The following is a 288,358-nucleotide window of genomic DNA, read 5'->3' as shown; positions in this document are numbered from 1 at the left end:
CTAAATTAAGACAATTAGAGACAAAGTACGTTATTAGGCTCGATACAAAAACACCTAACAACCATAATTCCAGCAAAGACTTTTATACATGTTTGTAAAAAGTGAGATTAAAACATATGTACTTCCATGATGGCATTCACGCATAAAATGTGTCCAATGTTCTCAATAAATATAAAAATAAAAAATAAAGAATAAAATGATCTGCTAACAATTATATGGGCAACTATGCCCTCACATATAATGTTATTTTGGATGTTTTACACACACGCACACAAAGCAAGCATAATGAACTTTTTATTTATGTGAGCAAAGTCAAGCGCACACAACCTAAGTTAGTTCAATGGTACGTTGTATCATGGGCGTCCGCAGAATTTTTTCCAGGGGGGGGCAAAACGTTAACGTCATTACGGAGCAGTCCAAGGGGTTCAAACGTCACCTCACCTCGCTGCAAAATCAGCTACTTATAGCCCGCGGCCGCAAGGACCTGGACATGCTGTCTTTATGACTTACTGTCTCTCTTCAACTTCAAGCTTGGTAGCAGGCAAGCCCGGACCTTCAATCTCTCTCTATTCTTGCCGGGCGGGCATGGCTGAGTTTGGAGGAGTGTGTGAACACAAGGAGAGAAACAGAGGAGCTGAAGGAGTAACAGCCAGGTGACAGTCTGAGTAGAGTTTTGTAGCAACAATAGCAGAGAGGGTGATGTATGTACGTGTGGGGGGCACTCATAGCTCGTTCAAATCAGAAAGGGGCCGTTAGAAAGCCAAACCTGCCCCATAGAGGGTTCGACAGTGGCCTAAATGAGTTTGATGAGAAAGAAAAAGGAACCCGCACTTCATAACATTTCACACCATTCAATTTAGGATGAAAGGATAAACAAAACTTAATATGTTTATCTTGGCGATTAGTTGCGCCGTTTTATTCATGAATAAAACGGCGCAACTAATCGCCAAGATAAACATATTAAGTTTTGTTTATCCTTTCATCCTAAATTGAATGGTGTGAAATGTTATGAAGTGCGGGTTCCTTTTTCTTTCTCATAAAGTATTTGGGCCCTAACCCCACTTCTGTCCACATGGGCCAAACTCCTTTTTGGAAGAGCTAAATGAGTTTGAGGCAGATCGATGTGGCGGCAGGCGACAACAGTTTAACTCGACAGCTGGGAAGGCCTTATGATGAGGCACAGACTTGAAAGCCTCTAAACACTGGCTTCAAACAGGGCCCATGCTTGGACCCGCTGGCAGGGGAGGGCGGATTATTCCCAAATAATAAGGAATCATTTCAGAGTGCCGCAGCCGCTCAGGAAGAAAGGCATTGGGATCCGAGGAGGCTGGGGCTTCCCCCGTGCACGCACGGTGAGAGATGTGTTTTGTGCAGAGCCCCGGAGATAGCATCGTGCGTGTGTCCGTGCCGTGCCCTGGTCCCAGCACAGACGCCACGCGCAAGCAATGAAGCATCATGCCACGCAGGCACCATAATCATCCCGGACCCAAACCCACCCTTAACCAACAAAGGCAGTGAGTGAACCAGTGGGACCTAAGCTGATGCCTGGAAAGGTCGTGAACCGCTAAACCGCCTTCAGATAATACACACAAACCATTCATTTTTGATGAGAGATTAAACACATTTCAGATGGATGCAGTCCGGCAGGGAGGCAAAAACCATGTCTTCCACCTGTTTACTTGTCTGCTGTAACACTACAGATCATGTAGGTAATCAGCCACGATTACGCATACGTGTAACAGCTTCAGCCTCAGTTACGTATACGTGTGACACTATATACACCATGTAAATCTTCATTTATGATTACCCATGCGTCCAACACTACAGCTTATGTAGGTCTTAAGCCGCGATTACACAAATATGTAACACCACAGACAATGTAGGTCTTAAGCCACGAATATCCATCCATACATGTAACACTACGTACCAACTATGTATGTCTAGAGCAGCGATTACGCATACGTGTAACACTACAGACCATATAGGTATTCAGGCACGATTGCGCATGTGTGGTATCCCAGACCTTTTCTGAATTCTGTTAAAGGTTCTGCTCTACTTCATCAAAATGTCTTTTTTTAGTTCAAGACTCACGCATAAACTATCTATCCAAAAGTGTACCATACCAGCTGAGACAGTAAAAACACATTCGATCTTTTATACCCAAACCAGAAAAAACAATATCTGTCCAATTTCTTGTTATTTCACATGTTCACTATGAAAACCCCTTGTAAATGTTTGACTGGCTCCCTCAGATCAGCGTTTCCCTCAGTAGCCCGCCTTTTATCCGGTGCTAAAAAGTTTAATCAAATGACGACCTTACCCGGTTCTAACCTCTCCGAATTGGGGCCTCTCGGATTTTATAAGCATTCAGAAGCACTGCTGCTCGCCACCCCGAAATATGTTGCACAAACAAATCAAAGTCTCTGGTGGTACTATAGATCTCAGAATCAAAAACTTACTGTGTCAGAAAGTCTTTACTTCCAGGAAATTCTCTGAGTCTTACTTGCAGACCTTCGCTAGTTGAAAAATGCTACTCGGAACGGTCAGCAGCCATTTTCCCGAATTCCTGCTTGGCGGGCTGACCTACTCCTAATATTGACGGTGTCACGGCCCTTGCCTGGAAACACCACTGTGTGGGTGGGGGCTGTGTGTGTGACCTTAAGCGCGGGCGCGGCCGGCGCGGTACTTTGCAGCGTAGGATAGGTGGCGCACCAGGTGCTGCACTCTCCGTCATGATGTCATAGGGATTTGGTGCTGCTGCCTGCTGGCCTAAAATGATACAATGAAGAGGCCTGCTTACAAAATTAAAACTTCCGACTTCCGAAGTTCCGATCATCTGTCCATTATTTCTAACAATCATGGAAATTAAAAAGGAAAATAAATGCCACACTGACTCACCACCACGGCACGGCACCAAACATTGCAGGCCGGGTGATCCAGGGGGGGGCAAGTGCCCCCCCTTGCCCCTACCTGCGGACGCCCATGCGTTGTATATCTTTCGATGAAAGGATAAGATCAAACTCCACTGGTTGGTTTTCGTGTAAAACAAATACTTTCACTGGACTAAATAAATAAGAAACGAAACAACAAAAGTGGAGTTTTATCTTATCCTTTCATCGAAAGATATACAACGTACCATTGAACTAACTTAGGTTGTGTGCGCTTGACTTTGCTCACATATATACAGAAGGTAGAGCTCTTCTCTCCCCTCTTTCTTCAGAGACTAGGGTTATCTCTGATCAAGAAGCACCAACCACTTTAAACCTCACACTTTCCTTACAACCACTACCTGTAGAGCGCCATCATATTTCTGAACACTCTCATAACCCTTCGCTGAACTTTGAACTTTTTATTTATGTTTACACTATATACACCTTGTTTCAGCCAGGCATGTAGCGAGTGACATTAAGTCATGATTAAGGCTATACACTAATTTGCTGTGCAGTGAATAATGGGTGGCCTTAGGTTTAATTAAATTCCTATAGACATTTCGCAGGCAGACGGTGATGTTAAATGAGAACGATAACATACTTCCCGACAATCTCGTCACAACAGTGTATTCAGCTTGTACAGTATCACAAATGAATTACATAGCTTTCATGATTTATACACACTCATATTCTCTCCAATGTTTCCAATGATAGCTAACATATGTAACAATGTAGCCTGTCATTCTTGATGACATCACAAACAGGAAATGGAATGTTGCTGCAGCAGATTTCAGCAACTATTCCACCGGTGGTGGGCCTGCCATACCAGTGCTGAAGATATTATTTTCCTCATATCCCTCACTACTGAGATAACCATCGGTTCTCCAGGTGTGGCTTTTCAGGTGGTGGAGAGGATAAGAGCGTTGAGACTGACGGGGACGAGTTTTCAGGAGAGTAAAGCTAATAGTCTGCAGCAGTGTATTGAAGTGGTAAGGTGAAGTTCGATAAGGGTGGGCCCTCCTATAGAGGCCCCAAGAGTAGCAGATTCAAGACACAAGGCCTAGAATACTGAATACAAGGAAGTATGCGGAGGAGGTGGGAGTAGTCATTTGTTGATGAGGAATCGAATATTAAACCTGATTTTCGTAGAGAATGATAAGTACATAGATTTCCAGAGTTCATGGGAACCATGTAGCCTGGCCATTGTTGTGCTTTCTGTCTCTTTTGTGTCTCCTGTTCAACAACCATCACTTATTTAGAGAAGAGCTTTGGATATTGCTGATAATTTTACTTACTATTTTTGTGGTACAAGTGAGTTTGTAAAATAAAATGTTTACCTTATAAAACTGTCGTGTTGGGGGGTCGGATCAACCTTAGAGTTTGAGGGAAAAGTTATTCATGCGAGTCTATGCTTCTTCAGTATATTTCTAAAATTACAAAAACACAGAGTGACAGGGACAACAGGCACAAACAGGCACAGTCCCACCTATCCCCAACTTCCGTCCGCCTCCCCAAACTGCGTTCAGCTATCAGTTCCCCCTGACTCAAGAGAACCATACTCCCTACATTAAACCTTCCTTATGCGCCAATATCTAACCACTCGTTAAATAAACATACACATCACATACACTACACTCTGACCGAGATGCCACAACTTCTTTATGAGTTCACAAGTGCAGACTGCGAGCAAGGGGACCGGTGTGACAGTGAGCAGTGGTGGCCAAAACAGGATACCTAGTAAAGTAACTCAGCCCTCCCCTGGATAGCTGGTGCTCAATAAAAAAAAGCAGATGTAAGAAATCCAAGTGAGACTGCTATGTGATGCAGTAGGTTATTATATAGGTTATGCACACACTACAATCTGTAAAAAAGGATTTATAGCATTAAAAATAACCTAACCTGTAAGCTTGTCTGAGGCATCTGGCATCCCCCCACTTGTTTAGAAGTTTGAGAGAGAGGGAGCTTGAATCAAGACAGGGTTAGTCTGTAATACATAACGATAATAGCAGGGACTTGCCCCGGCACAAATAGGAAATGGCAAAAAGACTTTATTGTAGTTTTGCCACCATTGCTCCTTTAATAATTGATGAATCAGATTCTGCAAAACTAAAAGCTTCTACCCATTTTTTTGTTCCAGATTTAAAGAACGGCCTTTTACCGGAAGCGCCCACGCATCAGCATTGCCGAAGCTATAGTAAACTCCTCCGTGGAATATCTCTGCAGATGGCGTTCACCAACTCTGAGCGTGAAGCTAAACTATTGAATACCGTGGAGACTCCCCAGGAACTTTCCCCCCGCCCCTCTGAAGTTGGCAAGTTTTCATCAGCAGTTCCAGGCAACTCTTCGGCGTCTCTGTCCGAATTAAACATGGGTGAAGGTGCCCGGCATCGGCAGCATGTAGATCCCGTGCCAATATGTGAGGAAAATATAAATGCATTCTCTCTCGTCTCTTCCATCTTAGACGATATTCTGGCGAATGTGTAAACCGTCTAATCAAATTTGAAAAAAAAAGTTGAGGAATCAAACAAGATATCGCCGTTTTAATTGCGTCACATCACTGATCAGGCAATGTATGTATGTGAAGTTAAGTTGTGAACCGAACCTGGCAAGAAAGTACAAAAAAAGGGTACTTTTTTAAGGACAGAGGGGCTGGCTGTGACTGGTGGAAAGGCTGGAGGTGGAAGAAAGAAGGGCATGGTGGGAATGATGTGGTCGAATTGGAGCTTATTAGACCTCAGGTTGGTAACTAGGTCCTAGAGTGGCTTGGGTGTTTTGTGGAACTGTAGTTTTGTTTGAAGGTCACAACCTTGAGTTTTGGCTCCTCAGACAACATCTTGTTTTTTTTAGCCCCAACAGAACAATCTTTGTAGCCTGTGGAACCAGCTCAATCATTACAAACTGGGGGCCAAAAAAGCCACATTTTTATTTCCAGATAATTCAATCATCATTAAAATTTAACATGTGTTTTTGGGTAGAAGGGCAGTATCAAGTAGAGGTTGAAAGACCAATAGACACCTCTGCAAGTTTCTTATTTTCAAGTTTATCTCATTAGCAGTAAAAGCCCTCAAAGAACAGGAAAGCAAGCAACTCCCAAAGCCTCATACACAACACTCCGTTCCCCCCGACCAGAACATTCTTATCTAAGAGAAAGTCAAAGCAACATAAACTAACCAATGTATACATATATACTACTATACTACATAAGGTACAGCGTGCCCCGCTTAAAAAAACACAAGAAGTATAAACAAAATCATAACACTTCACAGACATTTAGTATACAAAGCAAACCTATCTTTTGAACACATATCTAAAATCACTGCCAAAAACAATTAGTATAAAACAAAATCATCAATCTTGTTAGGCACTATAACCCTCCTTTGCTGATATAATTTTTTGACACATTACTAATATCACTGCCACTAGAAACCCAATTGCCAAAAAGCCATTCAACCTCTACCTGACCACTGGAATTTGAATTTCAGTTTCCAATCGCAGCCCCTGAAATGCTAGCTTCTGTGCATGAAGGGATTCCCATAGGGCTTTGAAAAATCAAATCCGCCATAGAACTTGCGGAACGCGTCGCAGCAACCTCGCCCCACATGTTCTCATCTGTTTGATTAACCCACAGAATCACTCTCTTCATGTTTATGTAAAGGGAAACAGTATTTACAACACTGTTGTTACCACACAGGTAGTAAACAACGCAGACGTTACAACAACTGCATTGTTACCACGCGTGGCTTTACATTGCAAGTAGTTTCCACGACTTACGCTAGGTGGTGTGCAACACCAGGGAATGTGTTGGATTTTAAATCCAACACATTCCCTGCTGTTGCGCTAACTGGAGTAGGAATAGTAATTTATACTATTCCTAAGTCCAGCGCGCCATCTAGCGCAAGTCGTAGAAACGACTTGCGATGTAAAGCCACCCGTGGTAACAACGCAGTCGTTGTAATGACTGCGTTGTAACCTACTGCGTGGTAATAGCACGCGTAGTAAAGTGCTATATTCTTATGTAAAATACCCTCTGTTCAGGTTTGCAAAGAACTACAGAACCTTTGTTACCACTCTTCACCTCAGAACATAAGAGCATCATCTGCAGTGTCCTTCTGTGGTGTCATGCGGCGTCTTCCCCAGGTTCATCCTTAGCCTGACCCTGTTTAAAACCTACATGACACACATCGTCAACATCATCAGAACCCATGGCCTCAACATTATATCCTACGTAGACAACACTTAGCTAATTTTCTCACTCACGGAAGACAACTCCACCACCAGAACCAAACTTCCACAATGCTATGACGAGTGTCGCTGACTGGATTGAGACCAATTGCCTGAAGCTCAACATGGACAAAACGGAAGAGCTGATTTTCAGGAACAATACCTCCTTGTGGGACAACACCTGGTGGCATGCCAAACACGGACCCACACCCTCACCAAAAGACCATGCTTGCAACTTCAGCATCATCCTGGAGAGAAAACTCACCATGAAACGCCAGATCAACGCTGTTTCATCCGCCTGCTTCTATGCCATCCGCATGCTCTGAAATATCTTCAGATGTATCCCCGTCAGCACCAGGAAAACTGTCACCCAAGCCCTTGTCACCAACCAGCTAGACCACAGAAATGCGCTCTATGCTGGAATCACCTCCCAACTCCTGAAGTAACTCTACACGTTCCCAAGCAGACCCACATCATCCTGTACCTCAGGAATCTCCACTGGCTTCCTGTCCAGAAAAGATGTCAATTTAAGATATTGCCTACAAAGCCCTCCACGACAAAGGGTAAAAATACATCAACTACTGCCTGAATTTCCACCAACTTTTAAGACACCTGCGCTCCACTTCCCTTACCCTTGCACACACACACCACATTCGCTAAAACCACAGTGGAGGCTGCTCCTTCTCCTACTTCTCCGTCAAAGCCTGGAACAACCTTCGTACATCACCATCCCTCACTGAGCTCAGAAAGAGGCTCAAGACCTGGCTTTTTGACTGAGCCTAGTGAGACTTAAGCACCAGGATAATCTCATGCATGAGTAGCCATGCTTTTATGAATACTGATTCAGTGACTGATTTGTTCTACAAAGCTTTATTTTTCAACAACAAAGCAGAATTGGATACTTACAACTTCTACTGGACTCATAAATTGAGACTCACTTTTTGACACACCAGCAGGTTTGCACACAAAACCGAATCATTTATTTTGATAGCTTTGGATTTGATCCTACACACGACATCATGGTAAGCTTTATTGCTTACATGTTTAACTTGCAAATTCCTCTTAACTCAATAAATATGACCTGGAACATCAACACACACAGTGGAAGCTTTCAATACTTTAGGAGTATGTGATTCTCAACCCCTCATCAAACAATATAGGGACATTTGAGTAGAAGAATGAAGAGCATTGTGATAACTGCAAATTGTTTCTTTGAGAAATTCAAAACATTCATATTGTTCCGCCAAAGCGGTTTGAATGCCCTCTTTCAAAAATGTGTTTGCCCTTTCAACTTGACCATTGGCAGATGGACAACCCTTTCTTGCTTGACGTTTTAGAAACTCCATCATTTTATCAGACACAAACTGTACTCTATTATCTGAAATGAGAACTTTAGGGAACCCTTCTAGATCAAAAATTCTATTAAAAAACAAATCACCTTCTCAGTAGTGGGATAGATGACAGAGGCATAATAAGTCCATTTTGAAAAGTTATCCAGCAAAACAATCAATAATATCTTCTTCATACCCAAAACATTATAAGGACCTGCAAAATCAATAGACACCTTGTACCAAGGAGCATCAGGTATTTCCAGGAGCCTCAAAGGTTCATTTGAAGTAACTCAATGTTCACCTGAATTTAGGCAAACAGAACAAGTATTAATGAAATTTTCAACCCTAGCATCCATACCTTGCCATCACTAAAGCTTAAAAGTAGATTTTTTTGGCCGACACACCAGGAGATCCTTGATGGGCAATTTTAATCAATCTGTTCCCAAGTTTAATGGGAGGCACACATTGGGCATGTCTCATCAACATTTCTCCTACAACACTCAACTCATTTGAAACCTATTCAAAGCTCTGTAATCCTGTTTCTAAATGTATTTTAGATGACCATCCTTTCACTAAATATTTCTTTACCAGTAAGAATTGATTGTCAGAGTTATTCGAATCCACCCATTTCCTTTCCGAAGTAGCACCCTCACTCGTAACAACAGAATCCAAGGCAGCAACTATATACTCTGTTTGATCCCAAAATTGCTCTTCATCACTTGAAACTTGTGGCATTCTAGACAAAATATTTGTCACCTGAAATGCGTATAATTTCAAAATTAAATTCCTGTAACCTAGAAATTAATCTCCCTAATCTGGAAAAAGCTCTGCCAGATCTGCAGCCAACAATCATATAAATTAATGGTTTATGAGCTGTTCTTTAAGCAAATTTCTTTCCCCCATAAAAATGTTTTGAGTTTTTCTACATCCCATACATAGGCTTAAGCTCCCATCTCTATAATGCTGTAGTGCAATTCCTCTCCTTGTAAACCCCTTGAAATAAATGAGACAGGATTCTCTTTACCTTTAAAAATTTAGCTAAATACAGCACCCAACCACATAGAACTTGCATTAACTGTGACAAAACACTCAATATGACTGCCGAAAGGTTTTAAAGCAGGTGCTTGAATAATAAGTGACTACATTTTTTCAAACGCCTCATTCTGTTCACCCTCCCATTTAAAATGTACTCCTTTACACAATAATCTACATATCTCCCCAAACTTGAAAAAGAACTGAGGGAATCCTTGTCACCAGACTTAGAAGCTGTGGAAATTGCATATAATAAATCTGATTTAGGTTCAATACCATGCAGCTTGATTTTATGTCTAAGATAATCATTCTTTGTTTGTATAAATGCTGACTGTCACAACACTTTCCTCTTAAATGCTAACCACTACATCCTAAATACAGGCTTTCTGAAAATATTGAAATATCATCTTGAAAGGTTTATACACCAGCAAGGGCTGAGAACAGTGTATCCATAAGTTTTTTTAAATACTCTGGTGCAAAGGCCAAACCAAAAGGTAATCACAAATACCCATAAGCTCCACAGAGAGTAACAAACATGGTGAGATCATGTGACTCTTCAGTCAAAACAACTTGGTGATAAATTGATTTGAGAACAATTACAGAGAAAAATATAGCACCAGAAATAGCTGCAAGCATTTAGTGTATTCCGGGCAACAGATGACAATCCAAAGCCATATTTAAGTTTAATGACCTCAAATTAGAAAAAGGCGAATACCACCCAATTTTTTTGAAGCTATCACCACCGCAGAAATCTACTCAGCACAATCAGTAGGTTCTATTATACTCACAAGGCATACTTTGTCCAAGTGTTCCTTCAGACCACTGCAAACAGTAAGAGGTACCGTACTCACTTTAAGTTGTACAGGAATGGCTCCTCCTTTGGTTTTATTTTATGTTGAAAACCTTTCACTTGGCCAACCTTAGAGCTAAATACAAGCCTGTGCAAGTCATTCACACTTTGCACATCACAATTCTACACTTCAACGCAGTCAACATGTATATCCCTCAGGAAAATGGGACAATCAGGACCCGGTGACAGCACCAAACTAAGCCTGCCAAGATCAAACCATCAAACAATATCACATTCTTTAATAGCTACATAGGGTTTAGTGTGAATTATCTGTCCTTGAAAATCTAAACTTTCCTTGAAAACAGACACTATTTTTATTTCAATGTTACCAAAGGCTTTTGGATTAACATCAGTCTTATCCAAAATGTTGTCACCCCATTTAACACCAAAACTGACTTCTACAACAAGCTTCCCCTACTACCATAGACTCTATGTCTTTTGTGGATAACAGCCACCCATTAAGTGAGGTAGGGATTGTTCCCTCAATTCACTCCATGAAGAATAAAAATCCATAAGGATTAAAGGGTATAGCTATCACACCAAAATTATTTCATTGAATATTGCAGGATTGCGAAAAAAATGATGCTCCCAGACTGGTGGGACCTGATAGCCTCCTACCATATTATTGTCCTTTAGGAAACATGGGAAGTACACGATAGTTGCATTTGTTGGGTTTTCTCTTTATCATAAACATGCAGTCCCTCGCCCGCAGTTTGAGTCAAGGGGTGGTTAGCCAAATGCATTGTCAATACCTTTCCCGCAAAGGTGATTACGTTTTTTAACGGCTCACCATTTTTCCATTTACTTCTATGGGATATCGTGAAAATTGGGACTTGTTAATCGTAAACTTTTATGATAACTGTTTTGATAGGAAGAGTCTCCAGGTGGTTGCTGATCTGGAAATTGCTATCCAGATAATACTTATGGATCATCCTAATTTGATTTGTCTTATTTGGGCAGAAGATTTTAATGCCCATTATTGTCCTATCTTTAGTAAAGCAGTTTGTGGATTAAGGGACTTAGAGGGTGAGCCATTGACTCACTTTAGGCACAACACAATGTTTCTGCTTTAAGTAACTCATTGGTTAAATTAGATCTCAGCATGGTTAATTAATTGGGGGAGCTGGCACCAACATTCCTGAGTAATGTTTGTTTCTAACATTTGATTGTATCCTAATTACTGAGGACCTAACCATTTGGGTAAAGGATTTTGACTGTACATTTACTGAGTATAGTGATCATGCAGCCTTGTCATTTAGTATGGAGCTTAGTCTATATGTTAAGGTTTCCAGGACCCTGGGTTCCCAGACACTATTGGTGAATATCAAAGGGTACACAAACAAAGGGGAGGAGGCTGACCATAATAGATTCCTTGCCAACACTTTGATTAATACTAGGGAAGAGGTGGCCATCTGTTTGGATCTGAAAGCTGAGCCACTTTTTATTAAAAGTGTCTTTTTAGATTTCGTGGATAATATAAAGCAGTCACTAAGGCGGGATACGCTTTCTCACAAGACTCATACCAGGGGTTGGTTTAATGTGAGCTGTACTAGTGCACTCAGGGAGCTTCATAAAGTTTTACATTAAAAACCCTGAGTAGCTTAACACATTAAGACTGCACATGTATTTCATAAGAAGGCTGTGGTGGTCAGAAAGTCTCCGATAAAGGAGGATGCATGGGAGACGCATCAGAAGGCGAGCAAATAAAAAGATAGTACACTATTTTGGAAAGTAATTAATGCATTGTATTTGAAAGAATCTTCTGATTCTAATATGGATGTCCACACACAAGAAGAAAAAAATGGGTGGAATACTTCACTACTATATATAACGAACAGAATGGGGTACAGGTTCCTCCTGACAATGTCTTAGTATGTGCAACAGGGAATACAAATTGTTTGAGTTTTCAACTCGGGGAAGTATAGAGGGCCTTGAAGGAAAGTAGTAGGGGCAAGGCACCAGGCCCCAATGGTGTCCCACTCAATATTTTCTGTGAACTGCAAGATCTTTGGACACCTTTAGTCCTAAATGTTGTTAACGCTATTGCTAAGGTTGGTTGACCGCCTACTTGGAACACTTTGATTATAATTCCCATTTTTAAAAGGTTGATAAATCTCTCAGAAAAATTATAGGCCTATATAACTCCTTGACTCAACAATGAAGGTGATGGGGCATATTTTATTACACAGACTGGAGGATTGGGCTAGTGAGAATAACATTTTAACCAACACACAGTATGTGTAGGGAGCTGCCTCTGTATATACTACATCAATAAGAGGTTTAGTGTGCACAGAGTCAAGTGAGTCTCCAAAGCAGTCAGGCTTATCAGAGGGTAATGTGGACACTGTTCTTGTTTGCCTTCTGAGGAGAACGCCTTCTTGCCGCCCAAACGCTATGGTTGGACCGCGGTCCCAGAGCAGGAGAAACCACTGCTGCTGGCCGCCAACCCTACCTGCTACAACACCCTGGGGAGGACTCCAAGTCACAGGGTGCAATGCTCCATCTTACCGCAGCCGCTAGTGAGGGGGAGGCATCACCAACCACGCATAAAGCGCTGCCTCATCCACCACGGGATGCTGTTCTTGTTTGCCTTCTGAGGGGGACGCCTTCTTGCCACCCAAACACTCTGGTGGGAGCGCTATCCCAGAGCAGGAGAAACCCCTGCTGCTGGCTGTTTTCCATCACCCGCCCACCCCCTACCCGCTACAATACCCTGGGGGAGACTCCAAGTCCCAGAGTGCAACGCTTCATCTTCCCAAGCCGCAGTGAGTGGGAGACGTTACCAACCGCGCATAAATCGCTGCCTCATCACCAGGGGGCGCGAGACACTGTTCTCGTTTGCCATCTGAGGGGGACGCCTTCTTGCCACCAAAATGCTCTGGTGGGACCACTGTCCCCGAGCAGGAGAAACCACTGCTGCTGGCCATTTTCCATCACCCACCCACCCTACCTGCTACAACACCCTGGGGGGGACTCCAAGTCCCAGGATGCAACGCTCCATCCTTCTGCAGCTGCTAGTGAGGGGGAGGCGTCACCAACTGCCTCATCCCTCGCAGCACGGGACGCGCACCGGCCACTCCTGGGTGAAGCCCAGGCCAAGGCTAGGCCCGTCCTGTGACCATCGGTGACAGGAGGCGGCGGGGCAGGTGCACCCCCCTAACAGTGGATCACCTGGAGAATCTCGTACGAATTGGCAGCTACACCTCGATACCGTGAAGCGAAATCTGAGGATTTAAAAGGTACTTTGTGTTGACTAGGTGCCTACACAAACTGACCCTCAAAGAAGGAAGGAGTGACAAGGACAGAGATACACATATATTTAATGTACAAAGTTTGGTTTAAGACTATTATTTATTATTTTTCCACCCTTCTTCTTAATTGGGCACCTAACTCATTATAGTTAAACAGTTGGCCAAACTCTCTTGTCAAACTCAAAGTTTAAGCTACCCCAAAAAAATAAAACTGTGAAATCGAACATGGGCAAAAGAAAGCACACAGCCACTTTAGGAAAGGGGCTCCCCCAGACAAATCACAAATGTCATTGTTAAAATACAATTCAGGAGCAATGGGGGCCATTGAAAAGCAGATCCTTACAGTTGAGGAATCTTTAGGTGAAGTGACAGTAATCCCAGTAATCCCTGGCGATACGGCAGAGGGGAATGCCCCTAGCAGGGTGGCCAAAGAGGAGGGAGCAAACAAGGGAAACGGTTGTATACAATTTATCTCTGATTCTCTTTACTGCACTAGGTCCAACTCGCCGCCACCTAAACGCGTTCAAAAACCACGATCCAAGGGCATAGCCTCCCATTCTGGTAGCAATACAACGAGGGACAAGAACAGAACTATTCACTCTCAGGGCCCGATCCAAATTGAAACTGCCTCTGTTGAAACCTTTCCACACCATAACCACAACACAATAATCAGTAAATAGCATTATCTGCTTGAGCCACTTAAATCCCTTGAACAACACGCAAATAAAACTTCAGGGTCAATACAATCCAGGTTAATGAAAGTAGAGACAACAAGCATGTGCAATGCAATAGGTCTCACAGTTGTTAGAGTTTGAGCCATTGGCATTGTAAATGACACTGCCTTTTATTTATGTGTTGGTTTTTAAAACGTAATAGGTTAAACTCTCGCAAATGCGAGACCTATTGCATTGCAAATGCTTGTTTATCTTGTAAGAGCAGTGCAGTACTCCTAATTACAGCAAAAGCACCACTGAACTAACTTGATGTATTAGAACGAATATATGTATGTGCCTGAGGAGCAGTGAACCCCCCACTTAAGCAGCTAAAGTGTGTCGAGGACTGGCCCTCGGCCCCGTGGCAGGATATTTGGGTACCACTAAAACATTAGCTAGTTGTTTATGGGCGTTTTCTGTCTACAGCTCTGTAGACAAAAAGCTCATAAATAACACTGTTAGAGGATGCCATGACAGAGAGGCGTGGGAGGTGGGCTGGTATGTACAGGGAAGGAAACATACATTACAATTTATTACAATTTATTACAATAGAACAATGGGAAAACACAGAGGAGGTGAACAAATACAAAAAAGTAAGTGAGGGAGATAGACAAAAAAAAGTAAGGATGAGGCAAAAGAAGGATAGGTAAGAGCAAAAATTAAAGAACTGGAGGGTGAAAGGAAGAAAAGAATGAGGAAATGAGGAAGAAAATGTAAAAGGTAGCATAGAAGGGTAAATGGAATGATGGATATATATATATATATATATGAAAGGATGGAAGGTCGGATTGGTGGATGGAAAGGTGATGGGGTGGCCAGATTAATGGATGACTAGATGGAAAGGTGAAAGGGCAGATGGCCAAATGGATTGACATGGTGAAACGGTGAAGGGAAGTCTCTCAAGGAGGCTTAGGTTTGGTAGCTTCACGTGCTCTATGTAATTAGAGGCATAGTTCAAGTGGGGTATATTTTAATTTTGTAGCTACTTCCCTTTGTACGTGCGATCTAATAAACACCAGGATAGCCACTAGGAAACAGTTGAGAACTGCATGAAAACGCACAGTTCTTTAAGGAGTTGGTAAACAAATGTCGGCAAATGATGACGATGGGCACCAAATGTTTAAATAAAAAAAAACACACAACTCAGACTCATGGAAAAATGGAGTCTAAAGCGCTTGTGCTTACAAGGAACTTGATTAAAATCTATCATTGGCTAGATTTGAAGTAGCAATAGAGACCGGGTTAACAGTTTAAACAGTAGCAGCTAGTATTACTGATAAACAAGACACAGCCTAATAATTCAACCCATTCCCCGAAGAATGTTCATGTGTCTCGTTTTCAGCAATAAAGGTGGCCGACAAGGCTGGACTGGAAAACAAAAGCAGACTGTAGGAGAGTAGGGTCTGCTATCCTATGGTCACCCCAAATTTTTGCTTTTTGCTTCACTGGTTTATGACTTAATGTGGCTGTGGGCCTGTTAATCAGACCCACAGCCGGCTGTTCTCTCTCTAAATTAATGCCAATGCATTCTAGGTGCATTACTAATTGGAATTGGTTCACCTTATAGGCCCCTGTAACAGTGTACCCAGGGTACCCAGTGCATAGGTGTTTCCAAGGCCTACCAGGGGCTGCAGCACGTATTGTGCCACCCCTGGCCTGGCCTCCATATTTGACACAACTGGCTGATCACTCAGCTGGGGTAAGTCGGTGTAATCACCCCTTACTTAGGTATAGTATGCCTATACCTAACCTAAAATGGACACATATGTTCCTATCAGCCACTCCTATGGAAGGCCTCATCAATCCTGGAGGCAGAGTGCTTGGAAATATGTGAGATAGTGCTCTAGCATGAGCTGAGCCTGTCTGCAACTTTCGGAACCACTTCCTGTAGCTGTTCCATGATATTGCCATACCATATACTCTTAAGTGCATTATAATCCTCGCGGTTATTTGCTAACTTTGGTTTGGCTTTATCAAAACATGTTGAGTAAGGTGTCATACGAATTGGAATACTACCCCCTCGCCAGTTCTGGCGACGGGAGTAGCATTCCACCCTTCTAGAGGGACATGACATGTACATAACCTGAACCCCGGTTAAAGTTAAACTAGAGCCTCAGCATCACAAAATGGATGCTGCCACCACAGACACAAGTCTGACCTCCTGCTGCTGGGAGTCCTTCCAGCGAGGGAGGCTTGGACAAAGGGTTTTCTGCCTTGGGAGGTGCTAGCACCACCCCAGACAGGATTTTGTGTATTGGGTAGGACAGGGCTGAATAGTATGAGACATGCCTGGGGCACACAAGGTGTCCCTGTGCATATGCCAGTTGAAACCGGTGCTGGTGCTCTCCAGCCCCAGTCTTGGCGCGAAGCTGGACAAAGGAAATGGGGTGTAACCACCCCCCTTCCTGGTCCCACCCATTGGAGGGACCTAGCAGGTAATCCGGCCCCTAGATTTGGAATAAGAGTAGGAGCTGTGTCCCAAGACTGCAGATCATCCTGAACTCGACTTGAAACTAAGAAGAAAACTGGACTTCGACATTCTGCTGCACAGAAGACTGAAGAGAATCTCCCTTGTGTCCAAGGAGTGACCACCCTGTGAATACAGGCACCAACCAGCAACTCGACGTCTGCTTTGCTGCCGCCTCCCGCCGGAGCCCGAGCCCAGAGCCCAACAAGACCTGGATTCCCAGACATCTCACAGCCCGATCCACAGTCCCTGAAAAGAAGAGACTCGTGGAGGTATCGAGAGACGTGGGACCGGCCATCTTGAAAGACCCCCGAGAAGCTGACTGTGCAGCACCCAAGGCACCCACGATGCTGTGCTTTGGGGTTTGAGAAGCCCCACCACCGAGCAGCATTTGCACCGAAGATCAGCCCCCCAGCATCTCCACGATCTGCGTGGGGCCCTTTTGCACTTTGCCACTCGACGCATCATCCCAGTCACTTGCCACGCGGCCAGTGGCCATCTTGGTGACGAAATCTACAATCTAAACTGCTGGTTTGGTTGCTCCAGACTGGCCCTCGTCCTGTAAAAAGAAGCAGCACCTCTGACCTTGCTGGTCCGAGAATTAAGCTTTCTTCACTTCCTGCGTGGCTTGCATTAGCCAAGGCCTGTTTGCTCCAATCAAGTTGCTGACACCGCCATCAGCTAGAGCCTTCGTAGAGCAGCTCGTGATCGACTCCTCGACATCCTAGACCTCTTCGTGTCCACGTGGCTGCAGAGACAAGCTGCACCTCATCGCCTGTTTGCACCCGACATTGCCTGGTTCCATCCTGGTTCCTCGCCAGTCACTGGCTAGTGACTTCTGAACATTGTCCCCTCTGCTTTCAGGTCTTCACATCTTCGATCCACCCTTGGATCACACCGGACACTTCTCGCCTGGACGCCTGCAGCATCTTCATCCTCAGGCACCATCAGACTGCGTGACGAAACCCGACACACTTTGGCACCTATGCACCCGCTTCCTGTGGGTGAGGTAACTTACTAACGCCGGTGTTCTTACACTGGTACACCCTTCTAGTGCCTAACTCTAAAGTTTGGTAGTCCTAGTCCAGTCGGAAGACTCCTTTTGCAGTAACTTTGTAACTTTTACGCACCATTGACTTTACATTGGTGCATGCGTGCACTTTCAGCACTGCACCCGAGTCCCGCGGGCCTTTCCCGACTTCTTCACTGTTAGTCCCGAACAGCTCCAGCGATTCCCCAGGCCCTAGACCTATTTCCTTTCCAATTGGTGGTTCTTATACCACTATTTTAGTATATGGTTTAAGTGGCCCCTAGGGCTCATCCATATTGTGCAACTTTTGTGTATTTAAACTGTGTTTTGTTTTAACGCATTTGCTTCTGTGCTCATAAAGAGTATAGGGGATATTTCTAATAAATAAATATATATATATATTTTCAATATATATCTGTGTGGTGTCCTTTCATTTGGTATTCAAGGGGATTGTGTATGGTAAAACAGCTTGCTTCACATGCCTTTACAGAGTTTAGCCTAAGACTGCTTTGTCCACGCTACTAGGATAGCTGGTCTATAAGGTTGACTTACAACCAATCATCATAAGGGTTGCTTGGCATGGTACAAGGTGATCACTAGAACTAGTGAGCATCATATACCAGGCCAACTTCTCACATTGGTGAGCAGCGGTTGGGATTTGAGCTTGCTGTTGTTTTACCATTACAATCTCTGAGAGTATCATTTGAAAGATCATACAGGTACCTGTTAGGTACATATAAAACATGACTAGTATACTTAAGTTCTACTTAACTTAGTTGTTGTAGAGGATAGGGAGTAGCACACCCTGACTACAACTACTAAATAGGTTTAGTAGGTAAACACCAGTGTAGGTAGATTGCAACATATCCACCCACACTAGAGCAATGTCTGGAGCAGAGGGGTCCACTGGACCTGTCCCTGTTGAGAGTGACCCTCCAAGGGCACCATCCAAATTTGCTATGCTTAATTTTAAAGAAATGAGGCAGCTGTGTACCTTAAGAGGTCTCAAGACGGGTCCAGCCCCTACCACAGCACACCTCAGAGAGCTTTTAGACCAGTCTGAAGCTCTAAAGACCTCTAAAACAGACCCCACAGGGAATGTTGAAGGAGGCTCTCCCACTGAAGATGATAATACTGACACCCCTGTCCCTGTTGTCCAAATAGATGAGGAAGACCAGAACACTGGAGATACTCAGCTTGAGGATGAGGAAGAGGAAGAGGAGGAGGAAGAAAGTGATTCTGATGATGAGAGACTTAGTCTGGTGCCAGCCAGTGGGCTTAGCCAGGCTAAATTAAGCCTATTTGGGACTGAGTCAGGGTCAAACCCACTCAGACCCCCAAGTGGACTTAACCAGGAGCAAAGGAGGAGGAGGAATCACTCAGGTGAATCCAATACTTCCCAAGCTTCTAGAGGTTCTCATGGTCACTCCAGAAGGGGATTGACTAGCCCTCAGAGAAGGGAACATGAGGCCAAAATGAGAGAGGCTGAGCTTAGGATCCAGAAGCAAGAACTAGAAGTTGCCCTGGCCAAAGAGAAACTTGCTAGAGCAAGATAGCCTTGAGAGGGTCGATTAGGATCCACTGGTGGCAGCACTATCCCTAAGGATAAAGACAGGTCCTATGACAATAGAAACCTGAGTAAGATTGTGCCCCCCTACAAAGCAGGGGATGATATCCACAAATGGATGACTGCACTTGAGAGGGCCTGCAGAGTACAGCAGATCCCTCAGGAGCAGTGGGCAGCAATCTCGTGGCTCTCCTTTGAAGGTAGAGGCCGAGACAGACTCCTCACAGTTAGTGATGGGGATTCTAGAAACTACCTGGTCCTGAAGAGTGCTCTGATTGATGGGTTATGCTTAACCACTGAACAGTACAGGTTAATGTTCAGAGACACCCAGAAGACACAGACTCAGGACGGGTCTGAATTTGTTGAATGTGCCACTAAGGCTCTGGAGGGATGGTTGCTGGGAAGTAAGGTTACAGACTATGAAGGATTGTACAATTTGCTTATGAGAGAACAAATTTTAAATAATTGTCAGAACCAGCAGTTGCATCAACATTTGGTTGACTCAGATCTGACCTCTCCCCAAGAATTGGGAAAGAGGGCAGACAAATGGGTTATAACCAGAGTTAAGCAAAAGAACCAGAACCAGGGTGGTGACCAAAAGAAAACAGACCAGAAGGGTGGGGAGCAGAAAGCTAAAGACCAGAAGTCTTCAACAGGGCCCCAAACTAATACTGAGGGTGGGTCCCAAACTTCCAAGAAGAAGAAGAAAGAAGGTCAAAGAAAACCCTGGTGTAGTACAGGCCCCTAAGGCACCTGCACCCAATAGTACAGTCAGCAGTGTTGGTCCACAAACTAAGGGGGTAGTAGGTATCACCTTGGGAACTGAGGGAGATTCTGGCCTAGTCAGAACCCCTACACAGGCTGTTCTGATCTGTGATGTGGACATAGATTTGTCCACTACTGTCAGCCCCAGTAATCTGGGCAAGTACAGGCAGACGCCTTTGATTAATGAAAAAGTGGCTCAAGCATACAGGGACACCTGTGCCAGTTTCACCATGGTGACACCTAGCTTTGTGGACCCTGGACAATACATACCAGGTGATAATTACCTGGTGACCAATGCCAGCAATGTCACTACTACACATAGTGTGGCACTTGTTAACTTTTCCTGGGGAGAGGTAACTGGCCTAAAAAGAGTTGTGGTTAGTGCTGATCTCCCAGTAGAATGTTTGTTGGGCAATGACCTGGAGAACTCTCTATGGTTAGACGTTGAGTACAGGACTCATGCAGAGATGTTAGGGATATCATCACATGTCCTTGCTGTGACCAGGTCACAGGCCAAAAAGTGCCTCTCTGAACCTCAGGTCTTGGATCCTGGAACAATGGACCAAGCACCTTCCAAGAAAAAGAACAGGAGGGTAAAGGCTGTGCCTTCCCAACTGCCTACAAGTGAGGATCAGCCTTCACATGAAGATGATCTTGAGACCCCTGAAGGAACTGTCCCTGAAGAGCTTGAACCTGATCAGGTTGAGTTTCTGGGGACAGGGGGACCTTCTAGGGCAGACTTGGGGCAGGCTCAGTTAACCTGTCCTTCTCTTGAACCCCTCAGACAGCAGGCTGCTGCTGAGGCTGCTGGGAATGCTCAAGGTGCCCATAAAGTATATTGGGATGATGGGCTCCTTTATTCAGAGGGTAGAGACCCCAAGCCTGGTACAACCAGGAGGTTGGTTATACCTCTGCAATTTAGGGGCTTCCTTCTAACCTTGGCCCATGATATTCCCTTAGCAGGACACCTAGGCCAGAACAAGACTTGGGACAGGCTTGTCCCTCACTTTCACTGGCCTCACATGTCTGAAGAGACAAAGGAGTTTTGTCGCTCCTGTGTAACCTGCCAAGCCAGTGGCAAAGCAGGTGGAACAACAAAGGCCCCCCTGATACCACTACCTGTGGTGGGGGTCCCCTTTGAAAGAGTGGGGATTGATATTGTAGGTCCAATGGATCCCCCTACAGCATCTAGGCACAGATTCATACTGGTGGTGGTAGACCATGCCACCAGGTACCCAGAGGCAATTCCCCTTAGGACCACAACAGCTCCTGTTGTGGCCAGGGTCTTACTTGGAGTTTTCTCCAGAGTGGGGTTTCCTAAGGAGGTAGTATCTGATAGAGGTGCCAACTTCATGTCAGGATACTTAACAGCTATGTGGAAGGAATGTGGTGTCATCTACAAGTTCACCACTCCCTATCATCCACAATGCAATGGGCTTGTTGAGAGGTTCAACAAGACCCTAAAGGGTATGATCAAAGGATTACCAGAAAAGCTCAGGCGCAGATGGGACATCCTTCTACCCTGCCTTCTGTTTGCTTACAGAGAGGTCCCACAAAAGGGGGTTGGTTTCAGCCCCTTTGAATTGTTGTTTGGGCACCCTGTAAGAGGACTCCTGTGTTTAGTGAGGGAAGGATGGGAGTTACCTCTCAGAAAACCCAAGCAAGACATAGTGGACTATGTACTTGGTCTCCGCTCCAGGATGGCTGAGTACATGGAGAAGGCATCCAAAAACCTTGAGGCCAGCCAAGAATTACAGAAAGCTTGGCATGACCAAAAGGCTGTCTTGACTGAGTACCAGCCTGGACAGAAAGTATGGGTGTTGGAGCCAGTGGCCCCAGCAGCACTCCAAGATAAATGGTCTGGACCCCATACTATCATTGAAAAGAAGGGAGAGGTTACCTACTTGGTGGACCTAGGAACTCCCAGGAGCCCCCACAGGGTGCTCCATGTTAACAGATTGAAGGCATATGTTGACAGGGCAGACATGGGCTTGCTCATGGCTACAGATGAGGGGCAGGAGGAAGAGAGTGACCCTCTCCCAGACCTGCTGACTCAGAACCCTGAAGATGGCTCAGTTGATGATGTGGCCTTAGATGGCAGCCTCACTGAACATCAGCAAAATGACTGTAGACATGTTTTGCAGTCATACAGACACATGTTCTCATTGACACCCAGTCAGACTAACTGGTGTACCCATGTGGTGGACACTGGTGACAGTCTTCCTGTGAAAAACAAGATGTACAGGCAACCTGACCATGTCAGGGACTGTATAAAGACTGAGGTGCAAAGGATGCTGGAATTAGGTGTTATTGACCCTTCAGAGAGCCCCTGGGCTAGCCCAGTGGTTCTGGTCCCCAAACCTCACACCAAAGATGGAAAGAGAGAGATGAGGTTCTGTGTGGATTACAGAGGACTCAATGCTGTCACCAGGACAGACGCACACCCTATTCCAAGGGCAGATGAGCTCATAGACAAATTGGCTTCTGCCAAGTTTTTGAGCACATTTGACTTGACAGCTGGCTATTGGCAAATCAGGTTAGCTGAGGAGTCTAAAGCCAAAACTGCATTTTCTACCCCAGGTGGACATTACCAATTTGTGGTGATGCCCTCTGGTTTGAAAAATGCACCTGCCACCTTCCAAAGGTTGGTGAATCAAGTCCTTACTGGGTTGGATGACTTTTGCGCAGCATATCTGGATGATATTGCTGTCTTCAGCTCCACCTGGGAGGATCACCTGGTCCACCTGAAGGAAGTGCTAGAGGCTCTGAAAAAGGCAGGCCTCACTATCAAGGCCACAAAGTGCCAGATAGGGCAGAGTAAAGTTGTATACTTGGGCCACCTTGTAGGTGGAGGCCAAGTTCAACCACTGGAGAGTAAGATCCAGACCATAAAGGACTGGTCCCCTCCAACCACCCAGACTCAGGTCAGAGCTTTCTTGGGCCTGACTGGGTACTACAGGAAGTTTGTTAAGAACTATGGGTCCATTGTGATTCCTCTTAATGATCTGACATCCAAGAAGATGCCCAAAAAGGTTCAGTGGACAGTAAACTGTCAAAAGGCATTTGATGACCTGAAGAAGGCCATGTGCTCTGCACCTATCCTGAAGAGTCCTGACTACTCAAGAGAGTTCATTGTCCAAACAGATGCTTCTGAGTTGGGAGTGGGAGCTGTGCTTTCACAACTTAATGTAGATGGTCAAGACCAGCCCATTGCTTTTATTAGCAGAAGGCTGACCCCCAGAGAGAAACGTTGGTCAGCCATTGAGAGGGAGGCCTTTGCTGTGGTGTGGGCCCTGAAGAAGTTGAGACCATACTTGTTTGGCAATCACTTCAAGATTCAGACCGACCATAAGCCCCTCTTATGGCTTAATCAGATGAAGGGTGAAAACCCCAAACTGCTCAGGTGGTCCATTTCCCTACAGGGGATGGACTTTACAGTGGAGCACCGCCCAGGGACTGACCATGGTAATGCAGATGGTCTCTCCAGGTACTTCCACTTAGAACATGAAGACACAACTGGTCAAGGTTAGTCTAATGTCCCTGCGTTTGGGGGGGGGGGTGTTGTGTAGGAGAGTAGGGTCTGCTATCCTATGGTCACCCCAAATGTTTGCTTTTTGCTTCACTGGTTTATGACTTAATGTGGCTGTGGGCCTGCTAATCAGACCCACAGCCTGCTGTTCTCTCTCTAAATTAATGCCAATGCACTCTAGGTGCATTACGAATTGGAATTGGTTCACCTTATAGGCCCCTGTAACAGTGTACCCAGGATACCCAGGGCATAGGTGTTTCCAAGGCCTACCAGGGGCTGCAGCACGTATTGTGCCACCCCTGGCCTGGCCTCCATATTTGACACAACTGGCTGATCACTCAGCTGGGGTAAGTCGGTGTAATCACCCCTTACTTAGGTATAGTATGCCTATACCTAACCTAAAATGGACACATATGTTCCTATCAGCCACTCCTATGGAAGGCCTCATCAATCCTGGAGGCAGAGTGCTTGGAAATATGTGAGATGGTGCTCTAGCATGAGCTGAGCCTGTCTGCAGCTTTTGGAACCACTTCCTGTAGCTGTTCCATGATACTGCCATACCATATACTCTTAAGTGCATTATAATCCTCGCGGTTATTTGCTAACTTTGGTTTGGCTTTATCAAAACATGTCGAGTAAGGTGTCATACGAATTGGAATACTACCCCCTCGCCAGTTCTGGCGACGGAAGTAGCATTCCACCCTTCTAGAGGGACACGACATGTACATAACCTGAACCCCCTGTTAAAGTTAAACTAGAGCCTCAGCATCACAAAATGGATGCTGCCACCACAGACACAAGTCTGACCTCCTGCTGCTGGGAGTCCTTCCAGCGAGGGAGGCTTGGACAAAGGGTTTCCTGCCTTGGGAGGTGCTAGCACCACCCCAGACAGGATTTTGTGTATTGGGTAGGACAGGGCTGAATAGAATGAGACATGCCTGGGGCACACAAGGTGTCCCTGTGCATATGCCAGTTCAAACCGGTGTGGGGCTCTCCAGCCCCAGTCTAGGCGCGAAGCTGGACAAAGGAAAGGGGGTGTAACCACCCCCCTTCCTGGTCCCACCCAGAGGAGGGACCTAGCAGGTAATCCGGCCCCTAGATTTGGAATAAGAGTAGGAGCTGTGTCCCAAGACTGCAGATCATCCTGAACTCGACTTGAAACTAAGAAGAAAACTGGACTTCGACATTCTGCTGCACAGAAGACTGAAGAGAATCTCCCTTGTGGCCAAGGAGTGACCACCCTGTGAATACAGGCACCAACCAGCAACTCGACGTATGCTTTGCCGCCGCCTCCCGCCGGAGCCCGAGCCCAGAGCCCAACAAGACCTGGATTCCCAGCCATCTCACAGCCCGATCCACAGTCCCTGAAAAGACGAGACCCGTGGAGGCATCGAGAGACGTGGGACCGGCCATCTTGAAAGACCCCCGAGAAGCTGACTGCGCAGCACCCGAGGCACCCTCGATGCTGTGCTTTGGGTTTGAGAAGCCCCACCACCGAGCAGCATTTGCACCGAAGATCAGCCCCCCAGCATCTCCACGATCTGCGTGGGGCCCTTTTGCACTTTGCCACTCGACGCGTCATCCCGGTCACTTGCCACGCGGCCAGTGGCCATCTTGGCGACGAAATCTACCATCTAAACCGCTGGTCTGGTTGCTCCAGACTGGCCCTCGTTCCTGTAAAAAGGAGCAGCACCTCTGACCTTGCTGGTCCGAGAATTAAGCTTTCTTCACTTCCTGCGTGGCTTGCATTAGCCAAGGCCTGTTTGCTCCAATCACGTTGCCGACACCGCCATCAGATAGAGCCTTTGTGGGCCAGCTTGTGATTGACTCCTCGACGTCCTAGACTTCTTCGTGTCCACGTGGCTGCGGAGACAAGCTGCACCTCATCGCCTGTTTGCACCCGACATTGCCTGGTTCCATCCTGGTTCCTCGCCAGTCACTGGCTAGTGACTTCTGAAGATTGTCCCCTCTGCTTTCAGGTCTTCACATCTTCGATCCACCCTTGGATCACACCGGACACTTCTCGCCTGGACGCCTGCAGCATCTTCATCCTCAGGCACCATCAGACTGCGTGACGAAATCCGACACACTTTGGCACCTATGCACCCGCTTCCTGTGGGTGAGGTAACTTACTAACGCCGGTGTTCTTACACTGGTACACCCTTCTAGTGCCTACCTCTAAAGTTTGGTAGTCCTAGTCCAGTCGGAAGACTCCTTTTGCAGTAACTTTGTAACTTTTACGCACCATTGACTTTACATTGGTGCATGCGTGCACTTTCAGCACTGCACCCGAGTCCCGCGGGCCTTTCCCGACTTCTTCACTGTTAGTCCCGAACAGCTCCAGCGATTCCCCAGGCCCTAGGCCTATTTCCTTTCCAATTGGTGGTTCTTATACCACTATTTTAGTATATGGTTTAAGTGGCCCCTAGGGCTCATCCATATTGTGCAACTTTTGTGTATTTAAACTGTGTTTTGTTTTAACGCATTTGCTTCTGTGCTCATAAAGAGTATAGGGGATATTTCTAATAAATAAATATATATATATATTTTCAATATATATCTGTGTGGTGTCCTTTCATTTGGTATTCAAGGGGATTGTGTATGGTAAAACATCTTGCTTCACATGCCTTTACAGAGTTTAGCCTAAGACTGCTTTGTCCACGCTACTAGGATAGCTGGTCTATAAGGTTGACCTACAACCAATCATCATAAGGGTTGCTTGGCATGGTACAAGGTGATCACTAGAACTAGTGAGCATCATATACCAGGCCAACTTCTCACACAGACCTTGCAAAAAAATTCAAACCAGCCTTGCTGTTCAGGAGGCTGAGGGTGAAATGGGCCCATGGGGCATCCATGTGTCATGGCGGCCCATCCACCCTAAAAGCAGCCCCCAAACGTGCAGCCTGCTGGGGACATTGGCCAGTCCAGCTCTGGCCAACAGAAGAATAACTGATGAACATTTCTGACATTTCTAGATTCCACCTACACACCCCATCCTATTGCCACACCCATTATTTCTATTTGCAACCACAGCCAATTCCAAAAACGGGAATCCTATTAAGTGAGATGTCAACATTACCCTCATAAGTGCGACGGCGTCTCTAATTTAGCTCTTATGGAATTTACGTAGCATTCAGGTGGAGTAAAGAGTCCAGAACTCGTGCCCATGTGATATTTGGCGTCTCAGTGAATGATAGTACTCCAGTCTCCATGCCCTTCCAAAGACTGAGTGTAAAAAAAAAGAACGTAAAGTCACGAGGAACATGGCGCGTGGGTGGATGCTTTGCAGCTACTCTGCCTGTCATTTGTCTGAAATCATCTGTTCTTAATTGCACAAGAGTCTCACACCCTGGTAGATCGCGAGGTGATGGGGCAAATCTAAGCATGCCTTTCAGATTACTGAGTCATGAGTGGCAGATCTGAGCAGTCACTGAGAATTAGTGGGGATGAGCACACATCTGGGCATGTGCGGAAGACTAGTGCTGAGTGACTGCTACAGTATGGGAAGTGACATGTGTGAAAAGTGTTCATCTAGTACCTAACACCACAATATGGTTAAACGTATAGTCACTGAGAAGTTAATGCCCAGTTGTGCAGTTCCTCGGCAATGCTGTTTTTTTACTCTTGAAAAAATGCATGTATGCTTAGAAAATGAATGGTTACCTGACCAGCTAGACAGATCTTCAACTGGTTCTGGAGACATTTAGGTTTTGTGCTGTTTTGAGTGTCCCCGGATACCCCATTAAAATAAGAGCAGCCGAACTCCCATGGAAAACATGCATGAAATGTTGCGAATACAGCAACTTCTGCACATTTTTCCCGAAGAGCATCTTTTTGTTCCCATGGTTACCAATGTTTACAGAACTGGGAATACATGGGAAAGTAAGTGAAACAACAGGTCGAAATGCACCCTCGTCTCACACTTTGAAGCAGAAGGCAGTGGAATGTTGATGCCCATTCAAACCTTGGCCGCTCCATGGAAAGAAGCACTACTTCCTCGGGGAGATGGGAGTCTTTAATTACCTTGCTTGTCAAGTCATTGCCTTCACCTTGGCAGTAATCCACCCTCATTTACTCCTGCCGACCGGTCTGTCTAGAGCGGTGGAGGTTTTCATAGCAACATGTAGACTTGATTGTGAACTCCCCATTATGATAATACGTAAAATGGTGTTTTGTTTGCCCCAGCTGACACCCAAGGGCAGAAGAAAGTTAAAGAGCAGGCACTCACTGTCTCTAGAGCAGAGGTCTTCAACATGTTTTGTCCCGAGCCCCCTAAACAAACTCTTTTAAAGTCCTGCCCTCTCCTAAAAGTTTATGGCAAGATTTCGGGGAGGGGCAGGGCCGATAGCAGGTGCTGGGATTACGGGGTCTTGTTATTCTGTAGGAGCACAAATGCGAATGCCTACAAAAAGATTTTTTTTTGTTGCATTTTGTTTGCTGTTTCGAGTTTGTTAAGTAAACCAAAAGAAAAAAACAATAAGATAGCCTGGGTGGGGCGACATAACATAGAGGGGAGTGGGAAGAAACACAAAGAAGGGTGGGGGACCAAACAACTGGAGAGCAAGGAACAAGAGGCCATTGTGGGTTATTTATTAACACGGAGGACCAGGTTGGAGAAGTGACACTGAAAATGCAGGAGGGAAGGAAGATGGAGGGCTCAGGTGGGCTGGGGAGCAAACGTATGAGTGTGCACAGCGTGGAACTGAGGGGACTACACATGAAAAAATACAATGAGGGAGTGGGGGGGATAAGCAAACAAGAGTGATGGAGATTTATTCAGGGAAGGCAATAGCAACACAAGAGCGGCTGAGGGGAAAGGGTACACGAGGGAGACTGGTAGAAAAGAGCCGATTGCAATGAAGCTGGACCAACTGACCTCACTTTTCTGACCAAACGTTCATGTGAAATCGCACACGAGGCACATTTACTTATCCGTATCATGGGCATTACAAAAGTAGACTACTACGTATTTCACAAATGTTCTGCAATGTAAGGCAGGAAATAGTTCGGGCCTCACCCACCGTACATTTCCTGCACCCCAAACACAACATGCCGGTCGGGCTTACAAGGCGAAGCAGTTAGTGGCCCTTCTCACCTTAAAGGCGGGCACGCCTGCGCCAAAGGCAAGCCCGTCTACGCACGTCCGCGGCCGTACGGGGGCCGGGGCCAGAATCCCTGGCCAAAATGAGGGAGTAATTCAATATGGTAGGGCAGAACTGGTGAATCTGTGCCCCCCCCCGTGAAGGATGCTTGTAGACATCGCATGTTGGCTACTCAAGTAAGCATGTGCCACCATTGCTCCTTTACTTGGAGTCGGGCCATTCTGGTCAGGTGGGAAGAAGACTTCTTTCGGGTGGCTTGCAGATCCCTCAGTAAACATAACACTGAAATCTCGGAACTTCTCGTAGATACAAAACTCGACCTCCTGTTCCTCACTGAGACCTGGCTGGGGGCTAATTCTGATCCTGATATCATAGAGGCACTTCCCCCTGGCTACACGATAACCAGAATTGATAGAGCTGTGGGTAGGGGTGGAGGGATTGCAGTGATCACGAGGGCTCCTTTTGAATGCACCATGGAACCTATCTCAGTGTGTGATAGTGAGGCTGGTCATTTTGCATTAAAGCTAGGCCCGAATTCTTCAGTGACTGGTATTCTGATCTATAGGCCCCCAGGATCCTCAGGCAATTTCCGAGTGAGTTTGCTTGAGAGCATTGCCCACCTTGCTGTAAGACACAACAAACTCCTGGTTTTAGGCGACCTAAATCTCCATTTTGAGGACCCCACGCACAAGAGGCTGCTGAGTTCTGATGGACCTGCAGTCAGTACATCTGGTTTTGAAATCCTGCTCCCCCACATACCAGCAAGGACACCTGCTTGATCCGGTGTTTGCGAGCTGGGAGAATGTGGAGGTTCTGACTCCGCTACCTGTTCCTTGGTCGGACCACTTTCTGGTGCCTTTCGTAATAGATACGCCCGTAAGTGAGAGTCAGAAGGGGGTAATGAGTAGTTTTCCATGTAGGAAGTGAAAAAACTTTACACAGGATAACTTTAATAGAGAGCTGAGTGCAGGTGGACCCCCAGGAGGTTCAGACAGTGAGACTGCTAGTGGGAATCTGGAGAGGCGTATCCTGAACGCCCTCAATAAGGTGGTGCTGTTACTCCTGAATAAAACTAGGGACAGAGAGCATAAATCTGCTCCTTGGTTTGTCCCCGCCCTACAGCAGGCCAAAGCAGGCTGTAAACGTTTGGAGAGGCAGTGGAGAAAGGGCTTACGGACCCAAGACAGACTGCTATATAGGGAGGGGCAGAGGAAATATCAAAGCCTACTTAGAGGGGCTAAAGCCACGCATTATAAAGCCAGAATTGGGAAAGCTGAGAATCCCACAAAAGAACTCTTCAAAATCTATAAGGAAATATCCACCCTTGCTAATACGACAGCATCTAGCAATGGGTCGGTGGAAGAGTGTAATCGGGTGGCAAAGTACTTCTCACAGAAGGTGAGGAACATTTACTCAGCTTTCTCTGGAAACTTAACGAGTGGGGCTGATTTTGAGGAACATGTGGGAGATAGTAAGACGGGGTTAAGACTGAACAACTTCACAGTACCCCCTTCTGAGAACTTAAGGAGTATCTGTCTCAGTGTAAAATCCGGCTCTCCCAGAGACCCTGCTCCACCTAAGGCGATGGGGGAAAGCTTGGAGATTCTTGAGCCTTATATCAGACGTCTTAGAGATCTCATTCACCTCACACACGCTGCCAGATAATTGGAAACTAGCTGATGTTTTGCTAATTATGAAGAAACCGAATGGCAGTCAGGATATCCTAGAAAATCTGTGACCGATCTCGCTTCTACCATTTATGGCTAAGGTAGCAGAGAAGGTGGCCAATCAACAACTGATGACTCATTTGGAAGACGCTAGTCTCCTACACCCCTCACAATCGGGATTTCGGGCAGCCTATTCTACGGAGACTGCCCTACTAAGGGCCACGGAAAACATCAGACAGGGAGCCGATGCGGGACACACCATGGCCCTGATAATGTTAGATGTCAGTGCTGCGTTCGACACTGTGGCGCATCACACCCATCTGCAGTGTCTGAACAGAGGCGGTGTCTCAGGTCCAGCCCTGAGGTGGCTAAAATCTTTTTTATTAGAGCGCAGTTTCCAGGTCAGACAAGGTGCTCACTACTCCGATGACATCAAACTGGAGCAAGGGGTTCCTCAGGGCTCGGCCCTGAGCCCCACCCTTTTCAATCTATATATGTCCCCATTGGCAGAGATAGTACAGGCTTTTGGAGTAGAAGTAGTTTCTTATGCTGACGATACCCAGCTGCTAATCTCCCTATCCCAGGCACCAAAGGCTGCGGCATCCAATTTTAGAGAATGCATGCAGGAGCTTGCCTCCTGGATGGATAAGAACTGCCTAATGCTGAATGGTTGCAAGACCGAGGTGCTGGTGGTGGGTGGTGATAAGTCAAGCTGGACCTCAGAATGGTGGCCTCCGAGTCTGGGTCCTACCCCTACACCCTGAACCGAGGCAAAAAATGTGGGGATCTGGGTGGACTCCACCCTCTCATACGATGGACACATCCGTCGCGTAGTGGGGAAATGTTTTGGAGTCTTAAAAACATTGCGGAAAACACTGGATCTCCTCCCATTAAGCGCTAGGAAGACAATGATACATGCTCTTATCACATCTCGTCTTGACTGCGGGAACTTACTCTACCTGGGAGCCACAGCTAAGGGCCTGGGGAGGCTACAAGTTTGTTCAGAATGCGGCCGCACGGCTGGCTCTTATGCTGCATAGGAGAGCGGCTTCAAAACAAGCCCTTAATTCTCGACACTGACTCCCAGTAAAGAAAAGAATTATGTTTAAGACGCTACTTACATGTCATCGTATTTCTCAGAATACGGGCCCGTCATATCTGAGAGACTTGGTCACCAGATATGTGCCTAGAAGGTCCCTTAAATCCAGCGGGACTGGTCAACTGGTAATCCCTAAGGTAAAGAAGGCGAAAATGGGTGGTCGTTCGTCCCGCGCCCTGGCGGCTCGGAACTGGAATACACTTCCACTATCACTTAGGCTAGAAAGTTCAGAAGCAAAATTTAGAAAAATGCTAAAAACATATCTGTTCACTGCCTAGTTTCGGTCTGCCGGTAGTCTGCTCTTTCTGCTCTCCCTCTCACTCAGCGCGGGGACACGCCGAGATGGCGTAACCATGCGCTTTATACATTTTCTTTATTACTATTATTATTAAAGTCGTTACCGCTCAGATCAATGCCTCTGATGAAGGGGAGCACCCCGGTGGAAGCCATCTCTGCGTCCCAGCACAAAGCGCTGAGCGCCGCTGCTGGAATGGCATGTACAGCTCTCCTCCAATGCTCCGCAGCTGGCCGCCCTCGCTCACCTGCCCGTGCACATTTAAGCCGTAACCCAAGTCCGACTTTAGGATGCGACCTACGCAAGGGCCCCCGCCACCCATTCCCCCCATGAGCACCAGCGGGTCCTTCCCGTTCCTCTGCGGACTCTCCACCTCCTCGTCCACCATCTTCACTTCATTGGCGGTGGCTTGCATCTTCACTTCGGCAGCAGCTTGTTTCAGGGGCAGACCGGAAACAAGGCCGCCAGACCTACAATCGCCTGAAACGCCGTAAAGAAATTCAAAGCGCGCCGAAGCGCCATGCCCGCACAGCAAACGTGTGCACATCTTGTGCTGAAAGGCTACAGGGAGGGAAAGTGAAAGCGAGCCATGGGCCTGATGGAGACAGAAAGGGAGCGAGCAAGAGGGAACGCAAAAGCAAGTAAAAGCATGGGGGAGCGCGAGAAGAGATGCGCGCGTTTACAGCCCATGTCTCCAAAAGCGTGCAGTCACAGCCGTTGTCTACAATGTATTTAGACGCTCATGTACCTCTCCTGTCTCACTTCGCTAAGCTACTAGGCAACAATAAGTCTCGCTTACGCGAGCAGCGCATGGCGCTGCATCGGTTGGCGAGACCTAAAAAACAGCCTGTACCTGGAACTCCTGACCATTTTTTCTGCGGGGTGAAAGACGGACCGGCATACGATACAGTCCCTAATGCCCCTCAGAATTCGTTTCAGAATCAGTAAGCAAGAGGTTTGTGGATGATACCGTATCATTAGGCCTCATCTTATGCCCCCATAGACATACGGCTAGTAAAAAGGGGTTGCGGACGAAAGATAATGGGGCATTTTCTGGAGATAAACACAGGGAAACGGGCGATACTGGCCCAGCACAAGATATTCAAGAATGTACAGTTGAGCTTAGAGAACAAACAGAGCATATATCAGATCGCCTGTACCTTCCACCAGCAGCGGCCCCCTATGTGGTAGTCCTGACAAATATCCCTCCCCTAATCGTAAATAGTAAGGAGAATTTGATCTCCTTAAGAAATACATCTTTAAACTGGTTGGGCATGAGATCGGGATTAACTGACCGCTTATTCTACAATTTTAAGATGGAAGGAGAGTGAAATGAGTAGGGAAGGGCAAAAAAGATTGTCCTTCGGTTCGCCGGTGATGGTTGAGGCGATTTTCCATCGAACGGAGCACATTAATACCGATGGTAATGGGATCTCTGTCCGACTTCTGGGCTATTTTCATCACCCAGTATATCCAAGGAATAACTCAAGAGCTCCTGTTAGCATAGATCAGACACTGAGGTTTCCAAACCATAGCATTCAAACATCGAATAGATTTCAATGTCGGTCTACATTGGACAGTTTAGATTGACTTAAAAGGGTGGCTTATCCAGCTGGAGAGAAATGTAGACAGGGAATTCCTGATATAACTACTGATGGAAATGTCTCCACAGTAACTCCCCATGACACATGGCCGCTACAGGGCACAGATTCCCATCGGGCTGAAGGCAGTCTCCCAGCCATCCATATAGATAATAACTCACTGGTAACATCACAGGAAACACAGTGGCCACAGTTTACAGCCCCTCATTTGATAGCAGGGACTTTACAACTTGACACCTCAGACATTCCAAAACTCAAGGCAAATTGTGCATCAACACAAGTTTTGGGCTGCTTATTTTGGAACGTAGCAGGACTGCGGAACAAAATACAGATTACAGAGTGGCTAGACTTCATAGCGGATTGCTTGATTGTACATGTACAAGGGACATGGCTCACAGAGGCTATACATATAAACAGGTATAGAACTTATTTCTCCTCAGTCATTCCATCAACCCATGGCAGGACAAAAGGGGGTCTGTGTACCTACGTCTCTAACACGTTGCAATTTATAAACATAACGGTTGTTGTAATAATCCTTTCCATCAAATAATGGTTTGTGATTCAAAAGGTGATGCGAGTTTAGCAATAATAAATTTTTATAACGCCACTATAACATAAATTTTAAATGTTATACAGGAATTAAATAATGATCTGGAGGGTATTGTCTGTGCCAAGAAAAAAGATCTGACGATATTGGGGGGAGGTGACTTTAACACACGCCAGTGCGCGGCACTCTCAAACAAACAGTGTGGTATGTCATATTTAGAGGATGATGAGCTGTCCCATTTTATGCATAGTATATATGGTAATAAGATTAACAAACTGCGGCTTAAATTTGATCTGACATTCGCTAATGAGATCTCAACCCCTTATGCCACCAGGAAAAAAAACTTGTAATGGGGGCTCCACTAATAGTATCATTGATCACATCCTATTGACAAAATGATTCGCTGGTCTTCTCTTTAATTTCTCTACCCTCTCAATTTCACTCAGTGATCACTTCCCCCTGAGCGTACAGTTATCGCCTGATCCATTTTTTTAAAAAAAGGGCATGACAGGACCTCTCTCCAGACAGTAAGAATAGATTTAGCACAATGTAATGGCTACACCTTACGTTGGACTCAGGTCATTCCAGAAGAACTCCTTAAACAACTAATAGGTGACAATAGAAAGGCCTTTGACTTATGTTTAAGGGGCACTACTCTCCCCAACAAAGTCATTACAGCTTTCCTGACTATATCTTAAGGCGTAAGGGAGAGCCTTTTTTTATTAATAATGGTAGAACAAAAAAAAGAGGGAAATGGGATGGTTTAATGCATCCTGCATAAAAGCTCATAAATGCTTGAGGGAGGCAGTGCTCAGAACACCCAGAAGTACCACTGAGGTACAGTACTGTAGAGCACTTTATAAACAAGCACTGAAAGAAAGGAAACCCCACTTAAGAGAGGCTGTGTGGGTAACATTACAGCAGGCAAGCGACAGTAATGATGAAAGAACCTTCTGGAAGACCATTAATTCATCCCAGTGGAGCACAGATGAGGCCCATAAAATTGAACTTGCAATACTAGAAGAAGGATGGATTAATCACTTTTTAAATATCTATACCCTACCCTCACTGACAAACTCACAGGCCCAAGGACATCTTAATAACAAACATCAAACTTCCATCAAACTGCATCTATTTCCTCGTCTTCATTGGACGAAGTCATCAATGTGATACAATCAAGCAAAAGCAGCAAAGCGCCAGGTCCCGATGCTACTCCTGTAGATTTGTACAAAAGTAACATCGCCCTATGGGGACCGTTATTGACTATAGTTTTGAGGGCTATATGCCCCTTTGGCTTCCTGTCAACATGGAAAGAATCAATCATTGTGCCCATTTATAAAAAGGGAGACCGCCTAAATCCTGCATTTTATAGGCCAATCTCCCTGATTAACTCTCTAGCCAAAATAGCAGGACGCATCATTTTAGAGAGGCTGCAGAATTGGGCAGAATCACTTCAGAATCACAGCAGATACGATCAGATCTTCAATATGGTTTCCGTAGTGGGATAGGCACAATAGAACAAAGTCTTAATCTAAACATATTTATTGGTAAGTATGTTAAGATGAGAAAGGGGATGTTTTACTTAGCATTTGTGGACCTCTCATCAGCTTTTGAGTACATGAAAAACTTGGGTCAAAATTGAAAGACATGGGGGTAGATAACCCAATATTTAGTTTTTTTAGAGACTTTTACACAGGGTGCAGAGCCAAGGTTAGGATTGGTGCCAAAGGAGAATGCACAGAAGCCTTCAGCGTGGAGAGAGGTGTCAGGCAGGGATGTGACCTAGCCCCCTTCCTGTTCTCACTATATATCAACAGTGTGGGGATGCGTTGGTGGCAGTCGCAAAAGATCTCCCACAGATAGGTACACGCCCTGTCCCGGTCCTCCTCTATGCCGACGACGCAGTCCTAATGGCCCGCACCCCACTGACCTTACAGTCATTGCTGACTGGCTTTGCAGATTATATGAAGGATTTGGGCCTCTAGTGAATCAATCAAAAACCTACATTATTAAGTGTGGGAAGAAAACTACGAAATGTAGGGATATATCAATAACTGGAAAAAAGATTGGGTTCACTGACTCCTTTTCGTATTTAGGGGTCTTATTCGACAAAGGTAGTTCATGGAACAATGCAATGCAATTGAAAACAGACAGAATCTATTCAGAAAGGCATGCTGGGCATGCTGGGCTCTCAGACGCTTTGAAACACGGCTGGGCTCAAACCCTCCTGAGATGATGTTGAAGATTTGTAAGGCAAAGTGCCTTAGCATAGTATCACATGGGGCAGGTATATGGGGATATAAGCTATGTGAAGGTGTGCAAGTCATAAAAAATTATTTCTGGAACTGTCTGCTAATCCTGCACTAGCTTTGCTACCGGTGGCGGTGCGCAAACTGGCAGATATCGGACTGCTGATTGCCAGACGTGTTGTTGCCTGTTGCTGGATGAGGGGCCCGCTACCAACTAAAGCTAGATGGGCCAAGGACATGCTATATTGCTGCACGCAATCAGAAACTTATAGTGAGTTGCTTCCCCTTACGAGTCGGCCAAAGAATTTTTGGGGTCTGTACCAAACATACTTGAACAATAGGGACAGCGAGGAGCTGGCATTGGTTGAGACGAATGATACTCAGGACTTTCTGGCGGAAGACACTGGGCAAGACCAGCAGAGTAGCTAGGTGGCACTAGGGTACCACGCTCATACAGTACACTACTGGGGTAGATGGGAGAGGGGACATAGGGAGGACTGACGCCGGGTGCCTGGACAACTTAGCCAGTAGGTAAGGTTTCTATGATTAGGAGACGTTGTGAGTGGTTTTTGGGTCAATGTTGGGAATCGGCGGACTATAGCGGAGTTCCAGGCTTATTCCTGTGATGAGTTGAAGGGATGTTGGGTTAGTGTAGTTTCTGGATGGTGGGACGGGAAGGCCCGTAGGTTGAGGGGCGGGGGTGGGGGGCGGCGGGGGTTTGAGTTGGCATTACTGAACGCAAGACTTCCACTTTTGGTTTGCATCATGGGTGGATTGTATTGGCAGTCTATGAGACAGGAGAGCGTATCTATACGAATGCTAGGTGAATTGAAGTGGGATGATGGACTATAGATAGGTCGGGGGTCTCTCTTAATTGTTGATCTATATTCCATATATTGTCCTATTTATCGCCGCCGGACCTCCGGGTTGTCGGCTCATTGGCCGTGTAAGATACCACTAAGAGAGGCAGCCCTTGCTGCCTGCAACTCGCTGCCGGCCCCCGGGTTGTAGGCTGCTGGCTGTGTGTGATGCTTTGTTTCTTAATAAAGCTTTTTTGAAAATTAAATTTTTTTTTTTATTTCTTTAGATATCTCCTAGCGATCCCCAAAAGTATGTCAGTATATGTATCCCATACTGAACTTGGCGCTCCCTTTGTCGAAGATATGATTAAGTTAGAACCAAAACTGTTGGGGCAAAAAATCTGGACTTCTGATTATACAGAACTCCACAAAGCAATAATTAGCGACTGTTTCATTTGTTGAATGATTTTTTTGTGACATGGCTCACCCCGAGTACTTTGAGAAACCCGAAACTCTGGGTACTATCAGTAACAAATCTGTAAAAAAGGAAGCTATGGCACACCTTGAAACACTTAAATTGGCTACCAAACTTTTTAAACCCAGTGTTTTAAAAAATCAAATGATATTAACAACTTTCTCTATTCAGCCATATCTTAAATCTGTTTTAAATGTTCGCCATAGGTTTGTTCTTATGCGTTTAAGATTAAATATATTTCACAGATTGATCACTTTCCCCACAATGAACGATTGGTCCTCAAATCTTACAAACTGCCAATGTAATGATAATATGCCCCAGAACACAATGCACGTGGTACTCTTTTGTTCATTTTTGTACTTTGTACTGTACATAAAAAGAGGGATGTTCCTCCACTTATTAAACACATGTATTTCACTCAATGCCGACCCACATACCTGTATATACAATCGCTGTCAACACTAGAGATGTGTTGTAGAATGGCGTATTTTCTGTAGGTAGTTTTGTACGCTAGGAAAAAATGACGAGCTGTTACCATTTAGGTCATTATAAATAGAGTATAATCAACTAAGTCATTTTTAACATGTGCAGTGATATGCAGAAAAACTATTTTTATTTCAATTTTGCACTTTAACTATTTTAACTGAAATTAAATTATTGTGACCATATCTAATTGCATTCTTTTCTTTGTATTGTGTAAAATATGCTGCAATTTTATCTTACGTAACCTCTTTTAACGTGCAAGATAATGACATGTTTTCTTCTTTAATTGGACTCTTTTATAATTTTATGACAAAAATCTAATAAAGCATGGTATTGATTGATAGTGTGAATGCATTTGTTGTACATACTCATACAAGGCACGAACACACACTCAATGATTTAACTCCAGGCCAATGGTTGTAAAAAGGTTGAGTGTTTTTTATTTTAGGAACCAAATTAACTCAGTTACAGACATGTAGACTTTCCAATAATGCAATATTTATAATATTCTTGGCAATATGTTTGTACAGCATCAGCCAATACTTTTAAGGTACATGAAACATGTTTTAGTCTAGTAGAAGATGCTTTGTATATACCCCACCACTGAGCGTAGTGTTGGTCGTGGGGTACTATGACCACTCAAAAGGTGCAGAATTCAGTATCAGCACCAAGGCGGTCGATATTGACAATGATATTTATCCTCGTGGTCAGCGGGGGGCAATGAGTGGGAAAGGTTCCAGCAGGCGGCCACCACAAGTACTGTCGCAGTCACTGGTGGTCGGTTTGCTGTAGATCGGATGGGTTTCTGCCATCGTCGGACAGTCCGAGGGGTCTCAGTCTGACAGGGGGTGCAGGAGGAGGCCAACAGGGCCACTTTCAGGAGGATACGGGCTCTCGGGCACGGGCTGTGATTGAGGTGCTTTCTTCTGGCAGGGCAAAGTCGCGTCAGCAAAAGTGCCAGTCCTCTACCGCTGCGGCCTTGGAGGTCTCGTGTAGCAGCGAGTCGCATCGACAGGAGTGTCAGTCCTCAACTGCGGCAGTTCTTGGAGCTCTCTTGTAGCAGGGAGTCACGTCAACACAAGTGTCGGTCCTCCCTGTGGTGGTTCTTGTAAGTCTTGTACCACTGGACGCCGAGGACTGGAGCCTCTAGTCCGGAGGCAGGTTCTTTGCATTTTGGCAAAGGTTGCGGGGTTTCTGGGGTTTCTTGGAGGCCAGGCAGGATTTCTGCAAGGACAGCAGGTCCAGTGGTCAAACTGGGTGCAGGTGGCGGGGTTCTTGCCAGGATCATTCTGCTTCAAAACATAAATAATTACACATTACTACCTATATTACACTGGTAGATCCAACCGCAACCTTATTTAGAATTCACAGTTAAACAGCATATTACATTTATCACCTTTTATGTTGTGTGGACACAATATGCAATAGGATTGACATTATATATTCAAAACACTGGTAGTGATTTCAGAAATACCACCAACGCGTTTCGGCAAATGCCTTCTTCAGGATTTTCTTTACCAGTGAATACTAAAAAGTAAAAAGAATATGCAAATAAATATTGTCATCTAGAGTTTTAGCGCACTGTTACCATTTATTTATTAATATATAAACATTATGTACAATCCTGATAATTCTTTACTACGGTCTGTGAGAAATGAAATTGAACAAAACTGGGATTTATCCAAGTGAGGTGAATAACCTGCAGCATAAAACACTTCAGGCCGATAGAGGACACAGACCTCAACCAGCGGAGTTTCTCTGCACACCTGAGGGCCACCATTTCAAGTGGCGGTCTGTGGGGACGGCCTGTGCCTGATTGGTGGTGGTGGTGGTGGAGAGAAGATACCAGCTCCCCAGCCTTGGTGATCGCTGCCACAGGCTGTTGCACAGTGCGGTTTGGGGAAGAAGTAGGGGAGCTGTGGCCCCCAGTGGAGTAAGTACCACCCTGGCTGACAATCCAGCACGTGCTGTGGCCAACTTCGAGGAGGCCAGTCTGTTCCGCTGCCTGTGCCCCAAAGAAACCTGCCTGCTGAGCTGTGGTGCTGTGGAGTGTGGTCTACCCTTCCCCTGTGGACATGGACCAGGTGGGGGCCACTGCTTTGGAAATATTGCCTTCTAGCTGCCCATGCACCAAGTGCCTTGTGCATGTGAAACACGCTTGCATTGCTGATAATCTAGCTGTGCCTCTGCTGTGAGTGAAGCTTGGCGCTACTAATCCCAATCCCACATTATTGACCGTCAGTTCCGTTATCTTCACATTTAGTAGGCTCATTATAAATGCAGAACTACGGCTACCAGCATCACAACAGAGAAACACCGAGTGGGTTGCTCATGTGGAAAGGGACACGTGTGCTCTTTACAGGAGAAGTTGGAAGCAGAGAGAAAGGGAAGGGTGTGTGGAAGGCGTTAGAGGGAGGGAGAAGGCGTTGCGAGTGCTCATAGTTAATGAGAGAATTACAGATGTGAAGGGGGTGGGGGACTAAACATTCACTAAAGAGGAATAAGCAACAAGAAAAAAAGAAGAAGTGGAACAGAGGCGCAGAAGGGGTCTTAATGAGAGATATATATTATACGACGCTTTCAGAGCAGGAGTGGAAACAGGAGGAGGGGTGGAAAGGACGGGGAGGTTTAAATGGAAAGAAATAAGACAGATGGCTGTAAGAAAGGACAGACGGAATAACTCATGCAAGCCCGGGTTCGGTTAGCTGTCTCCAGCCTGCCCACCCCCAGATCACAACAGAGAAACACCGAGTGGGTTGCTCATGTGGAAAGGGACACGTGTGCTCTTTACAGGAGAAGTTGGAAGCAGAGAGAAAAGGAAGGGTGTGTGGAAGGCACGAGAGGGAGGGAGAAGGCGTTGCGAGTGTTCAGAGTTAATGAGAGAATTACAGGTGTGAAGGGGTGGGGGACTAAATATTCACTAGAGAGAAATAAGCAACGAGAAAAAAAGAAGAAGCGGAACAGAGGCGCAGAAGGAGGCTTAATGAGAGACTTATATTGTACGAAGCTTTCAGAGCAGGAGTGGAAGCAGGAGGAGGGGTGGAAAGGACGGGGAGGTTTAAACGGAAATAAATAAGACAGATAGCTGTTAGGAAGGACAGAAGGACTAACTCATGCAAGCCCGGGTTCGGTGAGCTTTCTCCAGCCTGTCCACCGCCGACTGCCAAAGAGGCTCTCCGCCCAGACTCAGAGCTGGACTCCGGAGCCTCTCTTGCCCGCTCCCGTCGGAGTGAGCTGTGGTGATACTGCAGTGGTTCTGAGGGCCAGCTGGCGGTGAGAAGTCACAGAGCAGGCAGTGGGCTTGAGTCCGAAGACATGCAGGGGTGAGAGGGCCCTGCCTAGTTCCAGGTCGGAGAGTCTGCTGTAGGGAAACCTCGGTCACCGTGAGCCAAAGAGTCGCCATGGAGATGCCGTGCGTGTGCACAGCTCTTGTCCAGGCAGGCTGAGCTTCCACATGGTTTGTCTCCCTTCGCTCACCAAACCCACAACAATTGTCCCGCCAAGGCAAAGCAGCGCATGCGCTGCTTTCGCTAGGCGAGACCTAAAAAGGTATTGAATGCTGAGTACCTATCAGCTCTCCAAAAGATAAGAAGTTCTGAAACATACTTTCTTCACCTCTAAATCCTCCTCAAACCCACAGGAACAAGTTAAAGCCAAGACTGCCCTGAATAAAATTGCTACAGTCGATGCTTGTAATGTCCTTCTTAAAATTAAGTCCAAATACTATGGAGGCCAAAATAAAGCTGGTAAACTGTTGGCCAATTATATAAAAATCGAATCGGCACGGAAAACTATGGATCCTATTAGCTCTGACCAGAATAACAAGATGGTGTCCACCGACTCTGAAATTGTAAACACCTTCAAATCCTATTATGAACTACTGTATACAGAAGATATGACTCCCTCTGAAGGTGATATTAAAACTTTTTGTCAGGGACTCCCTAAATCTCCTTCTATTCCTGATACTCTCTTACCCCTTGAAAAAGATATTTCTCTTCAAGAAATTATTGATGCTCCTAAATCTTTTTTAAAAAGCGAAATCCTGGCCCGGGCGGTTTTTCTGTTGAACTTTTTTCAACCTTTCCCTCTATTTTTAATCTTAAATACTAGAACTTGTTAATTCTTTTTTTGTCTAGCTCTAAAGCTAGTGGTTCTTTTTTGGAAGCCCTTATCGCCATTATACCCAAACCAGATAAAGACCCTGCCCTTTGTAAAAACTACAGACTCATCTCGCTAATCAACTACGATTGTAAAAGTTTTGCTAAAATTTTAGCATCTCCTCTGGAGAAAATCATTCCTCTTTTTATTAAACCTGACCAGGCTGTTTTTTATTAAGGGCAGACTTGCATCTGACAATGCCAGAATGTTTTATAACATTCTTGCCCTTGGAAAAACAACATTCCTCTCCCCTAACAGCCCTGTCACTTGATGCTGAAAAAGCTTTTGATCCTATAAATAGTCAATTTATGTTTTCTACTCTTCGTTGGTTTGGTTTTGGTCATACATTTATTTCTTAAATCAAACTGCTATTTGTTGAACCGCTTGCTTGTGTGATTGTTAATGGTAATTTCTCTCCCTACTTTAAACCACATAGAGGCACTAAACAGGGTTGTCCTCTTTCTCCGTTACTTTTTCTCCTTTGTTTAGAACCTTTTCTTGAAAGTATCAGGTATAACCCTGACATAACTGGTTTTAAATTCACTTCCCAAGAAATTAAACTCTCCGCATATGCAGATGATATCCTAATTTATATGTCCCACCCTTCCAATTCCCTGGATCCTTTTTTATAAGACATTTGCATTGTATTCCAATGTTTTTGGGTACAAGTTAAATCTTTCTAAATCAGAGACTTTACTGCTAAATTCCTCTTATTATCGTTATATGTTTGATAAAACTCATTTTACTTGGTGTCCCCATAAGGGTCCCCATAAGGGGTTCTCCCCCACCATACCTGATATACCAGCTCATCATTTTACTGACTTAAAACTCAAACTTCAAAAGTTATCTTCCTGGTCTCTGTTATTTTTATCCTGGTGGGGTAGATTAGACACCATTAAAATTATGATTTGTCCCTCAGGGGCGGTGGGTGACATTTGAAAATGGTGGGGCGCAATGTGATTTGCATACCGCACCGTAGCGAGCGCGCGCAGCGTGCGAGCCCGAACCCCAAAAGGGGGGTTTGGGGGGGTCACCCCCCCTAAGAATTTTTTTTTTAAAAAGAAGACAAATCGTGCATTTTCAAGCAAATTTGAGAAAGCAGGAAGGTTAATAAAGCAATTGTGAAAGTGCAGTTATTACATTATTCTCTATGTTCTCGTAGTAAACTCTCCTAGTTGGACTACTTAGGCTCTCGCTCTCTCCCCTCTCTATCTACGTCCCTTTTCTATCCCGTCTCCTCCTTCACTCTTCCCTAAGGTCTATTTCCCTCTCTCTCAGCACGTTCTACTTCTCTCCTGCTTGCCCTTCTCTTCCCCTCTCTCTCAGCAAGTCCCTCTTCTCTCATACCTCTTCCTTCTCTCCCCACACTCTCACCCCTTCTCTCTCTCTCTCCACTTCTCATTCTCACCAGTCCCCTCTCACTTTTTTCTTACTCTTTTTGCCTCTCTCTCTCTTTCTCTCTTTGCACTTCCCTCTTCACTATGGCTCGTTCTTCTCACCCCCCTCTGTCTCTGCACGTCTCTTCTCTCCTGTGCCTTCCTTCTTTCTCCCACTCCTCTATCTGTTGCTGCACTTCTCATTCTTTCCGGCCTCCTCCTTCTCTCTCCCCTCTCGCTCTGCACTTCCCTCCTACCTCCTTCACCATCTCAACCCCGTTCTTTATCTCTCCCCTTCTCGCATCCTCTTCAGCTTTATCCTATTGACTCTTGTACTCTTGCCAGCTTAAACATCTCATTATTGTACCACCTTTTTTTTCATTTTATCAGTGTTTGCAGTTCCATTCTTCTCTGTCGACCTAAATGCATAAATGCATGCACGCATGCCTGTCTTCCTTCCTTTCTTTCCTTCCTTCCTTCCTTTTCCTTCCTCTCTTTCTTTTTTCCCTAGGTCTGGTTCTGTGCACACACTCTTTATCTAGCTAAATTGTTCCCTCTGCATTCCCATTATCAGTCTTTCCTTGTCCTTTCTTCGTAGCTACAATTACAGTCTAGGTATGTCCCACGGTGCCCTGTGCACTGTAACTTGCTCACGCCGGCAAAAATGTGCACAAGGATATGCAGCCTGATGCAAACTGGTATTGATGTGCATAGTCATATGCGCTAAACAAGCGAATTACCTACAAACGACGGGAGGTAGTCAAACCAGCATTTATCAGTTCAATGTCTTTGTTTTGTTACAAAATGCTTTTTACAAAATGGGTGCACATGAACGAAGGACCAGCCACCATAGACCCTCTGTCAGTCAAACATCTTGGTCAAAGAAATTATAAAATATTTCTCAGCACTCCAAATCAAGCGACCACTGCAATATTACTTCACGCATAATGTGAATCAATCTCCATGTTTTAATGAGACAACAAGTCAAGGAAAATAAAAATGGCAGGCCTCACCTCTTGTGCAAGGCCAGCCCAAGGACATCCAAAATGGTGTTGCTTGAATTGTGACGAACTTTTAGTTTCTGCTAATTGAATCTATAATTTAATTGTAATTGTTATTCTATTTGTTTATCGCTTCATACCCCTGACAAGTTGCCGAAGCACATTATCGGACGGTTGGCAACCTACATAGTGAGGGAGTGACTTGTAGAAAGGTGTTATATGGCAGGAAAGTCTAATGTGAGAAATATTTTGGATCCATACGTGACAGCCGAAAAAACACAATAGGGAAAAATGAGGCTAGTTTCACCCCCCAATCAACAAGTCAACCAAAACCAAGAACCATAACACTTCCTACTATTACACTTCTTAGTGGATCTATTTCCACCCAGTGTTGGGTGAAGTCAAAAATTAGAGGAAAGAAATCACTGTAAGAACCCACTGAAAAAAATCACTGTAAGAACCCATTATCAGTGCATCAAAACGGTCAAAAGATAATTCACAGGGGCCTTAAACTGCTGAACTTTATGGTTAAAAATGTAGAAACCCCTATGAAAGAACGAATATAGGGGCACGAAGAACCACTGTGGAATACCCCCGGCTTCTCATCCTTGGTATATGCACACTTCTTCTGGAAACCACAAACCACTCAGCTCATAATGGACGTGGTAGATGCCCGTCACGAGGCAGTCAGCCTGGCTGTCCGCGTTTGTATGTCTCATAAATAAAGACTCTGCTGGTTGTGAGAGTATTTTCAAAGCGAAATCCTTCCCTGACTGAAAACAACCGCCAGTAGAGTCGTGGTGTTCGTGAAAGGGAAGGTGTGACACAAATGGAATTATTTACCCTCTGCCCCTGACACCGGGTTCCGAGTACATTTATTTGGTTGAGAGCTAGCTCTGCAGTGGCACAGCTACTAATATGTTTCACCAATCAGTTTGTAAAATATCAAATATCATTTACAAGGTAAAAACATTCTGCTTGAGTTTCGGGGAAATTCTTGCACGAGATAAAGACAAAATTCAGTGATGCTTCCTATATTTTCTACAGTTAAGTGCAATGTGCATCATCCAAGACAATGTGAAAGAAACAAAATATGCCTAATTTCTCTCTAGTACATCAAACATTAAAATGCTGTTGAGTTTTTTCTTTACAAGCTCGTTTGCAATGTGCTCTTGGTTTTCAGAGACCCCCTAGAAGTGGTCAAAAACGCCTCAGGCCTTCTTGCCAGAGCTCGCCCCCCTAGTCATCAGTCTGTGCCAAATTTTCTAATGGCTTATTTCTTGAGTATCTCATCAGAACTGCCAAAAAATGTGTTGCTTTATTAACACTATCTTATGACCAATGTGCTGTAAAATCAATCAGTAGGCACTTAAAAAAAACTGTTTTGAGGAAACCCATGTCCTCTACACACTCACATAGAGTTCAGTTCAATAACTTTATTCAGTCATATAAAGGTGAACCACAAAAGTAAATACAATCATATGCAGCAAGACACCAATGATAATAAAACACCGCTATATCATACTTAGATCCTTGAGGAAAGAGATAGAGATTAAAGGATAAAAATTACGAGAAACAAATCACGAAAAACATCAACTACAATTACATCAATTATAAACCTACCTATAAATTACTACGACACTACAACAAACCGCAGGAAAAATAAACTGAAAACAACAAATTTCATATTCAAGCTAAAATTGCGGTTAATACAAAGAAAACATATTACATTTGAAGGTAAAATGACAAATGGTACGATACATTTCAGCAATAGTGTAAAAAATATCTGTCTATGAGAGGTAAAAACAACAACATACAGAAAGAGCTAGTGGTCATCATAAAAGCTACCCGATCAGATTCATTGCATTAATCATCAGCCTCAGAAAGGTATATACAGTAAACACAATTTCCTCTGAGGCCAGGAATTGCATAAAGTGCAGTGCTTCTATGCACTGACGCAAGGAATATTGAATCAATAAAGGTTATAAGACACAGGACCTGCTGCTGGAATAAAAGTGCACAAGAACGCTACATGTAAAGAGCTCTGTACTGAATTCTGATCACATGGGCAAGGTGTAAGATCGTGCGACCAATCATTACACTGGGGGAAGGTGACTAATCTATGAAATAAGCTAAGCAAAAATTTAAGAAAATAAAGTGCTGATAGTACTATGAAACGAGTAACAAGAATGGTTGAATGTCCCTGAGTGGCTCGAGCTGCATATGTAAGGTAGCGGAGGAGGACTCTGAAAACAGCATGGTCCTTAAAATATCTTCGCAGTAAAAGCCCCCGCTCCATGTGACAGACAAAAGTGGCAGTAGACGATGAGAGGGCCAATAAGCAGCGAATACATTTATTTTCTGTGACCTACAAAGATGATGCCTCCTGCTTACCCCAGGCCCCTGCCCCATAAATTCCTGCACTGACACATTTTGCAAGTAAATGGCCAGCATGTGAGAAAACCACATATTACCCAATTTGGCACCAAAGGAAAAGAGGGCATTAATACCCATTGCTAAATGATTATTCCTAACTTCTAACCGTGGGAGCCAGGAAACTCTGCAGTTAAAGGTTATCCCTAGGTAGCGAAAACTTTCTGTGTGTTTTACAGGGCTATCATGAAGCTTAAAGGTTGGTTTCAGGCCCTTTCTATAACCACAAGACATTACAAAGGACTTAGCAATTTTGATCTTCCTGTCAAGCTCCTCCATATGAGTTAAAGGCATTCAAGAGACGTGGCAGTGTGACACTAGTGCGGCCCAAGATGACAGCCTCGTCAGCATATAATAATGCTGGTATAGGACGCTTTCCAATCTGGGGCATGTCCCTGCACCAGAGAGGAAAACTCATAACATATATTTAAAACAAAAGCTGTGACGGTATTTAATAATAGGAATGGCAGGGACACGCTGCTGTGTTTTTGAGATTCGGACAGAAGTTCGTGTCATTCCCTCAGGCAACTTATTAAGAAACACAGCACTTAATCCCAGCACCGTTAACTTCAATGGGTGAGAGAAGGTGTCCCTGCCTCTGGGTGCCCCGGGCAGCATTCACCAAAGCGACGCCATCGTAACTGCGGTGCCACTCAGCTATTACTGTGCTTTTAACAATCTAATTAGAAGTGTTGTGAGGCTGTTTCCCATAATAAACGCAAAGACAGCGTAGACAACCCAAACTAGTTAGGCGGCTGCAGCTCAGAGATCTGCGCGCCCTCCAGCTGTGTCTAATAAACCTCCCAGAGGACACGTTAGGTCTTTCCACAAACGGGATCTTAGAAAGCCAAAGCTGTCCTAACAGGTGCACATAAATACAAAACTGCTCTCTAGTTTGCCACGGTGACTGTTTCTATGAACAAATCAGGGAGGGAGAAAATGGAGTAAGTAAAAAACAGACAGAAAACTGCACATTCGACGGCGGTATGTGGCATGACGTCGCCTTAAGCACATGGGTGGCTCTAATTAGGCCAGGCTGCATTGAGTTAAGTTTCTGACTGTTGGTATGTTTGGCGTTCGGAGTGTCCCTCAGGTCCCGTCCAACATGGCTAATCACTTCAAGTCCGCTAATTAAAATGAAACGCTGAAAAGAAAGTCGAGCGGGTAATGAAATGCGAACCCTCAAATGCAAGGGAGACAAACAAAAAAGCAGCACATCTTGGAAGAACCTGGCAAACGGTGCCAGGCGGGCAACTTTCACGTGGCGTTACCATATGATACTGGGTCTGTATTGATTCAACCAATCGGTTATTGTGACCCCATATAACGCGAACCTTACCTGATGGTGTCAGGTGCTGTGATAACTGGAAAGCGTGGTCACGACGTATGGGACCGGTCTATCCCCGCCGAGTCCCGACACCTCTCGTCCTCCCTGAGATTCACTCTCTTTCACCTCGAGGGCCGCGGCTTCCTGTTCTGAGAGAGTGAGAGTGCGCGGCATCCAATGATGGATGCCGCGAGGCTGACCAGCCAATCCTGGCCCTGCATGGAGCACCAGGATTGGCTAGGGGGTCACTTTTGCTGCTCGCCCTGTCGCCCTTTGGAAACCCGGGCTGTGGCAGGCGAGCAAGCACGCCTGGGTCCTGCTGGGAACTTACAGTGCGCATGCTTCTGAAAGTTCCAAACTTTCCCAAGCATGCGCACTGTAAGTTACCCAGCGGCGGTCTGCTGCAGCCTGAGTGTGTGGACTGTCACTCAGGCTGCAGCAGGCCACGCCCCCTTCGCAATTCACACGGCTGATTCCTGATTGCTGGTTTACTTCACACAATTATTGTTAGATCCGGCGGCCGCGATGCGGGTCCATTGTGGCTGGTGGGGCTACGCCCCAATGGACGCACCGCTGCTGCCCTCAGGTGCTTTTTATGCTTTCGATGTTACACTTTAAAAATCCTAATTATTATTTATCCTGGATCACTTTCATCTGTACTAAACTCCTCTGGAATTATAAACGTGTTTGTTATGCTTTATCTAAATTAATTCGAGCAAAGACTGAAGGCGGTGTACGATTTCCAGACTTTAAGTTATATCATACCGCCTCTTTAATTTGACAATTTTATGCAATGTCTAAAGAATATCATGCCTCTCCTACACCAACATGGGTTGTTTTTAACGTTCTTTATTATATGACTTTTCTTTTTATTATGTTGTTTTCATATCTAATTGTACATTCATATCTCAATACCCAATTTTAAAGTATTCCAATCATCTATTACACACACTATTAAGCCAAGGATTTTATTTTTGTCAATCGTTTCTTGCTTCCTCTATTTGGTATAATAAATGTATCAAATTCCGCCATAAATCATTTTACTTTAAACATTGGAAAGAAAAGGGTATTTTTTATGTGCATCATTTGGTATCTCATTACTCCATTATACCCTTTCCTCAGTTGCAGGAGAGATATGACCTCCCTGATTCTTGCCTTCACCAATATAACCTATTATTTCCTGTACTTCAAGATGTTTTACTAAAGAATAACTTTACATCTGGTGTTACTCCAGTAACCCCTACGATGTCTTTAAACAATATTAGTAATGATACCACCCCCAGAGCTTCCTTTATATAAAAAAAAGGTTTCTTCCCCTATTTCTACAAGGAATAAATCCACTATTGAAATTTTGTGGGAAAATGAGTTATCCCATTCACTATCTGTTCATCAATTGGTGCAATTGTGGCGGACATTTTTTAGTACCTCTAAAGCTGCCAACATTACACAATCTTTATTTTTTTTATATACAATAGAGTTGCTATTATTCCCTCCTTACACCATAACATTGACCCCTCTATGTATCTCTTATGCTGATCATCTTTCTTCAAAAACTATTTTATCAGATCTTTTTATTGTTCTTGCATTCAAAGTTATACTAACTTGTTGGAAAGATAATTTTAAACTATCTTTCTTAGTTTAGTGGAATCTTATTTGTGATGAACATAGAATATCTTCTGTCTCATCTTTTTCTTTATCTCAAAAAATTAAATCTGATTTACTTTCATTACCTTTTACCACTTGTTTATCCTCACATTCATTCTCCTGACCCTCATGATTCTCTTTACATGTCTTCTCTTTTCCCTCCTCTCTTCTCTTTCCCCTCTTTCAACTTTCTTTCCTTTTCTTTTCTTTTTACTTTTTGTAAAAACCTCACATAATATATATAATTATTATTGGTGTATTCCATTTTTCTTAGCACTAGATTGTATTGCATTTTTTAAAGTTATTAAGAGATTTCTTGTTTAAACGAGTTTATTAACTCTGTACTCTGTTTTAACTTGTTACATCTTCCTTAACCATTGTATTATTTATTATATTTTTATTTTCAATAAAATTAAAATTTTACTAAAAAAAAGAATCCAATGATACCTACTCAGAATAAATGTAACGTTGCTAAACCTTGGAACTTTCACAATCATTCTGGCTGCATTGTTTTCCATCGTTTGGGTTCTCCTACAGAGCATCAGAGTCACCCTTAAACAGGTAGCATTGCAATAGTCCAACCTCATTCCTATAAAGGGCACAACATACATGCACCTTCCCTCAAATCAAAGAAATCAATCAGTACTTGTAGATCGTGGTTAATCACCCTGAGAGGGTATACAGGCACTGGGTTACCGGGCTTAGTTAAAAAGCCAGGTCTTGAGTCTCTTCCTGAAGTCTGTCAGCGAGGTTGATGTTCAGGAGATGGAGAGCGAGGGTGTTCCAGGACTTGGAGGCGAGGTGGGAGAAGGAGCACCTCCGCTGTCTGTGCAAGGGCGAGGGATGCAGAGCGAAGATTTCTGGATGGTTGGTGGAAGTTCAGTTTGTGGTTCATGTATGCTGGTCTTTTGTTGTGGAGGGACTTTTAGTTGTATATCAGTAGTTTGAATTGCCATTTTGGCAACATGCATATTACTTTTTTTGTAAGGTAGCACAAACATGCTCATACCACAGGTGAACCCTACTAGCGAGTTAAAGTATAGCACTGCTTTAAAAACAAATATTTTGGATTATATTGGCAGGCATTAGACAAGACGCCATGGCTAATGGCCAAATGTCCAGGTTGCCACAGGTCTGCCTCTCCACTCACATCAAATTTGGTCATATTGGAGTTTAGTTTTAATCATTTCTTCCTCATCCACTCCTCGATCTCCAGTATACAGTTCTGAATTCAGGTTCAGAAGGGTCAACTCCAAGAGATGAAGGTAGTGTCATTAGCCTATGTTTTAAAGCTGTAGGCAATGGGAAAGGATAAGGGTGACTAGAGACTACACATACTACAGAAATAGTAATAAGCATTGGTAGATTCAATTAGGCTGGCTAGTTTATAAGTGACAGTATTTTATTAGTTGACAAGTTAATGTATGGTAGTGTGGGTGGGTGAATGAGTGTATTTGGAAATATGTCAATGGTTGGAAGACTGTGTAAGTGCATGAGTATATGCATGAAAGAGTCAGTGAGTGACCCCGTACATGGGTAATTGTTGGGTAAGTGAGTTCATGGATGGATAGATGAGTGGGTGAGCGCATGAATAGATAAGTACATGGGTGGTGGCATAACACTTATACAAATCCTACAGTAGTCACATTATAGAAATGAAAGGAAACACCAATATTTGGCAGTGCAAGCATAACACCAAGACCTGGCACTACTGTGCAAGGAATGCTTACAATGTATAAAGAATTAGCACAGTTTTCTAAGTGCAAACATTATGCAAAACTGGGCACCACCATCTAAAGAATGGCTGTAATATGTTAAGAATTACCACCATTGTGCATGTTTAGAAGCTGAAGGTAGAAGGAGGGTAAAGAACCACAGATTGAAGGAGGGAAGAGGGTAAAGTAGCACAGAGAATGATAGGAGGATGAAGGAGCACAGATAGTGGGCAGATGGTGTAGAAATACTAGGGAGCTGGTGGAAGAAGGTTAAGCAGCTAGGAAAGTGAATGAAGGCAGGCAGTGGTTATGTGGATGCTGAAGGCATGGACATCATTTGGAGGTCACCAGGAGTTGCACCTGCTACTCCTGGCTTGCCCTTTGCAACATCTGGCAATACCTTTGCGACACCTGGCTTCAGTGGTTGCAAAGGCAATGCCAAGAACAGAAGGTAAACAATTCCCTGATGAGCACAGTCTACTTTCTGCAGCTCCCAACATGGCCTGGGGTATTCAATGTGTGTTCAATTAAACAAATGCATTCAGCAGTGCAACACACTGCTGATTAAATAAACAATTTAAATACAATTTAAACAACATTTTTTCGATTTTGTATTGCTGTAGAAACATGTAACAGAAGTTGTTTGAATAAAACTTCACCTCTATGTTTGGCATGGGGATATTGCCTTACAAGTGATCATAATAAAAATATTACTGAAGGAATAAGTTAATAACATAGTTCACATTCAAAATATGGTTGCATGATTTAATACAAGTGGACAAAAGCTCTATTGTTTTTTTTTTTATTTGTCTTCCTGTAATTCACCAGTACATCATGTTCTTGGGGTTTTAGGAGTATGTACTAGAGGAACAAAGTAAATCTTGACAGTTTATGTTATAAATCATTTGGGTTCCCACTGTTAATTCTTCCAACAGACACATCATGTTTCATGTAGTTAAATAGAGACGTGCAATATTCTGAACATATTTAATATATAGGTAGTATATAGTATATAAAGTAGATATTTATCTGTGTTAGTGATTGTTGTATTGATACATTATTTTGCTCATAAAGGGTGCTTAATGTTAGCAATGCCACGTATTGTGATGTTTTCAGGATCAAGGTCATGTGACACCTCTCAGCGATAAGGTCATCTGGTGCTACTTCTTACGATGTTATTGAGTCACGGGTGGGGGTGTGATGTCACTTCCGCTACCACTGGTGAATTCATGTTCATGGTTGAAGGAGCCTCACTGAGCAGGGTTTGGATATTGGATGCCTGGAGGGTTCACATGGATAGTGGCAAGCCTACAGGAAGGGTGCACAGCCACTAAGGTTGTTCTTTTCCTTGTGGAACTGACAGCCACTGCCAGGCGCAGGCTCAGCTCTCCTCTGACGACCTCATGCCAGGGGGCCTAATGAGGCTGATGGCGACCACTGACCCTGGTGGCAGCGCCGCTTCCAGGACTTTCGGTCTCCACTTGTAGGTCCTGCAGATGCATAATACAGCTGTGGCTGCTGTCACTGCTGGGGACAGTGGCTGGGCGACGCCAATGACGGCGCAACCAGGGACCTTCTTCTAATACATAAGCCTAAAACAGCAAACACATACGGAAATCAGTTAAAAAGAGTATGAGACCTAAGTCCTTTCAGAATGGTTATTGGAGCAAACAGACGGATAGTTGCCATGTTAGAAAAGAATCCGAACAGTTTTACCCCAATTTGTTTTCACAAGCCAGTATGGCCAGGGACTACCTACCCCCCCCCCCCATCCCTTATCAAACTTTAAATGAGAGGAATTTCTTTGAAAGCGGGGGTCGTACAAACCCCGGCCATATTTATTAAACATAAAAATAAAACAAAATTAAAATAAACAAATATTTACATGAGTACGCAGAAAACATTTTTGCATGACATTGATTACAATTGATAAATACAGATGTCAGGTGGCTAACCTTAACATAGTTCTAGTACAAGGTATTTCTTTTCCGAATCTAACATATTATCCATAATCATACAGCATTTACTTTTCTGCGTATCCTATTTGGGCCTACGGCAAGGTCACTAAATGGTCAGATCCTTATCAATTAACAACGCCCCCAAGTCAGAGTGCGCTTGTGCAGAGGGCCCGTTTACCGTGAGGGTACTTCCCCTGCCCCTCGGTTGCCCCCGTACGCTCTATTAACTCCATTAAAGGGGGCCCTTGCATCATGGCACTGTTTACTGGCGTCATTGTGCACGTGCGGGGTGGCCAACCAGCCTTGAGAAAGCGTGACTCCCCCGCACCCATCTAGCCAACCGGCGGTAACTGCCCTTGGAGTTCTAGGAGAGACACTTGTCCCTCCCCTTGGGCGACCCGATTCAAGAATGGCGCCGCCCTCTAAGGACCTGACATTTACTGCTCACCAATCATGACCTTTACGCCACAGGCCAGCGTAGTTGACCGACTATCTACCCCCCCCCCTACACTTCCTCGCTGAAAGGTCATGCCCTGTCCTTAAAATTCCCTAGCCAAGCCACTATATTTTCTAACAGGATTTCATTCCCTACCCTAGTCAGGTGGACCCCCGTCCTTTAAGAAGCACAGCTCCCCCCGATACACCCGTGTGCGATCGTCTGCAGTTGAGGAGACCTGAACAATTTCCCTATTTTATTGTTGATCCTTCTTACTGAGTGATTCAACGCTTTTACAGAATCTGCCCCCCTCCATTTAAATCTGGGTACCATCGGAGACCATACTATGGTGCACCCCTGGCATGTCTTAGCTAACCAACCCACTTGTGAAATTATGTCTTCCATCAGGTCCATTCTACCCAGGTTTACCAGATCGTTCCCACCCAAGTGTAGGATAACTATGCTGGGTGGAGCCCCATGTTTACCCAAAAGATCAGTAACGAAACCCCTGAACTGACTAAGGCAGAGCTCCTATTTTCCATGAAACGACACCCTAAAACCGGCCTGTTCAACTCTGTGTTTGTAATTTCCTGAAAGAAAAACTGCGTTGAAGCGTCTTACATATGAGTGACCAGTGACCCAAACAACATGTGGTCCTGCTTCCTGTGGATGTGCCCGTCCTTGTATTGGATCTTGCTGCTGGTGCGCCGTCGCCAGTTTCCCCCCTGCATGACAGGTTTGAGAAACTGAAATGAAAGTAGAGATGGAACATGAATCAGTACAAGTGGGAATGGCCTCACTCACAGCATGTGTAGCCGCACATAGCGCTTATAACAATTGGAGGTCTGCCTCCCAATCCTTTTCACACTGTTGCTGTGCAAACCTCTAGCTGTCGCTTCAGTGGCAGCCCCTATTTTGAAGGCGTGCGTTCCAAAGCACCTAGGATCCAAACATCCCCTGTTTATTGCCATGTCCATGACCCTTTTAAACTGGAACCTGGTGAGTGGGGTCCCATCCGCATGTATTAGCAATGCTCCCCCCATTGTACTATTCCTCTGTCGTAGGAATGTTTCTAGCTGAGTCGCCGGGCAGCAAGGATTATCCTGTGCGCGGTGGAGTACTAGCCCTTCGCCACGGGCTTCCTGATCTGTTTTGGGGAGCAACGCCTCCCCTGTAGAGCTGCAGATGCGATCCAGAGCTGTTAGTAGAGATGTTAGCAGTTCTATCCCAATTGGGCGTCTTGTGTCTGGTGCTGATCCCTGGAGGCGTCGCCACCCTTTCAGAGCCTTACTAACAATGAAACTATTGGTAGGACCCCCCTGCCCTTAATTTGCGCGAAGAAGGAGATTGCTGCCACATGTCGCCTGGCTGCCGCCGCTGAGCACCCTTCCTTATTCTAAGTATCTAAATACCGCAGGAATGCCCCTGTGTCATGCCAGCTTTCAACCCAATCCTTCCCCAAAAAAGCTCAGTAAGCCCAAAACAACCCTTCATAAGCTTTCCTGGTCTTGGGAGCTAGGCTAGCTGCCACGAGGTTCTATAGTTATGATATGATATGATATGATATGATATGATATGATATGAGAAGACATTTATATAGCGCACTGTCGCTCCAAGGAGCATCCTGGCGCTTTAGCTCCATTGCTAATAAGATGGTGAGCTTTTACTGTTTATTGATGTTTTGTCCAACGGAGTTAAACAAGTGTTTTGCAAGTTGAATCAGCTAGTCCATAAATCCATGTTTTAAGGGATTTTTTAAATGTCTGTTCAGAAGTAATTGGGGCACCAATCTGCCAAAGTACTTCTGGGAGGACTGTTGGGGTTGCCTCCGCAGAGGGTAGGTGTTCCCTGAAAACCTGCATCTTAAATCGTGAGAGTGCGTCAGCGGCATTATTCAAGACCCCTGGGACATGTTTAGCCTTGAACTGTATGTTCAATTTCATACATAACAACACTATCTCCTTCAACAGGCGGAGTATCATTTTACACCATGCAGCCTATTAGTGGATGCATTCTACCACAGTCATGTTGTCTGACCAGAAAACCCCAGATTGATTACGCAGGTGTTCAGGCCAAACAGTGAGTGCCACCCGGATGGGAAAAAGTTCCAGGAAAACAATGTTGACTGTCACACCATTCTCTATCCACCATGCTGGCCAATGTTGCGCCACCCACTCGTTACCGAGTATGGCACCAAATCCTACTCTGCCTGCAGTGTCAGTCCATAAACCTAACTCTGCAGAAGTAGTGGGAGGACCGGGCCCTACCACCCTGCCGTTGAAAACCCCCAGGAATGCCATCCAAATACGCATGTCCTGGCGAACCTCAGACGACAGTCTTGTGTGATGATGCTTTTCTTGGAGACCTGCCATGGCCTGTGAGATGGAGCGGGAGAATGGTCGTGCCATATGTATGACTCTCAGTGCAAAGTTCAACTGACCCACTGTATGTTGCAGCTGATGTAAGGTTACATTATCCTTTGCCAGACATTGTTGTAATGCGGTCTTAAATTTCTTAATTTTTTTCATAGGTAACCGGAAACACCCCTGTACTGAGTCTAATTCGATGCCCAGGAATTCAATTGTAGTCGCTGGACCCACTATCTTCCCGGGCACCAGGGGAACCCCGAAAGCCCGCATGAACGCGCAATATTTCTGCAATGCCTAAGCACACTCCCGGGAGCCCGCCGACCCCAGAAAAAGAAAACCATCCAGATAATGCATGACATATTGGTGCCCCGTCCCCTGTCTAAAAACCCATTCCAAAAATGAGCTGAATTTTTCAAAGTAAGCGCAGGAGACGGAACACCCCATGGGCATGCACATATCCATGTAGAATTTGTCTTGAAATTTAAAACCCAGAAGGTGGTAATCCAGTGGGTGGACTGGCAGCAAACGGAAAGCAGAATGAATATCAGATTTTGTTAGCAAGCCCGAAGGGCCCAAACCCCTTAGCATTTCAACTGCCTGGTCAACGGAAGCATACTTAACACTGCAGATTTCTTCACTGATGGAGTCATTCAATGAACTACCTCTAGGGGCTGACAGATTATGAATCAACCTGAACTCCCCTACATCTTTCTTGGGGACCACTCCCAGGGGTAAGCAAACAAAATTGTGTAAAGGTATGTGATCAAAATGCCCATCTATTCTGCCCAAGCGAATTCTTTTGCAATTTTTGTTGCTGCCACCCCAGGGTTGGTCCTCACCGAAAGCTGGTTTTTGCAATCCGGTGTCCCTACGTAATCAAATGCAGGAATCCTAAAGCCATACAAAAAACCCTCCTGCAATGTCCTAGCCGTGGCATGATCTGGGTATTTGTTTAACCAAGGAGTCATAGCTGTTACTTCAATGGGTGAGTGTGTTATAAGTTGTGTCCTCCCCTCACTCCTGTTTCTTCTTTCCCCTGTAGCCCGATTTTGTGAGGCATTTGGATTCTGGGTGAGAAGGGTTGGCGCAGATAGAGCATGCATGCCTGAACTTACAGGTGCCCAGGGTCCTGGTGCATGTCCGCCTATTAAAATCCCAACATATCCCCTTCCGTCCCCCCACTACCTGGACTAGGGGCGGTGCCCATGGTTTGGGGTGGCGCTCTAGGATAGGGAATAGGTTAATTTACTATCCAATAACCTTCCCTAGTGTCCACGGGGACTGGAGTTGGAATAGTAAATTAAACTATTCACTATCCAACACCCAAAAGCACTATGCGTTGTAATGGATTGCGATGTAAAAACCGCGTTGTAAATGCAGGCGTTGTAATAGCCTGCGTTGTAACGTCATACATCCGGATTCGTTGGATAGGGAGAGGATGAGTTGGGTGTCGTCTGCATATGACACAATTTGCCCAACATTGACAGAAAATCATAGGGGAATTTAAACTGAACCCAGTAAATTGTTAAAAATACATTGCCAGTATTCAATTTTATCTGCCATTTAGTATCATTTGAACCCAATTCTGCTAGAACTACATACCACTTTTTGGAGTCCCACTTTAATATTTTTGTCTTTAGAAGGGGCCATGCCCCCGGGGACCCACCACCTCTAAAACATGCTTTTGACTGAGACCAGTCTAAGAGCCTTTCCTTGCCAGTGAGTTAAATGTACTGTACCATCCAGCCCTGATGTGTGACGTCATGGGCCGGGATGATGATTTACACCCACCTTTACAGTTAGGTACAGTCTCAGGCCGTCCTTGAAATCTGAGAAGTGCTGGTACTCTCCAATTAAAAGTACTACGCTTTTCTTCAGAAGTACCGGTACCAGGGCACGAGTCTGGGGTATACGCCAGTGGACTGCGTCCACCCAGTATTTTCACAGGGTGGACGCCGTCCACCCTGACAAAAAATTGGGCCCCACTGAAAAAGATGCTGAATTTGTTCTGGTATAATTTCCAAACACAGGGACACTTTCAGCAGTGCCTGCACGTTATCTGCTTTCTATCTGCAACAACATGCAGGCGGGGACGGGATGGGGCTCTCTTATTTCTGACTCCTGCTGGGCCCATAACAAAGGCCGAATCTAAGCGATCATCAGGCCTCCTTTTGTTGGAGTCTCCTAGCTGGCAGCAGTCAGGAGACTTACATCTAGAAGCAAACACAGCAGAGAGGAAACATAGGCTCATACCTTGTTAGCAGTTCACCCATACTTAAGAGAGGCAGCTTTTCACTGTGTTCAGGCTCTGTTTAGGAGATATGTTTGCACTGTAAGAACGTCAGATGTGTTGTTCTTTCCCAGTATTTGCACAAAATAAATAGCAATTATATAGTGCGTACTGCCCCTCAGGAGGCGTTGTAATAATTTAAATATCACAATTTTTTCTTTTAAAGCACTATGGGTAGAGGAAGCTTTAAGCTGACAAAAGGCAAAATTGGTTTATGTGAAGCTTACACGAGTGTGAATCTTCTGCCTAAATCAGGAGTGTTTGCAAGTTTCTTAAATTGCGATTGCATTTAAGAAATCGCAATTTTGCGATTTCTTAAATGCAATGCATCATCTAAAAAAAATGCGAATTCCTACATTAGAAGTGTAAAATTAGCATGAAGTCAACCTTCATGGCAATTTTAGAAAAGTTTCAAAAATGCACAAAAGTGCATTTTTGACACTTTCATTTTACACTCACACATGCCCTTGGGCATGTATGTTTGAAAAATGGACTGTATGTTACATTTCAGGGGTGCAAGGGGGGGTCCTTTGGACCCCCCCTGCATCCTAGAAATTGCATTCTCATTTTGCGATTCCTTAATTGCGAATCGCAACATGAGAATGCCATCCCATTGATTCCTATGGGCCTCTAGGCCCATAGGAATCAATGTAAAGGGATTCCTTATTTGCGATTCGCAAAATTGAGAATCGCAAATAAGGAAAACTAAGAAATCGCAAAAATATGTGCGAATTTTTAATGCATAGGTATTTGCGATTTCTAAATTGCGATTCCTTAATTTTCGCAATTTAGGAATAGCAAATACCAACAATGATGCATGTGGGCCAGAGACACCGGGACAGAAATGTCTATGGACTGCACTTTAAATTTGCAGAACTCTTGGCAGGTACAATTAGCATCGAAAAATTGATTACATATAATATAGATGAATTGAGATTTTGGAGTAAGGACGCTGCTAGGTGTACGTGCAAAACATATAGCTTTGAAGATTTGGCAGGAGAGTATGACAATTGAGCATGTGCAAACAAAGGTTCCTGAGAAATAGTGGAAGGTCAATGATCCTAACAGAGCAAAAGTAGGTAATGTTAATCGCAGTTCAGCAACACTGCCTTAGATCTACTCCAGCTTAAATCAGCCATGAATAAAGTATCCCAAAGTTAAATGCAGTCAAGAGCAAATGTTGAAACAAAAAACGAAAGATCCGTGGTCGCACTTCAAAGCCAGCACGACACGGCTTACCGGACCAGCTTGGTCCTCCCTCGGAGCAGAGAAGGCAGAACACCGGTAATCCTCCTCAGTTTAACCGATAATCCTCCGGAAAGAAAAAAGGAACTCTCACCGGACTAGGACAAGCAAGAGGTTAATCCCCGCAGCAGCCGCTAGCAGGGAGAAGTCAGAAGCCTGCTCAGCCGAGCAGGAAAGGCGCCTGCACCCACAGGCTCGAACGAAACCTCGAGCCTCGCCGGACTCGCGATGTCAAAATTCCCCGCAGCTGCCGCTAGCGGGGAGAAAAGCCACCGAAGCCTGTTCTGGCGAGCAGGAACCGAGCCAGAACACTCGGACTTGATTGAGGCCTGTTTCCCAGCCGGGAAACTCTGCAGAAATACGAAGAATCAGACGCGGAAACCAGAAGGTGTCTCGACTCCTCAACTGAGATACTGCAAAAGTACTAAGAATCACGTACAACGCGCTTCCGCGTCACGTGGTTTAAATATTATTCGGCTCCTCCCAGAAAGCCTTCTGGACATTGTAGTCCCCCATATACTAGGTAGGCGCAGATAGTCAATTCCTGACAGTATTGAGGCCCTTCCTGAATTGAGACAGTGACGGTTATTGTCTGAGGTGGAGAGGCAGGTGTTCCAGGTCTTTGCTGCCTGGTAGGAGAAGAATATTCCTCCGGCTGTGGTCTTAATACCTTCATACGTGGGACGGTAGCCCGGGCCAGTTTGGGGGAGGGGGGAGCCTAGGTCTCTAGTGGGTGCTTGGAATGCGAGGGCTTGGTTGAGGTACCCAAGTCTCGTGTCATGTAGGGCTTCGTAGGCATGTGTGAGGATCATGAAGGTGATTCTTTTGTTTACTGGGAGCCAGTGGAGGACTCAAGTGTCTTGTGATGTGGTTGCGGAAGGGGAAGTTGATGATGAGTCTGGCAGAGGCGTTCTGAATGTTCGACAGTTTCCTGAGGAGTTTCTGGGTGATGCCAGTGTAGAGTGCATTGACGTAGTCGATTCTGCTGCTGAAGGGTCCATGAGTGACTGTCTTACTGGATTTGGTGGGATCTACTTGAAGATCATTCATAGCAGCCGTAACGTGTGGAAGCAGGATAATGAGACAGCGTTGATCTGGCAGTTCATGGTGAGCGAGGAGTCAGGATGATGCTGAGGTTTCCTGCATGGTCAGTGGGTGTGGGGCGGGTTCCAAGTGCTGAGGGCCTCCAGGAGTCGTCCCAGGCGGAGGGGTGGAGCCCATGATGAGGACTTCGGTCTTCTTGGAGCTGAGCTTGAGGCAGCTGTTCTTCATCCAGGTGGCGACAGCCTTCATCCCGTCGTGGATGTTGTTCTTGGTGGCTGTTGGTTCGTTGGAGAGGGAGAAAATCAGCTGGGTGTCGTCGGCGTAGGAGACAATGTTGAGACCGTGGTTCGTGACGATGGCTGCAAGCGAGACCATGAGATGTAGAGGAAAGTAGGGCTCAGGGAGGACAACTGATGTCCTAACAAATTACCAGCGATACCTGAGTTAAAGGTTAGCTCAGGTTGTAAGAGTTTGAGAATATTCGGTATGTTAGCATGTCACAAACATCATGTTACAATAAAATAAGGTGTTTTCAAAGTGCAAGTAAGTTTATTTCTTTTACATGTTGAAGCGTTTCACCCTAGTAAATCACACTATTTAATATCTATTAAATGTGTATGTTTTAAAACATAAACTGAGAAAAAATCCTGCCCCCGCTCTGATTACATTTCAGACCTAAGAAGCAAGTCAGAGGTCATGCATATCCTGTATTTGCAATGATTTATAAAGTGCAAACTTGACTCAAATGTACTGGAGGGCTTTATATGAAAACTAGTTAGATTACACAAGGACACATTCATTTTTTGTAGACACAGTCATTTGCCCAGAATCACAGGAGGATGAGCCAATGCTGAGACTCGAACCTTATTCCCTCGTTCCAAAGTCAGCAACTCTAGCCGTTACACCACACATCCTCTCATTAATGAATGAATGTAATGTATCTGGACCGAATCCAACTGTAGATGGAGCAACATTATAAGCCATAAATGAAACACAAAACGTTTTTGTGCAGCGCACATACTGAAGTCAGTATTGGAAGGTATGCAATAACGAACATAAGGAGGCTCTGAGAAATAACATATTTGCCTAGGATACACAATTTGGGCAAGAAGGAAATCTAAGATAGATCCCAGATTTTCCAGTTTCACACTTTGAAATTCGGCCACTAAATAAGTATCTCTTTCTTTGGTTACCTCTTTCTATGAACTTTTTTAACAAATTAGTACTGCGGACCTCATTTTATTGAAATGCAGTGTTTAATGTATTAGAAATCAAGCTTACACTTGCTCACTGACCCACAAATAATTCTGAAATTATCAATAAGGCTTCATTTTTTGTAAGAAAAATGAAACCAAAACAGGCAAAGGCTCTTGAAGTAATAAATTAGTCCACCTCAAATCAGCAGCGCCAGTTTAATATAGTGAATGCCTATTAAGTAATCATATAGTACTCTTTAAAGAATCCTCAAATCATCAGGAACTATCTCATTTTGAGAAGTAATCAACTGCATATCCTCTGATAATCAGGAACAATCACATCTTCTGGAGTCATCAGGCCTGCCAAGTATCACGCATCATGTGACTCTACCGCATTTCAGTGTGGTGTTCCGTATCACCACACTGAAATGCATTGTCACGCATTTTTAATGACACTGAAACTAGCTATGAGGTGCTGTGCCCCGCAGACTTGCCACCAGCAACTCAGCTGGCTCAGTGTCAGTCAATAAACAGTTAAGGATTCAATTCTCCTCAGCTCTGGCTGAGTGAGAGTCAGTGCTGCTACAATGTTACAGTTTGCGGCCAATTATTCCCGGGCCCCAGGCCGGTGCCGCGCGACTGTCTGAGTCACTGACTGACACCAGATCACTGCCGATTTGAAACCCGGGGGCCTGCCCTCACCAATACAGAAACAGTCAGTTGCTACTGGCTGAGTGTGGGCGCGGGGGGATTAATATCAAAATGTGACCTCACGTTGGCCCGTCCTGCACAGCAGGAGGAAGTGAGGTTGCCAGAGAAGCGGCAGGGGAAACTCGTCAGTCGACTCAAGCACCTCTGCCTCAGCCTTGGGCAGCCTGCCGCTGGCTGCGCATAATTAATTAATTATATCCACTCCCAGCGGCATTGGGACATCGACCGCAACTTACTGAGTGACTCTCAGCATGATTATGGCCCGGGCCGGCCTGCATCAGAGGCATCGCGGACTATCTGCAGGGAGTCTGCCAGAGTGACAAGAGAGGAGACTGTGTGAGACAGTCAGTCTTGACTGTAAAGAAGACAGAGATAAGACATTAAGTTCAAGTAAGTTTAGTTACAGTTTCGCACTTTACTTTCCGCCAGGCTGCAGAGGTGGTGCCGGCACTGACTTAAGTAACAAGTCTGTGTAACTTTAGCACGAGCGCACGCACGCTACAATTGCGGGAAGTGGGCATGACTTGAGCGCTTTACTCAAATCAAACAGCACAGGCTTAGTCTATTAAAAAAAAGTATTTCACGCTGTTTTTGTGCGAACATAGATTGTCAAGTTTTTAGGTCTCGGCCTATTCCATTCCGCAGGAATGAATAGGACGAGTCTAATGCCATGAAACCAAGACTTAAAGTAAGCTCTCCTAAAAAGCGGATTTTCAACAGTTCGTGTGAAATCACGTGACCACAAGCACGCGTTTTTCCCCCACAGGCACCATCTGTGTGTCCACATCAAAGCAATCAGCCTCCCTCCCAGCCTCCCTCCCACTGGCATCTGAAGCTTCCCCCAGCGTGCGCTCGGCCTCAGGCAGGCATTTCTCCTCCCCTAATTATTCACTTCACTTTCACGGCCGCCATGCCGTGCATTTCTCTTCTCCCCCTCCCCACAGCAATGCCAAGAGCTTGTTTGTGATTCGTGACCCTTGTACATGCTGCCACAAATACCTTGCATATGTATTTGTGTTAGGCACAAAGGGTGAACAGAAGCGATGAAAAAGCTGCAGTTCAAATTCATGCAAACACTTTGCCACGTGATGCCTTTCTTGAAAACCTTTAGCTGCAAACCTTTTGATGTGATCTGTTAACTGTAGATTATCACTGGAACCTTGAAATCTCGTGTTCTTTGAGGGCATTGGCATTTACATTTGCAATCGGGACATGAACAGTTGAGGAGCTGCCCGCGCTCTGCTGGAACTTTTATTTCGACATTTTGAAATCGGCGCTCTCTAAAACAGAGAATGGTGCAAGTTGTTCAATGCTTGATTTCGTTCACAAGATCGCATTAGCTTATCTTTCCATGAGGCGCCTTCTCTCCTTCGGCCTTGCTCAAGTGCGCCTGAATACAGAGGGGAAAACCTCTCATGGCAGCATGTGAAAGTCAAAGTCCACCAATTCATTGTGAACATTTTCACCTGCCGCCTGTATCTTACTGTACCGCCACGCGCATGCGCGATACCCCTTGGCTCCATCCCACCGCCTGACATTTCATTCCCGCTTGAGTTACAGCATCATACATCACAAAGCCGACACATGGACAAGCACAGCGGGAGATTGTTATCTTGTACTGAGAGGCACATTTATGTCCGCTACAATGATACTCGCCCAACTATTCATCACTAACCTCATCAGCTCAGTGGCCTCATAATCCTGCTCTCCACTACTATCCTCCATATACCTCGGTCCCTTCACGATCCTGCTATGCATGTCTTACAACCAGCTGCTTTTCAGTTGTTTTCGACTTCCCAGCTTTCCCTTAACACCATTCACTTTCCCAGTACACATTCCCTCCCCAACACCGTTTATGAGACTCCCCCTCTTGCCTCACTAGCACTGCCCAGCCTCCCTCACTTCTCCTACATCCAGGCGCTCTTGGATATTCAATTTCTCCCCCTTTTTACACTTCCTTCTCCTTCCTTCGCCCCAGTGCCCCCACTCTCCTGGTTTGCCTGTCTTCAACTACACAAACTCACTTATCTCCCCTTCCTTCACACCAGAGCCCTCCCACATCCCCCACCTATCCCACTGCCCTGTAGTAACCTCATCTCAGTCCCATCCTTCTCCTTGCCCTTCCCTGCCATCCTACTCACCAGCACCCTTCACTGGAGCTCCCACACCCCCTTCACCCCACCAGCTGATGGCCCATCAAGCACATCATTGCAGATTACATAGTCTTCGCTGGTCTCCCTGGCCCCACTGGACCTCTTCGGTTCCCCTTTAGATGGTGATCCCTCGGTGGCATGGCATGTTCCTGCGTTCTACTTCTCTGCTCAACTAACCTACTTGACTTGTCTCACCGCTGCGCGTCCTGATGTGCCTGGCTGTACTGCCTGCGTTGGTGTCATGTAGCTTTACTCGTTCGTTGTTTATGCCTGACTCATGTCTTCTGTCCCATTTCTAGCACATCCCTACCGCTCTATAAATAACAGTGGCCATAATTGCATCCCTTAGTGACAGCTCATCTACAATGCAAAATGTACCAATCTGCGGTACACTTATTAAATACTGGCACTACACAGATACATATTTGGCGCCATTTGCTTTGTAAGCATGAGACAGAGCACATGCATTTAGGCGATGTTGCCACTGCCACCTTTTAGCTTTTTAGGTCGAGGTACGAATGCAGCGGAGCTGCTGCGCTAGCGAAGACTCTATTGCTATGGCTTTTGTGCTGGAAGGGAGACAGGAGGTGGGACACGCGGACTGGCAATGTGCACGCGTACGGAGTGCATCTCCTGTCCATAGGCGTGCACATCGCCTGTCTCCCTTCGCGCACCAAAGCGGCAGCACATCTGTCAGTGCGCATTCACTTTCCCTCCCAGGCCTCCCCCACCCCCCTCAGCTCTTTGAAGTCATCGCAGCTGGTAGAGAGGGGCACAGAGAGGGCTCTCCGTGTGGTATGCCCCGTCTCCCCTTGCACAGCTCTTGTTGTTTGTGACTTCCCCCTTCCTCATTGCCCTCCCCCCACCCTCCAAACTCACACACAGCAGTAGGATTCTCAGGGCTAAGAAATCTTGCACTGCGACTCCCCCCCTTGACCCCAAAGCACTACCCCAGCTGCCTGCCTCTCAACTCCAGCTGTGGCATGTAAAGGTTAACGCTACATTGGAAGTCTCGTCTGATAGAAATCCGCTCATTCTCTACAACTGTATTTCTATATATACACATCTGTATTATAATGTATTTACTATCATGTAAAGCGCTCTAATGGCTGCGGGTCAAGTTTGCGCTATATAAAAGTCCCCCACCTCAAAAAACAAGCATTTGCAATGCAATAGGTCTTGTTTTTTAAGCTGTTTTATTTTTAGTAAGCCGTTTCTGAGGAGAACTTTGGTTGGTAGTTCCCTATTTTTTAAGCACAAGTTTGTGATGCAGCTGCTGGGTGAACTTCTGCAGCGTGGTGCAACTTATGTTCGAGTGTTTTATGACTCCTTTTGAACGTTGATTTCCCCAGTAGCTGCCAACTCTTGTAAAACTCTGGCTCCTGAATGTGACATGCATTTGATCTTATGTTGGCAATCGGACATGGGGCAGGCTCTGCTAATTGTAGTGTGGCTAGAACTTCAGAGCGCTCGTTGAAGGCAAGACGCCCCTTTCCTTTTGTCAATATAGTATACTCTTCAAATTTTAATATTTGTAAGCGGTAATTGAACGAATACAACTAACATATCTGATGAACGCTATTTGTAAATGGAAACATAATGCCCTGCTGACATATGCCTCTCGTAAGAGTATGCCATTATTGCTGGTTCCTGAATGTTGGGCTGGTTGAACAGTTAGTTGGATGTGCTATACCCCCTTCTTCTCTTTTCATTGTTCGGCATCCTCCCGGGTCCACATGACAGTTGCTTGTCTCTGTTAGACTCGTTTTTCCCTTGTTTTTCTGCCCTTCTGCCCTCCGTTAGACTCGTTTTTTGTGTCTTTCTGCCCTCTGCATCACCACATCATCACTCAGCGCTACCCCAGCATCATTATCACTCAGCACCACCACAGCACCACCTCAGCACCACCCCAGCGCCACCCCAGCACCACCCCAGCGCCACCCCAGCGCCACTCCAGCGCCACTCCAGCGCCACAACAGCACCACAACAGAGTCACAACAGCGCCACCACAGCGCCACCACAGCACCACCACAGCGTCACCACAGCACCACCACAGCGCCACCACAGCGCAACCACAGCACCACTCAGCGCAACCACAGCACCACTCAGCGCAACCACAGCACCACTCAGCGCAACCACAGCACCACTCAGCGCAACCACAGCACCACTCAGCGTAACCACAGCATCACTCAGCGCAACCACAGCATCACTCAGCACCACTACAGCATCATTGGTTCAAATATGTTCTCTCAATGTTTCAAGCTTTATTACAAATGTCACAAAAAGATGTTAAAATTTCACTTCTGTTCTTGGATTTTCGTCACAATAAAATACACTGAACATAATCTTCACAAAAGTTATTTACAAAAGTTTAAGCTATTGCCATTATAAATTACAATCACTTTTATTTAAGTATTAATTATTTAAAAAAATTAAAAGCCATTGTTATTTGTAATATCAATACATCTAAGTCACGTAAATACAAAACATGTTGCATTACAAATGCTATAGGTCTCACATTTGCCAAACTTATAACTATTGGCATTGTAAATGACAAAGCTATTAATTTAGCTATTTTCAAAACCAACACATAAATAAAAAAATTGTCATTTACAAGACCAATAGCTCTAACTTTCCTAACGCGAGACCTATTGCATTGCAAATGCTTGTTTATTTATTGGTTGTTCGTGCTCAGGTTGGTTGTTTTCCATGCATAACTAACATTTCATAGTATTTTGCTGATTTCTCATTACCAGCTTCCCACTCGGTCCACCTTCCTGGTGGCTCGGTAAAACAAGCGCCTCAGATCCAGGAATGGGGCCTATCACATTCTTTTTTGGGAAGCTCAAGTCGGCCGGGCCTGGGCCCCACGTGGGAAAGATAGCAGACTGGAGAACAAACTGATGCTCTGCAGCATGCTAATAATTGATTGCCTGAACCAGGGGCATGGAGGTGTGGTGGTGGGGAGTTGGCGTAGAGTGGCTGAGGCAGGATGATGTGTTAATTGTTTTCTTCCGGCCGCCCACCAACACAGGTGGCGAATAACAAAGGGGCATATTACCAAGCAATAGCGATAATTATCGCTATTGCTTGGTTAGAGACAAAAAATTACCGCTGACCTGCGGCGATTTTTATCGCAAATAAACATTGGTATTACCAAGGTTTATCGCAAATGCGATAAAAAACGGCCGCAATGCATGAATATCGCTGAAAAGTCGGCGATATTCATGCATTACCGAGCTAATGCTCTTAGCCATGTTATCCACCTCCCATTGGATAACATGGCTAAGAACTGCTCAGGGCAGGTGTTAGCTTTTGGAGATATTCGCGCTTAGCGCGAATATCTCCAAAAGTTGGTAATAGGAGATAGCGATGTTAGCGACTGTTTCCAGTCGCTAACATCTTGGCACGCCCACTTTGCATGTCATTAGTGATAAATATCACTGATATGCAAAGCGGGGCCCAAGATGGTCGCTATCTCCTACTAACTGTTGTTAACTGGTGTTAGCGACAGCTAGGTAATAGGGAGATAATTTTATCTCCGCTTTATTGGCTTTTAAAGCCAAAAAAGCGGAGATAAACCCCCTTGATAATATGCCCCAAAGTTCTTCACCACACAAGCATAATTACTCTTGTAACACCGACGAGCCTTGTTTGCATTCTATTCTGCATCTATATATTGTTAACATAATAAAGGTAGCAGCTAGTCCATTTGCAGTGACAGATTTATATAACAAATGTTTAAAAAAAATCTACATTTTCAAAAAAAGGAATTGTTTTCTGTTTTGAAAGGGCTCAGTACGTGACCACAACATGTCATAAATCAAACCATTCTTTCTTTGAATAGGTGCAAAACTAGTATAATATAATGTCCTACTGTTTTTAGGAATTTGCTTTACACCTTTGTGCAATTTGTATTTATTCATTTATTTGCACTATCGCATGTTTAAATCAAAACAGCTCCAGGTTTTGCGCTGGCTCTTCCGAGCATTCTTTTTTACCCTACTGCATTAGAAACCAGAGACAAAGTGATGGTATAAGCACCTAGTTGCACTTGCTATGTATAAACTTTGCTTTTTTTAGGCTAGTGCAGGTCTTGAACGAGCAGATCAATGAGATCATCTTCTTAGCAGCCTCTGTGCCTGCCTACCCTCTAATGCCGAGTCTGTGTCTGGTTAATTCCCTTCCATTTCTGGTGCTTTACAGAAGTTTTAGGATCTTCTTAGGGTTTCTCGTAGTTTGTATGGGGGTAATTTGTGATATTTAAATGTTTTCCTTGGCTTCATTGCTTGATTTTGCTTGTGAGAAAGTGTCACTCATAGTCATTGTAATGTCACTCATAATTACTCTGAAAATATGACAATGTCACACATAGCAATCCGAAACCTTGGCAGCTATGAGTCATCAGATACTCATTTTTAAGTCATGAGGCTCACTATTCTAAATTCTGCTAATGGCTTCAAGAGTTTGATGATGTCTGATGAAATGACTACGATGGTTGAATAATCACCTGATGACTCTGGGATGGCTTCTGAAGTAATCCCGTTTGACATGGGTCGTTGCGCTATAAATGCTGTTAACATTACATAACTGATGCTCAGGCCTAAGAGTGGGCATCCTAAGAGGCGGGGACAAACTGGGGCTGAAACTCAGAAAATAAAGAAGCTACCTGTATAAATAAATAAATGAATAAATAAATAAATATGCCAACATTTTAAAACTGGAAGCGGGAGAATTTGAAAAAAATCTCGGTAAGTGTCAGTTTTAGGTCTCGCTGAGTCAGCGCGCATGCGCTGCTCGGAGAGACACTTAGAAGCAGGTTTGGGAAGTGCTCCCAAAGGGGCGACCAGCTTGCTAGAACGTGCAACCAGCACTCCTGTTGCTGCACGCGCATCCCTTGCGTTGTATCCCTGTCATTCTCATTATGTGGGCTCGACTGGTTATCTAAACCTGCCACTCACTTTTGGATAACTATGCTGCCCTTTACAAACTTTGTAACACTGTTGTGCGCACGTCAGTGCTTTTGAACGTTAGCCAAGACGCTAAGCGCATTTATGTTTAAATATGCGGGTTAAGATTGACTCGACTTGAAGGAAAGGCTAGGTCCTAGTATGTACTTGTTGCAAACACAGCGGCGGCCGGAAGCAACACCGAAGCTGCACTTTGGCAGCATGCGCAGTCTCAATTCATCAACATAGCCCAGCTCGCGCCTGGAAGATTAGGTTGAGATATCTGGGATTCAAAAAAATTTAACCGAATTCAGAGAGAACACGAACAACGTATATCAGTTAGGGCAAAAAAGTCAAAAACTAGATCCAATAAACAGAGTATGCAAGGATGCCTCTCAGTAAGTCTCGAGTGTCTATTTATTTGTTTTTATCTTTCTGCATCAGCAAGACTCAAAACTCTTGAATCACGAGAGCTCCAGACATCAGTGTCTGATTTAAATATGAAGCATGTCGAAAAAATAGCATACCCAAGCGTAGTCACCAAAGCAAGACCGACAAACCATGTGCCCGACGCTATGTTATGGCAAATGGAATTTAATGTCTTTACACTTCTATTGGTCTGAATGGAACGTTATTTTGCATGCCCTAAAATAATGTCCCGTCCTGCCATCATAGCTCTTGAACGTGTGTTTACCGCCAGTGAGAGCTGGACAGCTCTGGGCCATACCACTTCAGCAGGAAACTTTGGTTTCCTTCAGTGTGCGAGGTTTGACAATTCTTGTTCTGTGTAAGTGGACACTGTTATATTTATTATGGTATATTTTTTTCACTTTAATGCTGCGATACAAACTGTGCTTCACACATCCATGAATCACAGCTGGCATGGACGTGGTCTGCACATTAAAAAGCATTTTAAGTAAGATCAACTAAATTCATATGGCGGTGCCTGACACTCTACAGCTGGGGGGATTCTGGGTTTTGGGTCGGCAGACTGCACTATATTACATTCAGGATTTGCATCCCAGTGTGTGTTACTGTGTCGGCAGCCCAGTATTGGCCCTGGAGGCCCATCGACCTCTCCGGCTTTAGTGCGTGTGTTTTATTTATTTTATGTAACCTAAGCAGCATTAAAGAAAAAATCAACATTGCAAGTGTGCTGCAATGTTGTCATAAATGAGCACTCCATGTCTTTTTATTAAGCGAAACACAAAGCCTAGTTTCCATATTATAGTCACCAATAAATATATGTGTTTGAGGGGGGGCATGGGCCACTAATAAATCTGACCATGCCTTTTTCTGTTTTTTGTTGTTGTTTTAGTTTTCTTAAATATATTGGCACACCTTCTTTCCTTTAGGTTCGCAACCATATCACAGATGCTGGTAGGATAAAGGCTCCTAGCAGACCTCAGTACCAAGGTTTGCTTGGGTGTATGGTTCTCGCTGGAGGAAGGGTCCTCTTGCGTAGTTCAGGTGTTTGATTGATGGGTACTTTTGGGGGTTCACCTCTGAGGCTGTGTTTAACCAGTTTCAAGTATCCCCTTCAGTAGATTATCAGATCTGCAAAAACACGTTAAATTGCCTACGATCCTCAGGTTGGGGTGGTCCGTTGCAGGAGGCCAGACCATACGAGTGTCTCCTGGTTTAATTATCCTCCTATCTTTTTTTCTGGTTGCGGGTTTCACCTTTCCTTTCCACCTCTTGTGCTCCATCTGCACAGGAGCTTTGTAAAGTTCAGAAAACCTCTGTATAATTTTTTGTCATACCTCTGCAAGCAGAAGCAGCAGCTTCCGGACACTTGCTTGTGCTCATTCTGACCACGCAGGTAGCCAATTCCTATTCCATTTCTCTCCTGTGTTGCTTTTAAAATATCTCTTAACAGCCAACTCCGCGTACCTTCGACAACTAAATTGTTCCAGGTTATATTGACTATTGTGTGTAAAATTAAGGCTAAGTCTTGAACATCATAAATATTCAAAGAGCACTTAGGAGGGGACCTGAGAGGTGCTGTGTAGGGCCCCAAGCGGCACACAACCAAGACAAGAACTAATCTGAGATAGGATTCTGTGGTTAGAGATAAACCTCAGAAGCCGCATTTATTAACAAGAATATATTGTGAAAACAGTAAACTCAAACACTGACAAATAATGAATTCACCAAAAAACAAGTTATACTGTTTGACAAATATTAATGTTCCCCATCCAGACTGTAACAATCCTGATGCACAGTTTTTGTGAGCTCATAGTCGGTACCTCCCATGGTCTGCTCGACATCCTCAGAACCCAAATAAGAGTCCCCACCAATATATGATATGAAGGTCTACCTAAACATTTGGTTTTTCAGTTCCTTCTAAATGGGGAGACACACTGGCTCAGGTGGGACATTGCCACGGCACGAAGCTCAGAGCCTGGTGAGGACAAGCACCCTTACGAAGAGAGGGCAGAAGGAAGTAGGTGAATGGATAGTTGGAGAGAATTACTTTCTGAGGCAGCTGCAGGTCAGTGGCAAAAACAGGCCACCCGACTCTTGGACCTCACCTTTTAAAGGTGGTTGAGCCTTTCCATCCACTGGCAGAAGAACTTTTGGGTTGGGGCAGAGCCCCATGATCACAATGAGGCAATGGTGTGTTGTGACTGACAGTAGTAGCATCCATCGACACTGCAGACTAGGGCAGCTCCCCCCCCCTAATTGGCAGTAGTGTGTACTGTGTAAGCAGCGCGCCACGCTGGTGCCACAGCAAAGATCGCCGCATTTTTTATACATTGTAGCGCCGCTCTGACTCCGCCACCAGAACTGAGAGGAGCAGATTGTTTAACTATTTAGGAGCTCATCCCAGCAATGCAGGCTCTCTCGGAGCAGCAAAGAGGCTTCCCTGGTGGTGGGCGCTGGCAGGTGGCAAAATGCGTGACAATGCATTTCAGTGCGGTGATGCAGATCACCGCACTGAAATGCGTGAGCGTCACACCTATTGCGTGATACTTGACAGGACTGATGAGCCACCACTACCTAGGTAGTTATGATAGGCAGTCCTCCATGCCACTGCTAACCTCCTTTTTACAGCTGCTCCCCATGTGGCGTTAGCCTCGTAGTATTTATTTTACTGTTAAGAAGGGTCTTGGTGCACCAGTGCATGAGCACAAGTCTGCTGGAACGCAAAGCAATGAGTAAAGCTGGACAAAATGCAGAATGTAAAAACAGATGGCTTGACCATGTGGGATTAACATTTCTTGTGTGTCACACAGGGCTGTCTGACTCTGTAGACGGAGGTTGTTATACCTATGGTGCCCCTGGAGTGGAGCATCCCTCTTGTACCAATTAAACAATAGTCCAACAACACTGGTGCTTAACAAATATATTTTGAAAGTAGTGGCACAAAAAAGTACCTCATTTAGAATGCCAACACACCCTGTGACGGTCCTTCTGCCACCATGTTGTCTTAACATGACCTAAACTTAAACGCGTATGTCCATAGAACATGTGATTAAGCAAATGATGTACCACACTATTCTACTTCACTTAAAATGTTTTAGTTTCTTTTTAGTCAGTATAATAATAAATGTGTTTTTTACACCATCCAGTAATGTCTAATTTGCGTGCATTTTAAAATGTTAGGCAAGGTGGTTGACAAGTTAATCACAGTCTAATAATAAATGTGTTTTTTTACACCATCCAGTAATGTCTAATTTGCGTGCATTTTAAAATGTTAGGCAAGGTGGTTGACAAGTTAGTCACAAAAACATTTTGTTTTGTAGCTTCTTCTCGCCCACATTTTACATTAACCATGCACAAGGGGTAACTTCGAGAGGTTCTGAAAACATGAATATCCAAGGGACGGGTAGTTTATAAATGTTGGAAGAAAAAAACGCCATAAACAGACTATATAAGGCAAACCATTGCCCTGGAGAAAATAGCAGAGCATGCCATTTACGCTATACATTAGGAACAAGGCAACAAGCATTGGCATAGCCAATAGGTCTCGCTTTTGGGACCTTATAAAGTGTTTAGCCATGCAACAGTTGAAGTTGTTGCACAAAGGATATTGTGCTGCATAACTTAAATACTTATAAGGTCCTAAAAGCGAGACCTATTGGCTATGCCAATGCTTGTTCCCTTTGACATACATTGAAGAAAAGGCAATTTTAAGCGAGAGACAACTCAAATAAAGCCTTTTTTTACTTAACGAACCGGGAGTCTCCGGTCTGTTGGCATGTATGTACCGGAGATCTCACTTGTCTTCTGTATTTCATGCATCGTCCGCTGTCTGGACTGTTCGGCGACGTAACAGTCATCTGGCAATTACAATATTGTTAAAAAGTGAGTAATAAACAACATTTACAAACATACAAATAAAGCGGCCGCGGAATTAAAACATCGTGCGAGACAACCACTGAGGATCAATTCATCCTATGACTTGCTTACTGTCTGTTGTGGAGGACAACGAGCGCTTCTGAAAGCTGTTTTGTCTGGCAAGATGGCGCCCACTGTTGGCACGTCCTTAAAATCTGTTAGCACTCTAGTTATTCTTCACATTTACTCGTCCCCCTGTGAGTTGATTTGGTGACGTGTTCAAGATGGCAGCGCCCTGTCAGCTGTAGGATTGCAGCGCGTGTGTGGGAAACATTTACATCTGTCTATCCCTTACCCTAACCGGCCACAGTAGCAACGCTAGGGAAGGTCTTATCAGTGGCAACATGTCTGGGCGCAACAACAACAAATTGCCCACCAACTTGCCTCAGCTGCAGAACCTAATAAAAAGAGACCCTTCATCCTACACCGAGGAGGTAAGATTGTGCTTTGGGGCAATTTATGGGCAACTGTAGGGAAGCGGAGTTCCTCTGTGATGCGGATGTTTTAGATTCCCCGGTACTAGAGTCATATAGACAGAGATCCCATATGGCGAAGGGACAGGAGATAGCAATTCAAGCTAATGATAATGGAGATGGCAAAACCGATCAAGAGATACAACTTTCTAAGAGAAGGACAACAGACAGAAGAGCGTTCACTGAAAAGCATTTTTTTTGGCATGTGAAAAGATTGTGGGGACCGACAATGGGATGATCCATGTAAATAGTATTTTTTTTCTAGAATGCTAGTTTCGCGGATGGTAGTAATAAGGTCCCAGAATTTTTGATTTATTCCAGTTTAAGAGTAAATTGTAAGTTTAACAACAAGCTGGGGAACTTGTAATGTTTGATAAGTCGACTTCTCTCTTTTTTTGAGCCCTATGTGATTTTAATTCATCTGGTTGCTTTAGTATTAACTTTGCTACATACTTTCATGTCTGAGTTAAAGAGAATGAAAAAAACAAGAATGCCAAAAACGACCTGTTGATTGTCGTTTGTGTGAGAAATATTTATTTATTTGTTTTGGATTTGGTCACCTGGTGATTTGTCGCCCAACCACATGTGAAACACCAGGATTGTTCAGACCGTTTACTTTTGTAATGCTCTTGGCAAGGAGTTATCTGTTTCTTGTGTGATGACAATATGTGCAGCTGATGCAACTAATCTCTTTGGGGTTTATCTTACCGTAGTTCTTTAGGCATTAAATATATATGGAGATAATGTTCAAGGGTTTATTTTTTTCTCTTGTTTTACCCTGTATCTGTCCAGTATACTTTGTGATGAGCAATTCGACATGCTAGCTAGTCTATGTTATACTATACTTAAAGCTTCACATAAACATTGTATACCATAATAACCAGCCCATTCTTCCTATCTCCTCTTCTGATGATTTCCTTTTGGCAAAAACCCTTGGACTTTTTGAAGAACATATTTTTTTTGGTCCTTTTTCTGTCACCAACCACTCTTAATTTCGCGCTTGTCATACCTTTTATGCAAGCTGTTTTGCAAGTAGTGGATTCTTTGCATATTCTGCAACTCTCTAGTGAAATGCTTACTTATGACCTCCCCCTCTATTTTCCTTTTCCCCATATACAACGCATCCCTTTTCAAGCTCTACCGAAATCTCATTTACCAGTTGTTTATTGGCTGTCTTACACATGTTGCTGGTGGTTTTGCAGTTGTTGAAATAATTCGACTTTATCTCTATTTTTGAGTTTCTCGTCTCCTACCATTGGGCATGTTAAAGCCTTCCAAGTGTTGGGTAAGTATCAGGGACCCCCTGTTAAGGATCGACTCCTGGGTCAGGGAAACAATAATTTTGAAAAAGCACACACCCAGGCAGACTTAGGCTACAAAGAACTGGCTAAATCACAACACATTTGTGTGAACACATTATGATAAATACACAAAAAGAACAATTGGTACAACAGACTGTTATGATATCAAAAAATATATTTTTAATTTCAATTTCATTTAAAACATTATAAAAAGACAGGTTAGTGAATATCACTTGAATATATATGGAGTATTTATAACACTATACTCCATATATATTCAAGTGATATTCACTAACCTGTCTTTTTATAATGTTTTAAATGAAATTGAAATTAAAAATATATTTTTTGATATCATAACAGTCTGTTGTACCAATTGTTCTTTTTGTGTATTTATCATAATGTGTTCACACAAATGTGTTGTGATTTAGCCAGTTCTTTGTAGCCTAAGTCTGCCTGGGTGTGTGCTTTTTCAAAATTAAAGCCTTCCAAGTGTACATTCTTCTTGTATTAGTCCTTGATCAGCTTTTAAAATTTAGGCTGTTTTTATACTTCCCTCTCGGACCACTTTTCTCATTTACATGGGATCTTGATTTTTCTCTTCTCATTCTACTTGTCTCTAGAACCTTTAAGTACGATGGCCCTAAATATCTTATTGACTGGATCTGCCATTACCTGCCCCAGCAAACTCTAAGATCCTTTTGAGACTGCCTTCCTTTTTGATTAAAATATCTAGGGGGAAAGTCTTTTGCAGTATTGGGCTCTGAAGCATGAAATTTGCTTCCCAGCACTCTGCGTTCAACTGAATCTCAAGGAACCTTTAAAAAAGAATTTAAAACCTGGCCTTTTCTAGATTCTAATTCTCACTGTAGTTCGTTAACCTACAATTGTTATCATTTCATTACTTCAGGAATTGTAGTAGCCCTCAGCACAGCACCAGGGCACACTCGACAAATACCTATTTAATGTATTCATTACATAACATTTGATTGACTTTAAGTGGCAGTATGTAATGCCAATAATATAAGAATGCTTTACAGACACGAGATTGTATGTTGATGCCCTATTTTATAAGATCTATCAACTATTTATAAAGTTTTATATGAGAAGGTAATTGCCTGAGGTCAGTAATGTTTACATAGGAGATAAGAAGTTACAAGTGAAACTGAGCTGACCCTAGTAAACACAATGAAAACTGCACATAACAGCAATGTGTTGAATAAAATGGAGACGACCAGGTGAACTATAAGTTGAATACCAATACATGTTTGCGACAAATTAATCAGATAGAATATTGAAAAAGAATGAAGAGGGAATTCCAAGTAAGGGATATATGCATAAGGCAGTACTTAACGATCAAAGGAAGCAGAATGTTGATGATTATGTCACATTTATAATAGGAGAGCTGCAGAGGTAAGCTAGGGTGGAGTTGGAAAGTACTGTGGCAGGAGGCAAAATAATAATCAACTATAAGACAAATGAGAGCAAAAGGAGGTTGAGGGATGAGGTAAAACTAGAATATATTCCGTGTAGATTTATGGAAGGGCTCAGTGAAGAAAGAGGATTCCCTAGAGCCTGACTTGAGGTATTTTTTGGGAAGAGATGAATTTTCAGCTCTGTCTTGAATGTAGAAAACAACACAGTGGTTTCTAAGCCTAGGGGCAGAGAGTTTCAGATTCTAGAAGCACTGTCTGAAAAGCACTGTGCCAGTTTGCATTCCTTTTTAGGTCTCGCTAGACGTACGCAAAAGCAAAGCTTTTGCGTCTAGCTAGACAACTAATGTAATCACTTTCAGGGGAATTTAGACAGCAGACTGTCACGAGCGTCTCCTGCCGGAGATTCTACCTCGTGAGCGCGCACGTCGCCGTCCCTCATATTCCCATGCAAAGAAAGGCACACTGAACACACACATGCAGGCAAGAAGGCACACACACACAGGAGTGCACCTACACACATACAAAGCCCCCCCCCCCCCGCCGACGCCGCATACATAGAAGTCGTCCCCCCCCCACCTGCCGCCGCCGCATACATAGAAGGGCCCCCCACCCACCTCCCTGCCGCCGCCGTCGCATACATAGAAGGGCCCCCCCTGGCCGCCGCCGCTTACATATAAGCCCCCCCCTCCCCCGCCGCATACATAGAAGTTCCCCCCCCCCACCGCCGTATACATAAAAGTGCCCCCCCAGGTGCCGCATACATGCAAGCGCCCCCCACCATACATGCAAGCGCCCCCCCCACACCATACATGCAAGCGCCCCCCACCCCCTTACCGTGATTCTAAGGTCTTGCAGCCTCCGCGGGGCTCTCCCTCGGGCATGAGCCCCGCGTCACCAGCACTGCTTTCCCGTGGGCGCGTGCGCGGGCTTCCGAAGACGGAAGTCCCGCCCCAAGGAAGGTTTCGCTTTCGGAGCTGGTTTTGCTGGTTTATAGATAGTAAATGTATTTAATCAATTGAAAAGAAAAGTCAACACTTTCTAAATAATACACATAGTTTTATAATCTGTTAAAAAACGTGTTTTTCAACGTTGAACGAACAGCTTGAGGGGGAACAGTAAACCTGTAGGCAGACAAATTTATGAATGAATTGATAAATGCATCCGTGAAAATTCTCGGAAATAGACAAATGACACACAAGAAAGGCCTCAGTCGCTTTCGTGTTCTGCAGACAGGACTTGTGTTTATATTTACATAAAAATCTCTGCAAATGGAAGGGCTGTCGCCGACCGCGAACAGTATTTACAGATCGGATGATCGGGAACAGATATGTGTGTCACCAGCTGGTGACGCCAGACTGTGTTTGGACCTGCGCGTCCCTTGCACACGTGGGCTGTGTGTCCTTGCACCCCCCGGCAGGGACACCAGACCCTGGTCTGTCATCTCTGCACGGCTGTCCTCGCTTAATGGGTCACGGATCCTAGCTCCGAGTTCCGGGACACACGCAGAGCGCGGCGCCTCACTTGTGAAGTTTCTTATTTTAGGGGGGCATGTCACCGGAAACCCTAGGGTTGTTACTGACTGTCGCTCCTCGAGGCAGACACTTCCATCAGATCAGCTGATTGCGGTGAGGGAGTGTTCATGCTCTACATCAGCAAGAGAAATGGGATGACACGGTTTGTTGTGTTGGCACTTGTGTAGCGCCCATTCAGCAGCATTCATGGCCTCCAGGTGCTATATTACTCTTTCTGTATTCTCAGTGCATCCTTCTATGTATGTCGTTACTGCTGCGCTAAAAAGTTAGATTTCGATCAATCTTTCTGAGTGATATGTTTGCACTATGGTGCCATTGTACAATTCACACACGTATGAAGAAGTGTATATATTGTCTGGTTGTACATCCCACTGCATATATGACTTCTTTGCATTATACTGTTTACATACAATATGATGGTATTAACTGAAATAAATAATGTTGATTTTTTTTGACTGTTTATATAGAAAGACGAAAACTTTTTAGCCATTTTCTACCTTGCACAAATGTCAGAAAGCGGCCTCTGCAAACATATGTTTCTGTATCCAACAACTTATAGCGGCCCTAGTGCTGATTCTGTGTCATGTGTACAGGGCGGGAGCTAAATAGAACTCCAAAGTGCATGCATAGGTGGTGAATGTATATTGTCTCTATAACCAAACTCTTTGGGTTCAAGATATCACTGCGTGCACTTTCCACCAGTTCTTGTTACACTTGACTCCTGGGCTCGCCAAGTTTCTTAAAGTTTGACCGTGCAATGCAGTGGGAAGACTATGCAGTTAGAGGCCAGGATTTCATGATGAGTGTGTGTGTTGAGAGGGAGGTTGAGGACACAGAGGTTTTGTGAGTTTAATCAGCACAGTTTTACTTGCACAGTGTGACATTTGGGAGCATGCAGTAAAATAATACGCACAATTTGAGTCGTGTTTTGGCGTATTCCTGGTCGGCGTCCTATCCTTTTGTTAGAACAGAGTTTACATACTCGATGGAAAAAAAGTTAGTTTTTGTATTGTGTGGAAAGCTCCAGCTCGTGAAACTGCTAGTAGATAGAAATCTTTTGTTTCCTTTTGCGGCTGTGCGTTTTTTTGCTATTTTTACATCACTGACAAGAGTGAAGGATCATACGCGCATTGACGTCCTTCAAACCACTACCCCACCCAGAACCCAGAATCATTGCTTCGACCGTCTACACTGGTCAAAAGGGGGGTGCAATTTACAAATATGTAGGATTCTCATTTCTTTAGGCAATTGTGGCCTTAAGAATTGGTAGGTGTGGGTTATCCACAACATAAAACTGTAATCCTGTGCAAATCCCATTTATCGCCTTGTCCCACCTTTTTTGACAGACAAAATGACGAGCCACTAAATCTTACTTATTTAGAGTGAAACTCTACTTATTCAGAGTTTTATTTTGAGAGTCTGAGATCAGAACAGTCCTGCCAGTCTATTGGGTGCCTTATTATTTATATGGCGGTACCCTGCGCAGTGTTCTACCTGCCACATGCTAAGGACCGGGAGGGACAGTACCACCCCCAGGCACACTTCTGTAGACTCTATAACCCGCTGCTCCTCACTGTGACCCATGACCTCCTTCCACACCAACACCTGATGTACTGTTCCTCACTGTGGCGCATTACACACAACATTAGGGGCACAGAAGCCCTGTCTGCAAAAAATCTGTACAAAACAGAGAATAGGCACACAACACAGCGATAGACAATCCCCCTAAAGCACAAGGATGTAGCGTCACAACCAGAGCTGCCAAGCGTAAAGCTGGGGAACCAGGTTCGAGTCTCAGTGTCGGCTCACCATCCTGTGATTCTGGGTAAATCAGTTAATCTCCCCGTGCCTAACAAAAGGGAATATTTTCTTGTGTAATGTAACTGGTTCTCTTGTAATTCCCTCCACTACCTTCGGGTCGAGTTTGCGCTATATAAAACTGCAAAACAAAACAAAGAAGCATTTGCAATACAATAGGTCTCGCATTTAAGCGAGTTTGATCTATTAACATTGCAAATGGCAATGCCGTTCATTTTTATTTTTAAAACATAAATAAAAGGCATTTTCATTTACAATGCCAATAGCTTAAAGTCGTGTAAATGCGAGACCTATTGAATTGCAAATGCTTGTTGAAAGTCTGTGGGTCTGTAAGCTTTTTCGCATCACTGCGCAAATATCTGAATCTTACAGACAATTTCAACTTTGATGTGTGGTATTGAGAGGCAGAGGTGAGGTGTGTAGAATCTTATGAGTGATGCAGGCTGAGTTATATAATGCTCTGACTTTAGTGGGAAGCGATTAGAGCATTATTAGCACCAGTGTAATGTGGTCACATCTTTGGTTCGAGAGACAAAGTTGTTTTTAGTGAGCCCCGTGCACTTCTGGAAGTTTGGTCGAGAGAGTTGTGTAGTCAATCCATGATGACATTGGAGATTGGAAACAAGTCTTGAGATCTTGTCAAAGGATTCATTGGCAAATCCTCCAAATTATTGGCAGTTGAAAACGTACACTTTGAGTTGATTTTTGTTTGAAGGTTGAGTCTTTTATCAAGAGTTACACCTAGGGATTTATCAGAGTCCATAAGGTTTGCAGCTAGTATCCTATCACAAGAGGATGAATGGCGGAGAGTATAGCAAGGAAATGCATCCTCCAGTATAGATATTCACAATGGGCATCCCTTGCTTCGAAGCCAAAAGGTAATGACTCAAAGCTGTTGTGTTCAGTTACTATTGTTATTAATTGTTTTTTAAGTACTTCAAACTGTATTACTTGCACACTGTTACATCACCTCTTTAGCTAAGTATTAATGCTGTTAGATACATCCCACAACATGGTTGAGGAGGCCTTCTTCCCAGGTACCGTTAATTCAGTCCAATTTAGGTCTATTTTTGCAATTTCTGTGGCCACCGATCACACTCGCCTAATCCATACACACACATTCATATTTGAACACATGATATCGATGTACACGATGTGTTCTGTGTCTTTGCGGGGCAACTTCATCCTCTGCTTTTCAAACCTGCTCTCGATTATACCAGAGAGGGATCACAGAACTTGTGCTGGTATCTTGAGAGCTAATTGGATACTGCATTGCTCATTTTACTTGGGGTTAGACTAGGCACTGGAAGAATGCTTAAGCTTGGTATTACGATCGCTACTATGTGACTGCTTTGAAAGATTCTGCTAGACAAGTCCAGACATGATTTCGTTATTTAATTACACAGCAGCCCAGTTCCATATTTTCCTCCTGTAAGATAAGGCAATTGAACCTCAATAAAGGGGTAAGAAGGCCTTAACATTGCTAGAATGCAAATAGAGTTTGCAGTGGTCAATTTAATATCTACATGGATTGCTTGACACTTAGTGAACTTTTGCATCACACACTGTCTATTATCTATTCTGAACCACGAATAACAAGTCTATTTTAGCTTGCATAATAGATTGTTCTATCCAGGTAGATCTACCATTTGGAATCTTCAGACCAATGGTTGTAATACCTTTCTCATTCCTTTGGCACTTAATTAGCAGAGAGGGCACAACGGTCCTGACGAATGGCCCTACACTTCATCAGAGGGCGATTTAAGGGCAAAAAGACCTGTCCATGTGGTCAAATTAACCTCAACTTCATTTTAATCTTACCATTGGGGACACAATAAAAAGTTCTACCATCCACCAGCACATAGTTTTAAGACACTCCTATACCCCTTTGCACCTACACCCTCTACATCCTTTCAACCCTCTTTCTCATCACACAGTTCCTTGGGCAGCACAATTCCTGGCAACAATGTAAAACGTCTCATGAGCTCCATTCTACAGATATTGCTCGCACCTGGATCTAGATGACTGATGCCAGGAGGGGGCCAACAATGAAGCATGACACCCTTTCGGTGGGTGTGGGCTTTCTACCTTGTTACCAATAAGACCAGAACACTTGGAGTTTGCAGCCAAAACACTAAATGAATACCGTAAGAAAGTGGGTTATTAGTTTGGGAAGATGTGAGTCCTTCCAAAGTAGTAAATCCAAAGTTTTGTTAGGTTCAACACACACATTCAATTAATAAACCTAAGCTCACTCATTGGTAGCTATGGCACTGAGCAAATAGGCTTTATTCAAGAAAAGCGTGTGAAGTATTTCGCAGTGCTTTGGGAAATCCGACTTTTCTGCGCAGTCAACCTGTGTTTTACAACTTTTGCTGGTCCCAATGTTTTTGGTGACTTTAGCACTATGTGCACTTTAACCCTGTTAATCAGTAGGAAGTGCCTGTACTCTCCCTTTAACCATGGTAAAATTGGCATATTCCTAAAAAAAGAAATATATGTAATATAGCTCAATAGGTGCTGCAGTCTACTAATTGCATTACATTTACAGGCCCTGGGTACATTTTGTACCATATACTAGGGACATATAGGTAATATATATAATAAATATTAGTGGACTGCAGCACCTATTGTGCCATGCACTACAGTGACCTGTAAAACATGGCTTCAGGCCTACCTCTATAACCTGACTGTGGCAGTTTAAACACTGCAGTTTAACCTGCCAAAACAAATCCCCATTGACAGGTCAAGTCCTCACTTTTAAATATGAATTTGTCACCCGTATATAGGCTGAGTAGTCCACAAGGGTTGGCCGTTTAATGTTACCATGCCCTTACAGTGACTAGCACTCAAAAGCAAATTTTCACTGTCAGGCCTAGCTGTCCTATGTCAGTGTATCAATAACTTTTATTGTATGATTAATAAAAATAGTTACGTCAGTGTAAATCCTCTAAACAGAAGCAATACATGATGCGTGGATAAAAGAAATATCTGAGTAACACAAGCACATAAAATAAGTTAAAATACCTTGAGAAAACGTTTAAACCGAATTATCTCATTACATTTGATACACTAAAAAGGACTTGAGATTAGCAGCAGATACATGAGTGCTCGACGGTTAATAAAAGTGGCTGTGAGTGCTGAGGTTATTAAGATGCGGTAGTAAGACCTAGCTGTCCTATGTAGAAAACCAGAGTAAACATTAAAGTCCTAATACTATAGCTTGTGAATGTCAATAGCTAGAAGAATAATTAAACAACTATTTTTAATAGTTATTAAAAGTAAAACTCTATAATAAAGATGGATTTTTAGTAAATAAGGAGAAGTAACTTTTAGAAGGTTAACCATATCCTTGGAGGCTAGTTTGCATGTGCTCTCAAACTTCTCCCAGCCATAGATTAATGGTTGAATAGGTGTGAAAAACAAGTGAAACACTTCCCAGGAACAAACAATAGGCTGATGTGAATGGATGGAGATGTCTCATCTGAATCTCACAGAATATGCAGGGTGGGACTTTGAGTGTCCTTTTTGACATTTCAGTGTCAAATCCTGATGGACAGGTGTACTGGGTCTAAATATAACATTTTGGGGCACACTTATAAGGCAGAGAACAGAGTGCTAAAATAGTTCTTGTATATCCACTATCTGGTTGCTGAAGGACCTGCTTTGTCCTCCAAGATGCCTGTCTCTGGGTTTTATATATAACACTGGGGACACACTTGAAAAGAAGGGGAAAGGATGCCAAAGCAAATCTTGTGTAACCACTGTGTGTTTGGTGGAAAAGCCTACTCTTATTCTACCAGACTTCTGTCTCTGGGTTTATTTTGGATACAGTGGTACCTCAAAGTGGATTTTAGTGTTAGACATGGGAGGACACTACGATTACCATAATACACTCCACACTAATTCCACGGCCCATAGAGCCAAAGTTGAGTGTAAATGCCCAAAGTAGGTAGGTTTGCCGTAGAAGTCCTTCCCACTCACTAGCTTATGTCAGGCATAAATGTAGCATCTCCAGGCATCCACTTCGGTACACTACAGGACCTGAAGTAGAACAGAAGAGGAATGAACCTGATGTCTGGACCTTGATTGGAGCCCTGAAGGAATGGCTGCTCCCTCTCGTACCAAGGACAAAGGAGTGAACTCTAAGGATCATAAGCTGAACTCCTGTTCAAGCTACAGTGATACAACAAGCTACAAGAGGCCTTTCCTGCAACTGGCCAGTGTCAAATGTAACTGGACTGGGACCTGCTGTTGGGTCTGTCTGACAGCCTGCAAGTCTCTTAAGTGCCTTCCTATAGGTCCATGGGTTCTTTAGAAGTGTACCACTGTGGTGGATTGGGACTTAAAGTCAGAAGGTAATATCTTTGACTGGCACAAATCTGGTTGGTGTGTCCCACCTGCGCTCCATCTCGGTCAGCATCTAATTGTTCCTAGGTCCCATTTCCTGAGACCATTGACCATCTACTGAGACCGTTGACCATCATTCATACTTATTGCTTCTTGGTGCTATGTAAAACTTAAATCATCATATCTTGGGTTCTCTTTGTTGAAGTTTTTCCATTTTGTTGTAATTTTCATTATTAATTTTTACTCAGTTTTTCTATTTGATTTGGGATTTTTATTATTTAAATGTTTTACTCTATTATTGGTTTGGTACTGCATAAATACTTTGCACATTACCGTAAGTTAAGTCTGCCTGCTCTGTACCATAATATCCATGGGTTTGAGGTCGAGTTTATTTTGTGACTTTAGTGGTTCACCCTGACAAGGGTTGTAAATATTACTCGAAGTGGATGGATAGTCACCCTCCTTGACTAGCAACCCAATTCCTTACAGGAACCAAAACAGTTAAAAAGGTAAAACCCAGTACAATAAAAGTTCCATAGCTAATTAAAAAAAATACATACATTAGAATAATAATAAGAACAAGCATTGGCATAGCCAATAGATCTCGCCATAAGGGAGTATTGAAGCAATGTCCTTGCCTGTACTTAGAGTTGGTGTGTAAGAGTTAACACATTTAATGCAGTGTCCTTAATCAGCTTTCTTGACCTACCGACTAAATTATGACTACTGTTCGAAAATGTGCAGCATTTTGCTGCATAATTTACTCAATCCTGCTGCATTATTTGGCCATTTCACCTGCTGCATAATTAATCTAATTACCTAAGGGGGGCACTTTTATTTTGGTGCCCACGTCTATTTGCTGTCCCAATCCGATCTTGTCAATAGAGCGCTACCTAAAGGAGCAGCTGAAAGACCGCATACTGCCCTGCATTGCTTCTTCTATGGCCAGGGTTATTCTGAAGGAAGATTATATGTGACAAATATAAACACCGAGAAAACAAGCATTTGCAATGCAATAGGTCTTGCATGTACGTGAGTTTGAGCTATTGACATTGTAAATGACAATGCCTTTTATTTATGTTTTGGGTTTTAAAACATAAATAAAAGACATTGGCATTCAGAGTACTAATAGTTTAAACTCTCACAAATGTGAGACTTATTGCATTGCAAAGGCTTCCCCCTAAGCGCCTAAGTGTAACATGGAATTACTCTGATTACTCCAGAGTAACTGAAATTCTATCCAGGTCTAGTCACTATGTGGGCATCGTCAAGGTCACAGTTGTCTGCAAATCTGTGCATGTAGCATTACGAATAGATGAATATAGGTGTTATCATTAACAGAGCTCCATATGCATTTTGGATTTTACCAGGAGTAAATTATTAGACAGTCTGTGCATTACTGTTCGGTAATAACGCAGTGGGTAAAAAATAATGAAGTCACAATAGTGAAATGTAGCCACCCCTGCTCTAAACACCGTTCCCTCCTCCGCCTCACTAATAGCGCCTTAACTGCACTTTAGTGTACTTGATGTATACCATCAAGAGTTTTAAAGTTTTAAAGACAAGTGAACAGCCTCTGCGGTAGTGTTTTACGGGTCCCAGTATTTTATTGAATGTATGCATATAAATCCAATAACATGGTGCACATTCTCCGAGGGGAGATGCGACACGGAGGCGATGGTGACTTCCTTAAATTCAGTGCACATGAGGAGGCCCCTAAACCTGTCGCTGAGTGGAACAGATGAAAGGAAGTACCTCCCTACTACGCTGCAAGATGTTTTCTCTCTTACCAGTGAAACATTTTGCTTTAATTAGTGGGGAGAGATGCCCCTACCCGAGCAGGGATTGGACTGCCCACATTGTCAGGGCTCCTCGGCTGCCTGTCTCACTGGAGGAGGCCTGGCTGCAGACCGCGCTGGCCTTGCAGTTGTTGGCCCGCCCAGTTGCAAATCCTCACCCCTTCAGCTCTTACCCTTGTACAGCCCAAACACAGCCCCTTGTACTATCACTATGAGTAGGCAGGAAAGCGTTACCCGCACTCAGTTTTCCCTGAGAGCAAAAAGTGTGGCGATTCCTGACCAAAGTAGTATTTATGAGGTACATTATAATCTCCCGAACCCCATCTGCATATTTGTTCTAAAACATTCTTTAACCCCTTAGCTGCGGCGGCTATTGTGCCACAGCGCTAAGGGGGAGACGGGGCCGCGCGGCGCTCCCGTACTCATGACGGAACCGCTCCGTCACGGCCCTTGGGTGAGCTGTGCTTGTGACGGAACGGTTCCGTCACGGCCCCGCCCGCTCATCAGAATGCTCAGCGCAGGCGCGGAATTCGCGGCGAGCGGGCCGTGACGGAACCGTTCCATCACCAGCACAGCCAACCCGAGGCTCGTGACGGAACGGTTCCGTCACGAGCACGCAACGGGTTAAACATATTTGTGTGAACATACCCAAAGTCATCTCGAAGTATTGCTGGGGCGGATATAATTAAATATTTATTACACCTTTGTGGAAATTATTTAGATTCGCCGATTAGCTTTGTGGTTTCCAAACCTATTACTTCTATTAAAATGCGGAAATGCTTCAGATGACCCTAATAAATTATGCTATAGGAGGACCAGTTATTACTTTCCTCGTGTAACAAGTGGGCGTTTAACCCTTACAGTGATGTCATAACACCGTGTATGTAAATCACACAGATCCTTTCAAATACACAGGCTGGGGTATGAAGCGCTACGACAAAAAAACACATAGAATATGCCCTCCAACGAGCATCTTGGTGTGTGCTGTGGCCTTTGATGTGACACAAAGCAGGATGACTTTGGGGTATACTTTGTTCTCCAAGCACGGGAGACCGGAGCCCACCCTGATGCTGATGGCAGAATTGAACTCAAAGTGCACCCGGCAAACTGATTCACCACGCATAACTTTTGCTTCTTCGTGAAAAAACAGGATACCGATTCAGAGCTCCAAGAGTGAAAAGGCTTCTCTACAGAAAACTGTTAAAGATGCTCCACCAAGGATCAGCGAAAACTGACAATAACCAGCATGGAAACCATGACGTGCATTATGTGCTCGCCAGCTGAGTTGGGTGAAAGAAACCTTAAAAAAAATAAACAATATGGCAACAGTCTTTCTTTTAATGTTTGCCTGCAAACCAAAATTGTGTTAAAAACACCTAAATGTGGTCCCAAGCGATCTTGTTAAACTGGCTTTTTCCTTCCCGTGCCATCAGAACAGTTTAGGAACATTTGCGAAATAACCAAGCTCCGTTTTGCCATTTTTTTCCAGGCATATGAGAGGTTGGGAGAGGGCTGCTTTGGAGGGGGATCAAAGGAATTCTGCAATGGTGCAGCAGGAACGGAGCATACTTAAAAGTTAAAAAGAAATGCAAATTATGTTAGGAAGCAGCCGCCATTACCGAAGCTGGCCACCATGCGTGCTCTGTCCCTTAATGAAGTAAATAGTTCTCAGTTCCCAGAACTGGTAACAAACAAAGCTCCTGAGTACGGATACAGTAAAAGATCGAGTCCTCATGGGCGGTAACAAATGGCGACAAGGCGTTAATAAAGAGGAACTAACAAGCCACATAATGAAGCCAGCATTTACCAAGGACAATGACATCAGCTAATGAAAAGTATGGGCGGAGTGGGCGAGGCTTACACAGCATACTCTCTACGACTTCACTGACGCTAGGCTCGACCAAATTTTTGGGTTTCGCCTGCCGAAGGCTGCGCTCTGCGCAGCTTTTCGGCGCAGGTGAAATCCATTGTTTACAATAAGGACTTCAGGAACGTCCCCCGGCTCCCATTGGCTAGCTCCATAAATGGAGGCTAGCCATTGGGTGCCGGATCTGTCCGTCAAGGCCGGACCAGATTCGGGGGCGTTCCCGAGAATTTTTCTCTTTTGGTCATGTCATGCAGCGGTGGGCGTGGCTTTTTTTTTGGGCTCGTCGAGGTTTGTTTGGGCCATTTGGCGGCTGACCGCCGGTCGAGGAAGTCCAGGTGAGTGGTTCCTTTCCTGTCCCCCCTCCCGCTGTCGGTTCCTTTCCCGCCCCCCCCCCCTGTTCCTTTCCCGCCCCCCCCCCCTCCCGCTGGCCGTTCCTTTCCCGGGCTTAGTCAGTGAGGCTCATAATGGTGCGCAGCGCTGCGGCAGGGGGCCGGGGCCCCTGCGAGTATGTTTGAGATGGTGCGGGCGGGGCCCCGGCCGGGCCCGGTGGGCCCCCCCTGGGAGGCTGGCTGGAGTGGGACAGGGACTGGAGGAGCTAGTAAATGGTGCGGCTGCGGCCGCCGGCCGGGGCCACCCACCCTGAGACAGTCAGTCTAGTCACTGAAGTGACAGTCAGTCACAGTGTTCGAAAATAAATGATTTCATGCCATGGTGCGTGCGGGGCCCCGGCCGGGCCGGGCCCGAGTCAGGGTCTACTTCTTCGATGGCCTGGGGGGCCGGCAGGGGCCGGGGCCCCGGGCCCAAGAAGCAAGTCCGAAATGGTGGAGGGGCCCCCGCCGGCGTCACCCTGTGAACTGGTGAGTGTGTGTCGGACTGTCTGGACTGGAGTCACTCTGGACAGAAAGTGAAAGAATGAAAGGCCTGTCCCGCGGCCCGCCGCCATTTCATAGAATCAGGCAGGCTTGTACTAAGATAACTGTTATCATTCTTAATCTGACTAAGCCCGCCCGCCTGATTCTATGAAAAGGCGGCGGGCCGTGGGACAGGCCTTTCATGCTTTCACTTTCTGTTCCGCACTTCCGCGTATGCGCGTGGGCACTAGGGGCTGGGTGCTGCTGAGTGGTGGTGACACGCACAAACATCATGCGCCAGCCAGCCGGGCCAATAAGCAGCAGCACTCGGGTGCGTGTGGGGCGGCCGGCATGTGCATGGCATCAGGGGCGCCCGGGCGCGGCGGCGCGCATAGCCATAATTTAAGTTAACATAACAACAGAAGACAAGACAACGAACTCGAACAACTTCTGCCTAATAATCCTTCTAACTAAGACAAAACAAAGAAAGCAGCAGCCCAGGCAGCCTGCCCACGCTCAGCCTGTCCCGCTGTCCGATTTCCGAATCAATTCCAATCCGAACTCGAAGTTCAAGTAAGTAGTTTGTTTTGCTGTTGCAGCTTGTTGTGCCCCGGTCCCGGCTTCAAGGAGGTGCATGGACCAGGCGAGGCCTTGGTTTAGAACATTGTTTTTCATAGCGGCCAGGACGGTTTCAGATTGCTATGTGTGTGACATTTTCATAATTTCAATGCAATTATCTGTGACATTTCAATGACTATGTGTGACCCTTTCGCTCGAGCAAAATCAAGCAAGGAAGCAGAGGGAAACATATAGATAATCAGAAATTATGGCTGTTTGAGCAACGAGAAACTCTAATAAGATCTTGGAGGGGCACTAACCAGAGACAGACTGATGATGAATGACTGCAATTCTTAGTAACATGGCAGGCATTCGCTGCAGCTGCTCAGTATATTATCTCATCAATCTGATCATTCAACCATGTCCTAGCCTAAAAACAAACTTTATAGCATTGCAAGTGCACCTAGGAGATTGTACCCTCACTCAGTCTCAGGCTCTTCTTTGCAAGCCTGGTGAGCCGGGCTTGCGCTGCGGCAACACAGCTGCTTAGGTTTCAGATTGCTTATGTGTGACAATACTTTAGCTCAGTGTGCTTGTTTGTGACATTTCATTCTCTTTGAGTGAGACTATAGAAACCAGTAGTTATGCTTTGTGCCAATCTGCACACTTACTGCACCCCCACCGCAGCGAATTGCAGAGGGCGTGAACTACTGATGCAGGCCAGGCTAGGACTAGAATCTGCTGGGGCCTGCCCCCGCGGCAATTAACCCCTTGCCACAGCTCGCGCCCTGGCACCCTGAAATAAGTGTCATAGTAGAGTAGGAATTAAGTAGTCCCAAATAGAAAGTTCATCTACAAGAATTTACACTTTACAAACAGTTCTCTGCAACAGGAGTGCTCACCTAACAGTATCTCTGATAGCAGATTATGTTGCTATCGTACGTTAACTACAAATAAAGAAACACATGCCTTATGGGTGGGCAAAATAACGAAAAAGGAATAGGGTTAGCGAACATTCAGCATTTTGTGTGAAAGGCAGTTAGTTGTCTCTGGTCTCCGGTAACAACTGACTGAGAGGTTACCTTTCCTACAAACCTTCAAGCAGGAAATGGCTCGAGGCCGGGGCTTACATCAAGAACTCAGCTCCTATGAGGTATTTTCAACTTGAAACCGTCTTCCCACTGGATAAAAAATAATGCACAAATTCATAAACACTTAAAAGAATAAAATGATATGAATTACTCGGAAATTGTGCTGGATCACCCTTGCATAATAAAATTTCCCCACCAGGCCTACTTACAGTACTCTTCTTTATAAAAGCACATTCCTTACAGGATATGCCTAAAGAAATGGTCTTGTTAGACAACAGCCAGTTCTGCAAACATCGTGTTAACATTTCATTTGTTCGTGTAAGTGGCAGCGCACGATCAGCTGCCGCTTACTGAGCCTGAAATTCAGAATCCCCAGGGCTGCTGTGCATGGTTGCAGGCCCGAGGGTGCAGGTGGGCTGCAACAAGTGTGTGCCCTGGTGCCTCCTTCCACAGTGGGGACATTAAGCAACAGGCTTCTTGCGCTATGCCTTAAAACAGTTCTGTAAAGGAATGGGTTATTTGGAGCTGGTGGACAAAGCCTGGGGACAATGGTGAATGCTTGATACACTCACGTATCCTTGATTGTAAATAGGTCACACCACCCAAAGCTTCCTGCATTTCCACACCCTTGTATTCTCTGTGTAATCACTGATTTTCTTGCAAGAAAATGGTGCCAGCCAAGGTACTCTTCCATTCTTTATGGATCGAGTTTCTGTGTCTTTGCCTATAAGTCTCATTCCTGTTCAGGTTTGGATGGAAAAGCAATTGTTGGCTAAGTATTTTTCAGTGCGTGGTAGATGACAATAACGGGGTGGCTGGCCGTTGCTTTTTCCTCAGAAACAGTGGATTAGCAATGTATATGGTTACTTGCCTTTCCTCAGAGTCAAAGATTTTGTGTGTTTTTGTGTTAGTCCTAGATTTTTCTGTGAAGAGAGGTAGGGAGAACGTAGCAATACACTCTTAGTCTCCAAATATATTGTTCAAACAGCAAGAAGTGAGATGTGGGCTGCCCTGCCTCTGGGTGTGTGTGTGTGTGTGGGGCTCTGGGTGGATGTGTGTGTGTGTGGCTCTGGGTGGGTGTGTGTGGGGGGCTCTGGGTGGGTGTGTGTGTGTGGGGGGGCTCTGGGTGTGTGTGTGTGTCTCTGGGTGGGTGTGTGTCTCTGGGTGTGTGTGTGTCTCTGGGTGTGTGTGTGTGTGTGTCTCTGGGTGTGTGTGTGTCTCTGGGTGTGTGTGTGGCTCGGGGTGTGTGTGTGTGTGGTAGTAATTGCTGTCTGCTGAGCTCGTCCGTAGGGTACAATAGGTCTCACATTGCGAGAGATTAAGCTAATGGCAATGTAAATGACAAAACCAACACATAAATACAAAGTTTGTCATTTACAATGCCAATAGCTCTAACTTTTCCAAAGGCGAAACCATTGCATTGTAAATGCTTGTTTTATCTGTTTCCTCAGCAGTCTAAACTTTTCTGCTCTGAGTTGAATTTCATCCACGCAAGCAATATTTGAAGCTAACTGGAAAGGTACACGTATGCATTGCTCCAAGTAAAGTACATTTGTGCCGTACCACATCTGGCATGTAACATGACATGTAATTGTAAAGCGAACATTGCCTTGAGATGTTTCTTGGCACTCTAAAGCAAATGTTGAAGCAAATGTCAGAACGAAGAAATGCTAAGTACTAGAATCTCGGAGTACTGATTCATTGAGCTGTTAGGCGAGTGCCCCGTTTACTACTTCCTATTGATGCACTGGTACAAGTAAGTGAAAGTTTACTGGAAATTGGAACAAGTAACTGCAAAGGTGAAATTAAAAAAATGGATAAAACACAAGAGACTTCGACGAAAATGCTTCTCCAGTACCAGTACAACGAGATTCTCACAAAAGTTGCCCTTCCTCACAAAGTCATGCATACATACACGAGAGAGGGAAAGGCTGTGACGTAATGGACAGGCCTGCCGACTTTGAAGCTGGGAAGCCAGATTCGCGTCTCTGCTTCAGTTCAACATCCAGTGATCCTAGCGTTTGCTTTTGATCATGTGTATTTTTAAATAATCACAATCAGATCCCCTTAGCTTCTATTTACTTTCTGTCTACACTCCTTGACAAGAGGAGAAGCTGTGCCCTTTGGTGCTGACACAACAACAGGTATAACATTAAAAAGTTGTTGCAAGGAACCAAACTCTGCAGGTATCCTTGCAGTTCCCGCCCACCGAGTCAGCGTCAGAAGCATTGTGGTTTGTGTCGAAGGTCACCATGTTTTGCTTGGTGTTCACTCTTGCACATGGAGATTTGTTGCCCAGCAACCGCGGAAAATCTCCTGCCGAAGAGTAGTCAGCTAAAAGTTCCATAACCATGAAGGCAGTGCTGAGTACAGGGCCCGTGGGATATGAAGCGGCACTGAGGTAGCTCTAAATCTCAGCAGGGCTTGGGCGCTCGCCCTGTTAACAGCCTCATCGCATCAGGATGCATTCCACCAAACACTTGCAACAGTGCTTGATCTTAGCAGTGTTTGTCTTTTCCTTGGCTGTTCTTTTTAAAAGTCAGTTTATACATACTCCTGAGAGTGGGGGTGGTAAACAAGCACAAGGGAGTGGGGCTTAAACATGATGCACTTCGGCCATGTAGCGGGTGCTGCCTGATTAAGGGTAATGTTGCATTGGAGCTCAGAGTGTGGGGGCTGCTCATACCACAAAGTGGGATGGCGGAAGCAACAATAAAAGAGCGGGGAAGGGTGAGTGAATGTGGAAGCAAGGACGGTGTGTAGTTGTGGGGGGGCGGGAGAAATAAGGAACACAACATGAGCAACTAGTTAAACAAGAATAAGCAAAGATCGGTGGCAATAGATATAAGCGTCACCTTCTGCGGCTAGACCTGACCCTTGCTAAACAGGACATAGTAAAACTATGGAAAGCTGACAACCCTCCCACAGCCAGGGCATGGGAAAATAGGATGGACTTCTGTATGGGACTTTAAATATCTGTCTATCAGGCTCGAGAATGCCCACAGAAACACACACAAAAATGGCGGCGATAGGCAGAATCCTGTGGTCTTACATTGGCACAGCAGACAACGATGTCCAACATTATGGACACTGAAATTTGGACCTTTGATCCAGGGGTGTTATGAACTTTGTAAACTCTCAGGATTGGAACATGGCTGTTGCCTGGGCTTGTCATAAATCCTCAAAGAGGAACCAATGCATTGGGTTTAATTGTTTTTTTTTTATTTTTATATATATTTTTTTATATTTTTTATATATATATATAATATATAATTAAAGGCTTGTTATAATCTGTCAGATAATACCAGTCTTGTCAACATATTTGTATACATGTAACACCATGGGCCAAAAGATCACAGATAAATTAATAACATTTGTTATGAACATCAAAACCAAGCTACCACAAACACAGACAAGAATGAAAGAAAAAAATAGTCTCCCCAAAACAACCCATATACTCAGAAGCGTAAGGATACAAGTAATTGGGCTTTGCTCTGTGGGAGTGAATAACTGACTAAAAGGAGGGACAGATAGGAAAAATTAACCACTTAGAAGCAAGGATTTTTAACGGACACTGAAACAAACAAATGAAAAGCAGTGGGCGGGCTGTGAGCCCACAAATAAGTATATTCAACTGGTCTCGAAAGCTCGACCTTAAAATGAAACCAAAATGGTGAAACCCCAATAGAGGCAACCACTAATATGTATTTGGAATGTTTTAGAGAAAATAGTGGCAAGAGAAAGTAAAGTGCCAATTAGATGTCACTGTTTACTTTAGATTGCGACCTAGGTACAATTTCAGGTCGACAGCAGTGGCTTGGTGGTTGGGTACACAAAGCAGTTTGCCCCGATCAAAGATTTTACTTTCTGATTTCAGCTCTAAAATGGAAGATGAAATCCGCCAGCAGGACAAGGTTGCAGGCTGTATCTGAATAAGTCCTCTCGAAGTCGGGCAGCAGTTGGAAGCAGATGGTTTTGGTGGGAAAATTCAAATTTTGTGGCTACTAATGACCGTTTATCTGGCGGAATCCTTTTATCCCTTTGTTGGGGCAAGATTTCTATCTTTAAATGTAGACTCTTTTTGGAGCTTAAAATCATCCAGCGGTGCAAGCCTGGAAACAGTATCCAATGAAGTCCTCTCAAAATTGAACACCTTTACCTCAAGGTCTCGCTAAACCTCCGGACCTTGGAAGTCCCAATTTTTCAGACTTTCAGGAGCAGGTCCTCTTGGTCTCTTCCGAGGACCTCAGAGATTGAAAGTTGGGACCAGGACTCATTCCAGTAGATGCCAAAAGCAGGACCAGTTGTAACCAGTCACTTCAGAAAAAAGGCCATTTGCAGCATGTTGTGCCTGGGTAGCAACGCAATAGGTCAGCCAATTGACACCTGGAGTCCACCTTTCAGCCTTGGCTACAAATGGGAGCAGGTCCAGCCCCTCAAGCCTCTACAAAGGTCACAGATAGCAGGCCCAGTCCTTTCTGTTTTTACACAGATCCAGACATTTTCTGTTGAGCTATGCATGAGGTGCCGCTTTTGAAGGATTAATGAGCCAGTGGGTGAAGTTAATTTCTGGACATTCCCTAACAAATAAGAAAAACATCCTAATGGCAACCTTTCTCACTTCTGCAGCACATCATGTTTGCTTTACTGCAGACTATCCCACAGGGCTCTGATTTAATTAAAACACAGCACGTCCTCACTCTTCTCTCCCCTGAGGTTTCTGGTGTCCCAGAAAGGGGTGCATTTAATAAAATACGCATACATCTTCTCCTAAGCCCACCTAACTGGTTTCTGAGAAAAGCTCCCCCTTCCACTGGACTGGTGCCCAGCTGGCACTATTTGCCCCAGAGAGCAAAGGCTTTTCTTCCCCGGGTCTCACATTACTCTTAACTGTGAATGGACAGGCTTGACCCTGGTCCCTTTTAAGTTCATTTAGTACCTGAACCCTCCACAGCTGCCCCTCCTAAGCTGAGAGGAATCACATACCTCATGCCCAGGTCTTGTGTGAAAAGGACTTCACTTTCGTTTCAGCTCTGGTAATACTTTTAAAATCTCATTAAGGGGAGCTACTGGCATGTCAATGCTAATTCATCTACTTGAGATTCAGGCAGACAAGGTCTAGGTATTTAAAAGTTCCTTTCCTCAATATCTATCAGAAATCTGACTCCACTAGTGAATTAGATTTTTAATACATATTAGAAAAGGTGGTTTAAAAATGCTGACCACTTATCTCAAACCAGAGTTAGCAGAAATTGCATTTTATTCTGAACCTTAGTTTCTCTCATAGGACAGATACAGCCCTTTACTGTGAAAATAGCTTTTGACGGCTAGTCACTGCAGCCACCGCACATTCCAACACTGAATTCGTATATTCTTCCCACTACCATGTATCTGCCCTATCCGACCCTATGTATATATGCAGTAACTGCATTGAAACCTTTACTCTCAAGCAGATTTGGTTGTTCTTGTTTGTGGTCATTCATGCCTTGTGTCTCTTGATGTAATGGTGTTTTCAGTCTGAACTCACCAAATATTTTTGTTCTAAATGTACACCTTGACAGATTGTCTTTGTATGTAGTTGTGCATGTTTTTGTGTGTTTTATTACAGTAGTTGAAAAATGAATTTAAAGCGGTCTTGCTTTCTCTAGTTTCTCCAACAGTACCACCATTTTCAGTCTCATATTGAGATCTTCAAATTGCAGCCAGATAAATCAAATAAGGACCTTGCAGAGCTAGTTATGTTTATGGCACAGGTAAGATGTTACACATCCTTATCTACATTTAATAGATAGTAGCTCTTAAAACCTTTATTGAAGCTTGTCTAAAGAAGTGAGTGTTATTACGAAAGCTTGTAACTAAATAATTTAGGCATCAGCATTTTGAAGCTGTAATTGACTTTAAAAAGCATTTCAGCACAGCTCCATACTAAAATTCTGCATCAATTTTGACACTGAATTACAGGTGTTATAGGGTATAAAATGCATGACAGTTACATGTAGCTAGTTGAATATTATTGGCAATTAATTACAGTAACTTCTTTGGATAATAGATCTGTCCATGGCAGATATGATGTTTGGGATTGCCAGCTAATTATAATACATTTAATCAAATAAGCATGTGACTTGTTTTTTTTAAAAAAAAGTATATTTTCACAGGTTGCCAAGTGTTATCCAGACCACCTTGCTGACTTCCCACAGCAACTGAGGGACCTCCTTTCCAATAATCACACTCTGTTGGATGTTGATCTTCGTATGGTAAGTAGGTTGCTGAGACCCTACACGTGTAATTGCCTGAAGCATAAAACATGGACAGTGATTGCTGTTTCACCCCTTCTGTAGCTCAGGTATTTCTGCTGCGTAGGACCATATACTCTGTAATTTTGCTTGTTTATATATTGGTGAGGGGAGGGAAGAGGGATCAGGCCATTGCTTCAGAATCTGGATTCCCACGACTTTTCATACATTACCTGAAATATCCAGAATGTAAATTATTGGGCTAAATTATCAATCTCACTCCCAGTTTTTAGCATAATCTTTTCTAGCAGGTCAGATGTCGGTGATGTGGGGGTAAATGTGAGTCAGAATAGGCTAACCCGTCTTTGAAGTGCAGGACAAGGTGTCTTTTTTTTGTGAAATATGGAGAAAAGACGGCTACTTTCTTAGTGTTTCAGTCCACGTTCTCCCAGTCTAATCCAGTAGGATTTTCGAATGAGCATTTTCTATAATTTGTATCAAAAGGTAAGATCACCTTAATAGATCAGCACAATGATATATTCCCATTTTAGTTGCGTTGTCACATTTCATTTGCTCTGCTCCTCAGCCACAGTGACTTTTTGTTAGAAGCAAATGATCTGTCACAGTGTTAAGTAGATGGCCTTCTGTAATCGGCTGCCTTTTCTCTTTTGCTGGTAGTTTAGTTTAAAGTGATGTTTTAGGCACAATTTTTCAAAGTGCCAACTTCAGACATAGGCATGCAAGACTGGGGCAAAGTTGAAAGTTATGACTGACTGCGATGGAGAAGCCCATGAAGAGGATTGGGTCTGGTCTCGGCTTACCTTCCGACTTGAAACAATTTTTGTAGCAAAATCTCGGAGATGATATGGTTCAGCAAATAAAGGAGGCTGGCGGTGTCTGAAGTCGAGGCATCATTGTCTAGGGAGTCTTTGGATGAAGTTGCAGTGAAGATTTCTACATTCGGACGTAGTTTTTTTTGGTAGTCAAAAATATCCAGCGTGACAAAGCTGCAGGCTGTAGCCAACGAGGGCTCCAGGAGGCCGGATACTCTTTCAGAGAGGAGCCGCTAAGAGGATTTGCTGCTGTGGAGAAGAGCGTAGCAGGAACTACTGCTTAGTCGGCCCAACCGGCTTTGCACCTAGGGTGAATCAGTGAGCAGGTAAATCCTGGTCTCCTCTTGGTTCTCAGATCACTATTTGGCAAAACGTGTTCAGAGTCCTCCATAGGTTCAGAAGTTAACTGAAGAGGTGATATGAGGGTCCTAATATTATAACTGGTATCAGCTGTGAAGTGGAAGAAACTTGTAGTGTTTTCCTCCCTCCCTGCTGTGGTCCTAGGATGTCTGGGGACACAAAAGGCTAGAGTGAAGTTCTTATGTGTTAGCCTAAGGCAGCTTCTTTGAACTGCACGTGGTGCTGTGCACCGCTTCACCACTCGTCCCGCCAAGATGGTCCATCCTGCCAACACCCAGTCCCTCTATTATGTGGCTGTCTGGGAGGGAAAGGAAGGCCATCTGACAACTACATCTAGTCAGATGACTCGGAAAACAGCCTCAGGAACCAAATGGTTAGAAGAAGAGAATGCCTACTTTCTAAACGTAAAAAACATGCAATGTTCCCTAGCTGAAATTATTCAGGCAACACTTTTTCATAAGATCAAGTAATTTAATATTCCTAATCTTTTTATGAGTTTTCTTTCCACTTTATATTTTTTTTAAATGCATTTAAAAAACACTTCTTCATATTAATCGGCCCACGTTTGTGTGAGGCACATTTCAGTAGCACTCTCTGGCTGCACATTACATTTCCAAAATTTCTAAAAGTGTCCTTTTGAGAATTGTGAGTTACAATCCGACTTTACCATTGAAGAGGATTTTAAATTACATTTCCTTAGACACCTAACATGATATTTCCTCCTGTGGCCTCCCAGTAGAAAAAATGGATTTAAGGGTATTCCACTTCAAGACATGTAAAACTTTAAAGTACATGTCAAACTTATGGCCTGATTAGGGCCTACCATAGGGATGACTTGCATGTATAAAAAAGGGAATTTTAGGCCTGACAAGGGATTTGTTTTGCCAGGACGCATTGCAAATTAAAACTGCACACAGGCTGAGACATGTTTTGTGGGGCTACTTTAGTGGGTAGCACAAGAAGTGCTGCAGGCCCACTGGTAGGCTTTAATTAACCGGCTCTGGATATATGGTATACCACTTAAGTAAGGACTTTCAAGTAAACTAAGTATGCCAATCGTGTGTAACACAGTATTGGCATGTTTGGGGAGTTTGCACAAGCATTTTAGCACTGGTTAGTAGTGGTAAAGTGCATGGAGACTTAAGGCCAACAAAAAACAAATCCAGCAAAACGGAAGGAGAGACGGCAAAAGGTTTGGGGAAAGACCACCCTAAGACTGACGGGACTAACAGGGGTCTTTCCAGGGCATCTGCAAAACCTACTGTACTGCAACATCAAAGTTGAACAGTTGAATGTGTATGTTAGAACGTGACCTCAAGGGAATACAGCACAACAGTTATTATTCTGAGAAAGTGGGGACAAGTAAATAAAAAATAAAAAATAGCACACAATGAAAATAACACCCAATTCACCTTTGAATTATCTTCCGACTTGCTAAGTTGGCCATTGTCACATCGATTAAAATGGTTTAATGTTTTTGTAATTTAATCAGAAACTTTAGTAGTAGAATCAGAACTAGCGTACTGAGTGTCAACAAACTCTTCAATACCAGAATCTTTACTTTCTCTAGATTTTAATGAATTTATTAGCTCTTCTAGTGTCTACTGTACCTTTTCACTCATCTACACCTAGACAAAGCGCCCAGCTTTTGCTCCCATAGACTCTTCTGGCAAACCAAGCAACCAGAGACAAAACCTCCACTACTCTGCAGGCCCAAAAAAAACGTTGACGGTTTCAGAATATTGACCCGGTTTACATTTCCTTTCATACTGCAAGCTGGCTTCCTATTTTCATAATACACTTTATATTTGTTTTGCTTGGAAGCCACATTAGCCTTTGCTTGGTTGTCTTCATTATTCAGCCCACCAACACTCTTTCTGGGGCATGCTAGCTTTAAAGAAACATTTGTCCTGTGATGTTTTGTTGGCAAACATAAAATTCAATTTGGCATTAAAAATAAACTCGCAGTAAACCAATTTGTCATTAAATGTGAGCTCTGTAATAGTGTTCTGCAAGGTAGGTCTCCAGAAGTAAGATATTGTATGGCTCAGGGGTCCATGTGTGTGTTATGTTTAACAATAGTAGTATCTGTCTAGGCATGATTGTTTGGTTTATCTGAGGGATGAGTTGAACAGTGTGTTCTAACTTATATGATCTGTATGCTGTTGTTTCTAGCACAGCATGCTAATTTTCAGTAGCCTAGTTTAGAATTTTTGTATTTTTGTCCAAAGTCTTATGTTTTTCAGACACATCAAAAGCGATAACATTTATAGCTCTGTTCATTTACTGTTGGTATGTCTTGTGTCCACCCCCCTTTTCTGAATTTCCTACCCTTTCTTTTTCATAATCTCCTTTTAGCAATTAATGTTTGACTTTCTGTTCACTTGTTGCATGTGACTTCCACTGATACCTTGTTAATTAAGTGCACTATGCAAAACAAATACTATTGTTTTCTCTTTTAACAGACTTTTTGCAAAGCTCTGATCCTGTTGAGAAACAAGAATCTGATAAATCCAACAGTGTTGCTGGAACTGTTCTTCGAGCTGCTCAGGTGCCACGATAAGTTACTGAGAAAGGTACAAAATGACAATAATTGCAGAGGAAATCAAAAGACATGACTCACAATTTTGCTTTCAGCCCCCTGATGTTTTATTCCCCATATGTGGTACTCTTTTGAAATCCCAAGTGATACTAGAGATGGAAAAATAGCTCATCCCCCAACTTCCACAAAACATTTTTTTGGTAGCGGTAGTGTGACCTTTTGCTGAAACAATCTGGCTGACATAGCAGCCGATTATTATGTGTCAATTTTAATAGCAAATCCCAGCAGCACATTTATTACATTTAATTTCAAAGAAAAATCTTCAGAAACCATGAACCGTATTTCTTTTTTTTTTTTAACGGATACATTTTAGATTCTCCCACAACCTCCATATAAAGACATACTTTCCCCTAAGTTGCGTTGAGGGAAAGGATGAACATAAGATTTTTTCTAAAAATAATATTTATTAGTGTCCAGGTATTGCAGTATCATCGGTATAAGTTTCAGTAAAGGTTCATCATAAATGAGACATGAGCCTTCAATACAAATATATAATTTCATTTTTTTTTGTTAAATCTGTTTATTGTTATTTGTAAATTCAACAATACAATAGGCACATTTTTACAATCAAAATAGCTCTTCAATTATTCACGGGTGTTTTTACATCTATGACAGTACATGTAATTAGTTCGTGGACAGGTTACAAGCGCCCAGGTGTGCCTTCCGATTAGGGAACAGGAGTTAACACGCTTCACCCCTCTACAAGGGAGGGGACAAGCTTTGCATATTCATCCCAACCCCAAATGATAAGCATGTGCAATAGAACAAGGACAACTAACTGCGACACTGTCACCAAATTACATTACCGTTTGCCCCAATTCTCGGCCCCTCCAGCCCAAAACCCCCCCCCCACAAATATATAATTTCATATTATGAAAACAGAATAAGTACATCGGGTACAACATCTTACATTGAAAGAATTTCATTATAGCAGGAAATGCTAAAAAAAAAGCTCTAAATCTGTAAATGCAGTTGACTTAAAACCAGACAAAAAGAGGGAGAATAGCTCATGTAGTGCCTACAATAGGATGAGGAAGTAGACCTAGGGCAGTTAAATCAGTCTCTTTCAAACCGCTTCTACGTCTTCAGATAGGAAATATTGTCCCCAGAGTTTCTGAAGCTTACTAACTCCCCGAGTTCATATTAGATACATCTGTTCACTGTTTCTTACTCGTCTCATTTTTTGTAGCCAATCCTTCATTGAGAGAATTATCTTAGTTCGCCAATTTTGAAGTAAAAGAGATCGAGCTACAGCTGTTGCGATATATACACATCTTACCCCCCTATTGGACTGGCCCAATGCTGGGTCATAGCCCAGGACTCTCAGCCAAATAGTTGGAGCCAGATTGACCCTTCATACACTTGCAAAGTGCTAAAATATTTCAATCCAAAATCACTGTATAGCTGCAAAGTGGAGGATAACATGTGTCCAGTTTGCCGGGAAATGCCATATACATTGGGGATAGTTACCCGGGAGGGCCGGGCTAATATATGTTAAAAAAGCTGGGGTTCTAGGGGGCGCTAGAAGGCGCACTGCGGGATGGCTGGTGCTTAAGCCAGCTCCGCCGGACGGGTGCGGGATAAACGGCCCAATACCCCCAAAGCTGTATCTCCACCTGCGGAAAACGGAGAATTGGCAATCGGAAGGTAGTGGTGTTAAGCTACCGAAACCTGCAGTGGACAGATGGAGTCCTAACGGGAGGAAAATGGCAAATACTGAAACGATGCTGCACGGCGAGCCAAGATGGCGGCGACCGAGTCTCGGGGCACCGAGTCGTACAGGACCTAGCGGACCCAAACACATACTGTGAGCGGCGATACCGACTCACCGCTGCAGCGGAGACACCGCGCTGCCTGGGCCGACGGCAGAAGTGACCCCAGCTCGGAGTGCCGGACCGGCGGAGGTGATGCGTTCCACGACCGACAAAATGGCGGCCACGGTGACACGCACAAGCAAAAGACCCGCGAACGGAGCTGCGAGCCTGCTGTGATCCTGAGTAAGTGCCTGAGAGACTGGCAGAGACGCTTGTGTGTGCGGGACAGATGAGAGGAGACGGCTGGAGGGCGGACAGGTGGTGAGGCACCCACCTGTTCCAGTGAGAGGCGAGCACTACAACACACGCATCAGCGCGATACGCACTGCAGGGAAGGTGGCAAGACGGCGGGGCAGAAACCCAGCTCTGGCGCTCAGCCCCTCGGCGCAAATTGAGGTCTGTGAAACACAGCTCCACGCAAGACAGCCGGTGCATGCACCCACCGGAAGAGGTGACGCTGACACAAAAGGCGAAGTATAGGCACGACGGACCCATGCCAGGCGTGACACGGTATCCATCTAAGGCGCCAGGACACCGCGACAATCATAGACGCAACTTCAGATGGCAGCATGAATTGGAAGTGGCCCGATGAATAAACCTGCGACGGTAGGGGTGCAAGGCAACCCAACAAGGCGTAAGCGAACCACAACCGTGCCCCAGATCGCGGCCAGCCCGACGCAGCGCCTCAGTAGTCCACCAGTGACTTCCAGCGGCATGGGGAAACCGGATAAAAATCAATCAAAACTACCCTTTGAGACCAGAAAACACACGCAAAAAACTGTGACTGCCGCAAACGCAGAAGGAGATCAGGAACTGGAAGGCAGTGCCAACATGGAATCGATGCTGCGTGCAATCCAACAGAGCCTGCAGGAGGTCAACACCAAGATGGACACCGTCGTCCTGAGAGTGGACGCCATGACGGCTAAACTGGAGAACCACGAGGAACGATTGGTGGAGGCGGAACAACGGATCTCAACGGTCGAGGATCTCTCCAGGGACACTACGAAAGCGTGCGGAACCATGGCGAAGACACTGGAAAACCTGAAAGCGAAGGTGGAAGATCAGGAAGCCAGGTCCCGGCGCAATAACGTGCGCATTTCGGGCCTGCCAGAGACGACCAACACTGGCAAGATGGAGTCCTATGTGGAGGCAATGCTGAAGGATATATTTGGGGCGGAAAGCTTCTCAGAAGTCTTCCTGATAGAGCGCGCACACCGCACCCTGGCGCCCACTCCAAAGCCGGGGGCTACTCCCAGGATGATCATTGCCCGCGTCCTCAACTACCGAGATAGAGATACCATACTTAGGCTCGCTCGAGAAAAAGGCACAGTCACTTATCAGGGAAACACCCTGGAATTCTACTCTGACCACACCATGGCGGTGCAAATGGCGCGGAAGGAATTTGCCTCAGTCAAACAGAAACTCCGGGACATGGGAGTCGGGTATGCGATGCTCTACCCAGCGAAACTTAAAATTCTAACAGACGGCAAACCCGTAATCCTCATGTCGGTACAAGCTGCACAAGACTATGTGAAAAATCTAGGCAAGCGCCGCAAAGAGCGTGAAAAAGGAGACAGAATGAGCGACAACGACTGATGGCCATAAGAGCGAGCTACAGTGAGAGGGGTAGCCGTTGGGTTTCTACATTGACTGCAGGTGATGTGCGACGGATTGTATTCATGATATGGCGAACGGATGGCGCTCGCCTTTAGCCGCGATGAGTGCTAGCAGGAACGCTGAACAGTGAGTAAACAATACGCTGCAGAACGCTAGATGAATGTACATAACCAGCGGCTGGCAATACTTGGGATGCATGGCCCTTGAACTGATGGGCTCGCACCGCCGAACTCCTGTGGGGCTCTCCGCAGGTGGGACACTGTGGGAGTACTCGACCACACTGCCTAGAACTAGACAGACCATAATTGCACTATGGCTGGAGGGAGTGCGAGCTTATCTAAGAGCGCCACGAGATGAGAGGGTAAGGGGCAAACACTGTTTACTTATGCGACTGAACTCCGCACCCGTCCACATCCACTATGTGGATGGTGACGTGTGCTCTAGGTGACACCCCCAGGCGGGTGTACCCCAACTTAAGTTCCGAAATTGTTTTGAAATTTCTATGGGGATGGCTTTGGCAAAGTTTGGGTGCTGAAGTGGGTGGGGGGTGGAAGGGGAAGTTGGGGAATGTTCGAATCTATGCACTGTATCTGAGAGGCATTGCGACTTCATCCATTGCTTACAATGTTGTTGATGTGAATACACTCCCTGTCGACGGACTATGGCACACGTGCAGCCCAGAGCTGCGAGCCCCCATAGCGAACGCTCTACCTGACACTAACGCGCAGAGCAAGCGACCAGACACTCAGATATGACCCGTCATAATACGCTGAACTTTATCACATGGAACGTACGAGGGCTGGGGAACCCACAAAAGATACGACACGTTTTTGCATACTTAGATAGGAATAATGTGGATGTAGCCTTCCTACAAGAAACGCACATGGCGCCCAATACCACTTCAAAGTTGGGGAGTAGATGGGCAGAGTCGATCACTAGTTCTAATTACTCAACCTACTCAAGGGGCGTTAGTATTCTGATAAAGAAGGGAACACACTTTCAGATCACGGGCACACACAAAGACATGGAGGGCAGATACGTGGTGGTGGTTGGGAAGGTGAGACAGCAACGGATTGCGTTAGTAAATGCATATGGCCCTAACATAGATGACTCCACCTTCTACAAAAACTTGTGGCATACGCTGGCTGATGTAGATGCAGACAAGGTGTTGTGGGGAGGAGACTTTAACGTCACGCTTAAGGATGGGCTTGATAGAGCGCTGCACACCCTGGAACCACATGTAAAGGCAAGAGCGATGCTGATAGAAGCAATGGCCGACCTACGACTGGTGGACCTATGGAGGATAACGCACCCTGGGGAACACTTAGCGACACATATTAATGCGGCGAATAGCAGCTGGTCCAGGTTGGACTTCTGGCTAGGCACACAGGACACATTAACATGGGTGAGTGACATCAGGCACCTCCCCAGAACATTGTCAGACCATAGCCCTGTACTCATAAAGCTACAAATCCCCCACTATGTCCCGCCACCATATGTATGGAGATTTAACGCACAAGCCCTGAAAGATCCACTATATGCGGACACAATCCTGAAAGCGATAACAGACTATTTCGAGCTTAACTCGCCCACTACAGAGGGCCCTTGCCTCCTGTGGGAAGCATTTAAAGCGACTATCCGAGGCGTATGCATTAGCACAACCTCGGGAATACTGAGGGACATACGACACCAACTACAGAGGCGGGAGGAGGCGATACAAGGGCTGGAACAGCAATACACGCAAACGGGGGAGGCTGCCCTGTTGGGGAATATCAGGGAACTCTTGTCAGAACACCACAACTTTGCTGTTGATGAACTGAAATATATCTTCAAACGGACGACTGCAAGAAGGTACGGAGAGGGAGGTAGACCTGGCAGGGCATTGGCCGAGAAAATCTGTAGGGGCAGAGCGCCACAACACGTTGAGGTAATACAAACAACAACTGGTGAACGCACGCACAACATACAGTCTATCATGGGAGAGTTCATGAGCACGTATGGGACACTATATGGAGCAAGACCAACCATACCGCAAGAGGACCTGATGGCCTACATGGCGGACATAGAAGTGGCATGGCTGGCTGACGGGCACAGAGAATACCTGGCGCGCCCTCTAACAACACAGGAGGTGGTAGACACTATTAGACGACTCCCCAATGGCAAAGCCCCGGGGCCAGACGGCTATGTGGTCGAATTTTACAAAGCATACGCAGACATCCTCGCGCCCCATCTAGTGAGACTCTATGAAGCATCGCACGAGGCGCAGATATTGCCGGCGTCAATGCGAGAGGCGCTTCTAATTGCAGTTTTGAAGCCAGGAAAGGACGAGGAGCAATGCGACTCCTATCGCCCCCTCTCGCTGATAAATGTTGACACCAAAATACTAGCGAGTCTACTGGCGGACAGATTGAAGCCACTCATGCCGCTGCTGATCAGGCCTGACCAATCTGGGTTCATCCCGGACAGATCAACCACGCATAATACCCGCACCTTGTTTGCACTGGCACACTACCTAGCCCCGGACATACAGGCGGTGGCGGTCCTACTGGACGCAGCCAAAGCTTTTGACACTATTGACTGGCCTTTCCTCCACGCAGTACTGATACGAATGGGCTTCCCGCCATTGTTTACAGGCTGGATTACCATGCTGTACACGAATCTTACAGCACGAATCCGGATCAATAAACACCTCTCTGACCCAATTACCATAGAACGCGGAACCAGACAGGGATGTCCACTCTCGCCAATGCTGTTCGCCCTTGTACTCGAGCCATTGGCGTGTAAGATTAGGCAACACTACCATCAGTCGGCCATTCAGCTCCCAACGCGGCCCATACACATATCTTTATACGCTGACGACATGGTTCTCTATGTAAAAGACCCTGAACAACAACTCAACGCACTACTGCGGGAATATATTAAATATGGCCAATATTCAGGGCTGCAAATTAACTGGTCCAAATCCATGATACTGGCGTTAACTGACGGTACTAAGCCTGCCGCACTAGACTATCCTCTGGAATGGCAGGACGAGCCGACTAAATATCTGGGAGTTTGGTTCCACAGGGATCCGGAGTTGGTTATCCGCACTAATTACGGACGCGTCATATCCTCGCTGGAAGACAAAATTAAAAGATGGGTTGGGCTACCGCTGTCCTTGGCTGATAGACTCGCTATAGTGAAAATGGTACTGCTACCAAAATTTCTGTACCTGTTCAACAATATACCCATTAAACCCCCCGCGGAGGTGTTGCGCAGAATAAAATCACTCATGCTGTCATTGATATGGGCGGGGGAACAGGCCAGGATAGATTTACAAACTATGACACTGCCATTTGCAAAAGGTGGGTTCAAGGTTCCAGATATTTACCTCTATTATCTCTGCGCCCAGGCGCAATTCGCGCACTACTGGTTCCACGAGATACCCTTCCTGACACACGTGGCGGTGGAAAAAGGTGACGCAGACCCGATCCCGCTGACAAGCATTCTGCCCCACAGCAGACCACGATTGCACGCACATGCTATAAATCCGGTAAATGCCACAATTGAAGCATGGAGACTACTAGGTAGAACAGCGCACAGCACGCCAATCTACGCACCAGCACTTCCACTAGCTCACCATCCCGCCGTGTCTGTCACTCAAGAACAAGTGGGTATGGACCTGCTCAAACACGCTGGCATAGATAGGTGGGGCGATCTATACAAGGACGGGAAGTTTGTCGCACTCCAAGAGCTGAGCTATATTCAAAATCCGACATTGCTCTTTAGCTTCACCTACTATAGACTACAAAGGGCGGTGAAGGAATATTACCCGACATTCCCTGACGAGCCACAGACACTAGCCCCTCTGCAACTAATTCTCACCACTCCCACTACCTCACACTTGGTTTCCAGACTCTACAGCAGCGCGCAGGCACACATTGGAGGAACCACTGAGCGGGCCCGGGACAGATGGTGCGCTGCGCTGGGGGATAACCTCACAGACGTGGAATGGGAGACTTCCTGTGCACTGACGGGGATGCTGACACCGAATGGCAATCTAAGACTCATCCACTATAAATACTTGCATCAAGTGTATCACACGCCCCACAGGTTGCACAGATATGGCTTGAGGGATGACTCCAACTGCGTGAGGTGTGGGCAGGAAGATGCTGACTTTATGCACTTAGCATGGCATTGCAACTTGGTAGCACAGTACTGGGTACAGGTGGTCCAGGCCATTAACGGTATGCTGGGGGCGACACTGCCGTGCACGGCCAAGGTGTGTCTATTAGGATTGGTGCCGCAGCTAAAAGCGCAGAGGAGGAGATTGTGCGTCATTGCCCTGCTCATGGCGAAAAGGAGAGTGTCATTGCATTGGAACAGTAAACTGAAACCTAGGGTGAAAAGCTGGCTAGAGGACTTGGCATATTGCTGCGACACGCTAGCCACGTATGAGGAAGAGCTGCCTGCGGGCTCGCGCCCCAGAGACTATTGGGCGCCCTTTAGACAATACCTGGTAACGATCGAGGCAAACCGGGAATCGCAGACTGTGCTGAATTGACACTAACCGAATGTTAGAATGGGAGATTACTCGACGAAGTGGTGGAGGGGGGAGAATGCTGTGATGCAGTGCTTCAAGTTTATTAGGGGTTGTATTGAACTGTTCCTCCAGGTTACGGAGGCTGACCATTAATGAAAAAAATGTAAGACCATAAATGTCATTGTAACAACGTAACACACTGTCAAATTGCACACTCGAACGTCACAACATTGACACGCCGCCGGACCTTATGGTTGTCGGCTGATGGGCCGTGTAAGTACAGCGTTCTGATCATTACCACCCAAACAAAAGTGCCGGCCACATCTGGTTGTAGGCGACGTGAATGTATAATAACTCTGTGACAATGTGAAATAAAAGTCTTACACAATAAAATAAAAAAAAAAAAAAAAGCTGGGGTTCTATATAAAAGCCATTTAGAGAAAAAAAGCATCCGTTGCCAATTGGCTCCTCTTAACACACTAAATGTTATATAGTGACTTCCTTCCACATCTTATTTGTCATTTCAAGGCCTTTACATACTGAAAGCTTTCTTTTCCATTGCCCCGGCCTTTTTAAAGCCCCATCCTCGTTTAGAGCAGATGCCACCTCTCTTCTGTTAAGAATCTGGCCTCAATCCAAATCCAACAGAACCTTATTAACGATTGGAAATGTGCCAGAGAGGACCAAGTCATCTTGTATACGCTGTCTTACTTCCCCTAAGTTTTACCATCTGTGGCCCCATAAGGAAGTCTGATATTTTCCAATATCCTGCTTTACCCCGCCTTTGAACAATTTCGGGTGAGAGCTCCCCCCCGGGACTTATATCCACAGCAGCCAAGGGAGTCACCACATTGATCTGGGGAATGGAGTATCTCCTATAGAGATCTCACCGTTTCCGATAGAGCGACATCAAGCTCTTATTGCGTACTCCTTTAGGCAGCAAAGTCGTCTTTAGTACGTCCGGAATATTAAGCTCTTTAAAAATCAACTGCATAAAGTTATTTATATAAAAATCCCTGAGTGTCTTTGTATTGAACCTAGACATGAATTGTGCAAAATTGGCATAGTAGTAATCTCTAAGATTGGGGAGCGCTAATCCTCCCTTTACCCGTAATTCATATAAAGTGCTTAATGCAATTCTGGTTGATTTTTATTTTTGCCGGCTGAAAGATGAGACCATGGATTCAACAGCTTCAAAAAACGGGGTGGTTAACACGCACGGACGGGGTGGCCGAGAATAAAAAAAGGGAGGACCGACATTCTAGTTAGGGAGACTCTCCCTAGAATCGTCAAAGGGAGAGAAATCCATAGAGAGAATACGTGTTGAACCTTCGTCAGAAGGGGAGATAAATTAAAGTCATATAAATCCATGATCTTAGAAGAGAACCTTATCCCCAAATAGCGCTTTGATTGGGAGTTAACGCAAACAGCCAAGTCTGGAAGTAGGACCTCTGAAGTGCATCCACAGAGTATTATTTCTGTCTTCCTCTTATTAATTCTATACCCCCAGTGCCTCATATTGAGCAAAGATCTCAAAAAGCTTGTCTTGAGTCTCCTTCCGACTATCTAGAATTAACATGATGTTGTCAGCATATAATTTTAGCTTAACCATTTGTGGGAGTGGTGGCTGGATACTTTTATTAGCTCAAATTGCTCTAGCTAGTCGTTCAATGAAGAAGGCAACCCTAATAAGGGATGATGTACACCCCTGCCTTGTGCCCCTCAATACCTTTATTTGCCCCACTTCAACTGAATGAATGATAATACCTGCTTCAGCTTTACAATACAAATTATATATAAGCCTCATGAGCCAGGAAGGAATACCAAATCTTGTCAATATATTAAATAAAGTTTCCCAGACCACAAGGTCAAAAGCTTTTTCCGCGTCTAGCAGGAACACCAAGTCTTGTATCTTATTCACAGCAAAGTAATCCAGAGCTTCCGCCAAATAGTGAGTGTGTGTTCCTAGCTGCCTGTCTGCTAAAAAGTTTGTTCTGGTTTAGGTGGATCATTCCTGTGGCTGTTCGATTGAATCTATTTGCAAGTAGGTTAGTAACTATTTTATAATCTTTGCTTAACAATGTGATAGGGCTATACGAATTAGGATCTTCAGCCTCTTTGTCTGTTTCAGAAAGCTTACCACATTCCCCTTAAAAAAAGAAGTTGGTATGTCACCTCCCTGTAGCAGTCTATTAGCTAGAGATAAAAGAGGATTGGCTAAAACGTTGGAAAAAAGTTCCTCAGGGAATCCATGCGGGCCACAGACTTTCCCATTAGGCAGATTCGAAATGACCCCTAACAATTCCTCCCTAGAGAAGGGTAGAGACATATTGCCTCCCTCTTTTCTAGTTAAGGCTGGAGTATCATTCATTCATTCAGTGATCTTTATTCGGATATGCAGTATCCATAAAAGCACAAACATTTCTCACATAATTAATCACAAAAACATTTGCTTTAAAGCATCAACTAGGTTTAAAAAACTTACCTAGAAAAAAAAACTAACTATAAAAACAGTTCAGTGAAACATCACAGAATTATCACAGGTATGTTTTGGTAGCAACTTCATATGATAAAGTGCCAAAGTGCAAAGTGCAAATGTTTCAGAGAAAATAGCAGCAGGGAGGGACAAGCTATTAAGTCACATAAAAACATCATCTACATTTAGGAACATACATAAAAACTTTAACTACATAAAACAATTAGATAAATCATCACAAGGTTGTAACTAGTGTTACAAATAGCAGCATCATATAAGAAAGTGCTAATGTGCAAAGTGCAAATTGATCTGAAAAAATAGCAGCAAGAGGAAACAAGCTTGTTAAATTCCATACATAATACTCTATTCATTCGGATATCAATCAGAAAACATATTTCCGTATTTGAGTGTAAAGCCAAAGAGTGCATATAATACAACCTGGCCCGCCTATCAGGGGTTCATAGAAGTGCGTGAGCGAATAGCCATTTTAAAAAAAGTGCAGACTCGAAATGTTAAATCTTCACCATTAAGCTGGAGAATAGTTTCATATGCAACCTTGAGGTCCGTTATTCCATTGGCCCTAAAAAACAGGATCAGAAGTTGCATACTGTACTTTCGATAAAAAGTACAAAAGAACAAAAAATGCAACATGGACTGCTTACCTAAGTTGCCACAAGGGCAGAACAGTTCCTCAATGTTAGGTTGATAGACTAAGGGAAAACACAACAAATATTTTAGTGAACCAGATCTGAGGCAAAAAAGCAAACTTCGCTCCCAACGGGTGATATCTCTTAAAAAATAACTAGCTGGTAAATAAGAGGAGGGACCACCATCTTCTATCATTGATATATAATGTGCCACAGATACTTTGGTAAGCTCTTGTGCGTGTCTTGTGTCCCCGTAATATTTATATAAAGCTTCGCGGACAGTCTTTTTGTCGATTCCGTCTAGTTGATCTGGTTTATGGAAAATATGACCAAGATTAAATCTCGTTAGATTTACCTTTACTTCTGCGAGCCACGGTATGTCTCCGCCCTTGTCACATTTTAAACAGTCGACTATAATTTCCCTTGTTAATGAGGCTGCCGGATTTTGCCAAACCTTCAGCCAAAACAGGGCAGGGCGGGACCTAATATAGTCCTCTAGGTAAGATCATTTTAACTCATTGTGGCAAGCAAAAGTAGAGGATGAGATGGCAGGGGTGTGGAATTTAATAAAAGATCTTCTTGTCAATGGGACAGGTAGCTTCATAAATCTACTTGTTCTGTACAAAATCCACTTGTCCCTTTGGTGCCATCATGTAGTGCACCGTCAAAAATTGGCAGCACTCATTATATAAGAGCTCGGATAATAGCCTCTCTTTTTATGTCAGGCTCATAGTATGGAAGGATTTGAATACCAGTGATTTCCTTATTTTGCCTTTTTTCTGCAGATCTACCCATTCATCCTTTCATTCACCACTGATATCTAGCATTTCACCTTTACATTGGCTTCCATGCATTCTTTCATCAGCCTTTCACCATTCTGTTTGTCAATTCGTCCATCCACCCATCCATATCTAAACATATCCATCCATGTCAGCCATCTGTCCATCTTTTCGCTCACCCATTCTTCCTCTCATCCATGAATTTACCCTTTCACTCTTCCATCCTTCCGCTCATCCATCAACTTACCCTTTCATTCATCCATCCTTTTACTTACTGATCCATCTACCCTGCAACCCATCTATCTTTTCACCCTTTCCTTCATCAACACATCCATCTTCCATCCACCATCCCTATCAACCATCCTTTCACTCATTCATCCATCTAGGAGGCACACTTACACCAATACTCGCTCATCTAGCTACCCTTTCACCCACACATCCATCCTTCACTCACTCACCCTTACACGTTAATTATGGGCCTTTGTCTGCTGAGCTGCAGACAGAAGAGGCTTATCAAGAGCTCCACCCCCACTGTAGCTGCTAAAGCGAGTGGTTCACGACGCCCTTGGGGCCCAACCTATCCTTCCAGCTCCAAATCTATCATTCAAACTCATCCATCCATCCATCCTTTCGCTCATCCAACCATCCACTTACACCCTCTTCATCCACCCTTTCACTCATATCATCCACTCTTTCACTCATCCCTCCATCCAGCCATCCTTTTGCTCTTCCATCTTTCACCCCTCCATCCTCCTTTCCACTCCTATCCATCAAGCCTTTCACTCATCCCTCCATCCATCCTTTTGCTCTTCCGTCTTTCACCCCATCCATCCTCCTTTTCACTCATATCCATCCTCCTTTTCACTCATATCCATTCTCCCTTTTCACTCATCCCTCCATCCACCGTTCCACTCAACTATCCAACCATCAATCTATCCATCCTTCAACCCATCAATCCATCCATCCATCCATCCTTCCACCCATCAATCTATCCATCCTTCGACCCATCCGTCCACCCAGCCATCCATCCACCCACTCCATCATCCATCCATCCATTCTTTCACTCATCCATTCTTACATACATCTTTTCACTCACTCATTCATCAATGTATATATCCATCCACCATTTCATGTTAATTATGAACCTCTGTCTGGACCTATAGAAAGAAGAGGCCCTTTAAGAACTCCACAGCTGCTGTAGCTGCTACAGCGGCGTGTTAAGATGCCCCTGGTGCACGCACAAACTGAGACGAGAGACCAGTGCAAGCAGAGAAATTAGGGTGCGCCTGAGGTTTGCATCAATTCCCCATGGGCAAACTTATTAATGTAAGCACTGGATGCGGTAAGATATGAGAGGCCAAGGGGAGCAAGTACAGACACTGGGTAAAACACAAGGTGTACATGCAAAGCAAAGTGTAAAGGAGGGTTGTGCAGGGGCTGCATGAGAAGGGAAAGCATGAGCTTTACTGAAGGCCCCTGCGAGGGTGAGGAGGGATCTTGGGGCCGACTTGAGGCTCAAGGGTGAAGCACAGAATAAAAAGCACGGGGGTCACAAGGTGAAAGTCAGAGCAGGAGCCATGAGACCCTTAAGGCAGCCTCTTACATTCCAGTGATGTCTGTGTTCGGAGCTGCGTCTTGCTCGAAGAAAATAAAAGGACCAGGGGAGGGCCTGGAAGCCACACAAGAGCCTCGAGGAGAAAGCAAAAAGACTCTTACCTGACCGTGCTGTGGATGTTTTATATGGAGCTGCAACTTTGAGCTCTGCTCCATCATGTTGTTGTTCTGCTCTGGGGAAATTAAAGTTCAGGCCCCAGCTTTTGCATTGATCCTTTCACTGCCAATAAACTGTTCAGAGCTCCTTATTAACTGGCTGTGACCAAAAGGGTTGAACAGCTTTGTATCGGATTACTGCAAGACTGTCTACTTGTCCTTTGGACAAGTTAGAAATCAAAACCTCTTGCCCTTGTAAGAAATCTAGATGTCTCCGGCGTCGGGAGATAGGAATTCCCCACCCCTGAGATGGGAATCCCCAAAATTCTCCTGCAAAGTCTATTTTCTTCAACCTGGGCGCTTTTAGAGTTTATAAACCCCCAAATTTCAGCCCCGTAAGTTATGATGGGTACACATTGTGTCCTATAAATTTTAAGTAGGGACACTACTACCTCAATTCTTTTTGGTTGGGGGAGGTTTAAAATCGAATTAACTGCCTAATATTTGGTCCGATCATATGCCAAATGGGGTGCCCAAAATCCACTATCTGAAAATTGTAAACCCAAGTACGGGAAAGTGCGAGTGCGTAGCAGGGTCTCCGATCCCGAGGTAATAACATTAATAAGACATTTTTTAGGGCCACAACACATTAAAAAAGATTTCTTAATATTCGTACAAAGATTCAGACCATTCATAAATTCAACAAAGCCCCTAACTAATATACGCAAAGCATTGGGTGTACGTCCCAATAAAACATCAACATCTGCATATAATAGGTCAGGCAATTTGTTACCGTTGATTATTGGGACATCTGTGGTCAGGTCAGACAATACATTATGTAACTCATTAATATATAAAATAAACAAAAGTGGGGCCAAAAGGCACCCTTGCCTGACACCTCTTCTGACCTCTATGTCCCCTGAGACTGCCCCATCTGTGCTCATTCTCACCCGTGCCCTTAAGTCCCTGTTTAGATATGCTAAAAAGTGCACTATATCCCCATCCAACCCGTATTCTAAAAGGCATTGCCAGAGCCGAGATCTATTAAAAAAATCGAAGGCAGAGGTAAAGTCCATAAATGCTAGGTAAAGGGGGCCGTGTTGTGGGATGGTATATTTACCTATGATCAAATTAAGGTTGAGACACTGTTCCACTGTTCCAAGTTTGCTTCGGAAGCCCAGCTGACATCTGTTTAAGATATTTTCCTTCTCTGCCCATATTCTGATTGTGTTAAGTAGGACCCTCCCCAATATCTTAAGAGTATTATAGATTAAAGAAATTGGTCTGTAACAACTCGGGTTGGATCTGTCTCCCTTTTTAAAAATGGGAACAATTACAGATTGTTCCCAACAGCCTCCCACCTCCTCTCTCCCCTCCGACCCCGCCCCACCAGCCCACATCTCCCGCCCCTGACCTTACAACATCAAATGACACTATGCAAACGTTGACACCTATCCCCTCTTTTCTCACTATAACCCCCCTCTCCCATTGATCCTCTCCGCACCCCCTCATTCCCAATCCCCCTTCGCACCCAATCAGCCCACCCATTCCCCTCCCTATGACTCCTCCCTCTGTGCCCTCTTTCACTGTCTCCCCTTCCATTCCTCCTCCAACACCCCCCACTCCTCCTCTCCCAACTCATCCTCTCACACCGTATCACAATACTCCCCAACCAGATTCCCCTTCCTTTCCTCCTCCAACCCCCCCTCAATCCTCCTATCCCAACTCATCCTCACACCCACCGAATCACAACACTCCTCACCCAGATTCCCCTTCCTTTCCTCCTCCACTCCTTCATTCCTCCCCTCCCAATTCAGACTCATACCTTCTGAATCTCACTTCCCCCCACACCTCTTCTCCCAACTCATCCTCTCCCTCGCTGAACCATATTCTTCCCATTATCCCCCCTCTCACTCCCACACCAATCCACAACTATACCTCCTTGCTATCTCAAAACTTCTCATCCACAGATGTCCCTTCTCCCCCCTACCCCGACATGCCACTCCTTCTCCCATACAACTACAGCCCTCCCTGCTCTCCTACCTGCTTCGGCTCTTCTCCTCCTCAGATCAGGCCTCCTGCCTGCATTTGCTCACTGCCTCCTCAGAGCAGACCCCACTCCGCAGCTAACTCTGAACCCCATTTGTCCTCCTCCCCCCCACACCATATTTACCCCCTCACTCTTATCTCAAACTCCCTTCGAAACATCGAACGTAACCTCACCACCCTTACCAAAGATCTCTCTCGTCTCAGGAACGATGTCCTGAACCTCAAATCCAGCGACCTCCCTCCCCAAAAAACCACCGCCAGCCCTAGTCTAATAAACCCCACCGCATATAAAACGTGGAAAACAAATCCCTTGCTTTGCCGGGCTCAAAGACCACTCCGCACCACTTGCACCCTCTCTCACCAGGAGATTTCCGACCTTCAAAATTCCTACCCTCCTTACTCACCAACCATGTACACGCCTCCCACCTTCTCAAGCATCCCCGTCATATTGGGAACACGTCGTACTCCCCCTTCACCTGTCTCACCTAGACCCCCTCCTCATCTCACCTCCATTCATACCCTCCCATCTCCCAAACCCACTCCCAAACCCCTCACCTGCATGCTTGTTAACTGCCGCTCCGCTGCCCGACATGCCAATGAAATCTCTGAAACCATCCTTAGCGAATCCATCGACATCGCGTTCCTTACAGAATCCTGGCTTAATGAACACTCTACTAGCATTCTTGACCTACTCTCACCCCCGGGCTACTCCATCATTAGGAAAGATAGACCCATCCGAAAAGGCGGTGGTGTAGCTATCATCTTCAAAGACGAACTACAGATATCCCTTATCAATAACGCAGAATATGCCTCCTTTGAATACCTTGTAGCCGAACTCAAAATACAGGATTCCCCCCCCATCCGCCTTCACAATATATATAATCCGCCTGGAAATCACTACCCATTCATCGACGAGCTATCTAACCTTCTTCTGCAATCCTCAATTTCCAATTCTAAAAACATCTTCCTGGGAGACTTTAACCTCCATTTGAATGATACTAAAGATCCCTCAATCTTCCTCCTGTATGACCTTCTCGAAATTAATGACCTCAAACAAATCTGTCAGTCGCCAACCCATTCCAAAGGAGCCACCCTTGACGCTATCATTACCAGCAAAGATCTAGCCCTCCTATCTAACATCATTCCGATTGACTGGTCCGACCATCACCTTATCCTGTTCTCTATAAACAACTCTGCCTCCACCCCTCCGTCCAAAACTATTAAACCCATGAAACTGATCAGAAATCTCAGTCATATCCCTCCCGACTTACTTGAATCCAAACTTCAGGCCCAGCTTCTCGCTATCCCTCCTTCCCTCAACACGAACGAACTAACCGAACAATATAACAGAGCTGTCACTGCTACCCTTGACCTTCTAGCACCACTCAAACTCAAAAAACAAAGAAATATCCCCTCCAAATCATGGTTTAACACAGACCTAAACATTGAAAGACGTAGACTCAGACTGACTGAAAGATTATGGAGACAGCACCCCTCTCCTTCTAACCTGGCCAACCTCAGACTTGCTAGATCGTCCTACAAAAAACACATCTTTAGACAAAAAACTTCCTTCCTCAGATCACAACTAGATCGAGCTCAGAATAGGCCAAGAGAACTATTCAACATTGTGCCCAATCAAACTGCTTCCGCTCCCCCTGTCCCACTGGCCTCGAAGACTAGATGTGAAGAAATAGCTCTATTTTTTTCAGACAAAATTAAACTAATTGAGCAATCCTTCCTCTCTACTGCGATCCCTACCACCAATCCGAACACCTCTCTTAATATCCCACCCTCCATCAGAACTCCCCCTACACCCTCTACGGCCTATCATAACTCTGATCTCCCTTACCCCTCCTTGCCCCCCAATTTCCTGGACTCCAATCATCCTAACTCTCTTACTAAAAATAATGCCGCTTGGCTTAACTTCCAGCCAGTCACGGAAAGAGACGTCTTTAACATCATTTCCAAACTCAAGCCTTCCTCCCACACCAAAGACCCTCTTCCATCCAAACTTGTCCAAACCTCAAACATATCATCACCCCTACCTGGACCTCTATTATCAACAGCTCCCTTGCCACCGGTTGTGTCCCCAACTCATTGCAACTAGGCCAAATCACCCCCATTATCAAAAATCCTTTGGCAGACCCAAACGACCTCAACAACCTTCGTCCAATCTCCAACCTTCCCCTTCTTTCTAAAGTCCTGGAAAAATGTGTTCTTCTCCAACTAGAGAGACACATTGAATACTTTAACTTACTAGACCCCTTCCAATCTGGCTTTAGGAAAGGATGCAGCACTGAAACCGCCATGCTAAACATTGTTGATGACCTCCACCACTCACTCGACAATGGTGAATCTAGCCTTCTGATCCTCCTTGATCTCTCTGCAGCGTTTGATACTGTTAACCACTCTACTCAACTCAATGTTCTTAGAGATCGATTCGGCCTAAATGGTATGACACACAAATGGTTCGTCTCATACCTACAACACCGTTCTCAACAAATCAAAATCCAAAATTGCCTATCTAACCCTACCTCCATCTCCTTAGGAGTTCCGCAAGGATCCATCCTCTCTCCCTCTCTCTTTAACCTTTTCATGGAACCCCTCACACTCATTCTTAAACAAGCCGGGATCAACTACCATCTCTATGCCGATGACACCCAACTCTATTATAAGATTAAAACCCATGCTGACATCCTTCACCTCAACAACACTCTTCAAGATTCAAGCCTGGTTCCACACTAACCACCTCAAACTCAACCCTAAAAAAACTGAAATAATTCTTTTTTCCCCTAAAAACAACCAGCTCCCTATTCAGAATTGGATCTCTGACCTTAATGCCCTCAACTGCTCCTTATCTTTGTCCTCCTCAGTCAAATCACTAGGTATCTCACTTGACGACCTCCTAACCCTCAAGACACACATCAATAATTCTGCCAAAGGAGCCCTCTTCACTCTCCGCCACCTTAAGAAAATCAAGCCCTTCATCCCTATCGATGATTTCAAACTAGCAGTCCAATCCCTTGTTCTTTCTCGCATCGACTATGGCAATGCCATTCTCACCGGAATTCCCAAGATCCACCTCGCACCGCTTAAATCTGTGCTGTACCTTGCAGCTAGGCTTACCTCTGACTGCAAGCGATTCGACCACATCTCCCCTACCCTTAAAATCCTTAAATGGCTCTTCATTGAAGGTAGATCCACGTACAAAACAGCCTGCATTACACACAAAATTCTCCATCAGAATACACCGACCTACCTCGCTAACAAACTCACAAAAGCCGGTTGCTCCCGTTCCTTGAGAAGCACAAACACCTTCCTTCTTATCCCCCCCCTTCAAAAAAAGAAAACCACCCAGTCTCTGTCCTTTTCCGGCAACGCTCCATGCATTTGGAATGCCCTTCCAACTGACCTTCGTTGCTACCCTTCCTACCCTTGCTTCAAAAAAGAACTCAAACTACATCTCCTCAATAAATATTGGGGACCATAATCCATATCTGCTATCTTCCACTGGCCACTTCTGTCCGACCTCAGATACATCTGCCTCCCTTCTTTTCAGCCTTACTTCGCCCTTCCTCCTCGTCACTTCACCTCCCTGTTTACCACCTTCACTCCTCCCTGCACCCGCCCTTCCCTTGTCCTCCGTCTGCCCTCATTTCTGCCCCTCCTGCTCTCGTTCTTACAAACCCAATTCTGACCACCAACCTCCCTATCCTCCTCTGCAATTTTCAATGTATGCCTGGTTATTTTTGATTATCACATCTCCCACTTTTCGGTGTTCTTATTTCCCATATTTATCATTTTGAAATATGTCTGGAGGAGACTTATATGTTGTTTATACTCATTTATGCTATGTATGACCCATGTCTTACTGACCTTCTTGTCTCAAAAATGTAAAGCGCTCTGATACCCCTGGGTCCAGCCAGCGCTATATAAAACCTCTAAATAAATAATAAATAAATACAGATGTAGACCATGTATTGGGGATTTTAGTTGTTGTCCAGTTATTAAAAACATTAAGTAACAAAGAAGCCCAAAACTCTGGCCTAGATTTTATAAGGTCAATTGGAAGCCCATCCGGGCCCGGGGCTTTATTGCATCCTCAACCTCGGATATTGATATTTGGATTAGAGTAACAGCAAAGTTATCAAGAGTATCTTCACACTGAGGTATAACAGCGTATATTTTGGAAAAGTGGGCTACTCACTCTTCGCTGGTTGTTACAACTTAACAGGGTAAGTATATTGCCCAGTGATAGCAGCTGTCCAAAAACCGTTTGTGTTGTTAATCTTTGCAGCACAGGCCAAATTACTCCATTGTTCTTTTAAGATCACGTCTTGCCTCTGCTTAACCACTCTTTTATAGGCGTGCCTCAGTGATCTAATAAGATTAATGTCCCTAGGGGAGGCTGATAGGGCAGTTCTAAGTTCTCTATTTGCCCTGGAGCAAGTGCTGTTAAACCATCTAGGGTTGGGGTTGGATTCAAGTACGGGTCTCGAAATCAGTTTTTTGATGCCTGCGCATAGTAAGGCAAATAGGGCAACAGCCGGCCCCTATCTCCTTTCTAGGATCTGGTCTAATGGCAACCCTGAATGAAACTAAAATTGGGTTGTGATCCCCAAAGGTAGATGCTTCAACTTCTACTTCAACTAAATGGTCTTCTAATGTTGCTGATATAAAGACATAGTCTATTGTTGAAGCGCGGCCAAGGCCTCTATAAGTGGGTATTAAACTATCCCCATTATTTATAGCTACGATGTCCATAACATTTGAGAGACTGCTGTTTAATGGATGGTCTAATAATTCGAGCCCTCTTTTGCATGGGTTGCCTAAAATGTAGTCGGTGGGAGTTGAAATATTTCCCCCAGTAATCTTTGCATTGAAATCACCACCCAGACATATCCCTGCCAGTCTTTGTTTTCCCATGAGATTATACATATCCGAAATAAAGTTAAAAAGGTTAACAAAATTCATATTAGGCGTGGTTAAAAAATCATTATCATAGAAATTAATAAACCAAATCGAACCCCCCCGTGTATATATCCAGGCTTGAAAGTTGGCATTTTTGGTAGCGATTGGTTTTACACTGCCGCCTGACGCAATGGTAACCCAAATCGATAGGCCACCTGAGGGTTTGCCTTGCTTGGGGGGTGGAATAATATTAAGACATGCATACCCTTCAAGATATAACTCTTTAGTTGCCCACGTCTCTTGAAACATATCAATATCGTATTTATTTACCATCTTGACCCATTCATCAATACTTAACTTGGAGGCCAGGCCGGCCACATTCCAGCTTAACACATGTAATAATGGGCCATGTGGCTCAAAACAGAGATGGTTTCAGGCTCAGGACCATCATTTACTAGGATAGTCAACATAGGTGTCGGAGGAACAGGTTCAATGGGTTGTGATTTAGATGAAGGTCAATCTAGGCTATCAAGATCAGAAAGGGCAGAAAACCTATTTACAAGCGGGTATGAGGGGTTGATTAGTGGCTGCTGCTCAAATGTTGGTCTATAAAAGAAATCAAGAGGCAGTGCCCAGATGTTTGTAGGTAGGGGGCAATTAATCTCCCTTGCAGCCAATATTGATCTGACAAGTGTTGGTTGTCGGAAGTTGATAACGATACAATCACCCCTAATGGTTTTTTCCGACAGTCCAACCCAACCAACGCTTCGTACCATTAAAATATAATTTATATCAAACCTCCTATACCCTTTGTGTTTAGCCAGCCAATCAATACTTTTGTTCCGTAATTGGTCCAAAGACTCAGATTTATTCTTCTCTAGTGGAGGCACCCCTGCGAGAATCAGGACATACTGACAAGACGCTGGGGGTAAACTTAAAACATCCTTGTTCGACTCTGCATACCCGCTAGCATTATTGCCGACAATGTCAGTGCAGGCTGTGGAGACAGCGTGGACACCGGTTTGAATAATGGGATATGGTGTGGCGGTAGAAGCTGTATTTTGGGTATTAACAGGGTCGGGGCGAGATTTTGGGGGAATAAAATCTTTAGCTTTACTATGAGTATCACAAAAGGCAAGCGGCTGCATGGAACTTATGGTCCTCTGTTGCTCATTAGGATCAATGTGAACTCCACGACTCTGGATCGATTTTTTGTGAGTGCTACCCTGTTGGGATGACTGTTTAGGTTCCCTACTGGGCGAGTTTACCCTATTGGTTAAGGATTCTAAATGGTCTAAGCGCTTCCATAAACTTGCAAAGTTCTTATCAACAAGCGCTTTGACTCGGTCATACAATGGGTCTATGATAATGTCAATGGCAGTATCCCCAAGTGTAAAATTAGAAAAAGGTGTCTGTATAGATTCAGTCTGGGTATATGCGGAATTGTTTTTGGTCTCTGATGGAATTAAATCAATCGGGGCACCGCCGGATATTGAATCCACTGGAGCTTTCGAGCCCTGAATCCACGTAGTTAGCGTAGTACGTTGGGAGTTCAGACGTGAAGGTTGTTTCCGTTTCGAGCAGACCGGTTTAGCTGTTTTCCTTTTCCTTTTTGCTCCGAAAACTTCTGGGTTCGGGAATACATCCGTGATTGCCGATACTAAGGTATCCCTAGAGCAGCCCTCAGATGCGGAGTCTTCTATTGCCCCTGTATGTCCAGTTTCCTCAACCCTCTCAGCGCCCAATGCGCATTCTCCGACTGGTAGGTGTAGGCCATGATCAGCCTGAATAGGCAACGTTAATTGGGGGTCACTCATATTAATGTTCTCATTTTGTAAAAGAAGATAGGATTTTGTTAAGCCCGGTGACAAGCGCCTCTCAGTACATTCAAATTCAGTGCTGACTATATTCACCGCCCTCTCCACCATGCTGTCGATAGTCGTGGTGTTACACAATGCTGAAACTGGGTTGCGTTTGCCCATGATATTTGTTTCCCTGGACATGAAACTGATATAAAGCCCCACTCACCACTGCAGGAGCCAACTGATTGACGATGTCAGAGGGGTGGCCCGGCCCGGCCTCTGATGTGCACAGATGGGCCCGCCCTTGGTCCGGACTTCATCCGGGCTGTGTCCCGCGCCGCGGTGGGAGAGGCTGCGCTATGAGCGCGTTGGCCCCGCCTCTCCCTCACTCACTCGCGGCAGCTGCGGGAATCCTGCGATGCACTCTGGGGGTTGGAGTCCACCCCACAGTGTAAAGATGGCGGCGGCGGCGCTATCCCCTGGGACCCTCGTCCCACCAGGGGTTCGTGCGGCAACAATGGCAGGTCTTGCGGCAGGCAGTGGCAGCACAACAGGCAGAGACAACTCCCGCGCCGCGGGGGGAGAGGCTGCTCTATGAGCGTGTTGGCCCCGCCACTCCCTCACTCACTTGCGGCAGCTGCGGGAATCCTGCGATGCACTCTGGGGGTTGGAGTCCACCCCAGAGTGTAGAGATGGCGTGGCGGTGGCGGCGTTATCCTCTGGGACCCTCGTCCCACCAGGGGTTCGTGCGGCAACAATGGCAGGTCTTGCGGCAGGCAGCGGCACCACAACAGGCTGAGACAGCTGGAGTATCACAATCTACTAAAAATCTTTCTAAAGAGAGTTATCAGTTGACTCATTCTATGAATAAATCTGTCCATTATGGTTTAACATGATTTTTCAAACCATCTCAGATTCCCTACTTATTATTCCAGTGATTGGACATTTCAAGGCTTTTTTCCGATTCTTGGCTGCTTGTTCCGTGCCTGCCATGCAAAACATTTGCCTGAGAAGTTACTTTCTTCATAAACAAACACTTTTTTGTTAGCCCTGGTTGAATTTTACAGAAACCTGGCGCAGCTCTGTTTTACATTTTTGTTCTAAAATCCATTTTTGTTTTTTGGCCTTGAGGCTATTCTTTGCATCCTTACTTATTATCCTCCCTCTGATAAATGCCTTCATAGAGTCCCAAACAATAGCCTCTGGTGGTGTCTTATCATTAATCGTCAAGAATTCCCTAATCTCATCTTTAAGAATTTGTCTCCACCCTTCCTCCTGCAGATATTGCTTATTTAACACCTGCGTTTCGGGATCCATTGGGGATTTGGTCACTTCTAGCTCAAGGCTTTTTTTGCCTTAACAGAGGAATCCACTCTTGGATCCTGCAACAAATTGAAATCCCTGCATAATTAACCCCCCCCCCCAGAGTTTTACATAAGATGACTGGAATACATTCACATATGAAGTAATATTGTCTTCCAATGGCACTTAAAAGCTAGCAAATGTAAAAGGTTTGACCCTATCAGACAAGTAACCCAGCACCAGCGACCCTCTGTATCGCTGGCGCTGTTAACCACTTCTTCACCTGCCCATTTTGTCCAAAGAATTGCTGTGCCGCTATGACCGGCTTGAGCAGACGAAAACCCTCTATATGTTGCTAAGTATTTAAACATTGAGAATCCTGACAGTTTACCAGCCGGGATATGAGTCTCCTGGATCAAGATCACTACAGGGTTCGCCGGCTAAAACCTAGCTTTCTATTGCCTGAAGTTTCTTAAAGTTGTTGAGCCCATTTGCATTGAAAGACATTACCTTCAGGGAATTACTCACAACTCTAAAAACCAGAAAGAAAAAAAAGGGAAGTATTACCTATATAGGCTCCCTCCCTTAGTCCAAGGCACTACAGAGAGCAGACTATCTTTTTCACAGAAAGAAAGTACACAATTCCCAAATGTTGTCCTTCCTTTCTCTTGCCATGAACTAATAAAATGGAGAGGCCCGCGCTGCTGATTGAAGCGCCCCTCAAACCAGACTAACATTCTGTTCTACCTTCCTTACTGCTTAAATTAAGTAATGGCAAACCTGGATCCATATTTTCCATTCTTTTCACCTCACCCCTCCACCTACCAAGTGCCCCCCCCACACACCCTTCCTTAACCCCCCCACCCCTAAGCTGTGGTGAGTGGTGCGCTATCCCACTCATGCCTAACATGCTTCCCTCCCCCAAGAATCTGGCACCCTGGCATTGTGCCCAGATTGATCGGCCTACTTTTACCGCCCTAACACATCAGCAAAAAAGAAAAGGAAGGAGAAACAAGCAGAAAAGAGGACAGAAAAACAAAAAAGAGGTGAGAAAAAAAAGAGAATAGGGGGAGAGGGTCCCCTTATGGATATAGACACACCCTTGCTCTAAGGCCGCTAGATATCCACAGCCCCCCACCCCCCCCCCCCCCCCCCCCTCCCCAATGAAGTTATCTAAGTAAGGCTCACCAACTGTATAATGAAACTTTTAAAGTTAGGACTATAAGCCACGGCCATGAGAGTCAACACCTAGAAAAAGGGAGAGTCTCATATGTCATCATAGTTCCCCAATTTTTGGACTGCCTCAATAGTCCACTTCTCTGATCACACATTCCTTGCTTATGGCTACTCTGATGTTTGTTGTAATAGTTCTTGAGCATCCGAGACGTCATATAAAACGTGGAACCGACCCTTTACAAGCACCTTCAGCTTCAAGTGCTGTGCGATCATTGCCTGTGCTCCTTGCACCTTAAAAGGAGGTCCTCCTCGCTGCTGAAGCAGACGTGTCAGAGAAAATATGGCGGAGAGTGATTTCAGGGGTACTAAACTGTTTCTCTTTGATAGCTTTAGTTAGCACTAACTCCTTCACCCTGCAGTCCTCAAAATTGACCCGAATTGTGCGAGGGTATTTTGAATTTGGAGGCAGATGCTCGGGTACCCGGTGCGTTCTTGTAATTGTGAGATCACTGGGATGTTCCGGGAGGACATATTTTTTAATGAAGGTGCAGTGTTTGCTGTCCCTCCCGTCCTTCCTTGGACCCCAACATTGCGCAGATTAGTGCTCCTCGAGTGATTTTCCAACTTCTCCAACTTGTATTCAATCAAGGACTTCTGTTTCTGGAAGGCGGCCGTCCTTTCCTGTAGGCAAACTACTTGATCTCCTAGCTGAGAGATCCTTCCTTCTGCCTCTCTTAGTCTCTCCAGGATCTAGGCCAAAGTCTCCTCAGTTTTCGTAAGACTTGCATGTACAGCGGCAATCTCGAGGGTTTGTGAGGCTTTTAATTCCCTATTAACTCCAGTATGAGATTTAGCATAGTCTTTGCGACCCATTGCTTCGTAGAAGGAAAGCTGCTCTAGAATGTCTCATTATTTGAAAGAAGTGGATCATGTTGCACCTTGTTACATCCTGCCCTTCCTTCTCAGGGACAGGAAACCCCAGGGCTATAACTGGCTCAGTAGGGGATGTCGAGGTTTGAAATACCATTGGTTTGCCCGGAGTGTGGGGGGGAGGGGGGAGCTGGTGAATGTGACTCTTGCCAGTGCGACTGTGGAGGCTGTGCAGACTGCGGGAGCTGCACCTTCTTGGACTGATCAATCACCGGGGCCACACTCGCCCCTGGACATAATTTCGTCTTCATAAAAACGGGTATTCCATAACTTATTTGGCTTTCAGGAGAGCAGTCTCTGGTTCCGAACTAAATACTCTTGATTCTTGCATTGAGTTCTAAGTGGGCGTCACTCATATGGATTCTGTGCTGCTATTGTTCTGCCCAGAGGCTATAGAGCTTGTTTCCCAACCCCTCTCTGAGGGGTGCTGGTCCTCACTATTGCTTGCACCTTTGTTACAGAAAGTATAATTCTTACGAGCCGAAGCGGTGCAAATAGCTCCTGCTGTGGCGTGGCCCACTTTTTTTGTTGAGTTGGGGCGGATATCTCAAAATGTGTTGTTGCAGAGCCAGAGGTCTTAGGATGACTTTGCATTTTCTAATACTCCCAAATCAAAAAAAGCCTCTTGGATCCCTTAATTTAGCCCTTCTGGCAAATCCACTCCTGTAAATATCTCAAATATCCCCAAAACAAGACAAAAAGGCATTATTTTGGCCTTCCCAGAGACCCTCTACTGGGTAGCGCTGCAATCCTGCCAAAAAATTAAGCATAGCACGCGCACTTACCCCCGGTGGGAAACCTGGACACCATCACAAGTGGAGATCCCCTCTGCCTCTAGATGTGGACACCGCTGATATCCAAAGAAGTGCCAGGGAGAAAGCAGGCCTCGCTCAAAGCTGTAATTCCAGCAACTCTCAAATAGCACCAAACTTCTCGCTCCTCGCAGCCCTCCAGAACTGCCTAGGAGCCACGCCTGCAGGGAGGGTATCCCATTTAACCCTGCCGCAGTTTGTCGCAATACAATGCATATGACAGGACTACCAATAAAGTCTGCAAAGGCTATAGGCCTTCATTAAGTCTTGCTGCTTTGCTATCGTTTGACAGATGCATGAGTGAGTACTTTCCTTAGCGATATATCATATTATTTAGTAAAAATAGTGTACACAGATATTGAAATATCAGTGTCTATCCTGAGTCTGTATTTCTTCTTTGATCAGCTGTAATTTCCAGTAGAATTTTTTTTTTTTTTTTTAAAGAAAATGCTTAAGAGGTAGCTAAATGGAGCTGAACAACAAAACTAACCCTCTTGGAAACTTTCTGCTCTTACTAAGATTATGTTCTTCCTCAAAAAAGAGATTTGAACAATGAATAATTGTAGGATTATTTAAATTGGAATTGTGTGTCTTCCGTTCTGACTGTGACAACATCCATTATTGGAATTCGCAGGGACCTGGAAACAGTCACAGGTTATCCTATGCTATTTGAGTGTGACTTTCTGAACATGTATAGAATTAACGAGATTTTACATTGTATAAGTAGGTCAAGTGTGAATTCAACTAACACATATTTGTATTGTTTGATTAATTTAATGTCTCGAGCCTTCATAATTAATTAGATATATTTAGTTAAGATCTTTATAGAAAGCAAATAAGAACGTCTGTTGCGATTTGTTTCAACAGACCTGAAGAATACATATAAAACAAAAAGTATTACCTTTTCTTCGTGAGTAATGTTTAACTCCATTACCTGTCTCTTTTCAGACCTTGTATACACATATTGTATCTGATATCAAGAACATAAATGCTAAACACAAGAACAACAAGGTCAACACAGTAAGTGCTCTGTATTGGGATTGAGATTGAAAACACCATGCTGTTCCTTTGATTTTTGGCAACATGTCCTTCTTTTTCTTTGGTTAGGCTCTGCAAAACTTCATGTACACCATGCTAAGGGACAGCAATGCCACTGCAGCCAAGATATCGCTGGATGTGATGATTGAGCTGTACAAACGAAACATTTGGTGAGAGCAATTATTCGTAAAACAAAACCTCAAATTGGTACTGAATATAAAACATTGGCTGTTTACCTAGTTTGTAGTAACATTTACAATTTCTTCCTTCTTGTTCACCCATACACATTTTCATACTCATACATTCTCTCTTTTAATTTCCTTCTCTGTGTATTTTGGATACAATTTTTATTATCTGTATTTTTGCTAAAGGGCTATTCTCATATTGTTTTTGCCCCCTCACCTTACACAAACACACACACACACACACACACACACACACACACACAACAGATGTCGTATGCTGTATGCGTGCATGCTGCTTCTAAGTTCTCAGGGTTTCTGCTCAGTTTACTTACATGCCACTCTTTAATCTATTAACGATGGAGCAGGGAAGTGCAGTGGTGACACTGCCCCACCTGCTACCATTGTACTCTTTTTATCTACCTGTTTCTTGTACTTCATGCGGTCAATCAAGACAGGTAGATCTATGAACAATTCATGTATTGATCTCAACTGGAAGTCTCAGGAATACCATTGAGCTCAACTGGAAGTCTCAGAAATCATGAACGCTTGACAGGCAATTTTGACCTTTTATATTCCAAGTTCAGCCATACTACAATCTAAAAGTGTTTTTTCAGTCCACATACCTTGACTTAGTCATGTATCCTTTTGCAAAGTTTTAGTGTAGGTATCGAGATGCGTGTTTCAAGACACCATCCTCGTGTATTGGATTTTTTGACATAGCAAGAAATCTGAATCGGTTTCCCAGCGTCCATTTACCTCCCCCCAAGTCCACTAAAAATTATTGAATTTTATGTCATTTGCAATACATCCCAAAAACATTTATTTGACACTGGGGGCTTGCCCAGAATTCATGATTATTATTCATAAATGTGTGATATATTCATAGTAACACCCCCTTTGTCTGGTACTCATGTAAATGTAATTGTTGGTCTTTATCTCTTCTTCTTTATTGCTCACAGTGCTATTCCAGTATTCTAAATAAGCTTTTGGGGACACCCCATAGCAAATTCATGAAAATGACCTCATTTACTCCTTCACAGAAAATCTTCAAGATGACGCCAGACCTTCTTGAATGTACAATTAATATTTCCAATTGACTACACCACCCTCATCTCCCTTCACATACTTGTTACACACCTACATGTTGCTTCCCACCAGAGCCCGTTCATGGCTCTCTATATGAGATCTGACCTCTCTCTCCCCCAACTTAGTATGTTTCCATTTTCAACAATATTATTCCCAGGCCTTTTCGTCATTGTTACTCCGTTCTATTTCTCTCTTACTGCATGATTTATGTCCTAGCATCATCTGCTTGGTTCCACACATACATCCGCTGTAATGAACTCACTATAAATATGTATAACGTGGGTTATGTAACTACAAGAACCTTCTTTTAATAACATGCACTGCTTTTTAAATCAAGCGTGTTCTATGCTCTTAAAAAATCAAAGACATCTTTCAACAAAAAAGCTTCTTGAGAGTGTGTGGCCCTTTATAAACCTTATAAAAAATTATAGAATGTCAGTTTTGTGTAGATTAGGTAGCACTCCTCCGTCTGTTATTCCCCCACCCAACTTAAATACGTTTGTATTCAAAGACGTGGGCATGCTTTAATAATTTCAGACACTATGGTGGTGTAGCAGGCCTATACTTGTACAAGATATTTTTACAAAACACGCTTAAACATTGTTTAGATTTTTAATATGCTGTATATTTTATGGTGTAGTGTGACATAACTTTTTAATGTTTTGCTACAGGAATGATGCCAAAACTGTGAATGTTATTACAACTGCATGCTTCTCAAAAGTTACAAAGGTAAGATATGTTTACAGAAACTGCAAAGAGGTTGCCTTTGCGGAACAGTCATAGGGGTGACTTATAAAAATAACATAAATGTCTGTGCATTCATGGGCTAGTGTGTCCTAATTTAGTCACTGGGATAGTTCTATGACTAATGAAGAAGCACAAGAAAGGAAAGCAGACTCTGTTGTGATGCTATTCATATTCAGCACTTTTATACAAGGGCCTCTTGCAATGTTCCCTCAAATTTTTAGGTCGAGGTAGTATCCGGTCTGCCGAAGGCAGAACCGGAAGTACCGAGATTTAATGTTGCTTAGTGTGGACTATTTGTCCCGCCTCTGTTTTTGCCTCTCTCCCATTGGCTGGCTTCCTAAACGGAGGCCAGCCATTGGAGGAGAGAGCTGTCCCTCCGAATAGGCTCTGTCTTTTTCGGATTTGGGGGCGTACATTTTGCTGTTCTTTCGCCAGTGACGTCACCCGTCACTCAGAACAACAAAACACACGCCCCCGAATGCGAAAATTACCACACTTTCTCCGAGGCATTTCTGCTTTGCCTCGGAGAAAGACGGTGGTGGTTTCCAGAGCCGCTCTGCTCGTCCCTCCGCCCGCAGCTCTCCTCCGTCCCGAAACGTGTATAATGTCTGCTGATGGAGACGTAAACAAGCATGGCTGCCTTAACTGTGGTAGTGCTTTAGATGGTTCGGGGGAGTTAAACGCTCGCTGCTGTTGGAGACGTAAACAAACATGGCTGCGTTATCGGTGCCAGCCTGCTCTCAAAGGAACAGAGCCGCAGTGTGAGCCACAGCTGCTGCTATTACCAAGGTATGGAGAGCGGGTGGTCGGTGAAACTGGCCACAATATGCTCCATCACATTCTGTCCCCACTTCTCAGCCTGCAGCACCGTCACGGTGGGTAGAAGGGGCACGCCCTCTGCTATTACGCATTCGAGGACAAACACGTTTTATTATTTTTAGCCCTCACCAGAAATCTCGGCTGGTGCTGAAAAGGGACGTGAAAGCCACCTTGCTATCTGGAAAGCAGATTTCATCATGACCTTTCACGTGGCCGCCATGGTGAAAACATAATTTCACCACCTTAAATTACGGAGAGGTATTTTGCCATTCTGCCAAGGGAGAACCGAGTGGCAGTGCCAAGGGGCGTGGCTCCTCGCTCACACATCCGAGTGCCCCAACGAAAGCTCTTGTCCGTCCCTTCTCTCAGACCCTCTCAGGCCCACTGTGCCCTCTGCACTCTTTGAGGAACGGGTCTGTGCCCTCACACTTCGTGCCCTGCGGCCTGGCCTATCCTCGCCACCCCGCAGGCCGATGGTCAGTGCAGCTGTGGCACTAGTCCCCTCAGCCCCAGCTCTCTGTCGGTGCAAACACCAGGGTTTGGTCCATTGTCACAATTACAATCTTTGTTGTGAAAAAAAGAGTTCCTTGGTGGAATGTGGGGCTTTAACCCTAGAACCTGGAACCTCGGAGCTAGGGAACCGCGTTCGAGTCTCGGCAGGGACGCTCAACATCATTTAATCTCCCCGTGCCTAACATAAAATGAGGCGTCCCTTTGTAACGTAACTGCTTCTCGTGTAAAGCGCTCTGATACCTCCAGGTCTAGTTAGCGCTATATAAAACTCCACCCCAAAAAAACCCTCAGGAGACGGACCCGAAACACGGCGAATGTGACCGGAACCACGAAAAACTCTTAATGTATGTGCCAAATGCTTGCTGGTTTCCCTACAGCTCCCCCTCCTTACATCCCGCTCCCACCCCCCGAGGGGTGGTCCCACTAGATGGTGCACAAGAGAGTCGTGCTCACGTTTTCCATCCACCAGGGATCACGTGTATGGGCAACTCGTGCACATGTCTGAGCTCAAATATAGCGCCAAGACGTGGTTTCTGAGGCGAGGCTATGCCCTGCCTAACTTGTTCCTTTGCTTGGAATACACGCTGTAACCCGACTGGCACAGCGCCTCGAATCATTTCTTTTCGCAGGGTGCGCTTTAGAAGGCCTCTTCTCTTAAAATAGTATAGCCAGGCTTGAAATAGATTTGCCAGGGCTCACCCACCAGCCTGCAGCGCCCGCCCCCCCCCCCCGTCCTTGTGTGTCCAAAGCTCAGCCTTGGAAAGCTGTGAATCATGATGTCTGCTGTGAAGGGAGGGGGTGACGAGGGTGGCACGGGTTCGGAGAGGCTGAGCTGGGAGCGTGGTCACCAGGTGGGAGGGTCGGGTAACTTCAACCTTACATATGTGCACCCAGCGTCTCCTGCCTAGGGGGCCTGCCAGTGACGGTGGCGCATAGAAACGAACATATTTTATAGAGGCGCCCTAGCGTTTCCTCTGCTTCAGTGAAAGGGAAAAATGCAGCCCCCCCATATTTGTTTTCAAAATCTCCCTCTCTGCTAGTTAAAATGTTGGCATGTGCGGTGGCACTGCCCCTCCCCCGCAGAGCTGCTCCAAGCTGCCAGGTTACTCAAAACCGTAAACTGCAGGTCCGTCCCTCACACCTCTTCATCCCGCACACTGCTTCTAAGCGCTGTGTCCCATGACGCAATAACGGCGCCTCAGAGGTCCCCACACTCCATAGAAAGACTTCTCACTCAGGCTCAAAAGCAAAGACACCCTTTCAACCTCAGACCCCACGCAGTGCAGCTACCTATATACAGCGCCTGGATACACCCGTGGTGATGAGAGAGCTACTCAGATACTGACTGATTGATTCGTTGATTGATAGATAGATGTTGCAATACACTACATTAAAATATACGTTGCTGCTGTTACTGTTTCGATGGGCCGGATACAGCAAACATTTCTGAAATCGAGTTAGCCATACTGACAAGTCCCAATGTTTAATCAATGTAAATGACAATGCCATTTATTTATGATTTAAAGAAAAAAAAAGAAATGTCATGAGCAATGCCAATAGCTCTACCTTTAATGATGCCGAGACCATTGCATTGTAAATGCTTGTTTTTCTCTGTGTACGGCAGTGGAGGGTCTCTGTGCGCTGCAACCATGGCTGTGTGCGCCAGAAACCAGACCGCGCGTGTGTGCAGCGCCAAATATCACTCCAAACTTTTGATTGCAGAGATGAATCTCTAATGGGGAGAAGTCAATTACTCCCTTCAGTGCATCAGATAGTGTGAAGCAATAACTACCCAATGCTGTTTAGCCAGCGACTTTTTTAATTGCAGTCATGCATTCTGGGAATATTCAGATCTATTTTCACTCAATAATTCGTAGCGTCCGGTTTTCAGTTTGGCAATAACAATCAAACCAGTCTACCTACATTTTCCCCTTTGGGTACCCTTATATTTGGATCTTGAATTGTCTGAATATCGGCTGTCCTATTCCTGGATTGTAGTTTCTGTGTGCGTACAGGGCGTGTACTTTCAGGTTAATCTGGGCGCCTCAATAATTCATGTTGGCTCACAAGAATAGAAGTTTAAAAACACTGCATGTAAATTTTTACCAGCACGCCATAGTTGCCAAGTGACCTGGTGTAGGTGACATCTTCAACCAGGTCTGGCTTTTTTAGCACCTTTCAATGTGGGATTTGCAGTTTGGTTACTCGATAATGTAATTATGAGCTTAAAAACCTGCAGCATTGAAAGCACTGATGGCTGAAGGTTTCCCGGGTGATCTGGGGGCATTAGGCAGCTGCGAATATTCTGTAAGATAAATATAATTTATGGTTTACTAGCACGTGTAACACTCAGCCAATTCAGCTTAATAAGGTAAACATTTACACCCAAATGTGGAAGATGTGGTGAAAAATCACTCAAACGCAAATCACATGTGGAAAGAAATCAGTAGGTTTTCCTGCAGCCCCGCCCCCTCGACCCTGACTACAGCTGGGCACACACCAGGCACAGAAACGATACAATAGAGGGAGGTAGTGCTGGGGCTCCGACATCATTTTATTTGCTGAAGTGTAGACGTGTTTCTGTGGTGCGAGATAAGTTCCGCGCGTAAACAGCGCGGCCAGGTCGGCATTTCCACCCTTACCAGAGCACACTGGTCGGGTCTTTTAAAAAAAAAAAAAAAATATATATATATATATATATATATATATATATATATATATATATATATATATATATATATATATATATATATATATATATATATATATATATATATATATATATATATATATATATATATATATATATATATATATATATATATATATATATATATATATATATATATATATATATATATATATATATATATATATATATATATATATATATATATATATATATATATATATATATATATATATATATATATATATATATATATATATATATATATATATATATATATATATATATATATATATATATATATATATATATATATATATATATATATATATATATATATATATATATATATATATATATATATATATATATATATATATATATATATATTCTCCAAAGAGCTATCAATGATAGCATAAGTCAGCACTCAAACAAAGGATATATTTCCCAAATTTTCCTTTTATTGTTCAAAAAGGCAGCATTCCTCGCATAGTACCAACGCGTTTCGCAACATACTGTTGCTTGATCACGGTAAGGATACAATGTTGCAGTTCTTTCTTATATTTTACAAAAAAAAAAAAAACGGCCTGAGACCCATCAGTATGATCTCACTTCCTGTCCAACAACAGGAAGTAGCTTGGGAGTTGTAGTTTTTACATAAAAAAAAACGAGTGTTTGTAGTTCTGCCATTGGGGTCACTACAGTCTCTTATCTCTCTATGGATGTGTCAACATAATCAATCAAGTAATACATTTCTGTAAAATTCATAAAAAAAATTTTGGGATGACGCTTATTGTATCATAACATTTGTCAAGAATTTTTTTTTTTTTTTTTCTTCTTCTCATTAAGGTGGGTGTCGAGTGTTCGCCCTCTGGTGGGCACAATTATTTTACCATCTATTCTCCATTCAAAACTCTCTAGTGAGTATCTCTGTCATACTTGTACATCTATTGAGGCCCTCTAGTGGGCTGATGGTCCTCACCTTGACACCCACTCAACTCTGCGTTTAGTTATTTAATTCCCGTTAAGGTTGTTTAAGCACCCCAACATACATCCATCTACATTCCTGTAAAGTAACCCTTCTCATATCATTATTATTCCATACTGTTCATAGGGTACTGTGTTATCCCCCAATGTTTCTCATTATTCCCACTCCTTTATATACAGTTTCTCAACATCTCTATTGCATTCTGTCTCTCCTTCCAAAGAAAGACATATATAGAACATATAAAGAAATTCAGCTGTTAGTCCACATATCTCAGAACAGTAGTAAGTCCAATTGATTATAAATGTACGTAAAGTTCCTCACTCAAATTTAAACCCCAAGGGCTCATCGTTCGGAAGTTTAGAATTTGTCTTGATTCCCTGCATCGTAATTGTTTTTCTTGGTCTCCGCCCCTTTCGTGTGGCAATACAAATTCCAGTGCATAAGTTTTTAGGAGTTTCCAGTCGCTGTTGTGCATCAGTTCCATATGTTTTGCAACAGCATTGTTTTTGTCTTTGTTTGCTGTCGCTCTGATGTGCTCAAGGATTCGTAGTTTGAATTGTTTCTTCGTGCTTCCAATATATTTTAGTGCACACGGGCATTCGATTACATATACCACATGTGTGGTTGTACAGTCTATCAATTGGTTGATCTTCCACAATTTTTTATTTGGTAACATTACTTCTTTTTTGTTAGTAGCAATTTGACAGACCCTACATCGTTGGCATTTGATGAATCCTTTCGTATTCATCCATTGGATTCCCTTCTTCTTTTTTGTTCTGTCCTGCTTTGTAGTCGGCACCGGTGACAAGAGCGCCATTGGACTACGAGTTTGGAGCCTAATCTGTGGATATATATATATATATATATATATATATATATATATTACCTACTGGCGGTCGCCAGTAGGTATATATAGTTAGGATTTTTTCTCTATGGGTTTTTTGAAAATTCTATGTCTAATAACTTTGGCGTTTGTGGACGGAATTGGCTGAAATTTTCAGGAAAATGGCACATTTTGTTTCTGAGCAGCCCCTGAAAATTTTGGGGGGGTTCGTCAAGGGGGGGCCGAGAAAAAAGGGGGGTCCCAAAACGCGTTTTTCCCATGTTAATTTCCATAGGGTGGTTGGCCTCACTTTTAGCCCGAACGGCTGAATGGATTTGCACGAAACTTGGCAAAATTGTAGGGACTGGTAGCCCGATGTGCCTTTTGTAGGTCTCAATATATGTGCTGCAGTGGATTTTGAGAAATTAACGTTTAAAAAAAGATATATATCTGTAACAGCGGACTGGGCAGCGGCCCAGGACGCGGACTTTTCGCGCAACGGAGCTTTGTGAAGCGAAGCTGATTGGTTCTCCGGCGTCTGTCAACATTCCAAACAGTCCGTAGCGGCCGCCATCTTGTCTCTCGGTAGGATCGAGAGACAAGAGGAGGTCAAAACAAAGGGGGAAATAACTATAAGGGGGCATAGTAGATCCTCGCTGACCCCCTAGGTTTGATGTGGAGGTTTTAAAAGGGCCCCGCGGGGCAAAAAAAAATAATAATAATAATAATCGAACGGCTGAATGGATTTGCACGAAACTTGGCAAAATTGTAGGGACTGGTAGCCCGATGTGCCTTTTGTAGGTCTCAATATATGTGCTGCAGTGGATTTTGAGAAATTAACGTTTAAAAAAAGATATATATCTGTAACAGCGGACTGGGCAGCGGCCCAGGACGCGGACTTTTCGCGCAACGGAGCTTTGTGAAGCGAAGCTGATTGGTTCTCCGGCGTCTGTCAACATTCCAAACAGTCCGTAGCGGCCGCCATCTTGTCTCTCGGTAGGATCGAGAGACAAGAGGAGGTCAAAACAAAGGGGGAAATAACTATAAGGGGGCATAGTAGATCCTCGCTGACCCCCTAGGTTTGATGTGGAGGTTTTAAAAGGGCCCCGCGGGGCAAAAAAAAATAATAATAATAATAATCGAACGGCTGAATGGATTTGCACGAAACTTGGCAAAATATTAGGGACTGGTAGCCCGATGTGCCTTTGCTAGGTCTCAATATATGTGCTCCAGTGGATTTTGAGAAATTAACGTTCAAAAAAAGATATATATCTGTAACAGCGCTCCGCTTCGCGTAACGGAGGTTTGCGAAGCTGATTGGTCATTCTGTCACTGGGCTATAGTTGGGCTACATCTGGCTGATATTTGGGCTACATTTGTTTTTTTGTGTGTCTGGCGGCCATCTTTGGGCTACATTGGGCTACATTGGGCTTCATTGGGCTACATTCGGCTAATTAGCAAATAGCTCATCGCAAACTAGGAATGGTAAAGAATCGCTATTTATTCCTTAAAGTTCGCTATTTAGGAAATGCAAAAAACTTTGATGATACATATGGCGGTTCATCTCTAACAAGATAAGAAGCATAGGGATACATTTATGATGACTGGCGCATCACCAGGGATGTGTTAGTCATTCTGTGCCGCTGTTCCGTCACCTATGGTGTGCTGCATTTACAATGCGGCGCATCATGGGGCAAAAACAGCACAGATGCGTGATGTATCTGTGCCGTAAAGGTGGCGCATTGCTGGAGTTGTATCGCAAGTGTGATGAAGCTCCAGCAAGGGTCGGGGGTGCCCCTGTCGCAGGGTTTCTGTTCTCACACAGAACTGTGGGCAGAGGATTGGAACCTCGGCGAATGCATTGCTGGAGTTGTATCGCAAGTGTGATGAAGCTCCAGCAAGGGTCGGGGGTGCCCCTGTCGCAGGGTTTCTGTTCTCACACAGAACTGTGGACAGAGGATTGGAACCTCGGCGAATTAGGGTGTCCCAAAACTCACGTTAGTAATCAAAAACTCCTTAGCAAGCTAGGTACAGTGTCACATTGGATATAACAAACTCTCAATGTTTAGACAATCCAGAATATGAACTTATAGTACCTCAGGATACGTGGAACTCATGAACAGTCGGTCGTTATAGATTTCTTAGAAACCAGAACATGGAGTTAAGAAGAACAGATGTGTATTTGAAATGTTTATTTACTAATGCCGTCTTCTCAGGCGTAGTACCTTAGATAATAAAAGTACACATATTATCAGTAGCAAAATTACCAGCATAGTTACTAGTACATAAAAAGCGAATGGTGACAGTATGTTAACATGCTGTAAATGAATAAGAGTTAGCAACACTTATAAGCAGCCGCGGGCCGTGGAGGGAGTTACGGTGGGGCAGGGAGGCGGGGAGGGGGAGGGGCAAGGTAGAGAGGGCTCCACCCTGCTTCTCCCCCTCCCCGCCTCCCTGCCCCATCGTAACTCCCTCCACGGCCCGCGGCTGCTTATATCTCACCCTCCCTAATACACATATTATATTATTTGCTAAGAAGGTCTCTTTGTGTTGGTTTAGGGCGTGCCCATACTTTAGTGTCTTAGATTTGAAGGAATCACATCAGCATACACCAGCTCTCTCTTCATGTGAACCGCATCAACTGTTGTGTATGTGTGTTCGGCAAAGCAATATAAAACCCGCCTCATGCCCAGAATTGGCAGAAGTTGCACTTATGTTATGAGTATGAAGTCGTGGAGATCAGACCTCATAACAATTCTGTATCGTGTTGTTCTTGAAACTTTAGCACTCGCTGTACAGATATAGTTTAACAAGTAAAGCAGATAGTAGACCAATAACATATTATTCTCATGTAAACCACGATGAACTACTAGGTGGAAAGCTAAAGCAACAACTAAGTGTCTTGTGCAGAAGTTGCAAAAAAGGAAAAATGGCGTTTAAACCGGTAATGAGCCCATGCTAACTTAACACGGTGTAAAGATATCCAGGACCTAGATGACACCTCCCCATGATCCGGAAACGAACTGAATAAGATAATAGAAGTGCCATCTCATGAGAGCAGATTGCAAGTTTATATGTGGACGGTCCGCAAGGTAAAGCATTAAAAACTAGGAAAATTTAATGCTAAAGAAAAATAAAACAGCCAAGTACTTTATCGAGTCTTAAGCCAATAGGCAAGGTAAATAATAAAAACTTGACAAATAAGTCAATGAATTGTCAATGAAATGCTAGTACTTAGCATATCAAACATGAAAAAGGTCTATGACATAACTGTGTATGCAAAATAAGCTGCAACAGCCTCCAATAGGAAGTCACCGTCTTCATCCGAAAACAGTTCAGCCATCCAATTTAAAAGCGGAAAAGAACATACGTGCTCTCCCAGCACCGGATCCTCTATCACCATCAGAGGACAGCTCGGTGGGTTTTCAAGAAGCTCTGTTCCAAGAAAGACTGTGCTGCCGCCAGTAAATTCCAGGGACCAAGTAGTCCATGCATCAATGCCACAGCCATAATCCTTTCGCCAGGACAAACCAACTCGTGAGTAATGATAGGAGTCATCAGCTGATTAAAGTCGACGTCAGGAGAAACCGGTCCGCAGAGACACAAATCAATGGCCCAATCGAAATCACAGGTCAGGCAGTGAAATACAGGCTGGACACAGGTGAAGTAGGAGAATCGAAAAGATAATCCATATGCCGTGCTTAATATCGCCAACGGCATTGTGCCATAATATTCTAGCATGCGATTGCGGAACAGTGTCAGCAGCTGCAGGGTGTGAGGTTGCATAGGAGGGACATCCATATTTAAAAATGTAAAAAAGCACAAGAGCGTCCGCTGGTAATGCAAGTAAAAATGCCAATCCACGAACCAGAGTGGAGAAAATGGAATGAAAGGAAGCAGGGATGACTCCAAAGATTTTCTCAAATGAAGTCACGAGACCACTGGTAACAACTTTAAAAAAGTGCGCCAGGGACTTTGTGGAGGATGCGTTAAAGATAGTCGGAAACATGTTGCTGAAATTGAAAGGCAAATCTTAATTGAAAAGGGTGTGCACCTCTGTACGGGTGTTCGCTATGTGAAGTACGAAAGTTTCACGGGCCGAACTCAAGGCCACCTCTCTCTGAGACAAAAGAGCTCTTATTCTTGCCATGCCGTTGAAACGTGTCCCAAGGTTGGTATTTGTTTCTATTTTAGCGAGGTCAAAAAGAGATCCCATTAGTGGCCTACTGATTTTACTCGATTCCTTTTCTTTTTTTTTTTACACGATTTTTCGTTATCTGCAAAGACTAAACAGAGTATTGCGACTCTGTGTTTGTTTGTAAATAGAGAATGAACCAAAGAGAACTAATTCTAAAACAGTAAATACTTGGATAACAATCAATCAAATGGAGAGAGAAGCAGGCACGACGGATTACAACGGGGGCAAAGGCCTGCGTTAACTACCTTTCACTATCTGCAAAGAGAGAGTACTCCTAATAGAAATGAGGGGGGGGGCACCATTCAAAGCAGATCAGTGTGCATAAACACGAAAATGTTTTCACTTACCACGTACGTCTTTTTTGTTTAAAAGCCATGTAAACAAACATACACATTCTATTAAAGCTCTAAAATAGCAAACAAATAATCTCACAGTATTATATCAAACATCCAGTCAGAGTCTTATTCATTGAGTTAATTAAAGAAGCAGAGCCGCAAACACTCCAGACATCCTTCAAAACAGCACTTAAATGTGCAGTCTCAGTGGGTGTAAGGGTTTACAATGATTCGATGAGTGATGGATTAACCTATCGGGCTCAACAGGAAAGGTTAAGAGAGTGACCAGGAAACTATGGGAGGACTAACATTCAGAGGTTTGAAAATCAATTATTTTGACAGAACAGAAGGTGGCGCGTCCATCTTTGGCTCTTCCTGCCTCATACGGCATTGCTGGCTGAAAATAGGCGTGATACCCATACATGTGGAATCGTTCCCTCAACCATATTTCCTGACAGCATATGATCTCAAAAGAGTTGACAAAAGTGACCCAGTCAGTATTCGAAATATTTAAGCAGGCTCCCATAATATCACATTACAAAGGCGGTAGGCCTTTGAAGCTTCCCTCTCGAGCACTGTGCCCATCTTGGGGGAGGAGGTGTGACACCTTAACCCAGGATGTGCACTGTTTCTGGTCCCAGGAGTCCAGAAACATGTCTGGTGGTGGGAGGCTGCCTACAGCCAGCCTGTGGCCACACCAAAGTTGGTAAGCTTTCAGGGGCACCTCTAAGGTGCCCTCTGAGCACATGGTTCAATAAAGCCCACACTGGCATCAGTGTGGGTTTATTGAGAGGATTAGTTTTGTACCAAACAATCCTGGTTTCAGAGAAACCATCATAATGCTAGGCAACTCGAGTTGTTGAGTTTCCAGCCTATGTACTCCGTATGGCTTCCCTTGCACTTACAATATCTAAGAATGAACTTAAATATTGTAGGGGCATATTTGCTCATTCAGATATGCGAACACCTGTGGTATAGTACACCTCGCTTTAGAGATGGAAGGCCTGCTAGAGGGGAGACTTACCTATACCTTAGTCTGTGCAAGTTTGCAGGGCACACAGGCAGTGTGCCATGTCGACTTTGCCAGTTTGTCTACACCAGGCCATGCATGCTGCAGTGGCAGTCTGCAGGTCATAGGTTAGGCGTCCCTAGGGGACCCTCTTCAGTCCCAATGCCCTATCTACCCAGTTACCATTTACAGGGGACTTACACGGGGCCTGAAAGGCCATTTGTGGAATCGTTCTGGGGAAGAAGCACTGGCACAAGGGACCTGGTTGGCAGGTACCCTGTGCACTACAATTGAAACCACATTAAATACCAGGCAACAAGTGGGGGCTAACTATGTCACAAAGAGACACTTTCTCACGTACTGCATCTGGTGAGGAAGGCCAGGTCTCATCTTCGCTCCCCAGAATACACAAACATGAGGAATATACTTCATGTAAGGGCTTATAAAAAGGTTAAACATCACAAAAATTAGCAGATGCTTATAAACCAGTTAAAATGGGTTTCCAGTTACCCCTTTCTTTCTGAAAAGACTTCTTCTGACCCAGCTCCTCCCCTTCAAGGAGTCATAGTCAATGACAGACCCACTGCTAACGGGTGTCTCAACGTCGACTACAGCTTCGCGCATGGGCACGACAATAACATCGACAATTGCAGTCTCATCCTCGTCGTTGAAGACCGCAAACACATTGCCTTTGCCGACGAAGCTGCTGACGACTGTGTTCTCATCGATGAGTGCTTTACGGTTGAAACCAAAAATGCCTGCGGTCCAGACCATTGGGGCAACCAAACACACAAGAGCCCCTTCACTGATGATACCATCAATGGCCTCGTCGACAGTGCAGGAAACTCATTTTTGATTAATTACTCAGGGGGGCATTCCTGTGACCATCTAACTGCACCAGACCTCCACAAGTAAGGCATCAATGCTTCCACCTAAGCATGTGCTGGAAGTAGAGGATTCAGAAGATAATGATGGCCAGCGTATAGTTCCACGCAGCTGTATGTAAAGTGCCAGGAGTATGATGAGGATGGTCAAAGTAAAGACTCGTCCTCTTACTATGAAGGGGATTTCTGTTTTCAAACTAGACGGGATAGAAGTCTTGTCATTATGAATCTTTTCAAGAGAATTATCCTTAAGAGGAGGCATTTGAGGAAAACTTCACTATACAGAAGATACCATCAGAGTGGCAGTCACATTAATGAGAGATCTTCATCACACGCTTAACAATTATTATAAAATATTCAGTGAAGCAAATGCTCCTACAATAACTAATCCACAGACTACCTTGGCACTTGATGATACTCCTGGTGTTTCCAGGGTGCAGCAAATGCAGGAAAATAAACCAGCAAGCTATCAGCCTCGCTCAGATATTTGTGCTGCCTCAGATCACGATTCATGATGATTATGTTGAAAGTGATGGTGAGGACCAACCTGAAGAAAGCGAGATCCCTCAGAATCAATCGGTCTTGGGCAAGAATAGGATGATTATGTAGCCCCCCGTTCCCCATACTCAGCATATCACCCACACCACCACCTATTCATTAACCTCCAGAGAATATTGGAGGATTTCTTGAGCTTTTAGAGAGAGCATCAAAACGCTTTTTTCCGCCAATAATGGTCAAACAGATTGTTTTTTTGTTTTTTATATGCCTTCAAAAACTCCGCCAGAAAATCAGTCAAATCAATTTCCATAGTCAATCAAATTTGGGAAGAAGGTCTGAAATTGATGAAAACTCCAGCTTTGGTGGCAGCTGTCATTCCTCGACAGAAAATCTTCTTCATGTCTAATTGGACATCCTCGTCCAGACTCGGTGGTGATGCAGGCGGCCCAGAGGCGATCTAGACAATCTTCAACTCCCTATTCAGGTCCACTGGAGAAGAAGGAACACATTCGGACAATGTGGGGAAGATGTTCTCCGCAATGGAAGCCATGGCTATAAGTGCATCCAGTACGCTGGCCATTTTGTGGAGGTATGACAGACCTATGTGCTCGGATATGGCAACTTTTCTTGAGTTCTTACCCGAGGATTAACAGAAAGGGTCTATGGAAATATTGCAGGAAGAGGAGAGGGAGTCATCTGAGATTATTGATACTGCTTTGGATGTAGCTTCTAACGCCTTTAAACAAATGGCTGAAGCGGCGGTGTTACACCGACACGGTTGGCTGGAAGCTACCTCTTTACACCCAGAAGTTCAGGCCAAGATTGTGGGCATGCCTTTTAATGAGGAAAATCCATATGGCAAGCATGTGGATGCCTATCTGCAGTTCATTAAGGCTGAAACGGACACTACACTTTCGCTAGGTTTGTTACAGCAAAGCTGTTTTCAACGCTTTCGAAGCAATAGAGGAAAAGGTCAGTTCGCCTCTAGAGGTTTGTACCAGTCATACAGGTATCAACATTACCGTAAAATCCTGTTGGGGTTTCAGCAACAGTATGTCCCGCAGCAACGATATAGAGCACCAACAGCTGCATCTTATACTAGACAAACAACTCAGGCATCATTCACCTCTGCAAACACATTCCATCGCAGGCTTTACCATTATAACGACCGATGGAAGAATATCTCTTCGGTACTGGATATCATTCGTCCATGTCCCACCCTGGAATTTTTTTAAAAGCCTCCCAGGAACCCTCCACGAAAGAGGTCCAATCAACATCTAGCTCTCTTAAAACAAGAGATCTCACTTCTTATTCGCAAAGGGGCTCTAGAAGTAGTTCTATATATCCATTGAAATAAGGGATTCTATTAAAATGTCTTCCTCATAAAGAAGTCCGGGAAATAGAGGCAAGTCATGGATTGAAGATTTTTGAACAACTTCATGAAGGAACAACCATTCAGGATGCTTTTTGCTCCAAGAGATTCTACAGCCCCTAAACGTTGGAGATTTTACGTCTAGATCTTCCTGATGCCTATTTTTCACATCCCCATTCATGTGATACACAGAAAGTATTTAAGGTTTGAGGTGGCAGAGTGCCATTATCCATTCCAAGAGAAATGCCTACTTTAGGAAAATCAAGCGCTCAAAATCAGACTTCTTTAGCCTCCAGCTGGACCAAGCAAAGAACCGACCAAGAAAACTGTTCGATCTAGTCAAATCTCAAACCAAGATGCAACCCACACAATCAAACAGCGCAACAAGCGATATTCCACACTGTGAAGACTTTTCTGCATTCTTTAAGTTAAAGACCGACAACATAAGAAGTGATCTCCTCATTGATGCAAGCCGATACTCCAGCCCCATCAGCATGACTAACACTCACCCTAAAAACAACGCATCATGGACGTCATTCGACACCTACACTGAAGAAGCAATTCACAAACTGCTCGGCACATTGAAGCCCTCTAATCACTTCACTGACCCCCTGCCTGCTAATGCTGTGAAAGACTTCACCCCCTTGCTCCTCCCACTCTGGACCAAAATCATTAACAGCTCCCTTCAACAAGGCATCATCCCAGATTCCCTCAAGGTGGGGCAAGTCACACCTATACTCAAGAAACCGACAGCTGACCAGGCTGACCTGAACAACTATCGCCCTATCACCAATATCCCCACCTTGGCCAAGCTTCTGGAAAAATGTGTACAACTCCAACTGACAAAACATATTGATCAGTTTGACCTCCTCAACCCTCATCAATCAGGCTTCCGAGCGAAACACAGCACGGAAACGGCTATGACTCACATAATTGATGACGCCCTCCAAATCCTTGATCGCAACGATTCCTGCCTCCTCATCCTTCTTGACCTCTCCTCAGCTTTCGATACTGTCAAACATGAGAACCTTCTGGAGCTGCTAAATACCAGGATGGGTCTATCCGGGACTGTTCTCAAATGGTTCACTTCCTTCCTACATAACCGGTCTCAGAAGTTCAAGATCAACAACGTGCTGTCTTCACCGGTGCCGGTAACTTTAGGCGTCCCACAAGGCTCCTCCCTATCCCCCACATTGTTCAACCTCGTCATGGAACCACTCACCACCTTGCTTCAAGCATCTAATGTACACTTCCATATGTACGCCGATGACACTCAACTTTACCTCAAGCTACAATCCCCGGAAGACATCAAGCTTCTGAACTCCACACTCAGAAACACCCAATCATGGCTGGCCGATAATCACCTCAAATTAAATGCTCTGAAAACTGAGTTCCTTCTGATCTCACCTCCCATGAAAATTGCCATCACCCAAACCTGGCTCAATCAGCTAACTGCGCTCAATGTCCAACCCACCATTGTGGAATCTGCGAAATCCTTAGGCATTACACTTGATGCCAAGCTCAACATGCAGCAGCACATTAGCAAAGCCACTAAAGGAGCTAACTTCCAAGTCAACACTTTGAGGAAACTTAAACCCTGCCTCCCAGCTAAGGACTTCCAAACTGCTGTACAGGCCCTAGTCATCCCTCGCATAGACTATGGAATTGTGACCCTTAGCGGACTCCCCCTTTCAACAACCGCTCCCCTAAGAGCCTCCTTGAACGCTGCCGCGAGACTCATCACTGGTTCAAGGAAACATTCGCATATATCCCCTGATTTAAAATCCCTGAACTGGCTGCCCTTTGAGGCCAGAATACAGCTGAAAATAGCCGTTATGACACACTCGGCCGTACACCACAAGTCACCCAGCTACCTCACCCAAAAGCTGACTATATCCGGAGGCTCGAGATCCAATAGAAGTACAAAAAATCTACTCCTGAAACCTCGTAGATTCCGGAAGGAAAAAACATACAAACGCTCCTTCTCAGGAATGGCGCCCAGGATCTGGAATGGACTCCCTACTGAAACTAGGCATATCTCCTCCACGGCGCTTTTTAAGAAAGAGGTAAAAGCCATCCTTATGGCCAAGTTCACCTGAACTCTTCTGCTGTTGGAACAGAGACTTCTGCATCGTTGCCGTAGTACTGGTTACCTGCCTGTCTATTGTATTATATTTGTATATGACTGATATCTTATTATGCTATTTCACCTACTACCGACTACTATTTTGTTCCTAATAGTTTGTTCCAACTACCTTCCTGTTGCCCCTACCACTGGTTCCTGCTAGCTTTAAGAAAGAGGTAATAGCCATCCGTATGGCCTAACTTCACCTGATCTCTATTATTGCTGGATCTAAGACTCTGCACCGCTTCTTGTTTTATTAGTTACTTGATCGTTTTCTGGTTTCTCATATATGTACTTGACTGTTATCCTATTCTACTATGCTAGCATATTGTACCCAATATTGTTTTAATCACCCTCCTGGTTGCCCCAACCCTGGTCTCTGTAAAGCGCTCTGATATCTGCAAAGATCTTGTTCGCGCTATATAAAACTTTGAATAAATAAATAAATTTAAAGTTCTCCTATTCGGAATTCTATCTGCTCCCATACAACTGTGATCTTCTGCCCTCCTTCTACCTAGGGTGCCTCGGTTCTTCCGCCACAAGCTGGGTGGATGTTCTCTGGCTGTGAAGACTGCCCAGGCTTGGAATGCCCTCCCATTTCTACTACGCAATACTCGGGACCGTTAGCCTTCAAGAAACTATTAAAAACTCACCTGTTCCCGTAGATGCTGGTTGTGCAGTTTAGAGACTCTTCTTGGTTCCACGCTGGGACACTCCTTGGAGTAGCTATTGCGCACTATAAAAGCACTTAACAATAACAAGATGGCTTCCCTGAACATATGAGTGTTTAGTACGGGACTACTCCTCACAATAGACCCACATTGGTGCCGGTGTGGGATTTATTGTAACATGTATTCAGAGGTGCCCCCTGAAATCCTACCAACCCTTGTGTGGGCACTGACTGGCTTTAGGTAGCCTTCCACACACAGACATGTTTTATGACCCCTCGGTGGACAGCCTCTGCTCTCTGGAAAAAGGAACAATGCACATCCTGGGCAGAGGTCTTACACTTCCTCCCGCAGGAGAGGCCAGTGCTCTAAGGGGAAGCTTCAAAGGCATGCCCCCTTTGTACTGTGACCCCACACCTGCCTCTGCTGCTAGCAGCAGATGGCAGCGCCCAGTTTACACTCCCACTTTGGGCGAGAAAATTGGTTGGAAAACTTGTAAAGGCTAGGAGGTGTGCCTACCATTTCCAACTCCACGCCTTAGGCGGAGGAGGCAAAGTTAAGCACACTTTTCAGTCCCCTCCATATTGAAGAAGAGGGGATCCTCCAATCAGAGCTAGGTCTTTACCCCCTCCCACAGGAGGGTGGCCATTGGCCCTACCTACTACTCCCCTAAAACTCCCCCTAGATTTGGTATTTAGGTGGCTCCCCCAGACCTATAGGTTAGATTCCTGCAACCTACGAAAAAGGACGAAGAAGATTGCAGCAAAGCCTAAAGAGGACTTCGAAGATTTCTTTGGATGACTGGATGATCCTTACATTTCTTTGGATGACTGGATGGTCCTTACTTGAACCCATCAATCCAAATGCATACACATTCTTTTCCAAGAATGCTTTCTTTGGTCAAGCTTGGGTGAATTTGCTATTTTTTCTTCATTTCATCATTCTCTAATTGTTATCCCAATTCCAAGAGTTGGAGAAAGTTTTGGGCTCCGAAATTGGTCCGACAGGGAGACGACTAGGTCTGCAAACACGAGGTTCTACTAATTGAAATATTACTTTCACGGAGGCCTCGCCCCTTTTGCGTCCATGAGGCACTGTTTTGCTCAGAATTGACCATACTACGTGACATAGCGATCGTATGTATAAACACGCATGCTTTTATTAGTTGCAGCGTTTTTGTTCATTTGAATGTATTAATTTCTTATTTCCATATTTAGGATTATTATTATTAGGAGTGGCATACACAGGGCTGGTCCCTGTGTGGTCCTGATGAAGAGCTAGGGGTATGCTCGAAACATGTTGATCTTACACTGAATTGCTAACCCAATAATAGTTAGTCCTTTTGTGTAACACCCCATTTTAGACATACCAACCTAGGAGCTATAATAAAGTATTTCAGCCAACTAGTAAGGTATTTTTAATCACTTAATCCACTCCACCACACATTGCAATACACATAGTCTTCCACTATAAGTGCTCCTACGTAGTTTCCGCAAGTCGCAGCAAGCCCCAGTTCGTAGAGAACTGGGATGGCCCCAATGATGAAGCATGTCACCGTGGGGAAACCATGGTGAGTGAGGGGACTCAAGAATATTTTTTTTTTTCCTGAAGGCAATCTTTGATCAAATTTATCAGATACCATACCCATACATTTGACTAGGTCCTCAAACCCGATAAGTTTTTTTTTTTTAAGCATAAACCAGCAATGCTACAGTCGGTGGGCTTGATGTTCCCACCCTTGGATGACAATCCGTGACTCTAACCAGCTCCTGATATCCTCGTCTTCTACTACAGGTGAATTCTGCTGAATTTTGAAAATTGACAGCTACTAGTTTGCATGTGGATCTTCATGGCTTGTTCCCCTATTTTACATTTCTTAAGAATTTAAACTTTTAGAGAGAGCGCTTGTAAACATTTGATTTTAAGACTTCCTAACGTAATATTCTTGAAAGTGTATTTGAGTTTGTAAAAAGCAGACCATTTTTCCTTAGCAATCTGCTTCAAACAATCTTTTTATTTCAGATTCTGGTAGCTGCCCTTAAATTTTTCCTGGGACGAGATGAAGATGAGAAACGAGAGAGTGATTCCGAATCTGAGGTCAGTTATTGTTGTGCATGGAGGGAGTCAGCTGTGCGACTATTTCCAAAACTAATGAGTGAGTTGGGGTTGTTGGAAACATCACACATTTCTCAAGGTGTGTAAAACAAAGGTCTCTCCACGTTCTTTAGAGAGGTTATCATACCAGACAAAGTTTCAGTTCTTTTGGCCTAAAGCTTGCTCACGAAACTTCTAAGAGCTTACTCGAACATAACTCATGTAACTGTAGCTTTTTCAGTCGCTGGGTAAACACTGTTGGTAATTACCTTCCCACTGGAACAGTTCCATTATGTGTGGACAGCATGACTGTGAGCTATACAAATAAATTACCTTTGCTCTTGAAATAATGTATTTCTTTAAATAGGTTTAGTTAATTTTGCCAACTAAGAGTGAAGTTACTAATAACAAGGTATTTACCAAATTTAAATGAAGGTGCTACAGTATGATGCAATAGTTATTTTGACATTGTAGCAATTTGTACACTAAAGTATATCATTCTTTAAGTAAAGTTTGGTGTTAAGTAGCGGAAATAAAAAAAAAATAGGCCTTTCTGCTCTGACTTTTTTAATATAATGAATCTACAACAGTTCTGTGTTCAAGTGAGTATGTAAACTATTTATTGGTAAGTACAATACAGTAGAACATACAAATACATCATGTCATCCTAAAACTGGTGCAGAGATCTCCTGCAAATTGGGGCCCAGGTTAGAAAAACAGAAATATCAATGAGAGTAGTAAGAGGGAAAGATATATCCCAAATTTAGAAGGAGCAATGTATAATTGTTTTCTTCTTCTTCAACACCACACACCTTGAGCTTTCCCCCATTTGGTGCAGCTGAGGACTTTCTCTGAACAACCTTTGAAACAAATGGGACACAGATATGAGAAGAGAATTCAATCATAATGAATGGGTTCGAGACTTATCCTACCCCCATACATTGTCCTGAAACACCAGATTTAAATATATCTGTTTCATCTTCCTACTCAGGGCCTGTCATTCTAAAAAAAAAAATTAAGATCTATTCAGGGGCAACATCTGAATGTCCAAGATTCAGAATACAAGAAGCTAAGGGTTCCTACACATGATGTGGGGATACATGGAAATAGCACAAACACTAGGTGGTAGTTAGGGCTGGACTGTTCCCATGAGGAACATGGTGAAGACCGATTTGCATATGGCTGGGTCTGAATTGGCGAAGTGAGCAAAAGAATGATAATGGATTCAGCCCAGATGATATAGTGACTGGGGGTGAGCGTCTGAAAAGTTACAGCTCTCCGTCCATCATCTAATTGTGTTTGCTTTGTTCACCCTAAGTTGGCAGTTTATGCCCAGACGGGGGTCCCTTGCTCACTTTGCCTCTAAGCTAGCCTGGCTGATGAGGGATGTTACCCCGAAACAGGTCCCAGGATGCTTGTCTCTGGTCCAGGGAATACCTGGCTTGGCAGTTCGGGCTGGACTGTTCCCATGAGGAGCAGGGTCAAGACTTATTTGCATATGTCTGGGTATGAACTCACATTGCACAGAGAGCAAAAGAACAATGATGGATTCAACACAGATCTAAAGTGACTGGGGGTGAGTGTCTGAAAGTTTCAGCTCTCCGTCCATAATCTTACTGTGTTTGCGCCTGATACCGGGAAATAACACAATATTGATAGGAGATTACAGATGTATTATCTAAACTGCTAGGAGGTTCAGGTCTGTGTAACTTGAAGGAATGTATTTTTGATGGATTTCGATGGCCAAAAGGTTGCAGGGCTGAATCGAGATTGTCAGACCTAGCATTGTTGATAGCAAGGAGAGCTGTAACCAAGGCATGGAAGGCATTGAAGTCACCCTCCTCCCATTTTCAGATGGTGTGGACTAGTCTTGTGTTACTCACAGCAAGGTGAGCGATGCATTACTAACGCATTGTGTTTGGACTATAGAAATTCAGCTGCAAGTTGAACATCAATTCTGATGCATTGTCCTCGATGTTAAGATGTGTACTAAGCAAGCAGCCCCAGTTACATTAAGTTAGGGTGTGGGGGAATTCAATCACTCACTGTTTCTGAATATAACCTCACTTGCAGTTATTGTGAAGCAGAATTAGTTCTAAAGTAAACGCAATGTTTGAGCATCAAATTATTACTTTGATGGCGCATTAAAGATAAATGTATAATGTAATTAAATGTTACTTAAGGTATGTATACATTCATGGAACTGGGCACTACATACACACTCAGTTGCTATACTGTGATAAATTCATTCAGGGTATTAAAAAACACATAGCCTGAGTCACTTTAAAATGGAACAGGAGGTGTAACAGTTCTCTGGATACATGGAGGCCCCTTTATAGTTCAGTACTTATAAAAGCTGTTTTCTAAATGGCTTTTGTTTTGTGCACTCCTCTATAGTTTGGGGCCTACTTTCCACCTATAGTGAACGCATTGTGGCTGTCTTGATTTAAATGCATCAGTGTGTGCTTTGTGCAGGTGGTAGCCAAGCCGGGGATAGTCTATTCTTTTTGCAGAGATTTTGCTGTTCATATCGTGAGTCAGTAGCAAAAGCACAAGACTAGTGTTGTAATCCAATGATCCAGGAGGCAGGAACTTGGGTTTTGAATGGTTTATTTGAATACACCTACACAGCTCATCATCTGCCAGCATCTCCTAGTATAACAGTCTCCTAGTCTTAAAGCATAACATTCTACCATGCACTGTAAATACATGACATCATAAACTAGATGCTGACATGACTAGTATCTTAAAGGAACACAGTACTATTTAATGAGAAGTAGAATACAACATACCTCCCTTTCTTCTAAAGGAAAGGAAAGTTCAAAAGATAAAAACAATTTTAAAGAAAACTTAGTATGAAAACTATGGATGAAAACAATTGGAAATTACTCTCGAAACCTGTAAGGTAAGTTGATAGATCTAGAACTTTTTCTACTGGGTAAATTCATATTGCTGGTAAGTATGTCTTTTTGTTGTTGAGGAGCTACATTAACTTCTTTATTTTTAGCTTTCACAACTTTCGAAACATTCCACCAACATCCTCCTTCAACTTGAACAGCATTATCACCTATTCTCACAATTTTGATAGGTTGACTGTATTTGCTTCTCCCTTTCTTTACATGTGTAGAGTTCTTTATTTTTATAAAGTCCCCCACACACAAAGTAACCATCCTTGCTTTTTTTTTTTGATCAAACCAACATTTCTCTCTATCTTGAGCTACTTTAGAATTTGACTTGACTGTTTCTAAGACAGATTCAAGATTAACAATGGAAGAAAACCATTTTGACATCCAGCTAGGCCTAAAGCTGGTATTAGCTCTTCTCCCTCTCAAAACTTCAAATGGAGAAATCTTTGTGGAAGAGTGTGGTGTAGTTCTGTAAGACCATATCATACTTTCCAAAGAAACAAGGACATCATGCTTCATCTCCACAGCCCACTTGACACATTCTCCCACAACACGGTTCATTCTCTCAACGAGGCCATTCGTTTGTGGATAGTAAAGTGAGCTCTTGAAGTGCTTAATCCCACTTGACTTGAGAAATGACTGAAATTCCAAGCTAACAAACTGAGTCCCATTATCTGAGACGATTGATTCAGGAAAACCTTCTCTCATGAACACCTCCTTTAGAAACTTAATCACAGTGGTAGCACTAACTTCTCTTACAACTTTAATTTCCGGCCATTTCGATGTATAATCCATTAAAACTATTATGAATCTCAAACCTGATGGCAAAACATCAAAAGGACCCATGATATCAATGCCTACTTTAACCCAAGGACTATTGGGACACTCAATAGGAGATAGGGGTGGAACAGTAATTTTGAGTGATTTTTCAGATACAGAGCACACTGGACAATTCTCAACATAGGTGCGAATTTCATTGTCCATGCTCGGCCACCAAAAATCTTGTCGCACTCGACGTATTGTAAGGGACATTCCCAAATGTCCCTCATGGGACTCTTTCATGATGATAGGTCTGAGATCATGAGGTGGTATCAGTTTGTCACACCTCATTAAAAGACCATCCTCAATGGAAATTTCAGATTCGATTTTCCAATAAGGCTGTAGTACAGAAGATAAGGATTTTTCTTTGGGCCACCCATTTCTGACAAAGCCATATACTTCCTGCAACACTTTGTCTTTTGCCAATGATTCTCTCCAATTCTCCTCAGACCCCACAGCTAAAACAGGTACGTCTATCGAAGCTACAAAACAATCCTCATTGTCTTCATCATTCAGATCATGAAAATTCGTACCTTCTCTTACACCATCACTCTGAGGAAAACGTGACAAATAATCCGCTCGTGTGTTTTTCCCCCCAGAGATGTGTGTGATGTCAAATTGATATTGGAGTAGGTTGGTAACCATTCTTGTGATTCTGGGCGTGCAACACTTGCTTGGACCAGCTGACAATATGGAGACTAATGGCTTGTGGTCAGTTATCAAATTAAAACGCCTACCCCAAATATATGGCCGATATTTGTCAATAGCCCACACACACGCTAATAATTCCTTCTCAATAACGGAATATTGAACTTCAGCACTTCTAAGTACTCTGGAAGCGAATGCAACAGTAAACTCTCTCTCACCAGAACGTTGTGTAAGAATGGCACCCAAACCCACTTTGCTTGCATCTACAGTGATATAACAAGGCAAGTCTGGATGGAATGGGGTAAGAGCATCACCTTTTCTAAGAATATCCTTAACTTTGGAAAAAGCATCATCACAATTGCTGGTCCATGAGAACTTCGTGGAGAATTTGAGTAGATTACTGATGGGTCTAACAATGGACGCGTACCCTGGTACAAATCTCGAATAATATTCTAGAAGTCCCAACAAAGATTTGACTCCTGACCTGTCCTTCGGTATTGGTGCTTTCATAATGGCATCGATCAACCCATCCCTAGGTTTGATCCCTTCGGAAGACAATAAATGTCCAAGGTACTCAACTTCACTGCAACTGAATTTGCACTTTTCATTTTTCAAGACAACACCATTTTCTTTAAAGATACCCAAAACTTCCCTGATAATGTTATCATGTGTCATATTATCTTTAGCATGGATTAGAACATCATCTTGAAAAACAAGAACCCCTTCAACATTTCTCAACATGTTCTGCATCACTCGTTGGAAAACAGAGGCTGCGGAGGCTAATCCAAACGGCATCCTCTTGTAACGAAAGGTACCTAGTGGTGAAATAAAGGCAGTAAGAGAACGTGAGTCAGGGTGAAGTTCGATCTGATGATACGCACTGGCTAAGTCTAGCTTTGAAAATACTTTAGCCCCTATGATGTTGGTGAATAGATCAGTAATCTTTGGAAGGGGATGGGAGTCAACCCAGATCTCTTTGTTTAAGGACCTGAGATCTACACAAATCCTGAGCTTTCCATCCCTCTTGCGTGCAACCACTAGAGGAGACAACCACAATGAAGATTCTGTGGGTTCAATAATTCCCTTTTCACAAAGCATGGTTATTTCCTTATCCAGGTCTTCCCTAACACTAAATGGGACACTTCTGAGTTTGTGTTTTATGGGAGTGGCACCATCTTTTATAACTATTTTGTGTTTGAAACCTGCAATTTTGCCAAGTTGGTTCCCAAATACAGAAGGGAATTCATTAATCCATCGAGTGTTTTCTTCTTCACAGGACACTAGTAAGACTTGTTCTCTCATTCCTGGTCTCAGTTGCATACCAAATAGTCCTTGATGAAACCATCCTAGGATATTTAACCCATCCACTGCCACATACACTTTCCCTCTGATTCTCCTACCCTTGAATTCTAAGTAGTCTTCGAAGAATCCTGAGAGAGGTATTTTGCGTTTTTGAAATGAAATGGGTTTTCTATCAGGGGGAAATAAAGTTCTTTGACCCCACGTTTCTCGGAACAAGTCATTAGTAATTATAGTAATTCTGGCACCCGAATCTACTAACAAATTGAGTTTCTTATCACCCACTAGAATTTCAACAATGGGATCTACACAGGTTGAAGGATCTCCAGTGAGTGGGATTGATGTTCCATCAGGTCCTATATCATCGGTAATAACCGAGATCGTTTCTGTGTCTGAATCTTCCTCTGATTCTAGAACACATGCTATAGTTTTCTTTTGGAACTTTTTCCTTAGGCAAACAGTAGCGTAATGTCCTAATTTCTTGCAATAATTGCATGTGGAATTCATGGCTGGACACCTTGAACCTTTGTTGTGAGTGGAAGCTCCACAACGCAAACACATGTTGTTGGGTACAGGCCCACTATCCTTGAACTTAGCAGAAGAGTTGTCTTTGAGTTTAGGAGTCAGATTGTTGACAGGTTTAAAAGATCTATTTTTGCTCTTTTTTGACCCCCCAACAAAATTAACAGTGTCTATAGGCTTGTCTTCTAATTCTTTTAAAGAAACATGAGAGGTTTCAATACTTTTCGCTATCTTGATGGTCTCATCAAGAGTGGGATTGTCCATAGTGAGTAACTTCTGTCTAGTTTGTTTGTCCTTGCAGTGACCAACAAATTGATCGCGAATCAATTGCTCGGTGAAATTTTCAAACAAGCAGACAGAAGCTAGTTTTCTAAGAGTGGAAAAGTATGCATCAACATCCTCACAATCAGATTGTTTTCTCATAAAGAACTTATGCCTAAGTACAATCAAGTTAGGCTTCTTATCGAATCTCAATTTAAGTTTGGTGACAGTGGTTTGATATTCATCAGCAACAACTTCATTATCTACAGGAAGTTCAGGCAAATGTTTGAATATAGTCCTTCCTTCAAATCCCAAAGAGTGCAATAAAATACATTTTTTTCGTTCAGGACGAAACCTTGAAGCTCCAATGGCACCCAAATAAGTTTCGAAAGCATCAAACCAAATATCCCACTTCACAGGAGGATCCCCAGGAGAATCAAGAAATGCAGGTGGAGCATTTATGGATTGTAGAGAGGACATTTTGAACAAGGAGAGGTTGTAAAATTAGTGGGACTTATGTGCTTTTCAAGTTGGATATGTAATGTATGAATAATTAAAAAATTTGTTAAAAATTGAATAAAGTGTGTTTTTCAATTCTCTACTTGTATGACTCCACTGTGGAAAGAAGGAAAAGAATATAGCCCTAAAATGTTTTCTTCAAGTATTCATATGTCTTGTGCCATAGTTGGAAAGAAAATTTAATTTTGATGTCTTATTGCTGAGTATAAAGCGTGGGAAGCACTTTGTAAAAGGCTTCTAGAATTGTTTGTAAAATAAAACAATGGATTGTCAAAAGAAGAATCAGGATTCTGAGAGTGTTCAAAACAAAGAACAATCCAGGCGAGAATCCGTTGCTAGGCAGCTAGCTAGAAGCTCTACAAGTAGTAGGCAGGTTGCTTAGTGACGAGACGAAGAATGCAGATAAAGAGCCTCTGAGTCACCACTCCGTCGCTTAGTAACAGAAAGAACATGGATTTCCTCTTCCTCTTCCGTGTGACGAGTGTTGCCTTCGCGCATGCGCTTGGGAATGTAAACAGAAGAAGTGAGGCACTGTTCGAGGGAGTTGGCGCGCGTTGGATTCCAAAATCAACAGTGCGAGCGAGCCATAGCTCGAGGGAGTTGACGCGTTTTGAAGAAGACGTTAGTCAGGAATTAAAAGTAAACAAATGTCTATTTGTTCGTGTTTAAGCGAAAATGCCGCTTTTAAAGTGCTGTTCTGAACACACCAAATTCGCTGTTGAAATGTAAGCGCAGCAACAACTGATGGCCAATTAAATAATGATGTAATTAGCAGGAAAGGTTTTGGCAGAGTAAGCATGCGTTAGCGCTGAGTTAGGTGTGCTGTGTTTGAAATGAAGCAGCAAATGTTATTCCGCTTGGCAGTAAATCTTTGGTTAATGATTTTTGATGTTTTCGCTTTAAAGATGCAGACGCTAAGAAATGTGGCAGAGTGTCTAAGTTGAAAGCGCTGCTGGATTTGATTCCAGAAAAGTAAAAGTCACTTATCTGTATTCGATATTGAAGGCATCTGAGAGTAAAAGGCTCCAGGTGATGATGGTTGAAGTCTCTTGAGAGGTTGAAATTGAAGTTGAGAAAATTGGCAGATGGTTTGAAGATGAAGATTACTTCTTGAGGTTGGATGCGTGGGTTCAGCTGTGTAGGACCGCGTCGCCAAAATTATGTTGTAATCCAATGATCCAGGAGGCAGGAACTTGGGTTTTGAATGGTTTATTTGAATACACCTACACAGCTCATCATCTGCCAGCATCTCCTAGTATAACAGTCTCCTAGTCTTAAAGCATAACATTCTACCATGCACTGTAAATACATGACATCATAAACTAGATGCTGACATGACTAGTATCTTAAAGGAACACAGTACTATTTAATGAGAAGTAGAATACAACAACTAGGAGTCATATTTTCTTTGGAAACAGAAACTGTCAACACAGCACGAGGGAAGGTAGCTCTGAAGTGGAGTGGTCACTGGAGAGAAGTTGGTTAATGGTGTAGATATAACAGGCTCCAGCGAAATAGTTGACACAATGTCCAGTTCTATTCCACCTACTCCTTTAAATATTCTGTGTTTGTTTTGATTCTTAAAGGATACATGATATTGGCTTTTGAAGTTTGTTTCTCAAGTTAACGTGATCCTGGGCCAATGTACTTTCTTTAAAGGATGAAGGACCAACAGCCAGAGATCTGATGGTACGGTACGCAACTGGAAAGAAAAACACAAAATCGAAGAAGAAACTTGAAAAGGCCATGAAAGTTCTCAGAGTGAGAGATTTATTATTTTTATGTGGTGATTGTTGTTCAAAAAAGATGTGTCTGGGCAATGATGGGGTCTGCATTAGATTTCTGCACTTGGATTAAATTTTTCCCCTGCTACAAGCAGAGACACTTAGGCATTCATTGCAGTGGGGCAGTGAACCTGGTTTGAGCGCAAACTCCTGTTTGTACCTGAAATTATATTACAACTCTAGAGCTGTTGTGCACACCATATAAATGATAAATCCTGGCACAAACCTCTGTCTAAGAAGCGCATATTTTTGAGTTTGTAATAACAGAAAATGCTCAGTTAGTGCAATGTCCCCAAAATATCACTAACTCATGAACCAGTCTCAAGTAAAAAAGAAAAAAGCACGTTAACACACTATTCCTAATTCTACAAAGACGTCATTTCATTGAGAGTTTCAAACACTGTTGGAATCAAGACTAGCTAATGGGCAGCACCAGTTAAGTCTGGAGACTGTGTTTATAGAGTATATCAATGCACATTGTGCTTTTAGAAATGTTAGTCCTTTTAAGAGGCTAGCACTAGGAGTTATGTTAATGTGTTGGCTTTTCCCTTGTAACTATGATGGTTATACGAGTACCTTCTGTCAGTAACTTCAGCCATTTGCCAAAGACTTTTTTAAGACTTTTTTTTTTTTAAAGAAATGTTAGTCTCCTTCAACTTCAGCCTTTCTTTGATTCCGAACAGTGACTCCTTCTGTAGGATTTTTTAGTCTAATTGACTGCTAATGGTAATATACCATTTGCCAGTTTAATCTCGGACTGTAGGGAACTGTGTTTTTGTTGCATTAGTCCCTCCACTTATTACCTGGTATTTGATGCAACTTTGACTATATTGCACGGGGTTCCTGCTAACCAGGTCCCCATTGCCAGTGTTCTTTCCCCAAAACAAGACTACTGGTCACTTGATCCCCAAGTGACTAGGCCTTTAGCACCTCTGTAAGTCTCGGGTTGGCCTAACAGCTAAGGCGCTCGACCTCGGACCTGGGGATCTGGGTTCGAGTCTCGGTAACGACGCCAAAAAACCCCTGTGGTTCTGGGCAAAACACTTAATCTCCCCGTGCCTACAATGAAAGTGTGTCCTCATGTAACGTAACTGGTGCTATGTAAAGCGCTCTGATAACTGATTCGGTTCGGTTCTAGTTCGTGCTATATAAAACTCTGGAGAAAAAAAAAAGACACCCCTGGTACCGAGGGCATAGGTACTAAAGAGGGTTCCTAAGAGCTGCAGCATATCTTGTGCCACTCCTAGGGACCCAATGATTCAGAAAAGGGGGTGGTGATGAACAGAGTGCCTGAATTAAGCAGACCACTCTTACCCAGTCCAAAGATCAGGGCTTGATCCATCACCGTTTTTTAGCTCACTGCACCATCCCAGCTCAGAACTCGGCTATATGCAAATTAGTCTGTTCCTGTCCCAGTGCATGATGGGAACAGGGCAAACCAAACTACCAAGCCAATTCTTGTACTGGGAAGGAAACAAGCTTCCGGGGACCGGTTTCTGCCATTTCAGGCGTCGTCGGCCCGGCTTGCTTGAATCCTGATGGTGCAATGAGCAAGGGACTCACATCTGAGTATACCCTTCCACGCTTATGGTGGACAAAATGATTCAGAAAAGGGGGTGGTGATGAACAGAGTGCCTGAATTAAGCAGACCACTCTTACCCAGTCCAAAGATCAGGGCTTTATCCATCACCGTTTTTTAGCTCACTGCACCATCCCAGCTCAGAACTCGGCTATATGCAAATTAGTCTGTTCCTGTCCCAGTGCATGATGGGAACAGGGCAAACCAAACTGCCAAGCCAATTCTTGTACTGGGAAGGAAACAAGCTTCCGGGGACCGGTTTCTGCCATTTCAGGCGTCGTCGGCCCAGCTTGCTTGAATCCTGATGGTGCAATGAGCAAGGGACTCACATCTGAGTATACCCTTCCACGCTTATGGTGGACAAAATGATTCAGAAAAGGGGGTGGTGATGAACAGAGTGCCTGAATTAAGCAGACCACTCTTACCCAGTCCAAAGATCAGGGCTTGATCCATCACCGTTTTTTAGCTCACTGCACCATCCCAGCTCAGAACTCGGCTATATGCAAATTAGTCTGTTCCTGTCCCAGTGCATGATGGGAACAGGGCAAACCAAACTACCAAGCCAATTCTTGTACTGGGAAGAAAACAAGCTTCCGGGGACCGGTTTCTGCCATTTCAGGCGTCGTCGGCCCGGCTTGCTTGAATCCTGATGGTGCAATGAGCAAGGGACTCACATCTGAGTATACCCTTCCACGCTTATGGTGGACAAAATGATTCAGAAAAGGGGGTGGTGATGAACAGAGTGCCTGAATTAAGCAGACCACTCTTACCCAGTCCAAAGATCAGGGCTTGATCCATCACCGTTTTTTAGCTCACTGCACCATCCCAGCTCAGAACTCGCTATAAGCAAATTAGTCTGTTCCTGTCCCAGTGCATGATGGGAACAGGGCAAACCAAACTACCAAGCCAATTCTTGTACTAGGAAGGAAACAAGCTTCCGGGGACCGGTTTCTGCCATTTCAGGCGTCGTCGGCCCGGCTTGCTTGAATCCTGATGGTGCAATGAGCAAGGGACTCACATCTGAGTATACCCTTCCACGCTTATGGTGGACAAAATGATTCAGAAAAGGGGGTGGTGATGAACAGAGTGCCTGAATTAAGCAGACCACTCTTACCCAGTCCAAAGATCAGGGCTTGATCCATCACTGTTTTTTAGCTCACTGCACCATCCCAGCTCAGAACTCGGCTATATGCAAATTAGTCTGTTCCTGTCCCAGTGCATGATGGGAACAGGGCAAACCAAACTACCAAGCCAATTCTTGTACTGGGAAGGAAACAAGCTTCCGGGGACCGCTTTCTTCCATTTCAGGCGTCGTCGGCCCGGCTTGCTTGAATCCTGATGGTGCAATGAGCAAGGGACTCACATCTGAGTATACCCTTCCACGCTTATGGTGGACAAAATGATTCAGAAAAGGGGGTGGTGATGAACAGAGTGCCTGAATTAAGCTGACCACTCTTACCCAGTCCAAAGATCAGGGCTTGATCCATCACCGTTTTTTAGCTCACTGCACCATCCCAGCTGAGAACTCGGCTATATGCAAATTAGTCTGTTCCTGTCCCCGTGCATGATGGGAACAGGGCAAACCAAACTACCAAGCCCGAGGTGACCTGTTGGTGCTCACCTGGACTTTGCCCAATACTTACCTTAAGTTCAGGAGATTGGTCCCATAAGTCGTTGTGAAGTACCCAATGCAGTACATGTTTTTACCCTATAAAATAACATTGTGAACCCGACGCTGAGAAGCACCTCTACACCCGGTTGCCCCAGTGCCGCCAGAGGTGACCTGTTGGTGCAGCCTTGGACCTTGCCGCATACTTACCTTAAGTGCAGGAGATGGTCCCGTAAGTCGCTGTGAAGAACCTGTATGTCTTTCCTCTATAGATTAACATTCTTACTTCAGAAATTGCACTGTGTCCATTTATGAAAACTGTAAAAAATAACACAAAATGTACTTACCTGATTTTTCGATCTTGGTACTTAAAGTTATATAAAGATACGTGTTATTTTTATAAATTGGTGTGGATCTCCTTATTTTGTTGTGTGCATCATTTATCGACTGTGTGTATGCTTCAAATGTCTAAAACGCCTCTATGATAAGCCTAAGGCTATTCAACCACACTACCCCCCTAGCAGAGCACCTTAGTATTGCTAGTGAAAGCCCCTTTCTACTCACAGGGGAATACCTGGACTCTGCACAGTATATCTCGTTTTGGTATAATATATCATGAGCAATGCTTCCTACATAGACAACCAACTGAGCTTTAATTTGCCCTTCAATTAAGTCACATATTCAGCTATACACTGGCAATTGTATTTTATCAAATGTTGTTGAGCCTTACATCAAGGTTTTTGCTTGTGTGGTAGGTAGGAGATACCAAGGGCAGGATTCTCAGATCACTGATTTCATTCCATTGCCCCTAATGGGATTTACTCCCAGCACATTCTTTAGTAGACAGCAAATGTGTCAAAATGAATATGCTTAGAAGGGCTGTTTATATTTCTCATATCCGGGATGTTTGTCTACAGCATCCAGTAGACCAGTAGCGCTCTGGATTAAAGTAATGATGCTTACTGATATTTAATGTTGCGCTAATCCAGATTAAGCTATCAATAGGAAGTGTTTTAATTAAAATTGCTTCACTAGGTCATAGCTCTTTAATGTTATTAAATCTATTTCAATTTCACACAGAAACACAAAAAGAAAAAGCCAGAAATCTTTAATTTCTCTGCCATCCATTTAGTCCATGATCCACAAGGTAAGCAGCACTTCTTTTTAAAGTCAATGCATCAGTTGAATTAGAATTCTCACTTTATGATCAGTACCTTCTAACAATTTTGATTTTTCTGTAAAAAATTTCCCATAGAAAAATATCTTTCCTGTTGCATAAACATGTTTGTATCATTGTTTTTTTGGGGGGGAGGGTTAATATATTTTTAATTCTATTGTTATTACATGAGTTGAAGTCTTTGTGAGTTGGTCCCTTTTCGACAACAGAATAAACTGTGCAATATATTCTTGTTATATTTCCAGTAAACCACTGTGTTACAAACCCATTGACCTGATCTTTAGTGATCTGGCTGTGTTATGGAATCTGACCAATCTAGAGTCTCTGATGGCCTCGAGATGAACACATACATATACCTGTCCAAAATAATCCCACTAGGAAGTCACGTCTCATCTGCCTGTATGTTGACCCTCACAGCCAGTGGTGTGACTATGACCTCCAAATGTAGATTTGTACAACTACAGTGAAGCACTTTTCATCACCATGCCCTGTTACACAGTCAGCCTCAATTGGTCCCGGATTTATTTGTGATTTCAGATTTTGCAGAGAAACTATTTAAACAACTAGAAACATCCAAAGAAAGGTTTGAAGTGAAGATGATGCTAATGGATCTAATATCCAGATTGGTTGGAATACACGAGGTATGTTTATTATCAACAGTATGTAATCTTCCATCTGTTTGTCCTTTAAATGATAATTTAGTTCTCAAAGTTCTTATTGAATGATTGACTACCTTTATTAGTGCACTTAACAAAAGAAGCTATCTTGAATCGCTTTACATCTTATCTGTGGGTGTCGTTTCAGGATAGATAATCCTTCAGTTAATAATGAAAAGGGGACAATATGGACACTGCCTCAGATGGACTAACAGCCTTAGGTGGACTAACGGTGTTCCAAGTTAACTTATTATTAAATAAAACAGCCTTTCTCGTTGCTTATCAACAAAAGGGAAGAGTATCAATAGACATTGATATGCTAAGCAAAGAGATCTTGGTAGCCAGTATCTGGACATGTTGCCTTGTAAATGAGATGGGCAAAATTGGTAAAAGATTGTGAAAATCATAGAGGAAAGAGAAAATTGAATGGGCTTTATTATGGGGAGTGGCTGGAGGAATTTCTGGGCTTCCCTAATCCATCTAAATTAAACACAAAGGCATATTGTGTGACTCCTGATAATACTGGGGACGGCAAACTCTTGCTCTTCGACCCGCAGAGGTGGCATTGCAGCAGCCTCATAAGGCATTCACTACCTCTTCTGCTACCAGCCCTTTTGTACTTATTTAGCCAGATTGCAAACACATCACTTAACTTCAGTTGCCAAAATCAGTTTGTTCTTAGCAATAAATGTGTGTAAACAAGTTGAAGTGAGCTCATGGCAATACTGATAATCAGGATGAAATGTTTATTCGAGAGTTCACAAGGCTTGATTTTCTCTCTTAAAAACTGGAATCGTACAATTGATACCCCCCCCTCCCTCCCAGGTACTCTGTTAACTCATAGCATACCTGTGCAGCACTCACATCCAACATTGAGAGACAGTTTTTTTTACCCAAATTATCCATAAATACATTATTTTGGAATGAATGACTTCCTTCCCACTTGCCTGGTGAAACCACAGGTTGTTTATTTCTTGGCACCCAATCACTCCTGGTTCAGTCCTAATACTCCTGCCACCTGTAAATAAGGAAGGTTCAGTATACAATCCTAGATTCCAATTTTTTTCTTTTTAATCAGAAGGGGGAAAAAGGTAGCTCAAAGTCTGCAAAATGCCGAACAGACAAGCCATGCACAATTTGGCATGGCTACATTTCCAGTGCTTGCATTGACAAAACACGCTTTCTTCTTGATTTCTTCTTAAAATGAGCTGTGATTTCTGATACAATTCTTGTAGCTTGTTTTGTATTTAGACTAGTTATATTCTAGATCATGTGAAGGAAATTAATATGGCCACTTAAACGGTATTGCAAGTGATTTCTTAGGGATTTAAACCTGCATCTTATCCCAAATTACTCTTGGTGTCTGCTGGATCTGTGTATATTGTCAGTTCAATTTATATTTGACGAGGTTATGCATGTATTCGTTTATGAAATGAGATTTTTTTTTTGCTCCCTGTGATTGTCACAGAATCAATTATCACAAGAACAAGATTATTGATAAATATGCCTTGTCCAGACTGAGCTGCACATTAGACTTGAATTGAGAAATGTAGTTTAAAAGAACAGAAAAACAAGAATGAAACTGATATAAAGTATTAACACCAGTCAACAAATTGATCTGCTATATGCGACGACACATAGGATATCCCCTTTATGTAATTGTAAATGTTTGCTTAGCTGCTTGGGATTTTTGCCTGGTATATTAAAGAGTGGGATAGCAATGTAATAGTGGCAAAACCCTAGCTCTGTTCTTGTGGAGGATGAGACTGTTTCGACAAGATTACAAACCTGTTTCACTGATTTAACATTTTGAGGGGCCAAGTCGTTTTTTTGTGATATATCAGTGACCCACAAGGCCCTCATTGTCCCACCTCTTTTCCTCAAAATTAATGGAGAGAATCTTTTGATCCTATGCTTGCATAGGCTCTCCTACTTGGCTTAACGTCCTGTCATATCATGCACGAAAGCCATCAAAATGGCTCCAACTTAAAGAATTGTTGATTGTATGTGACATTGTTTCCCCTCCTACATTACAGGTTCAGAATGTCAATGTTGTGTTATTAGAATCGAAAAGACATGTATTGCACCCCAACAGCATATAAATGGTTCAGACACTCTTGCTAAAAAAACACACACCATCTGTGTATTGACTGTTTTTACAACATCTACCTTCTAAATAGTTCTGTGGTAATGTGTCATAGTGGAAGTGCCTTGGTCTATATTTAAAATTGATTTGCCACAACACACAAGAAAAGCTCCTTAAATTGAGTCATATTGTTAACCTTCCCTCTTTTACTTTTCACAGCTTTTCCTCTTTAACTTCTATCCATTTGTTCAGCGGTTCCTACAACCACATCAGAGAGGTAACATGCAACATAATTTGTTTTCTGCTGATGTCTCGTATACCTGGTGGAAGAGTGCTGATGATTTATTTAGTTCATGCTCATCTCTTTGTTGTTTATGAATGCTCCTAGGATGGTTCTATTGTGAAAATATATAGAGCACCCAAATAATATCAATAAAGGCTTCCTTCACTATGTTCATTACCTTAATAGATGTCCAAAAATGTTTTGTTTTAATGTCAGCCATTTCCCTATAATAGCCAAAACTGACCCTTGTTCCAGTTAACTTGTGATTTAACATTTGCAACTTATCCGCTGCACCATATTGACATTTTGAGCATTGGTCTTTGTGCTCCTAAAAGAAAAGTGATGGAAAAAATGCATGGGTTGACTCTTAGCCACTAAGGATTGCTCTGGACACCTTCCATGATTGACTGCGCAGTGTATGTTAGAGACCGGGACTAACCATACGCAGAACAGTTACTTAAAGGCCAGTGGTTTGGGGGTTCTGAGAGGAAAAATGTAAGTGGAAGTTTGTTGCTTTGTCAAGAGAAGCATGTTTGAGCTCAGTGCACATTCAAGCTATAATCTCTTCCAGTTATGAGACAATAGCATTACGCCATTTAGAGATGAGTAATGTTGAACGCTATGCCAAAAATGGCAGCAGTTCTGGTGATAATCAAATCCCATTGATACCGAACATATAAGATCTTGCAGGAGTGTGGCTCATGGTGAGTTTGGTAATTGTATTCCCCCCCCCCCCCTCCCCACCATGTGAAGGAGGTGCTACCCAGATAGCACACATCAACACACAGTCGCTTAGCATAACCAGCTATGCATTCTTCTTTAAAGGGCCTAAGTGCTCAAATACTATCCTTCAAACCATAAAATGTAAGGCAGAACAGTCTAAAACGCAGTTGCCTTAAAGAATGTCTGAATCTTGGAATCAACAATCAAACATATAAAGTCACAAAGAAAATGTGGAAGGCTACACTACACAATTCTATTATTGTCACATTAAGCCTGGATACCATCTCGATAATGTTGACTACCACAAGAAAACAATCACTTAATCCCAGGGTTACAGCAGGGCCACTCTTACATAAGTAGAGCAAGAAGTTGAGATCATTACCGAGCACATCAGTACTGCAGCCACAGACATATGTGGGCTACTAGTTTCACATTGCTCCTTGAATGGTATGCCACACCCTAAGCCCGCATTTACTCTCTCCCAGAGCTAAATTGCTGCAGGGCTCTAAAAATGTTTGCGAAAAACAAAGAGTTTCCAAAACCTCGCAAATCTTGACTGGATTAAAAAGAAACATCAGTAACACAGAATGCCACCCAAATAGAATTGAGGCACCTTTGTGCCAGGGCTCTCTGTTTCAACCTGAGATACAAGCATAAAAGTGTAACATCATTTTCTCGGACAAGTCCCTGCTTGGCAGTCAGAAGGATAAATCACCAGAAAGAAGGAAAAGTAAAATAGCAATTTCGAGTGTTATCATCTGTCTTCATCAAAGTATCAGTGCTCAGTTTAGGAGGTTTCCCTTATTATCTATATTATCTAAACAGTCCTATTAATCTTTTGACACATGGCCACCAGGAGTTGCAGAGCAGACAGTGGCCGACAAGCCAAACATCATATCTTTCAGAACACAAAGAAACCCCTGCCAAAGAAAGGAGTGGTCAGGATAGAGCTGAAATGCATACCAATAGGCAATGATGACCTTACAAGCAGTAATTCTAGTGATGAAAGGTAGATAATCGACGCCATTGATTTTAATGGTTCATATCCCCATGTGCTGATGTATCAAAGACATAATACATTTACCGGATGTTACCAGTTCACTGATTTTCCTTTTAGCGTTGAATGTTCTCCAGAGGTTCTGACAAACTGTTTAGTGTAGTAGCTAGCCAACTACAGAGGAAAGGCTGACATACCCTCCTCTATCCCCATTTGGTACATTCACTGATATCAGGAATCCATGTGCTATTGATCATTTGGTAGAAGACATTTGATACAGTTTTCACCACTACATTAACACGCCAAGTGATCAGGAAGATGTACCAATTGTCAATTATGATGAGCCATACATATCCGCCACAGACAGGAGACTAACAACTAATGGATATGCAAATTGCCCTACACAAACTACAAGTACATCACAAATTGTTGACAATAATTTTGGGATTAATCTCACACCTCAACCCCAAGTTGGGGAATTTAGCAGCTTGGCTCCAGAGGTCTTTGAACTAGTTAATCTAAACCTTTCAAATACCCAGCTGAAGGAAGCTCATCAACGTTGTAACTCTATGAAGTGGAAGAGATTTGTTGTTTTATTTCAAATGAATACAATCTTATGGTCAATTTAGAAGACTTTGCCATATTGTTATTTTTAAAACATCGGTCAGGATACACCTGGCAGCCTGAACTTCCTTGAAGATGCACTGCAATACTGGTTTGTTTAGAATACTAGTATCATCCCTAGACCCTTCTCTTTATGCATCACTTTTCCATGACCCAATTGTAATCTGCACAAACCGTGGGCATGCTGTGCCTGTGAGTGACACTTCTTGGTTTGAAAACAAACAAAATACAAGCGATGCCAAAGGTAATTCAAATTGAAACGTAATTATTTGGGACACAGATACCATCAATTATCTGTCTCCACCAACCCTATTTATACTGATTCAATCCAATGTTACATTTCTATGTTCATCTTATGGCACATTTTTCTAAATAAAGAAAAAAAAAAAAATGAAAAACCAAACACATAAATGATATATATTCTCTTTATGTATTAATCCATAAAGAATCCTTTTGAGATCTTCAGTATTTCAATCATACATATCAAAAGAAACACACAATATATTTTTATATCAATTAATTTTCAACAGGACATATACAAAAACTTAATCAAGTTCAACAATCATTGACCCTTGTTCCGTGGGTTATGTCTGAAGCCCAAAAGTTAGTAACAAAAGGAAATTTTGGTAATTTCTTTTGACAACCTTAATTCCTTTTTCGAACACCAAAATTCTATATAGGAGTCAGTGAAGTACCACTAAACGTTTTTGTGGCTCCCAAAGTCACTCTGAGCTCCTAAGGAATATATCCATTATTGCTTTGTAAATCAAAAGGGTGTCGAAATCAAATGACAAACTGTCGGCGCGTTTCGGACTGTCAAGCAGTTTCAGGCCTCATCAGGACAATGGGCAAACAAAACACGACATATTTTACCGCATACACAACTGATGGAAGTCCCAGCCTAGTTTCAAGATCGTATGTACAACTATATGTTATACCGAGGTATTAACGGCCAATATCCATTTAGGCGGTATACCCTTAAATCCAAACAACGTGGCCTCTCCGAATCACATGGTCCACCGACGGATCACTTTTCGAGGAAAGCGTCAACCGATCAACCGATCACGCCAAATCCAAATCTCCAGCACTAACACGGAGTATTACCGGAACAAGGGTCAATGATTGTTGAACTTGATTAAGTTTTTGTATATGTCCTGTTGAAAATTAATTGATATAAAAATATATTGTGTGTTTCTTTTGATATGTATGATTGAAATACTGAAGATCTCAAAAGGATTCTTTATGGATTAATACATAAAGAGAATATATATCATTTATGTGTTTGGTTTTTCATTTTTTATTTTTATTTTTCTTTATTTAGAAAAATTTGCCATAAGATGAACATAGAAATGTAACATTGGATTGAATCAGTATAAATAGGGTTGGTGGAGACAAATAATTGATTGTATCTGTGTCCCAAATAATTACGTTTCAATTTGAATTACCTTTGGCATCGCTTGTATTTTGTTTGTTGTTAATCACCCAGATGCCTTATGGTTGATTGGGTTCCCCCTGTTATTATTATATATTTATTTATTTATTTAAATCTTTATTTCGGCCAGCAGGCCATAAAAGACGCACATATATATATACATCAAACAAGAAAAAAACATATCGAGTACATACATCAAATCATTTAAAACAGTTTTAAGACCAAGGACAAAGTCAGTTTACAACAATATTAATAGAACATAGTTCATTTAAAAGCGAAGATAGATTTTGGAAATAACACTACTCAAAGCATTTGACCCGATTTCTTCCGAACAATATATACAGCGTGAAGAAACCTGCTGACACTAAACACAATAAGCTGGGCTGTGTTAGTTTTTAAGATTCTGTAGGCAATAAGACTAGATCTAGTTCCTAGAAGTGCACACATGGGTTTCAGCCATTTTTTGCGAGCTTTTAACCCCTTCGACGCTCATGACGAGCTGGGCTCGTCATGCAGTAGCCTCCTGCTACGCTCATGACGAGCCCAGCTCGTCATGAATAATGGTAATCATGATTTTCCAGCACAGGGGAAAAATCCCCATAGCATTCAAAAGGTTAAGTACGCATTACATGTGAACAACATATGGGCATCGTTTTCTATACATGAGGCTGAGCACATAGGACATATCTTACTTTTGTTGTTTAGGTTTTCCGATGTTTTCTTTGACCACCGTTCTATGTTGGAGTTCAGCATAAGATTCCCATACCTGAATTTCAGGTAGAGAGTCTTAGCGACAGGGGGCTCTATTTCATCCAGACAGGTTTCAAAACAGGGTTCATTTTTAAAGGATAAGAAATCTTGGGTTAAGGTCCCATTTCTATTTCCAGATACAACCCTATTGTCTATGTGAGACCAAAATGCTCTCTTTACAATGGCTTTAGAAAAAGGTGGTAGATTGTCTGGATTTTCCCACATCGAATATAGGCCTAGTATTGAGACCCATTTTTGGATATGTCTAAACCATACGATAGAGTTAAAAGAATCAAGATTCAATATCTCGCGGAGGCTATTTCTGTAATCTAATAATTCTGGGGTGGACCAAATCCTAATCCAGAACAATACCGGTCTTATAATAGTTAGATGATCGGTACGTTTAAAATTCAAATCGAATTGAAGGGGAATTAGTGGTGTGCTAATGGGAACCCTTACGATTGCTCTCATGAATTTGTTGTCCATACCTTGAAAGCTCTCCCTAGCCCATGGTCCCCAAATCTCAGCTCCGTATAGGGCGGCAGATTGGATTTTAAATTTAAAGAGTTCAAGTACAGGTGTTACACTCTTGCTTGTACTAGCATTCAACTTATTAATTATAGGTTTAACATTTTGAGCATATGACACCTTACTTTTCTCGATTTGGGCCTTCCATGATAGCTTTGTGTCGAGCACCACCCCCAAGTAAGAAAAATTATCAACAGTATCCAAAATTTGGCCATTCATAGTCAAGGTGCCTCTGTCCGGTCTGCTAGGATTCAATGCCATACATTTCGTTTTGTCAACATTTATTTCTAGACCCTTGATCACACAGTAGCTACTAAAGGAGTTTAAGAGCGCCTGAAGGCCTTTCTTAGTCTGGGATATTAGGATGGTATCATCCGCAAAGAGCAGCGCAGGCACTCTCTCTCCATTAAGCTGTGGTGAATCATTATTACAAGTGTTCAGATGATCAGGAACATCGTTGACATATATAGAAAATAGGGTGGGGGCCAAAACGCATCCCTGCCGGACACCGCGTTCAATTGGAATATCGCGAGTCAGTTCACCATTTGGGCCCCATCTAATGTTGGCATGATTTCTAGCGTGCAACTCAATTATTTGTATCAGAAGACTCCCTGGGAGACCGGCTTTCTTTAAGGAACTCCAAAGGAGGTTGCGTGGAACAAGGTCAAAAGCCGCTCTCAGGTCAACAAACGCTACATACAAGTGACCTTTCCTGATGTATACGTACTTCCAATATATGCAGCAAAATCTGAAGACCTGGTCAAGGGTGCTGATCTTAGACCTAAAGCATGCTTGAAATTTGGAAATAATTGCTGACTCCTCCAGCCAATCATTTATCCGGTATAACAGATGCTTGGCATAGAGTTTTTGGAGGATGTCCATTAGACTAATAGGTCTATAATTTGAAGGAGCAGATCTATTCCCCTTTTTAAAGATTAGCACAACTTCTGCTGCACGCCAACTATCCGGAAATCTACAGTTTTTGGACAGGGCATTAAACAAACGATTTATATAAGGGGCCCAGACTTCGGTTTCGTGCTTATAGAGATCACCCGGTATTTTATCAGGGCCTGGTGCTTTACTATTTTTTAATTCATTAATTGCCCTTTCAGTTTCATCCAGGGTGAAGTCTAAACACTCAGGGGGTGGAAGTAACAGTGGAATCTCCTCAACACCACTACCATATTGTTTATACAAGGAGGTAAAGTGTGTCACCCAGGTCAATTTGTCTATAAACGTGTCCTTCACTACTCTGCCTGCGTGCCCCCCATTTGCGACTAACCTCCAAAAGCCAACATTGTCATTTAGTTTTGCCGCAGTCAACATGTCCGCCCAAACCGACTCTTCCCACGATTTTTTTGAAGTTTTTTGGACAGATTTATACTCTTCCCTTGCAAGTCTTATATCTTCTTTAGGGCTGTTCTTAATAGCATATAGGAGTTTCTTCTTAGCCATTCTACATGAGTGGTCATACCATAGTTTCCCGTGGTATCCCACCCGTGCATTTTGTTGTCTTTTCCTTGGCAGTTTGGACATGTAATTTCGCAGTTCCTTAAAAAAGATCTTGTGTAGTTCAATAAAATGATCATAGTCCTCAGGTAAGAAGGGGTGTCCAGCCGTTGGCGCAAAGGTCGTGTCAAAGAGCGAGTAAACTGACGCCAAAGTCCTTCCTTCGGTTAAGAGATGTGGCCATTTTAAAGCACGTCTATTGTTGTTGATGTGCACATGATCACACAATTCATCAGATACAGCTTCACTTGATGTAGGTGCAGGGATGTCACTAAGCATGTATGCATCAATGTGGAGTTCCAAGGGATAGTGATCGCTTTCCTCCCTGTGTGTCACTTTAAAGTCAATCATAAAGTGCCAGATGCTTTGTGAAACAAGAATAAAATCTAGCCTACTTTTTGACTTCGCATATGTTGGCTGTTTTGTTAGATCCGACGGAAGACGGCCATTACATGCTCTGAGGCCATGATCAACTGTTAGCCTCAGTAGTTGGACCGCCAAGGTGGTACATTGGACGTGATTTGAGGTTTCAAGCTGAGGGATATTGTAAGCTTGGTCTTCATCCTCAAAGACTTCAGCGATTCCGATCATCGGTTCAAAGTCACAATTCAGATCACCTCCCAGGATTACGGGGACTTCACCATCCACTCTTTTCAGGAAGGAGTCCAAGATTTCCAAGGTTGGGGAAACCCTTGAGCGGCCTATGGGTCTATTATAGACATTAACGATATAATAATCATACCCCTTTGCAGTGATGATTTTCAAGGCTAAAATGTCAGGGCTTCCTGTGTCTATGGATTCAACCCTTAATGCTAAGGTGATTTTGAGCCATATTAGTAATCCCCCCGACGGCCTTCCCCTTTCAGACTGCGCGGCCTCATTACCAAAAGTTTTGACCCCATCCTGTGCGGAATGTCAATGGCCCATGTTTCTTGCAGTAAACAAACATCACTGGAGTCGACATAATCTGCCCATTCTGGGTCTTTCAGATTTTTGCCCACTCCAGCAATGTTCCAAGACAGGAAAAACAACTTTGGTGTACGGCCACTATCAGAAAGAACACGATCAATAATGGGCAGTCTAGGTTCGAGCAGTGGAGCTGCACTTTCTAACTGACAGTCAACTATTTGATTCCCTGCGTTGGTAACCAAAACCCTTGATGCAGTACTAGTTGTTCTACCGAAACAACCCTTATGTGTATTATGGTGTACTTGATTCAGTGCTGGACGAATTTTCCTATTCTGATTATTATTCCCATGACTGGAGCAAAAGCGCCTAACACCCAATGTGCAAAAGGTGTCGTATAGCTTTAAAATACAATTTGGCATACTCTCAAGTCAGTCAACTGCATCTAAGCAGCTGAACCTGTTGAAAGTGGGGATTCCAGTCCACATATTTCGATCGGTCTGTCTTGCCAGATTTGGCGCATGGCCATGGTATTGGGTAAAGGTATTCCAGCTAGTCCCATAATTTCGGGGCCTCGGAGGTGGATAAAAGAACGATAAGGGTCTAGCCACGATGTATGATGAATCTCCATACGATTTCCATGCACAAATCTGGTCAGCACTGTGGGGTTCTTCGAATGAAACAACTATACAGTCGCCCGAAATCGACTTTGTAGTTGGACCAACCCATGGTACCCTACGAACCATGAGGATTTTACTTTTCATCTGATTCGGGATTGGTTTATTAGAATTTAACCAATAGATCACCTTGTTTTTAAGCGATGAGAAGTTCTCTTCATATTGATTATCTAATTCGGGTACCCCAGTAAGGACGATGGCAAAGGGACTGGCTTCAGGGGGCAAATCAATATATCCTCCCTTAAAGTTATTATAAACATGGAAATTATGAGAATTTGTTCTGTTAGCAAAGGATCTATCAGTATTAGGGCCCTGAGTGGCATGGTTATCAAGGGGTAAAGTGATTAATGGATGCTTCTGCGAAACAGGAGTCTTGGACACAGCAGATTGATTACCAGCAACATTTGCTAAATGGGATTTTTTGCCTTGAGCACAACCGTTCGACAAGGAATTATTAGTTGTATTATCCGGTGGCACATTTGGGGGTATAATAATAGATTTTGTCTGAGTATTAACTAACGGCTTTTTAGTTGTATTTTTAGCTACTCCCTCTTTTTGGTGCTGTGTATTACATGGATTTGTGTTCGAAGAACTCGAAGAGACCATAGTCGGAATGTGTGTGGAAGTATTATTCCCATTGAGGCTTAAACTTGCTAGCGTTATAACCCTTTTTTCCACCTCTAATAATTGATTTTCAATGCCTGTTAGTCTGACTTCTAATGGCCTGAGAAGTGTTTTTAACGTTTCCCATACTATTTTTAGAAACTCTTCCCTTTCCCCTTGTAAGGCATCCAAAGATGTGGAAGTTTTCTCACCCATCTCTACAGAATTATCTGCCATTAGGTCCAGATTGGGTAGTTCAGTATTGGCATTGCTGCTTTGTACATCGAGGGTCGTCTGGCCAGTCACATTATTAGCAGTAGCAATAGGTTGCTGGATAACCACCTTTGTAACACATTGACTAGAAGCTACCTTAGCCTTCTTCCTGGCATACAAAGATGGATTTTTACGTTTACGTTTATTTTTAGGTGATATTTGAGCAGCTCCCTGGATATTATTCGAAGTTGCATCTCCTAACACCTTTTCACCCTCGATGATCTCAATCAATGGAACAGTAGATGGAATATTTACAGATGTAACACTAGCTAATGGGCCTGAACATTCTGAGTCACAATTAACAGGAGAAGCTAAGTTCTCAGAAATGGAATGCACTTCTGCCAGGGTAATAATTGGTGCAGGGCCAGTGGTGCGCTCAGGAGTTTTCGCGGTTGCAATACTACCAAGTGAAGATTTTTTTCTTAATGCCAGTTCAGTCGATAGCCTTCTTGCGGACTCTAACTCCAGGGAAACTCTATGCTGGAGTTTAGTAATTTCATTATCAATGGATAGACTAGTTCTTGTGATAAAATCGTCAAGAGTTCCTGTGGGCTTTTTCCCATTTTTAGTGGACTTACTTCTTGTTTCCCGGACGGACATGATTATATAAGGTGGGTTGCAAGATGATCATGCACTAGAAATTTGTGTTAACGTGTCAAGTGCAACCAAGGGGGATGGCCCGGTCCGGTCTTCCTCGGTCTGGAACGGCCTGAAACGGCCCTGTCTTTGCCCAGTCTTCGCCCCTGCCTGCGTCCCGCGGTGCGGTATGGGGCTCTCTTGTTTTGTATTAGAAGGCTTGGGGCGTGGCCGCCGGGGGAAGAGGCACCAGCTGTGAGGAGCTGAGGCTGCTGGTCCTCGCAGTCCCCCGGTAGGCTCGCCGCGCTGTTAACCCCCGCTGTACTCGACCTGGGAGCTGGATTTCCTTTCCACCGACTGTGGATGCTCACACCAGGGAGAACGGGGTCGGGCAAGTGATGAGCGGCACCCGCGGAGCGGGTGTCGCGAAAGGTGGCCTCTGGCTTGTATGCAGGCAGCAAGAATCCAAACGGAAGGCAAGGCAGGTATGGCAAGAACACCCACACTGGTTTGGAGGCCCCGCGCTGATAACGCCGAAGGCTGGGGGCGTGGCCGCCGGGGGAAGAGGCACCAGCTGTGAGGAGCTGAGGCTGCTGGTCCTCGCAGTCCCCCGGTAGGCTCGCCGCGCTGTTAACCCCCGCTGTACTCGACCTGGGAGCTGGATTTCCTTTCCACCGACTGTGGATGCTCACACCAGGGAGAACGGGGTCGGGCAAGTGATGAGCGGCACCCGCGGAGCGGGTGTCGAGAAAGGTGGCCTCTGGCTTGTATGCAGGCAGCAAGAATCCAAACGGAAGGCAAGGCAGGTATGGCAAGAACACCCACACTGGTTTGGAGGCCCCGCGCTGATAACGCCGAAGGCTGGGGGCGTGGCCGCCGGGGGACGAGGCACCAGCTGTGAGGAGCTGAGGCTGCTGGTCCTCGCAGTCCCCCGGTAGGCTCGCCGCGCTGTTAACCCCCGCTGTACTCGACCTGGGAGCTGGATTTCCTTTCCACCGACTGTGGATGCTCACACCAGGGAGAACGGGGTCGGGCAAGTGATGAGCGGCACCCGCGGAGCGGGTGTCGCGAAAGGTGGCCTCTGGCTTGTATGCAGGCAGCAAGAATCCAAATGGAAGGCAAGGCAGGTATGGCAAGAACACCCACACTGGTTTGGAGGCCCCGCGCTGATAACGCCGAAGGCTGGGGGCGTGGCCGCCGGGGGAAGAGGCACCAGCTGTGAGGAGCTGAGGCTGCTGGTCCTCGCAGTCCCCCGGTAGGCTCGCCGCGCTGTTAACCCCCGCTGTACTCGACCTGGGAGCTGGATTTCCTTTCCACCGACTGTGGATGCTCACACCAGGGAGAACGGGGTCGGGCAAGTGATGAGCGGCACCCGCGGAGCGGGTGTCGCGAAAGGTGGCCTCTGGCTTGTATGCAGGCAGCAAGAATCCAAACGGAAGGCAAGGCAGGTATGGCAAGAACACTCACACTGGTTTGGAGGCCCCGCGCTGATAACGCCGAAGGCTGGGGGCGTGGCCGCCGGGGGAAGAGGCACCAGCTGTGAGGAGCTGAGGCTGCTGGTCCTCGCAGTCCCCCGGTAGGCTCGCCGCGCTGTTAACCCCCGCTGTACTCGACCTGGGAGCTGGATTTCCTTTCCACCGACTGTGGATGCTCACACCAGGGAGAACGGGGTCGGGCAAGTGATGAGCGGCACCCGCGGAGCGGGTGTCGCGAAAGGTGGCCTCTGGCTTGTATGCAGGCAGCAAGAATCCAAACGGAAGGCAAGGCAGGTATGGCAAGAACACCCACACTGGTTTGGAGGCCCCGCGCTGATAACGCCGAAGGCTGGGGGCGTGGCCGCCGGGGGAAGAGGCACCAGCTGTGAGGAGCTGAGGCTGCTGGTCCTCGCAGTCCCCCGGTAGGCTCGCCGCGCAGTTAACCCCCGCTGTACTCGACCTGGGAGCTGGATTTCCTTTCCACCGACTGTGGATGCTCACACCAGGGAGAACGGGGTCGGGCAAGTGATGAGCGGCACCCGCGGAGCGGGTGTCGCGAAAGGTGGCCTCTGGCTTGTATGCAGGCAGCAAGAATCCAAGCGGAAGGCAAGGCAAGTATGGCAAGAACATTATATATACTTCTTGGTTTGAAGCATGGCTTCTTTTCTGAGTTTGTTAGGTTGGAAAAGAAAGGTCCAGGTTCGAAGTCCTTTTTTTGTAGTATAGAGTATAAAGGAAGTCCAATTGTACATCAGAACCATGATGAGTCCTAAACAAAATATCAACAAGTTTTTTTTATACAATTTCACATTGTGCGATCTGCTTTCCAACAAAGCCACATCTGAGCCATCTTGAAATGCTAAGGGACAATATAAATAGTTCCAACAAACCCTCATCCTTGCCTAACCTGCTGTCACCCCCCCCCCCCCCCCTCCCCTCCCCATTAACAGTTGGAGCCAGAAGACCATTCTTTGCATAGCTATGACACTAAATATTACTTCTGGCACCAAATGATTTAGAAAGGCAAAAACACTTCTGTGGCCAAAGTACCTTCACATGGGCGAATGATGGCTTGTAAAGACGAGATCAAGAACAAGATCTAGTTTATTCGGCCACTAAAAGCCATAAAATCAATACATATAATAAGATATACAGTAATTTAAAAATCCCGCAAGTCGTGCTGTTGTGTATTCCTATAGGTTCTGAATCAGTCCCCCTATTCCTGACCCTATTCTGGTTAAACTAACTATCAAGTTAACTAACAGTCAGCCCATGAGGCAAGAAAACCCCCATGATGCAGATACCGTTATCTGACGCAGTCACACTACGGCACAGGAACGTGTTATCTGATTAGGTCATAACGCTTGAGATCTAATTAGACAAGCGACATTCCTCCAGCCCCTGATAAGGCATACGACGTTCTCATAACAAATCAAACCTATGACAACCTGGATAATCCGTGCGGCCATTGTTTTGATTTCACAGAGAACTTTAGTAAAGAATGTGCTAACGAGCAAGTCGTATGACATCTTTATTGACGTATCTATGTCCATCCTTACGTCAATCTCGGCACCTTTAAGGTATAAATATTGCCGACCTTGCCCTATGCAAACACACGCGTGGTGACAAGACGGAGCAGCCATACTTGCCGAAGCCGAGAGCAGAAGCAGACCCCGCTGGCAGCAGCCCCGCCTTCGACGCGCTGAGAGACGCGCTGCTATCTCAAGCCGAGAGACCCAGCACCGGCGTTTCTGGGCAGCCCTCGCAGGCAGCCTGGAATATCGAGAGCAGAGAAAGAGATACTATTCCTCATCCATCCTAAATTCCAGGTACAGAACTGAATAACCCCTCACAGAGAATTCTTTAGTTATTCACTTGGCAAAAACAAACTTAACTTAAACTGTAACTTTCTATTCCCGCCCACGCATTAGACTTAGGTCAGGTACACGGGGTAGGCGTATTTAGAAACACCAGTTGAGTACGTTTAGTCAAATGTATATGTGTATGTAAATATATTTTAATCATTTTAAACATCATATGGCTCAGAAATCATATCAATGTTTTTACAGTATTATTTTATACTATTGCTCTTAATGTATGCACTTTACTTAACTATAAGTATTGCAATAATATCGATCCATTTCTCATGTATGAGAAAAGAGACTGATCAATAAATAACACCTTTTTATTGAACACGCCCGTCTCTTCCTTTTCTCTACAATCTGATGAGACTAAGAATGCACGTACTGACTGAGTAAAATAATTGCCTTGTGCTCACACGACTCTCGAGATTGACTCTTGATTAGGGGAGAGCAAAGTTGTCATGTTCTATGGTTGTCAGAAACTAAATCCCTTCTTGTCTAATCAGGGGAGTTAATTCCTTCCTTGAACATTCGAGAAAGTTTCTAGCGAACTCTGAGCTTAGCTGGCAAACCCAAAAATTAAGTCTAGTATCGACAGTAGTAGACCTAGTTAACGTCTGGTCTAGGCCTTTACTGCTGTAGGTACTATTCCAATGCGCAGAGCCTATTGGGAAAATAGGAGCTACACTACATGGCGCCCAACGCGTTTGGAAAGGGCGATAAAACTAACGTAAGACATTTAGAGTAACTCAGTCGTGCTTTCTCACTCAGACCCCTTTTCCCAAATACTCCAAAGACGTCTGGAGTGGGTGAAAGGTTATATCCTCCAAAACCTCGCAGGAGGGAACTCCTATGTATGGTTCTTGGTCAAGTCAACGTTGAAGGATAAACAGTTCCAAAATATTGTGCATCTAATCTTTGTTCCACAAAGAAACCTGATCTGCAAATAGACATAATACCATCCTGTCTGTAAAATGGGAGACAGTGATGAAGAAAGAGAGGCAGTTAGATTAGCTACTGAACTCGCAGATGCTGATGCTACCATGCAAGCAGCAGACCCGAATATAACACTCATTCCGGTCATTAAAAGGAGATCTATAACCTTAAAACTTATAGAAAATGGACTGACACCTAGAGGTGGCACAGTCATATTCGTAATCGAGGCACACGAATATCGGCAGACAGAGGTATACTATTCATGGATACATTTTCCGGCAGCAAATGCTGTAACAAAGTACTTTCACTATTACAAAGTAGAGGAACCTCCTGAAACATACACTCCTTTCGAGGAGGTGGAAGTACCACTCAAATTCCAAGAGCATTTGCTCTTATTTGATGGCGCCCTAATACATAACAATCACATTACAAGGCTCGGTCCTTTAGGAAGACCAGGAGCAACGTGGCCGGTCTTAGCCGGATACACACCACATCCAGACATCGAAAGAATGCCTGCAGCAGAGCTGTTCATACAGCTAAAACAACTACTAAAAATTCATAGACAATTAGTTCAGTATGTAATGCGGACTTCAACAATTCAGCCAGCGATTAAACTTCCACAGCTGACCCCTCACCAGGGGACCACAAATAAAATTACACCACAGAACATCCAATCCTGCCTAGGTAAAGTTCCAGCTAAACGGGAACAAATACCATTCTGGTTGGCACAGAAAATCACCCAAATAGAGGCGGTGTTTCCTGACACCACCCCATTAGAAAAACACAGGATTCTGACTATATGTCTCCCAATGGGAATCACACCACACATTGAGGACTGTGACACTTGGGGTACAGTCTTTGCTTCCATCTACACAAAAACGCACGGTGTTCCATCCATTTCGGTAATACCAGATGTGCTAAAACAAATTCAAGATGAATACGGTCCAGAACCTGCTTTAACTCTTGGTATGAAATTACTAAAAGACTTCAAGCAGGTCTCGGCTATATTATTAGCCAACATAAAAGGTGAAGCAGCAAACGTGGCGATCCGCCAGAGGTTAAAAGAGACAGATATAGCAGACCAACCAGCTGAAATTGCCAGAATCATAGAAAAATCCTATGAAGAACTAGGCAGAGATAGTCTAGGTGGAATACCAGTAAAACCGCAACTGACTACAAGTCCAGAAAAAATATTTTTTAATAATAATAATTCACCAAAAAAGAACTGGGATGGAAACAAACAATCCAATCCTAAAGAAAAGAAATTCCAGTCCCGAGGAAGGTCTCCTAGGCGAAGAGAGAAATCTCCAAACCAAAGACAGAGGTCACCGCAGAGTGACCCCTCGGGGAATAGATATAACCTTAGAAATAGGGATAATATTAAAAAACCTGATAGATATCAAGACATTGATACACGTCCCTCTCAATCTTTTCAGAATTCCTCGCAGAAATCGGAAAGAAGAGGACGATCAGAAGAGCACGCCAAGTCCAAAGACAAGGAACCTGCTCAACAAAAAAAGAAATTACAATTTCCAAAAAAGAAGGTAGCCAGTATCAAGGTAGTTAAAAATGCCGAGAATACTGAGGACACAACTGAAAAACGGAGAGTGGGCTCAGACAATGCTAGACAGCGCAGCAGAGGTGAGCATAGCTCGCAAAGTCCTTATGAATCATCTGGAGACAGTGGACACGAATGAATACCTTCAAGTGGAAACTGCAGACACCAGAGTTAGCAAGCCCCACAAGATATACGAGATAACATTACGTATAGAGGGAGATAAGACTAGGAAAATAAGGGGACTATTTTGGGATAACCTCTCCAAAGGCTATGACATCCTTCTAGCTGAAAAAGACTGGCCACCAGAGTTTGTCAGGGAGTGCCCTCATGGCGAAGAAGTAATTATGCCTGCCTTCTCGAATCAAATACCGATTCATAAAAAATACACACTTGCTAGAAAGTGGGCAGTGGCCTTAGCACCTGCTTTATATAAAAATCATGTAGGATGGGATGAGGATTCTCCTCCTCACAAAATCCAGTTAAAATCACAACCTACTGCACAAAGGCAGTACCCAATTAAGCAAGAAGCTAAAAAACAGGTAAATGAAATACTAGATCAGCTAGAATACCAGGGGGTGATTGAAACTTGCACCTCACAAATGAACAATCCTTTGTTTCCGGTCTCCAAACCAGACAATTCATATCGTCTAGTTTTGGATTACCGACACCTTAACACATGTTGCAAAACCTTTGCAGTGCAAAACTCACACAGTGCTGCACTAATGAATAACATAGTGCGCAAAAAATACAAAACAACCTTGGACATCTCCAATGGATTCTTTTGTCAAAACATAGCACCAGAGAGCAGATATTTAACTGCATTCTCAGTAAATGGCACTCAAAAACAATTCTGTCGGTTAGCCCAGGGGTACAAGAACAGCCCGGGGGTATTCTCAGCGAGAGTAACAGAATTACTACAACTATATGATGATGAAGCATTATCTTATGTCGATGACATTTACTTAACAGATGATGACTTGGAGACTCACTTGAAAAGGGTGAACACCATAATACTTGGGTTCGCTGCAGAGGGTTACAAATTCAACTTTAAAAAGTCCAGAATTGCTCATTTAACAGTCCTATACGTAGGATATGAATTATCAAGTATAGCCTGGTTGACAATTTTCTAGAGAACTAGAAGAATTAAAAAATCTAAAATATGAAAAGACGTATCCTCTGCCAATCGACATTCTGCCTCTACGACATTACGCCTGTGTAATCTATACAGACGGACATGCTCAACCCTCCGTTTGGGGAGAACAAGCATACAACCCCACATGTGAGATTACAAAAGAAGTGTGGCGCGGAGGTATATTAAAACCTCTATTAACAAAATCACACTCAGTAGAAACTAATTCAGAACAACAAACTGAAATAATAGCATTGAAAATGGCGCTAGATAATGCGGATCGCGAATTCCCGACACTTATAGTGTCAGATTCATATTACTGCGTCAAATCATATAACAGCGATTTGCAGACATGGATTCAAAACGGTTACAAAGATGACACAGATGCACAAATAAAACAGAAACTGCTCTGGGAACAAATAGCTCTTTTACAAAAAGAACTACCAAGGACTCACGTGCCTCACTCACTGAGTCATCAACGTGATGGCGTTCACGTTGTAGGGAATTCATTGGCTGAAACAGCCGCAGCGGCAGCCACTAAACCGGCTCCCGTAGTTCGAAAAAAGCGTACATTAAAATACATTGACGGTGAAACATTGCTGGCGGTAAAAACGTCATTAAAAGGCGACTGCTCAGCGTTACCGATCAACTATCCACTCAATTATACATACATAATCGATGCAAACTCCGTCCCTTTTGCTCGAATCCCTGGAGTGGGGGATAGAGTGATTCCAAACATGGACAGGAGAAACTTGTTAATCGCAGACGCACACATGGGCGAGGGTCTCAGACACCTTAAATTAAAAGATTCTCTGGAAGAATTACAATCACGGTACTGGTGGCCAGGCATGAGCCTGCACTACACCATGTTTGTAAAAAACTGCCCAAACTGCAACAGAGATCGCAGTGGGGAGAGAAGCAGTTTAATACCTCGTCGTATCAAGGCAGATAATATTTCCAGCAAAAAGAATGGCTTGCGATTAACATATACAGGCTAGTTTCCACTTATAATGTAGATCCTCAGCACTCGGCTGACGTCCGGACTATTATACAAGATTTGCGAGTCTAAATGGCATATACGCTAAGAGCATGCTACGTTCGACCATTGTTTTCACTCAGGCAATCCAGTCTGGGGGGGAAACATGGCCAAATGAGCACAGCCCAGCGGGAATCTTATCACTTCCTTCCTGAGGGTACGGGATGGTGTAAAGAAAAAACCAAGGCAGAAAGCAATCTATAATGGAAAGGATATTAGGTTCAGGAGCTGGATGGGTCAAACATCTAATAAGTGTCCAACGTAGTCTAAATAACTTGCCAAGAAATTCTCTGAAGGGATTCAGTCCGTACGAATTATTATTCGGAACTAGGATGTTGATCTCTGACCTTGATAGTCAGACTTCAGTGGTAATAGAAAAAACCTTCGATGTCAAAGACCGTTTGGCTATTTTGCAGGACTTAAACAAAACAAGAAAAGACCTGAGCAACATACAGTTGAAACAACAGCCAACGACCACTGAAGAATCACCACCTGTCCCAGCAAGACCTGTCTGGATTCCAAAAGTCGGGGATCTAGTTAGGGAGAAGATCGCGGTAAAGAAGGAATTTGGGCCTTCTTACAGAAAAGCAGTTCCTGACTTGTCTGTCAACGGGACAAGATCAGTTTTACTACCCCCACTTGCTGGTAAAAAGGAGAACCGAGTTGTATCCATCGACCTGGTAAAACCACAACATGTGGCCAATAACAAACAGTAGGCCAAGTGGACTCCCAATAAGTAGCAGAACACCAAGGTTTGCTACCAGCACAGAGGTCCTAACAAAAAGGCTCATCACATTCGAAACACCTAAAGAAGAACAAGAAAGACTATGAAACAATGCAATAGAACTCAGACCTCTGAAAACCCAAATAAAGACATTTAGCAGAGACACACCAATCTATACTGAAGTACCAAGTGAAAATGCAAAAAACAGAAATCCTGAACCAATTGGAACAATTGACAGAACTGCATCCGGTTACTTCATCAACTTCGATGATTCCTCTGACGGCTTCAGTGAATCAAAGACACAGCCATCATCAAAATCCTTTAAAGACAAAGCTAAGGAACTTTTGAAACATCTGAAAGAAACATATCTGGTTTCTCCATGGATTGAATTTTGGGTGGGTTTTGGTGCATTTATCCTCATACTTTGGCTCATCATGGTATTTACTTTGGGACGCTTCATTGAGGGAAAATATGCTAAAATGGACACAGCAAGTCAGAACATCAACTTGATCCTCAAACCACACACATCTTCACACGTCGAGAAAAGAGAACTTTCTTCAGAACTTTCTTCAGCCAACTTCGCAGCCAATCCGATACCTGGTGGGGTAGCCTGGGACAACACTGACTATGAAATTTATGGTCCGGTCGAGATCCTGAAATATCCACACCAAATCAAGATCTCATTGAGTGATTTTGCAAAACCAAACTCATTTGCTGATGATTGGGACTTCGAAAGTATTAACAACATGATGTCTGACTTAGTAATGTCTGCTAAATTTACAAAACATGATTATTTGCAAGGTTCTACAAATTATGACAGTATGTATTGCTATAACCACTATGGTAACCATTTTTTGCATAAATCCGCACAACCTAGAAATGTTTTAAAGTATAATCAATGGGAACATTGTGCTACACCTCCAAAAGGGAGCTCAAGAACCATTTATGACAAATATTCATATTTTTCAGGTTTTAACACAAGTAATGCTGAAACTTTTTATTTTAAATTGTCAAACAAGACAGGGATGAAAACCATGATAACCAACACAAAATTGATATATTCAGATTCTTTCTTTGAACAAATGAATACCTTTGGATTTGATTATTGGGACAAAAATGTTGATTTGAAAAGTGTTTGGGGTACAAAAGAATGGCAAGTACAGGGTATAGAAGCTTTGTTTAGAGCCTGCATGATCCCAGAACAAATGATATTTTTAAATGACACTGTTCAACAAACCACCTGTCTTGGCCTAGCCAAAATCAAAGATTTAAATAAACCGTCTATTCCAAAGCCAACAATGTTTAGCAATAGCTCTGATACAGATGAAGAGATAGACGTAAACCATATATTAAACCAAAACAGAACACATCCTGATTGGAAACAATGGTTGATCTGGCCCACAGATACAAATCACTGTCAAGATAGATTCCTGAATAAAACACAGGGTTTCAAAATGACCAGGCCAGACCTTAGATATCCCCAAAGACATCACCCAGGGATAATAACAACCTACAGTGTGGGCAAATTATGCCTTCAATGGCTACAGACTTCCACACTGCCTGAAATTAAGCAACACCTAACTTTACTTACTGATGGTGCTGACTTGCGTGATTTCATACTGGGACCACGCAAACAGCGTCAAAAGCGTTTCATAGCAGCCTCTGTATATGCAGCATACAATGAGGCCTGGAAGGTTACTCAAATTGAGACAGCAGAAAGAATACGGGAAATTGACCATATTAATTTGGAAAAATCACTATCTGTAGTGGACAATGGGTTAATGACTCTGTCCTCCAGAATTTTTTCATTGGACAGCATTGTGTCTTCAGCAATCGATATTTTATCGCAAGACTTACTGTTATTACAACATGGTCAGTCACAATTGCGTTCCATTGTACAGCTTGGCTGGACGTTACAAAATCTGCGTTCAGGCTATGTGCCTTGGCGTTTAATCAACACAACGTCACTATTCCAAATCTTTAACCTTACTGATAGACAAATCGGTATGGCGCAAAAGGGTGCTGATTATACAATCTTGAGCATTGAAAAACTAGAAAGATTACCGTTGACAATGTCAGAACGACCTGTCAGTGAATGGATAATCCACGGAATCATAAATATTCCAATCTCAACCTTCAGGTTTCAATACTGCCAAAAATATATACAGGCTGGCATGTACGAGAAATTGGGAAAAGGGTACCTTAAAACAACTTGGAACCTGCCCTATTCACATGCATGTGTCAGTAATAAAGGACAAAGTGTTTCTTAGTGGCAACAATTGTGCTATGTCACTAAGCGGCACGCTTCTGTGTAACGGAATTAGTTTGCATGGAGCCTGTGAAGGGAATTCATACAACCTTTCATGTCACCAGCAAGGCGCACCTGCAACTGAAATAGAACCATTCTTTCAAAGACTCTATAATGGGAGTTACATTCTTATTGTAGACCGCAGATGTTGTAGTCTTATGCCCGGGACTCCTTATCTAGTCACTACAACGGCGAAGGTCAAGTGCTGTGGACGTTCTTTGTTCCCCAGCTCCTTCCCAGACAGGGAGGCAAGGGCATGGCCCAATTTGAAAATTACTTCTATTCGAATAGATACTTTAAGCAGAATGAAAACAGTGCTTCTACAGACGCCTACAAGGCTCACGTCATCAAAAGAAACGTATGATCTACAAGTCGCAAGGACGACTGCAGAGATACATACATTATTATCGACTAATTCCCCCGTACATTTCGCGGAAATCCTGAGCGAAATCTTAAATATTTCTGATACCACTGGGGTCTCAAAGGTATTTAAGACAGTATTTTCGATGGCATTAACACCATTCAAAGCCATACTGGGTATTTTTCCAGATTTCGTCCATTCGATTTTTGGCGGACTTCCCCTGATCCTGGGACTAATTGCAGGAATCCTATTCTTAGTCCTTATTTTTCGTTATGGCAACCCATGTCACAGATCAAACTCTCGCGACAATGGAAGATACGATCCTAGCCATTGGATACCGGGACCGGATATCAAAAATCCTGGGACTATCCCGGCTTAGAGACCTGAACATGACTTGGTTTCTATCATTTCGACCAATGTGGCAAAGGTGTGTTTTACCTGTACTAAGGTGTCTGCTATGCGGAGAAGAATGCGTGTTAGACACCTGTCTGACGCTACAATCGGATGCGCCAGTGGATGCAGATACACTGTTGGTTCCTACCAAGGTTCACGCTTTGTGCTGCCCTCAAAGGCTGCCAATCCTGATGACGGCATTCCTGGAATCTTCACCACTACGATTGAAGAGTAGTGAAGTTCAAGATGAAAGCAACATCGAACAGGTACGACCTTCTGTCAGCAATGCGAATCAGAATGTCAATGGAGACAATCATGCGCACGAATGCATGGTTACCCCTATTTCCGACTTAGTGGAACTTTCCCATGAAGCTGTTGACAGTTTTTTCGAAAGCCTGAATGATATGATGTTCTCTCCAGAACAGAAATAGAGACTTTTGAGTAAACTCGCACACGGCGTTCCCTGAATTCGGCCTTCAACTTTAAAAATAAAGTTACATGAACAATTTCACTCCAGCTCACGGACAGCAATATTTTTCAGCAAGCCCCTTAAAATATTTTTCTACATATTTTTTTCCCGGGACACTGATCTTCTGCTTAAAGTAAGAAACTATTCCTAGAGAACTAAAAAATTTCTATTTTTAGATACTTTATAGACTTTAGCTGCTCGCTGGTATGTTCACAAATATTTTATTATGTGATGAAATGGTCTCGAACTTCCTTTCTGTATAGCCATATTGAGAGCCATTTCATGTGTATTTCTCATATACCAATAAGCAATAATGCATAAAAATGCGTGTTTACTTTTGCATTTAATTCATAGCTTAAGTGCATACAATATATATGACTGCAATTTTTCAGTATATTTGAAAATTTCGAAATGCATTTATGTATTTTGGGGTGGTAAGGTATACACTATACTCTATAGTATGTTGTACTATGTTATACTATGCATAGATTAGTAGATATGACCATAGTTAGCGTGGAGTGGGTGTCGTGTATTCCTATAGGTTCTGAATCAGTCCCCCTATTCCTGACCCTATTCTGGTTAAGCTAACTATCAAGTTAACTAACAGTCAGCCCATGAGGCAAGAAAACCCCCATGATGCAGATACCGTTATCTGACGCAGTCACACTACGGCACAGGAACGTGTTATCTGATTAGGTCATAACGCTTGAGATCTAATTAGACAAGCGACATTCCTCCAGCCCCTGATAAGGCATACGACGTTCTCATAACAAATCAAACCTATGACAACCTGGATAATCCGTGCGGCCATTGTTTTGATTTCACAGAGAACTTTAGTAAAGAATGTGCTAACGAGCAAGTCGTATGACATCTTTATTGACGTATCTATGTCATCCTTACGTCAATCTCGGCACCTTTAAGGTATAAATATTGCCGACCTTGCCCTATGCAAACACACGCGTGGTGACAAGACGGAGCAGCCATACTTGCCGAAGCCGAGAGCAGAAGCAGACCCCGCTGGCAGCAGCCCCGCCTTCCTGACGCGCTGAGAGACGCGCTGCTATCTCAAGCCGAGAGACCCAGCACCGGCGTTTCTGGGCAGCCCTCGCAGGCAGCCTGGAATATCGAGAGCAGAGAAAGAGATACTATTCCTCATCCATCCTAAATTCCAGGTACAGAACTGAATAACCCCTCACAGAGAATTCTTTAGTTATTCACTTGGCAAAAACAAACTTAACTTAAACTGTAACTTTCTATTCCCGCCCACGCATTAGACTTAGGTCAGGTACACGGGGTAGGCGTATTTAGAAACACCAGTTGAGTACGTTTAGTCAAATGTATATGTGTATGTAAATATATTTTAATCATTTTAAACATCATATGGCTCAGAAACCATATCAATGTTTTTACAGTATTATTTTATACTATTGCTCTTAATGTATGCACTTTACTTAACTATAAGTATTGCAATAATATCGATCCATTTCTCATGTATGAGAAAAGAGACTGATCAATAAATAACACCTTTTTATTGAACACGCCCGTCTCTTCCTTTTCTCTACAATCTGATGAGACTAAGAATGCACGTACTGACTGAGTAAAATAATTGCCTTGTGCTCACACGACTCTCGAGATTGACTCTTGATTAGGGGAGAGCAAAGTTGTCATGTTCTATGGTTGTCAGAAACTAAATCCCTTCTTGTCTAATCAGGGGAGTTAATTCCTTCCTTGAACATTCGAGAAAGTTTCTAGCGAACTCTGAGCTTAGCTGGCAAACCCAAAAATTAAGTCTAGTATCGACAGTAGTAGACCTAGTTAACGTCTGGTCTAGGCCTTTACTGCTGTAGGTACTATTCCAATGCGCAGAGCCTATTGGGAAAATAGGAGCTACACTACAGTGCAGTTCAATAGCACGTGTGATTCCCAGAGAATAATAAACAGGTACAGTCTAGCTACTGCACAGACAACCTCTTCCTAGGTCTTATGGCCCCTATTAGGAACCTTTCGACCCCAAAACAGACCATAGGAGAGGAGAGCATTGGAAAATATAGTAGTGCAGGACTCACTTGGGCAATTTGACAGTCTCTGAGCAGCGGAAGTATAAACTTTTTGCGTAGAGAGGCATAAAAATCACACACAAAAATAAAGGGTAGTGCGTCCTGCTCCGAGAAGGTGTCACAAGGGCAGGGCTTTAGGGCTTCAGGTTTTGTGTAGTCTTTAGGAACAGCTAGTAATCAGGGTACCAGATTTAATTGGAATCTTGTTTAGACACAGAGATTAAATGCTTAAGTGATGAGCAACAGGTATGGTTGTGCCTGTGGGCTCAGGCTCAGTGTGACAAGCTTTATCACAGTTAGCTTAACTAACACATTGCCTTCCCTGAGCCCCTGCCTCTTGGCCAGAAACTGTAGTTTAATGTCTTTAATGGCTACCGTTCCTAAGGGCCTAGGGTTAACATACAGATGAGGGAAGCCCAACCATTTTGTTTGCTCCTTAATATAATTTAGCCAAGAGATACGCAGGGCTCCCTCATGTGCAATGCAGTCCGTGATGACGCAACAGTGGGGCCATAGCTATCAGGTCTGAGATGTACCCTACGGCCAGTTCCTCTTGTAGAATGTACACCGGGATAGAGGGGGTACGGCAAGAAGTTTACACATACATTTATTTTCTGCCCCCTGGATGTCCTTCACCTCTTTATAACCCCAGACATCAGACCCATTCTTGGCCATAGGAATGCATTTTTCTCTGTACACCTTAAGCAAGGCTGGGATGGGCTTAGACCCCAGATTTCTGGGAACTCCAAGGTAGCCCCTGTAGCTCTAGCCAAGATTTTTTTTTTAGCTTTCTTTGTGCTGACCAAGACCCACGATCATCAAACAGCACCCCCAGATATGGAAAGGTTGACACTTTTTTTTACTTCTACCCCCTTACAAAAAAGTAATCCGTATTGCCTTCCGAAAGCCTATCGATATAGTGTGGGATTTAAAAAAAATTGGTGTCTAGATCAAGTGAGTCCATAAATTCTGTAAAACCATTTAAGAGTTTTTGAAGACCCACTGTGGTTCTGGCAAACAGGACCGCATTGGCTGCGTTCAACAGGGCTGGGATCATCTTCGGTCCAACTCTCGGGATATCTTTGCAACCGGATGATAGGATGTCCCCTAACTTATTAATATACATGGTGAAAAGCAGGGGGCCAAGATGCACCCCTGCCTTACCCCTCTGTTAACCACCCAGGAGTCTGACACGCCCCCATCCTCATTAAATCTCACAGCTGCAGTGGTGTTATTCTGGGCGACTTGTAAGAGGGCCACTAGTTTCAATACTAGGCACAGATCCCGGAGCGTCAACCACAGCTTATATCTATTACACAGTCAAGCGCTGACGTGGGGTCCATAAATACCATGAGTAAGGTTCCCTACTTGGCAATTGTGTATTTCCCAACCACCAAATACAGGTTACGACGTTGGTCCAACGTCCCTTTGCCTTGACTGAAGCCATTTTGTAGGTCAGAAATAACATTAAAACGGTCCAGCATTGCTGTTAAACGATCCAGTATCCCTTTCCCCATGATTAAAGCGGCCGAGTCCAAAAACGAAATCTGTCGATAATAAGCAGGGTCATCCCTTGAACCCTTTTTAGGTCTCCCCTGAGCCAGCGAATGCGCTGCTCTGCAAGACATTTAGTAAGTGGGTTTTCAAAGTGCTACCCACAGGCTTTTTCTGGCCTAAAGCTTGCGTTCACGATCGCGTGCACAGCTGCCATCTGGGTTTCTGTAATGGCTTCTCTGCTCGCACTACCCCCTCCCTTCTCCCCCCTCCCTCCTGGTCAGCTTCATTCAGGCTCCTTTGCTTGCACTACCCCCTTCCTTCTCCCCCTCTCTTCTCGTCCGCTTCATTCAGGCTCCTCTGCTCGCACTCCCCCCTCCCTTCTCCCCCTCTGTTTTCGTCAGTTTCATTTTCCTCTTGTATCCCTGTTCTTAAAATTACAATAAACATTTTTGTATAACGCTGGTGGCCCTGCTGGGCAGTAAATAGCAGCTGCTACTAAATAAGGCACTTTTGAACCAGTCTGGTCTACACTGAGGAACAGCTGCTCCGAAACCGGGATGCCCTGGCCCAAAAGTGCGGCTCGAAAGAAGCTGTTTTCATTTATTTTACTTTCACAGAATGAATAGTGCCTATAGGCGAACCAATTCACGGGGGCTTATTTACACACCCCTGGCGCCACAGGTACGACACTTTCTCCATGTTCAAAGTGACGCACAGGCGGCGCAAGCGCCTTGTAAATATGCCCCCTCTCCCCAGGATGCACAAAATCGCAATTTTATTTTGATCCACGTACTTGAGTCAGTAACGCGCAGCCCTGCACTAGTGAGCTGTGTCTGTGTCCAGTTAAGGAGCTGCTGTTGCCCTGGTACCGCCTAGTCCCGTTGCTAGGGAGGAAGTTGCCAAGTGTGCGAGGGGGTCGCTCACTCACCACTGTCACTAGTTTCAGCTTCCGCTCGTAGGCGCTCTGGGAAGCAGCTGCAGGCAGAGGCTGCCCAGCAGCAGGCACCAGACAGATGGAGCCCGGCCCAGAGCGCCCTCCATGGCGAGGCAGCACGCAGTGTCTGAGGCGCAAGATACACTTGGCACAATGACACAACATAAGGGGGCGGGCCATCTATGACTTCAAAGAGGGTATGGGAGTGGTTCTGTTTCAGATCCTTTCTACTTTTGCTTACTCCTCTCCAATTCGAGCTTGCCAGGCATGTTTTTGGTTCATGATGACGACACGTGGGCAAAACAATGCTGTCTGTACTCTTTGAACTCTTCAAATAACCGGTGTAGTCTTACTGTATTGTGAATTTTTATATAGCGAGTTTTTTTAATAGTTTTATTAATCGTCTTTAGCTTACATCATAGGGCATGTATAAGCGGAATGGAAAAAAGCATTGACAAGCAAAATAGTCCATTTGACATTTATTATAGAAATACCTGGGTCCTATCACGATTCCCCCCACCCCTCCCTCAACGCCTTCACCCTCATCGCGGAGCAGAGCCCCCACTTTTTTGCAACCGCAGTGCTTAAAGTCAATTTCTTCGAGTAAGTGCATTATTTTAGACGGCACGACTCCGAAACAGGTAGAGGCAAACTTTGTTCACTGTTTCGAGCATATTGTGTGCCTATGCTCCCATCTACAGTATGTCATACATTATTAACAACGCTGGTATTTCAAAGGCAGGCTGTTTTGATTAAAGCAAAAACAACCTATTTGTATTTTGAATCAAATTTATTCTTTTTCATGAAAGTATCACTTTTTTTATATATCCGCACCTTATTTCTCGTGCATGGAAAATACAAAATGCTAATAACATACAATTATATATACAATATATACACACAAGTAATCAAACAATTTCAAACACACTTGGCCGTACATTCATACGTCATCCATTCACAACAATAGAAAAAATAATAATATTAGAAAACAGTGCGTCCAAGCAGCGGAAAGTGATTCAGTCCAAAATATTTCATTTCATATTTTTGCAAACTAGTTGTAGATGAAATTCTCACAAGCTCTCTTGTGACCCAAAATAAATGCAAAACAAGGTTGGCCAGATGCTGGACGTGAAAAGTGGTCGACGCGTTTCAAACCCCTGTAATTAGGGTGGGGTTCTCCTCAGGACCAGGTAGGTTCTGAAACAATAAAAATGCCTATTTTTAGCGCATTTGTCTGGAGCATGAAAAACTAGACAAAAGAAGGGATCGACTCCCTGTGTTCAACTGAGACTTCCTACCTTGCACAACGATAGGAAACGTAGTAAATGGTGGATAATCAAGTCATTCAGTCAGCTTGTATTTTCAAGAGTGTGATCCCAGCAGCTGTGCGAAGAAACAACAAGCGCGACAACATTTATTCATGTGTCATACTTTCCCAATCACACGTAGCAAACATTGTACTAATGCGAGCTGGTGCGGGCTGATAGACTCACCCGCTCTGTTTCAGTTCTTTGTTTACCGCTAAAAGATTACTGTTCAGGGCGTGGGCTCCTATTCTGTGAATGAGAGCGGAAAACGCGTTAGCTAAGTGACGCCTGGAATGCTGGCTTAACAATGTTAACCGCGGTGCGGTCAAAACTTACCAAGGCGGAACAACGGGAGCGGTCATACAACTCAGGCGGTTTCCATGTTTGACATCAAAGTTTCCTCGGATGGGGGCGTGACAACAACGGTTCCTAGATAAGGACCGCTGTGAAGGATTTCTGGGACATGTAGTTCCAAGAGGGATGTTGGCTTAATGGTAAACCAAAACCCGGGGTGGACTAGGCAGTGGAACTTTATCCAGTAGGCTTATAAATTTCAGAAATCTCGTTTAAACCCCGAGTGGCGGTATTGAATTTCATTATTAGCATTGCCTCGCGTTGGGACAATTGCGCATCAATGTCCCCACCTCTGGGGTTTCTTTCAATTTTAGACAGTACTGTCCAGCGCAGGTCTGTGTTGTCATGTTTGCACCTCGCCCAATGATTAACTAGTGGGGCATTTTCAACTTTCCTGCGGATGCGCGATTTGTGTTGCGTTATCCTATTTCTGATTTCCTGTGATGTTTTCCCTATGTAGACTAAAGGGCATGGGCACACAATTGCATAAACGACGTTTTTTGATTTGCAATTAGTGAAGGTGTCATGTTTCCAATGAATATTATCAAATGAAAATACCGAATCCTCAATAGTCTCACCGCAACAAGTGCAAGTGCCGCACTTGTGGTGTCCTTTAGGTGGAGGTAATCCAAACAGGCTTTGTAGTGTCGGTGCCTTGACAGTTGGTAATGCCGCCCTCACCACATAATTGGCCACACTTTTGTCCTTCTTATATGCAAATAGTGGCGGCGCAGAGAAATCTTCATGCAGATTTTTTAACAAATGCCAGTTAGATGTGATAAGCTTCCTGTGTAAATTGGTAGCAGGGCAGAAAGTGGTGACACACACCATCCTTTTGACATCTGGCTTGGTTCTCTTTTCAAGCAGAGACTCACGAGGGGTCCACCATGCTCGTTTGAGTGAGTTTTTTAATAATTTCTTAGGGTACCCTCTCTGCATGAGTCGATGTTTCAATTGCTCTGCGTGTCTGAAATATTCTTCCTTATTGGAGCAATTTCTGTGGATCCTCAGAAATAGGCCGAATGGCAGGTTCTGTTTAAGGCTCCGAGGATGGTTACTAGAAAAATGTAACGCTTTGTTCCTGTCAGAGGGTTTGCGAAACAGCGTGGTGCTTAAACCTCCATTAAAAGGTTCTACCTTAACATCCAGGAAGTTGATCGATTCTTTTGATGACGAAACTGAAAACTGAATGTCAATCGTCCTTGAGTTCAGCCAGCTGATGAATAGCCCAAGGTCTTCTTGTTCTCCTGTCCAAACCATGAACACGTCGTCTATATATCTCATGTAATGCGAGATGTTGCTGCTAAAGGGATTGGTTTGATAAATGAACTTCTCCTCAAAAAGACCCATGAACATGATGGCTAGCTCTGGGGCAAAGGGGCAACCCATCGCCACCCCCTTAATTTGATAGAAGAATTCAGCATCAAATGTGAAAAAGTTTTTTTGCAGGGCAAACCGTGCAAGGTCGAGTATGAAGTTCGTAGGGACTCTGACCGGTCTCACCCTTTTCTCCAAGAACACGGTTAGAGTTTCAAGTGCTTGGTCTTGGGGGATCTGGGTGTATAACGACACCACGTCTAGGGTAACTAGTAGTTGTCTGTTCTTATCGAATTCGATAGTGGAAATGCGATTGAGGAATGCGGTGGTATCTTGGAGATGAGCAGGAATTGTCTGTATGAAGGGTTTTAAAAAATAGTCGATGTACTTGGCAATAGGTTCGAACAGGGATTCGCACCCTGAAATTATGGGTCGTCCTGGGGGATTGTACTCGTCCTTGTGCAATTTCGGAAGCACATAGAACACTGGGGTTCTAGGACTCTTGTTCTGTAGGAATACCAATTCCTTAGGTCCTATAATTCCTTCATCGAATCCTTTTTGAATGATAGTGAATAGTTGATTTTTTAGTTCCAATGTTGGATCCTTCCCTATGCGTCTGTAGCAGTTCTGGTCATTAAGCTGGCGGTTCACTTCTAATTTGTATTTGTTGACGTCCCATATCACCACGGCTCCGCCCTTGTCGGCCTGTTTTACTACGATAGTGTTGTCATTTTTAACTGCCTCTAAGGCTTCCTTTTCTGCTTTAGAGATGTTAAACTTCACAAAAGACTTCTTTTTCTCCAACGTTGAAATCCCTGATAATACAGTTGTTTCAAAAGTTGAGACTTCCTTTGGAATTTTGGGGCCTTTTGGGCAAAATGTCGACTTTCTCTTAAGGCCAGTCGTTTCTTCTTGTGTGCTTTCAATGGAGTCCTGAAAAAATGTCTTTAAACGGATTTTCCGACAGAACTCCAATGTTTCTAATTTCATTCTAGTGAAATCCGTTGGTCTTGATGGCACAAAGTTGAGTCCTTTAGTCAGGATTGATGTTTCCGCTTCTGAGAGTGTCCGATTAGATAAATTATAAATGGGGGACACTTCTAGTTGTTGTATGATTTCTGGCGTGTCCTCATTTGCCATGGTTGAGTGAAGCGTACCCTGCCTCTGGATTTCTGTTGGCCCCGGCCTAAAAAAGGTTGTTGAGTCTGTGCTTGTTGTTGGTATTGATTGGGCCTATTTCCCGCCCTGTTTTGATTTTGTTGCCTGCTGTTATCAGAATCGCTCCCTGATGAAGATGTGGTATCTGAAAAAGTGAGAAATTTGCGACGTGAACGTCCTTGGTTGTCCTGTAGGAAGCGTCGGGAGTCGGAATGTGTGTAAAAGTCTTTGTTGAGATATGGATAAATTGATTCCAATGAAAAAGTTTTTTTGTCCTGTTCGAATTTATTGTTTTTTTGGGTAACAGTGAAGTCCTTAAATTCCAATATTTCTTTATCAATTTTGTCCAACAAGGTTTTGGAGTCTGTTATCAATTGGTTGGTCTCAATTTCCTTTTTTAAATTCTCTATCTCCTCTAATTCCTTGAGTGATGTCCTGTGTGCAGTCTCAATGGTAAGGACCATGAGATCCCTGCTGCACTTCGTCTCGATACCGCTAAAACCCTTTTTATATACTGGGTCGTCAGTGAAAACTACTGGTATGTTACGAATCACAAGACCTGCTGGAATGGTGCCAGATCTAAGGTGTTGAAGTAAAAAATGCCCATGCAGGTCTGTCCGAATCTGTTTTTTACGTAGCCGAGTCAATTTGTCAGACTCGTTCTGAGTGTTAGCTGTGAGGCTAAGAGCCGCAGATGCGAACACTGGAGGATCCCTAATTAAGTTTTGAATATGCTCTTCACTAAAAGCTAGTGTATCTCTTTCAGCCATATCACATCAGTGTACCTCTCAAACAAAACAAACATACACACTGTGAATTACGTAAGTGAAAAGAAGTGAAAACCACCCCGTGAAAGAAGGCGGTCACCTGACAAAGTACCCACGCACGACTGCCCTCGTGGTGGGCAGACCACGCAACTCTACAATTGACTATTACCCTGTGGTAGAAAATTGCTACCTATCAGGACCTCGCGGACAGCCGCCCGCTCAAATGTACAAGAATCAAAAAAGGGTCTTGACTCCTTACTCAGAAAGGCTGAGTCCAACTATACTTATTAAGCAAAAACAAAAGCCAATACTGGGATTGAGTTATAACAACGCTGGTATTTCAAAGGCAGGCTGTTTTGATTAAAGCAAAAACAACCTATTTGTATTTTGAATCAAATTTATTCTTTTTCATGAAAGTATCACTTTTTTTATATATCAGCACCTTATTTCTCGTGCATGGAAAATACAAAATGCTAATAACATACAATTATATATACAATATATACACACAAGTAATCAAACAATTTCAAACACACTTGGCCGTACATTCATACGTCATCCATTCACAACAATAGAAAAAATAATAATATTAGAAAACAGTGCGTCCAAGCAGCGGAAAGTGATTCAGTCCAAAATATTTCATTTCATATTTTTGCAAACTAGTTGTAGATGAAATTCTCACAAGCTCTCTTGTGACCCAAAAAAAATGCAAAACAAGGTTGGCCAGATGCTGGACGTGAAAAGTGGTCGACGCGTTTCAAACCCCTGTAATTAGGGTGGGGTTCTCCTCAGGACCAGGTAGGTTCTGAAACAATAAAAATGCCTATTTTTAGCGCATTTGTCTGGAGCATGAAAAACTAGACAAAAGAAGGGATCGACTCCCTGTGTTCAACTGAGACTTCCTACCTTGCACAACGATAGGAAACGTAGTAAATGGTGGATAATCAAGTCATTCAGTCAGCTTGTATTTTCAAGAGTGTGATCCCAGCAGCTGTGCGAAGAAACAACAAGCGCGACAACATTTATTCATGTGTCATACTTTCCCAATCACACGTAGCAAACATTGTACTAATGCGAGCTGGTGCGGGCTGATAGACTCACCCGCTCTGTTTCAGTTCTTTGTTTACCGCTAAAAGATTACTGTTCAGGGCGTGGGCTCCTATTCTGTGAATGAGAGCGGAAAACGCGTTAGCTAAGTGACGCCTGGAATGCTGGCTTAACAATGTTAACCGCGGTGCGGTCAAAACTTACCAAGGCGGAACAACGGGAGCGGTCATACAACTCAGGCGGTTTCCATGTTTGACATCAAAGTTTCCTCGGATGGGGGCGTGACAACAACGGTTCCTAGATAAGGACCGCTGTGAAGGATTTCTGGGACATGTAGTTCCAAGAGGGATGTTGGCTTAATGGTAAACCAAAACCCGGGGTGGACTAGGCAGTGGAACTTTATCCAGTAGGCTTATAAATTTCAGAAATCTCGTTTAAACCCCGAGTGGCGGTATTGAATTTCATTATTAGCATTGCCTCGCGTTGGGACAATTGCGCATCAATGTCCCCACCTCTGGGGTTTCTTTCAATTTTAGACAGTACTGTCCAGCGCAGGTCTGTGTTGTCATGTTTGCACCTCGCCCAATGATTAACTAGTGGGGCATTTTCAACTTTCCTGCGGATGCGCGATTTGTGTTGCGTTATCCTATTTCTGATTTCCTGTGATGTTTTCCCTATGTAGACTAAAGGGCATGGGCACACAATTGCATAAACGACGTTTTTTGATTTGCAATTAGTGAAGGTGTCATGTTTCCAATGAATATTATCAAATGAAAATACCGAATCCTCAATAGTCTCACCGCAACAAGTGCAAGTGCCGCACTTGTGGTGTCCTTTAGGTGGAGGTAATCCAAACAGGCTTTGTAGTGTCGGTGCCTTGACAGTTGGTAATGCCGCCCTCACCACATAATTGGCCACACTTTTGTCCTTCTTATATGCAAATAGTGGCGGCGCAGAGAAATCTTCATGCAGATTTTTTAACAAATGCCAGTTAGATGTGATAAGCTTCCTGTGTAAATTGGTAGCAGGGCAGAAAGTGGTGACACACACCATCCTTTTGACATCTGGCTTGGTTCTCTTTTCAAGCAGAGACTCACGAGGGGTCCACCATGCTCGTTTGAGTGAGTTTTTTAATAATTTCTTAGGGTACCCTCTCTGCATGAGTCGATGTTTCAATTGCTCTGCGTGTCTGAAATATTCTTCCTTATTGGAGCAATTTCTGTGGATCCTCAGAAATAGGCCGAATGGCAGGTTCTGTTTAAGGCTCCGAGGATGGTTACTAGAAAAATGTAACGCTTTGTTCCTGTCAGAGGGTTTGCGAAACAGCGTGGTGCTTAAACCTCCATTAAAAGGTTCTACCTTAACATCCAGGAAGTTGATCGATTCTTTTGATGACGAAACTGAAAACTGAATGTCAATCGTCCTTGAGTTCAGCCAGCTGATGAATAGCCCAAGGTCTTCTTGTTCTCCTGTCCAAACCATGAACACGTCGTCTATATATCTCATGTAATGCGAGATGTTGCTGCTAAAGGGATTGGTTTGATAAATGAACTTCTCCTCAAAAAGACCCATGAACATGATGGCTAGCTCTGGGGCAAAGGGGCAACCCATCGCCACCCCCTTAATTTGATAGAAGAATTCAGCATCAAATGTGAAAAAGTTTTTTTGCAGGGCAAACCGTGCAAGGTCGAGTATGAAGTTCGTAGGGACTCTGACCGGTCTCACCCTTTTCTCCAAGAACACGGTTAGAGTTTCAAGTGCTTGGTCTTGGGGGATCTGGGTGTATAACGACACCACGTCTAGGGTAACTAGTAGTTGTCTGTTCTTATCGAATTCGATAGTGGAAATGCGATTGAGGAATGCGGTGGTATCTTGGAGATGAGCAGGAATTGTCTGTATGAAGGGTTTTAAAAAATAGTCGATGTACTTGGCAATAGGTTCGAACAGGGATTCGCACCCTGAAATTATGGGTCGTCCTGGGGGATTGTACTCGTCCTTGTGCAATTTCGGAAGCACATAGAACACTGGGGTTCTAGGACTCTTGTTCTGTAGGAATACCAATTCCTTAGGTCCTATAATTCCTTCATCGAATCCTTTTTGAATGATAGTGAATAGTTGATTTTTTAGTTCCAATGTTGGATCCTTCCCTATGCGTCTGTAGCAGTTCTGGTCATTAAGCTGGCGGTTCACTTCTAATTTGTATTTGTTGACGTCCCATATCACCACGGCTCCGCCCTTGTCGGCCTGTTTTACTACGATAGTGTTGTCATTTTTAACTGCCTCTAAGGCTTCCTTTTCTGCTTTAGAGATGTTAAACTTCACAAAAGACTTCTTTTTCTCCAACGTTGAAATCCCTGATAATACAGTTGTTTCAAAAGTTGAGACTTCCTTTGGAATTTTGGGGCCTTTTGGGCAAAATGTCGACTTTCTCTTAAGGCCAGTCGTTTCTTCTTGTGTGCTTTCAATGGAGTCCTGAAAAAATGTCTTTAAACGGATTTTCCGACAGAACTCCAATGTTTCTAATTTCATTCTAGTGAAATCCGTTGGTCTTGATGGCACAAAGTTGAGTCCTTTAGTCAGGATTGATGTTTCCGCTTCTGAGAGTGTCCGATTAGATAAATTATAAATGGGGGACACTTCTAGTTGTTGTATGATTTCTGGCGTGTCCTCATTTGCCATGGTTGAGTGAAGCGTACCCTGCCTCTGGATTTCTGTTGGCCCCGGCCTAAAAAAGGTTGTTGAGTCTGTGCTTGTTGTTGGTATTGATTGGGCCTATTTCCCGCCCTGTTTTGATTTTGTTGCCTGCTGTTATCAGAATCGCTCCCTGATGAAGATGTGGTATCTGAAAAAGTGAGAAATTTGCGACGTGAACGTCCTTGGTTGTCCTGTAGGAAGCGTCGGGAGTCGGAATGTGTGTAAAAGTCTTTGTTGAGATATGGATAAATTGATTCCAATGAAAAAGTTTTTTTGTCCTGTTCGAATTTATTGTTTTTTTGGGTAACAGTGAAGTCCTTAAATTCCAATATTTCTTTATCAATTTTGTCCAACAAGGTTTTGGAGTCTGTTATCAATTGGTTGGTCTCAATTTCCTTTTTTAAATTCTCTATCTCCTCTAATTCCTTGAGTGATGTCCTGTGTGCAGTCTCAATGGTAAGGACCATGAGATCCCTGCTGCACTTCGTCTCGATACCGCTAAAACCCTTTTTATATACTGGGTCGTCAGTGAAAACTACTGGTATGTTACGAATCACAAGACCTGCTGGAATGGTGCCAGATCTAAGGTGTTGAAGTAAAAAATGCCCATGCAGGTCTGTCCGAATCTGTTTTTTACGTAGCCGAGTCAATTTGTCAGACTCGTTCTGAGTGTTAGCTGTGAGGCTAAGAGCCGCAGATGCGAACACTGGAGGATCCCTAATTAAGTTTTGAATATGCTCTTCACTAAAAGCTAGTGTATCTCTTTCAGCCATATCACATCAGTGTACCTCTCAAACAAAACAAACATACACACTGTGAATTACGTAAGTGAAAAGAAGTGAAAACCACCCCGTGAAAGAAGGCGGTCACCTGACAAAGTACCCACGCACGACTGCCCTCGTGGTGGGCAGACCACGCAACTCTACAATTGACTATTACCCTGTGGTAGAAAATTGCTACCTATCAGGACCTCGCGGACAGCCGCCCGCTCAAATGTACAAGAATCAAAAAAGGGTCTTGACTCCTTACTCAGAAAGGCTGAGTCCAACTATACTTATTAAGCAAAAACAAAAGCCAATACTGGGATTGAGTTATAACAACGCTGGTATTTCAAAGGCAGGCTGTTTTGATTAAAGCAAAAACAACCTATTTGTATTTTGAATCAAATTTATTCTTTTTCATGAAAGTATCACTTTTTTTATATATCAGCACCTTATTTCTCGTGCATGGAAAATACAAAATGCTAATAACATACAATTATATATACAATATATACACACAAGTAATCAAACAATTTCAAACACACTTGGCCGTACATTCATACGTCATCCATTCACAACAATAGAAAAAATAATAATATTAGAAAACAGTGCGTCCAAGCAGCGGAAAGTGATTCAGTCCAAAATATTTCATTTCATATTTTTGCAAACTAGTTGTAGATGAAATTCTCACAAGCTCTCTTGTGACCCAAAAAAAATGCAAAACAAGGTTGGCCAGATGCTGGACGTGAAAAGTGGTCGACGCGTTTCAAACCCCTGTAATTAGGGTGGGGTTCTCCTCAGGACCAGGTAGGTTCTGAAACAATAAAAATGCCTATTTTTAGCGCATTTGTCTGGAGCATGAAAAACTAGACAAAAGAAGGGATCGACTCCCTGTGTTCAACTGAGACTTCCTACCTTGCACAACGATAGGAAACGTAGTAAATGGTGGATAATCAAGTCATTCAGTCAGCTTGTATTTTCAAGAGTGTGATCCCAGCAGCTGTGCGAAGAAACAACAAGCGCGACAACATTTATTCATGTGTCATACTTTCCCAATCACACGTAGCAAACATTGTACTAATGCGAGCTGGTGCGGGCTGATAGACTCACCCGCTCTGTTTCAGTTCTTTGTTTACCGCTAAAAGATTACTGTTCAGGGCGTGGGCTCCTATTCTGTGAATGAGAGCGGAAAACGCGTTAGCTAAGTGACGCCTGGAATGCTGGCTTAACAATGTTAACCGCGGTGCGGTCAAAACTTACCAAGGCGGAACAACGGGAGCGGTCATACAACTCAGGCGGTTTCCATGTTTGACATCAAAGTTTCCTCGGATGGGGGCGTGACAACAACGGTTCCTAGATAAGGACCGCTGTGAAGGATTTCTGGGACATGTAGTTCCAAGAGGGATGTTGGCTTAATGGTAAACCAAAACCCGGGGTGGACTAGGCAGTGGAACTTTATCCAGTAGGCTTATAAATTTCAGAAATCTCGTTTAAACCCCGAGTGGCGGTATTGAATTTCATTATTAGCATTGCCTCGCGTTGGGACAATTGCGCATCAATGTCCCCACCTCTGGGGTTTCTTTCAATTTTAGACAGTACTGTCCAGCGCAGGTCTGTGTTGTCATGTTTGCACCTCGCCCAATGATTAACTAGTGGGGCATTTTCAACTTTCCTGCGGATGCGCGATTTGTGTTGCGTTATCCTATTTCTGATTTCCTGTGATGTTTTCCCTATGTAGACTAAAGGGCATGGGCACACAATTGCATAAACGACGTTTTTTGATTTGCAATTAGTGAAGGTGTCATGTTTCCAATGAATATTATCAAATGAAAATACCGAATCCTCAATAGTCTCACCGCAACAAGTGCAAGTGCCGCACTTGTGGTGTCCTTTAGGTGGAGGTAATCCAAACAGGCTTTGTAGTGTCGGTGCCTTGACAGTTGGTAATGCCGCCCTCACCACATAATTGGCCACACTTTTGTCCTTCTTATATGCAAATAGTGGCGGCGCAGAGAAATCTTCATGCAGATTTTTTAACAACTACGTTTCCTATCGTTGTGCAAGGTAGGAAGTCTCAGTTGAACACAGGGAGTCGATCCCTTCTTTTGTCTAGTTTTTCATGCTCCAGACAAATGCGCTAAAAATAGGCATTTTTATTGTTTCAGAACCTACCTGGTCCTGAGGAGAACCCCACCCTAATTACAGGGGTTTGAAACGCGTCGACCACTTTTCACGTCCAGCATCTGGCCAACCTTGTTTTGCATTTATTTTGGGTCACAAGAGAGCTTGTGAGAATTTCATCTACAACTAGTTTGCAAAAATATGAAATGAAATATTTTGGACTGAATCACTTTCCGCTGCTTGGACGCACTGTTTTCTAATATTATTATTTTTTCTATTGTTGTGAATGGATGACGTATGAATGTACGGCCAAGTGTGTTTGAAATTGTTTGATTACTTGTGTGTATATATTGTATATATAATTGTATGTTATTAGCATTTTGTATTTTCCATGCACGAGAAATAAGGTGCTGATATATAAAAAAAGTGATACTTTCATGAAAAAGAATAAATTTGATTCAAAATACAAATAGGTTGTTTTTGCTTTAATCAAAACAGCCTGCCTTTGAAATACCAGCGTTGTTATAACTCAATCCCAGTATTGGCTTTTGTTTTTGCTTAATAAGTATAGTTGGACTCAGCCTTTCTGAGTAAGGAGTCAAGACCCTTTTTTGATTCTTGTACATTTGAGCGGGCGGCTGTCCGCGAGGTCCTGATAGGTAGCAATTTTCTACCACAGGGTAATAGTCAATTGTAGAGTTGCGTGGTCTGCCCACCACGAGGGCAGTCGTGCGTGGGTACTTTGTCAGGTGACCGCCTTCTTTCACGGGGTGGTTTTCACTTCTTTTCACTTACGTAATTCACAGTGTGTATGTTTGTTTTGTTTGAGAGGTACACTGATGTGATATGGCTGAAAGAGATACACTAGCTTTTAGTGAAGAGCATATTCAAAACTTAATTAGGGATCCTCCAGTGTTCGCATCTGCGGCTCTTAGCCTCACAGCTAACACTCAGAACGAGTCTGACAAATTGACTCGGCTACGTAAAAAACAGATTCGGACAGACCTGCATGGGCATTTTTTACTTCAACACCTTAGATCTGGCACCATTCCAGCAGGTCTTGTGATTCGTAACATACCAGTAGTTTTCACTGACGACCCAGTATATAAAAAGGGTTTTAGCGGTATCGAGACGAAGTGCAGCAGGGATCTCATGGTCCTTACCATTGAGACTGCACACAGGACATCACTCAAGGAATTAGAGGAGATAGAGAATTTAAAAAAGGAAATTGAGACCAACCAATTGATAACAGACTCCAAAACCTTGTTGGACAAAATTGATAAAGAAATATTGGAATTTAAGGACTTCACTGTTACCCAAAAAAACAATAAATTCGAACAGGACAAAAAAACTTTTTCATTGGAATCAATTTATCCATATCTCAACAAAGACTTTTACACACATTCCGACTCCCGACGCTTCCTACAGGACAACCAAGGACGTTCACGTCGCAAATTTCTCACTTTTTCAGATACCACATCTTCATCAGGGAGCGATTCTGATAACAGCAGGCAACAAAATCAAAACAGGGCGGGAAATAGGCCCAATCAATACCAACAACAAGCACAGACTCAACAACCTTTTTTAGGCCGGGGCCAACAGAAATCCAGAGGCAGGGTACGCTTCACTCAACCATGGCAAATGAGGACACGCCAGAAATCATACAACAACTAGAAGTGTCCCCCATTTATAATTTATCTAATCGGACACTCTCAGAAGCGGAAACATCAATCCTGACTAAAGGACTCAACTTTGTGCCATCAAGACCAACGGATTTCACTAGAATGAAATTAGAAACATTGGAGTTCTGTCGGAAAATCCGTTTAAAGACATTTTTTCAGGACTCCATTGAAAGCACACAAGAAGAAACGACTGGCCTTAAGAGAAAGTCGACATTTTGCCCAAAAGGCCCCAAAATTCCAAAGGAAGTCTCAACTTTTGAAACAACTGTATTATCAGGGATTTCAACGTTGGAGAAAAAGAAGTCTTTTGTGAAGTTTAACATCTCTAAAGCAGAAAAGGAAGCCTTAGAGGCAGTTAAAAATGACAACACTATCGTAGTAAAACAGGCCGACAAGGGCGGAGCCGTGGTGATATGGGACGTCAACAAATACAAATTAGAAGTGAACCGCCAGCTTAATGACCAGAACTGCTACAGACGCATAGGGAAGGATCCAACATTGGAACTAAAAAATCAACTATTCACTATCATTCAAAAAGGATTCGATGAAGGAATTATAGGACCTAAGGAATTGGTATTCCTACAGAACAAGAGTCCTAGAACCCCAGTGTTCTATGTGCTTCCGAAATTGCACAAGGACGAGTACAATCCCCCAGGACGACCCATAATTTCAGGGTGCGAATCCCTGTTCGAACCTATTGCCAAGTACATCGACTATTTTTTAAAACCCTTCATACAGACAATTCCTGCTCATCTCCAAGATACCACCGCATTCCTCAATCGCATTTCCACTATCGAATTCGATAAGAACAGACAACTACTAGTTACCCTAGACGTGGTGTCGTTATACACCCAGATCCCCCAAGACCAAGCACTTGAAACTCTAACCGTGTTCTTGGAGAAAAGGGTGAGACCGGTCAGAGTCCCTACGAACTTCATACTCGACCTTGCACGGTTTGCCCTGCAAAAAACCTTTTTCACATTTGATGCTGAATTCTTCTATCAAATTAAGGGGGTGGCGATGGGTTGCCCCTTTGCCCCAGAGCTAGCCATCATGTTCATGGGTCTTTTTGAGGAGAAATTCATTTATCAAACCAATCCCTTTAGCAGCAACATCTCGCATTACATGAGATATATAGACGACGTGTTCATGGTTTGGACAGGAGAACAAGAAGACCTTGGGCTATTCATCAGCTGGCTGAACTCAAGGACGATTGACATTCAGTTTTCAGTTTCGTCATCAAAAGAATCGATCAACTTCCTGGATGTTAAGGTAGAACCTTTTAATGGAGGTTTAAGCACCACGCTGTTTCGCAAACCCTCTGACAGGAACAAAGCGTTACATTTTTCTAGTAACCATCCTCGGAGCCTTAAACAGAACCTGCCATTCGGCCAATTTCTGAGGATCCACAGAAATTGCTCCAATAAGGAAGAATATTTCAGACACGCAGAGCAATTGAAACATCGACTCATGCAGAGAGGGTACCCTAAGAAATTATTAAAAAACTCACTCAAACGAGCATGGTGGACCCCTCATGAGTCTCTGCTTGAAAAGAGAACCAAGCCAGATGTCAAAAGGATGGTGTGTGTCACCACTTTCTGCCCTGCTACCAATTTACACAGGAAGCTTATCACATCTAACTGGCATTTGTTAAAAAATCTGCATGAAGATTTCTCTGCGCCGCCACTATTTGCATATAAGAAGGACAAAAGTGTGGCCAATTATGTGGTGACGGCGGCATTACCAACTGTCAAGGCACCGACACTACAAAGCCTGTTTGGATTACCTCCACCTAAAGGACACCACAAGTGCGGCACTTGCACTTGTTGCGGTGAGACTATTGAGGATTCGGTATTTTCATTTGATAATATTCATTGGAAACATGACACCTTCACTAATTGCAAATCAAAAAACGTCGTTTATGCAATTGTGTGCCCATGCCCTTTAGTCTACATAGGGAAAACATCACAGGAAATCAGAAATAGGATAACGCAACACAAATCGCGCATCCGCAGGAAAGTTGAAAATGCCCCACTAGTTAATCATTGGGCGAGGTGCAAACATGACAACACAGACCTGCGCTGGACAGTACTGTCTAAAATTGAAAGAAACCCCAGAGGTGGGGACATTGATGCGCAATTGTCCCAACGGAGGCAATGCTAATAATGAAATTCAATACCGCCACTCGGGGTTTAAACGAGATTTCTGAAATTTATAAGCCTACTGGATAAAGTTCCACTGCCTAGTCCACCCCGGGTTTTGGTTTACCATTAAGCCAACATCCCTCTTGGAACTACATGTCCCAGAAATCCTTCACAGCGGTCCTTATCTAGGAACCGTTGTTGTCACGCCCCCATCCGAGGAAACTTTGATGTCAAACATGGAAACCGCCTGAGTTGTATGACCGCTCCCGTTGTTCCGCCTTGGTAAGTTTTGACCGCACCGCGGTTAACATTGTTAAGCCAGCATTCCAGGCGTCACTTAGCTAACGCGTTTTCCGCTCTCATTCACAGAATAGGAGCCCACGCCCTGAACAGTAATCTTTTAGCGGTAAACAAAGAACTGAAACAGAGCGGGTGAGTCTATCAGCCCGCACCAGCTCGCATTAGTACAATGTTTGCTACGTGTGATTGGGAAAGTATGACACATGAATAAATGTTGTCGCGCTTGTTGTTTCTTCGCACAGCTGCTGGGATCACACTCTTGAAAATACAAGCTGACTGAATGACTTGATTATCCACCATTTACTACGTTTCCTATCGTTGTGCAAGGTAGGAAGTCTCAGTTGAACACAGGGAGTCGATCCCTTCTTTTGTCTAGTTTTTCATGCTCCAGACAAATGCGCTAAAAATAGGCATTTTTATTGTTTCAGAACCTACCTGGTCCTGAGGAGAACCCCACCCTAATTACAGGGGTTTGAAACGCGTCGACCACTTTTCACGTCCAGCATCTGGCCAACCTTGTTTTGCATTTATTTTGGGTCACAAGAGAGCTTGTGAGAATTTCATCTACAACTAGTTTGCAAAAATATGAAATGAAATATTTTGGACTGAATCACTTTCCGCTGCTTGGACGCACTGTTTTCTAATATTATTATTTTTTCTATTGTTGTGAATGGATGACGTATGAATGTACGGCCAAGTGTGTTTGAAATTGTTTGATTACTTGTGTGTATATATTGTATATATAATTGTATGTTATTAGCATTTTGTATTTTCCATGCACGAGAAATAAGGTGCTGATATATAAAAAAAGTGATACTTTCATGAAAAAGAATAAATTTGATTCAAAATACAAATAGGTTGTTTTTGCTTTAATCAAAACAGCCTGCCTTTGAAATACCAGCGTTGTTATAACTCAATCCCAGTATTGGCTTTTGTTTTTGCTTAATAAGTATAGTTGGACTCAGCCTTTCTGAGTAAGGAGTCAAGACCCTTTTTTGATTCTTATACATTATTAACAAGCATTGGCGTAGCCAATAGGTCTTGCCATTGGGACCTTATAAGTGTTAAGCCATGCAACAGTTGTTGTTGTACCAAGGATATTTTGCTGCATACTTATAAGGTCCCAAAAGTGATACCTATTGGCTATGCCAATGCTTCTTAAAAATGAGGATAATGATAGCAATGGCCCAGGAAGGAAAGAAACCACACACACAGGACGCATTGAAGACTTGTGCCAGAATCTTCGCCCAGACCTCCGGATCAGCCTTGTACAGATCTGAGGGGACTCCGTCCAGACCAGGGGCTTTCCCACCAGATGTTGATCTGATAGCTTTGTAAACCTCATCTACACTGATATGAAGTGAAATACTAGCTAGGCCAGGGTCCCCGCGTGCCTCAGGATCTTCAAGATTGTCACCACTATACATGTCTACAAAGTGCTGAACCCAACGTTCAGTAGATATAGTACAGTCTGTCCTGTGGTTAGCTGTGTCTGAAAAGTTGGGACTATTGACTACGGCCCAAAACTTTGTGCTATCAGACAGGGCACTAGCCTGTCCGAGAGTCTCTCAGGCCTGTTCCCTAATGCACTTCTTTTTTGCAGCATGAATCATGGTCGCCAACTTCAAATTCTTTTTTCCAACGGTTCTGGAAGCGTCAACCAAAGCTCTGCGGACGCCAAAGATAAGAAGGCAGATTCGACATATCCTCAAAGACAGAGGGAGAGAATATCCACCACGAGGGACATCTGTTGAGGAAATATTACAAAAACCCAAAGCACACAGAAAAAATACTGATCAGCATCAAAAAGAGGTTCACCATGTGGTAGGGCGACCACATGGTTGGAGAATGCACCGACAAAGGAACGGACCAGACAAGAGAAATGGGCAATACTCCCTTTAGGTTTGGTTTCCACCATAAGTTTTCTCAGAGGTCAGGAGGCAGCCATCAGGTTTGCAACCTCTTCTTACCCAGGGAGCATAACACTGAGGGCTGTTAAGCATGTGCAAAATTCCTTCCGAAGATGCTGAGGACATGTGGTAAGCAGTGACAGGCACACTAAGCCACCATGCGGGTGCAGAAGAAGGAAGCCCATCTCTTGGCGAACTTGGGCAATCAAGGAAGAGGACAACTTGGCATTTAAGCGGCACAAGCCAAAGGGGCGGACGCAAAGTGAGAGGCCATTGACCAGTAACCTAGTCCCTCAAAGAAACAGGATAGAGACCCCTGGACAAAAAAACTCCAATACCAGTGGAAAAAGCAGGGGGAACCAACCAAAAGTCTGTGGACTCAAAGTCCCGAAAGGCAACCTCATGCCGAAAGATTGGTTGACCAAAGGTAAGTCGAAAAGAGCCCGCTGGGTCCCGACACAAGTCTACCTGTGGAGGTCCCTCGCGGAATAGCGTTCTACGTCGAAGGATGAGTGAGAAAGGGCGACAGAACCGTTTAAGCTTGAGGCTGCTGCTGTAAAGAAAGGACTGTCTACTGAGATCAACGAGAAAGCTCTTGACATCAACAGAAACAAGGGTGAACTTAAAATCAGAGGACTATGTAGAGTGGAGAAAGCAATACAACACATAAATATCCTGGAGCTAAAGATGGCTTTTCCAGCCTTAAAAGCCTTTGAGACACATGTGAAGGGGAAGACAGTGCAAATACAAAGAGACAATACAACCATGATGTTCTATCTGAACAAGCAAAGAGGATAAAAGAGACCCAAGCTTTCCAAACTAGCCCAAGAAATATGGGCATGGGTCATTCAGAGAAGAATAACCATAATAACAACAAATCTACCAGTAGAGCAAAATGAAGACGCAGGCAGACAAGCGGGCAAGCCTCCTTATCACACGAATGGGAACTAAACGTACAGGTGCTCCGAGAACTCCTCACTCACTGAGGCACCCTAGAGATCGACATGTTTGCAACACCAGAAAATGCTAAATAACAAAACTGTGCTTACCACCCCCCACTCTCGGTTTAAGTAGAATGCCCTTTCGATAGACTGGTTATGGAGATTTGCATATGCCTTTCAAATAACTCCACTCATTCGCCTAGTTAGAAGCAAGTGCAAACAGGCACACATGACCATGATCCTCATCGTCCCATAGTGGGATAGTCAGCCATGTTTCTCTGACCTGGTGGAGATGGCACTGGGTAATGTAAGAAGGTTTCTGACAAGGCACGACCACGCCATGCAAGGGGTAAGAGTCCACCACCCAGAAGTAAGTACCTTGAGCCTGGTGGCCTGTCTCCTGAGAACATAGTTTGGCCACTTGAACCTCTCAAAGTGTTCCATGGGCATCCTAAACCATGCAAGAAGGCCGAGCACAAGAAGGTGCTCCTTCACAAAATGGCAGAAATATGTCCTGTAGTGCAGGAACAAAGAATTGTTTTACTGCAGAACGGAGGACACCCCAGTGGTTAGATACCCTACACACCTATTGGACAACAATCTAATGTACGCCTCACTATAGGTACACTTAGCGGCAATAGCAGCCTGCACAAGAGGACACCTAGGAAGAAGCCTCTTCAAAACACCAATGATTAACCCCTTCCATGCTCATGACGAGCTCAGCTCGTCATGCAGTACACTGCTTGTGTGCTCATGACGAGCTGAGCCCGTCATGAACAATGGGAATCAAGGATCTGCAGCACAGAGGATGAATTGCTGTAGCATTGATAGTGTTAAAAGCTTTCTAGAAGACGCAAGGAGACCATTTCCACACAGGTCAGCACCAACACCAGTGTGGAACCTCAACCTGGTACTAACTCAACGAATGAAGTCATCCTTTGGATCGTTACACACAGCAGTGCTGCGATTTCAGACTTTAAAGACCCTCTTCCTGATTGCAATCACATCATTGCTTTGGGTGAGCGACTCACAAGCACGAACCACCCAAGAACCCTATCTACGAATACACTGAGACAGGATTGTCATGCGGTCAACCCAACATTTCCTCCCCAAAGTCATATTACAGTTCCGTGTGAATCAAACAGTTCATTTCCCAGCATTTGTCCTACTGCCAATAATGCAGTCCGAAAGAGTCCTACACACGCTGAACCTATTCAGGGCTGTGATATACTAGCTGGAAAGAACAAAGGAGATCATCAAGGTAAACCAGTTCTTCGTATTCTTCGCAGATTCAAGCAAAGAAGCAGTGGTAACAAAATAGTGTAAATGATACAGCACTGCTACCAGAAGCAGGCACACACTTAGAAGCAATGAAGAAAGGGGCCACCTTAGCGTTCATTGCAAATGTGCCGATAACCGGCATATGCATAGCAGCCACCTGGATATCAGCTCACACCTTCACAAAGCACTAATTCGCGGAGATCCATTTTCAGAGTCACAAGTGGGACAGAGAGTGCTGAAGCACCTGTTCGCAAACAACTTCATTTGTAACACCACCTCCAAGAGAAAACAAGATATTGCTCCAAGAAAATGCACAGCATTGGAATCCAGAAAAGGATTCATGCTGCAAACAAAAAGGGTACTTACAGTAGGAGTAGTTTTCCAGCTTGAAGAATTTTGTGAATTCACATGCGACCCTCCACCTGCCCGAAAAAGGAGAGTGTAGAAACGTGGAGTATTATGTGGTATGAGGGTTAGTCCTCATCTTGTAATACTATCACGATACCCGAAAGATGGTCCTTGGAATCAGGCTAATAAATCCTTAGCTCAGCCTGGTAGTGTGGCAAAGAGCAGTTAGACTTTACTAAAGGAACATGTGTTAAGCATTTCAGAGTACCAACATGGGCGATAAGTAATTGACAAGACTCAAGGGAAATCCGACACTAATTTATAAAAATAACGTGTATTTTTATCTTAATTTAGACACCGAAACAAACAGAATAGCATAAATATAACTGGAGTTTTAGATTTCCTAAGCAATAGAAAATCAGTACAAAATAATACAGTGAAAATATAACATTGTGGTAAATGGGAAAACCCACTAGTAACAATCAGTCACTTGCAGGCCGAGTTGCATTGTACCCTTGCTCTGTAAGGGTGATGCTGATCCAAGGACCAAGCTACGACAGTCAGTTCAATTTTACCTGGCCCATGGAGCCCGAGTGCAGAGTTGTCCTGGTTGTCCTTGGTAGTGAATCAGAGCTGCGGGAAAGCTGCTTTTAGCACTGAGACAGTGCTGAGGGGTACAAAGATGAAGAAAAAAAACAACTATGTGCTTGGTAATGTAAGTCGTATGTAATTCCCTCTTAATGAAGTGTTGAGTAAAGGGGTCAGTTGTCAGACTGGCGACATACAAGCCTTGGCAGCGGTAAGCAGTGCGGAAAGTAAATTTGATGTCTGGTGATCCAGAGAAATGCAGTGGCTGCATGTAACTTTGTGGAATTCAGTACTACAGTTCCCACACTAGACCATCTGGATTTCGGCGATCCCACGGACGGCTCGATGCCCAATAATTCTTAGGATCCGGAGCACTGTTTTACCTGCAGTTTGCAGGGAACTTGTACCACTAGTTTAGGGGAATCTGAGGGTGCTTCAGGCTTTTTCTTTTTTTGCAGAGTTTTATATAGCGCGTACTAGACCCGAACCGAATCGGGTATCAGAGCGCTTTACATAGCACCAGTTACGTTACATGAGGACACACACATTCATTTTTTATTTTTTTTTGTTAGGCACAGGGAGATTAAGTGATGTGCCCAGAATCACAGGATGTTTGGCGTCGTTTGACCCCTTTTACAGGGGTCCCTCTGGCTGGGGGAACCGAGAGCCATGGGTGAGTCTCGACCAGGCAGTTCCAAGAGCATTGACACAGGTGCAGGGTATCCCTCTTTTGCTTTGGGCAAGTCTTGTTCTCGCTGGTGTGGGGCTCTTTTTTAGTCCTCAGTAATGCTGGTTGTTTAGAACTGAAGTTCTGGTGTCAGGGGGTCGATTAAATCCTAGATTTATGGTTATGGGAGATAGTAGCCAATGGACCGCTAGTCCACCCATGAGGTAACCATATCTGGGGGTTTGAGTCACTTTTTCTACCCCGAACTCTTGATTCTGCCTCTTCTTTAGTCCTCTTCAATGCAGGTTGTTCAGAACTGAGGTTCTAGTGTCAGGGGGTCACTTACATCCTAGATTTATGGTTATGGGAGATAGGAGCCAATAGACAGCTAGTCCCTGCAGCTAGTCCACCCCTAAGGTGACCATATCTAGGGGTTTGGGTCACTCCTAAGGATAGTAGAAATCTAATTTTATTGTACAGACTAGGCTTCTCACCCTGGACTTGTGGCTAGCCTTCTGGGGGTGTTCACCTCCTTGTATAAGTCATTTTCCACGTACTCTGGTGAAAATGTGCCTGGGGCATGGACAGGGCTGTTTCCTCCACCTGGAGTCAGCCCTAGTGGATATCAGCGGCGATGCAACCTTTGAAGCACACCACTTTGATGTGCCACTTCACTAGCCTGCTTGAGAAAAGGGAGGTGTGACCTACTTCCTGCCCAAGCCTTTGTTCCTGGCTCCTGAGAGTGATCACACTGCCTGGCATGAGGTCAGAATCCTGTCTTGCGGCAGCAAAAGCGGGAATCACAGACTGGCCAGCCAGAGCACAGAGAAGCTGGGGCAACCAGGTGGGCAATCTCTAAGGTATTCACCTGGGTGCATACCACATCACCCAGGGCACTAAATATTGTGGCAGGTGAAAAGGTATGTTGTTTGATACCAAACATGACCTATTTCGTCAGTACCATAATGGAACTGGCAACCTCGAGAATGCCCGGGTGGCAGCCTGTGTTATTCTAGGGACCACAAACACTTATAGTAGTTTCCAATTGGGAACGCCATTCTGGGGACAGATAGGCTTGCATTTATATGTCATCACCTTTAATATGCTGCACCCTGCCTCCTGTGCTCAGGAGACCTTCCTTAGGGATATCTGATATATATTAAAAATAGTAATGACTGTGCCTCACATGGTGAGGGCACAGTCAAGTTTGAGCAGTTTGCACTGCTCCTGCAGTCTGCAATTACAGGCCTGCTGTCAGTAGCTTGTTTGGGTCGCTCAGGGTGGCACAAGACCGTTCTCCTGCCCTGGGAACCTCTTTATGACCCATGCCCTGGCTACCACTGGCACCATAGACTAGGGATTTATAAGGAAGTAAAGTCCTTGTCAATTGGGATTACCAATGCACACACAACAGTTTTAGGGAGAGAGCACTGGCACTGGGGCCTAGTTAGCAGGCCTCAGTTCACTGTCAAAAACCAGCATCTAGTAGTCCAAATGGAGCAGAAAGTGGGGGGCATCTGCAAAGAGTCCTGTTTTCTTACAGAGAGGTTACACGGAGGGTTACACATTTCAGTACCTTAAATCTACAGGATGCCAAGAAGGATAAAGGTCACCCAAAGGGGGAAAAAAGAATCTGAAGATGGTGACCTCTCACAGAGGTTTCTGGGGCCCACGTCTGAAGTCTGAGGATGGTCATAGCACCAAGACCAAGCCCAGCAAAAAGAAAGAAAGAAAAAAAGAGATCTATAAAAAAAAAAGGTCTATCAAAAGATTTCCGGATTCAACAACTAGATGACGTGATAATGTGCAGCATGTGAATCCAGAAAACTTGTCAAGCTGCTAAACTACTCCTACTGGTAAGTAACCATTTTGTTATCTTCAAAAGGATGGTTTATTTATCTAAGTGTATGTCTATGGTCCCCACGGGTTAGCTCAAGGCATACAGTATTGAAAGCAAGGCTAAAACGTCTGTTCTTATCCATATTGTACTTGCGGATTGCTGTACAGCAGCTAGGTGAATGTCTGGCTCATGCGGCTCTTTCCTCTGGGCCCACCTTCCTTGTTTTGTCTGTTTGCATTCGCTATTGACCTGCATTCAGATTTAAAGTAGATGACACACTTGTAAAATAAATGCTCATTATATGTAACAATACATTAATAGTCCATGTACCTTGCTTATTTTCACATGCAATCTACCCCTTTTGCATATTATGCCATTTGAACTGCTCCTTGTCTACGCCGCACCTCTTCCACTTGTTATAATTTATGTACCCTTTCGTACCACTTCTGTTTTTCCAGAGGTAACAAAGATTCTTCTTCATGCTGCACAAGCTGCACATTCGTTGGTTCCACCAGAGGTAAGCAGTTGCCTAGTCACTTTGAAGGGAACTGAATATTGAAAACAAAATCTTGACTCATCATTGAGGAGCTCAATCAATTGGCTTTGTTACTGCACTGGTTTATAAACTTCTGTTGGCTTCTTCTGAGCTGTAATTATCACAATTTGGTTTGACCTCATAATTATAAACAAGCATTGGCATAGCCAATAGGTCTCACTTTTGGGACCTTATAAGTATTTAGTTATGCTGCACAATATCCTTGGTGCAACTGCAACTGTTGCATGGCTAATGTGTGTTCTTTCTGCTTGGCTATTAACTACTGTACATTTATCAAAGTCTAAGAATTTATTAGTGCCTGTCTATGGAGAAATATACATAATTTCAGTTTGCGCTCGACGTGTACGGCTGATGACGTGGCAGGTTATAATAGGGTAATTTTCTAAGGGAGAGAGCTGTGGCAAGTGGACCGTGCAAGGCCTTGGGGTAGAAAGTAATGTATGGTATGGAGCCCGAGTACAATATCGGTGCACTGTAGGATAAAACCTGATTAGTGCATTATCTTTGTGTATCATTCTAGTATTGAGCGTACACGCTTTTGTCACTACTCTAATGTGTAGGATTCGCGTTTCCTTGTGAAACTTGGAAAAGGTTCTAGAGAAAGGTGGGGCTGAATTGTAACGAGTGGATCCGTTTATCTTGGGCATTTTTAAAGCCCTTATCTGCATGGCCAATCAGCTATACGAAAAGGTAAATCATAGAGGGTGCTTAGTTAACAGCACCTTGCACATTGTTTAAGTTGTTCATGATCCAATCCACTGAGTCTTAGCTTATTTCTTTATTTGAGTTGCTAATATTACTGACACCTGTAGGAACTTGCACTTGGGATCTTTTTGTTTTCTGTTGCTTTGTGCAATTTATTTTGCAAGCTGAAGACCTTGATCTGTCCTAAAATACACAATTCCCACTATGGTCGTCAATGATTTATTCTATTCCAGTGTGTCTGTCTTTATACGCCCTCCTGTATCTGCATGAATGACTGCTTGCGTATCTATCAATACATGTGTGTCCTTTGGTATTTTCATCTTCAGAGCACTAGCTCTGGAGGCAAAGAAAGTCGCTCATTTGTCATGAAGAAAAGTACACTTATCACGAAAGACATAACGATAAAACATTCTTGGTTGACCATATCATATATTAGTGTGAAAACAATGCTTGGTGATGTGAGATATGAAAGTTCTGACTGGATGGACACATAGTAACTACATTGTCAAACTTGATGGCAAGCATTCATTATGCCTTCCGATGAGTATCACTTTATCCTAGGCGTACACCACTAGGATGCACACTGTTGGTTTAATAACGCTTTGTGAGTACTGTACACCATATACTAGTTAATGGAAAGAGCCGACGCGTTTCTAAACCCGAAACTAATATAACAGGATTTTCATCAGGCCTGGTCTGTGTACCTGTCGAAGTGAACAAGGAAACAAATAAATATTGGGGCCTTCTCTTTCATTCTGCCTCACTATATCTATGACATTGAAAGTGATGTGCACCTCCCACACCACAAAGTAAACACCTCAAATAATCACAGCCACTGTCTCGCATCACAATGGCAATAAGCAGAAAACTCAATACATCACCTGATGAATACACTGCCCACTTCTGGCCGGGGGAAGTCTTCACACAGCCGGGGGTCAGAGCTCAGCAATCAGGGTTCAATCCGAGATAGACCAGTCTGCCCTCGCTCGGAATCCAAACTCCTGCCAGACCAGTGGAGGCTCCCTTTTTAATACAAATCCGAACATAACAAAGCTTCTAGCAAGCCTCGCCCCCTCGTTCACATGAGAGCACGTACCAGTCCGCTCCAAGGCCACGGCATCAGTTGATCAGGCCTTTGCTATGGCTTTGAGACGGACCATGTACATTCCTCTGATAAGAATCGGTTTTCTGTAGTCAGTAAAGTGCGAAAAACAGGAGGAAGAGCAGAACATGTCCTCCCCACTTTGCAGCTACGTGCAAGCACAGAAAATAGCTTACGTCATGAAAATGTAGTTAGTTAGGCCATGCACACAGAAAGGCCCAAATCAAGATGGAATTGAAAAGCAAGATGACATGAAAGCATGTCAAAGCTAATTGTAAGAACTCATGATTCTCACCAATGCACAATACAATACACATCCCTGCACAACTGCACGCCTTCAAATGCACATCCCACACGCTCTGCTCTTGGCAAGACTGTTCCACTCCGTAACAGCTCCCATTGAAAGACAGCAAGATTATAGAACAGAAGAGAAGCAGGCATATGCAGGACTATCCTACTTAAGGCTAGGGTAAAATAACACACTAAAATCAATTAAAATGGTGATGGTTGAGGGTCATCATAGGGTGCCAAAATCACAAGAGTGGCTCTTTTATTACAAGGTCAAAAACAAAGCCTGCTTGGGTAGATGGTGTTCACCCAGGGGTCCAGAAACATTTCTGTGTGTGGCAGGCTGCCTAAAGCCAGTCAGTGACCACACCAGGATCAGTAGGTTTTCAGGGGGCAACTCTGGGGTGCCTGCTGAGTACATGGTTTAATACATCTCACATTGGCATCAGTGTGGATTTATTAGAAGGAGTTGTTTGGTACCAAACACTCATGGTTTCAGTGAAGCCAATATGTTGCTGGGGAACTCGATTTGTCGAGTTTCCAGCCCATGTACTCCTTATGGATTCCCTGGCACTTAAAGTATTTAAGATTTTATTTAAGTATTGTAGGGGCATATCTATTCATTCAGATATGCCCTCACCTGTGTTATACTGCACCCTGCCTTATAGCTGTAAGGCCTGTTAGAGAGGTGACTTACCTATACATCTAGGCAGTGCTGGCTGGTATGGCACCCAGGCAGTATACCATGGCAGCGTTTGTTTTTCACCTCACAAGGGCTTGAAAGCTGCAAGGGCAATGGCAGGGTCCTAGTGGGGGGGTTCCAGGGGACCCTCTTCATATTCCAGGCCCTATGTATCCAGGATACCACTTACTAAGGACTTACAGGGGCAGAAGTACCAATTGTGGATATGTTTTTAGGGAAGAAGCAATGGAACAGGGGGCCTGGTTGGCAGGGACTCTGTACACTTCAATTGAAACCACATCAGTTTCCAAGCAAAAAGTGAGGGCTAAAATGTCAATAGAGGCTCTATCTCACACTTGAAAAACATACTTACCTGATCGTATTGAGTTTAGTGCCTAAACATATATAAAAATGTGATATTTTTATACATTTGTGTGGATGTCCATATTGAATCATGTGTATCAGTTATTGCCTGTTGCGTGTATTTGCAGATGTCTTAACACGCCTCTCCGGTAAGCCTAAGGATGCTCCACCACACTACCCCCTAGAAGAGCAACTTGGGATTGCTTGAGGAGACCTCTGTCCACTAGTAAGGGAACCCCTTGACTCCTTCGCACAACATATCACATTTTGATAAATAAAGAGTCCGCTTCCTACATATATGCTCTGCTGTACCTATTTCCTGACTGTCTCCCATACGGCCCTCCCTAGCCCATAGCTAACTGTTTTCTCACTGGTCTCTATAATGAAGAAAAGAAGGAAAATGAAATAGACATAATTTACTTTATTTCAGGTGTATACGTAGACCTTATTACACACTCCGCTTAGTCAAATCTAATGGGAATCGGCCAGAAAATTTACATAGATTTGGTCATCCACTTTGCATGGCATTACCTCAGTACCATTAACTTCCTGCGAGAGGGTCTTTGACAATTATTTATAAGGACTGATCAGCAACTGCTTGTTCCCCACTGCTAAAATGTGGTGCCTCCCTTCTTAGACATGGAAGGCGCATCACTGGTCTTGCACTCCACCATTCCAAACCTAGAGTGTCTATACAAGAGAAGCAAATTCTAGCCCCACCCCATCCTCCTTCGCGAGCTGACGCATTGCTCAAATATGAACAAATATACATTTCTTTGCAAGTTACATATTCTAGGCTTTTGCATTACTTTTAAATCTGATAGGGTACATAAAAATATACTTTTTGTTATCTTTTTCAGGTTATCCAATCACTGATGATGACGATAGCCAATAACTTTGTCACTGACAGAAATTCGGGGGAAGCAATGACTGTAGGGTATGTATGGAAAAGAATTGGAAAAACACAACAAACCCTTACAAAGGATGTTTCAGCTGTCACTGCCTGAGTATTCTGAATAACTTAAACTATACAGGGGAAGGACAGGTCTATCTTTTTACAGGGAAGGAGTTTGATGTTCTATGACCCTATTAAAATATGCAGAGCATGTAAGTGTAGTGTATTTGATGTGATGATGCTGGAGAAAATATGCACATGTGTAAGTATTCTGCTTAAACCCTGCAGATACTCATCTGCTGAGAGTCTTTCCCCCCACCCCCAACTCCCTTGAAATATGGTAATTACTTTAAATAGCCCTTATGCTTGGAATTGTTGAAGATCACACTTCTTGTCACCCCCCAGTTCACCCAGCAGAAGGTTGTAGACCGTGCTATGGTAATAGGTGAGGCACATGCACACACATTTTAACCTGTTATTCTGTAGCCCTGACACAGTTTAACATATCAGATGTTTATGCATGTCTGTTCTAGAGGTGACTTAAGCAACTGCCTTTTTGCACAGCATGTGTCCTGGAGTCCTGAAAAATCGCTCTGCATAACAGTATGCTCGATGGCATGTGTGGCTGTAGATGCACATGCTCTGCATACTCCTGCTATCTAGTGTTGGGTTCAGAGTTATGCACGTTGTTTTTCTTTGAAGAATTGTTTCGAGTCATGAGGTAGAGTGACTCCTCCTCTTGGTGACACTGAGCATGGGCATTGACTCCTTTGTTAGATTGATTTCTCTCCGCCGTCAGGTTTAGCCGTTTGTGCTTCTCCTTCATGTTTGACTACTGTTTGGTAAGTCTTTTCGGTCCTATCCTATTTTCGAGGGTATAGGTCTTTCGATCATGCTTTTCCCTTTCAGCATCATTTTAAATTCATTGGTTTGGTTACCAACTGATCGCCCCTCTGGGCGCTGCCCTTCTCTGGCCTACTTTCCACATGCACTGTTGGCACTGAAAATGTGTTCCTGATGGAAGTGACACCTTTTCGATTTTGCACCCAGTGTCTCGCCAAGTACCCGCACATGGACCAACATCTTGGGTGCATTATTTGCCTTTTGCCCGATCATCGTGAAGCTGATTGTGACACCTGCAAGTCTTTCTGCTCTAAAAAGACTTACCAGGATCGGAGGTCACGTTTGCTGGAAATGTCTCATCGTTCCGAAGACGACACGCCTGACATTTCTAAAGAAGAGCATGCCCAGGAAGACCGTGCTGCAGAGCAAGAAGAGCCCTTGTCTTTAGAAGAGACTTCCAGCTCTGACGTGTAGGCGAATTTGAATGCAACCTGCCACTCAGGCAGCGTGTGAGTACCTTCGATTCTGACCCTGTCTCTTCACCTAAAAAGACTGCCAAATCTTCACTCGTTCAATTAGCAGAGGTCGCCGGGCCGCCTTTGCCATCTGTCCATAGTCGGAACCAAAAAGACTCTTCAGCGGCCCCACCCTTGGGTTCGGCCCCAAAACTACCTAAGTTAAATCGTTTCTGTCAACCTCAGATCGTACACATCCGTCAGTGTCCTCCCAATCTTCGGCACCGACCTGCCCTCTGACTACTTCTGCTTCTGTGCCGGGCAAGAAACATCTTTCCGCTTTGATATCTTCAGTTCTGAAACCAGCTGAACCTAAGTTCTCAAAGCACTGTTTGTTTCCAAAATCATCAGAGAAGAAAATTTCAAATCATGCCACTATTTCTATGTCTCCTGTTGAACCTATCCTCAAAACCATGGTTATTTGACATAGAGAAATCCAGATTCAACAAGGAACTGGAAGAATAGTGGCCTCGCCTCCACCAAAGAGGTAATTAACTTTTGAGGAGGATTTGGGCACTCCTGTGCCGCAAAAGAAGAGTTCAGAGGACAGTGCTACCAGTCCTACTCGTCATTCTCCACCTCCTCTTCCACCACAACTTCATTCCCCGTCACCACAGTCTCCACCATCTCCTCCTTCCTCTCATGCATCTTCACATCATGATCCAATAGATGCTACACATCCAGGTTCGCATAAATCACACACTGGAGGTATAGGGGACCCACTAGGAGAGCCCGGCTTTTGAGACACTTGTGATAATGATCCCATGATACCTAAGGGTCCAGATTTATATCCAGCTAAACCCTCCCCTTCTGAGGATGCTAGTGTCTACCAACAGATTATTGCAAGGACAGCTACCTATCATGGTGTCCAAATACATAAAGTATCTTTAGAGGAAGACTTCCTTTAAGACACCCTATCTTCTACTTCCAGTGTTTGCCTATGTACCTGGTATGTTGCGCCACGCTGAGTATATTTTCAAAGAACCCGTCTGTGCTAGGGTCATTACACATGCATGGATAAAAAAGATATGACCCAGCACTATCAGACCCTCCTATTCGCACATGGCCAGGTTCCATCAGACTCTATATTTGCCACCACTGCTTGTCAAAGAGCTAATAGTTGAGCAGAAGGAGATACGCCACCACCTGAAAAAGAGAGCTAGTGTATTGATGTAGCAGGTAAATGGTTAGCGTCTCAAGCATCTAACCTCTTGCGTATTTCCAACTCCCAGGCCCTCCTAGTGTTCTATGATAGGGCCCACTGGGATGAAATGAAAGAGTTATTGCAACATCTCCCTGAGGAGTATCGTAAAAAGAGGCAGCAGATTGTGGCAGAGGGTCAGGCCATCACTAATAAGTCTATCAGATGGGGCTTTGATGCAGCAGACACAGCCACATAAGGAATAAACACCAGTGTCCTCAAGCGTCACGCTTGGCTCAGGTGTTCCGACTTTAAGTCAGAAGTGCAACAAGTGGTCCTTAATATGCTCTTTGACCCTATTCACCAATAGAAAGCAGTCCGTATTCACCAACAGTGCACAGGAGTATACTCCCTATATTGTCTCATTCCAAAAAAGGAAGGGTTCTTAAGACCAATCTTAGATCTCAGATTACTCAATTGTTACATCTTTTCAGAACATTTTCACATGGTCATACTGCATGTCAATCCCCCACTACTACAAGGTGACCGTAAGACCACACTGGACCTCAAGCATGCTTACTTTCACATACCTCAGGTTTATCATAGCGGGAAAACATTACCAATTTGAAGTACTTCTATTTGGAATCATTACTGCTCCACTATTGGCTGTACACTTAGTACAGCAAAACGTTCATGTATTCCCATACCTGTAGACTAGCTCATCAAAGCCAGCACTCTTCACCAATGTCAACAGTTGACAGAGGACCTACTCCACAACTTTGGTTTGTCCATCCATGTCCCCAAATCTCACCTTCAACCTCTTAAGAGTCAACCATACTTGGGGGCAACACTCAACACACAGTTGGGGTTAGCATATGCCAATCTAGCTCGGATACAGAATTTTCAAACAACTCTATCTCACTTCCAGCCAAACAAAACTCTCACAGTTTAGACTGTCATGCTCCAACTGGGAATGATGTTGTCTTGCATTGCCATAGTCCCACACGCATGCAAGGCTACACATGTGCCCACTGCAACAGTGTCTCTCTCGCCAGTGGTCTCAAGCACAGGGTCAGCTACAGGATTTAGTGTTGATAGACCGCCACACTCCCTGTTCTCTGAAATAGGGAAATACCAACAATCTATTAAAGGGACGTCCTTTCTTGGACCTAGTGCCTCAAATCATTATGACTAGAGATACATCACAAACATGCTGGGGTGCACATCAACACTTTACAATACAAGGTCGTTGGGATGCCAGAAAGCAATCCCTTCACATCAACCACTTGGAACTTTAAGCAGTCTTCCTAGCACTGAAAGCTTTCCTTCCTCATCTATCACACAAGGGTGTCCTAGCCCACGCGGACAATATGACAGCCATGTACTATCTTCAGAAAACCGGGGGACAAGGTCATCTCAACTATCCATCACACTTCGCTCAGACCATATGAAATTGGGCTCTTCACCATCACATTTATCTCTTGGCAGAATATCTGCGGGGAACTAACAACATTTTTGCGGACCTGCTCAGCAGGACTCATCAGCAAACCCATGAATGGGAACTCAATCCACAAGTTCTTTTTCCATACTTTAAAAAGTGAGGGTTTCCTCAAATAGACTTATTTGCCACAGCTGAAAACACAAACGTGCCAAAACGTCACCTCCAGGTTCCCACACCCCCTATCCAAGGGAAGTGCACTAGGATGGGTTGGTGAGGTATATTTGCCTATGCTTTTGCACCTCTCACTCTCATTCAATTTCTTGGTTCGGAAACCCAGGCAAACATCATTACAAATGATCCTTGTAGCTCCCACCTGGGTACATCATTCTTGGTTCACAACCTTACTAGTTCTCTCACTAGTCCCACACGAGAACCTCCCCAACAGGCCATACCTTCTCACTCAGGTCTATGGACACATCAGACATCCAGATCTCAGGATGTTCAACCTAGCATTCTAGCACCTGAAGTCTTAGAATGTGTTTACCTAAACTTGCCAACAGAATGTATGGGCATTATTAAACACGCACTCAGACCCACAACTAGAGCTTGTTAAGCTGCAAAATGGAAACATTTAGTTTATTATTGTCATCCTAAACAAATTCTCTCAAAGACACAGCACAGGATATTATTTATTTGCTTCATTTGCTAAAAACCCAATTCAATATATATTTCCATTAGATTGCATCTTGCTGCCATAGATGCCTATCTACAAAATAGACAGCATCTCTCTTTCTTCGGGATTCTAGTCATTAAAGCGTTCATGGAAGGACTTAAATTAGTTATTCCACCTTGTGTTCCTGCAGCACCCACTTAGAACTAAACTATTGTACCTACAAGGTTCATGGGTCCTCCATTTGAGCCTTTACATTCAAGCCTTCTTCAATTTCTATAATCGAAAGTGGTGTTTTTAGTTGCCATTAGCTCCCTCGGGTTTGTTGGTGAACTCCAGGCGTTAACCTTAGAGCAAATACATAAAGATAAACTGGATCGAAGTATTACTCCTAAAATCCTACCTAAAGTAGTTTCCCAGTTTCACCTCAATCTATTAAGCTTCCTGTTTTTCCCCTAACCCTGATTCTGTTGCACAAAGAGCTCTTCACAGTTTGAATGTTAAGAGCGCTCATGTTCGACATAGATAGAACAAAGATTTTCAGTAAAACAAAGCAACTCTTCGTAGCATTTTCTCTACCTCATCAAGGCAGTCCTATATCCAAATAAGTTATAGCTAGGTTCATAGTTAAATGCATTCAAACGTGTTACATTAAAGCCAAGAGACTTTTACTTGTAACTCCTAGACGACATTCCACTCGGAGCAACTATGGCCTTTTTAGGAAATATTCCAATAGCTGACATTTGTAAAGGACCTACACCACACACTTTTACTAAACACTACTGTGTGGAATTTTAGTATGCCAACAAGCCAATGTAGGCCAGGCATTGCTACATATTTTTTCACACTACTCCAACTACTGCAACACCCACACACTAATCACCGCTACTAAGGAGGGACTGCTTTACAGTCTATGCAGAGCATGTGCATCTACACATGCCATTGAATGGATTATGTTACTTACCCTGTAAGCATCTGTTTTTAGCACATAGTGCTGTAGACTCACATGTTCCCTCCCTCCTCCCTGGACGCTTGTGGCTGTTGCAGTTATCTTTCCACACATTTCTTTCGTATATTTACATATTAACATGGACATCTCTATTTTATACGCATTCATTACACTCCTTTCTCACCCTCCTGTGGAAAAACAATCTAACAAAGGCGTCGATGCCCATGCGCAGTATCACCGAGAGGAGGAGTCACTCTACCTTGTGATTCGAAACAATTCTTCAAAGGTAAACAACTTGTACAACTCCGAACCCAACACTAGATGCCAGAAGCATGCACAGCATGTGGATCTACAGCACTACATGCCAAGAACAGATGCTTACAGGGTAAGTAACATAATCCTTTTTTGTGCGATCTAATTTGTAAATCTTGATTGTTTTTCTTTGTTAGAATCAATGCTATCAAAGAAATTACAGCCAGATGTCCACTGGCCATGACAGAAGAACTGTTACAAGACCTTTCTCTGTATAAAACACACAAAGATAAGAGTAAGTATGACAGGGTTTATCAGGTTGAAATTGTCTGTTTGTTGCCTCCTCATGCTACGTTTCTCATATACTGATTGCCATGAGTATCCTAGATGGCCTCCCTCAAGCTCATACTAAACAGCTGTAATAATACAGACTATGCAACCATGTCCAAAATTATACCATTAAATCAAACTCTCATTCCTAGCAGAAGTAGGGGTCCTCTTTATAAAGACACACTCCTGGAGCATTCTTTTTGGTGGTCACGCATATGGAACATTGCGTTCATCTCAACCTACCAAATGTATGTGAGAAAACCAGTATCTACGGGATAGTGGAACTTTCTAGAAACTGTTCATATTGACACCCTTGCCTCAAAGCTCATACATTTAAGTTCCTAACATTTCAAGTCTGTTCCAACCTCCTTTAAAGTGCTGTTGGCTAGCTCTTACTTACTAAATTTACAATTAAAGTTCCCCTCCTTTCTATTCAAATTCATAAGACTCAACCCAGTTTTTTCTCCCCCTAGCTCATTTAAGGGAACTTTTACTGGGGCACGGGTGGTGCAGAGTCGAGGAATTGTATATGTTCTTAGTTCTTCAGTCTGCCAGCTTGTGACTGCTCCCTTCTGTTCCTGCATAAGTATATTCCTCATCTGACCACGGTATAGATAACTGGGATTGTCTTGAAGTAGTCTTAACAGCAATCTTGAAGCAGGCCTAGAGAACTGGCGCACTTGGGCGTGCTGCCTTGCAATCTGAGCTTGCCAGGGCTAGCCCCTTAATTCATAAATTAGGCCTCTCCCGTTAACCTTGATGAGTAATTTCGACCCACAATAGTAAAAGAAGAGAAGGTTTGTCTCCTACGTCTCCTCCATTCCTATTTCTCTCCAAGTCTGATAGCTGCAGGTTTGCATATCGATTAGGAGGAAAAACCGGGAGTGGCCTTCAATTCATTGTAGTCCTTTCAAGCGCATTCCTGGAAACACTACAGCCCTGGGATAATTAATAGATTGACATCAGGAAATAGGAATAGTGGTGCACAGATCAGGGAGACTCCCACTTTTAGCATCATGAAGTTGTTCTAGATTCATCATGCTGTATGTTATGCCTCCACAAATTGTTTGTTCAGGAAATTTCTTTGGAATAAACAAAGGACTATAGATGAAGCCTGGATGACTCAACATGATGCTGATGGGTTCGTAAACAAAATTGAGAGTTGCTGATCACCAGGTGAATTGTCAGAGGCTAAAGAAACTGAAGTGTGATACAAGTACTGAAAACAGTATTATTACGGAAGACAGCAAAAAGTCAAATTACATTTTTATTGATTGAGTTTTACAAGGTATTCAACCATAGGAGTCCCAAGTGCATGTTTCAAAGGAGGGATCTCTTATTTTCATGGGTCTATTTTACGTAATTTTCAGTTGATTTATTATGGATAATACTAAGTTTAGGTTTGTTTCTAAGTGGCAACAAAAATGGCACCTCAAGGCAAGCGTGCTTGTTTGTAATCTCTGCATACTCTGTGACCATGAGTCTGGGGGCTGTACTGCATGATCTTTACTTAAAATCAAAACTTAAAAAACTAGAGAAAAGCAGCATTGGGCTCACCACACTTTGTCCCAGGATATGGCACAGGCTAAACACCAACCACGGCTGACATGAAATTCTTTGAAGAGGGTGGTCCGATGGCCTAGACGCCAAAGACGAGGGCCAGGGATAAGGCCATTTTAGGACTCCAGTGTCGAAGATGCAACTCCTGTAATGTGGAGGTACTTCAAAGCTATTTTAGCCATGTCTACAAAACAAAGATAGATAGATAGATATTTAGCATCGGGTGCAAGAGGCATGGAACCCAAGAGCAAAGATATAACCTCAGCATTGAAAGCTTTGACTGTCAAGAACGATGTTAATAAGCAAAGTCCTTCATGGTATTAACAAAACAGCACCAGAACAGACTGAGAACTCACTCCACTTTGAAAGGAGATTAAAAGGCTGTTAAGGAGGACGATTCTCATACATACTTCCACCACCAAAGAACAGTGCTTGAAGCCGTAGCACTACTCTTGCAGAAAAAGACCTGTCCTAAAGCATTAAGTGCCCACAAGAAGACACAGAAGATCCTGCATACAGCAAAACTCAGATTGAGGCAGACTCCTTAATAGTAGCTATGGCAGGTGAAAGGTCTAGTAACCCTCTATTTTCCTTTTGCTCCTCCAGGAACGGACAGTGAAAGGGCTGCATGTAATAGGCAAAAACGTAGCAAGAGCTACTAAAATGCTATAATTGGTTGGAATACAGGCATCAACAGAGGGAGGAGATACAGAAGCTAGAGTTTCAGTTCACAGTCCTTGGTATGCCATTCACAGGTGAAACCATATTGAGAAGATCAGTGGACACACATTTCTTGTAAACATTGAAGAAACAAATGAAAGGGAAATATTGTGGATGCTTTGCCTTTCAGATATTATTTTCACAGTGTCTAGCAAGCCAAAGAAGAGGACAACATAGAACTCTTAATTCCAATGTTTGGTTTCACTGACAACCAGGGAGCGTGGAGCTAATGTCGTCTCTCACTGGCCATAGCCCATCATTCAACAATGTCCTTTTGAGGAGGAGGCAAAGAGCAAACCTCGAAAGTTGGTCTCCTGTCAAGAAAATAATTGAATTCCATTGCACCTTCACCATTGCGAGCGGCGTGCTGGAGGATTATCTTCCACAATGACAAGCCATCACCAATGACATATTAGTGTTTAGTATCATGAGTCATAGATATTGACTAGAGCTGGTAAAGAAACCACATGCAATAACGCCAACACTGATAATGCACTTAAGTCGACAATTGGGTCATATTTACTCATATCTAGACAACTGGCGTGTAGGGACGAGTTTCCCTTTGCAACACCACACCAGTATATACCTGGCAATTTACCTAATATACCAATTGGCGATCCCTGTTAACACGTGAAACCCATTCCTTATGCTGTCCCAATAGAATATTTTCTTGGATGCGAAGCTCAATGTCATTATAGTAATGGCAGTCCCAACACAAAAGAGAATACTGGCATTTCAGAAACATGTTTACATACAGCACAAATCCTTTTCCGACAGGATAAATTGTAATGACAATTTTGAATTATGGCACAGTGCTTTCTATCAATACTACGTATGCCACTGTAGATGTGATTAATATTAGACTGTTTAAAAAACAATGGTCTGAGAAGCTTGGGGACAGGGAGGATATAGTGGTTCAAGGCTCAAAACAAATTACAGTGGTGGACACTCAACAACATGTCAAAGGGTAAAATGTTCATGGAACCAGTCCCCAAATTGATGATTCCAATCCATCAACCTTGCACATGAGAGGGCGCACATCTAAAGGAGCTACAAGTCAGATCTTTGGTTGCTAACCTTTGTAATTAAACAGTTTCAACTAAAGACTGTGTTCCTGCCTTAAAATCATTTCAAAGTCATACACCAGGAATGGTCCAATACAGATATACTGTACCACACCTATATCTTTACATACACAAGTTAGGAGGAACAAAGTCCTGCACACTCTCGAAGTTGATACAAGACATTGACAATGATCTGTTCAAAATCACTTTTCACTTGTTGCGAGTTATTGTAGGAAGCTGTCTCTTTATATAATATACAAAAAGAGGTTTATTGTGTAGAGTCCAGGTATCCCTTATGAGTGGACAGGGCTTGCTTTAACAATCCCATGGTTCTCATTTTGGGCTGGTGTGGTCGAGCCGCCTTAGGCTTATTCAGGAGTGTTAGATATTTGCTGCATACACACAGTCGATAAATGATACACACACAATAAATAGGGAGATCCACTCCAATTTGGAAAAATAACTTGTTTTTTAATGTAATTTTAGATACCTAGAGCTTCGTTATTGGGTAAGTACTTTTTAGAATTGCAGTTTTGAAGAAAACTGGTAAACACACTTGTATTGTCTCTAATGCGGTTACGGCATCCTATGGGGGGAAAAAAACATATAATGCATACGGGTATTTAACAGCAAATTACAGGACCGATTTTCTGGAGTTACGGTAAGTATGGGGCATGATCCAAGGTAGCACCAACGGGTCACCTCTGTAGGCTCTGTTGCATCCTGGTTCAGAGGTGCTTTTCGGCATTGGGTGCCCTGTTGGTTTCAATGGGAATCGGTCCTGAAAAAGAGACTGCAATCTGGGACTGGGGGGCCAGTCCGGTTGAACCTACAGGGGGGTTCAATCCTTGAGATGCTCGTGCTTCTAGGGACACCATCGGTCCAATTCTTCTCGGGCTGTAACGCTCAGGTGCTTTAGTGCTTTTAGGCATCAGGCCCATGCTGCGGGAGATACTCATTTTGAGGAGGCCTGTACAAAGAGACTGCAGGAGGTGACTGTAAGTCCATTCTGGGCAAACCCAAGGTGCAGTTTGACTCTGGAAGGTCTCAGGACCTTGTTGGCCCACTTCGACTCGGGCTAGGGGGCACTGGTGCAGTAGTGCTTTCCAGTGTCGGGTTTTCGGTGGACTGTAGTCCTCACTGTTCTTCTTGGATGCCTGCAATGTGCAAGAAAGTAGCTCTGCTACTACATGGGAGATGCTGGTTGCTTCTTGAAGTGCTGGCAGCCCTCCCTGGTGTTTGGAGATAGAGCAGTTGCAGGACGAGTCGTCTTTGGTGCAATTGTCGGGGACAGCAGGAAGTCCGGCGGGGCTTGCGATATGTCAGTTGCTGTTGCTCCATTCTTGCTCTTCGCTGCTCTTCAGTATCCTCCTTCTTAGGTTGACATAATCTGCTGTCCAGGTGGCAGGGGCTCCTCTAAATACTAGATTCATTGGTGCTAAGGAGAGTGACGGGTGGTAGCCAAAGGAGTACTTATCTTTATATGACCACTTCCTGTGGGAAGTGGACATAAACCTGTCCCAGATTTCCTAGTTCTGCATCACCAAGAGGGCAGAATCTTTTTAAAGGGCAGCACATCAGCCAGCTCGCCTTAGGGGTGTGACTGGCCTGGTAGTGCACCACGCCTCCTTGCATATTTAAAGTCCCCCTGTCCTGGTGCCAAATGGCCCACGGCAGGGGGTTGGCATTTCACCTGTTTGGGGGAGCCGCGGTCACATATCAAAGGCAGCAAAGGTCTTTAAAACCTCCATCCCTATTATGCTGATTACTTAGCCATATTGCTTGTAGGAGGCAACATCACCTCCGGCCAGCGCAGGCATTGTTACTGCCCTCAGAGGCCGTAGACGCTCAGCTGCAGGGGATCAGCAACCAGTCTGTGGTGACAGGCTGATCGATACCAGTCAGCCAGCGCACTAGAGGTTGGTAGGTTTTCAGGGGGTACCTCTAAGGTGCCCTCTAAGTGTATGTATTAATAAATCCACCACTACAATCAGTGTGGGTTTATTAATGCAATGTGCTTGATAACAAACACAATAGATTCCAGTGAAGCCATTATGTGGTCGGGGAACTTCTTTTTACCAGTGTCAAGCACATGTACTTAAAATAGCTTCCCTGTTCACTTTTGATGTCTAAGAATTGCCTTAGACACCACAGGGGCATATTTGCTCATGCAGATATGCCAACACGTGTAGCATAGTGCACCCTGCCTTAGGGCTGTAAGGCCTGCTGTAGAGGCTTACCTATACTGCATGCAGCATCTACAGGCATTGCGCACAGGGATGTGTGCCATGTCGTGGTTTCACTTTTATCTGCACCAAGACACGCAGCCAGCAATGGCAGCCTGCATGAGTTAGATGAGGGTGCCCTTAGGATGGCACAGTACATGCTGCAGCCTTTAGGGATGCTCTTTAGTAGCCATGCCCTGGGTACTCAAGCTACCTTTTACTAGGGACTTACAGTGGTGCTAAAAATATGTCCAATTGGGGAAGCAATTGTACAGTTTTTAGGGAAAGCGAGCTGGCACTGGGGACCTGGATAGCAGGAACTCAGTGCACTTCTGTTAAAATTGCATCCGGTACTGGGCAAAAGGTGGGGGTGACCATGTCAAAAAGGGGCACTTTACTACAGTTATCATTTTCCAGGGGACAAAATGTAAAGGCAGACTCCAAACCTTTCTGCATACTGATGATTTCTTTCCCCATTAGCCTCTGAAAAGTGTGACAGAAGAGTACGATACCATTAGCACCACTTTGGGTTTGCCACTATTTGCATTCAGACTTTGTGAAAATGTCACTACAGAGAATGCAGGAGCATCATATTTTTTGTAAAACTACATACAGTGGTAAAAAGAATAATTTATTACCCAGAAGCAAAAACAGGATTTTGTCACTATTGCTTCTTAAGTCTTGGAATTTCAACATACATCTCCTACCACAAAGGTGTATGGCACTGATAAGACTTAGGAAAACCAGCAACTTGAAGTGTTGTGTGGCTAAAAATGGATACATTTAATGTAAGAACAATGGATCTGAAAAGGAGATGAATTGAAACAAATGACAGTCAGGGACTAATATATTTTTAGACACCAAACAAATGTAAGCTTCAATAAGAGTACATTTATCTGTAGTTAGAGGCCACACAAGAAGTGTTATCTGTTTACGTAAGGTTAGTAAAATACAAGCATTAATAATATAAGAACCTTTCATGCAAATTCAGAGAGCAAGGTGGTAATAGGAAAAAATTAAAATGTTCAGTGTTTAGTTTTGATTTTAAGCAAACAAATACTGCAATGTTCATCTTTCTTCCAAGATCCAAATACAAAAAGAAATCTACATAAGATGGATCTTTAGACTGTTACTTACCACAAGCCATACTGCACTCCTACATCAAAATGAGTGAAACATGCTACATAACCTATGCACTACGTGAATCTAGAACAGTTACCATTCCAAAAGAAGCCAGATACTTTCATGTGAAAAAAGGCTTTCAGAATGAATTTCTTCTCTTCACATGTGACCCTTGCCATGAAAATTCTTGCACAAATAAGATATCTGATTATAGTCCGTAGATGCACATACTTTAAAATGAGTATTCATTTGCTGCCATCAACAACCTCCGCTTCATCATAGACAAGGGGCACACAGCGTCACTCCTTGATGTACTGGCTGCGTTCAACACGATCTCCCCCTGTCCTCATCCAAAGCCTCCATGAGACCAGAATTTGATGCCAGGAATCTAGGCATCATGAATGGCAACTAAATCTAGATGTCTAACCAAGTTAACACAGTCGCATTTATCTGCTTCAACACACTCAAGTTGCTCAGGAAAAGTCTTCAAATGGTTCCCAATCTACACATGTGGGTCTGTCACACAAGCTCTGATCGCTAGCAAACTGGACTACAGCAACGCCCTCTACTTCAGCATCGCCTCTTTACACATCAAGAGGCTTTACAGTCATACAGAACGCTGCTACAAGGCTTGCTCTTAAACTTCAACACAGCACTCACATATCCAAACACCTCAAGGACCACCACTGGCTCCCAATCCACAAGCATGTCCTCTTTAAGCTCCTCACATATACACAGAGTACTCCACAGCCTAGGCCCAGCATACCCCAACAGCCATGCCCCTTGTAACACACCAGCAGACACCTCCAGTCAGCCAATTTCTTATTCCCCTACATCTGGATGCGTTGTGCTAGAGCCAGGGACCCTGTCTTCTTGTACCTCACCCCAAAGCATAGCATGATCTCCCACTCCACATTAGACCTGCAAGCCCCTCCCTTTTTAGACGGCAGGATTCCCTCCCAGGTGACATGTGTGCCATAAAAATAAGCATAACTTAGTAAAACAATGAAAAAAAGGTCTAAAGATGGGGACTACGAACTCTGGCAATGTGGATTTACATTTGATGCCATAGTGAATCATATGAACTCCACCTTTGATTGACACTTAAAATAAGAATATTTAGAAAACAAATCCTGTCCCAACCACCAAATGGTGAAATAGTGCACAGTATCTAATTGTAGAAATGTTTCAATCTGCAAACCTATTGTTAGAGGTAAGTAGCTAGTTTATTTTAAGCAGGTGTGCTATCGAGCATGCTCCTAAAGTGCCATTTGACAATATTCACCTGCTTGTTTTATTTTACAGATGTAATGATGTCAGCAAGGACCTTAATACATCTCTTCCGCTCACTGAATCCCCAGATGTTGCAAAAGAAATTTCGGGTAATCAGTTGGGTGTTTCTCTACCTGTTCTTGTTGTATTGAGCAACCATTTTCTGTGCAGTCTTCCCCCAGAGTGCTGCCTGTAATGCACTCATAGCTGTATCTTTTTGTTTGCAAAGCTCTTCAGCCTGATCATCTGCCTCTTCTTCTTACTCCAGTTCTCTACCCAGCTTTTCCCCCCTGATTGTCTTTGACTTATTTTCTACCCTCCATCATCGATCCATAATGTTTCCTTGCACCCTCTGACTAACTTGACCTAGATTTCAAGTCTCGCACATTTCCTCAAAGCCTGTCCAGTTCCTCTAGATATACTTTTAAGTTATCTAATTCTGCCCATTCACCATTTTTTGCCTTGACAACTTACAGTGGTTTGACGTCTCCAATCTGCCATTTTCTGCCCAGCTTTTTAGCTCTCTTTTCATTGTCCTGTAGTTTGTCCTCACTCATCTGTCCTGTTTGTCTTTTTCATCATTAGACTGTATTTAAATGTTATATGGTGTGTTGGTATATCCATAGCATGTGTTATTTCTCGGTTTCTTAGCGTACCAACATTCGGGAGAAAAATATAAATGTACGGACTAGGAGCCCTCTCAATCAAAATGTTTAGTGTCTTATTCAAACTTTGCATTGTAGGAAATTGCCCCTTTATGATGTGGTAACTCCCACTTTTTGCCTGATATCTGATGCAAATTTGACAGAAGTACACTGGGTTCCTGCTGTCTAGGACTCCAGTGGCAGGTCTCTTTTCCTGAAGTGTGCAGTTGTTACCGCAATTGGCAATACCATTAGCACCGCTGTAAGTCCCTAGTGAATGGTACCCCTGGCAAGGAGGTTGAAGATGGTCTCCAAGGGCTGCAACATTAATTGTTCCACTCTAAGGGACCCCTCAGCATCTACATGCAAATTGGCATTGCAAGTTGCGTGTCTTAGTGCAGAAAAAAGTGAAAACACAACATGGCACACATCCCTGTGTGCCATGCCTGCAGACACTGCATGAAGTATAGGTAAGCCACCCCTTCCGCAGGCCTTACAGCCCTATGGCAGGGTGCACTATACTACATGTGTGCGCATATCTGCATGAGCAAATATGCCCATGTGATATAGAAGTCAATTCTTAGATATCACAGGTGAACATGGAAGCCATTTTAGGTATATGTGCTAGACACTGGTAAAAACGAGTTCCCCTCCTTCATGATGGCTTCTCTGAAATCTATAGTTTTTGTTATCAAACACCTTCTATTAATAAACCCACACTGATTTCAGTGGTTATTTATTAATGCATGCGCACAGTGGGCATGAAAACCTACCAGCCTCTAGTGTGCTACTTGACTGGTGTAGACCAGCTTGCCACCACAGACCATTTTTTGCCCCCCTGCAGGTGAGAGCCTACACTCTCTGAGGGCAGAAACAGTGCCTGCTTTGTCCAGAGGTGTTGTCACCTTCTCCAAGCAGGATGACTAAGTAATCAGCATATCAAGGCAGCAGGCTTCAAAGGCCTCTGCCACCTTTGATATGTAACCACGACTTCCCCAGACAGGGGAATGCCAACCCCCTGCCGTGGGCCCATTTGGCACTAGGACACTCGGGGACATTAGATATGCAGGGAGGGGTGGTGCACTACCAGGCCAGTGACTCCCCTAAGGTGGGCAGCCTGATGTGTCCCCCTTAAGAAAAATTCCACCATTTGATGCAGAATTAGGAACTCTGGGACAAGATTATACCCAATTCCTGCAGGATCAATCTTCTCGAGTTAAGGTACATATGGGGCAAGGTCCAAGGCAGCACCAACAGGTCACCTCGGGAGGACTTCAGATGCCCGGGTGCAGAGGTGCTTTTCAGTGTTAGGTGCCCTGTGGGTTTCAATGGGAAATGGTTGTGGGAGAAAGAGGCTGGGACTGGGAGGCCAGTCCGGTTGAATCCACATGGGGGCTCAGTCCTTGAGATGCTCGGGCCACTTCTCCTCGGCTGTAGGGCACGGGTGCAGTGATCAATCAATCAATCAGCGGTGTTAAAAGCACGCTACTCACCCGTGAGGGTCTCAAGGCGCTGGGGGAGGGGGGAGGGGGGAAAGCGCACAGATCTGTTCAGCCGAAGAGCCAGGTCTTGAGGGTCTTTTTCTAAGGTGTTTAGGGAAGGCGAGAGTCTGGTGTCTACCGGTAGTTCGTTCCAAGTCTTGGCTGGAATGTGAGAGAATGCTCTTCTGCCTGCTCTGGCTCTGTGGATGCGCCGGGTTTCGGCCAGTGCGAGGTTGGAGGATCGGATGTTCCGTTTGGGTACGTGGAAGTTGACTCTGTCATTGAGGTATTGGGGTCCGGTGTTGTGCAGGCATTTGTAGGCGTGAGTGAGGACTTTGAAGGTGACTCTCTAATCCACGGGGAGCCAGTGTAGTCTCCGTAGGTGTTGGCTGATGTGTTCGTGGTGGGGGATGCCGAGGACGAGTCTGGCCGCGGTGTTCTGAATCTTCTGGAGTTTGCGAAGCAGGACCTTGTTTATGCCGGCGTAGAGCGTGTTTCCGTAGTCCAGTCTGCTGATGATGAGTGCGTGGGTTACTGTCTTTCTTGATTCGGGAGGGATCCATTTGAAAGTCTTGCGGAGGGTGTTAAAGCAGCTGGAGGAGACAGTGTTGACCTGTCGGCTCATGTTGAGTGATGAGTCGAGTACGATGCAGAGGTTTTTGCCGTGATCTGTGGGTGTAGGTGGGCTTCGGAGGGTGGTGGGCCACCAGGTGTTTTCCCAGGCTGATGGGGTGGGCCAAGGATGAGGACTTCTGTCTTCTCGGCGTTGAGTTTGAGGCAGCTGTTGGTCATCCAGATTGCGATGTCTTGCATACCTTTCTGGAAGTTGAGTTTTGCGGTGGTGGGATCTCTGGTGAGGGAGTGGATGAACTGGGTGTCGTCGGCGTAGGATACGATGTTGAGGCCGTGTTGTTGTATGATGGCTGCGAGGGGGGCCATGTAGATGTTGAAGAGGGTCGGGCTCAGAGATGAACCATGTGGGACTCTGCAGGTGATCGTGGGGGCGGAGTGGAAGCATGGTAGTCTGATCCTTTGGGTTCTACCGGTGAGGAATGATCGGATCCAGTCCAGGGCGGTGCCTTGAATGCAGGCGTCGTGTAGTCTGGTTACTAGCGTGTGGTGAGAAACTGTGTCGAAGGCTACTGACAGGTCGAGTAGGATGAGGGCTGCAGAGTGGCCTTGGTCCAGGAGTGCACGAATGTCGTCTGTGGCGGCGTGTATCAGCGGTCTCGTTGCTGTGGTTGTTTTGGAATCCGTATTGGGATGGGTCGAGGACGGCGTTCTCTTCGATGAAATGTGTTAGCTCCCTGTTGACTGTTTTCTCCGCCACTTTGACCGCAAAGGGGAGGAGTGAGATGGGCAGTAGTTTTTGAGGTCTGTGGGTTCAGCAGTGGGCTTCTTAAAGCAGGGGCCTGACTTCTTCTTGCTTCCAGTTGTCTGGAAAGGTGCCTGTTTCGAGGGTGGTGGTGATGGTACGTTGTGGTTTGGGTGCAATGGCGTCTGTGGCTCTGTGGTAGATGTGCGGGGGTAGGGGTCAGTGGGGGCCCCCAAGTGGATGCCCTTCATGGTTGTGGCGGTGGCGGCGGTTGTGATCGGTGTCCATTTGGCGACGGTGGGCTGACTGGTGCTTCTGGGAGGCGGGGGGCTGGGTGTGGCGTCTTGTGGGTGGTTGGTAAAGCTGTCGTAGATTGCTTTGATCTTGAGGTGGAAGTACGTTCCAAGCTTGTCGCAGAGTTCTTGGGACGGTGTGATGCCTGTGGCTTCACTGCGTGGGTTTGCGAATTACTGAATGACACTGAAGAGTTCCTTGGAGTTGGTGGTGATTTTGTTGTGGATGAAGTTCCTCTGGGTGGTTCATATTTGGTTGTGGTAGTCCGTCATGACGTAGGTTGAGTGGTTTCCTGTTGTCTTGGTGTTCCTCTAGTTCTTTTCCAGGCGTCTGCAGGTGTGTCTGGCTATTTGGAGATCGGTGGTGCACCAGGCGGCTTTTCTGGGGCACTATTTGCCGGGGGTTGCGTAGCGGGCGAGTTTATCTGCGCAGTTGGAAATCCATGTGTGAAGTCCTCTGGCTGCGGTGTTTGCGTTGGGTGTCCAGGTGTGTTTGTCTGGTGTGAGGTTGGAGTATAGCTGTTCGTAGGTCACCTTGCTCCAGTTTCTTCTTGGAGGGCTGGTTTTGGCGCCTTGGGTTTGTTGACGGTGAAGTGCACGCAGTTGTGGTCTGTCCATGGCGGCTGCGTTGTGTGGCTGAAGTGCACGTTGTTTCCTGCCGAGAAGATGGGGTCCAGGGTGTGCCCAGCTCTTTGGGATGGGGAAGGTGACAAATTGGTTGAGTTCGATGTTAGCCAGGTCGTCGCGGAGGGTGGTGGATTTTGGGTCGCTGGGGTTGTCGAGGTGGAAGTTGAGGTCTCCGATGAGCATTTAGTTCATTGTTGCAATGGCGTGAGGTGTGATGAAATCGGTGATCGTGGTGGCAAAGGGTGTTCAGAGGCCGAGGGGGTCTGTAGATGAGGGTTCCTTGGAGCGTGGTGTTGGGGCTGGTCAGGATCTGAAAGTGCAGGTGTTCAGCGGAGGACAAGGTTTCGCTGAAGGTGGTGAGGTGAAGGGCGCTCTTGTGGACGATGGCGAGGCCTCCTCCAGGGCAGTTGGGGCGGTCCTTTCTTTGGTTCTTGTATCCGCCCGGGATGGCGGTGTGGAAGTCGGGAGCAGGGGTGGAGTTGGTCCAGGTCTCCGTGAAGGAGATGTCGGGTGAGAGGGATTCGAGTAGGTTGCAGATTTCTATGGCATGATTGTGTACGGAGTGTACGTTGAGGAGGATGCAGTTGAGAGGGGGTCGGTGCTGTGGATGGCTGTGCTTTAGCCCGGGGTGGTGGTGAAGGTCCGGCGGCAGTGGAGGCAGGAGAAATGGCCGTGGGTGGTGTTTGGTGAGGCTCGTTGGCAGTCTCTGATGGTTCCAGGGTTGAGTGCGTCGAGTGTGGTAGAGTCGTAGCGGTGGATGGTCGTAGGACCAGGGTTCCTGGCGCTGGTCATGGGCAGGTTGTGGACGGGTGCAGACGGGCTTGCCTTAGGCACGCCTTCGGCGCGTCCGCTGTGTGACCACGCAGCGGCGGCCATTTAAGTATAGGAGGGAACGAGCAGCTGGTAGGCGGGAGCGGGGGCAGTAACGGCGGGAAAACACGATGGCACAGAAAGTGGTCACAAAGACCCCGTTACTTATGGGCACAATACAGAAAAGGAATGCTCAGAGTCACAAGTGGCACAAAAACTACACTCTACTTAAAAGGGGGCAAAAAAGCTGAATACAGAGAGTCAGAATGCAAAGTGTATTCAATCACCCACAGATCAAAGGAACAATATTAGACAACAAAAACAGACGAAATACTGAAAAACATAGCAATCATATTAGGTGGTGCTTTTGGAAAGAGAAATGTGCGAAATCTAGTCTCAACTGCGCTAAAAGGTAGTTTACTAACAGGCGGAAACACTCAGAAGTTCGGTGCAGCAACAGTCAATGTGATTCCTGCTAGAACAAAAATGTTTGAGACTCACTGGGCGAGTGAGACCGACGCTCAGTGACTGACAAAGGAAGCTTCACCACTGACAGGGAGGTTCCACTGGCCAGGAAGTCATGCACTGACCGTTGTGTCTTTAGACATCAGATCTGTGCTGCAGTAGACACTCACAGTTTAGAGGGCCTGCACAAGAAGCTGCAGCCGGCGACTGGAAGTCCAGTCGGGGCGAATTCAAGGTAGGGTGCGACTGTGGAGGGTCTCACGACCTCATTGGCACCATTGGCCCACTTCTACTCGGGCTGGGGGTCACGGATACACTGGTGCTTTCTGATATCAGGTTTTTGAGGTTCAGAGTCCTCCTGGTTCTTCATGGGTGTCTGCAGGGTGCAGGAAGTAGTTCCACTACTCCATGGGAGAGTCTGGTTGCTCCGTGATGTTCCGGCTACCTTCCCAGGCTATTAGAGGAACAGCAGCTGCAGGACGAATTATCTTTGGTACAATTGTCGATGACAGCAGACAGGCCTGCAGATTTGGTGCTAGGTTATTTGTTACTTCTCAGTTCTTGCTCTTCCTGGCTCTCAGTGTCCTTCTTCTGAGGTCGTCAGAATCTGCTTCTCTGGTGTCAGGGACTCCGCTAAATACTGATTTATGGGGTGTTAGGGGAGTGTAGGGTGGTAGCCAATGGGCTACTGACCATTGGGGTCACCACGCCCCCTATATGACTACTTCTGTGGGAAGTGGGCATAACCCTGTCCCAGAATTTCTAGGTATGCCATCACAAAGATGCCTACCTGTCAAAATATGTGTAAACCTCGCAGTTAGCCCACCTTACGGGTGGTACAAGCTTTGGCTTGGCACACCTGCCTGACTAGCTCATTTTCCTTCCTGTCGAGGTGCCAAGTGGGCTCAGGACAGGGAGGTGGCTTCCTCTCCTGTGAGAGGGCCTAATTTGCATTCCAAGGAGGTGGTTCCTGTGAAGCTCGCTAGCCCAAGAGGATAATCAGTAGGCCATCCTGTGGGAAGGGGAATTACACCCTCTTTCCAAACAGGCCTGACCTGACCTCTTGAGAGCAAAAGGCTCTTGTCATAGGAGGTCAGAAACTTTTCTCCGGGGTCAGGCATGTAGAATCCAGTCAGCAAGCACACCAGAGGCTGTTAAGTTTCCAGGACCCCTCTAAGAGGTGCCCTCTGAGTGCATGTTTTGATAAATCCAACACGGGCATCAGTGTGAGTTTATCAAGATGAGTAGTTTAGTACCAAACATCCCTATTTTCAGTAAAGCCATCATGTATCTGGGTAACTCGTTTTTACCAGTGTCCAGTACATGGTGTAAGATGGCTTCCCTGCTCACTTGCACTGGCAGTAATAGGACTAACCAGCACAGGGGCATATCTGCTCTTGCCCTTGTTGCTGTTTCTACTTTGGCCAGGAATCTTCTGCGGACCCCTCGTTACTAGCGCGGACCCGCCTGCCCGTCTCCCGCTGCCCGGCTGCTCTTTCTCCATCTAGAGCGGGGCTGCCGAGAGGAGACCGGCGAGGGGCGAACTTCATTATCTACAAGCCCTTGCGTGATCCGCGTCACCTGGGAGCGCCAGGCGGCGCTTAAAAACGACACCAGACACACTGAGAGGTGGGACCTTACTTGCCCTTGTTGCTGTTTCTACTTTGGCCAGGAATCTTCTGCGGACCCCTCGTTACTAGCGCGGACCCGCCCGCCTGTCTCCCGCTGCCCGACTGCTCTTTCTCCATCTAGAGCGGGGCCGCCGAGAGGAGACCGGCGAGGGGCGAACTTCATTATCTACAAGCCCTTGCGGTGATCCGAGTCACCTGGGAGCGCCAGGCGGCGCTTAAAAACGACACCAGACACATTGAGAGGTGGGACCTTACTTGCCCTTGTTGCTGTTTCTATTTTGGCAAGGAATCTTCTGCGGACCCCTCGTTACTAGCGCGGACCCGCCCGCCTGTCTCCCGCTGCCCGGCTGCTCTTTCTCCATCTAGAGCGGGGCCGCCGAGAGGAGGCCGGCGAGGGGCGAACTTCATTACCTACAAACCCTTGCGGTGATCCGCGTCACCTGGGAGCGCCAGGCGGCGCTTAAAAACGACGCCCGACACGTCTCGCGGGACGCAAGCGGGACGCCGGGCAAAGGGCGGGCCCTCTACGGCCCTCAGAGGCCAGAAGAGGCTGGGCTGGGGCATCCCCCTAAATCCTTCCTATTGTCACACTAAAGGCATTACTGTGACCAGTTTATTGAACGGAGACTCAAGCTGTGTACGTTGTGCCTGACCGGTGATTAAGAATGAGGAAGGTAACTAAAAGTTCTAGGATGCCCACCCTAAGATCTAGTACTAAACAGAAGGAGGATTCCCCACAGCCAGTACCCACACTCACAGCAATCGACAAAATGCTACAGCAGACAATAGGGGTTGTAGCTAACGCGATAGCAAACACAGAGAGAAGGATGTCCCTACCACCATTGACCATTATCCAGGGTACGCAGGAAGCGACACCTGATTTGTCAGTAGTCACTCTAGATGCTACAGACGACCCAGACACTTCCTCCTTCGCTGAGCTTCCATGTGCCCAGGCTCCCACCGAGACCACGAGGGATAGAGTGAATATCCACACTAATCTAAGCACCACATGCGACACAGAAACGGCGATCCCAAACAATATGGAAGAAAAAATACCCAGAGATGGTCAAAAACAGGGGAGAAAAAAGCATCAAAACAAAATAACAAATCATAATCTAGTAGCACCCATAACTACCTCCACACCAGGAATACCCTGCTGGGTTGCAAATATGGTAGCCGACCTGAAAGCAGATTTAGAAGACACAATTACTGCCCTGATCAAACCCCTCATGTCAAAAATCGATAGATTAACATCTTTAATAAACAACAAGGGGGTAGTTACCACTAGGCAACCGGGACAGGTCAACGTATTGTCCAAAGTAGGACATGACGGGGGCATGTCCAACAAGTCACTAAAAGATAAGGCAGTGCTAGTTAATGAATCTACTCCAAACAAACTAAACAATGTCAGGCAAATGAATACCCCAACAGTACAGAAAGCCTCAGTCCCCTCGAACTCTCGCAGCTTCAGTGAGGCGACACAGGGTCAAACTAAACAATGCAAAAGACCTCCCCAAGTCCCAAATGAAAAATCAGATCAAACGCCAAGAGAAAAGATTATCGCAAACCCCCCTCCCTCAAAGAATGCACCGGAAAAAACAAGACCAACACGATTTCGGGCAATTAATCTCCCACCAGAAGCTCTGCCCTTTGTGGTGGTACTGACAGGAGTCCTACCATTAAAAGAGGGAAAAAGAGAAACACATTTGGAACTAAGAAACAAATGTGTACAATGGCTGCAGATAAATAGACCTCTACCCCCAAATATGTGCGGTGAAATACTTACAGTCAGAAGGGGAGAGTGGATTGGGAGAGGAATAAAAACAATAGCAGGAGACATAATAACAGTAAATTTTAGAGACATTGCAGCAGTGAATTATATATGCAATGCACCCCATAGTGGAGCTCAAACACAAATCCACCCCTTACACTTATCCTATTTTTATCCTCACATACCCCAAAGACCAGTGCAGATAAATAGAATCCCTATGGGCAGGGTTCAACAGGTGAAACCACAGTATAGATCCACCCAATGGCAAATGCCTCACCAAGCCACTCCAGTTTATGACCCTTTCCTATCTCAACATGTGCACTGGAATAGGTTCAGTGCTCTTGAAGAGGTGGACTGACTTCCAATGAAGGAAACTAGCACTCTTGATCCCATAATGAGACCAAAGGAGGGAGGGCCTACTGGGTTAGGAATTGGCACACTGAGTTCTTTGGGACATAGTGATGGGAGAGGAGGTAGCAAAAAGAATTTGATAAGAAAAAAAGGGGGAAAGGAAAAATAGAGCAATTAGATCAATCAGATCAAAAGATAACCCACGATTGAATTAGACGGAACAGTGACATTACACCAGAACTCCGCAATAATAGATTACGTATACAGGCAGATAAGGAAGAGCATTCACTAAGGGCCTTAAAAGAGTCTCCCGTGGAAGACGATTATGATAATTTTCAAATTATATCCTGGAACATTGCAGGATTGGCAGCTAAATTTGGCAACCAGGAATGGCGGAACTACATAACTAACTTTCAAATCATATGTCTCCAAGAAACATGGGTGGTTGACCCAAATCTGTACAGTATAGAGGGTTACAAATGTTTTTCTGTTCCGGCCAAAAAATCCCCGTCGGGGAGAGCGATTGGGGGTTTGATAATGTATGTTGACCTCCATATGCAAGGAACCTGGTTTAATTATAATTGGGATTCAAGAAATATTCAAGCGGTAGGGTATCGTCTCAAAAGATTTAATCTTCTTTTAATTAATTGGTATAACGCTGTAGGCACGATGGGAAAGGGGACCGTCATAAAAGAACTGGATTCTCACCTAGATAAGCAGGATTTACTAAATAAGACACCAAACCCCCCTAGTATAATACTTATGGGGGATTTTAATTGTCACCTTTGTGACAACCTAAAACCATTTAACAAAGATTGGTCACGATGCACTATAGCAAAAGGTCCACACTTCGCACATACAACTGAGGGGTGGGACTTAGAGAAACTAACAAAAATGCACAATTTGGCCCACACTATGGATTTGATAAAATTAGGCGGAAATGAAGATATCAACCCAACATTTATAGGTAGAGGCTGTCACTCATATATTGACTTCATTTTAGCCTCACCCCACATAAAGAGAAGTATTAGTAGTATGGCTATAGATAAAAGTATCTTTAGTGACCATAACCCCTTGACTTTAGCATTAAAGTGTTTTAACTTAAAAAAACATATACGTAGAACAGATATTTTAGAAAAGGCAGTGGACCAGGGAAGGAGGATTGTGGGCTAAGGTAGATGGAGACAAATTCTATAGAAGACTCATAACAGAAGGACAAATGGCTATTAATATATGCCTTGATCCTAAGATGGGGGGAGCAAAAGTGGTCAGTGCGTTTGAAGAAATCGCACGCCATGTAGACAATTTACTAAAGACTTCTAAAGATAGTAAAGCACCCTCAACCCCGCGCTGGTTCGACTCTGTTTGTACTAAGGCGCATAGAAACCTCAAACTTAGCCTTCAGTTTAAACCTAGGGACAATCTCAAAATAGCACAGTATAGAACTGAATATAAAAAAGCACTGAGACTCCGCAAAAAGAGCTTACAAATCCAAGCTTGGGAGGATTTAAGGGAGGCGGCAGAGAGGCGAGATAGCTCGGGATTCTGGAAAGTCATTAACACCCCATGCTTCCAGGACCCAGGAGCACCCAAAATAATAAATACTATTTTACCCGAACAATGGCAGACCCATTTTCAGAGCCTTTATAACCACACAGGTCAATTAGTCCAGCGTGAAGGACCAAGGTTAAACCCTAATATACAATTGGATTTTTCCCTGGAGGAAGTGGAACTGGCAATTGCAGGACTGAGCAAGAATAAAGCACCCGGCCCTGATGGCATACCCCCCGACCTCTACCTGAGCAATAAAGATCTATGGGCTCCATTGCTCACGAGAGTTTTGAACGAGGCAGTGGTGGCAGGACTGCCCCGTTCTTGGTCGACGGCAACCATAGTCCCGATCTATAAAAAAGGGAATCGTGATGACCCGCAATGTTACCATCCCATTTCCCTCATAGATGTGACGGCCAAGGTATTGGGACGGGTAATCTTACATCGTTTGCAGGAATGGGCAGAGGAGAACCAGGTTTTGACAGATATCCAATACGGGTTTAGGGAGGGTAGATCTACCACTGATCAATGCTTGAACCTGTACCTTTTCACAGCTAAATACACCATCGCTGCCAGAGGGGCTATATATATATGGGGTTCATGGACCTCTCCGCGGCCTTTGACCGTGTAAACAGAGAAAAACTCTGGAACCTATTGTTAAACCTGGGAGTGGATCAATCACTGGTAGATGTCCTAAAAATTTTACATTGGAATACTTCCGCAACAGTAAGATACAACCAAGAGGGAAGTAGGACCGAGTCCTTTTTCATGCACCAGTGGAGTGAGGCAGGGTTGCAATTTAGCGCCCTTCCTGTTCTCTATATATATTAACCTCTTGGACAAAGATCTAATCAAACTGCAGGTGGACTCACCCCAAATTGGACATCGAGCGGTGCCGGTACTCCTCTATGCCGACGATGCCGTGCTGTTAGCCAGGACTCCATTGGGGTTACAAAAGCTGATCGATGGCTTTGTCGACTTTATGGCTAAACTTGATTTATCGACAAACCTGGAAAAATCTTATGTCATGTCAGCAGGAGTTAAAGAAAAAGGGAAATTCACCTACAAAATTGGGGCTCACAAGATCGGACAGGTTAAGACTTTCTCGTATCTTGGTGTATTGTTTGATGACCAATTGAATTTTAATCCCCTGGCGAACAAACATGCAGCGAAACTGGCGGCATCATCAGGGGCCATCATGGGGTACGGGAAAAGACTTGGTAGATGGTCCCCATGGCAAATATTAAACCTGTACAGATCAATATGCTGCGCTAAGGTCACCTACAGAGCAGAAGTATGGGGCTTTATAGACAAACCATTGCAGCAGATCAAGGTGGAAGAAAATAAATTCCTTAGAAGAATCCTGAAATTGCCGCAGAGCACCCAGGCCTTCATCATTCATGAGAAAGTAGGGGAGCTCTATATTGAAGACCGTATTAAAATTAAACCTATCCTTGCTTGGATTAAAATCTGGACTAATCCAGAAGCGGATCTTACAAGACAAATTTTAAAAGATTGTTTGAAACGTGACAGAGGGGGTCACATACCATGGCTGAAGTATGTAAAGAACTCTATGGAGTCAATTGGCTGTAAAAACCTCTTTACAGACCCAGAATCCTTAACCGGCCAGAACAAAACAATGGTTAAAAAACTTTTTTTAGAACGGTCATATATACGACCAGGGCTGAGGTGGAAAGACGTAAACCTACGGTTTTATCTTACTGCTTATTAACAAAGAAACAAGGCACGGAACCATACCTCACTGTGATGCATAATGCCCAGGGCCGATTTTATATGACTCGTTTTAGACTAAATATGCTGCACCATCTACTTGCTGTCCCCTCTGGGTTCACTCTTACAGTGGAGGCGAAGGGTACCTGCGGCTGCGACTCCATGTCTTCGCAGGATACCCTTCACTTTGTTCTGTTATGCCCCTTTTATTCCGTCCCACGACGTAAGTTCTTAGTAGGGATCCTGAAAGAAACCAAATTTAGGCAAGCAAAAATGGCCTTGAGGTTTCTATAGGAAGCCCCAGATGCTCATACACTGTTTTGTATTGTAAGTTTTATCAGGGTTGCAATGCGGTTAAGGACTACGAGAGAAATAATGGACTCTAATGCTAATTAAATAGAGCCCCATGCAAATAAACTTCCTCCATCCCTTACACCCATAAAATGCTGTTTTTTTTAAGCTCATTTTTTTTAACTTTTAACTTATCTGTTTAAAATCTGTTTTCACTATGTGTAAATATTGTGTATGTACTTTTATGGTGTCTTTTTAAGTGCTGAATAAAGATTTAAAATTAAATTAAATTATAGTATTAAGCACCCTGGTTTAGGGCTGTCAGGCCTGCTCAAGGGGTGACCTATAAATATCATAAGCAGTGGTAGGAAATAATTGCTCACAGAGATGGGTGACAGGTCGTGTTTTTACTTTTGTCGTCACCAAGACAAGCAGCCTTCAATTGGTGCTGCACCCCTCATGGGCCCTCTATAGAACCTCAGGCCCTAGGTACCCGGGTACAATTTACTAGGGACTTACAGCATGTGCTAAAGGTTTTGCCAATGGGGGTATGACTGCACAGTTTTAGGAAAGAGCTCTGGCAATGGGTTCCTGATTGGCAAGAACCCTGTCGAAATCACATCAACTACCAGGCAAAACGTAGGGGCAACCATGTCAAAAAGATGCACTTTCCTACATGGTGTCAAAGTTCTTTGTTCATTCTTGCTGGGCATCGGGTGACTTCTCCTTCCAGCTGGGCATCCTTTTGCTGTATTTCTTCTCAAATCCAGGGTATTCTCATCTTTCTCTCCCTTAAGCTGTGTTTTTTTTTTTTTTTAGATAACGTGGAACTTTTTACGAGCCAAGCACCCCTTAATCAAGACTAGGCTGTTTCATAATACCTTTATCCCTATTTCAATCCTCCTGCTCTGCATTCTGGGACAATCCAAAATTGCAACCTCAAGTTATCTCTAGTAAAAGCTCCTCTGAGAACCTCACCTCCTCCCTTTGCTGACACAGTTGCCTGATCGCTTCCCTCAAAAAAGTCAAAAGCGAGCCCTTCTGTGTTTGCTTCAGAAGTCTGCCCTCCTCCTTTGATCCAGTGGGCCTATGTTGCCCCAGCCCAGGTGCAATGTGAAAAGCAAATTATCAGATGCTGATTTCCCCTCCTCCTCTTCCTTTCCCAGGAACTGGGTTAAGTGCGGTTTTTTCTTTATCGTGTGAGGAGCCCTTTGACATCTCCACTTGGGAGCAAAGTAATTAACTAAACCCAGCAGAGGGGAGGGGGCAGGAGCCTGGAATTTGAGTATGAGCTGAGCCATAGAAATAGGGTAAATCTTGAATTTCCATAAGGTGTTTATGAGGGAAACTTGTGGACTGAAAATTCAACTCGAGGTGAACATTTCACGTTAGATTGATACTTCGCTGGACCCTGTAGGATAAATGGAGCTAAACTGTACTTTAGGGCAGATTTAGTCTCTTATGTGTAATGCATGGAAAACACCACATACCTTCAGTGAGCACTACAAACCTATACAATGAATGTCCACTCACATTAAAAGGCTTACCCCAGGTCCGCACCAATCCTTGTAGAACCCCTTCTGCAACAGACCACTTGTACGCAGTTACCGGACTGCACACAACTGTAATCTCACACAAACAGCTCGCACATGTGTGTGCTCTGGTGTGACAAACCCAGAGACTCTTACCCTAGCTGTGCAGCAGCTATATCTTAAAAGGCAGACACTGACAGTTAGCACCCTCAGTCCAATTACCGTTAATGTACTGTGACTGAGACACAAGTGGCAAAAAGCCTTAAAACCAGGTAGTCAATTGCGAAAAATCCTGTTGGACTAAGTGGGCAGAATACACGTGGCTAACAAGAACATTTCCATAATTAAAATTAATGGGATAGGCAGACATTTGTACCAAACATTAAAGTTAAACCCTAAGTTTTGTGCATATATTGCTTACAGAACTAGTACTAGCAATGTGAGGGCAGATTGCGTATTCAAGTAGGTTTTAAGTGGGTCTTTGATATGCTGTTGCAGCTCAAGTGTATAAAAGCTTGCATAATCACTACTGTATAATTTTATATTTTTTACATATTTTTAGGCCAACATTGCACTTTTTGTGTGGTTAGGTGAAATTCTAATGTTGCCTTTTACTTGTAGGGTAAACCTACGGAAGCCTCGACAGAGGCAAGAATTCAAGAGTATGGTGAATTGGACGCCAAAAGTTACATTCCGGGGGCAGAAGTGTTGGAAGTGGAACAGGATGAAAAAGATGAAGATGCAGAGGATGGAGAAGGTTTGATCACTGAGCTTTTTTAATGTGCTATTGGTTTTAATGAAAATGTGACAGATGGTTGTGATCAACTTTTTAGGGCAATTTAACCCAGGCATCCTTCTACAACTGCTAATTCTCAGTCTCTTTACATAGGCAGAGGAGGGGCAAACATTTCCCCTCCTCATATCACCAAAATGCTGCGGTCATCTGAACTTGGCCTTATGAATGACATTGAGGCCAAAGTACTTAATACAAAATGTGCCCCAGGGGCTCAACTGGCATTTTCACTTTCTTTTTATGCCCCCCACCCAATAGCACTTTGGTGATATAGGAGTTGCAGATGCATTTAGGACCTTGTAAATTGGATTCATTAGGTCTTACTTCTTTGTGTCTTGTACCTTTGAACTTGTAGTTCACACTAAGAAAGATGATTATTTGTAGCCGTAGCTCTCACAGAGGGACTTAACCTTATTGAATTTTCTAGTTACTAAAGATTCAGGCAGAATTCTGTGGCAGAGGTAGGCAGATTAATTGACAGTATGTGACTGACCGTTGGCACAGTTTACCTATCATGAGGTATGATGTTTCCTTGCATTCTATTGCAGCATTTATATAGTTCTTAGAACCCTACGAGGGGTCCAGAAGCACTTTCCATTTTGGGTAGCGTGTTACACTCTGTAGAGTGGGTGGTTGGAAGTTGTTTTGATTCTTTGTGGAAAGTATTACCATGTCATACTACATGTTGTTATTGTGTTATGGATGCAGTGCTTAGCAGTTTGATGGATGGAGAAGTGTGAAAGAGAGGTGTGAAGTTTATGGTATTCAGTAAGCTGGCAGATTTGAACAGCTCATTATGTCCTTTTATTGTATTTATGATCATAGTCTATTAAGCTGGTTACCACACTGCGTTGTCCATTCTGACATTTTGAGTTTAGATTTTATGGTCCTGAGCAGGAATAGGTTGGAGGGAGAGATGGTGGAGAGAACTGCGGGGATTTATTGTTCCATATACGATTGTCATTGTGGGATGTCAGGAAGTGGTCATTGTGAGATGTCAGGAAGCGGGCATTGTATGTAGCTAGTTGATAGGCTGCCTCTGTACAAATAGTGTAGGTAGGACCTCTTACCCCATTGCACCTGCTCCAGCCTTAAGTTTGAGTGTTCCAGCAGGGCAAATAACTAATTGTTGACAGTTATGAGGTGGGCAGCCCAAAAGTAGGCACTTATGTTGATCAATGCTAAATTGGCATTATATTGGTTGCCTTGTAGGGTTTTAATGGCAATTCTGTGGGTGTTTGCCATCCCATAGCACAGCTCATGTCACCCTCAACCACTCTGAAGGTCTCGGGAAGGTGGTGGTGGGGGGGGGGGGGGGCAGGGGGGGAAGTAATATGCGTTTTACACGTCAGGGAGTACTTTGGGTTATGAGACCATCTTAAACATTGCTGCCCACCACATCAATGTAAGGGGACGCCTCTGCCACCTTTCCATGTCTTTTCAGCAGGCTCACATCACCCTCTTCAGATTGCTCTCAAAACAAGCTTCCCTCTCCTGTGTCATGTATGATACCTAAGTATTTGAATCCATGGGCAGTATGCGTCACTTGACGAGGGAGTGAGGGCAACTCCATCCCACACTGGAAGATCAAGAACTAATTTGCCCCAGTTGATACTGTAACCTATGTGTCTCCCATAATCCTCAAATAGGTGGACGGTTGAGGGTAGGAACTGTGATGCTACTGTGATATAGAGAGGAATGTTATCCGCGTGAAACAAATCTTCTCCATCCCCCATGGTCTCCTCCATGATCCATAAGCCATGGATCCCGGGATTATCCCAGACCGTGCAGGCTAGGGATTCTATAGTAAGAGCGCACAAAAGAGGGGACACAGGCAACCCTGTCTCATGCCTCTATGGATGGGGAACTCCACCAACAGTACCATGTTCACCCGGGCTGCAGCCATTGGGCCATGATATAATAGTTTGGCTCATTTCCTGTAGCGGGGTGCGGTAATGAACTTGACCAATATATGATCAATAAAGGGTCAGTGCACTGCGTCAAATGCCTTTTCTGCATCAAGCGCTAGAAAGTCATGAGGTTCTGATTGGTCTCTAATTTTGTTTAGCTAATTAAGCTTGTGACGTAGATTGTGCCTGGTTGATCTGCCAGGCATGAAGTCTGACCGGTCCCTATGGATTAGGGGCCTGATGACATGCAGGAGTCTAATGGCTAGAATAATAGCTTCAATTTTAACCTCTGTGTTGAGTAGCGAGATCAGGTGATATGAGTCGCAACAGTCTTTCGGCTTGCCATCTTTATGAATAACTACTGTGACAGCCCGTTGAAGGTCACACAGGACAGTGGCCTGTTTAGCCGCTTCCAAGAACATGTTCAAGAGATGTGGTCCTACCAGCCCTACGTAACACTTATAGAATTCTGCGGGAATTCCGTTGAGTCCAGGGTCTTGTTAGAATTCAGTTTCGTTGTAGCAGCTTTAATTTTGGCGAACTTGATTTCGGCGCCAGGTGCCGCTCGAGCCTCTTAATCTAGCACAAGAGTGGTCACAGACTTCAGGTACTTTTTGTTTTGAGGCAACGTACGCAATGGCCTGGCCCTATAAAACTCTGCATAGTAGCGAGCAAAACCTCCTGCTATTGCTTCATCTCTTTCCCCACTTTCTCTCCCCCTTTGGTTCACCTGCCTGGCCTCCACCTCCCTTTTCCCCAGCCACACCAGTAGTTTCCCAGCCTTATTACCAGCATCATATAGTCGGTGTAGCGTGGTTAGCATTTGGGTTTTTGTACCCTCTTTTGTCAGAGCTTGATATTCATGTCTTAGGAGGGCCAGCTTACTAAGGGTGGTGGAGGGGGAGGGGGGTCTGATTCCTGATTCATGGTTCCCTAAATCTCTAGCAGCTGACCCTCGTGTTTCTCCAGGGTGCTCATCTCGCTCCTTCTCTTTCGGGCTGTCCTGTTCGGGACATTGTCTCGAAGGACCACTTTGTAGACCTCCCAGAGTACTGCTTTAGACGTGACTAACCCTTCATTTATATGGAAGTAGAGCTCTGAGTCCACCCTCAGTCCCACAGCCACTTCCCGGTCATGTAGATCCCAGGCATTAAATTTCTAACTCGCCCACCCGGCACAAAGCCTGTCCGCCCTCACCAACAGAGAATGTGATCTGAAAGGCTCCGGGCCAACTAGTCCGCCTGCAATGTAGTGCCCATTTGTTGGGGCAAAGACATGGTTTAGGAGGGATAACACCTTATGGACCCCTGAGAAATTGTAGTTTTTGTGTTCATGTGGGTGATTGTGCCTCCAGAAAGGCCCAAGCCAGCTGCAAAGCTTGCAAGCGGGGTGGGTTGTGTGGCCAGACCTGTGCATCCCACCCTGTCCTGCTCCACTACTGTGACATAGTTAAAATCTCCTCCCACAGTGTGGAGTGAGAAGTCAGCCTCCAGCGTTATACTAGCTATCTTAATGGTGGGGGACTATAGCCTAGGGGGTGCATATACGCTAAGCAGTGTAACATCTGTTCGTCCCTAGAACCCTTTTACTCCCACCTGTCTCCCCAAGAGGTCTGTTCACTTCTTAACTACTCGTAAAGGTGGATCCTTCTGGACTAAAATAGCTAGCCCTCTTTGAGCCCAACGTATACCTTGCATATGCAAGTGTGGTGTAGGCTCCTCTCCCCTGAAATCTGCACTGTGTTCCCTTAAGATGGGTCACTTGTAAGAGCACCACCTCCAGTTGTACGTGGGCCACCAACTCTTGCTTGACCTTGTCACCCAGACCATTCACATTCCAGGACAAGATCGACATGGTCTTATCTGCTAATGGTGTAGTACTCATCCTGGCTCTGAAAATGGTGGCGGGACGTGCGAGAGAAGTGATGGGTGCCTAAGTAGAAACTGCTGAATTATGTGGTGCATGTGGCCCCAATAGAGGCTGGGCATCAGCCAAAGTGACTGACTTTTCTCCCTGAATTGTGCCAGCTTTTCTAACCTGCCCAATGCCTAGTTTACATATCGGTATCTGCCCCCCTACTTAACATAACCCGCCCTAAAACCCCCATCCAAGTACCCATTCCACCCCAAATGGACTGCTGTAAGTAACTGCTCTCTTAGCTAAACCAGAACTACTCAACAGAGGAGACTAAAAGGTCTGTAGCCCACAACCCCCTACCACTAGTTCAGCCCCAATTCGAGCCCTCGATCCCTTCGGGAAATCTAACAAATCTGAGGTTGTTTTGGCAGGTGCAGTTTTCAGCATCTTCCAGTCTCCACCCCACATCCTTAGTGGTGGCTTAGACTTCTCCAACATCTGTACAGTGACCCTGAACTGTGTCCTCTAGCTCGAAGATCCTAAACTCAGCAGCAGTGACCCTATCAGCCACGTTGCAGAGATTCTGCTGCAGGAGGGAGACCTGAGTGCACCTCCCCCAATCCCCACTCCGGTGCCTCACAGGAAGACTGGATATCCAGGGGGAGAACCGCATTCTCAGGTATTGTAGGGAGGGCATCCACGTCTGGAGGTGCTACTACCTTGGTGTAGCAGTCCATCTTCACCTGTTCAAGAGACCTCAGTTCTTTATCATGGGCCATACTCCTGACACCGGAGTGATACTTTGTGCACCCCAATTGGATAGGCCTGCAAGCAGCAGTGGTAGTCATCCAGGACAAGTCTCACAGGTGCAGGAGTGGCACACAAGTCGTTTCCGATGTTCAACAGGATAAGAACAGAGGGAGATCACTTTCTCACTCGTTCAGTTCCTGCGGCCTGTATTGTGGAGGCTCAACTAGTATTTTCAGGTGGGTTTGCAAGGCGAGGTGACCGGAATGTTGCAGTCTGGGTGGGAGCAAGACCGTTTTGACCGTCGCTGGCCCTGCCAGATGAATGATGGCACCGTCTGTGACCCACAGACAACATGTTTTAGATGGGCGGGGGGAGAGTGGAATGCTCCCCAGCCCGCTGCTCAGCACTGGTAAAAATGATGAGTCCTCTCCCTGGTCTCAGGGAACCAGACCCCTCCTCCGGCTTGCAATCCTTTCATCCCCCCCCACCCGCAGCACGGGGCACTCTGTACCTCCAGTCCCTTTTCCACTTCAGGACGTACTCTGAGGGGGTCCTGGCCTCCTGGGCAGTGTCGCCAGTGAGTTAGGCCTGTCATTGGGGTGCCGGAAGTCGGACAGGTCCCACAGAGTACTCTATTCTCTGCGCCGTCAGGTGCAGGCAAGGTATGCATGCAGGGAGGAGGAAGTCCAGCCTTCATCACGACTCTCCCATTTGCCATTGGGTCAAGTCCTTACCTCCGGGGTGATCGAACCAGGCATGCAGCTTCAGCCCTCTAAGCTGCCACACATGATGGTCGCTGCCTCCCCCATGCAGCCATGGGCGAGGGGGCACAACCACAATAGGGCAGCACTGGTCCCGGCTGACCCACCACTCATTAGACGAACGTGGCTGTCCCAACAGATGTCAGGCCCGCCAGGGAGTCCCTCCTCGCGGCCTGGGGATGGGCCGCCGCCATTGGTGTTCCCGGACTCACGGGCACAGCACCTTGACTCCCGGACCAGCGTCCAACAATCGCCGGTCTTCCAGCTGGCCCTGCTGATGTCACTTGGCTGGCACCTCTCAGATCCCGGTGGGGGCTACCCAATTCACATTCCTTCCAGTGATCTCAGTCCACCAGTAGGGCTGCCATAGCATGGCTCTGTGTCAGGGCGTCACAGGTCATAGCCAGGCTGCGGACCGCAAGGTTAAACGTGGTATCTCAGCTCTGTAGTTGCGGAGTGCCACTCTGTCACCCCTGCATCCAGGGGACCCAGAGGGGCTCTTTCATAAGCAGGGCTTGTGGGTCTAATCATGATTCTGACTGATTAATTATAGGCCTGACAATGAGTGCACTTAAAATGCATCCGACTCTGCCTCCGTCTTGGCCAAGCCTCCTGAATCTGGATTGGTGATCTATCAAGTCATTATCATATTCCTTTATTAGGGTAAAATAAAACCATAAAAGGTACATTATAAACATTAAAAATAGAATAATGATAAAATGTACACATTTATTATGCAAAACTATTTGAGTAAAACCAGGTTGTGTGAGAAATTTCGGTCCAACAATACAAATCTCATAGAATTAGTAGCTTTTTTAATATCCATAATATTATAGTAAAAACAAAAAGATGAAGGAAATACATAAAACACACCTCAAAGCTAAAAGGATTTACAAAGAGAACAAGTAAGCTCCTAGATAAAGGGGTATACAACCAATCATAAAACAGTTGAGGCAATACATTAGGTATACATAAAAGTACTATCTTAAAAAGCATTCAACCTAATGTACCATATTGCCAACAGGTATCTAGCAATTGAATACACCCACAGTCTCGTGTTGGTTTTACATATTCTAAGGGCTGTATGGCGGTCCCAAACCCAAGAACTTTACAAAGGGGAATAATCCATTCTGTACGTTGTTTAGCGTAAGCTTTACAAAAAAATAGCCATGTTCAGTGTTCTCTGCAACTAGACAACCCATCGCACTCAGATTTGATATGCCTTTCTTTTTGGTCCAGGACTGCGTAAAAGTAGCCAATGGTAATATGCCCAATCTGAATGTAACATAAAGTGCATGTGCCCCAGGGTTGATAACCATATTCAGGTATGGCCCATACTCAGCTACACATTTGAACATCAAGAAGGAATCTACCAGGAGAGAACAGCAGAACTTTTTTCACCTAATACATAATTCCTGTAGGATGTTTTCAGCTTCTCCCAAGCTTCATTTTCCTCCTTAAATTTTGAATGGTAAGTAAAAATTACTCTTTCAAATCTATTACCCAGGAATGGGCAATTGGATATTGGTCTGTAGTTTGCAGGATCGTATGGATCAAGGTTTTTGTTTTTGATAAGAGGTATGATATAGGAGGCTTTCAACTTTGGTGGGAAAGATCCTGGTTCCAAGTACTTGTCGAGTAAGCTCCTAGTTACAATCTATGCACTCATTGTGAGGAGGATATCTTTGATATGTTTGGAGGTGCTGGGTCTGAAGGTGATCCTGATGGTTTAAAGTTTATAGAATTCTTTTTCTGAGAGGGTATTGAAAGTATTACACACTGGAAGATTACTTTTGTCCCTCTTTATGCTGTTGAGTCATGTGACGAGGGAGTGTTATTGGGTTCCCCTTAAGGTAATGTTCTATTTTTTATTTTTTTTATGTAATCAATTGCATTGATATTTTGCCACCGAAGCATGCAGTTGTTGTGTTTTGAGTGTTGACTCTCTCAGCTGTGGTATTTTGCTAGAATCTTGTGGTGTTCCTTTGAAGGGTGGTCGAATTTAATTATGTTTGTGAAATAGTGTCCTTTTTGTTATGATTCTGAAAACTCTTCCGTTGGCTTTGTTAGACTGATGAAGTATGATTTTATCTTTTTCTTTGCATGATTTTTTTTCCACTTGCTTTGTGTTCTCTTGATTTGTGTTTTCATTCTTTTGATGTAATCATTAATCAATGTAGTTTTTGTGGTGCTGCTGAGAGCAGAACGCCAGCCGTATCACATATGATAGCTTTATGTTTATAATATTATGTTATAAATGAGGGGGTTTTCCCAAAGTTCTGTGAATGAGGGTTATTTTTTGTATGTTTTTATAACCATTATGTAAACACTAGTTTTTCTATCGGACCATCTTGCAAGTATAGTGAACTGCTCTTATTGACACTTTTAGCCGACACGCCTTCTCATAGTAGTGACAATGGCACAGTTATGTTGGATTCTCCTATTTACCGCATGCCTGTGAACCTCTTACTCTGTAGACATCCCTGTTTTATATGGAGGGAAACCCTTATTGCGCACATGACATCCATCCAGAAGATTTTTAAAAAAGGTACTGCTAAAAATGTATTAAAGTCACAATCTGTCACACCTCCATCTCAGTAACATGCGCATTAAGTGGTAGGAATATTGTACGTACTTCCTACTTCACCAATTTTCTCCTGTACACATCAACTATTTGTCTCATTAAATGAGAAGGATTGATGAAAATGTGTGCTTTCTCAACTCATACTGTTAATAGTTCTGACAGAGACCATGTTAGACTTTATTGGTGTGGTAGAAATTATAGGTTGTGTATGTGATACTGTTTGCCATTTACCTTACCAGACGATTGGGAAAGTGCCAGTTTGAGTGAGGACGAAGGAGGCAGCGAGGATGGAGAATGGATTGATGTACATCATTCCTCAGATGAAGAACAACAAGAAATAGTAAGTCATCAGATGTTCGACCTTTAAATCCAATTTTTAATGTGTTTGGTCATTTTCAAAGCATATATGTTAGTGCACTTCATATCGTTTTTTATTTATTGATGCTGTGTCCCACACTGATGTGCCGATATTGCGGCAGAGGTAGTCACAGGAACATTTTTAGAAAAACACCCTTGTGTATGCCATGTATATTTTAGAATTAGCCTTGGTACAATAGATAAATGTTTGTTTATTTCTTCAATGTATTAAACTAAATCTTTGTCCTTAAGAAAGAGGTTTTAATGTTTGAGTCATTGTAAGCATTTAGTCTAAATCCCACTCTTTTGAAAGTGTTTGGGACCTACACACTAGAAATTCTGCTTGAGGTAGATTTGGCCTGACTGGTGAGATTGCTGAAAGAATTACAGTTATTAGAGAGATGTTCCAAGTTTGCACTTTAATTCCATTTCTACTTAATCTTTTTCTTAATGATTCAGATAAATAGTTAAGATTAATTATAATTTATCTTCCCATCCTCAATGTCTCAGTACTTTTGCAAGTGGATCATGCAGCTTTCTTGACATGCACTGAAAACTCTCTCAATCAACTTCTTTTGAAATTTAAAATTAATGCCTGCTGCCAAGGAACTTTACTGTAATAAAATGTAAAATTGTGGCTTTTGGCAGTGGGAGCAACTCTGATATTGAATAAAGGGATATTGAAATAACCAGCTTTCACCTTTTGGGGGCAGCTGGAACAAGTTTGAGTTGGTTCAATTAGATCTATACTTTAAAAGTTAAGTATTTCGTTCTAAGATATTGACATCTCCAGTGTCAGAGATGCTTCCAAAAACGATGCAAGCATGTACGGCGCTCCAGGCAAAATAACAGTTTTCCAGCCGTAGTGCTCCTAGTGCCCTGGAAAAAAGGGATAGATTTGGAACTTGGAATAGGAGAAAGTTATCAGGGGGTGCAGCATTTGCAACCGCTGGTCCTACGCGAAAGGATGATCAGGGGCAAAGAACGAAGGAAGTCTAGTAGACTTGCCCATCTAAAAGGCAGTAGAAACGAGAGCCATATACACAGAATCAGCTTTTCTATATGGAATATAACATGGTGGCGTAAACTGACAGGACCACCAACTAGGACCAAAGTAATTGTCACAAGAAAAACAAGCATTTACAGTGTAATAGGTCTTGCATTCTCTAAACTTTGACCTAATGGCATTGTAAATGAAAATGCCTTTTAGTTATGTGTACTTTATACTTCTTGTCATTGCTTGTTGTTTCGTGGACCTGTCATAAAATGTTTTATTGATTGGTCTTCACCCAGAGTGCTGCGTCCAGGAATTACCAATGCCATTGCGTGGGCAGCCGTGACGTGCGTGTATTGCGGACACAGTATAGATGCACTTTTTGCTCTTTTAATTCATTTTTAGTGTGTTACATCTTAAAAGTCTAACTCCCATTGATTTTTTTTTCTGTCTACTGAATATAGCGTGTACCTTGGGCATGTGGGGTTAGTGGGCATGCGATGACTTTAAAGTTCATGAACTTGCAGGAGAGATACGGTATTCCCTCTCATGTGACATCATAAGCATCGGAAAATGTACACATGAAAAAAACAAAGCCTTAGCGGAAGGGAAGACAAATAGATAACAATTTGCTGGCTATTTGGTACAAAGTGAAACGAGAACACGTGAATAAATCACGGCTTCCCCTCGTAAATTGTCTGATTTTAGGTAAATATTTTTTTTTCACCAAAACTTATTTTTCTTCATTATCGGTTATGAAAGAACTCTAAAAAAAATGTGCGTTCAGAATGCCCAGGCCCGGACCATGCACGTCCCGCACTGCAGGACACCGTGAACACTTTGTACAGCTGCCCGTAATCTGCCCCGTGTTACAATCAATCAACCCGCCTTCAGGTCCGCGGTATGATGGGGCACGCAGTCCTTGCCCCCAGAGTTTCTCCTTTCCTCCGCGCATTTTGTTTTTTAAATTGACTTATGTGAAATGACCACTGGTTTTGTCTATTTCCGGTGCCAATTACAGGTTTCTTTTTGTTACAATGCTTCTGAGATTGAAATATGGCATTAGAAGATGGACCTGTTCGTCCATTGAATTTTTCTGCACTGATGAGGCTTACCCATCCTGGGATGCCAGCTCCAAAGCCGTGTGTCACTTAAACATTGTCCAAACACCCTGGGTGAAATCAGGTGTTTCTGATGATGTTTTATAAGATACTGGAGCAAGCCCGACACCCAGCTTTTTGTGTGTAATGTGTTTCGCTTGAGACCAGAGCGTGTAAATTTACTCATGGTTGTTACTGATGCGGACCTTCATGAAATAGCACACATTTTGAAATCGTCCTATATGACGTGTTCGACAGCAGATTGTATGCTTGTTTCTACTTAGCTCATCCTGTACCTTTCCAGCAGCTGGTCGTAACTGCTCACTGCTAGCCCAAGTGTTCAGCGCCTTCTAACTTGGCGGGTGAAAAACAGGGGGATGATTCAGTTTAGGACAGAATCTTAGTACAAATCGAAAAAACAAAATACCCCTGACACCATAGATCACAAAGTCAATGTTTTGCCCAAAGGATTGTTTAATTATCCTTGGGTTAAATTCATTCAAATTCTTACATTTTTTCTTTTTTGTTATGCAAAAAAACACCAAGCCTGTCACAAAACAAGCTAGATCAAGGCCCCAATTGCCTTCTCTCTATATGTATACACACACATTAAAGGTGAAGAGACATTTTTTCAAAAAACATGTGCTCACAAATATATACAGTGCAAATAAAGAACATTTGAATATACAGTACATTTAACAGAAAAAATGTATATATGTCTCACAAAGGCAGTGTTACCGGACACTAACTCTAAAAGCACATATGATGTCCTAAAACATTCCTCAGGCAGGAGGTAGTCCTACTAAATTCTGTTGTGGTGAAGTAGAGTCAAGGTGGGTTGTTACTTCCCCATCCTCAACCTAATTTACTTATCCAACCAAGGGAGAGGTCAACAGTGATAATTAGAACTCAAGGAAAGAGCCCTATTTCATGGGTTCTGTATTGTCCAATAACGGGACCTAACTACAACTTGGTTCCGTGTCGATCCTTTCTGTTGATAGAGCCAACGCGTTTCGACCTTCTGACTGGCGATTCTTTGTGGGAAGGTCTTCTTGTCTCTAAGTACTGTCTTGTCCCTATGCCCCCATTAATTCAGGGGATCCCTCTGTGCCAACCCCAAAGTAGGTGGTGATGCTGCCCACAAAGCTAGCCCCGGAGCTGGCTGATGTATGGATGTAAAAAAGTTATCATCCATATGGTAAGGGAAGAAATCGAGGCTTACTTCAGTGATGAATCACTATGTGTACCTCTCCATATGCCAAGGATATTTAGAGGAAATTATTGGGTTAGATACAGATACCTGGGCAATGGAGAAGAAGTGCTATGGACTCATGGAGGATTATGATTCATACGTTGATCCGCCCGCCTCTTCAACAGTTTCTGTGAAGTCCTATCTTCTTTTAAGAAGGTATGCCAAGACACTATAATTGTAGCAAGGGAGAAATCTTTTCAGGCCCAGCAGCCCAAAGGCTGATAGCCAGGTGCTAAAGCTTTAGCTCCTGGTGGCAATTATGTTTAGTCCTCCCATCCATCACCTGAAATTCAGGGCGTTTTAATGTCTTTGAAGCAGAATACAAATTCCGTTCCTACAGCCTCTCTTGACAGTCCAAAAAACTTGACACTTTGGCTCACAAAGCTTTCCCACTGGCAACTTTGTTTTTACACACTGCTAATGCTACCTGTCTTTAGGACCTATATATTCGTGCTTTATGAGGACTAGCAAAACGTTGTGGTCAGTATGCCAGAGCACAGGAATAGGCCACTTCCACACCTGGTGAGTAATTAACTTGTTGCATCCAAACGCAAACTAAAATGTGGCTTTAACTTTAGGGACTGCGTCCCATTCTAAGGGTGCAGTTATCATGCTATGGTAACAGATGTGGGGGCATTCCACAATTTTTTAAGTCGGGCCTGGGCAGCGCATGCGCTGCTCTGCAAGTCTTGCAGTATCTGAGTATGGAGTTGAAGCCCCGCTCACTCTTAGCCCCTATCTGTCATTGGCTTGTGTCATTGTCCTTTGTAAATGCTGGCTTCTGATTCGTGAATAGGCTTGTCTGTCCCTCCTTAGTACCGCCTTGTCTTCATTTGTAACCTCCCATGAGGACTCAACCTTTTACTTCTGTTGTTACACTGTATGTCTTATTTAGTCTATAAGCACTATTTTCTTTAATGTTGTTGTAAAGCTTTTATTCGACACTTTGTCATAAAGCCAACACACACATATAATACATACAATTTAGTCATCATTAAAAAAGAAAAAAATGTTTTGGTTAAAATTAGTGATACATTATCAACCATACTAATGTGCAAATTCAATGGGTACAAGTATACATAAAGTGCAGGTCCAGTGCCATTATTTACAAAAATTCGTAACGTGATTCCATACATTTCTTAAACATTTATAAACAATCTTCAATCCGGATATCTTACAAGACCATAATTTAAAAACGATTAAAACATTATAAATAATTAAAAATGCCAGATAAAACAATCTTATAATAACATTCCAAGTTTCTTTCTAGTTATGCAAACACCATGGAGATACCTACTTAAACCGAATATTAATAGTTTCGTAGTAGAAGATCTAAGTATACGCTCTGCCTCTTTGAATGACCTTGTACCCATATCTCTACAAAGTGGTATGATCCATTTCTTGCGTAGTGATACATATAACTGACAGAAAAAGAGAATATGAGCCTCGTCTTCTTTACATTTTAAATCACACAATTTGCAATTTCGGTCTTTACTTACCCCACCCCACCGATGAGTATTAGCATTAATTTGCAAGACCCCGTATCTAAATTGCAAATAAACAGATTTGGCCAGAGGTGGCTCAATTTCATCCATAAAATATTCAAACGAGGGATGGTCCTTAAATTGCAAAAACTTTTGAGTTAAAATACCAGTAGCTTGTCCGTATACATTAATATTCACATAATACCAATAAGCAGATTTCACTTGTTCCTTGCAAATATTTGGCGAGGTGATTGACAATGCTGGTGTTTCCCAGAAATGTGATAAGCCAATTTTTATCAGCCGATAGGAAACATGTCTCAACCACTTAATTGAGTTAAAAGTATCCAACTCCCTTACTTCCACTAAACCTGCTCTATAATCAGCCAGTTCCGGGGTAGACCATAATCTCACCCAATAAAGCAATGGTCTTAGCCAGCACAAGTAACCTGTGCGTTTTAGATTAATGTCCAGATAAACTGGCACTAGTGGTGTTCTTACTGGGATTCTTAATAGACGTCTAAAGAATATATTTTCCTCTATGTCAAATGATTTTTTTGTGTAGGGTCCCCAAATCTCGGCACCATATAGGGTGGCGGATTGTGCTTTGGCTTTGAATACTTCAATCGCCGGGGTTATGGCTTTTGAAGTCCTCCCACCATGTATTTTTAAAATAGGGAGGGAATTCTGCTTCAATATTAACCTACTTTTTGATAGTTGGTTTATCCAAGACAGTCTACTATTCAGCCTGATGCCCAGATAATCAAATGCGTCCACATAGTCAAGTTTGGTGCTGTTTAAGACTAAGTTCTTCTTGAATGTTTTAGAGGGGTTAATAGCCATGTATTTAGTTTTAGATGAGTTAATTTCTAACCCTTTTAACTCACAGTAACTGTTGAATTTATTTATTAGGTTTTGCAAACCTTTTGGCGTTTGGGATATTAGGATGGTGTCATCCGCAAATAGCAATGCTGTTACTGCCTCATTGCACAATTTAGGAGAATCATGGTTACATTGAGCTAGGTAGTGGGGGATGTCGTTTACAAATAGGGAGAAAAGGGTTGGGGCTAATACGCACCCTTGCCTTACCCCCCTTTTTACTGGGATGGCTCGAGTAAGTTCACCATTCCTTCCCCACCTAACTTTGGCAAAATTACCAGTATGGAGTCTTATAAGATTAACCAATAATTCATCCGGGACACCCATTTTCTTTAAACAATCCCATAATAAATTGCGGGGAACAAGATCAAACGCTGAGCGTAGATCTACAAATGCATCATAGATACTACACTTCTTTATCTTAATGTATTTCCAGCATATACACATAAATCTATACACCTGATCTACCGTGCTTGTCTTTATTCTGAATCCAGCTTGGAATTTAGAAAGAATTTCGGATTCCTCAATCCAGTTTAAAAGCCGATTTAAAATATGTCTGGCAAATATTTTCTGTAAAATATCAATTAAACTAATTGGTCTGTAGTTACCCGGATTGTAACGATCCCCTTTTTTATAGATTGTCACAATTTCTGCTCCCTTCCATGATTCTGGGATCGGGGTTCCCAGTAAAATAGAATTACATAAAAAATTTATATAGGGGCACCATACTTCAACGTTATGGGAGAATAAATCACCAGGTAATTTGTCAGGGCCTGGGGCCTTGCCTGCCTTTATTGCCTGTATTGCACACAAAGTTTCTTTGGTACTGAACTTCACTGTGTCAATATCCTGTGGGAAAAAAACGGAATTATTGTACTCAGAGGGTGACCCTACCTCATCATACAAACCAACAAAGTGATCAAACCACACATTTTCATCCAAATAAAAATCCCTATTGGAGCTGCCTGTTTTGTTATTCTTGGCTATCAAGTTCCAGAAGGTGCATTGATCGTGACTCCTAGCAGCACTCAGGAGATCCTCCCAGATTAAATCATCCCATTCTCTTTTTGCATTTTGCAGAAGATTTTTATATTCCTGTCTGCATTCTCTTACCCTCAACTGATCTTTAGATTTCACGGCAATGATTAACTTAGTTTTAGCTAGGTGACACTGTTTATTGAACCATGGTGTCTCTAGTTCCAATTGCCTCTTTGTGATATCTTTTTTACTTGTACAACTTTTACTCAGAAGAGGAGTTAGAGATTCGACTAGATGATAATGCATTTTCAAAACCTCAGGGGATCCCAACCTTAAGTTTTTATATAGAGGGATGATATCTATAAAAGCATTGTAAATTCCCAGAAGCGTCTCCTCTTTTGCTAAAATATGAGGCCATTTAATGGCTTTCCTATTATTGGAAACAACAACCTCAGACACCTCCTTCTCACTTTCCATTATACTGTTGTGTCAAAAAGGGATCCAACACTAACTCTAGTATTAGTGGGAAATGATCGCTCTCTGGTCTGTTCACGACCTTAAAGGCCAGCAGTAGGTACCATAGGTTAGTTGAGATCCACATGAAATCAATCAAAGATTTGGATAGCCCTTTACTAAATGTGGTATTAGCCGGCTTATCCGGATCTAATCGCCCATTGCATGCCCTCAAATCGTGGGTCACAGTCAATTCATATATCTGCATAGCGGCCACTGTACATCTTACAGATTTAATATTATCCAAAAGTGGGATATCAAGAGATTTGTCTTCATTTTCCAATAGATTTTCGAGCCCTACTATGGGCTCGAACTGGCAGTTAAGATCCCCACCTATAAATATTTTGGAATCGGGCTCTAAGTTGCACAAATAAGAGCTAAGTTGTTCAATAATCAAAGATTCCTTATTTTGTGGGGAAGGTCTATTGTAGACATTTATCATATACACATGACCCATATCTTTCGTAGATACCTTAACACCAAGTAAATCATTGGAAGCAAGGTTCAGGGGTGTTACAATAACATCTAAGGATATACTTGTCCAAATTATTAGTCCCCCTGAAGGTCTACCTCTCACCGATGCCATTGCCCCACAATAAAAAGCTTTATAACCAAGTCTATGTACAATATTGATAGCCCAGGTTTCCTGTAGAAATATAATGTCATGCTCCTCCATAAAGGAGCCCCAGTTACTGTCACAGAGATTCCTAGACAGGCCGCGATATTCCATGACATTATTTTTAGAGCTCGGGCGGGCTTACTGGGCATTTGGCAAGCTGGGTCGCTGTTATTTATGATCAATATTTCCTCCTCGTTGCATAACTCCGTAAAATTTTCCCCACAGTTCTGATCATTGGATGCTTTATTATCCCATGATAATGAATCACGGCCCGGAGCTTTACTGTCGTCATTTGGGACCAGTCCTTGATGGTTAACCAGATGTTTTCCAGGCATATTCTCTGCCTGCAAAGGCCCCGGTATCTCTATTTCTGGATTCGATACAATAGTACATGAATTTAATGTGTCACCTGATTCATGCTGATATGCACTCAAGATAGAGGAGGGCAATCCATTAGGGTCATCGTCCTTATCTTCTTGTCAATGACCCAACCATGACCAATTACTATCCGATCCCAAGTTCCTTTCAACTGGAGTTGGAGGATCGAAAAATGAGTATCTATTGGTAATTGGGACCGAATATTGTGGGGCTCTGCTTCCTTGATTCCGTTGCATTGGATAAAAGTAGCTTAAATCACAGGTTCCAATTACTTGGTTGCCTCTTCGTGGATGTTGACTATATACAAGTTCTGCTACAGAAGGATCTTTAAAGTTAACCAGTATACAGTCCCCTTCTATATCTTTAGACCTAGTACCCAGCCAACTGACTCTACGAACTTGAATAACTTGGCAATTTACAGAGTGAGGGAGAGGTCTATTTTCCTTTAGCCAGTATAAAGTCTTGTTTTTTAATTCATCATACGACTCCCTTTTATTCGGTTTCAATGGGGGAACCCCGGTAAGAACTACCACATATGGTTGGCATCCTGGTGGCAAATGGGCGTTTGGGACTTTCTTTAACATCTGTAGTCCTGTGGTGGAGACAGACGTTTGGGCTTTGATATTATTACCATTAGCTGAAGGTCCCAATCCATTAAGTTGTTTTGTGGGTTCCAAAGTCTGGGGGTTAGTAATGTTTGGTATATGATGTATTTTACGCGGTGCAGGCTTCGGGGGAGCAACCAATTGTTTTCCGCTGCCCAGTGGTAAAACTTTCGGGAGCTCCCGGCTTAAGTCTCCCAATACGGCACTAGTTCTGCTTTGATCTGCTGCAGCCCTACCAGTCCTCGGTGGGCATGGTGGTTGCATAGGTTTGGGTGATACTATACTCTTCTCCTCCCTTACATTATCTTGGCCAGACTTCGAGTGAAGTTTAATCAACGTTTTTATAGAAAAAAAGTTGTCCAAGGATGTTTGCTCGAATCTGTCCAGACGGTCTGATAACCCTTTCAACCTATCAGTTATTGGCAGCAGTAAGGATGTCATAAGCAATTGGATCCGCTCCATCAAAAAATCTGTTGCTGGCAGTTCTTCATGATTGGTTCCCGGGACAGCAGCCACATCAATGTCAACCGAAACATTAGATTGATCACAGCTCGGAGGTTCAGTACGTTCCACCTCATTAATCGTAGAATCATTAACAACTGCTTTGATGTGTGTTCCCACATTCATATAGTTTTTACGAATTCTTTTTAGAGTCTTTAATCTATATGCCTTGCGCGGGGTGAGTTGTCTTTTTCGTTTTATTGCAGCCCTTCGAACCTTCTGAGTAGGCGATTGCAAATTTAAGTCTGTCGGTGTATCATGTACAATTATTATAGGCAAAGCAGGGGCAGCTGACGCTACAGTATTCAGAGCGTTTCCATGTACAATATTAGTTGGCATTGCGCTTACTGATACAGGATCAGTTGTAATTTGAAAAGGATCATTGTCCGGTCTCGAGTAGACAGTACGTGGTAGCTGGTCGCTTGGAGCAATAGGAGTAAATGATTCAGGTTGGATATCATTCGGAGGAGATTTGGCGTGCGCAAGGGACCCTGTGGAGGATCGCTTGTGCGCCAAATATTCACGTGAGAGTCTGCGTTCTGCTAGAATGATCTCCTTCTCTACAACAGAAACTGCACGTGTAATAAAGTTATCCATGGTCCCTATTGTAGAATTCCCCCCTCTCCGTGCGTTTCTACCTGAGCGAGTTGACATAGGGGAGTATGTAGACATGTACGAATACTTAGCATAAAAAATCCAGATACTATGTACCTTTGCGCAATGGGCCTCTGGGTCGCCTCTGGCGTTAGGGGGATGGCCCGTCCCGGCCCCTGCTGGCCCCGGACGGCCACAGACGGCCCGCCCTTTGCCCGGGCTTCGCCTGGCGTCCCGCCTGCGTCCCGCAGAGCGTGCTCTCTCCCGATGTTGTAGGAAGGGCGGCGAGGGGCGGGGCACGCAGGGGGGCGCTGACCGGATGTAACGTGGTCAAGCAGGGACTCCTGGGATAGTCAGTCCCTGCCGCGCTACCCCTGCAGCCTCCGCCGATGGTGTGCTCCAACAGCCAGCAAGTGAGGGCAAACAGCGTTGGTGGGTTAATTGGTCCCACGTATCGAAGCGGCTCCCGCGCAGCGGGAGCGGCGAGCCGTGAACGGACAGCAACAGACCGCAAACAGCCAAAGTAAGTGATTTAGGCAGGCTCCCAAGTCGTCGTCCCGAATACTCCACACAGGGTCACAGTGGTCAATGCCCAGAACTCTCCTTTTGTTCGTTTTGCCGGCGGGGGCGGGGCACGCAGGGGGGCGCTGACCGGATGTAACGTGGTCAAGCAGGGACTCCTGGGATAGTGAGTCCCTGCCGCGCTACCCCTGCAGCCTCCGCCGATGGTGTGCTCCAACAGCCAGCAAGTGAGGGCAAACAGCGTTGGTGGGTTAATTGGTCCCACGTATCGAAGCGGCTCCCGCGCAGCGGGAGCGGCGAGCCGTGAACGGACAGCAACAGACAGCAAACAGCCAAAGTAAGTGATTTAGGCAGGCTCCCAAGTCGTCGTCCCGAATACTCCACACAGGGTCACCTGGTTTTCTTTAATGAGTTTCTCCTACTGCAGGCACTACATGCTTTACTGCAACATTCAGCACGCCCCGCGCACTTTCACTTTCCAAGCAGCCCGGGACAATGACGGCTGCTTCTTTGAATAAGTCTTGTATTTACAAGAGTTTGAGCTATTGGCATTGTAAATGACAGTGCCTTTTTATATGTGTGTTAATTATCAAAACAGATAAATAAAAGGCATTGTCATTTACAATGCCAATAGCTTAAACCTCGCAAATGCGAGACCTATTGCATTGCAAATGCTTGTCTATATTTGGTGGCAGAAGCACGTTTGTCTGGTTCAAACACCAAATCTGCCTAAACTCGTCTTTTGTAATTGATATTTGGAGATTCATTTTTTGGACGTATATTTAAGAAGATTCATTTATAAGCAAGCTGTGATTGTAGACTACTTATTTCCTGTCAGTGTCTCCTCTAATGCAACTTGCACCACTTTTTTAAAGCTAATGTGGTAGATTCTAGGCTATATTTTTCTGAATATGTCTCTTTTAAAGAATTGACCCTTAGGCGTGTCTTATCATTTTCTCTTTGTCTTCAAAATCGAATTGTTTCTGTTAGGTATTAAATGAACAATGAATCCAGTTTCCCTATAAAGTAAATATGTTATACAGACGTGAAGAAGAAATAAAACACATGTATGCACATTCATGTGTAAAAATATTTTTATGCTCAAATGTTTCATACACAAACTTTACTTTTCCAGGCAGAAAAAATCAAAGCCATACCAGTCGAAGAGCGGAAAGCCAAAGCAGCAGCTGTTAGTGGTAGCAGAATATTAACCCAAGACGATTTCAAGAAAATCCGCCTCGCCCAGATCAGTAAGGAAGTTGACTCTGCGCCTGGCAAAGCAAAGAAGAGAAAGAATGTTGAGATAGACAGCGAGGAGGAAAGCAGGTACCAGGGAGAAAAGAACCTCATTCATGTTGTGGGCTCAGGCCTTCCTTCTCTGATGTTTTAGCTCTCTAACTAAATACTTTGTCTTTCCAATGGCAGGGGAGAGTTGCTTACGCTGCGAGATATTGAACATCTTCATAAAAAACCCAAATCTGATAAAGAAACAAGACTAGCGACTGCTATGGTGAGGAGCCTGTTCTCTCTTTTGTTTGTTGCTCAATAAGACAGTGATGCTAAATCTGGGGCAAATAAAAGCAATTGAGCATTAGTATTCTGATGTATGAAAGTATGCCCCTGCACCACAGACTAATGTTGTTTCTTACTTGGAAAAATTTACTTTTTGTATACTTCACCAATTTGTGTCATCTCAATGGAAATTTGAAGGAAGATTTTGAGATTTCGACTGGCTTGCTTTTTCATTACTTATCAAGAAAGCACCTCCTCTTCTCACTTTTGCCTTTTTTTTTTGACAGACTGGGAAGCCGGACAGGAAAGAATTTGTCAAAAAGAAAACTAAAATGAATCCGTTTGCCAGCACCACCAATAAGGAAAAGAAAAAGAACAAAAGTTTCATGATGGTGCGCCACAGCCAGAATGTCCGGACAAAGAACAAACGCTCCTTTCGGGACAAGCAGGTGAGCTCAGTCTACGCGCCACTTAATTGATCCAATTGGCTCCATGGTTAGTGGTCAATTGTCTGACATTTTTCTTTGCACATGCATTAACGCCTGCCACGGTGATATTTGTTTGCAATTTATATAGCTCTTCCCATGCCCCTTGCAAGACCCTAAGCTTACACATTTATATGTCATGGTCATTTACTGAAAATGTGACATGTTGTGGAAAAATGTCCGATTCACTTCACGAGTGGAAAGTTTGTGAAAAGTGCCCATCCCAGGTATGTGCAAATGCCTCGGCGGTCAAGTGGTTAATGAGAGCTCTGATGATTATGGTCAAACCCGTGGCTTTCGTATATAATCTCGGGTTGGAGTGCGTTTGTTTTAAACTGTCTGTCATTCTTTTGAACAGACCAGAAGTCTATATATATGTATGTAAAGTATACTATGAGATACACTGGTCCAGGGCTTCTTTAAAATCACAAAACTACAAGATGCATTATTATTGTAACGTACATTTTGGATGATTTATTGCTCGCAGTTCATGAACATCATGACACCTCTCTTACACTCAACAAAAATCAGTGGTGGCATGATCCAAATTCTTCATGTCACTGATGACTTCCTTCCATATTCACTTTCTAGCCTCTAGTTACACCTCACTGCTGATGTTGCAAGTGCAACACCTGACTCACGACAAAAAAAAGCCTAAACTTTCTTCATGGGCTCAAGGAAAAAATGCTTGTGATTGGTTCACGTGCTGCTCAAGTACTCCTTGTGTGCAGTTTATAGTGTGTTGCTCAACACTTCATTTCTGTTTCCTGAATAATTATAGTAAACATTTTGTGTACTACCAGTCCCCAAGATTGGAAAAATTACCGCTATATGTTAATACCGGAGACCCTCAAACTAGCTTTCTTTTGTCAGATTACCGAAGCAGTGTGTTTATATTTGTGTAGTATTCAGGTCTTTTACGCCCATCTCTTTGTGCTCCTATCTTCTACTTTTGCTCAGAGTAGTCCTTCTCTCTCTTCATCCGAATATCCAGAGGCTCCACCTTCATGCCTGGAGATTGAGGAGGACAATCAGAGTATCTCTGATTTGCCCTTCGAGGTAGTGGATGCCATCTTGGTGGCATGATACCGCTCCACCAAATGTGTTTTCTGGTCGATGGTCAAGTTTTGTTTCTTGGTGCTCTAAGGCAAGGTATGGGCCTCCTGAAAGTGCATTTGTCCAATTTGCTGTGCTTAGCTCTTATCCTAGCCCGACAAGACTTTGCTTTGGGCACTGTTCAAGGTTGTTTGTCGGTCTTTCAGGCTTTTCTTTACCCAATAAGCTTTCCTTAGTCAAGATACCTTTTTTTGATGCGTTCCTTGAAGGGGTTGTTTTACACATTCTATTCACTCCTTTGTCTTTTGTTTTGTTTCAGTGTGACTTTAATTCTGTGCTCTCCTTTCTGGTGGATTCAATGCAGTGCTTAATTTGTAAAAAACGAAGTGCCAGGGCCCTCGGCAGGAGGGCAAAGCAACTTGCATTGCCCCTGCCAGAGCTGCTAATGACTGTACCAGCACAGCTACTAACCATCTCACCCCTAAAAGTGTGACAGTACATGCTATTCCAGACCACTAAAAGCTATAGGAATGGCTCAGGCAGCAGGTAGTTGTCCTTTTTAATGCATATTAAATAATTAAATAACTGTTGTTGTGCTAATTTCAAAGGTAGCAAACCGCGCCCCATGTGACCGACTGCCATACGAGCTAGTGTTTACTATTAAGTGCTGGTGCTGAGCACCGGAACCCACTGGCACAAATTAAGCACTCTCAGCGTTCGAGCCCATACATAGTTGCTTCTTAAGACTCTTCACTTAACTTTGGTAATGATCTTTCTGGTGGATACCCCATCTACCTGGAGATTCCTCACTGATTCCCTGACCTGACTGTTCTGAGTAATAGTTATGCACATTTGGTAATAAGGTTCCAAGTTGGTTTTATGCACTGCAATCTCTTGAGCCTTCCCTCTTTCTCTGGGGATGTTGGGGGCTTGGGGTGGGGTGGTTGGGGAGGGGGGATTGTAAAAGGAGGGACAGAAACAGACGTCAGCGCATTGGGCATCATGACAAGTGAGGTGCTAGAGTCTAGTTTGACACATGGTGCCACTTTTCAGCACACAAGAGCTATTTCAACTTTTCCAGAGCCAGGCTAGTGTCTGGAGGAGGTTCAGGAGGAAAGGAATTGGTAGGTATATAGAATATACACCAGAATGTTAACTACCAAAGGTTGGTAACTTGTTAATTGGATTTGTAGTTATGCCATATTTCTTTTCCAAAGCATTCCACTTTATTTTCTCTAGTGTATCGTTTTTCTTGATTTTACAGAAATCAGAGTTGAGAAGATTAACTTTTGTGCCCGCTCTCTCAAACTTGATTTTGTAAGTCCTCTATGACTCCAGTTATCCTTACCATATCTGGTCTTGGAGTGGTCTTATCCTCTGACTGTATTTTATTCTTGCCATATCGGGTCTTTAAGTGGCCCTGTTCTCCATTCCAGTTGTTCTGTGTGCTCCATTGCAGTGGAGAACTATGAGGGAGATGTAATGCCTGTTTTGTTGGACTTGGTTTGGTATTGTGTTTTTGGTCTTCTCTTTATCATCTTATGACTGCACGGCTCAGGATCCACGGATTGCTAGGCACCACAGTGACATTGCTTTGTTATGTCCTGTCTCATGTCAGAAGGTATGGGCCTGGTAACACAATATCTGTGCTTGCGTGCCTGATTTGCCCTTGCACCTTTTTTAGACAACCACTGTTGCAGTTTTGAATCCTAACTTATTTCACCGTGGTGCCAACAGGTTCCAGGGTTATAAAGGATGGCATGCCTATACTCATCTAGTTACTTAAATAAACACTGGTAGTAAGGTTCCTCTCCATCTCTGTCGTCCGGAGGCCCGTGAGGACGGGTATAGCAATGCTCCTGTAAATGAGGAGTGTCAATCTCTTCTAGTCTCTTCTGAGACCAACTAGTAGGCCTGTGCCACAGGTCTGATTGTAGAGGCGAGGGTGGGCTAACCGGGGCAGGAAACAAGCACTTTCTGTCTGTACCCTTGCGGGTTCACACTAGACCCTGTCATATTTGTCTGTTCAGGTTCTTGCCACCCAGCCTGCAGCTCACAGGCTGTGACAATGGCTGCTTCCTTCAGCCCGGACTCAGGGTCCGCCTTTTCCCTCCTTCCACATTAACCACATGACATGTGGCTGCAGCCTGAAAATGTCCTCGCTCTAATTGCTTCTTAGGCTCTGGACTTTTCCCAGGGTCTTCATTTGATGGGCGCATTACAGACCGGATTAGTGACTGGTTGTGGCGTGAAGCGGCTCTATTGCCCCTCCCAGAAGGACCCATCTATAGCTGTGAGTTTGGATCTTTGTTCATTGAGCAAGGTGGGGCCACGAAGGACCTCTGTATGGAAGTATAACATTTAGAGAGGACTTAAGACCCAAACACCTTCCAACCACTAAAGTAAAATATAAAATAAACTATTATGAAGGAATAGGTTGTTAGGGTTTTATTGATTCGAAAAGGCTCATTTTCTTGTCTCGTCCCTAAAGAAAATTAAGTTTGGTTCAAGTGGTCCTTGACGATACTTTTGTATTTGACTGTATTTATCCAGCCAGGCCTCCTGAAGATTCCTTGACATATTTCCATACACAGATTGCCCAATGGTGGTATGAAAAAAAGTTTTTGTTAAGTTGAAAACCTCCATATAATCACTGCTTATTGCAAACGTCAGAATCTTTTTCCTCAAACTCCTGCTAATAAGATCGATGTTTTACAGGTAAGGGTTGAAACAAATAAAGATAATTGGCAAACGCTGATTATTTTATTTATTTATTTATTTATTTATTTTGTCCTCATTCATGCGATCTTTATTGTTTAAAGCAAACTGGGTGACCTCACACTGTGTGCCCTCGGGAATTGAGGTGAAGTCCAAGTCTTAAAACAAAACACTTCCATGAGTTATTTTTTCACTGTTCCAGCCACTATAACTCTTAAAGTTTCGATCGCGCCTGTTTAAATCATTGGACATCCCCTCCTATCCTACCGCCTATAATTGTCCCATAGTTCCCAGTGTTTCGTACACTTACAGACCCCTCTGGCTCTATCCAAATTTCTAAATGTTTCTATTGATCGAACCCATTCACCAACCTTAGGAGAACTGGGCAGAATCCAGTTTATACAAATCTCGCGTCTAGCAAGAAGTATAAATGTAAACAAAAGGTACTTCTGTTTTTTGGTTAAACCAAAACTGAACTCTTCAGGATCCAGAATACCAAAAATAATAGTAAAAGCTCTTACCTTAACAATCGTGTTAAGACTCTTATCAATAACCTTACCAACTCCGCTCCAAAATTGATCAAGGTGGTGGCATGAGTAGAACATATGAATATCATTAACATCCTTATCGTCACATTTTGGGCATTTTCGCATCACCTGGGAGCTCATTTTTGATAGCCTTTCAGGGGTCCAATAAGATCTGTGCAAAGTAAACAAATGATTTTTCCTAAGAGGTGCAGAAATTATAATGTGCCATAAATAAGTGCAGGATACTTGCCATGCTTGTTGCAAGTCTTGAACTGGGAAAATCTTCTTCCATTTAAGATCTGGAGTGTTGTCGTCTGCATCCTTCTTCTCCACCAAGTACCAATACCACTTGGATACTTCTTTCTTTCCAGCTACTTTAAGGAATTCATCCTCTAAATTTGACTCAGAGTCTGGCCAGGTTCCTTGTTCTTTAGACCAGCCAAGCAACTGGTAAAATTTAAATCTTGATGTTTCATTCTTCGTTATTGCCGTTAGCTCATCCCATGATTTTAAGACACCATTTTTCAAAAGATCTCCCCACCTGGATATTCCAGCTCTTTTCAAAGGCACCGCTAGTAGATCTTTCAAACAATCAGGAGTTCCTGGAGAGTCCCATATCGGTGCTTGTGGGCTATAATATGGGAATTGCCATGTTTTCCTTATATCTGACCAGAGTTTAAAAGCAGATTTTGGGACCTTTAGTTTAACTTTTTTAAAGAACTTTTGGTGGCCAAATTTATAGAGGCTTTGGTTATGTTTAGTTACTGCTTTCCAGTAAACAGGGTATGACTCGTAGTCCCGAAACAGATGCCTTATATTCTTGAAATGGAAGGCCTTGTAATACAACAGAAGATCCGGACTGGCTATCCCTCCTCAATGCAAATGCTGATTATACATGCAGTCTATTCAGTGATTATTTATTTTTTGGAATATCAGAGATGTTGTCCAAACAATGTTGCAGATTGTAGTTGTCAGGGCCTAGTAACTAATGTTGTCAAATTCTAGCCAAGTAGATAATTTAAAGGTTGCCTCAACTCCCTCTCCTGGGCGGAAAGCCCATAACTCACATAACATAGCTATGCTTTTTGCAAAGGTTTGTTCTGACTGACACATTCTGAGTAAATTGTTCATACTAGCGTGCATTAAAGAATTATTGTGACAAGCCTGTGTTTTCTGTAGACTAATGTTAACACCAGCTGGTCAGCTTCTACTACTGTATCTGATTGTCAACTGGCGTGAAGGACAAACATACCTTATTATTTTAATCAGCAGTCTGGAATTTTAACAGAATCCACTCTTGTCTTCCAAATTGTGGAACATACACCGAGATTCCTAGAACGCAATACGTTCCAAAAAAGTTGACATTCTGCATAACTCCGAAATGAAAAGTGTTGTGAGCGAACCAGAATGTCTAATAGCTGCCTTTTATGACATGTTGCGTCCCATTTTTAATGCCCTGGTCTCACAGGCTTTAGCGGTTTCTCGTTTGGAAAGTGTCAATCATGTGTCGAAGTGGTCATGTCTGTCTTGAATGGCCACATCCGGTAGTGCAGGGGTCTCAAACAGGAAAGTTCATGGCCGATGGTACCCTTTCCCTGAGGCGGGTAGAGAGAGTTAATGAGGCAGGGTCCTCTTGAAAATTAAGATTTATCCTGTCTTAGCTTTCCAGATAGTTCTACCTCACTCTGGCGCTTCTGCTAAAAGAAAAGAGCAATGGCGGGGCGGGGCTTTATACTGCGGTTTCCTTCTCACATTACATTGCCAATGACAATCCTAACCTCCGTTAATCTTTAGTTACAATAACATATGTGTTTTTCACATAATAGATTCGTTGCTAGTGAGATGGTTGTGCTGTTTAGCATTGTAGGGATGTCAGTGAATTAATGATGTGTGTAATCAGACTTGTAAACCCCAAAACAGCATTAAGAAACTTTAATTTGTAATCCTAGTAGATAATAGCATCAAAGTAGTTGTACTTTGCCCTTAATCTAGCCAACAAAGGAGGCAAAACGTGCAATCCTGCTTTCGTTTTTATTGAAATCCACTAGTGTAATTTTAGGTAATATAAAGAATCAAAGAACAGAATTCAGGATATGTATTGTTTCTTTAAATGCTGGAAGGTGCGAAAATGAACGTGTAAGATTATTTGGCTAAAATGTCGCCTTTTGTCTTCCAGATCTCATTGCGGGATGCACTTTTGAAAAAAAGAAAACGGCTGATGAAATAATTGCTCTTGGCATTCTGATCACTCATGGACTGTTTTAGAAAAACGTTTCGAAATGTCTGCATAATGAAATCCCGATTGCAATTGTAGATGTGTAACTAAAGAAAATTGTACAATAAATGTATATTTCTTATGTTAGTTTGTGGAGAGCTCGTCAATTAAAAGCTTGCCATTGAAGGCCAAGTACAGCAGAAGAAGGAGGGACACATTTCATTTACTTTTAGTGAGAAATAATTTATGAACATCGTGCGCCATATGTCAGGTATGCAAACTCTGCTTGCGTAGTCCTGGAAAGAGAATATATTACTGTAATGCTGCACGTTGCCTCCTTGTGTGCTGGGGTGGCATTAGTCAGTTCTAGGTTATTAGGCGACTTTTGTAATGCCATTGTTGCAGTCAGTGTAATGGTATAGCGCCCACCCAGAGCACAATCTTGTCCACAGATCTGGTTTATAGAGAGCAGTAATCCTATAATTTGACAACTGGTCTTTTTGCATGTACATTCTCTGAAAAGATATATTCTAATATTGTTTTTCTTTCCCAATGTCCCTAGTACCATATAGTGAACTGTAGGTTTTGATGGGACTCCTATGCTAAAAAAGAATTTGCTTTATTTCCTGTGTTTATTTACATTAGGGATTAGGCTGTGTCATATTTTTGTTGCACTTCTAGTCTTCTGAGGGACAAGTTTAGATTATTGGGATTGTCCTAACAAATCCATGATCCATGCATTTACACCTTTTTGGTAGTTGTTCTCATTGCATGTCTGTCTTAATCCTCTGTACGGCCAACATTATGGCTCAGTACTTCGTACAACCCTCCAAGGTTATGATCATTCTTTGGGACTAACATACAACAGGATTTGCCTTTTTGTCTGCAGCCCAATGTTCTGCTGCCTCTCTGTTATCTGGTGACTGAGTATATAGTCTTTGTTTGCGCTTGCTCTCTCTTTCTCATTTTCAAATTGTTGGTGCCCCTTCCATTTTGTAGTAGGACTGGAATCTGATTCTTTTGTTAATGCCATAACTTTGCGTGCTAGAATCCATATGTAAGCCTTCTCTCATTCCTCTTTGTTTGCTGAATTATGTGGATCGAAATCTGTGTCTTGCACTTGTCAAATTTCTAATGCTTGTGCCTGCTCCTATAACCTTTTTTTTTTCTTCACAGCAAAGTTTGAGTGTCTTTCCATCATAGGGCCCATGGGCCACATATAACATATATATGTATATATTTTTGTATACATCGGCATTGCATTGCCTATTGGGGTTAGAAAACCAAACCAGTACAACACACTGAGATACTGCTGCTATAACCTTTCATGTTTTCTGTTTGATATTTTTCCTTCATCTGTATCTTGCTTCAGCTCTGGCTGCTTATGTTGCAGTGCTCCAACATGAACCTGTGCATGTCAGTCAGTGACCATAAGCAGCAGCTGACCGGCCTAGCTTCTCCAGTTCTGATTTAGAGGACACTCACTTCGTGCATGCCTCCGTGCACCAGGTAGTCAAGACAAACTCCTCTGGTTGGTCTCTATGGTAGTCCCAGTCAGTCAGTCAGACAGTGTGTGTCCCAGGGATGCCAGCAGTATTGCTTTTCAACAGGATAACCAAGGCCCTGTTTTTAGGCATCTGACTCCCTTGTCCCTAGTCAAGTTGAGAGGCCATGGCTTACTCTATGTAGTATTTAGAAAACTATACCGAACATGGAACAGTAAAGAACACTCGATGGGCTCAATGTCCAGCAGCGCTACTCATTAAAAAAAAAAGAAAAAGATTTTATTTGAATGTAAGTAAAATAAAACCGGTAATAATGATATAGGGAGAACAACCATAGGTGCTAACAGCTTCTGCAGCCCTGAGAGGACCCAAACCTTTTCTGTTTGGTGCTGTAACACACTATAGCCATTGTTATCCGAGGTTGCAGCACCCTGGTCAGCTCTTGGAACTTCACAACTCAACAGACATATATTATAATGTTCACAAATAGCCCTTTGATCCCCCAGCCAATGGTCCAAAGTGCCAGGCATATATTATTCAATTTAGCAGTCATGCTGTATGACTCTCACTCAGTTTCAAATGCCCTGGCTGTAGCAGAAAGACTGATCAACAGTGTCTACTGAAGCCTCTGCTGCTTAGTTTTCTGTCAAAGTAGTAGAATTTAACAGAATTAAGAGTAGATTGGCAATAAGGAGCGCTCAGAGCAACAGAGTTAGGTCGAAAGACAAGTCTTCAAAATGTAGCTATGTTGCTTCAAATCATTGCACAAAAAGTAAGAACAGACTTGTTTCTGTTTAATGGTACATAAATGTAATGTCCATATCATGTTTGGCTGTAGCTGCACATGTTCTGCATATTCCTGCCATCTTGTGTTGGGCTTGGATGTTTGCAACTTGTTGTTCTTGGAAGAAATCTTTCGAATTACAAGTATAATGACTCCTCCCTTAGTTAGGAATTCGCATGTCCATCAGCACCATTGTTAGATTGTTTTTTTTTCTCCACCATTGGGTTCGGATGTGTAATGATCTGGCTCAGTCTTTGGCACCTAATAGTGCATCCACCAGGCCTTTTTGACCCTTCAATTCCCTTTGTCCTGAAGCAATCTTCTCAGACCCATACTCACAGTTCATCATTGTTCTATGGAACGTGAAAAGGGCGTTCCCCTCAAACCTCTCAAGCCGGGGCTCAGCCCTCTACCTGGGACCTTCGTCCCCTTGTCAAGAATGCCAAGCCAGTTATGGAAAGGATGTCCTTCCAATACTACTCTGTGTCACTTTAAGTACCCCTGAACTGACCACCATCAAGTCTGTAACCTCTGCCGCTTACCCGAGCATGACAAGACTACGTGCCAGGCCTGCATCGCCTTTCAGTCGAAGAAGACTCTTCGATACCGATGTGAATGGAGGTGATCCCATGGAAGGATGCAGAGGCATGTCTAAAATGACAGCCCAACATCCCCATGGAAGAAGTCGGGCCTTCGGAGCCCAGCTGCTGCAGTCCTGCTTAGAGGCGAGCTCGCCCTCCAGATCTGATGGGGAGCACCAAAATAATCCACAGGCTCCACGACTCACCAAGATATTGACTTTGAGTATGGGCACTACCCATTCCCAACCCACGGGTGCACATTAGCCCCATGGATCGGCTGAGCATCAATCCAGTGGTGGCTGGGCCTTGAGCCCAGAAACTTTAAAACAGCCTGCTGGTCCACCACTGTCTCTGGGCCAGGTTTGCACCGACACAAACCCTCAGAGCCGACAACGTTCTTTTCTACAAGCTCAAAGGCCTCGCTGATGCCATGGCCTACCTCTGTGCCGACGGGCTCTTTGATTCTGACTTTAACAACTACGCCGAAATCGGCCTCTGCACGGACACCAAAGCTCATCTAAGTCATCATCATCACAAGCAATCTCAAAAAGCCACTCGGCACCACAAGCATCATCAGCTGCAGTCTCAGATATCTTCGAGCAGCCCATTCTCCAGCGATTACAAGAGCATTTGACGGCTCACCAGAAGCTCCTCCTTATTCGTCCACAACCTGGGAAAATCTCCATTAAGCTCCCATCAAAACCTTAGGACACACTCCAAAAGAAGAGAAAGTTGTCCTTCAAGGAGCGAATTGCCTCGGAACCCACACCTTCTCCAAGGCACAAAAATAGAAGGACAGGGGCACCAGCCCCCTTCCTGCCCAACCTTCTCCTCTTTCTCCTCCTCTTTCTCCCTCCTCCTGCACCTCTGCCTGCTTCTCCCTCCTCAATGCCACCACCGTACATGCCACCTTCCCCAGCTTCACCATAGGGGTCACAGTACTCATATGAGGAGGATAGCCCACGGTATTCTATGAGGCTCCCTATGACCTGGAGCCCAGGTCCGTGGAATGACTATGATATTGATCCTCAAGGTGACACAGACTTGTACCTAGCAAAACTTTTCCCACCTGACGACACCTCCTAGTACCACGAAGTTATACAGAGGGTGACTACTTTTCAGAAAGTAGACGTGCCTGTCATCCAGGAGGAAAAGGATTTCCAGGTGGAAACACTCTTAAACATATATTTTTTTTTTAAACAGCCCACCCTACAAATCCTCCCCATGCTCAAGGGAATGCGGAAAACGTTGCCTGATCCCTTCAAAGTGATGGTCAAGACTGGGGTCATCCCAGCAAGATTGTAAAAACTATATATAAACCCTAAACCAACAACTTACATCTGCGGCCACATCCCACTGGACTCCCTTGTTGCGATGCCCAGAGTACAACGCCCAGGTTACAGGGGGTGTACAACCTCCTGATCAGGAAAGTAGGAAGATCGATGCAGCAGGCAAAAGGGTGGCAGTACAACTGCCACATACTGGCAAATTGCAAACTCTGTTGGTCTGCTGTCCTGATGCAACAGTTAACTTTGGGATGAGATGGAGACACTCTGCCAACATTTCACTAACCAATATAAACAGCATGGGCAAGAGCTAATGACCGAAGCTGCAGCGGCACATCACCCCACTGGCTTAGAGCCAGCAGCTGAAAAATAAAGGGATAATGTATTATCATTTTATTTTTTAGCTACTAGCTGACCCAGCATGTGCAGGGTGGGGCAGAGCCAGGCCATGGGAGGGGGTGGGATGATTGGTTGGTGCACTTTTAAGTGCACGTCAGTTTAGCCGGCCATCTTAGGCTAGCCAAACGCACATGAGCACTTAGGTTTCTCCAAGCCAGCTGTATTGCACAGCCGGGTTGGAGAAACAACACAGTCTCCCTGTGCCTGAGCAAGCATTAATCCAACCCGCTCAGGCAAATCCCCATGCTGCTCTCATGCTTGAGAACAGCTTAGGGACTGGATGGGGAGTCTATGATGCTGTCCCAGTGACTGCTGGTTCCAGGAACTGGAAGCAGAGGAGCGCAAAGCTGCTGGCAGCACCTGTTAAGTCTTTTAAGTTTTTTAAAATCATTAACACCCCTATGCCGCGCGCCTCCACCCACCCCACCACTCTGCATCCGTGTCGGCTGCCACTGGGCAGAAGGCAACCATCTGAAAACGCCATCATCCCTCCACTCTTAACACAGCCGACATCTTGACCAGGGGTGTTACACCAATATCCTGGTTAGAAGTCATGCCTTGCCCCATATATCCGGCTTTAAGCCACAAGTCCAACAGCATCAGCTAAACATGCTGTTGGACTTGTGGCTTAATGCCAGTGACCACAGGTTGATCAGATGCTCAGACAGCTGAACTGAAAAAGGACATGGTGTAGTGTAGTTTCCACTCATCAGTAGGAACTGTACATTTGCGGAGCACATAAGCTTAGGATGCTGCCAGCCTGATTCCATACACCCCCGCAGGATATGTTGTCCCTTGGACCAGCCAGCTCACAGTGCCACCGTTAGCCGTGTCTCCTCTGATTGTATTTGGAAACAAAAGGCTATACTTAGAAAAGGGCATCCTTGCCTTGGGCCGCGATTGTGTTCAGGTTGGCTAATGTCTGTATTCTACAGATAGCTGTGTCGCCATTTTGATGTAATAACAAACACATTTGTTTTATGCACATAAAGGGCTTGCTCATAATGCCAAGGCAGTGTGATAGTGTTCTCACTAAGTTCTTTTGTGTCAGCAAAGTCAGTGCACTGTTTCTTAGAAACTAACCCTAGTGTCACAAATGCAAATGTGTGTCAAAAGTTGATGTGACTGGGAAGGCAGCTTTAGGAAAGAACTGTGTACATGTAAATTGGCACTATTACCTACCAGGACAAACCCGGGCACATGACACTCACTCCTCGTACATAGGTTGGTTTAAAAGGTATCTAAAGCCACTAATCCCACCTCTAAAATACATCAGCATCTAAAAGTGTATATGATAAAGGTTGGTAAAATCACCTTAAAAATCAGGTCAATTATGCTATTTAATGCCCATAGGCTTTAGATACACATCTTTCCAAACTGTGTGGCGCGACACGTTACTGTGTCGCGCCCCACACGTAGGTGTGTCACGGTAAGCGACACGATGACGTAGGCCGGCCGGCCGATATTAGGCCGGGGAATGCGACTTGAGCCCTCTCACCTAAGGATTGCGACGTGCACGCGACAAGGCAGAAGGCGGAGGGCAGAGCAGCTGCGGAGCGGAGCCTCGTGATCTGAAGCTCGATCCCGGACTATACAGCAGGTAAGCTCGCCTAGAGATAAGCAGTGACATCAAACTACCGAGCGCGCTCACACACCAATACACCCCCTCCATACACACACGCACGTGAGGGCGCAGCATTACACGCTTCCTCGCACTCAGGTTGCCTGCTCGCAGCAGACCGATTCCATTTCCTCAACTTGGACTTGTTTTTTTTCATGGTGGGAGGCGGGAAGATAATTTCAGCCTCCTGAAGTGTTGCCACAGACTGCAGTCATCTTATAACACTACCGTGGATTAGGGGTCTATAGGGAAGGTTTACAGACATGTAAGTGTATTTTCCCTCATTACTGTTCTGAAAAACCACTATATACACCTACAGTCTCTTACATGTGTATACAATGTTTGAAGAAAAGCCCTAGTTTCTCTCTCAACTATCAAATTGTGTTATAACACAGCGGAAGGCATCCCTTAAGGATAAGACCCCTCACTCACCCGAAGGTGACATGCTTCATCATATGGAGTCTCCTTACCAGTGGGGAAAACCTAGTCACCACTGGGAGCTACTACTTCAAGGTAGGAGCTCAGAGATGTTTTAAGTTTCGAGGGAGTAGGATGGTAATCCCATATGTGTGATGATGGGTTGTAGTGAGGTCATATGCAGCGCTGTGTGAGGGAAGGGTGTGAGTTAAAACTGCCTAGTTAGAATCACCAATTGACTTTATTAATGTGTTCTACCTGACAGGATTAAAAATGTAACAGCACAGTGGTATGGATATAAACCACATGTTTCAGCCTGTTGATCAAATATAGGTATCTGCGGCTTTCTTCAGGACCAGATATTTTACAATGCTGCTGCAATAAGTGTGAAAAATAATAATGGAAATACATTTTAATACACCACCAGTATTCCTGCTCAATTATTTTGCTTGTGTCAGGCCATACTCTGGGTATCTGTGGAAGAAACACAAGATGCAAAGGCGGTTTTTAGGAGAGAAGAGACAATGAAGGATAGGGCACATCCAACCATTTGTAATTTGATCACATGTTAAACTGTACATTGTGCTTAGTCACTATGTTACAATTGATTATTTCCTTATTACTATTTATAAGCATTATGGACTTACCCACAATAGTTGGATAACCCAGCCTCACCTCTACCTGTCAGGCCGCTCAGGAGGGAGGCCCCGCTCTGCGGGAAGAAAGAAGGCACTGTAGTAATTTCTAGCTACACTGTCTTTTATCTCAATCTACATTCTCTATTATAAGGGACATAGACACGATAAGGCTATGAAAAAAGCAAGGTCTGTATTTACATTCAGAGCAGGGAGTGTTCTTAAGATGCCAGTTTTGCAACAAAGAAAATTCTTACTATCAGCGGTTTGGAAAGAGTTAACTAAATCCTGGTCTTGTGGCAAAAAAGCAAATCTATGCTCCTTTTGAGTAGAACTACTGTAAAGCCCTTGTTTATCTAGAAGGAGCAGTCAAAAAGACCATCCTGGGTTAGGTGACTTACCTGACCGTCGGTACCTCTTCGCGGAAATAAGCTTGCCCCGGGAGGTACCGAACGGCAGGCATGCTCGTGTTTAAATAGTCTGTTTCTTAATTACGTACCGCTGTGCCGGGAGACAGGTCCTGTTTGTCACGGCCGTCTATTCTTATGCCGGCGTGGTACTTAATTAGTGCGCATGTGCAGGTGTTCAACACTGCTTTCTAGCGCATGGACGGGTCCTGTGGTTTACAGCCGTCTATTCTTTTTATGCGCGGTACTTTGTGGATGCGCATGTGCGGGCATTCAACACTAATTTCCAACGCATGCGCTTAATCGTGCAAGGTAAAAATTACCCCGCTAAGGCTATTTCATTATTCTACAATTATTGCATACTGGGAGTGATTTCTTAGCGAAAAAACGTAATACATTTACCATTTGTTGTTAAACAAAGGGGAGAATCTGTATCTAAGTGTTTGCATATTCCCGTTTATGACTCATATTTTTAGTCTGTACGAAGAGTTGCTCAAAACACTGCTTACACGCGTTAGCGCTACTCGTTCCAAGTTGCCATTGCTGCCCTGGCTACTATGCTTAGGATGGTCCGTTTGTTTAGTAATGCTGCGCAATGGATATTACTTCTAAGAAAGAGAGTTGCAAGGACTTATATTATCCTTTATGGCTAAGATTTAATCACCAGAATGTGTTGGTAATAGAACAAATGATGTGGATGTTATCAATTTGTGGATTATACTGAGTGTTAACCCTATACTAACAGGTCTGTGGTTCTTATAGGAGTTTCATACAGGCCATCTCTCTTCATCCTGCTGCCCTCATTTACTTAGGTTAGTCTATACTTTCCCTAGACAACTGTAATATCTATTGTTTTTATATTCCCATGTCGTTCTTTCAAATTAGGGTCCAGGGTATTTCATCATTTAGACCTTTGATGTCTGTTCTCAATTTATATACCCACTGTTGTTCTTTACGGAACAGTAATTTAGAGGGGTCCGTCATGTATGATGTGATCCAAGGTTTCTCTAACACCACCCATTTTAAGTCATTATCAGTATGGCCTTTGTCAAGAAAATGATTGGTCAATTTTGTTGACCGTTTGCCACATCTAATAGTACTCTTATGTTCTTGAATACGTATTTTGACTTTTCTGGTGGTCATACCAACATAGCGAAGTTGACAAGGACACCAGATAAGGTAAATCAAACATTAGCTATTACAGTTGGTATGTTTCTCAATTCTCCATAGACGTGACGTTCCGATGTCTAGCTTTAAGGTTTTTTCTGTTTGTGGGCAGACTGTGCAGGTACCACAGGGAAAGTGGCCTACCACTGGGGGCAAGTTTCACAAAGTCGTCTGTGTTCTAGTCTTACTGACATTTTGTGGGCGAGTATGGACTAATTTGTCCCTCAGGTTGGCACTGCGTTTGTATGCAAATAAAGGTCGGGGGAGATCATTGTTTGCCACGGTCCGAATAGGCCAGTGTTTGTTAATACTTTTTTTAACAGAGTTCGAAAAATTGGAAAAAGTATTTACAAATGTCATTCGCTGGTTAGGTTCTTTTTGGGTTTTCTGCTCTAATAACGATTCTCTGTTATTATTGGCGGCTCTTTTTTTAGAATTCCGAATGATGTGATCCGGATATTTCTTCACTTTCAGATCTTTTGTTAGACCTTTCGCATGTTCTTTGTAGAGTTCCAAGGTTGTACAATTACGTCTTATACGTAAAAACTGGCAGAACGGTAAGTTCTCACGCAGAGCTCGTGGATGGTAACTCTGAAATGGTAATAACGAGTTACATGATGTAGGCTTACGGTATAACTCTGTTATCAATTCTCCGTTCATGGGTCGAATCAATAGGTCCAGAAATGGAAGTTTGGTTCTGGAGGATTCCAGAGTAAAGCGTAAGAAGTCATTTTGATTGTTAAGCCAATCATGGAACATGTTTAGAGATTCTTTCTCACCTCGCCAAATGACAAAAATGTCATCTATGTACCTTTTCCAGGTACGTAGATACCTGAAGAACGGATTACCTGGTGTCAATATTGTCTCCTGTTCTACTTTATGGACATACAAATTAGCCAAGCTAGGAGCACAAATGCTGCCCATACAAGTGCCTGATATTTGCAGGTACAGTAGGTCCTCAAAACGGAAAAAGTTCTCTTTGAGAACCATTCTTGCACAAAACATCACAAAGTCAATGGGTGTGATACTTTCCCATGTTGTATTTTCTAGCATCCCTCTTATGGTAGTTGTCTCCTCTTGTAGAATGCACGTATAAAGTGATTCCACATCGAAGGACACCAGCCAGTCCTTTTCTGTGTCTAATGGAAGTTGTTGTATATCCGTTAAGAGGTGCTTGGTGTCTTGGATGAATGTGGGCATTTTGGACACCATCGGTCGTAGAAAAACATCCACAAAACTAGATAGAGGCTCTAGTAAGGAGCCGATCCCCGAAATAATCGGTCTTCCCGTGGTGGTCTAGTGGGTTTATGTATTTTCGGTAGCACATAAAAGTAGGGTGGTATTGGTGTAGTTGCTACCAAATATGGTGCTTCGTGGTCCGTGATCCATTTCTTTTCCTTGGCTTCTTCTACCTTTTTACTGAGCTCAGCCTTCAGACTTCTTGTAGGGTCTTGTTGTAGCCTTTTATATGATTTAGGGTCATTCAATTGACGCAGGCATTCTTCTCGGTATGTTGCTGTGTTGAGGAGCACCACTGCTCCCCCTTTATCAGCGGGTTTGATTATAATCTCAGAATTATCCGCCAGACTTTTCAATGATGTTTTTTCAATTCTTGTGAGATTTTGGAATTGACTCGGGCAATTGCTCATAATGTGTTCAAAGTCATAGAGAACTGCTTCTTCAAAGGCAATGATACGTGCTGGAACCAAATGAGTGGGAGTGTTGAAAGTAGATTTAGGACGTAGTCCTGTGTTAGTAAAGGTCGTCTCTCCAGATTCTTTATCTTTAAAGAATGCATTGAGGCGGATCTTTCTAAAAAAAGGCTGCCAATTCCTGACGTGTCTGGAAAGCATCTCCTTTGAAGGTCGGCACATATCCAAGTCCTTTTTCTAAGACTTTGAGCTCAGATTCGCTAGGAACATAGGAGCTGAGATTAACTATCATTTGTTTGTGCCGCTCGTTGTTGCAGTCCCCGATGGTTGAGTCGTCAATGTTGTCTCCACTGGTGAGTTCCAACTCACTCTTGTCTTTGGTGCTCTTCTTCTTCCCCTTTGGTTGGTGGGGGCCATACCCTACAAAAGGCTGTTGTGGCATCATCTGGTTGTAAGGAGGATAAGGGAAGAACTGGGACTGGTGTGGATTTCCTGGCGGGAAACCAAACGGTGTAGGTGGCCACCATGGATTTAGTCCTTGCCCATAGGCGTTTCCCCTTCTTGGGCCTCTGCCTCTTCCTCGTCCCCCGACCTTTATTTGCATACAAACGCAGTGCCAACCTGAGGGACAAATTAGTCCATACTCGCCCACAAAATGTCAGTAACACTAGAACACAGGCGACTTTGTGGAACTTGCCCCCAGTGGTAGGCCACTTTCCCTATGGTACCTGCACAGTCTGCCCAGAAACAGAAAAAACCTTAGAGCTAGACATCGGAACGTCACGTCCATGGAGAATTGAGAAACATACCAACTGTAATAGCGAATGTTTGATTTACCTTATCTGGTGTCCTTGTTGGTATGACCACCAGAAAAGTCAAAATACGTATTCAAGAACATAAGAGTACTATTAGATGTGGCAAACGGTCAACAAAATTGACCAATCATTTTCTTGACAAAGGCCATACTGATAATGACTTAAAATGGGTG

At 44.0% G+C, this 288,358-nt stretch overlaps 1 protein-coding gene and 1 long non-coding RNA gene across 2 annotated transcripts; one reads left to right on the top strand and one right to left on the bottom strand.

The window, feature by feature from the left end:
- Positions 1–52,449: 52,449 nt before the first annotated feature.
- LOC144819818 (uncharacterized) lies at positions 52,450–74,451 on the bottom strand. Its single transcript, XR_013607585.1, has 3 exons — positions 74,354–74,451; positions 54,677–54,801; positions 52,450–53,253 (listed from the first exon to the last, which is right to left on the bottom strand). It is a non-coding gene; the product is annotated as an uncharacterized LOC144819818 (long non-coding RNA).
- Positions 74,452–74,557: 106 nt separating this feature from the next.
- SDAD1 (SDA1 domain containing 1) lies at positions 74,558–277,058 on the top strand. Its single transcript, XM_078676393.1, has 22 exons — positions 74,558–74,790; positions 97,078–97,182; positions 97,585–97,683; positions 101,321–101,431; positions 128,953–129,024; positions 129,112–129,212; positions 130,985–131,042; positions 150,004–150,078; positions 158,709–158,810; positions 163,102–163,168; positions 163,736–163,839; positions 166,160–166,217; positions 216,246–216,304; positions 220,344–220,420; positions 226,387–226,484; positions 234,516–234,592; positions 249,597–249,732; positions 257,870–257,970; positions 269,539–269,729; positions 269,829–269,913; positions 270,203–270,364; positions 276,878–277,058. Exons 1-22 carry the CDS (start codon positions 74,701–74,703, stop codon positions 276,926–276,928), a joined length of 2,079 nt encoding a protein of 692 aa, XP_078532519.1. The 5' UTR covers positions 74,558–74,700; the 3' UTR covers positions 276,929–277,058.
- Positions 277,059–288,358: the final 11,300 nt, after the last annotated feature.

Source organism: Lissotriton helveticus, chromosome 2_1 (genome assembly GCF_964261635.1).
Source record: "Lissotriton helveticus chromosome 2_1, aLisHel1.1, whole genome shotgun sequence".
NCBI lineage: Eukaryota > Metazoa > Chordata > Amphibia > Caudata > Salamandridae > Lissotriton > Lissotriton helveticus.
This window is presented reverse-complemented; position numbering and strand designations above follow the sequence as displayed.

Excerpts from the sequence above, each read along its gene's own strand:
- SDAD1 (XM_078676393.1), top strand. The coding sequence starts at position 74,701 with ATGTCTGGGCGCAACAACAACAAATTGCCCACCAACTTGCCTCAGCTG. Across the intron at positions 150,079-158,708 it reads AGAGTGATTCCGAATCTGAG|GATGAAGGACCAACAGCCAG; the intron begins GTCAGTTATTGT and ends CTTTCTTTAAAG. Across the intron at positions 163,169-163,735 it reads TTTAGTCCATGATCCACAAG|ATTTTGCAGAGAAACTATTT; the intron begins GTAAGCAGCACT and ends TTGTGATTTCAG.